Source organism: Astatotilapia calliptera, chromosome 15, assembly GCF_900246225.1.
Source record: "Astatotilapia calliptera chromosome 15, fAstCal1.2, whole genome shotgun sequence".
In the NCBI taxonomy this organism is placed as follows: domain Eukaryota; kingdom Metazoa; phylum Chordata; class Actinopteri; order Cichliformes; family Cichlidae; genus Astatotilapia; species Astatotilapia calliptera.
In genome coordinates this window covers 28,126,016-28,414,207 of record NC_039316.1, presented here as the reverse complement: position 1 = coordinate 28,414,207, position 288,192 = coordinate 28,126,016, and the positions used below count along the sequence as shown (strand labels likewise).

Here is a 288,192-nt window from a genome sequence, read left to right as displayed (position 1 = left end):
TGCAGGATGGTCACTGAGTGTAGAGTCAAAATTTGCCTGCTATATTTTCCATGTTGTGGCAAAAACAATGGTAGTATGTGTTAATAGTTATGTTTGAAGTAACATGGCTGTCTGATGTGGGCAACGGCCTAAAAAGGAGAGAAAGAAAACTAATGTGGAGTTTCAAAGGTGAGTCAGTCTTGTGAAACAGCTGCTGGTGAAAAATGAAGCCAGTGTGGAAGAAACCTGCAGTTCTTCTAATGGCCACTTGAGGCTTACTCGGTGTAATTCAGGGCTCAACTTTACTAAAAATCTTGAACATAATAACTCAAGAAGGATTTTCAAACTATTACCATATGTGCGAGGAGGCTGAGGGCTAGCACTGCTGGCCACCAGTATTTTTGCTGATCTTTTGGCCATGCTTGGTCTTCTGTAGGATGTAAGGATAGACTAGAACACCCACAGCCATATGTTGCATCTATCAGTCTTGGAAAACTTGTAACCTTGGTGCATATGTGCCTGTGTTTCCCATGATACTGAAAAAACCCAAATGAACCAAAACAAATATCATCATTTTTTTCAATATTATGAAATTTTAAAATCATTACCTTTCATACACGGCCAGTGAAAGTAAGCAGATACTCGCTGGCAATGTCACAATACCAGAAAAGTAGTATACTAATACTACTTTTCTGGTATTGCCAGCTACTGACTATAGTCAGTACCAACAGTATGATTCTCAGTGCTCAGTTTGATACCACGTGGGGTTATGTACTGTATGTACTTAAACAAAAACCATGAACTCCTTTCACATGATCTTTCACATGGTGGTGTCAGCGTGTATTTAAAATATTAAAATTATATTTTGATGACAGGACGGATTAAACTGGTTGCAGAGTAGTCTACTAACATTACTACATGCATAATATTATATAACATAAAAAAAATGTTAATTCACATGTTGAGTGATGCCAATACCCAGCATGTTCTTTTGTTGTTGAAGTTGGATGCCTAGTTGCTGGTTACAGACAAAAATGAAAAGAAAAAAAAACCCTTTCACTGATTTAGAAGCGTGTATGTCTGCTAACGTCTTTGTGGTGTAGTACTGAGCAGGCAAATCAAATATACACAAGCGACATTCCACTTTGTCAACATGAAACCCAAGGGGAGAAAATATCGCCCAAATATGATGCTGACAAAACCACAAGGTGACATCCAAGCTGACCTGAGTGACACACTTTAATCTTCACCGCATCAAAACAACAATGAGAGTGACATCTGATCCTTCCACAGAGAATCTGTTTGCGCCGCTGCCCGTCAAATAAACAAAAAGGACTTTTGTTCAGAGACTCTGCCGTCTTCAATCAGGCACATGAGTGATCAGAAAACTGGGTCTAAACACACAGATGAGATTTTATAAGCTGTACTATTTCCACAAATAGAAACTGAGTGTCATTCACGCATGCACTGATGAAACTGTGGCATGTTTATAATACAATTATTTCTTCATTCTTTCTTTCTGTTTTTTTCAAGTAGGTAACCTGACACCACAGCTGACATGACAGTATATAGTTCATCTGAATTGCTTCTAGTTCTAAGACCTGCTCTGGTCAAAGTGCGCACACTGTGGCGTTGCTCTTTGTGCTCACACAAAGCCTACAGTCTGCTTTTCTAGCTTTACATAAAAACAGATATGTGTTCAAAGATAAGCAACAGAACGATGACTTCACAATGATGTGATGATGACAACATTAAAAGTAGGGCAGGGAAAATCGAGAACAATATAAATACAGAAGAATAATTCAGGCAATGAGGAACAGGAAAAGTCACAGTCACAATGAAACAGCATTAATGCCGCCCATGTTTTTTTTCGGTTTTGTTTTTTTGTGCGCATTATCTAACCAGGATGTTGGACATGAAAGAAAAAAAGAAAAGAAAAAAAAACACGAGGAAATAATAAATATTAATGGGGACTAATGTGTGTGTGTGGGAGTGAGTGAGAGATCAGAATGGAGGGGCAAGGCTACAACTACTGACTGGAATTTCTTACTCATACTTGAGTACATGTTGAAAATGAAAATTACAAGACAATCACAGTTTTAGGTCAGGAAAGTTCATGGAAAAGGTGACATGAAAGAAAAGTTGTAGTAATGGAAATGTAGCACGACACACCGCTGCCAGAAAATCTGCTTTAATGAGAATACGTTCATGCTTAGAGCTCATGATTTGGGCAAACACACAAATAAGAGTAAATAATCCATAACAATGGTGCTCATTAAACATGTTAGGAAAGTAAACAGTCATTTCTTGAAGATTATGTGTTAGAAAGAAAACAATATAATAAGGCTCTGACAGAGTCTGACCGGTTCTTTTGCTGTAAGGTGAGGATGGAGTTGACCAATACATTTTGTTTGTTTTCCTCAAAAGTTTAACTCTTATCAGTTTCTACTTTTCAGGTTAGATTTCAAACTTTCCTTTTTGACTGCTGATCCTGAAGTATTCCTTATACCGCAATATGTTCAGTCTGCTAGCAGGCTTCCCATGATACCCTGAGCACTTCTCTTCCATTCTTTTCTCTCTTCGTGTGTTTATACCTTTTGTTATCTTCTTCCTGCAATAGTTATAATATAAGTTATAATGCTGAGCTCTCACTGAGCCTGGTTCTGCCAGAGGGTGTTTTTCCCCTGTTAAAAGAGAGTTTTTCCTTCTCACGGTTACCAAGTGCTGCTCAAAGGGGTCGTCTGATTGTTGGGGATTCACTCTAGCATTGTAAGGTCTTTACCTTTCAATATTAAGCAATTTAAGGTGGTGTTGTGAATTTGTGTTATATAAAAACACAATTGAACTCAATTGAATTGATAGTGGGGATTTTTTTTAGACAGCCGGAATCTCCAGAAATGAACGAGAAGCAATGGGAAGAGACAATGATCATACTTTATTATAAGTTTGGTTACATGACCTGTGATGACCCTTAAACACAATGTGCTACACCTTACTTCAAACTCTGGCTTCATCTTGACTTGAGAATCAAACTTTATTTCATCATTTTATGACTGTATATTTCCTGTCACAGGTCTCCTTCCCACATAACATTAAATAATTAATGCATAATTAAGTACCTCAAAGATTTTTTCTGGCACAGCTAAAAAGTTTTTATGTGTCCTAATAGTCCAGTATGTTGCCACGGAGACACCCAGTGGTTACTGTTCTTTTCTGTCAAAGAAAACTCGGAAAAGGCAAAATCACAAACACAAGATGGAAAACAGAAAATAGTGTGCCAATGGGTGCGTTAAGCACAGATGTGTTTTCTGTGAACAACTGAATAATGTTAAAGGTATGTTAGAACACTTTGCGTGCCTTTAGCATGTAAATCCTTTCCCAAAGAGTTAGCTGTTGCTCAACTTATACAGCTATTTTGTTTTTAAAATGTAAAGCCTGAAACATGCTTCATTTCTATTTTCAGCATATAGTGTCACACCCACACACTCCACTGCAAAAATCTTTACCAGCAGAACACCTGAGGTGCTGCTACATCAGCACTGACAGCAGGGCAAAGAAAATTCATTAGAGAAAGTGATTAAGTACTATATTTATGTATACATTTATATCTGAGGTCCATTATACTGTACTACACACACACAGATGATATATATATATATATATATATATATATATATATATATATATATATATATATATATATATATATATATATATATAATGGCTGCATAATGATCATTTAAACTTGACTTAATTAAGTTGCCTTTAGTCAGCATTATGAGTGCATTGACATGTAACACAGTTAATCTGAAGTGCAGAAAATTCTGACTTAAATGCAGCATTTGAACAGCATTTTTACTAAATACTGACCACTTCCCACAGTAGAGGTCAAAAGTCTATACGGCATTTTAAAAAAAGCAAGATATGCCAGAACACAAGTATGGAACAGGTTTTTTCCCCTATCACCACCACTCAATGAGCATGTGTATTTATTTCTGAAATAACATATGATGCTTTTGGTTCCCTAAAATGACATCTGAGTTTCCCCCTGTGTAGTCACACTGTGTAAAATGAGGAACAAATACAGGTAACAGTGATGGATGACTTCTTCTGTGAGCAAGACTTTCCTAAAAGGGCTTGTTCTGTTTTATAGCTGCCTTGTGATCACCTTTAGTTGGCTCTGTTTCCAAGAGACGCTTGATTAATTCCTTGAAAGGCACGTGGTTGAATGTGAATGAGGGTGGCAGTGCAAACAAGGACACAGGTTGGATTATTTATTACTGTTTCTAATTCTAATCTTAATGACTTCTTATGTGAATACAACTTATTATGATAGTAATTGTAGGTCTGTCATCCAGGGTTATTAATGTAAATGAAATAAGATATCAAAATATGCAGGGTTGAAAGGAAATTGCAGAAATATAAAAAGTGTGACATAAGAAGTTAATTAATTATAAGTGTAATTGTTTCATCAAGCAAAAAGGTTAATTCCATTAAATTATAGTATATATTATGAAACGCTCTGTGAATCACTACCTTATCATGGTGGAGGAGTTTGTGTGTCCCAGGGATCCCGGGGGCTATGTTGTCGGGGGCTTTTAGGGTCACCCATGGCAAACTGGTCCAGACAAAGAGCGATTTAAATGACCTCTATGAGTAGAACATCGAGGGAACAGTTCAGCCCGGGATAGGGTTACTGGGGCTCCTCCTGGAGTCTGGGGAGGGTGCCCGAGGGCAAGCGTCTCAGTCCATGGGGCCCATCCGGGCACAGCCTGAAAAAGGATCATAAGCCCAACTTCCTGTAGGCCCACTACCCACAATAGGCACTGTGCATTGTGTGTTGGGCAGTGGCCAGGAGCAGAGGCCCTGGTGAACTGATGCCATCAACAGGAGCCAGTTGAGGTGGTCCGGGCATCTGGAAGTATGCCTCCTGGCGGAGGGCATGTCCCACTGGGAGGAAGCCCCAGGGCAGACCCAGGACACGCTGGAGGGATTCTGTCTCTCGGCTGGCCTGGGAATGCCTTGGTGTTCTCCCAGACAAGATGGAGGTGGTGGCGGGGTAGAAGGAGATCAGGGCTTTTCTGCTTGGGCTGCTGCCCCTGTGACCCCGGATAAGCAGAGAAGATGGATGGATGGTTGCATATATATTATGTAATATTCACAGTACTATATTATAATTTCCCCTTTACATTAACAAGAGATGGTACATATAGGTATAGTACAAACACATTGCATGTCTCTGCTACACAGCAATATGTCAATTTCATCTTTATTGTTATTCCCTTCATCCCCTGGCTCTTTTTGGAGAATTTAATATCCACCGTCCTCTATGGGGTCTTATATGAAAAGGTGTGAGCCTTTCCACACACTGTCCAATCAGTTGGATTCACCACAGGTGCACACTAATCAAGTTATAGATTAGATTAGATTAGATTAGATTAGATTAGATAGAACTTTATTAATCCCTCGGGTGGGTTCCTCTGGGAAATTCGATTTCCCAAAAAAGCACAGCACCGACAGAAGTTACAGAGTTACAGAATATTATATATATATATATATATATATATATATATATATATATATATATATATAATACACACACACACACATATATATATATATATAAATACAGAGACAACATAAATAAAATATACGAAGGGGATAAATAGAATAAATAGGAATAAAAAATAAAAATACAAGTGAATTGCACATTTCAAGTATTGAGTCTATTGCACTGTTGACTATTTACAAAAGTATTGCACAAAAGGTATTGCACAGTGAGGTGAAGAGGCACTACAGCTTAGTTGTTCCCCCCTCCTTTGTCCTCCTGTTTCCCCTCCCTCTCCCCTCCAGGGAGGAGTTAAACAGTCTGATGGCGTGTGGGACAAAGGCGTTTTTAAGTCTGTTAGTTCTTGTCTTTGGGAGAAGCAACCTGTCACTGAACAGACTCTTCTGGTTGTTAATGGCCGTCTGCAGAGGATGTCTGGCATTGTTCATAATGTCCAGCAGTTTCTTTAATGTCCTTTTCTCTGCCACTGTCACCAGAGTGTCCAGCTTCATGCCGACCACAGAGCTAGCCCTCCTGATCAGTTTCTCCAGCCTGGATGAGTCCCTCTTTGCTGTGCTGCTCCCCCAGCACACCACAGCATAGAAAAGTACTCCAGCAACCACTGACTGGTAAAACATCCTCAGGAGCTTCCTGCAGATGTTAAAAGACCTCAGCCTCCTGAGGAAGTACAGTCGGCTTTGGGCTTTTTTATACAGGTGCTCTGTGTTGCATGACCAGTCCAGTTTATTGTCCACCCACAGCCCGAGGTACTTGTACTTGTTGACCACCTCCACCTCCTCCCCCTCTATCTGAACCGGCAGTGGACCTGCTCTAGACCTCCCGAAGTCCACAACCAGTTCCTTAGTCTTTGAGGTGTTGAGTTGCAGGTGGTTTGTGTGACTCCATGCGACAAAGTTCCTCACCAGACTTCTGTACTCCTCTTCCTGATCATCCCAGATACACCCCATGATGGCTGTGTCGTCTGCAAACTTCTGAATGTGGCATAATTCAGAGTTGTAGCAGAAGTCAGAGGTGTACAGGGTGAAGAGAAGAGGGGACAGCACAGTTCCCTGTGGTGCTCCTGTGCTGCTGACCACTGTGTCAGACGTGATGTCCTTCAGCCTGACGTACTGTGGTCTGTCGGTGAGGTAGTCGGAGATCCAAGCCACCAGGCAGGGGTCCACCTCCATCCTGTTCAGATGATCAGGGAAAACAGGATGCATACATTTTTATTTCAAGCAAACCTTTTATTCTAATTTTTCTCACCTGTTATGTCGATCTCCACCCCATCTTGGTCCTTCATTTTGGATACTTTCTCTCCTGTTTCACTACCTGAGCTGGTAAAACTAGTGAATTCAGTGAAAGCATCCTCTTGTTCTCTTGACATTGTACCTGCATCATTATTCAAAAATGTCTTCCAGGCAATTGGTCCATCTGTGCTCACTCTAATGAACTCTTCACTGTGTCTGGTATAGTTCCAGTTTACTTAAAAAATGCTTTTTATATTCTCCCACTTTTAAAAGAACCTCAGCTAGACGCCTCTCTTTGGAGCAGCTACAGACCAATCTCCAAATTACCATTAATTGTTAAACTGCTAGAAAAGGTTGTGGCTAAGCAACTTATAGCGGCTCTGGAAAAACATAGCATTTGCGATAAGTTTCAGTTTCGCTCACTCCACGGAGACAGCCCTTCTTAGGGTCTCAAATGACATTTTGATGAGTAATGATGCAGGAAAATGCTCTGTTCTACTTATGTTGGACCTCACATTGGCTTTTGACACTGTTGACCACCACATCCTCCTTGAAAGGTTTAATCATTGGGTTGGTGTATCTGGAACTGCCTTACAGTGGTTCTCCTCATATCTCCATCACCGATCCTTTTTTGTGGCAGTCTCCAATTTTAGGTCATCTTCTACCGCCCTTACTTGTGGTGTCCCTTAGGGTTCGTTTTGGGGCCTTTATTGTTTTTAATATATCTTCTCCCCCTCCAGCATATAATGTGCTCTTTTGAGGACATTTCTTATCACTGTTATGCTGATGATATTCAGTTGTACGTTTCTTTTAAGCCCCATGATTTATCTAAGCTTCAGCTTCTGAATGACTGCTTAGATTCAATCAAACATTGGATGGCTGCAAATTTCCTCCAACTCAGTGAGGGGAAAACGGAAGTCCTCATATGCGTTCTGGACAGATTTTTATCCCAGATAGTGAAAGCCCTTGGTCCTCTCTCAGTGTATGTTAAATCCTCTATCAGGAATTTAGGTGTCACTTTTGACTCGACTCTCACATTGGATGGGCATGTGAATTCTCTGGTTTGGTCTTGTTTTTATCATGTAAGAAATGTGGCTAAGCTAAGCCCTATTTTATCTCGCTCCTAACTGGAGATTGCTATACTTGCATTTATTTCGTCACGCTTGGACTATTGTAACTCACTGTTTATGTGTCTAAGCAAAGGTTCTCTGGATCGTCTGCAGGTTGTGCAAAACGTTGCAGCAAGGCTTTTGACAAAATCTTCTAAGTATTCACATGTGACACCATTGTTATCTCAGCTACACTGGCTTCCTGTGGAATTTAGAATCCATTTCAAGATCCTGGTCTTGACATTTAGTCTTGCATGAACTAGTACCAGTCTACATCTCTGAACTGCTACAGCCCTATGTCCCTAGCAGGTCCCTGAGGTCATCGGATCAAGGCTTACTTGCTATAAAAAAGACTAAGATGAGAACTGAGGATGATAGAGCTTTTGCCACTGTGGCCCCTAGGTTGTGGAACTCTCTCCCCCAAACCTTAAGAACTGTGGACTCAGCAGTTGTTTTTAAAAAAAACAACTCAAAACTCACCTTTTTAAAACTGCTTTTGATTAATTTTTGCATGTTTTATATTGTCTGTTTTACCTTTTATTCTTTATTATCTTATGTGCAGCACTTTGTGACTCTGTCTAGAAAGGTGCTATATAAATAAAATTGTATTATTTTGGAAAAAAGCTGTAACATATGGAGCAAGTGCTGGGAATTCATTCTGGATGTATACATATTTTTAACTGGAATTTTTGTAGGCCAGGCTGAGGAGTAACCAAAAATAATGTAACAAAAAAAAAATGCCCCAAATAATTATTTTTTATGAGTAAGAACACCAGTACTGAAGACAAGAAAAACTGATATCTTCTAAAACCTTCTAAAAGAGGACAGGACCTCTCAGCAGTCTAATAGTCTTATCCGATCCATAATACATTTTCTTGAGGCGACATATGAAGCCACTGAGAATGTGTAGGAGGAGCAGCTTCCTTTCACTGTACTTGCATTGCCTTTTGCTGCATTTAGCTGTGCATCTGCAACCCCAAACAGAGCCTGAAATAGTTTCAAATACTAAAGCACCGTTCAGTTCCCATGCCTTCTATGTGAAATCAGAGCTGTACACAGTTAAAGTAAAACCCACAGTTTGACTTGTTTATTGCTGTAATGAGCAATTACAGCAATAAGCTGAAATAATCACCTTTTCAGTTTCATACTTTACTTGAGCTCAGTTTCTAAACTAATTTAAAATAAATGCCCACATACACATACGACAGTAAACCAAACAAATTTGGACTGGCAGGACTGAATGACAGCTTCTCATTCAGCAGTCACAACAGTTCATTTCTCACAGTTTTGTATCTTTTTTTTTTAAACATGCTGCTAAAACGTGTAAGAGAGCTAAACATCAGGGAACAACGCTCAAGCCACAGGTGAAAATCTTGGGGTTGAACACCGTCATCGATCACTTCAGCGATATTTCTACAGTAACTGTGTTCAATTCAGTCGCAGCCCATCCCCGTCAGGGTGTGCAGCATTATTGCTGTGATGTTTACAGGATAAAGGTGATAAGGGGGTGAGTACACAGCGTAGGCAGCTGGGGAAGTCTACCAGTGGTTCCACTCGGGGGTGTGAAGTGGTGCAACCCTTTTTTTCCACTCTCTTCTTTCAGTTCCTACGGGTTCACCCTTTAGTTCCATTACTGCTCACCGCACATCTCCTCACCACCTACAAATCAACATGTGTATTCGGGGAATTCAAAACATTGTGTGGTAACTCTTTCTTAAGAGTTACATGTCTTGATCAAGAGATTACTAATGTTGTGTTTGTGGTTAGCTTTACTTAGAATAGTCATTTCTCAGTCATTCTAGAGAAGTATAAAACCCTACAAAGACATTTTAAGGATAATCCACGTCCCGCATAAGACTTTAAATACTTTTGTTGTCTAATGACTCATTTTATTTGATTATTACCTGTGGATCTGATGGTGATCTGATAAAAAAAAAAAGACCACTAAGAAACACAATTAATTTACCAACATTTTAAAAGGTTTACAGCTGCACTTTCATTTTGACATAAGACACATTCTTGGGTTATAATTGACACAAAATCTGTCCTTCAGATTTCTGTAACATTTCCCAAACACACAAGAGTTTACTTTGAGAACTGGTATTCTGGCATAGTTGAATCCTTTTTGTGTTCATCCTTTTCATGTCATACTTTAATTGCGCTCTGTAATTATCATTAATTATATTTATCACTTTTTCACAGGCGAATCCAAACTTTGCCTCAGCTGGATTCCTGTAATATTCTCACCATCAACTATGGCTTGCAGCTCCATCATAACAATTGGCTCAGTCATTGTCATTTGAGAAGCAACTTTTTACCTGTAATTTAATAAAACCTGAAACCTTATGGTTAGACCAGAGGACAAGAGGTTTAATTGCCTGCCTATCAACTTTGAATTACTGTCAGAGTTTGTTTTTTTAATTCTCAAGTGATACTTGCAAACATGACGCAAGAAGACAAGTCTAGCAGCAGAGATACTCAGAATACATTTATCTGACCAGGGTCTTAATCTCTTACTCATACATCCACACAAATACAAAACTGTACTAAGTGTGGTTCAGCCCACCCTCTGGATATTACAGCTTGCTTTCAGGCTGATTATGGTTAATCTGTCCAGCTGATGAAAGGTGGTTCTCCAACTGCCTCATATTGGCAACGGTTGCCTTTTTCTGTTTACGTAGTCTCCATCTCTAAGATAACCAAATCCCAGTTCTTTTGGATTTTGTGCAGCAGGGCCTGTATCCACATACCCACGTGACCAAATGTGGGTACCTCCTAACTTAGCCTAAAAAATTCCAGCATAGTTCTCTTGCACAAGTGAAAAGACTCTGAGCAGGGAAGGGGCTAAAACTCTAACCTCAGCGGCAAGGCCCAATAGCCCAATCGCATGCTAATAGTTATAGTCTGTTCTCTTTACTGACCTCGCCTGTACCTCACCTCTCGCACTGTTGTAGATGGGATAGGCTCCGGCGCACCCTCAACCCTGATAAGGATAAGCGGACCCAGATGGATGGATGGATGACTTACCATCTTATGTTAACGGGGGAATGGTTTAGTTTTTATCGATATTGACAACACTAAGAAGATTATGTCTATACTTCACAAGGAGCAACTCGCTTTTTGGGGAAGCTTCAAGAATATAGGCCCAAATTTTTGAGCTTATTGGAATGATATAAATTTGAATGCTGTGAGAAAGGTAATCATTTTGAATTAAAAAAGGCAAACTTTCATATATTATATAAGAATTACATCAAAAGTTAAATATTTCAAACATTTTGTTTAAATTTTGCTTATAGTGGGTTCCAGGGCAACAAAATCTGAGATGTGACAGTTTTCCTGAAGACACATGTGTGTAGTTACTCATGATGCACTGGCACCAGCAGTGGCGGTCCTAGCCTGTTCGGTGCCCTGGGCGAACACCCCCTCTGCGCCCCCTTTTCTACTCTGGAATAATCTTGTCAATTTTCTTGATATTTATTTATAATCACCTCTGTTAATCCTTGATATTTAGAACTGATTATATATTAGTATAATATATACTATATACTACATATAGTATGTATGTATATATATATATATATATATATATATATATATATATATATATATATATATATATGTTTCACGATACATGACCTGCCATGACATCTGCTTACCTTTATCTTTTGCTCTTTTCTCCTCCTCTTCTTTTCTCTTTTTTCTAAACTGAGCACCTGATGGCTTTGAACTTTTCTTGTCCATCTTCCATTGGTTTTAATTTTGCACTCCAGTATGAACAATCACCCCCCAACCCGAGGATCACCACAACATAACCTAATAGACCTACACCTTAGCTCACAGAATCACTTTGTCTAGGGTTTATTTCTGAGATTTCGCACAACCCAGGTTTCAAATCATGAATACATAATGGACTTGGATTTACAACATTATAAATGAAATGTGCTCTGTTTGGAAGCGGCAGGGCCCCCCTCCCCTTTCGACGGTTTGTGTGTGAGACTTTAAATCATCAAATATAAATTTTAAATTGTTATTGATCCCTTTACCAAAAGTCCTAAAGTGTATATTTATTTTCTTACTCTTCTTATATTTATTGTTTGTTTACTTGCACTGTTGTAACTGGAGCCTCGTCTCTCTATATCCTGGACTGTATGTAGCGGAGATGACAATAAAGTTTACTTTGACTTCAGCAGCGAGCAGGCTTTTCGCGTATGGAATTTTGAAAAAAACAGCGGTGCAAATTATAAGTCTGTATTAAAATGTCTGTTGTTTTCGTGTTTGGTTTGTTTTTATTTAGTTTTATTTTGCGGGTTGGTTATTAGATGCTGCTCCAGCCAGCCAGAGAATCCCCCGCCGCCCCGCCCTTTCCTCCCTGCGCCGCAAGCAGCAGGCGCACTTCACAAACGAGGGCGCCCTTACTCCCAGCAAATGGGCGATAGAAAACCGATCGGTGCCTGTGACACTCCCTGCGCTGGCATGACGTGATGCCGCCCCCGGGCAACCGCCCGTATCAAAAACCGTTACTGGGCACCAGCCTCAGTCCACTCCTTGTAAAGTTCACCAAATTTCTTGAATCAACTTTTAACGATCTTTTCAAAGCTGCGGTCATCCGTGATGCTTGGGCAACTTTTCCTACCACATTGTTCCCTTTCAGTCAACTTTCCGTTAAAATCCTTTGACCTTCTGTGACTTAACCTTCTTATGGAGGGAGCCAGTGATCACCAGGTAGAAATATTCCCATGACAGTTAACTAGACAGAGCACTCAGTACTCATCTCGTTGGAAGAATTTTTACTCAAACACCGTTAGCACTGTTGTCTCTGAGGTTTGAATCAACCGCCTGGCCGGGACCTTCCTGTGTGGAGCTTGCATGTTTTCCCTGTGTCTTCGTGGGTTCTCTCTGGGTTCCTCCCACAGACTTGCACTTGGATTAACTGGTGATCATCATCAAAGTAAAAACAAGAAAATATTTGAAAGATTTCATGTGTAATGAATGTAGAACATATGGATGTTTACCTTTTAAAAATTAAATTACAATAATAATTTTACTATTCTAACTTTGTGAGATGTACTAGTAGAATGATTTAGAATTTTATGGCCTACTTATAGCCCCATTAAAACAGATCATACATAAACCAGAGTTTTAGTTTTGTATTTCTTCACATTCATTTTGACTTTTAAACTTTCCTATTCAGTTTAGTTTCAGTCAGTTTCCAGAGTGGGTTTGTTTGTTTCAGTTTAGTTCTGATTTGTTTGAAAATGTTTAGTTTTGGTTTAATTGTGTTAGTTTTAGTCTTTTTATTATTATACAGAGGGTATATGTGGGAGCAAAAGATTCACTCACAGCCATCACAAACATCCCAAGTCTCAATAAACATGTGCATAAAAGCCTCATCAGGAAGTCAACAGTCTTTTTAAATGTCTGACTTTCATTGCGAACTCAAACAATTTTTCACACTAATTTTAGTTTAGTTAGTTATAATAAGCTTGCCCTACATTTTCGTGCCTTTTTGCAGGAAACCCAAACACATATAAAAGGCTGCAGCCAGGGTTAGAAGCAGGAACCTTCTTGTGGTGCAGCGCTAACCACAGCAACGCCATGCAGTTTTGTGTGGGGACAAATTTTAGTTTGTTGTAGCCACCTGTCCACAGTTACAAACCTCATGACACATCAACAGGTCTAAAATCAGCTTACAGTCATGACGTTTTTATTTCAGCATTTGCTTTTATCCTTTCATCTTCTTTTCATTAGTAACCTATATTAACCTAAGACCACAATGATAATACCTCAAATCTTCCCCTTGCGGGCTTTTAATTGATGGCAACTGAGTGGCATTTTGAGCTACGGTGTGACCCCAGATCTAGGAGGTGGGTGGAGGGAGACACCAGTGAATTCCCTCAGCAGTCTGATTACACCACCCAGCAATTTTCCATGTTGACATTTTCTAAATGTAAAAGACCGCACAGTCAGAAAGTTGAAGGTTGGATATTAATCATCTACCACTTTTGTTCTAAAAAATGTGTGGGGTTCAAGGAAAGGAAGTAAACAACACTTATTCGGTGACATCTGTCACGGCATTCAAATGAAGTGAAAGAAGTGATCAAATAAAAACCTCGTTACAGTGAACTTTTAATGCACATATAAAAAAAACATTTCTTAGTGGCGATCTAGACGACGTGACAAAAACCTGACAATCACCCGACTAGTTCCCTAAAAGTCAAGATCAAGTGATTTAAGAGGAAGTTTAAGATGATGAATATTCAGACATTTCATGATGATCACAGTTCAGTGGCTGTGGTCCAAATACATATATATCTCATTCGTCCTCTGTCCTCCCTCATCTGTATCTACTCTTCTCCTTGTCCTTGGACCTCTTGGGAGAGCGACTGCGGCTCCTGTCCCTGTGGCCTTTATCGTGCCCCTCTTTCCCATGTTTGACCCGGGACTTGCTGTGCTTGTGGTCCCTGTCTCTGGAGCGAGATCGTGAGCGTGAACGCTGGCGGCCTCCCTTTCTGTCCCGCCTGCCCTCCTCACTGTCCTGGAAAAGAAGGAGAGGCAGAGTATGTTCAGTAAAGCAGCTCGTCTTTAAGTCCATAAAGAGAAAGCTACAAAAAATGTTCTCTTCTCTCTTTTGGTTACTGGTATTTAATATATTTTCATCAGTACACAATTGTAGGATTTGCATACGTATGGAACAATAAGCTCTATTATTACCCGGTTTCCAGCGTGTTGCACAAAGCATCCTGAGGGTGGTTTGCAGCCTTAATGCTGCTAGGCTAGCAATCAGCTCATAAACTGTTTCAGTTTCAGGAGATTCTGAAGGCGTGTGTCATGCAGGAAATAAATTTGCAGTAACTGAAAATGACGTCAGTCAGCCAAGAGTTATGTTCAACTTGTAAGCCTGAGAACAAGGATCAGTCAAAAGGATTGACACAAGATAAGACCTGACAGATAACGCACAGGAACAAATTTCATGTTTCGCTTTTTCAAGGTAAAAGTTGCTACTTTCCCCTCGGACCCATGGCATCTCTGGGAAATGAGTGTTTCTCAGGCACTCGGGAAAATATTTTCCAAGAATCTTATTTTGTCTTCGTTTTTCAGGTAGGGCTGGATTTATTCATGCACGAGCCGTTTTTGTTTATCCGAAGTTCAGACATAACAGGAAAATGCAGGTTTCTCTCAAATAAAGTAAACGACTAATTATTTACTGTCGGCGGGCAGGAAGTCCTGCAAGGACTCCTTCTGATCCAGAAAAATCCCAATAATATGACCTTTAAGTTAACCTTTTACATACACTGAGGTTATTTATGACATGACTGAAAGATCCACATATTGTCTGACACTATTATACATTAGACACAAGTTCAAGAGCCAAAAAAATTGCAAGTCATGCAGTAAAAAATTTATATTTACAACATGACTGATCAATGTCACGTTACAAAAACAACAGTGTATTTCTTTTCTTTTAAAAATGACCATAAATGTTTGAGTGTTAGCATTTACTGCTATACTTAAACATGAGTAGAGCAGTTACACAAATGCAATGATATAAATATTGCAATGAATTCTGTCCTGACTGGTTTCACTCCACATCCAAAGTTGTAAAAAAATAAAAACAACCAATCTATTCCATTCTTTTCCCTGTGGAGGTGTTGATACACTGGGCTCTTTTCTAGGCAAAAGAGCCTAGAAAAGAAGATCTTAGGAGAATAATTAAAAGTAAATACTGACTGGACAAATGTATAATTAACCAAAGAAACAAGGAAACACATCACATGATAAGCTGGGGCTATCTTGACATCTGATACCATCTGTGAAAAACATGCTGACTATTAAATTCCATATGATGCAGCTGAACATGTGACACACATGTTTTTGTGGAGTCATTGCAGAAATGAGAACAAACGGTTTTTAACACAATCAACAGACTGTCCACAATGTGCTGGGCTACACACTGACAGATGGTTTTAATGGAAACGAGGAAACTCCAGATATCAAAGGTCAGTGTGTAAACAATGGAGTCGATCACTTCATAACCTAATTAGGCAGCCAGCCAGGTAACTCCTCGCCTGTAAACACAGACGCTGTAAAACACAGACGCTGTAAAACACACTCAGGGACGGTTGTAACTGACAGCGAGCCCATCACCTAACGAGGCAGATTTCTGTCAAACATTTATATTCAACTGTGTGTGTTGTGTGTATAGACCTAGACTAAATAGGGCTCAGTGATGCACTGTGATTGCAGCTCTGTATAACAAAGGAAATAACTCAGTGAACACAGTATAATTATTTCAGACCCTAAATCAGGGATGTCCAACTCCAGGCCTCAAGGGTTGGCGTCCTGCAGGTGTGTTGTCCCTGGGTCAACACACCTGAATCAAATGATTAGTTCATTATCAGGCCTCTGGAGAACGTCAAGACATGTTGAGGAGGTAAATTAGCCATTTAAATCAACTGTATTGGTTCAAGGACGCATTTAAAACCTACAGGACCTTGAGGCCTGGAGTTGGACACCGCTGATCCGAAAAATCAATACTGGTTCAGTCTTTTGCCAAGTGAACTGTAATGATCTTTGACCTTTAACATGTTATCTGAGGCTCGTATAATGAGATGTACCTCTTGTGTTTTTTACAGTTTCTCAGAGCATTGCTGGGAGGTCCGATCTCTGAATCACTGACAACTGTCTTTTCCACTTGTGAATAATCCATCTTATTGTCCATGGTGGAATTCAAATTGTTGGGAATGACCTTATAACCTTTCCCAGACCGGCTTCTCTAAAACCGTCACCGATATCTTTCCTCTGTGGTGCGGTGATAACACTCTCTTGAACAGTTCAGTCCCACACACAACCAAAACCTCTGCTGTTACAGAGGTGCTCGAATCGTCTGATCATCAGTTAAACAAGTGCAACACATTTTCAGGACCTGACTGCTGCTTACTCTCTTACCTTCATTGTTATTATGTTAGCTGGATGTGACATGGGCAGTAGAGCTTGTGATTACAAGCTTCTAAACTATTTAGAAGACTTTTCTAAATATTAATATATTTACTGTGTATAACAATATAGACTGACTATTTATAATCCATGTAGCCCACCTTTTCTATAAGTAGAAATCAACTTATTGGAGGTACTTTGGTTGAGTGAGTGGGAGATGTGCAACTATTTTCTTGATCAATTACTGTCATCACTGATATATCAGAGTGTCTGTTTTCTTTTTGAAAAAGTCAGAACCTGTACCAGGTTAAAGCAGTTATATGTGCACAAGAAATAACATGATAATAACTGTATGTTAATTAAAACGATCCAGTTAGTCTTTAATAAAGGTGAAGTGTCACCTCATGTAGAGGCACGCATCTGCCTCTGCCTCCGTTTCATGGTAATATTCTTTTACTACTCCAAGTGTTACCAGCACAAGTACTGATGATAACTCTTAGAACACGTAATACCTTCATCTGCTGTGTGAAATTTATATTTCTATAATGATACAAAATACAGCAGCTAGTATGACTAACTCTCTTTACCACTGGGTTAAGATGGTTTAATCCCTCAGAAAATTCAACATGAATTTTATAGCTAAAGAAGTTATGCTCTACTTTAACATGAACCGTGCTGCCACTCTTTAAAACAAAGGAAAACAAAAAAAGAAAAGAAACTATGACCGGGACATGCTTTTTATGAATATAACTGTGTAGGACTGTGATCCTTCACAGATGATGATCAAAGATGCCAAAACCAGAGTTATGTAGGTTGCCACAGGACAGCATCCTGTCCCCACCGCGCAGAAAGTCAAATATTCAAAATTCAGGACTAGTGACTCACAGTTACCTCGGTTTGATTCTGAAATGAGCACCTGCCTGACTGGAAGTGATACTTTGATGCTAGCATATTTTTCTCAAACAGCACGACACCTATAAGGGCACTGCACGTGGACAAACTGTGCTGTCACTAAAGGGAACTAAATATTAGAATAGTTTACCCGTGGCAATAAAGGAGCACTCCACATACTGTTAAAAGCTTATCCTAAACATTGGCAAACCACATCTGTGACCACTTTTAACTCATTTGTGTCTATTCATGCTTTTTGTTTTCGCCATATATCTCTATGGTTTTTTGTTTATTATAAAGTTTAATGCAACCTGCTCCGAGACGGCAGTTGTAAATGAGCAGTTTTCCGATGATCTGACATGATTACACTTTATGTGTTTGGTATACTGATGTTCATTACCATGTGTTACCCTGTTAAATAAGTGGAAAAATGGAGTGTTGTCATTGTCTTCTGACCTTTGACACCAACAAGGCATTTTTACACAGACAACTGCATATCAGTGTATATGTCTCGATGCATGCTCAGTCATCCAGATAAGTAAATCAAAAGGTTGCTTCTGTGATCAATGTATACTCTCCGTTTTTTTGGAACATTCTCAGTAAACCCAAGAGACTATTTTGTGGAAACATCCCAGTAGACCAGCAGTTTCTGAAATACTCAGACCAGCCCATTTGCCACATTCAAAGCCACTTTAACAATTCCCATTCTAATGCTCAGTTTGAACTTCAGTAGGTCATCTTGTTAATGTCTAAATGCATTAAGTTGCTGTTGTGTGATTTGAACATAATTAAATAACACAAAGATAAATATTTGTGTTACTGGACAGTTAAAAGGCGTACCTAATGAAGTGGCTCGCATGTCTTTAGGTGCATCACTAACAGAATTAAAAACATTTCTAAAACAATTCTTACTGATCAGCGAGCAAAGAAAAAAATGTTATGTCATGTCATGGACTGACTATTACCTTGCGCTTTTTGGACTTCCTGCTGTCCTCATCATCTGAATGATGATGGTGCCTCTTCTCTTTATGTTTCTTCTCAGAGTGCCGATGACTCGGTGCCTCCTCTTCTTCCTCGATTATCAGGTTGTACTTGGAACTTTTACCTGAGTTATGGAAATCTCCAGGAAGTTGAGACAGTCAGTTCTGAAAGCTCTGCCAACTCAAACCAGGAAAAGAAAAGGAAAAAACAAAAAACAAACAAAAAAAGCACACAGCAGCTGGCATGTACTGCAGAATGATATGTTGTGGCACGAAGTGGAAAAGCTGGAAAACTCAATCCCAGCCTATTGACGCACAAGGATACTCTTGTTTTGGCTTCACCTGATCCTTGAGAGCCAGTTTGGATCGATTCTCTACATCCTTCTCATAAGCTTTGAAGTCGTCTTTAGTGTATTTCCCCCCTAGGAAACGGAGAAAGCAGTGAAGGTCACAGCTAATGAAAAGGTGTGGTAATACAAAGGGAGAACAACACCACTAATGACAGAAACTTTGGTGTAACTGGTGCACTTTAAACAACATAAACTAACATGCAAACCACAAAGCCTTCAGCTTCATTACCTTTCCCTTTCCATTTGATCTTTGCAACTGATTGACTGAAGTCTACGTGAATGCGTCTGTCGTCAATGAGCACGTTGTCCATTTTGAAGTAAGCTTTCTCACAGTCTTCTTGCTGTGGAGAAAAAACCCCCCACAGTAAATCTAAGGAGCTTGGAAAGAAAAGCGTCTGGACTTCTTTAAGTTGCTTGAAGACATTTCACCTCTCATCCGAGAAGCTTCTTCAGTTAAAAAAACAAAACAAAAAAAAAAAAAACTGGTAGTAAAGCTGCTCGATAATGGTAAAAGTTGTAGTCCTGATTACTTTGCTCAACATTATAATTTAGGTTATATAACATAGCACTTTACATAGCCTCTGTAGAAATTATCCACACCCTCACTTATCTTAACTGCACTACTGTATAGCTCTGTGTAAATAATCATTCTGTACATACGATAATTTTTAATCCTACAACTGTTTACAACTTGCATAGTTCCCATTTCTGTATAGCTGTATATCTCAGATTTCTGTAAAGTTATTTATTTCATATTCTGTATAGTTTTTCATATTTATATCCTTATACTTATAGTTATAGAATATTCACAACATACTTCATACCGTGTACATTCTAACATACCATAATAGACCCATTTCTGTAATATACTTACATATCTATATTATTGCTAATATATATTGTAATATATCTATATCACTAAAGCACTTCTGGATGGATGCAAACTGCATTTCGTTGCCCTGTACCTGTGCATGTGCAATGACAATAAAGTTGAATTCTATTCTATAACACACATTAAACTGAAAACCCCCTCCCACCAGGACGTTTGCATATGCAGACCAAATGGCAACGTCTACCAGCACCAAAGTGACAAAAACTGTAGTTCCTCTTATGGCCTCTTGAGGCTAACTTCAAAAGCAAGTTATTCTCCACAGACTGCAGTAATGCTATTTGGTACAAACATCTTGGCCTATAGACAGTTTTCAGTTTCATAACAGCTTTGCAGTGGGCGTTTCTGTAGAAATTAAGCCACCTCTGCTAATTCTGAACTCGTCTTCTCCAGTGTGTTTGTGCTGTTGTAGCATTATTAATGAATTTATCTGACAAAGCAATACATCTCATTGGGTGATTCAAGTGGTATAAAAGGTTTGTGGTTCAGTTTTGGTGACTGAACTTTTAGTATTTTATATTGTGTGCACTGAATGTAAACAGACACACTAATATATAGATGCCACTTGATAACCAAGCTAGCTAGCATAAGCTGTTAATACGTTTTGGCCTAAATATGGACACGTCTGGCTCCAAAATACATGCAAGAGCAAACCACTAATACTAAAGCTTCAATATGAATAGTCCAAAAACATCTGTGCATGTCGTTGACAGTCATGCAGGAATTAATGCGTCATCAATCATGTGAAACAAGAATCAAGATCGAGTTTTGATAAAACGTTAAGTTACTGGAAACTGAAACCAAAAGACAGCAGTAATCTGTTATATTTATGATATTTTCAGCGTTTAAAAAGCAAAAATATGCTTTTCCAAAAATAAGAAAAGAAAAAACAGATGTTCTCAACATTAATGAACTAAGCAAACAGTAAGAAACCCTCTAAACAACAGCAAGGTTTTCCAATAAGAACCATTATCAGTGCCTACTATCAGATATCCAAGAAGAAGAAAAGACCTTGAGGAGAATTTGACATTAAGTGCCAAACTCCTTAAATAAGAACGACAGGCAAAGGTATCCTCCCTACTGACAGAGATTACATGGCACGAAACCTCTCTGCTAATCATAAGGGAAAACCCCTTGGCTGGGACTCACACCATGTAGCACTACCAATGAATATTTAAACTTTCATTAATCAGAAATCAAGAATTAGGGAACATATACATGGACATCAGCTGAACAGCTGAAGTAAACAACACAGGCCTGCATTTGTTTTTTTGCTTTTATAAAAAAAAAATTTGGTTCTAACTTTTAAGCCATTTTATATTTGTATAAATGAATGGTAACAATACAGTATAAGTTACATACATTAGCAATAACAGCTGGGGTGTCAAATTGAATTACAGATCACAACAGGGCCCAGACGTAGTACTGTATGTAATTTGCTAACATGCTTGAATCAAGAAGCATCCTGGATTTCTATTGCTGCATATCCCATTATGTCTTCTTACATACAGGGGGTGCAGAATTATTAGGCAAATGAGTATTTTGTCCACATCATCTTCTTCATGCATGTTGTCTTACTCCAAGCTGTATAGGCTCGAAAGCCTACTACCAATTAAGCATATTAGGTGATGTGCATCTCTGTAATGAGAAGGGGTGTGGTCTAATGACATCAACAACCTATATCAGGTGTGCATAATTATTAGGCAACGTCCTTTCCTTTGGCAAAATGGGTCAAAAGAAGGACTTGACAGGCCCCGAAAAGTCAAAAATAGTGAGATATCTTGCAGAGGGATGCAGCAGTATCAAAATTGCAAAGCTTCTGAAGCGTGATCATCATTTGGCCATATTTCAGAGCTGCAACATCACTGGAGTGCCCAAAAGCACAAGGTGTGCAATACTCAGAGACATGGCCAAGGTAAGAAAGGCTGAAAGACGACCACCACTGAACAAGACACACAAGCTGAAACGTCAAGACTGGGCCAAGAAATATCTCAAGACTGATTTTTCTAAGGTTTTATGGACTGATGAAATGAGAGTGAGTCTTGATGGGCCAGATGGATGGGCCCGTGGCTGGATTGGTAAAGGGCAGAGAGCTCCAGTCCGACTCAGACGCCAGCAAGGTGGAGGTGGAGTACTGGTTTGGGCTGGTATCATCAAAGATGAGCTTGTGGGGCCTTTTCGGGTTGAGGATGGAGTCAAGCTCAACTCCCAGTCCTACTGCCAGTTTCTGGAAGACACCTTCTTCAAGCAGTGGTACAGGAAGAAGTCTGCATCCTTCAAGAAAAACATGATTTTCATGCAGGACAATGCTCCATCACACGCGTCCAAGTACTCCACAGCGTGGCTGGCAAGAAAGGGTATAAAAGAAGAAAAACTAATGACATGGCCACCTTGTTCACCTGATCTGAACCCCATTGAGAACCTGTGGTCCATCATCAAATGTGAGATTTACAAGGAGGGAAAACAGTGTCTGGGAGGCTGTGGTTGCTGCTGCACGCAATGTTGATGGTGAACAGATCAAAACACTGACAGAATCCATGGATGGCAGGCTTTTGAGTGTCCTTGCAAAGAAAGGTGGCTATATTGGTCGCTGATTTGTTTTTGTTTTGTTTTTGAATGTCAGAAATGTATATTTGTGAATGTGGAGATGTTATATTGTTTCACTGGTAAAAATAAATAATTGAAATGGGTATATATTTGTTTTTTGTTAAGTTGCCTAATAATTATGCACAGTAATAGTCACCTGCACACACAGATATCCCACTAAAATAGCTAAAACTAAAAACAAACTAAAAACTACTTCCAAAAACATTCAGCTTTGATATTAATGAGTTTTTTGGGTTCATTGAGAACATGGTTGTTGTTCAATAATGAAATTATTCCTCAAAAATACAACTTGCCTAATAATTCTGCACTCCCTGTATAAGCTGATCCACATAAAGGTCTCAACAGCTGGTGATAAACTTCCCAGTAAATTATAAAAATACAATTTAGTGTTTCCTGTCTATTAAGATCCGCATACTTTTGCACGTTTTACAGATGAGCCAAACATTTCCCTGCTGCTTAAACCTAACAGAGGATAGATTTAGGCCTGGAATAGTTCATTAACCAGAGAAGCGGTATTAACGGCAGAGCTCACAATTCAACTCTGCTCCAGTGAGTGCAGACCTGAAGACCTGTTTGGAAATATTTTGTTGTAATGAATTTACTGGTGATAAAAAACAGGATAAAACAGTAAAAGTAAAAAAGAAAAATATTCTACCCAAGTAGTGTGGGCTCAAGTCTCTTAATATAGTTAGATAAAGACCTAACAATATTAGAAAGAAACCTCAATAATCACACAAGCAAGCACTTGGTGACAGTGGGAAGAAAAATATCACTTTTAACAGGAAGAAACCATCCCACTGAGTGAACGTCAGAGGAACCCTACTGATCGTTTGATCATTATTTACACTGAGGTAGATAACTGCTGTTCCATATTTTTAAAGCAGAGCTCGCTCAAAGTTTCAAATATACATTTGATGTACTTTAACATAATTCTTTTGTTTGTTTCATTTGCAATCTATATGCTTGTAGATCTTTTTAAAGACGCGCTTATGTTGCAATATATGTGACTCTACAATTAGCTATGCACTGCCTTGCATTGTTTTGCCCTCTTGTGGACGAATGCTAACCCAAATAATTTGAACCTGTTTTGTTTTTTTAAATGAAACATGATTGAAACTGCCTCTGAAAGCTCCAGCGGTGTGCATGCAGGTGTTGGGATGTTCTGAGGCCAAGTGCACTCAATCAATAATTCACCATAGTCAGTGAAAAAACTAATAGTCCATGATTGTGTTCTTCGTTATCTTCTGATGGTGTAGATTTACGAGTTTACCACAGGGAGTTGCCCTTTTAATAGTTATAAGTCATTACCAGTCATAACCTGGGGCAAATTCCACAAAATCAAAGTTTTATGGTTTTTATTTTCACAATGTATAGCAGGCTGACAGCACCTTCATGATAAACACAGTCTTATATCGTGGGTTTAGTTCTCACTTCTCTATGATACCGACTCCACTGAGGCACGGCATGACAACAACATGTCACTATAAGAACATGACTGATTTCCATTACTCCTGACCAGGGTTTTCCCATCTATCACTTTCACTAAATTTATTGTATTTACTCTACTGATACTGATAGATATGCTTCCCCATTCTGCACATATGTATCACACAAAGGACAGTGAAACATGGAAGACTGTTAAAGATATACTGGTTGTGTCATGCAAACTGAAATGCCAAATGTGTACACACAAACATGTCATTAGGGACATGTTAATCAGTAAGCTAACCAGGCTAATCGTGCCCTGGCTCAAGCTCATGACACCAAAACAGATCATCACGATATCTCTAAAAACTATAAATAGAGTAAACATAATGCACTGATTATATTATTATTATTATTATTATAGGGGAAAAAAGTGTTTCCTTAAATCTAGAACTTTTTCTTTAAACTGTCATCACTGCAGTATACACACACTTACCTTTTCAAACTCTATAAAAGCATAACAGAGGGAGTCTCCAGTTTTCCAGTCTCTGATGATCTCACAGCTACACAGAACAAAGGATTATTTGAAGAAGACAATATAGAACCAAGGCAAAATATAATAAATAGAAATAACTGAAAAACAAGATACTTTGTAGTACTTGGAGTGAAGCGTCACCTTTTTATGCATCCAAAGCGAGAAAAAATGATTTCTAGGTCCTCATCTGTGGTCACTGGGTTCAGCTTGCACACAAACAGCACGTTTTCTGGAGGCTTCACATCTGCATCAGGGAGGTCGCCCACCTGGATGGATTTACAACAGAAGAGCTTGAGTATTTATTTTTTTGCATCTTCTTACACGCACTCTCTCACACACACACTTCAACATGAAGCTGAGAGCAGGTTTCCTTATCTTACCATCTCCAACAGGATAGCCTGAGTCTTGGCCTCTTTCTCCTTCAGCTTCTCCTCCAGTTCCTCGGCTCCTTTCCCATCTGTATCATCGACCACTTCATCTGCACCGATACGGCCACTCTGCACAGCCATGGCAGAAACATTTACTTACGGTACTGTACAGAAGTCATGCTAATTTCTTTAGATTTTGCTTCCAAGGTGCCAGACCTAATTTTTAAAGTGGTTTTTGAGCAATAGTTCTCCTGGCTTTCTGACAATTGTTCAAAGTGTTTTTTGCATATTGGCTGCTTCTTTTACTGCAGTGTGTACAAGTACTACTTCTACACAATTCAGAAAGCATGTGCTTACAGCCATCTGTAAAACATGGCAAAGGCTCTGTCATGGTTTGGGGTTAAGTTTCAGCCAGTGGTGTTGGGGATCTTGTCAAAACTGATCGAATTATGAACGCAACAAAGTATCGTTCGATTCTGAAAAACCATCTGGAAAGGATCTGACTGGCAGCAGCTTAATTTTTCAGCATTACAATGATGTCAAACTCACTGCCATTGCAGTCGAAGCATACCTAGATAGAAAAACACACAACAGAACACTATCAGTCACGGATTGGACTCCGCAGGGCAGTGTGGGGTCATCTTGACAGAGAAGGCAGCCAACATCCAAAACAGAACATTGATGTCCATCAAGATCAATATTCTTTTAAACAACTTTCACAAGCAAGCTGCCTAAGAAAGTTCAGGATGTGTTAAAGAAGGTGTTTGACCTTTAAGCTTGTTAAAATTAGAATCGCAAATATGAGATAGATATCTTTTTTATCTTAGCTTTATGATCTTGCTATGAACATCTATCTAATTGAAGCTGCGGCCCTATACTCACATCCAGCTGCTCCTTGGTGGGTTCAGGCGATCGATCAGGCACCGGTAGGTCAGGAGGGTCATCGAACGGGTCGTCCAGGATCACTGTGTGGTTTATCCTACAGCAAAATGTAATAATAATAATAATGATGATAATAATAATAATATGCCCTGAGGTTTTTTTTTATTAAAGTAATAATGAACGCAGCATTAACATTATTCTTCAAGTTGATAAAACAAGTGCAATACAGTTTGTCTTGACTCGCCTGATATCTTGGAATGGGACAAAATCCTTGTCAACAAAGGCCTCATTGATTTTGTTCAGGACGTCCATGCCCTCAGTCACTTCCCCAAACACTGTATGAACTCCATCCAGATAGTCTAGGTTCTCGCCAGTGGTAATTAGAAACTAGGAAGAAACATACCTCTAGATATAGTATCTCATGTTAAACAATCTTGCAAAATATTATTTAAAATGTATTTATAATATATATTACATACAGATCTATGATTTCTGTATGAATGTTGAATATGTTTATAGATCATCTAATCTGGTCTAACCAACAGGGGATGAATAATAATGTATTTTTTCTGTGGTTACTGGTCTGAAAGCACTCAACACTGGGTGCTCATCTCATTCACCTGAGAGCCGTGCTGATCATTTCCATTGTTCACCATGGACACCGTCCCCTTCTTCTTGTGTTTAATGCGTGGCATTTTCTCCAGATCAAAAAAGCGTGCCTGGTCCCCATACAGTTTGCTAATAAGGCACAATGGAGAGCATCTTTATTTTTTATCCAACATCCTCAATCTGCTGCCCTCTTAAAAGACGGATAAGACTCACCTATACACAGATTCTCCTCCACGACCTGTGCCAGTAGGATCTCCAGCCTGCATGATGAAGTCTCTCTGGAAAGAAGATGAAGAGTTATGACATGTTACACATATAATGTGAAGAAAAAGACAGAAAAAGTGCAAAATCTTCATTAGAGTCTGAAAAAATATGGAGAAGATTACAGATGTTAAAAGTTTCTACTGAAAAGTCTACATACGATTAAATATATGAATAAAAATTGGCAGACGACACCCAAAGGCAAACGCCCGGTGGTCCAGCAGCATTAAAACCCTGACAATGGGTTTGCTTTACGCAGTGGCAGCACAACTAAATCAAGAAGAAGCTAAAATAACGGATGTCTGAATGAAATACTCTAACTGACAAACTGCTGCATGTGTCAATTTGATAGGTTTCTTTTAGACTTTGCTGCAGGCTGACAGCAGCAACTTTGTCTCTTTATAGCGGCAATACCTGGAGTACGCACAGGTGACTCTCGACGGAATGAGAAATGAAATTACTCCAGTTATTTTAAAACTTTAGCTACTACATTTTTCTCATTTAATTTTACAATATCAAATACAAATCTAATATGAAATTATACTCTGACGTTCAGGCTTCCAGTGATCCATCCATCTACTGCTTATTGGGGTTGCATGGGCAGCAGAGAAACCCAGACCTCCCACTCCTCGGCCACTAACTCCAGCTCATCCAAGGGAACAGTGAGGTTTTCTCAAACCCGCCAAGATATGATCTCTCTAGTGCAGGGTTGTCAAATATACGATCTGGCTTTGGAAAATGTGAAGAGGGGCATAAATTGTGGACTTTTAACTGTATTTTTCCTGCTTACAAAGACCTTCCCCATGGCCATTCATGCTACACCAAAGTAACTAACTGGCAGTTAGACATTTAAATGACAGAAAAGTTCTTCTTTTATTCATTATCTGCTATAGAAAGTAATTACAGGAGAGCCTCGTTAATGAGCTACCAGAACCTTGTTTTCTGTAATTTCACAGAAAAAACAAACAAACTTCAATTTACAAGAACAACATTTGTTTATCATGTAGAAAAACTGAGACGTACTGCATGCACGACCATGCAGGTGCTAGACAAGTGTAACTAGTAAACTGTTTGGGAGTATTTAGAGACTTGTCCTGCTGATAAAGGTGAGCCATGGAACATGGATAAAGTTCTGAGGACTATCTGTCTCAAGAAAGTTGTGGCTAACAAGCAAGGAGGTACTAAAAGGAAATTAAAATCTAGACTAATCAACAAGTCTGAACGCATGGGAACAAACTTAGCAGTAGAAACACCAACCTTCCTTTCTTGCACGGTAACGTCTACATGCTGGTTTGCCATTATGGCAACAATGCAGTTTCAATTGAATTTGAATTCTGCCATATTAACTTGTTACTGGGTCCAAATGCAACACCACTTACACCCAACTTCCGCTATTACTACATACCGTATTCTGGGTTGCTTGAGGTTTCCCAAAGAAAACCAAATTTGAACCATTCACTACCACATAAAGTTTATACAGGACATTTCGCTTTACCTGCACATTGTGGATGAGGCAGTAGTTGTAGTATTTTATCTTGCATAACTTCAGAAAGTTTAAGCAAGCTGGAAAAAGAGCACAGAGTCCAAGTTAAGCCAAAGTAATTATAATTAACTAAGTCTTTATTAACAGAGTATTTATAGCAACACGATGTATGGGTAACTTTGCACAACACCGGCTAATGTTACTAAAACGAATATGAAGCAAACATGCTAACGACGGTAGCTAGCAACCATTAATTCTGTAGTTTAACGTCCCAGTGAGTGACTCAACCAGCAGCCGCTTACAGAAATTAGCTACCACCAAGAGTAAGAATTTTTGTAGTCTTACTTTTAGGCCTTTCGTCTGTAAACAAATCGATCACAATATCGCCCAGACTCGTTTCAAGGAGCACCGCCATGCTGACGTTCCTCTTCTCGCGAGAAGAAAATCTGCGCCTGCGCAGTACATTTGCGTGCTCAATGTTTTTGTTTTAGCTGTCCTGCTGCTGGGAAGTGAACTCAAAATGGAAATGACGTGGTCGACAGTTTGTGTTCTATTACTTCTTTTTGTCTCAGCAACTCGCACAGAGTCGTCGAATAGACAACTGAATACGGTAAGAGCCACGGAGGCAGCAAATATATGGAGCTAACTTGATCATCATAGCATTAGCTTACTGAGAGTCCAGGGCCCTATTCCGGAAAGCAGGTTTAGCCAACAATTGAGGCTAAACCTGATGAGTGGAAATTCCCAAGTTTTTTTTTTTCTCCCAGAAAGAGAGTTAACGTAATCTCAGCCTCGGATACCTTGGAAACACTTTGTGAACTTACCTTGCTCACTAGCAAGTTTTAGTCAACCAAGTCGTCCTTCCACAGACTCCTCCCTTCCTGCAGCACCTGAACACATTTTTCAATTTCCTCATCCAAATAGCACATAGCAGAGCGAATTAATTTACAGAATTGTACATTTTACAAACACAGAAATCCTATTTACACGTTAGTTTACTGTTTTATGTACCCAGCATGAGTGCTTTTATAATCACTTAGTCGTCAACAACTGATACAGCGATTACGCGGATTTATTATCAACTCAGAATAAACTCTAAAGGCTAGTCTGCATCTTTCTAACTCTTGACTATTTCCCTGTAATAAAAAGGTTGACCGTTTTAATCAAATCTTTAGACACAGAACACGCTGATCAGTGATCAACCATATTTGTGTAATCGGTCACACTGATGGAAAAATGCCTGTCATAGTTGAGATCTTGGTGATGTGAATATGTGAGTGAAGAGGAGGCTGAAATGGTTTTGGTATTTTAAGAACTAAACCGATTTTAAAGTGACTTTTTAAAACGAGGCTGTAGAAAGTCTAACTATAATCTGATTACACATCATGTTGAAATGTGTTCACGGACTGAAATTCAGTCATTAAATGATATTAAAAAACATCCCACTGTCAACATCAGCAAACAGGTCTGCCTTGGAGTCAACTCGCACAGTGCATAAGGATCACAGATTCAGACTGGATCAAATCTGTATCCAATTCAGATCCAGCCATTTCCCATCTCATTCTGTCTGGACCTGCTTTGGATCAGTTCACAGTGGCTTATTTTGTCCCAAATCCCACAATGCAAGTAAAATGTCTAATTCAGAATATAAAGAGCTCTTTAAAAACTTTGGCATATCTTATAACATGTTTGTCTTTAATGGTTAAAGTTTACATTCATAACAGATTTGAAAATTTGTCCTGCATTTTTCAAGTTGCATTCAAAACAGGTGCAACATGAACCCAATTAACTATAACATGTCTGCTATGGCTGCAAGAGAGACAGTGAAAGCAAATATTAGTTCACATTATAAAGGGTTAAACTGGGGAACACTAAAAGGTTTTTTTGCAAATCTCATTAAGAAATGTTTTTTCATGGGAGAAATGATAAAATCCTCCATTCAATTTTTTAAGGTGGTTACAGCCGTTAAGTACATTCAAATATAAAACAGTGATTAACTCTCTGTAACTCTTTTTATTTACTTGTTGCCATAGTGAACCTGCTTCCTGCAATAGAGCACAGCTACTTGTCCGGAACTGTTTTTATCATCTAAGAAACATTTCTAAACTCAGGCTACTGGTGTCAAAGGCAGAACTTGAGATGATTATTCATGCTTTTATCTCTTCTCGTTTGGATTATTGTAACGGTCTTTTTACGTGTCTTAACAAATCAGCTCTGGATCGCCTTCAGTCTGTACAGAATGCAGCGGCAAGACTTTTAACTGGTACAAACAAGAGGTCACACATTACTCCAGTTTTGGCTTCTCTTCATTGGTTGCCTGTAAATTTTAGGGTTCATTTTAAAATTTTAGTTGTAACTTTTAGAGCTCTGGACGGTGAAGCTCCCCAGTATATCTCTGACCTGCTGAAACCTCATGCTTCATCCCGAGCACTTAGGTCTTCAGGTCAGAGGCTACTGGTGGTCCCACGTACTAGATTTAAAACACGTGGGGATCGGGCTTTTCAGGCACTGGCACCTAGGCTGTGGAACTCTCTGCCGTTGTCTTTACGCTGTCTAGACTCTACTGACTCCTTTAAAAAGCAGCTGAAGACATTTTTATACAAACGGGCTTTTAACTAATTTAATTAATTTTAACTTGTATGTCTGATCTTACTGTAAAGCACTTTGTGATTTTTATCTGTGAAATGTGCTATATAAATAAATTTTACTTACTTACTTACTTACTGTAAATTACAAGCATTGCAGTGTTAAACCTAATCCTTTCGTTTTTAATTACTGACCACCGTAGGAAAACATCCTAATCAATGTGACAGCGGGGACACTGGCAGACACACAGCTGCAAGACTCTAACAACTTACAGGTACTCTGTGTAAACTGCTCAGTAACCGAAGGTTTGTTTTCTGTAAGTATGAACTGCGACAATTAGTCGCCTTTTTGTTTTGTCTATTTTTTTTTCTTTTTTCAGATAAATTTAAACATATCAGTGAGTGAAGAGCAGGTGCTGGTCAATGACGTCCCAGTGGAGCTGTCAGGGGTCACTAGGTTCAACTGCCAAGCGCTTCTCTGTGAGTTTTTCACACATTTATTCAAACCACTGTGGTTTTAATCAGGGGAAAGCACTTATCTCAGCTGGAAGAAAATATACTGTTCAAATGTTAGAAATGTAAATATTATTGTCAGTGTAAATTCAGTAGAGTTCAGTATTGTTTAATCAATCATGATTTCAAATGTATATCAGATTAGAGTAGTTTATTCTTATGCTTTTCCTTATTGTTTTTGTTAAAAAAGAAAAGAAAAACCACATGGTGGTTAATCACATTAAATAAAAGTGGTCTGAAACACTTTGGGAATGAACCAAGGGGCAAGCTCTATATAAGACAAATACAGATTATTTTGGTATTTGGTGAACTGTGAGTCATACTGTGATAGTCTAGTTAAATTCAATAAGAAAAATATGGATCTGGAAATGAACACAAGTCCACTTTAAAGTCAATTAACATTACAGTGATTGGAAAAGTCAGTGATAATGGACTTTTAGACAATCATAAATCACTAATGGTTTTTTAATGGACTACCCAACAGACAAACAGGTGCCTGGGTTCCACATTATGTTTCCTAATGTGAGTTTATCATTTTAAAAATGCCAAGTGATCAATAGGAAGACATTTTCCCATTAAGTAAGCATAGCTGAAAACCGTACTGCTGATTAAAGAAGCAATACATTTGAGCAGTTGAAGCAACAACTGAAAAAGCCTAAGTCTTCAGCTGGCAGCTTCATTAAAGTGTAACCATAAAACAGGAGAGATCAGAGACTGGCCAATAAAAGATGAAGATTCAGACATACAAATGAGCACAGACAGTGGGAAATGTGGCCTGTTCTGTTGAAGCTGCCAGTTGGAGCCCATGAAGTAAAAATTCTTATATTCTTGCTCAGTTGTGCACAAGGTCCTCCCACCAGTCTTTTAGAGACTGGTTAGACCCAACTCCAGTTCTTGTTTTCAAGGGAAGTCTGTGGATTTCTTGACAGTGACATTTCAACCTCCAATTCCTCTAATTCTGCTACATTTTGTTTGTTTTTCTTAGTGGACAGTGTCAATGGGAGCAGTGAGTTTGAGTCTGGGGACATAGTGTCCACTGTTACCCGGGTGATGGTGAGCCAGAACAGGCTATACAGTGACTCAGAGGAGGTGGTGGCTCTTCAGGTCTTCAGTGAAGTGATAGAGATGGATGGCAAAGAGGTAAACACTAATTGTACAGCTCTCTGACAGAATCTCACAGTTTGTTTTTGTTTTTTTTTAATGTTAAGAATAACTCTGGAGTAAATATGACTGAAATTATCATGTGGGGACAAGCCTCTGTGGCTTTAAAGAGGTGGTGATTGCTTATACTAAACATGACCAGAGTTTAAAGCTGATGCTCTTAAAAACTTGCTTTCACATTCAAAAATCCAAAGTGAAACAGTTTATGTTCATGTAGCAACAGGAAATAGTGTTTCCTCATTTCTCCAGTACAGCCAAATCGGATGGACATAGCTTCCAGGTCTGAAATGTGAACCATATGTGGAAATCCCAAAAGTTGATTCTGTTCATGTGGACGTAGCGTTTTCAGTGGGAGAAATGTTTTTTCACTCATCCAAGTGACTCCTTCAGTCTCAGCTGAACGCAGGTTTCCCCGACCTTATAAACAGCACATTTGCACAGTGACTGAAAGTAGCACCACTGAATGAACAATGGGCCCTGATATGGTTCTTTCTAACGGCCAGCAGGGGGCGGCAATTGTGGTGGCTAAAAGAAGTTTATAAAAGTCTCTCGAAAAATGTCCCTCGCTCTATGACCTCATTAAACACTTTGCCGACGATTATGATGCCAGTCATTAGTTTTGAGTCTTAGAGGATGCAACTTAGTGTTTATGTTGTAAATTATGGTCCCCTTTAACATGCACAAAAAGCAAACAAGCCAGACTTAGCTTCTTTTTTATGGGGGCGGGGAGTTCACTTGTGATTGACAGATCACTTTAGAATGAGCAGTCAGCCTTGCTTTAACTGTGAAATTTGGATAATGGTGACAACAGGGCTTTTTTTGACCCTATGCGACCCATATCCGATCACGGTTTGACAGTGTGAACAGCACAAATCCGATATTTTCAAATCCGATCTAGGTCACTTTCGCATGTGGTACTGAATCTGATACATATCTGATGTTTTAGAAAGCGACTGCTGTTTGAACGGTCATGTCGCATTAAATCCGTCTTCTACATCACTGACACAAGACAGACGCCAATTAACAGCGCTAAAGAAGACATCGCGAACGCTTGCTGGCCATCCAGTGAAACTGTTTGGAAGACAGCGTTGGAGAAACGTGAACATTTTATTTGTACTGCATAATCTGCAGATTCTGACAGAAATCTGCAACTATCCTTTGAAGCACCGCTCCTCTCTAAAACAGCAATAAGGATAATTATTAGGCCATATCTAAATAACAAAATAACTTTATAACTTAAAGCAAAATTGAGAAACGTAAAGTCCAAAACAAGTCTTTATATTAAGGGCCATCAGTCAAACAATACTGTTTGGTCTGGGTCTAAACAGTGAGTTGTGTGTGACGTCTTCTTTTGCACATGCGGGCCGCTTTGAGGGTTCACACTAGAGCGCGTTTGCTGTCACATTTTATTTGTAGTGTGAACAAGCAGACAAAAAATTCGGATTTGATCAAAAAATCAAATCCTTAATTGAGCATTAAGACCTGCAGTGTGAACGTAGCCATTGTGTACGGCATTCTAGAATTTGACTTGTCATTCAAGTCAAATTCCAAATGCATTGTGGGATGCGCCTTTTGAGTCTGATGACTCATGCATAAAATATGCATCAAAGAGGCAGCTTAAGTATGTTTATTTTAAAAAGTTGTTGCATTTTCCTTTTTGTTTTTTTTTGTGTGTGTTATTCAGGTCCAGCAGCCTGACATGTGTGAGGTGAAAATACTGATGAGCCCAGACTTCCAGAAGCTGGCCCAGTTTACCAACATCTACCCCATTGGACACAGTGATATCTTTAGGGTTCCCAGAGAAAATGATGTGGTTGTCACAGATCCACCAAATTCTAGAAAAGGTTTGCTTTTTGTGTCCTAATTGTCAGTAAACTACTCATTAGCTGTCCAGTTTAGAATATTGGCTATTAATTAATATTTAATATTTTTCCTCCTGCACTTTTCAAATCAGATGAAGAGCAGCTGATCTCTCAGACCACAAGCCAGTATCCTCTGAAGCACACAGAGACCACCCGGGAAGAGATTGCATCCCCTGGAAAACTCCCAGAGACCCCCCTGCGTATGGATCCTGACCTCCTGTATGATGTCAGATATGATGATGAACTTGATTACACTTACCCGAGCCAGCCTGATCAGAATCAAATGGAAACTCCACCCAAGGAACTTATTTCTTCTTACTCTGTAAGTGCAAGTCTGCAGTAAGATCACACTCATTCCAAACAATACAGTCTGCTCCACAAGGAGTTTCATAGGGTCGGACTGAGGATAAACCAAGGCCAGTATAAAATACTGTAAATCACACAAAGCTACTCTTTGGAGTCACAGAGTAAAAACAGGGAGCCAGAGTCTCTACTATTAGGAAGATTAAAGTGAAAGATCTGAAAAAAAATGTCAAAGTTTGTAGTTATTTTATGTTATCAGGAGAAAATATTGAGTTATTTCCATCACAAACTACACAAAGTTAGCTATACAAAAAGAAATCCTGCAATCCAGCAGTTAAAAGCACATCATTTCCTCAATTTTGACACTTCTAGTCTTCACAAAGTGAGCACATTGTTTGAAAATTTCTTCCACAACAATTAACAATGTCTCCCCAGGCCATGTGTCAGTGGGTAGAGCAAGCCAGGGAGCGTCTGCGGCGCTTCTGTTCCGAATCCCTGCCTCTCTTCTTCCTGGTCATGTGGGTGGTCGTGATCGGCGTGGTCGGATCAGCCGTCATCGTCAAGATCTTAGATGTGTTTTTCCCAATTTGTGAACATAAGTGAGTTTGTTGCATAGATACAAGATGAATGTAGCTGTTGTCACCTATTGGTTTCTTTACTCTTTGGCTGCCGCCATATTTGTTTTCTGGAGGTGGGAGTCACCATATTTAGATGAAAGGGTGGCGTGCTGAGTTGCTAAAGAATGCAAGCTTGGTTAGGAAGCATTCATATTCATGTGCAGACATGCATATTGCTAACAGTTTAATGTAATGCTAGAATTTCACTCACCAGAAGAGAAGAGCAAACTTCTTGAACTGCCTCCTAACTTTAAACTTTCAAATTCAAATTATTGAGTTGCAGAAAAATTCCTGGCAGATGAGGCTGGTTCTGCTGAGTGTTTTTCCTTCCCCCTTTTGCCAAAGCGCTTGTTCATAGGGGTTATATGATTGTTGGGGTTTTCTGTTGTAGGATCTTTACCTTATAATACAAAGCGCCTTGAGGCAACTGTGATTGTGCACGCTATATAAATAAAATTCAACTGAATTTTTGGTGCTGACCTCAAGTGGTCATTAGATGAACTACAGTTCTTTTTGCATCGGCTTCATTTTTGGGACCCAGAGGTTGGGTCCCAAAAACTTTGACCCCCCCGTGATTACTTCCAACAAACTTTATTTTCTGTTTTACAGGCGCATTTTTAATGTAAACTCTGTCCCTGTGATGCCAGAGGATGAGAAGCACAATCTCCTGGAGAACATAGAAGTAGAAGCAGAGGAAGAAGAGAAGAAGCCTTGAATGAGGATCATCTTGACCGGCTCCTCCAGTTTGTTCCTATTTGTTGTTTAACCTGCGGTTTGGCATGGCCTGGTTTTGTTCTGATCTGTGAATCACCACAGCTTTTCCTGTCACTTTACTCTTTCATGGTCTTCGTGAATCTTTTCATCAGCCAACATAAGCTCATTTAATGTTAGCTTATATGAGTCCCTCAGAATGGAGATTAAAGTGAGAGATTTATGGTGCTGAATGTCATGATGCAATGAGATTAAAGTATGGAAGGCTTACGGTTACCTTACCAGAATCTGCTTTCAGCACATCATGCAGAGAATCTGCAACAGTGACCACTTTGGCTTTACCCACACCCAAAACATGTTTAGCTGTAATGCAGTTAACAAAAACAATGTCCAAGATTCAAGGGATTATCAGATGAGCTGAAGCTCTGCTTTTTGAGAAACACTTCGTTTTTGTTTTTGTTTTTTTAAGTCATTTTAGCTGAAGGTCAAAGGAAAAGACTGATACCGCTCTCCAGCTGCTGGTCTTGTTTAGATTTCTTTAAAGAAATCTGCCAAAATCTTTCTACAAGCAACCCTTCCTAACTGGCACCCATGTTGGAAGGTGTTTTGAAGCTCCCATCTAAATGAATGGTAAGACCCTCTCAATATTATTTATAATGTCCATCAGGACAAAAACTGGAAAAGGCCTTTTTGGTAATAACATGACATAACAGCTCTTATATAAACTCAAACCATTCAAAGTTTACTCTCTTTCCTTTGCTTCGGTAAAACTAACTGTTAGCTGCAAGGCTAACGTGATCAACCCAGTTTCCTGATGGCAGAGCTGTGCAGACACAGTGTATAGGGCATAAATACAAATGATTACATTAACATAAGTCATTGAAATTTCACCACCAGGGAGCAGTGTTTTATCAGTGGGTGTTTAGAAATGTATTTGAATGTAAGCTTCTTTACTTCTATTTGGTAATATCCCTGATTCCGCAAGTAGCTTTGCTTTTCCCGGTATGATATTGTTGATAATGTGCTCCTAATGACTTGCCTGGTTGGCTCACTGCACCATCTTGTGGTACAAATTGGTATTACACAAAAGTATAACCTTTAGCCTTTGTATCAGATCTGCTCCAAAGCTCAAGACCAAAGCAGTTTGATATGGTCTACATCCTCAGAACTGTTACTAAATGGACCATTTATCCTGTTTAGTTCAAGTTTACGTATCACTAAAAGTTTGCAGCGCAGAATAAAAAGCTAGATGCTGTGGGGTTAACCTATAAATATGGACAAACTGAGAATTTTAGAACCAGAACCAAACACTTCAGAGTTCCCTTAAAAAAAACTTTGTGTATGTAGCAGTTCTTTGTTTTTTCTCCAAAATCATTCACCTACAGCTGGAAAAAATGAAGACAGCTCTAAATGCATTAAATGTATTTAAAAGTAAACAGAGGCAAAGACACTTGCTTAAATCTGTTGAAATGTCTAAAAAGACAAAGCTAAGCAGATTACTGCGTCAGAGTTTCTGTTCTGTCGCTACTAAAAAACTTCTTCCTTTGACTCGACATTACTGACGTTCATCTGTTAATTGTCTTTTTTTTTTTTTCACTGTGCCTCAGTTTTTGTTTTTTATAAGGATTCTATCATGAGAAGGATTACTATGTGGTCTACTTTAATCAGTATTGTTTGTGGCTTCCTGTTACTAATATTGTAGAATGTCCGTGAAGCTGTTCAGAATGTCTATGCACCTTCTCTATATATAAACTACGAGCGGACTGATACAGTCCAAGACTGAAACACAATTCTTGTTCAAAGAACGAATCTGCATGTCCTCACTATCACTTCAGTGGCCTGTGCTACAAAGTAGCTGTTCTTTTCTGAACTTGGGCTAAGCGACGCCACAATCTGGCTAAGCAGTCACACAAAGGTGGTTATCAACTGCAGAAGTTACCCCCAGTTTCCCATCTATCCATGTGTGCGTTCACATAACAGAGGAAATGCTGATCTCAAACATTACCTGCTCCAGAGCAGGTTAAATGTTCAGCAGGTTTAGTTGACCTTGCGAAGCTTTAATCATGCTTTGCAGTGCAGCCCTCTCTGATGTTTGGCAGCTCTAGGTGTGAAGGATCAAACGGCTCAACAGGCTGTCGGTGAAAAACCTGCGTTTTCATTCATCATAAATTCACAAACCACATTTTCTCTTTTCATTGGGTTTTTTTGTTTGTTTTTTTTTATGTGCGAGGGTGTTATTTTACTATTGGTCATGCTTTTTCAAAGACATCCCAAAAGATCAGCTTGTGATGTCATGATTTTCTCTCCCTAGGGCTCAGTTAAACTGCAGTATGCATGATATACTGCGTACAACGAAAAGGTGCATGCATAGTGTAGCTAGTGACTAGAGTTTGCTGCTCCATCAACAAGTTTTCCATTAAAAATAGGAAAGTGCATGATGACTTAAAACAGTGTTGGAATCTGCCTCAAGTTGTGCAACAGAATGCTGTACGCAACACCTAGTTGGTTCAGAGTTAAACAACAAATGTTTTAATTTGGTCTTTGATACATCAGCGTGATATCTTTTTTTGGCATCTGTGTGCATACATTGTATGAATTACAGCTGGACTGTGTATTTGGGTCAGAAATCATGCTAATTAAAAGCTTTCCTTACAACCATCACATGGATATATTGTCTGATAATTGTCTTTGTATGTTGGGTGATCATACTGTGTTACTGTACAGACTAATGATCAAGTGTTATACTGGCACGTAATGTCTACCTTGCGGAGCGACCATGCACCCCTATACACCAAGCATCATGGAAGAGCTCAGAGTACAACCATAAAACTAAAAGCAAACTCAGTGTAGCTCCATTTTACAGGTGGAGGACACTGACATTTTCCCCTCATATTTTCTGACCGTTTTCCCCTAATTTTGCATTAAGCTGTGGTCATTGACACTACTGGTGGAATGATGTAATACATGCATCCTACAGAGGATGTATAGGTAGTCCAGTTCCTCCAGGATGGCACATCAAGACATGCCAGTGCCAGATTTGCTGTGTGATTCCAGGAGACAGGCAGTTAGTCTATGAGAGCTGGATAGGGCTGTAAAGGGTCCTGCATCCCTCAGCAGGACCGGTATCGGCTCCTTTGTGCAAGGAGGAACCGGATGAGCACTACCAGAGCTATTAAAAAAAAAAACCTTCAGCAGCACACTGGTGTGAAATGTGTCTGACCAAACAATCAGAAACAGACTTCATGAGGGTGGCCTGACATCCTTCAGTGGGCCCTGTGCTCACTGCCTAGCACATTGAAGCCTGTATGGCATTTACTATAGAATACCAAAAATGGCAGGTTGACCAGTGGCATGTTGTGCTTTCACAGATTAGAGCAGGCGAGCACATGTGACAGACATGAAAGGGTGTCAAAAAGCTACGGAGAACGTTATACGTCCTGTAACAACATTCAGCATGACCAGTGTGATGGTGGGTCAGTGAGGGTCTGAGGAGGACCATACATACACACCTCTAAAGGCTGAGCAACAGCACCCTGACTGCCATTAGGTATTAGGACGACCCAACACTAGTGCAGTGGGTCCTGGGTTCCTCCTGGTTTACAACAATGCTTCATGTGGTGAGAGTATGCAGGCAGGTCCTGGAGGCAGAGGCGGAGCCAGACATTTGAAACACCCGGGGTTTAGCCCTAAAGGGTAGTATGCATGTGGGATTTTTTTTTTTTTTTTTTTTGGGGGGGGGGGGGTTAGAAATGACTGAAAGATTAATAGGCTCTGTTTTGAGTTTTGTTCAAAAAAGAATGACTTCATATAGGGAAAAATATATATCACATATGCAGGACACCTTAAACTAGTTTTTTAATTAAGCAGCAAGGCAGAACAAAGTCGGGGCTGTATCAAGACTCGAGGACTAAACCCCAATTCAACCAGACCCTGAACTGATCCAGAATTAAAACAGGACTACAACAGTTCAAAATCAGGACTACTTGGGATTTAACCAAGACAGAATCAGAACTAGATGATAGTAGCACTAAAAATCATCATAGACCTGCACTACACTTATGTTCTAATTCTACCAAACTACACTATTTAGATTGAGGAAAGTTTATAAAATTATTTGGCCTTGTTGTGCAAACAAGCCTGCATAACTTAATAAATGTAGAATTTGAAAAATTGCAAACCTAAAAAGAAACACTAGGTACGAGATACATGAGGACCTATGATACGGTGATACTTTAGGTAAACAACCATTTGACTAACATGTGTCTCACCTGCTCTTGTTCCATCTCTGTTCTGTCCTCATTCTCCATCTCCCTCTCTGTTCCTCTCTGTTCCTCTCTCTCCCTCTTTGTGCTAATCAAATATACAGTTGAAACCAGATATTTATGTACTCTTCAGATCAAAACACAAACACTTTTTTAATTGTAACATCAAATCAGACTAAATGTTTATTTTTTTAGATTGATAAATATAAAAAACATATTTGTTAACTTTAAGAGTAAAGAGAGAAACTATCTGTATTTCTTAATTGTAAATGGCACCAAATTGTATTCAAACTTGAGCCACACTTATGGAGCTCCACAGTTCTTTTTCTGGTGTTTGGTTGACATCTCTTGATTTTCCCATGTCAAAGAAACAGGCTCTGTGTTTTGCCTTATATGCATCCACAGGTGTGCCACCAATTTACTCACATGGACTCTACTAACCCATCAGAAGCTTCTTCAGCTCAGAATGGAATCGTCTGGAGTTTTCTTATTAATTAACAATAAACTTAGTGTACATGTACTCCTAAATTTGATGAAAGTGATAAAAATAGACAGCTCTGTCTCTCTTTATTCTGACATTTAACTAATTCAAAAGATATTTCAATATTTATTTATCCAAAAAAAAAACAAGTTCACTCTAAATTGATGTTATACAGTAAAAAAATGTTCTTGTGTTTTCCATAAAGTGTAGGTAAGTATCTGGTTTAAACTGTGAATATACTGCTGTGTATTGAAGTTCCTCTTGTTTTGCATAGAAATATACTGAACAACATACAAAGCATAATATATAAAATACTACCAGAGTTTTTTCTTTGAAAGACGCTCCTTATGTCCATTCTTGTATATCAGTACATTACTGAAACCGATTTATTTAGCCGTCGAGGGTAACAACTGAAAATATGAAATAAACACACATGTAAGCTGAGACTCTCTAAAGAAACAGCATTGTTGTTGTTCGGCTTTTCATTTTGCCATTTGTTGATTCACTTGAAGAGCGAGTAACATAATATGGGTCAAGTGATCAGTTTGATATCAATCTTTCGTGATACACCGTCATATTTACATTATTTGTACAGTACGAATGCTTTGCTTTGGTACCTGGTCAAACTTCAGTTCTCCTCTGTCTGCCTAGCTCCGTTTCTCCAACAGCGCAGCAGCTGCCCCGCCCCGCTTACTGCCTGAGCTCGGATCATACCAATATTAGGGGGATTTATGCACAGTCGTAAATTCCCACAGTGTGCACTATGTGCTTCGAATATTGTGTGTAGTTTTTCGCTTTATACAGTTGTCAGTCAGGCATCTAACTATGAAAAAAAAAAAATTACACTCCAAAAGACCCCGGGCTTCTGAAAAAACAACCCGGGCTTAAGCCCAGTAAGCCACCCCCCCGCTCTGCCACTGCCTGGAGGATAAATTAACTGTTACCACTGAATGCCCCCTCCCCCCCCCGACTCGTCTGACCCAAATCCAATAAAACACCCTGGGACATTTGGTTTCAGTCTATCCAACACCACCAGGCTGTACCTCAGACTGTGGAAGAGCTCAGTTCAGCAATCTGAAACACGCTGTCTTAAATTAGTCTCCCTCCCCACTCCCTTTAACCCAGCTACAGCTCATGGAGGTTTGAACAGCAGGTGGAGCCATAGCTGTGTGAGTGACAGACTCAGTCCAGATCAAAAGTTTAAGACAACTTGTAAAATGGCAAAACAAACAAACAAACAAACAACAAAAAAATCTTTTTTCTTTTTTTTTTCTGCACCATGTGGTCCTAAACTTTTGATCAGCTGTAAAACAGCCTGTTTCAGTTTAAGCATTTTTTTCAATAAATTCCATGCTCAAAAAATGTTTTGTCTCACTCTCATTTCTTCTTGTTGGAGGGTGAAGCTCTACCTGGAACCTTGTTAAGATCCAACCATGCAAAATATGATTTATTTATTTATTACCATTTTTCAAGTGGTCTTAAACTTTTGATCGGGACTCTATTAAGGACACCCCCTCTCAGTAACATACAGATCCAAGCATAAAAAACCTGAAACAGAGCTTGCAGGATACAGGGGAAGTTGGACAGGTTTGTTTTGGTTGCAATTAAATGTGTGAACTCATCTGTGTGTAGATTTTTTTAAGCAGATATAGTGAGCAATAAATAAACTTGCACGTATCGCAATATAGAAATGGCTTCTTAGTTTAATGTTTATGAGAAAAAGTGTTATAGATCCATACGGTTTAAAATAAAATCAAGTGAAAAGTGAAAAGAACAACAATAAAGGGAACAACATTTGATTGGCTGGTTCTGTATCCAACAGATACACCAGCACAAAGACAATAAAACGACACTGAGGATAAACGGATTATATTACATGTTTGGCCTTTTACTATTAGTGTATTTCAGGAAATGCCGACGTTTTGTCAGTTTTTCTAATAGCTATATCCGATTTGTCTAACATTTTGGCAACATGTTCAGGACCAGTCAACTAAAATGATTAAGTCCAAAAATGAATTGTATCAACAATCAGCTCCGAGTTGTTCTTCTTTCGACACTCACTGAGATGAAAAGGTTTGCATAGCAACAACATGTACAAGAGTTACCACTTTTCAAGTGCAATTACGTTTGTAATAAACCTGCCTGCTGATTCAGAAATGTACTTGCAGCTCGATACACCAGAGCTGACACATTTCTCCAAGAAAACATTTCAGTTAGCAGGAACACAAAACCTTACACTAAGCTGCACACTTAAAGTTTCATCAGCAGGAGCCAAACTCTTCGATCCACTTTTCATACTTTTCCAGGTCAGCTGCAGAAACTGATTTGGACACTTTCCTCAGAGCGGACTCAAAGTCCTCCATGGTGGTGGGCATGTGCATCTCATCCCGGGAAATGTTGCGGATCTCCTCTGGAGTGAGGCCTTCGATCCTTCGCCTCATGGCCATCAGAGATGCGTCCCTACGCGACACACAACAACGATTTGTCAGATTTCACTTAATACTGTTCCTCACATACAAACCTTTAGGTGGGAATGTTAGGTTAAATTGAAACCAAACTCATGAATGTTTTCAGCGTGCATTATCATACTGCAAAATTGCACCCAGCTGTGGAGATTATTCTTGTTGCAGAGTCCCTTGCATCAGCGTCTCTCTTAGTCCCCAAGAAAGTGTTATAAAGCAAGCAACACAGCCAAAGAGTACCGTAACAGTCCACTAATAACTAACATCAAACACATATGGCTACCAGCACAACAGACTTTAACACAAGCTCACAAAATGATGTGGTTTCACATAGGAATGTGCTAGCCAGTCTAGAACACAAGAAACCTAGAATTAGCGAGGAAGCAACAATTTGTCCACGTTAGCCGCTAATTTATTATTAGCTAACAAACAGGAGCTTCGTGAGCATCAGCAGAGTGATCACGATTCACTCTCTCTCTCTCATCTGGTTAGTGTTAGCAAAAACTAGTTTTACTGCTAACACGGACAAATTGCAAGACATCTTATGTAGCAAAGTACCATATTTTTCAGACCATAAGGCGCACCGGATTGTAAGGCGCACTGTCGATGAACGGGTCTGTTTTCATGCATAAGGTGCATTAAGCGATACAAAACAGGCAGATAAGTCAAACTTTACTCAATTTATTCTTCTTGCTTCCTCCATTCATTAATGTTGAATTCTCTGGCAGCTGCTCTATTCCCATGTTGTTGCAGTATATTAAGGACTAACCTCGTATCTTGGACTGATTATCTCAGTTGTTCTCCTGACTGAAGTTTAGTCCGTTTACGGCATCCTGCCATGCTATTGCATTTGTTAACTTTTATCAAGTGGAAAATAGTTAGTGTTCATCCTCCAGCTTCACTGTGTTTATGTTACGCTAACATAGCTGTATCGCTAGGGATCAAGTAGCACATCATTATATACCAGATAGTCCAACTTCAGTAACCCTACAAAAGTCACTCCTGTTTAGTTTTCTGTCTTCATTTATGTTGGAAGTGATAACAGAGCTGTACATTTAAATTTTTTCAGAAATCTCTCAGTCATGGTATATCACGTTTAGGTGGAAACTAGCGAGCTAACTTCCTGCGAACTCCATTAAATTGACTAAATTCTATTTTCATGGATGCCTGGATGTTAAACTTAATTGTTACACCTGGTGAAGCAGCAACGCTGATCCTTTTATTAAAGATGAAAGAATTTAGACAGTTTTTAACTCTCAGTGATCCTGCAGTGTTCGTTTGACTCTGGGACCTGAAACAGACGGAGTTTTTGACCCTGGATTACTCCGCGAGGCTCCTGACTACAGCAGCCGTAATGCTCCAACAATCCATCAAGCGGTGCAGCTTCGTAGCTTACCAAAGTTGTACTAAAATGTTTTTTGACAGATTTTTGAGCGCAGTGTACCACATAAAATCGGTTCGAGGTCAGTAAGCACAACCAGAATTCATACATAAGCAAACCGGATTATTAGGCGCACTGTTGATTTTTCAGAAAATTCAAGGAGTTTAAGTGCACCTTATAGTGCAGAAAATATGGTACTGCAAATACCAAGACTACAGTTCATTTAACTACCAGGGCCATCAGTAAATATCAGCAGTTATCTGGAAGTTATGCGTAGTGTATTCTTGAAACTTCATTTTGAAATATGCCCTGACCTGCACACGTTAGTGATGTCAGCTCCTGAGTAACCCTCCATCTGCTCAGCAATCTTGTCCAAGTCCACGTCGCTGGCCAGCTCCAGCTCCCTCAGGTTAATCTTGAGCAGCTCCACTCGCCCCTTAGCTGCAAACAGAGGGCCAACAGCAACTAGAGCATGCTTTCTGCTTCAGTAAATGGTCATTTCATCAGCAATATTTACACGAAGACAGAAGGTCATCATTTACTCAGCATCGTTAGCAATTTAGCCCTCCTTGAGAATATTTATGTTGGGACTGTAATTCCATGTTGTACATTTCTAAATCAACATTTGTCAAGTTTAATTAACACAAAGCAGACACTGAACCAGGCAGCCTTCTGGCATGGTTATAAATGTTTCCATAGAACAGAAAGTAGCTTTAAAAAAAGCTGCATGTGCTGTCAGCTGTGTGCACTGTGCTTCAAATCATTGGAATGTGAGGAATGTGGAGGCTGAGCAGCTGATGCTTGTCACCAAGTCGAGCAGTTATGATCCAATCTGTTATGATCTGTTATTAGTTATTGAAACATGCAACACTTTTCAGAGTTTAGAGTTGTTGGCAGTTTTCATTTTCAATAATTGCATTTCATTGCCAACAATGTGGAAATCAGTAAAACAACAATTGTACTTGAAGGAAGAGGAATGTAGATCCGCTTCTCCAGGCGCCTCCTCAGAGCCTCATCAATGTCCCATGGAAAGTTGGTTGCAGCCAGGACCATCACCATCTTTGATGGGTCGTCGTTCTCTGATGCTCCACCAACACCTGCGTAAAAACAACAACAAGAAGAGAAAAAAAACCTGCCTCCATCAAAAGGTAAATATATCTAGCATGAATGGAAATAGACAAAAGTTCTATACCATCCATTTGCACAAGTAGCTCTGCCTTTACTCTCCTGCTAGCTTCATGCTCCTCTGAGGTTCCTCTGCGGCTGCACATTGAGTCAATTTCATCAATGAAAATCGTGGTGGGAGCATAAAAACGTGCCTGTACGGGGACACATGCAATGACTCAGATCAAGGACAAAAAAAAAAGTGCATTATTTTTAATACTAAGAAATTGTTTAACTTTACACAAAGATTGTTATAATTGGTTCACAAAAATGGCTTAACTTAATATGAAAGCACGTTTTATTCAGTTAATGATTATTTATTAATGAGTGATAAATTCACTCTCAGAAATAAAGGTGTGTTAGGTGATTTCCATCCACTAGAGGGCTCCAAAACTAACTTACAGTCCTGAAAAATTAAAGGAAATACTACTACAGACAACAGAAACTAAGTTCAGAACATTCAAGCACACCAACAAACACAAAACTGACAAAAACTGAACTTACCATTTCAAAGAGAAGGCGAACTAGTTTCTCAGACTCTCCTCTGTACTTGGAGGTCAGAGTTGATGAGGAGACATTGAAGAATGTGGTTCTACATTCAGTAGCAACTGCTTTAGCCAGAAGTGTTTTCCCGGTGCCAGGAGGTCCCACCATAAGCACACCCTAAAGAAGAAAATAACATCTATGTAACAGGACGCATGTGATACAAGTGATGACACAAACTTGTGCTTGCACACTACCTTCCAGGGTCGTCTTATTCCTTTAAAAAACGCTGGCATCCACATCGGCAACACAACTGCTTCTTTCAGCAGTTTTTTTGCATCTTCCAAGTCTGCGATGTCATCCCTATAAAAACAGTTTAGACTGATGTCAGATGTGAAAACTCTCAGGGAGGCTGGTGTTCATGCCAAGAAAGATAGATAAACCTCTACAGGACAAAAAGGCCATTAAGTGAAGCCAAAGCAGACATACCAAAAACTACAGTTTGTCTAACGGAGGAAAGCTCAAAGACTACAGCTTAGTCATTCAAGGCATCTGAAACGTTCACCTACCATTTAATATTTGGATTTTGAGATATAATATCCCTCTCCAGAGCTTCCACGAGGTCTTTATCATATCCTGCCCCATCAAACCTCTTTGCTTCTTTCTCCTGGACATCTGATTTATTCTGAGAGGCAGACCATAAATAAGTAAATACAAATAAAATAACCCTTCCCAGTTCCTTGAACAAATCCCTCGGGGAAAAAAACCCAAACTGGAATGACAGGCTAGGTAGTGAGTAAACAGACCGCATGTGATACTGTTTGATCAGCAATACTTTGTGACTTTTTGTTATGTGGTATAATAGAGAAGGCTGTGACTATGTGTGCTGCAACTTGGAACCATCAACATATCGCTCACCTTATCGTCCTTTGCTTTGCCAGCAGCCTCCTTTGGTTCCTTCTTTTCTTTGCCCTTGGAAGGTCTGCTTCTGTCGCCGTTGGCCCCTCGGGGCAGGTGTCTCTGCTGGGCCTTCACAGCCACACTCAGGCGGTTGTTTGCAGGTTTGCTGTCTTTGTAGGGGTTGGTAGGACGTCTGACAGGACAGGGAGAATGTCTGTGAAGAAAACAGGGATAAGACTATCAACTGCAACCCCTTAATGTCAACAGGTGTTAAATCATTGAAACATTTACATTCTTTGTGAATCAGCTTTTGCCTTAGTGCTTGGAGCACAAACCAGACAGAACCGTATGATTGATCGTTTTTTTTCCCCCCTTAAATATTACTGATCTGACACCACTCCGATTATTCTATCGGCCAATAGCCAACTAAAGAGCTTAATATCATAATCTTTCATTTAAAACTAGCAAGACCAGACCAAACTGCCACAGCACACAGTCAAAAAGCCAAAGGGGGGAAAAAAAGGCTGAGACACAGTCCTGCATTTGAAGTTAATGCTACTCTTTTTTTTCCCCTCTAAACAAAAACAAACATTTATTTAACCAGGACGTAAAACTCGTGAGATCAAGCATCTCTTGTGAGAGTGTCCTCGGTGATGATGATAATAAGCTAGCATGTTTTTTTAAGCATCATCATTTGCACTAGAAGCCAGACTCTCAGTCCAATCTGCTTCTCATTTTGAGTCAAGGCAACCTCTGCGAATGAAAAAAGCCCCTAAATGCCAAAAACAGTCCCATTAAACAGCCAACGTTACAGTTTTTTGTTGGGCTTTTTTTTTGGCACAGACATGTTTACAGACTGTACAAAAACAGATTTGGTCTCTTTGCATAATTTTCCTCTTAAAAAACTAAAATCTGTATGGTGGGTGAAATGGTTAGAGGCAGCTGTAGCCAAATAAGACGGCGTCCTTTGTGGTATCTGCTATCAAAGACGTTTGTGCTTCAGTTTTGCTGAGTGAAATTCCAGTATTTTATAAGACAGCACTGATGTGCAGATATCTGTGTTACAAATATACAGTCTGCTAATTACCAGATAACTTAAAACTCACTTGAACTGGGTGGGTGGAGTGCTATTTATTGTGTATAGCATCGGTATAAATAAAATCACACAATATTAGAGAAAGAATCACAAGAATATGTAAAGGTTCTCAGTCATCTAGGTCATCGCAATCTAAGGAGCTTGGAAAGAAAGAGTCTGGACTTCTTTAAGCTTCTTAACAGAGAAGCTGATGAGATGAGAGGTGAAAAATCTTCAAGAAACTTAAAGAAGTCCAGACGCTTTTCTTTCCAAGCTTCTTAGACCATCATACAAATCACATGATCCTCTGTGAGTAGTAGTCAGAGATGGTGTGGTAGAATAACTTCCTTTTAACAGGAAGAGACCTCTGACAGAACCAAGCTTAAGGTGGAGTAGCTATCTGCCATAATCTGCTTGTGGCAGATAGCTGCTCTCATCCCAAAAAGGAAATTTCTGGCTTTGATAAAATAAATATATACATTTTTAAAAATTACTAATGTTGTTCAAAATGGAGCATGTGGCCAAAAAAATATGTTACAAGCATACAAGCGACATAATATAAACTGTGTTGCAAAAGTTAAAAAAAAATAAAAAGGTGAATTTTTCAAGAAGTGCATCTCTGACAGTTAAAAATACACAGTTTGAGGTTTACCAGCCATCTTTCTGGAGGGCAGAGCAGGAACAAATCAAGCTCACAGAGGCTTACAGAGGTTCACTGATCTCAATCATATGACTACATCATGACTATTGTTCTTGGCTTATTCAACAATTGCAGTTCAGAAAACTGCAGAATTGCACCAGAAGCAGATATGTGTTCACGAAGCATCGGAATTTGTAGCATATGAAATTTCCTAAGCAACGAATAAGCAGAAAATAATACGTGTATGTAAATAGCCAGTGCAGTACCTCTGTTCCACATGCAAAGGTCTCGTTTCAAAATCATCATGGTTACTGGGTTTAACAGGAGCTGTGTCCAACTGAAAGTTCCCCAGAGTTGACATTATGTCCTGAACTTGTTGATTCTCTTCGATGATTTCCTGCCACAGCTGAGAAACAACCACAGGTGCATGCATAAGAAAAATTGGTACCGGCTCCTCATATGATCAGATAAAAGATCAGCACTACATTTACCTGCTGCCACCTCTGCTGGAAACTGCTGTCTCGCAACGTGTACACATATTTTTTGATTTGTTCAAGCAGCCCATGATAGAGAACACTGGCTGAGCTGTAGTTTCCCAGCAAGGCATATTCACGAGCCAGTTTCAGATTCTCACTAATTTCCCGTAGACTCATACCGCTGTGGAAACAGACAACAGGTTCACAAAAACTTATAACGCTGACTGGTCAAAATGGGCATGCTGCTGACAGTGAAATAAGGAGTGTTGAATAACTACAGCGCAGACAGAGATTGAAGTTTTAAAAATCTTACCAAAAAACAAAAAGCTTGCATTCACCTGGTGTAATCAGTAGAACATTTTCTCAGGACCATTTGAGGAACTACCCGTGTTCCTACTAGAAATGCAGGCAGTTTCTACATCAAGTACCATTTTTCTAACAAGGTCTAGTTTCCTGCCATTGTAAAAAATAAATTTAAATATTCAATTCAATTTTGTTTATATAGTGTCAAGTCCTAACAGCAGTCACCTCAAGGTAAAGACCCTAACAAAAATACAGAGAAACCTCAACATTCAGAGGACCGCCTTATGAGCAAGCACTTGGTGACAACGGGAGGTAAAAACTCCCTTTTAACAGAAAGAAACCTCCTGTAGGCCCAAGCAGGGGCAGTAATCTATTGAAAGTAGTTGGGGGTGATGGATAAGGAGGTAAGACAAAAGACACAGTGTGAAAACGAGTCAGAGATTAATTAAATGCAAACTAATGTATAAACAGACAGTGAAAAGAGGAGACAGGTGCCCTGTTGTGCTTCAACACAAAAACATGAAGCTACTGTAAAACTAACAAATTGTAAAGATCCACTGGTTTTAGTATTACTGCTTTCTTCTTTACTTTTTGCCTTAAATTCTTTTTTCTGGTTATTCTTTGTTCTGATACAGACTGAGGTTTGATTTACTCCCTGAAAAATAAAATTTTTGTTTTTCCCAAAGGGCCAGAAATAGCAGGACATAGAATGGAATAATGTCACGCAGACTTATTACCCGAACCACTGTTCATGCGGACTGAAGTGCTCATTTTGAGCCTGGAAAACACTACAGTGACCTTTTTGAAGTGGCATATTACAAGCCATAAGGTCTCTATTACGTACTAGAATCATTACACTTGTTAAACAGATATTTTATATGCATTTGCATTTTTTACTATCCAGATTATCTGGACATAAATACCTAAACTTTAATAGCTGGCCTTAAAATACCATCTTGGTGCTAGTTCCATTGTCAGATGGCCCGGGCACAACACCTATGTTGTATACAATCTATGAAAAATACCCAAGAACATATGTAGTGCCATCTGGACACTGCTTTATATAAGAGTGATACTATATTTACGACACGTGCACAGTTTAAAACATGTTGTCACATTCAGCGAAACATACGTAGTTGACAAGTGTGACTAGCACCTCTCAGCTGAAGTTGTTTCTCCACAGATTAGACGGAGCCTCGCCCAACTATAATCTGTTAAAGGCAAAATGCGACACTCAAGTCCACACGTACAAGATGCTAACGTTTCAAAGATGAGAAGAACAGCTCCTTTGTTCGTAGGAACCTTAATGTTAGGCAAGATAACTAAACTAAACGCTAGTGTACGTTTGTACGCGGTAGTGGTGACGTTAACGACAACCGACGCATCCTTAAGTTTGAATTTCAAGCCGGCTGGCTGGCTTCTCTCACTCTGGTTCAAACTGTAAACGCATCGTCTTCGCAAAACTTGATGAACACAGTTGCTGAAACGACACTGAAACAGCTTTTGACACAAACCTGGTGTAAGTCGCATTTATGCTCAACTTTTCCTAAATGTGGCCGTGGTTCAGAGAAAGGCTGCTCACAGAATCCATCGGACTGGGAAAATAACTACACGATCTGGGGACATTTGTAGTCCAATTCATGACGGAAGTTTGTCACAGCGCACGTTGCGTATGCAAACCAGCTAGGGGCGAAAAGTTTTGAACTTCCGTTTTCGACCTTCAAAATTAAAACGTCAAACGTTATATGGACGTAAAAGCACAAAAAACTAAACGTAGAGTTTCCTGAAAAAACAATAACGTCACTACGACTACAGTGAATTACTCGCCCTAACTCGGTCATCTTAAGTAAGGCAAAGTTTGCATAATTTTTTAAAAAGTTCCTTCTGACGAAAGGCAGCCATCAGTTATCTATTAACATAAAACATTTCTGAATATTCCTGCTGTATTTTTTAAGTTCACTCTTTAGGGGAGCAGTTGTTGGCACTGTTGCCTCAGAGCAAGAAGATCCTGGATTTGAATCTGCTAACCTGGAGTCTATCTGTGCAGATGTGAGTAGCTGGGCTCTCTCTGTGCGTTCCTCTTCTTCCCAAAGGAATGTGACTCTAATTTGTGAATATGAGTGTGTATAGTTGTCTTTCTTTGTGTCAACCTGGTGACAGACGTGAAACCTGTGCCCTGTTGTTGCCCAATGACACCTGGGTTGGACTCTTGCCACCTTGAATTGAATATGTTGGATTGTGTGTCCACAGGTGTTTGTACTTTGCGTCGTAATAAAATGACGGTAAAAGGCTCCGCCCACTTCCTATCCATGTCTTACCATGCAACGACTCTGTGAATGGACTGGAGAAGTGTAGTGGTAGAGTCCTCCGTCAGGAATGAGATATGTGTGTCGACTTTTTATTCTCCCTTAAAATTATTATGCCATAACGCTGCACAGAGCAGCTCTGCTAACAGAATACGCAGAAGAAAAATGGACGGACCTTTAATAAAGATCTTCATATTTTGGGCGAGCACGTGTACTTATACCAGGGTTTTAATAGTTTTGCAATTTTCATTAGTTTTTATTTTTATTTAGTTTTGACTTCAGATTTTCAATTTTATATCAGTTGTAATTCGTTTTTACCAATTGTTTGCTAGTTTAGTTTAGTTTTTATTTTTTTGAAAATCCTTAGTTTCAGTTTAGTTTTGATTAGTTTCAGTTATAGTTTTAGTTGTGTTTGCAAAAATTAAGTGTAACAAAATCCCAGTTTCGTCATATCAGTCATTCTCTTCTGCTTATTTTTTGGGTATGTTGCTATTCCAGCTACCATACCCTGCACCCTACACAGGTCGCCTATCTGTCGCAGGGCTAACACGCAGAGACAGACAACTCACATTTCCACCTATGGGTTCTTTAAATAAATACATACAGGCAGACAAACAACCATTGATACCAGGCAACTATCCATCCATTCGCTTCCGCTTATCCTTTTCAGGGTCGCGGGGAGCGCTGGAGCCTATCCCAGCTGTCATAGGGCAAGAGGCGGGGTACACCCTGGACAGGTCGCCAGTCTGTCGCAGGGCCAACACACAGGGACAGACAACCATTCGCATTCACTCGCACATTCACACATAGTGGCAATTTGGATTATCCAATTAACCTATCCCCACAAGTTGCATGTCTTTGGACGGTGGGAGGAAGCCGGAGTACCCAGAGGGAACCCACGCAAACACGGGGAGAACATGCAAACTCCACACAGAAAGACCCCGGCCTGATGGTGGAATTGAACTCAGGACCTTCTTGCTGTGCGGCAACAGTGCTAACCACCGTGCCATGCTGCCCTTACCAGGCAACTATAAAATGTATATCTTGGCCCCAATGAGACTATTAACTCTTGCAGCACCGGGTGTTCGTAATTTTGGTTCAAGTGAATTGATAAACTTTTTGAAGGCAATTGACTCAGAGTTATGTAGATATCCCCGTCCTGTTGTCTCGGGATGCATCACGCTGCCTTGCCTGGGGTTAGCTTCTGTTTTCTGGCTTCTGTTTCTGGGGATGAGGGTTGAGTGTGCTCCCTTACCTTCTCAAGGTAAGGGAGCTCAAGCCTTCTTGTGTGAGCTTTTCAAGTGCACTTTAAGGTTTGTGGGATTTTTTTTCCCTTTAGAAATGTCCCTCATAATTTGTCTCTTTCCACTACAAGACACTTGCTTTATCCAAAACACAGTCATATTCAAAGTAATCCCAAATTGGACTCTGGCGCTATCTCCCGACATGATTCTGCGCGTGGACGGAGCAGCAACACAGACGACTCGACTAACGTACTGCTACCTGCTGGCATAATGAGACGGCAAGAAAAAATCTGGAAACTAAACTTCATTTTCACCCTTGACTATTGTATGACACGCACACATCAATGAAAACTAAACACATTTTTGCTATAAATTCAGTTAATTTTAGTTAGTTTTCCTTTTTTTTGTTTTTATTTTTTATTTCAGTTAACGAAAATGTTTTTTTACTTCTAGTTTTCGTTAACGATAATAACCTTGGATTAAACTATGATAAACTTAACTTTCAGCATTTGTATTACTGATGAAAATGTTGACAGGGAAGACCCAAATACACATGTTTGTAGTTAGTTAGAAAAAAAGGCACTTTGACTACAACTGAAAAATGAATGAATATTCCTGAATATTTACAAGAAGACAACTCAGTAGCAGGGAGCCAGCAAAGAAAAGAACAATAGGTACAGAGATACTGAAAAATAAATTACAATCAATTCACGATTTACAGATCAAAGTTGATCTATGAAGGAACAAAACACATGTAGTTTGTTTTTTATGTGGAGAACGTCATCCCGCATGACTGATTTATTGGTGGCTTAGGCTGTTGGACATTTGCACCTTAGAGAGCTCAAGGAGCTCAGTGACACCCTAATCCAGATCTGGAAAAAGATCCCCAGGACACCATCCACTGTTACATTAGGAGCATTCTCCAACAACATCATCCCCAGTGCCACTCATGGGGGAGAGCACATCATGTTTGAGACCGTTCTGCAGCTGCCATCCTACCTCAGAGCCGGGGTCTGTACAAGGAAGAAGGTTCAGCATATCCACGACATCTTTCCAGCTGCTCATTTCACAAAACTATAATTTTAGAAACCAACATATTATCAAATATCATAGTTTCTATTTTGTCTTTCAACAAGAGGTTTGTATACTCCTGTTTTCCTTCATGTGCAGCTTTGCTTATTCTCTTTGGACTTGCCCCCAGGCTCCTTATTTCTATTGTTTGGATTTTGTGAATGTACTGGTAATTTCAACAATTAAAGGCTCACTTTGAAGTCATCCTTGCGTTTGTGTGCCTGCATTAAACACTCACTCCAGCTTTAAATATGACACAAACAGAAATGTTTATTTTTGCTTCTGTAATACCTTTTTCATATTGATCACTATGAATGAAAAAGTAAAAACAAGAACTTGAAAAATAATTGGACCAAGAATAAAAAAAGTTACATAATTCACAAAGGGTTTTTTTTTTTCCTGGGAAAAACTTGGTTAATTAAAACAAACATAACTTTTTCAGCTTCACTGAAATACACAGAAGGCCGATAAATGATCCATGTCCATCTGAGGACAGGATGTTGCTGTGGTGCAGGAGTAAGAGTACCTGAGTACATGAACAACAGGAAGACCGACACACAGGTGATCGTTTAAATTAGTAAGCCCTTTTTAATTCAGTTTGCTTTGCTATATAATATTGCTTAAATTTGTTTTTCTAAATCAGCATCTATATTATATGTTTATTTACTTTGACTTATGACTAAGCTACATAAAACTGTACTTTTTGATTTTGTTGCATTTAAGTTATTTTAACTGCTAGGGCTAAATAAAGGACGTGTTATCTCATTAATTCAAACCCAATGTCATATAAGCTGTCTCGCATAATAACGTTGACGTATGACAGTTGAACACAATATAATCCATAACGAGATGAATAAAAGAGATATATTGCTGACTGGGGTAAACAACCATTTATTGAACATGTCAGTGTGGAAACACTGGGTTTTCTCCACACCCTTGCTGGGAAATCAGAAAGCTCTGCTTCATTCATGTGGCACAATGAGGGGGGACAAAAATCAAAGTAAACTGCGCTTAAACTGAATCTGACATAGCTAGAAAGATGAGGAAAAAAAAAGACAAGTTATCTTCATTGTCCATCTTTTTCTTCCCTTTCAAAACTAAAAATTTATGGAAATGTCTTTAAAGAATTCAAGGTGCCAAAGCTGCTTACACAGCAGCTAATGTTGTTCCACCCCTACACGGATCTTACATTTAACTTACACCATTAGGGATGTGATCATGCCTGTAAAGGAAAGGTGGACAGTGAAACTTAAAAAAAAAAAAAACAAATCCTGAAAATATATACAGTATATATCTATAGCTTCTCTGGCAGCATTAAACCAGTGTAAGCAGCCAGATCCAGCTCCCCACATTCCCGTTTTACAGACTCGTCCCACTCTGATGTTTCTATTCTCTCAGCAGCACCACCATGTCCTCTGAACTCAGTCCGAGAGCTCCAAAACTTTAGCTCTTCAAGAGCATTTTAGTCCGTCTCCATGGCACCACTGTGCGTCTCCTTGGACACCATGAGTCTCATCAGCTTCCCATGGAGCTTTTCAATCTTCTTCACGTCCTGGGCCTGGTCTGTCTTGTATTGTAAACACTGTAAAGATGGAGAAGACACCAAATGAAGGCAGTTACAGCATGAAAACTACAAGTTTTTACGGTTTTATAGTAGTGATTAAGTAGTCACCTAAATGATAGAGTTACATTGTTGCTTTCTTTTGGTGGTGCACACCTTTTTGTAAATCAATAATTGCTTGATACAGAGTTACATTATTTTGGCATGTGTACACGGTTCTACACTCAATGCCTTTTTAAAATAAATCTTACTATAATTATGTGACAAGAACACAATCAGCATCTTCTTAGCTCATGGATGAAATCCAAACTTCAATTAGACTGTAACTGGTCACAGAAGTCATTGTTATGCTTTGTAGCCTTGTGCAGCAGCACCACAGCTCTCCACTTGAGCAAGACCCACCATCAACAACAATATTCCAACACATTGGAGCTGGGGTTGGGTTTACAACCATGAGAGGTGAGCCTTAAGAGAGCTCAGCAACATCCAGGAACACCACACCACCACAACTAATTAAGCCAGCACCAAGTACCCAGGGAAGACCCGCACAGACACAGGGAGAACATGCAATCTCCACAGAGAATGAACCTAGCCAGGATTCAAACCAGGGACATTTTTGCTGTAAAGTTACAGTGAAAACAACCAATTCAGGTCCCTGGCTGGTCAACCGGTGCATCTCTAGAAAACATCAACCAAACAACACGCACTATGACACAGCTGTGCTTGATGTGTTGGTTACCAAACAGCCCCACTTATATTCTCATATGAATAATACTAGACTCAAAGCAGTCTTCACCATGTATCACAACCCAAAAATTAAAGATATTAATTCCAGTCCAAAGATCCATTAATTACTTTATACAAACTGTATGCAATGATTTACAAAGGGTCATTCCAATTTCAATACAAATTACATGGCCCAAGTAAAGGCTTGTCTAGCCACTTTCAAGTCATTTGTTTCCACAGGCAATAATAAAATATGGCTCTCTCAAAACTTTATCTCAAAAGGATAAAAGCCTGAAATTTTCACTTGTTTTTCTTTACACAGAGCTGAATCAGGACCTGTAATTTGTGACTGAAATATATAAAAACAAATGCCAGTACTGGCTAGTTGAAAACTATAAGCAGTCCTGTAAAGTACCATATATGAGCACACATTAATAATAATACAAAATAAATACATAAATAAAAACCTTCACATTGAGAAGTACTTATAACTGAAATCATTATTTTGTTAAATATATGCATATCCTTCATTTTTCAAGACCCACGTTGTAAGCAGCATGGTCAAGAAGCACTCTCATATTTCAGATTATGCTATCTATCTATGCGCACACACACAAACTTTTGCAGCGTTCATTCATGCAGTCAGTATATCGAATGCCTGTGGCAGTTGTGGCATTAAGATTAGGGCTGGGTTATACTTATACATCAGACTGCAAGTTATGCCATGTCGACATGGCAACTTGGCTTTGCAAGACTACTTATGTGGAATAACTTACTAAGCCATTTTTCGTAACTTTTAATTGTTTTGCTATATTTACTTTTCAAGATCAATTCTACCTGCCACTTTGAGACTTATCGCCCTGAAGAAGTCTTGTAATTAAGATTACATTTAAAACTCCTACTGGCAAGCAGGGATCAGGAAATTACAAGTTAAAAAGTATTCTACGTGTTTTATTTTGTATTATTGTGAAATACAGCTAGACACCACTCACAAGCTGCTGCTCAGTGGCTTTTGCCATGTGATATTTGTATTATTAGTGTGTGCTAAAATATGGCACTTTAAGTGCTTAATTTATTCATTTTTTATAACCAATGCACTTTAAAAAAAAAAATAAAATATATATATATATATATATATATATATATATATATATATATAGGGTGCAACGATACACAAAATTCACAGTTCGATGTTTTTTCCATACAAAAAAATGTTCATGCCATTGAACAAAAATGTTCAAAGGCATGAAAAACAATTTGTCATTTCTTAAAATTATAAATATATATTTTAACTCAAAAGTACAGTTTTTAAATTTAATGTTGCTGAAACAACAAAGTAATAAAAAAAAAATACATCTCTCTGATCGACAAATCACTCATCTTTGGAAAAGAGAGTTTATTACAGAGAAATGTCTCTTTCCAAAATGAAAGCTATACTATGCGCTTCTTCTGGGCTATATTCTCAGCAGCATATTAAACATATCAGGTCCCCATAAGGAGAATCATGTGCTAACAGCTGTCTAAATGACTCGGGTAAAGTTAGTAGCATGCTTGCTTGTTTTTGTCTGCTTCCACTTGTCTTTGCACTAGGATGATGTCGGAGTAAATGTGCAGTCATATTCGTTGTGTTCCCACTAGTGCTGTCAGCGTTAATCTCGTTGAAATGACGTTAACGGCACAACACGGCAAATATCCGTTAACGAGCTACCGCAGATCGCCTCGTGCGTGGGGCTGGACGGCCAACACGTTAACGAGCAAACTGCGCTAACACACTAGTTCCCACCAATGTAATTGAGCATTGCGTGGCACATCCAACATACTGTTTTACTTTTGCTTACCTTCAGGGTCATACGTCACATGAAAACCAAAATAGTTCCAAACGCCTGATCTGAATGAGGGTGGGGGAGGTTCAATTTGCCATGTTGCAAGGAGAGCTTAACTTCTGTCTGCTAGCTTGCCCTGCGCTCAGTGAATCTGCGTTCGACTACTCCGCCTAGGCTGCACTGTCGAGCACAGATCCACTGAGCGCTCAACACAGACAGCATCGTCAGAAGGAAAGTTGATAAAATAGATTAAAAATTTTGTATTGTTCGATACATATGCGTACCGAACCGAAAGCACTGTATCGAACGGTTCAATATCAATACGAGTATCGTTGCACCCCTAATATATATTATAATATAATATAACATAAATATATATATGTGTATGTGTGTGTCCTAAAGTACAGAGTATGTTTCAATCCTGTACTAAGAAATATCAAAATGAAAATTTCCAGCTTTTATCTTTAATAGTTTTAATAGTTTGAGATGTTCATGTTCAAACATTGAAATTTGAGGCAAAGTGCACAAACATGCTAGATGGAGATGTTGAGCAGAAGGCTCACAATGATTTGAGACTGAATTAATCATATGCCATTACCTCACTTAAAGAAAAAGTGGACAAAGTGGCATGATAATCTACATACTGTCATTTTCTCCTGTGCCTAAGAACCATTTAAGCCTCTTTACCCTGATTTTATATGAATTTATGGATAAATGATTTTAAAACGAAATTAAATCTAAGAACTTTCTTAGCATTTTGACAATGGGATCTACTCCAAGTATTAAGAAAGTTTGTGAATATAGGGCTAGATGCCAATATTATAAATCTGTAGTCTTCTCTAAAGATGAGTTTACCCGCCAACCTTCCAAAAGAATTCATAGAAGTGAAGAATTTGGGATATCTGGAATATAATGCAGCCAGGTCATTAGACATTGGGTATCACTGTCAAGTAAGCCTAATATTTCTACCATAAAATGAACACGGAAAAATCCAGCGCAACACAGGAAGAAGAAAAACAGCTAAAATGGTGTATCCCCCTCCCACTGCTCACACTTTATTACACAACAAAACGTAAAATATTACAGGAGCTTTATTAAACAAAAAAAAGAAAAAAAAACTCGCAGCTGCTAGCCTGCTTGTGTTACTCTGCTACACGTTACGATTTAGCCTCACACAAACTAGTACCAGCAGACTCAGAAAACAAAGAGAGAAGTTTCTGGCTGCTCGTCCAAAAAACAAGTTTTAAGAGCTTTCTCAAGAGAACCTCTCATATTTCACTGGCTGGTACAAACAATTCCACGTTTTTTCCTCGGTGTACTTACCACAGCATTGTCAGTCACTTTAATGCACAGGTTTCCGTCGCAGTGTCTGTATTTTAGAACCACTCTGACCTGAAAAAAAGAAATAACATAACAAAAATGTTCAGAATTTAACATGAAAAAATATCGAACCACCAGTCAGCACAGTCACGTCGCTAACGTGCCATTTAGCTAACAGGCTATCCAGTATGGTACTTATTAAATAAAGCGTTATTACCTTCATTGGGTCTGTCAGATACAGTTTTTCTGCTGCACGGGCGAACTCCTCCCACGTCTGATAGTAAGGCATTGTTTTCACAAATACAATACTAACAAAAGCAGAAAACAAGTTTGAATCGGATGTTCGCGTTTGCTAACTTCGGAACACCACATCAGCAGCAACGTGAGTACAACCAATCAGACCGAAGAGACCACGGCGCGAACCCATATCCGGTGTGCGCATTCAAAATAAAAGCACAAGACTTGAACTTACTGAAAAATCACAAAAAAAGGTAAGAGTACCGTAAATCGAGCAGTGCTCCCTTACAAGCTATTAAAAGAGACGACGAACTGAAATACTGACTTGATAGAAATCCTAGACCTGATTAGACCTTTGATCTTTTAAGCCTGAAACTCTGATTGGGACCTGGCATTTTTGTTTGTTTGTTTTCTTTGGGAGGGGGGGGTCTCTGTATGTTTGTTTGATCGTGTCATTTCATTCATCTGAAGGTGGCAAAATTCCCTCTGAATAAATAAGGGCCTTCAAAAAAATTATGTGCTGTGAACACAGGCCATAGAAAAGAAAAATCCAACACTGAGGGAAATCAATGTCACTAATGGAGCAGAGAGAAAATAAAATAATGTAGACTAATAGAAATCATCTAACGCCTAACTCTTGTGTCTTGGGGTGAGTTTAGTCAGAAAGATATGATTATATATGTATAAACAGCACTAGCAATGAAATATTACAAAGTTTTAAAACATTTACATTTAATTTAAGCCTTCAAAATTAATGTTTCATCAAGATACGGCCACATGATATAGGCTGACCTGAAATGCAAGATGAATAAATTGATATAACATACTTCCTCAATGAGCCTTTTTTAAACAGCGGTTTAAAAAGATTAAGTTAAAAGAAAACACATAACAAATAGCTTATTTAAGCAGAATGGTATAAAAGGCAATAAGAGGCAGACACGTTTGTTGATAAGGCACAAACCTGAAATTTCATTAAATGCAATCAAATAAAATCAGCATACACTTAAATTTTTGAAAACTTAAGTAATAACATAACACATGACAAAGTAAATAGATATTTCGAATTCAACAAAGCAAAAGTAAGCAGTTACGCAGAGTCATATAGAACAGTTTTTAATTTGTTTATTTATTTGTGTATTTATTTACACTGTACACTTTATGGAATGTCATACACTAGTTCAGTAACGTAAATATTGCCTCTCGTTTTTCTGAGCAGTCGGGATGGTTTGTTTTGCTTTTGTTTTGAAATTGTACACAGGCCCAGACCCGGAAATGTTACTGTGCTGTAAAGCGTGGGAATGCCTTTATGTCGCCTCCAAGTGGTTGTGGTTAAAGACGACTAAAATAACAAAATATGTATATCAAAATTTAAAATCATACACCCCAAGTATTTAGAATATTGAACGGCAGCAAAGTAAAGTACTTAAGTAATAATAATACAAATAACAATAATAATAAGAAATGAAAAAAATGAGGACATGCTCATTATGTAAATTTCAAGTAAAAAATATTATATGTTGAAAATGAGAAATTATTATTATATTTTAAACATATGTGATCATTTTAAATGTGGCTGTTAAATTAAAAGAGAAAATCACAATCACAACACAAAGTTTTAAAGAAATGAACAATTTCATCCAGAGTGATACATATTAATTACAAACACAAAGGACAGGAACGAGAAACGAGCACTAATGTAACACTACTCCTTTTTATCAGTTAAGTAGAGTTTCTAAATTATTTACACATGACTGCACTCTTTGATTTACACATTACACATAACACATAAAAAGAGGGTTACACCTTCACACTATTGTCACATAAATGTCAGAGTTGGGGTGTGAAGTGAACCCAACTACATGAAATAGAATCTCTGGGTGTTTGCTATTAATTTGTTAAGATTAGTGGCAAAGAACCAGTTAGGTTTTTTTCTTAACTTAATTAGTTAAGAAAAAAAAAGCATAGCAGCAGGAAAAATACCTTATAATTGAAGCAGAGCAAAAACAAAAACAAAAAAACCCCAAAACAAAATAAAAAAAACAAAACTCAGGAAACTAAACTGATGCCCAGAGAAACAAACAGGGAAAAAAGAGACAACTGCACTGAGACAAAGACTGACAAGATGACAGATAAAAGAAAACAGAGGAAGGCAAAGGATATAGGAAGCAACATATATGGAAACCCCGAAGGAACTAAACACACAAAAGTCAAAGTAGCAAATGGACCAAGAATGACAAAACAATGGTTTGCAAATTAACACAAAAAAACAACCTTAACAGTCACTGTGAATCCTCTGAGGTCCAAGAAACCCCAATTCTTACCCAGGGCTATCACAGTATGTAATTTTTGTTTTTATGAAATTGTTCTCTCATGTCTTCACAACCAGGGAGCAAAGAAAATAACAATTTTAACTGAAACACATCTAAATCTTCTCACGTTTTCCCTATAAATTTAGGGTTCCATTTATGACTTACTGTCTTATAGCAGGGGTGGGGAACTCCAGGCCTCAAGGGCCGGTGTCCTGGAGGTTTTAGATATAACCGTGGGTCAACATCCCTGATTTAAATGATTAGTTCATTATGAGTCCTCTGGAGAACTTCAAGACATGTTGAAGAGGTAATTTGGGCATTTAAATCAGCTATGTTGGATAAAGGACACATCTAAAACCTGCAAGACACCGGCCCTTGAAGCCTGGAGTTCCCCATCCCTGTCTTAGAGCTCAGAGGATTAGGACTAATAAGTACCAATGCACCTAAGGTACTAGAAAAATATTTTAGTGAAGTAAGTGTGGAAAAGAATTACAGTACCCAAATACAAAGATGTTTTTTAACACTGGCAGAATGTTGGTAATGTTGTGGAGATCATTTCATGGTCTCCACACTAGATGGCAGACAGAGTTCACTGGCATCTGGGGTGAACTTTAGAGACCTAATGAGCGCAGAAGAAAACTGATGCAACAAAACTGAGTTCAGATCAGGCTGCTTGCATCAGGATTTGGATGGTGCCCTTTTGCCTTTGAGCAGTTTGCAGTGAGAGTATGCTTCATTTGCCTCAGATCTAATGACATTTACTGCTTCATTGTGTTAGATGTCACAACAACAGAGCTGGTGAGGAGTGGGCGTTGTGCTGATGGTTCATTCATCATCGGTGAGTCAGTCACAGCTCAGTCACTCGAGTGGATGACTTGTATTGATTTCGGATTTTAGGATGGATGGTGCTAGTGTTTCGACACATACACACCCACGGGGACTCCATCCTCACAGAAGAACACAGCGACAAGACCCTTCATGAACAAACTGACAAAACACAGGCTTTTAGCACGAAGAACCTGCATCTCAGAGGCAACATTGCAAACTATAGCTGCCTCTAATGTTGTGGTAAAAGTCTGTTTGTCCTTTCCACTACATACAGTTTGATAATGATATTTCTAGGAAGCTGTTAGATGTCCTAGAAGAGGATAATAGAATGTGTAATCTGTTATGTTTTGGGATTTGCCACCTTGTACTTGCAGTCTACAAGAACTATAGAGTCAGGTCTTGAGTCAGGTCTTTCCGTTCGGCTATAAAACCACAACGACACACAGGAGTGGTTTGTGCACTTATACAATTCAGGGAGGAGGAGGATCTCCTTCAGCTACATAAATAAATAGTCCTTTCAGTTTTGTGGACTAACTGATTCAGCCTCACCTCTGATAAGCTTCTTTCAGCCCTTTTGTGTGTCAGTAGCTTACAGGACTTCACTTGATGATGGACATGTGATATATCCCACACACATATGGCTGAAATTCAAGCAACCAGTTAAAATAGAAACACTCGCTGTGGCTGCGGATCTGTAATGGTGACAACAGGATGACAATTTTGCTTCTCACTGACTTGCACATTAATAATCGTCAGGGATCAGCAGTCAGCGTTTTTACCACACCAGCATGAACTCTCACATCAGTCCACTCACACATAAACACACACCCGCAGTAGAGAGAGTGACCAGCAGTAAATCACACAGTTTGTGTCAGGCACCACCTGTGGCAGAACATCAGCTGTCTGTGTTTCTGACACCTGTTTGTCTTTGTGGGGAGGGCTACAAGTTGTTTTTGTGTGTGTGTACTTGAAAGTAAAATCCTCAAATGTATTTTCTCAGTCAAAGACATTAATAAAAATTCCCATCAGAGTAGGGAGGGATTCTTTATGAGACAAAGCCTGTTAAAAGCTTGAGAACCACTGAATCACACTAAAGTCTGAATGTTTCCAGCTTTCATTTTACAGTGTGTTCAGAAAGCATTCAGACCCCTCCCCCGAAATATCACATTTACATAGTCTTTGGCAAAAACACAATGACACATTTCTCTTGATCATTGCTGAGATGTTTCTACACCTTGATTAGAGTCCGCCTGTGCTAAACTCAATTGATTGGATGCGATCTGGAAAGACACACAGCTCTCTATAGAAGGTTTCACAACTGATTATATATATGAGAGCAAATAACAAGCCCAACAAGCGGGGGGGGGGGGGGGGGGTATAGTGAGAGAGATGACCAAGGACCTAATGATCACTTTGACTAAAGGACAGAAGAAGAAGACCACATGGATAACTATCACTGGAGCTCTCCATTGATCTAGGCTTTATGACTAATAAGCAATATAATTCTAGCTGTGAAATAAATGTATGCAGTGAAATGTACAATGCACAACCCTGAAATTTAGTGACGGAAACATGTAAGTACAGTGAAAGCACTTCACAAAACTTGTGACATGGTGTAACTCAGCTCATAACCTTAGCGCGTCGGAACAGTATGCCTCATGCGATAGAGCGGCTGTGGCGTGCAAGACCTCTGTCTGGTTGAGCATTTGGAGCCTTGCTACCAAACCGGCATTTCATCTCCGAGAAATTTATCCCAGAGAGAAGTAAAGCAAGTGTGTAAGTTCATTTTGGAATGTCTGTAAAGCATTCCCACGTTAAGCATAATAACAACGGATATATGTAGCGACTGCCCCTCATTCTCTCCCTCCCTCTCCTGTTGCTACTTCAATGATCAGCTGATCGGCTTTTCTGTCGTGAGTCCGTCTCTCTTGCTTGTTTTTGGCCCACTTTGCACCAGAAAGAGGAAACCAGCGGCTGAACAACAGCAGCACGTTTAAGCTTGATAAGCTGTTGTTAGAATTTATTTAATATTAGTTTCTACACCAGGATCCTTTTCTACCTAGCTGACGGCTGGTAACTGTGCAGGGGCGGATCTAGCAAAGTTTTGCCAGGGGGGCAGGTAGGGCATTAACAGGGAAAAGAGGGGTACTAAGAAATACTTATCTTTCTTATTCTCGTCTAAAACGTCTAGCTTTTAATAAATAATTATCTGAATCTTACACCCAAAGTTTTAATCTGATGTAAAATGTATAGAATGACGAGGCAGAGGGTGGGGGGGTGGTTCCTTGTTTTTTTTTTTGCTGGGAGTTTGCAACCCTATTAGTTAGGTTGTTTAATATTTCTGCTAAGTACTCTTTAAAATGCCAGAATAGGGAGGATGGTGTAGGTTTAAGTTTATTAGATTGATCATTATTGTCAGTAGCAGTTTTCGATACGAGCGACACGGGCGGTTGCCCGGGCGGCATCGTGGTGGGGGGCGGCATCACGCCCATTTACTTGTACTCATGCTGCCCGACGTCATGCCAGCGCATATTGGGAATGTCACAGGCACCGATCGGTTTTCTATCGCCCATTTGCTGGGAGTAAGGGCGCCCTCGTTTGCGTAGTGCGCCTGCTGCTTGCGGCACAGGGAGAAGAGGGCGGGGCGGCGGGGGATTCTCTGGCTGGCTGGAGCAGCATCTAATAACCAACCCGCAAAATAAAACTAAATAAAAACAAACCAAACACGAAAACAACAGACATTTTAATACAGACTTATAATTTGCACCGCTGTTTTTTCAAAATTCCATATGCGCAAAGTAAGCGCGAGAGCCCTCGGTGCGCCTGCTCGCTGCTGAAGTCAAAGTAAACTTTATTGTCATCTCCGCTACATACAGTCCAGGATATAGAGAGACGAGGCTCCAGTTACAACAGTGCAAGTAAACAAACAATAAATATAAGAAGAGTAAGAAAATAAATATACACTTTAGGACTTTTGGTAAAGGGATCAATAACAATTTAAAATTTATATTTGATGATTTAAAGTCTCACACACAAACCGTCGAAAGGGGAGGGGGGGCCCTGCCGCTTCCAAACAGAGCACATTTCATTTATAATGTTGTAAATCCAAGTCCATTATGTATTCATGATTTGAATCCTGGGTTGTGCGAAATCCCAGAAATAAACCCTAGACAAAGTGATTCTGTGAACTAAGGTGTAGGTCTATTAGGTTATGTTGTGGTGATCCTCGGGTTGGGGGGTGATTGTTCATACTGGAGTGCAAAATTAAAACCAATGGAAGATGGACAAGAAAAGTTCAAAGCCATCAGGTGCTCAGTTTAGAAAAAAGAGAAAAGAAGAGGAGGAGAAAAGAGCAAAAGATACAGGTAAGCAGATGTCATGGCAGGTCATCCTGAAACAATCAGAATCAGAATATTTAACAGTAACAGACTAAACTCCAAACATTATGTAACATTATGTTACAGATTTTACACATTTAAGAAATAGCACTAATATATATATACATATATATATATATATATATATATATATATATATATATATATATATATATATATAAAAATTGCCCACTCGCCCCTGTAGGTGGTCAATCCTTCAAGCTGGCAGAGGGGGTGTTCGCCCAGGGCACCGAACAGCCTAGGACCGCCACTGAGTATTGTTGAACAATTAAATATTTTGGGTGCAGTGTAGTTTTTGCATACAGGTATAACAGAATTGCTTTAGTTTAAAAGAAAACACAAAAGCTTGACTATGACCTTATACAAAATGCAGCAAGATGTTAAAAAAACTGTTTTATTGATTAAAAAATACACTATATCGGATTCATATCGGTATTGGCAGATATCCAAATGTATGATATCGGTATCGGTATTGGACATAAAAAAGTGGTATCGTGCCATCTGTAGTTTAAACCACTCAGACTGTGACCAAACATGATTCTGTGGTTTGATTAAACTTTGTGGCCTCAGTTCTAAATATTATGTCTGAAGGGAAACCAGGCAGAGCTTATGACCTACTCAATATCATCCCTACAATGAAGTATGGTGGCATCATGGTGTCTGGCTATTTTTCAGCAGAAGGGACTGGAGACTAATTAGGGTTTAGGGAAAGCTGAAAGTAGAAAAGTACAGAGACATCCTCAGTGAAAACCTGTTCCACATGTGGAACAGGTTTTCACTGAGGATGTCTCTGTGACAATTACTTGAAGGTTCACTTTCCAACATGACAATGACAACACAGGAGTGGCTTAGGGACAACTCTACGGATGTCCTAGAGTAGCCCAGTTACTGACCTGAACTCTATTGAACATCTCTGTAGAAACCTGACAATGCCGACTTTCATCATCCAACCTGACAAAACAAACAATAAGAAGAAAAAAGTTGGGAAATAAATGTACAATGGTTGTTGCTTGTTTACTTTACTACTGTTTTCAGTTAGACTGACTAACATAATTACATAATTAAGACTTACATGTTAGTTATCAAGGGCATGAGTAAAATGTTGTGAATGTGTGTAAATCATAATGAAATCCATTTGAACTATTGTCTATAAGTGTGGAAATTAAGATAAAGAACAACGGAGTGTTATTAAAGACATAACCAACTCCTTACAGGAACCAGTCAACGCAGAAACACTGAAAAAGTTATCCACCTCAGTTGTCAAGGGCAACCTGTACGTGCGACGTCTGACAAGCTGCGTAAATTGCTGCATTCAGGTACAGTGCGACATAACCAACTTATGCCGGCTCGCATGAAAAAAAGGCAGCAAGCCGGGTGCTGTTGCCTGAGTTATGTTTCGAACTAAATTAGCCTTCTGTTGTGTTTTTCCAAAATAAGCTTCATTTTATAAAAGGTACAATACATGAAGAAACCTGGACCAGTCCTAGATTGAAATGCATTAGAGGTTTCGACGACAGCAAAGTTGGTGGTAGAACACATAACTTGCAAGTGAAGAAAGGTTATTAAAACGTTATTTTGGGGCAAACATTTTAAACAGTTTTATTACATACGTGCTGATGCTAGACATGCCGATTTTTGTCCATGATGTAACCATTTAAATCAAAGTTCGTTTAGAAAAACTGCCCCAATAAGTGCCTGAAGGAGTTTCAAGACGAAAGGCAATACTTTTCTGTAGACACACCTGGCGCTGGTAAAATTCATTTTTTGTTTGTTTGTTTTAGGGAAGGGGGCATATTTATTCCCGAGAAACTTCAGAGTAGGAGTTTACAGCGGGTCCTTAAACGCAGCACATGTTGCGGCCAGCAGCCAGCGGCAGCAGACCGGTATCCGAGCGGCACAGCGCCGCATCACATAGAGCTGAGTGCGTCAGAAACAGCCGAGAAACGCTGCGATTCTCCGCTTTAGTTCCCAGTGATTCAGTGCCAGCAGCGGAGCGGCGATGCTCTAGAACATGTAGGAGTCGACTGTTTCTTTTTAAGCCACCATTTTCTTTTTTCTTTTCCTTTTTTGTACTTTTATCGGATAGCCCGCAAACTGTGAAACATCTTGTCACGCCGTCGTCGGGAGTCCCCATTCATCTTAGGTCGCTTGTATCGTTGAACCGAGCAGCGAACTTTGGTGAAAACTACACAGCAACTCAGCCGTCGTCGTTATTCGAAAGACTCTGTGACATATTTGGCCTGACACCACTTTCACCATGAGGTAGGAAGCCCCTGTCTTCATTCTGAAATAGTGTGAGAGGAGTGAGTGGTTTTTTTTTTGGGGGGGGGAAGAGATGAAACAATGAAAACTACAAAATTACGCCAACTTTGCTTCCATAACGGCTTGTATCGAGTAACCGGTGCGCGCCTGCTTGCAGTGCCGTGTTCGCCTTATTAGAGGGTGTTTGTTTGTGGTCAGGTTTTATTAACGCCAGCAGGCGCGCTCAGTTGAATCTGAATTTGTGCTGCATTTGTGGACGTGCATGGGTTTGGAATGGCGCTCGCTTATTCCTCCTGCTGCTGCTACTCCCACTCTGCATGAGAGAGGATTATCTTTCAGCGGTGCTGCTGATGGGGTGGCATTTATTTGATGCCACATCATGATTGTCACACACGCGCAGAGAAGCACACAGAGAATGGCTGGTAAATAAACGCTAGCTCCATAGACACCCAGCCTGAGCGAGTCTGGTGGCATATGGCGAAGACATATGATAGCTGCTTAAACACATAGTGCAGTTCTGACATGTGTCATGAACTCGGGAGGACACGGGTTTGACAATGTTCGTGCAGCATGTTGGATGTACCACCTGACAAAACCATCATAGCTTACCATGTGTGGCTGTTATGTAGCGTGGATGAAGTCTCTGTTTTCCATTAAAACATGATATCTTCTGAAGGGAAAGCCTATTCGTGCAGATACTTTGAACGGCTGCTTATTCTATGGAGGTCTGTTTTTGTCCAAATTATTTTCGGATATCTATTGTGCAAATTGTATTTGCATCCTTTCAACTTTACTTCACTTATGGCAAAACACTTTTTGACAAGCAGGTTGTGCTTGATGGTGTCTCTTTTGACACAAACACGTGTCAGTGCTTGTTTAATGTGGAGGGAAGACCCATCCCACACTGTGGTGTTTGGTGGTGACATAACAACGTGGGCTTTTGTGTAAGGAAAAAAGGGGAATGTTGAATGATGTACAACATAGAAACAGATGGTAAGAAATCTTTTAAACCCATAGAGGAAAAAGTTGAATGAATTCTGTTAGTAGTGCTGTGATGTGGTGACCACAGTGATATTCAGTGACAGCAAAATAATCGCTGACGAGTCTCAAGTTAAATGTTTCTCAACTCCAAGGTGAGCATCTGAAGTGACTAGAAATTACTATTACTAATGATAGAATCAGATGAAAATGGGCTCTAGTTTTGTCTCATTCATTTGGCAATAAAAACACTGCTTATGTTTGGAGAAGGGAGTAACTTACAACACGGTGGTGGGACTATTATGCTGTGGGAACGCTTCAGTGTGTTTGGAACTGGGAATCTCATCTAGAAGGAAATATGAATAAAGAAGGACATGTGAAGATTTTAAAAGAGAACCTCAAGCAGTCAGGAGCAAAAGTGGGTCTAGATTATCGCTTTAGTCAGAGAAATGACCCAAAACATACGCAACTTCTTGTGAAGAACCATCATCCGTAGTGAGTGTCCACATGAACAAAATTTCAGCCTCATATAGAGCTGAGTGTGGGAGTGAAAATGAATGCTGTGTTACTTTACTCTTTCTGGGGGTCATGATGTACAATGCATTTCTTGTGGCCTTATTTTCCACGATTTGGTGTAACATTGTTGCACAAGCCTTGAGGTTCCTGAAATGCCTCCTGCATGAGCAGCCACACTGTAATGTTACCACCAAAGTGTCAAGGTCTAGCACTGGCCTTGTTTAGATACATCATGCATGAAAGCTGTATTCTTTTTATTTTATTTTTTTTGTATTTTAAATTTTTTTTTTTCTTCAGTTCATGCAGAGCTGCCATCTCCACAGGAATGTGTCCAGAAGAAGTGTTGGATTTACTTGATTCTGTTTGACATGGCTAACATAGCACGGCAATGTTTGTCAGACATTTCCTGTTGCGTGTTTCATTTGTGATGCTCACATTCATCCAGACAAAGCTCAGTGTCAAAACCGCTTCTGTGGACATTTGAGATCTTTATTTTACTGTGTGTGTGTGTGTGTGTGTGTGTGTGTGTGTGTGTGTGTTAAGAAGTGAGACATGCAGTGTGCAGGAGGCCTGCCTCTTTAAAGAAAACCCTTAATTGAAGCCAGCTGTTGGAATCTCTCTGTAGGCCAAACTGTGGTTAACAATAGTTTTGGTTGTTTCAAAGAGCCGCATGTTGCGTCCGTGTCCCAGAATGGAAACCGCTAACTTCTCATGTCTCTCATTTTCCCATCCTCTTCCTCATATTTCTTAACAACTCCCTCATTAGTTGTTTTTAGTCTCTTATGAGCCCCTGAGCATGTCTTTTAAAGTACAAGGAGGAGCGCTGAAAATGAACATCACCAAACTGCAGATAGCAACAGAGAGAAATAAAGGCTGATGTAATTTTTAACACAAGTTGTTTTCAGAGGCAGAAATCTTGTTTAGAAGGAATGTATTTGTGTGTCTGTGTCATAGAACAGGTGTGTGGACGAGTGGCTGCCCCAGCTGCTTGCAGCTGACTCATGCAGGACACTTGTGTGGATCTGTTGTTGTTGGTTTGTTTTTTTTTGTTTTTTTGTCCTTTCCTTGTCCCCCATGTGCCACATGGCTGTGACCACATGAACACCCCAAAGTTATTATCCCATTGAGTATTCAGTACATGCTCCTGGAGGTGAGTATTAGCAAGCCATTTTCAAAATTATCTCCAGCAAAGCGCTGTTCAATTTGTTCCAATCATCACAGCAAAGAAGGCAGTTTGATTATTTAACTCACAGCTGGGCGAAGGTGACGGTGGGTGGATGAGTTGACATTTATTTTTGCGCCAGCCACGTTGAAGGGTTCCCCACCCCCCCATTATATTTAAATTTACAATAAGATATAAACCTTTACAATATATATATTTTTTTAGATGACTAAACTTTTTTTTCTTTCTTTCATAAAACATTTTTGCTTTTAAAATGGTAACTGCTACTTTGCAGAGGCCAAGGAGACTTACTGAAAAACCCAAACTACTGACTGTCAATAAAGAAGTGAACACAGCAAAGTCTGGAAATGTAGTAGTGCCTTGAACCTGCATTCTTTCCAACAGCCATCCAGGGGCTACTCTTGTGGTTGCAAAATGTAGTGAGATTGTGTAAAAGTATGAGTGTGCAGTGTTCTTGGTTTCTCAGTCACATTCATCCTTTGCTTTTGATACCAAGGTTTAAAAACGGTGAAACTCAAGTCTTCAGAACATCAGTCCACAAACTGATTATATGGCTTTAGCAATCTTTTATATAGTGTCAATAACTCAGATATACAATATTAGCTTTTTAAAATTACAATGCAATTTTATTTATTTAGCACGTTTAAAACCAGGGGATACACCAAAGTGCTTCACAGTAAAAATAACGGTAAATGATTACACTGAACAGTAAGTCATTAAAACAAGGTAAAATAGAGAAAGTAGAGAAAAGAAACAAAAAGCATTAGTAAGTAGAGAAAGGGAGAGATCATGATTATCCAGAGAAATGAGTAGCGATACAGCAATTAATGAGGTGAGAATTAGCAAATTAGAAAAGCCAGGTTGAATAGGTAAGTTTTCAAGTGTGCTTTAAAGGATTGAATGGAGTCAGAGGCACAAATGGTAGCAGGAAGACTATTCCAGAGGCAAAAGCACGATCACCCCTAGTCTTCAGACGGTGCCTGGGCTGGGCCAGAAGTAACTGACCGGAAGATCGTAAAGAACGGCTGGGAGTACAGAGACTGAGGAGGTCGGTGAGATAGTCAGGGGCTATCTCACAGACCTTTGGTGAGATAGCATTTGAAAGTAAGCAGCAGAACTTTAAAATCAATACAACATTTAATAGGCAGCCAATGTAAGTCAAACTTTCTAAATTTGCAGTTTAAAAAAAAATACAATGAAAAGGTTATGTGAGTGGTTTGGTTTGTCTGTTTGTTAGTAGAACTTCTCAGAAAGGTGGGGAAATATAATTCCAGTTTAACCATAGGTGAGGTTAGGCCCAGTTTACAAGTGATAAACTTCAGCTAAACGGATTTCGGAATTATTTGAAGGATTCTTTACTGTTGCAAAATTGGGCATTTTGCGTCAGAACTTACCCAGTTTGATATCAATTAGTTACAAAATAAACAAAAAAAAGGATTGAGAGATGGTATTGATGACGTTAAAACGCCTATTGATTGTTTCACATCTATGTGTCATAAACTTAGTTTATGAGTTCTTAGTGAGGTGCGTGTGTGAATGCTGGATGTTTAGCAACATGGCCTCATCCTGACTCTTAAGGTAAAAGGTACCTGGTGAATGGTCCTTCTTAAACCATTAGGAGGAGCCTTTATATAATGCTTGTCAGCTTATTCTTCCATGTTCTGTCAGGGCACACATACCACCGATGCCAGCTTATCTCTGGCTGTTTGATAAGCAGCACTGTAAGGGCGATGGGGGGCTGTGAGGCGTCACAGTAATAGTTCTTGACAACTGCTGAAGGGCCACGTGCCTCTGAGGCACTACAGGTTCACGCCACAGATGAATGGCAGGAGCTGAGGTCAGACTCCATGCAGCTTGGAACATTTTAATGTAAGTGTTGCACTGGAGGAACTGTTTATGAAGAGAAAAACACCCCCAGTCCCTCATGAGTTGAAGCTGGACTGCAGCCAGCTATGGTATCTAGTCCAAATGAGATATTAATGAGGTCATCCTAAGGCTAATTTGAAATTGGAATAAATGCAATACACTTTACGTTGACTTAAAAGACTGAAGACACAGTCACTGATTCTGGTCTCTTCTTTGGGTTTATCGTATCTCAGAGTGACAGAGTCAGGGATCCTTTCCTCGTCTTTACAGGTCAGATTAATAGATTTTCTGACAATAATATTACAAGAAGTCTAAGGAGCTTGGAAAGAAAAGCGTCTGGACTTCTTTAAGTTGTTGTCAGTTGTCTTAAAGAAGTCCAGACGCTTTTCTTTCCAAGCTCCTTAGACTACGATGACCTGGATGACTGAGAACCTTCACAGACAATATTACAAGAACTGTGATTTGATTACTTAATGGACACATAATGGCATCGCTCTCTGTTAATTTCAGCGTAGCAGTCTTTGTCCACAAATCCCAGGGATTCAGCCCCCCCTGTCTGTGCCCTATCGTAGAAATAAATGTGACCTCTAAAGGAAAGTGAGGAATTGGTAGCAAGCTCTGGAGGCACATTTGGCCTTATTCCCCTCTAATACACAAGCTGATCGCAACCTGGTTTTCAAAGTTGGAATTTTTCAAAGGCCTTGTCCAGACTGGAAGTACAATGGTGTGTCTGTGTCTTTTTTTTTTTTTATGAACTTTTTGAACAGGCCATTAACTTTATAAATCTTCGGGATTGCTATTCCTGTATTATGGTTTCCATGTAAATGCAAGGACTGGTCCAAGTTTTCCTCCAGATGCAGAGTGAGGGCTGCAGAGCTGCTGATGTGACCTTGTGTTATTGTGATACCTGAATTGTCATATATTTTATATTCCTATAAAATGTTAGAAATTATTATAAACAGACCAATCAACTGGAAGAGTATAAGAGTATAATCTGACTATAAAACCGAATGTATAATGTTGTCTGTTTATTGATGGGGGTGAATTGAACTATAAAATGGGACAGGAGAATAAAGGTGTTGTGCCAGAACGATTTGCTTTTGAAGCTTTTGGGGAAGATTTTGATCTCCTGGCAGCTTGCCATCATCTGCCCCTCATCCCCTCATGCTTTCTCTCTCCCCTTCACCTCTTTCTGCAGTTGCTGTCAGCCAGTCCATCCTTAATCTCACATTCTCATTTCTCTTCCAATCTGCTCCAAAAAGGCCCGCTTTGCAGTCCTCTCTGAGCCAGGACCCCCCCCCCCCCCCAAAGTTTTCATCCCTTTGACGTTCCAGACGAGTTTCATCCCTCATGACTGAGGTCTTATGTTTCGGCCGTCTGCTGGATGGCTGTTTACTGAGGTAAAGTCAACCAGAGGAGCAAAGTAATCATACCGTGGATTTGTGGCTGACACAGGGCCAGCTCTCCCAGGATTACTGCTGATTCACTACAGTAAAAGATGTGACATGGAGCTCTTAGTATTAAGTCACCATAGGTAACATATTGCTTTACTTGGATATATATTAGGGTATTTTTAAGGTTGTGACAGACAGAAAAGACCAATTAATGTCTTTACCATAACCACAGCCCGGTGCTGCTTCTGAAAGTTAAGTGCCTTGCACAAGGGTGTCTCAACAGTAATTTATAAGGAGAGAATTACTCATTCATTTTTATTCATACTTCGTCCTTGCTGACCTCATGATTCACATCATTGGCCTCCTGCTTAGAAGCTCCCTTCTCTAATCTGTAAGCTACCACCAGCCATCACGTCCTTGGTGTTTTTCTTCCTGCTGAATGATACTTGTGTTTAACTCTGTGCCTTTTCCCTGTATTTTTCTGATGAGTCACTCCATGGACACTCAGGATATTACAGACCAGACTGAGAAATGATCTCCTTTTTCTCTTCAGTGGTAGTTTGCTGCTTTTATGATTAGTATTTTCAGGGATACTTTGTTCCTTTGAGAAGTGGCAGTAGACAAATAAAGCACTTAAAATGCATTTCTACTGATAAACATTTTAGCAATGGAGACAAAAATAGCAGTCACATACTACCCAGAGCTGAGCAGGTAAGAGATCTGGAAACAAAGGCTGCTGCAGGCAACTATTAACAATTCTTCAACAGGTTCATCTACAGAGACCTTAACTTCTCCTACCTTAGTTTAGAGCAGTGGTTGGGGAACTCCAGGCCTTGAGGGCCAGTTTCCTGCAGGTTTTAGATGTGTCCTTGATCCAACACAGCTGATTCAAATAGCTAAATTACCTCCTCAACATGTCTTGAAGTTCTCTAGATGCTTCGTAACAAACTAATCATTTGATTCAGTCGTGTTAACCTGGGGTGATATCTAAAACCTGCAGGACACCGGCCCTTGAGTTCATCACCCCCGGATTAGAGCCTAACCGATATAGTTTTTGTAAAGACTGATGTGGATATTTGGTGATTTACAAACCCAATGTTGTACTGCATTGGGTAGTGCGCATGTGCCAACCAGCGTGCAGCCTGTTACAGTCGCTCCTGCTTTTCTCTTAGTTTAGCTCTTTTTTTCTTACGTATTCTTTTTTTTTTTCTGACTTGTATTTTCCTCCATTTTCTATCTCTTACTCAATCATGTGGATTGAGAGAGTTTTTGTTCTTCTGGTGGCCGTGGAACTCTTACTTTTATCAAGGAACGGGACCGCGGCACATCTCCTACACGCACGGACCGTTTACTCCAGAGATCAGCTGATCGCCCTGATGCCGGCCGGCTCGCTGGCCAGGCCCGCAGAAGTACCAGCTGAAATTTGGAGGAAAACACATCGGGGATGCAGAGGTCAAGGACAGAAGAGAAGAAAAAAGGTGACGGTGAGACAGCGGAGGCTCGAAGCGAGGAGGAGGTTTAAACCGTGTCTGCCGTCTATCGTGATGGGTAATGTGCGATCGTTGGCAATTAAAATCGACGAGCTCTCAGCACTGGTACGGAGTCAGAGGGAATACCGAGAGTGTAGCCTGATGTGTTTCACCGAATCATGGCTGCACCAGGTCATTCCCGATGAGAATGCTTCCGTGGAAGGCTTCCACACTGTTCGGGCGGACAGGGACAGCATCGCTAGCGGTAAGCGGAAAGGAGGTGGGCTTGCTGTTCTAGTTAACAACCGGTGGTGTAACCCTGCCAACATAACAACCAAAGAAAGGATTTGTTGCCCGGACACTGAACTGTGTGCTGTTGGACTCAGGCCATATTATTTACCCAGGGAATTCTCTCACGTCATCTTGGTGGCTGTTTATGTTCCCCCCTCTGCTAACCCCACAGCTGCATGTGACACTATCCACTCTGCCATAGCTCGGTTACAGACTCAACACCCGAGTGCCTTTATTGTGATCTCGGGTGACTTCAACCATGTATCACTGGACAATACACTACCAACATTCAAACAATATGTGGACTGTCCCACCAGGGGAGAGAAAACTTTAGACTTACTGTATGCTAACGTCAAGGATGCATACAGCTCCTCCTCCCTCCCCCCACTTGGAAGGTCAGATCATAACCTGATTCACCTCACCCCCTGCTATGTGCCAATTGTGAGGAGGGAACCTGTGACCACCAGGACTGTCAGGAGGTGGTCAGAGGAGGCCTTAGCAGAACTACAGGGCTGTTTCGAGGTGACCGACTGGGAAACACTCTGTGAGCCTCACGCCGAGGACATCAATGGGCTTATTGAGTGTATCACAGGCTACATAACTTTCTGCACCGACTCCATTGTTCCAGCTCAGACTGTTCATTGTTACCCAAATAACAAGCCGTGGGTGACTAAGGACATCAAAGCCCTCCTCAACAACAAGAAGAGGGCTTTCAGAGGGGGCAACAAAGAGGAGGTGAGGAAGATCCAGGTGTTACTAAAGGACAAGATCAGAGAGGCTAAGGACAATTACAGGAGGAAGCTGGAGTGGAAACTCCAGCAGAACAGCATGAGAGAGGTGTGGAGGGGCATGAAGACCATCACTGGATTCAGGCCAACCAACAGCAGGGGAGCTGAGGGAGGTGAGAATAGAGCTAACGAGTTGAATCTGTTTTTCAATAGATTCGACACCACAGTGTCTGCTCCCACCCCCACAACCTCACCTGCAGTCAGCCTGGAATCCAGAGCCACACCACTGTGCCAGCCTCTCTCTTCACATGTTGCCTCCTGTGAGATTCCTGACACCCCTCCCCCACCCATCACCTTCACTCAATACCAGGTTGAGATGCAAATGAGGAGACTTCACTCAGGCAAGTCTGCTGGACCAGACGGAGTGAGTCCCCTTGTCCTCAAGACCTGTGCCCCCCAGCTGTGTGGAGTCTTTCATAAACTGTTTATGCTGAGTCTGAGTCTGCAGAGGGTCCCGGTGATGTGGAAGACATCATGCCTCGTCCCTGTACCAAAGACGTCCCTGTACCCAGTGGCCCCCAGGATTACAGGCCCGTGGCACTGACCTCCCACATCATGAAGACCCTGGAAAGGCTCATCCTGGACCAGCTGCGACCCATAGTAAGACCACACCTGGATCCCCTTCAGTTCGCTTATCAGCCTCGTCTCGGAACTGAGGACGCCATCATCTACCTGCTCAATCGTGTCTACACCCATCTGGACCAGCTGGCGAGCACTGTGAGGGTCATGTTTTTTGACTTTTCCAGTGCTTTCAACACCATCAGGCCGACCCTCCTGGGTGATAAGTTAGCAGCGATGCAGGTGGATGCTTCTCTGGTGTCCTGGATTGTTGATTACCTGACAGGAAGACCACAATATGTACGTCTCCCACAGTGTGTGTCTGACAAGGTGATTAGCAACACAGGGGCACCACAGGCGACTGTCCTCTCCCCCTTCCTCTTCACCCTCTACAGCACAGACTTCAGCCACTGCACAGAGACCTGCCATCTTCAGAAGTTTTCTGATGACTCTGCGGTGGTTGGATGCATCAGCAGGGATGATGAGACAGAGTACCGGGCTGTGGTCGACTCCTTTGTCACGTGGTGTGAGCAGAATCATCTGCAGCTCAACGTGGCAAAGACCAAGGAACTGATCGTGGACTTCAGGAAGACCAGGAAACACTTGACCCCTGTTTCAATCCAGGGGCTCAATGTTGACATTGTAGAGGACTATAAATACCTTGGAGTACACATTGACAATAAACTGGACTGGGCTAAAAACACCACAGCACTTTACAGGAAGGGCCAGAGTCGTCTCTATTTTTTTGGGGCGACTGAGGTCCTTCAACATCTGCCAGAAAATGCTGAGGATTTTCTATGAGTCTGTTGTGGCCAGTGCGATCCTCTATGCTGTTGCATGCTGGGGGAGCAGGCTGAGGGTCGCAGATGCCAACAGACTTAATAAACTGATCCGTAAGGCCAGCAATGTTGTGGGGATGGAGCTGGACTCCCTCAAGGTGGTGTCGGAGAGGCGGATGCTGTCCAAGATAAAGACAATGTTGGATAACACCTCCCACCCACTCCATGACATGTTGGTCAGTCACAGGAGCACGTTCAGTGAGAGACTGAGATTACCGAAAAGCACCACTGAACGACACAGGAAATCTTTCCTGCCTGTGGCCATCTCCCTGTACAACGCATCCACTTAACACACTGTTTGCTACTACAGCTACACATGTTTCTTTTCCAACTATTTATTTATGAGTGACTTATGTATGTGTATGTATATATATATATGTATATTTTGTACTATTCTTAGTTAGTGTATTGTCTGTCTTGTCTTAATGTTGGTTTAAAATGGAGCACTGTAACAAAAAATAATTTCCCCCAGGGATCAATAAAGTATTCTGATTCTGATTCTGATCCATCTCTCTATAGCTTAAATTTGTTATGTTTAGTTATTTATTTACTCATTTACAGTGGTCTCGGATCCAGCTGGTTATTTATGATATTCCAAATGTGTTTTGCCAACAGAAGTTTTAGAGTGTCCACCGGTTGATAAACTTTGCAACATAACACTTATAACTTATAGCTTGTAGCTAATATCGACTGATAATATACATACTAAGGAAAGGGTAAAAGCACAGTGCTGCAAAGCAAGAGCATATGTGTTGTAAGCGGATCAAAAAATGAGAGCTATATAAGGGGGGGGGAATGTGGGACTAGAGCTCAGTCAGCATGTTGAATGTCCAATTGATGAACTTTAAGCTAACTGATACTTGATATTATGGGGGATGGCAAAAATAAGATGCGTAAAAATATACAACAACATCAATGAAATAAAAAGGAAGAAGTCTAGCTCCTATAATAATGTTAATGTTTTATTTGCCATAGCTGTTCGCTGCTAGCTTATTGATAACTTTACACACAGCTATTGTTCCTAGCGGGTAATTGCTAATAGTTAAGTAGCTAACATTAAAGTGTGGGCTGGCCAGATTAACACTTTTAACTGCTTAATACATCACTACTGTTGAAATGTGAAACTTTACTATGGTCTCTAGTTGCCAAGAAGCATTGAATTGGTTTTGGCATCCCATGGGGCCTCAACACTTTAGTATGATACCTGTCTGCTGCTTATCTACTAATGTCTATAGAAAGAAATGTAATCTTCTAGTGCTTCCTTTGTGTATTAGTTTGTGGTGCTAAACAAAAGTTTGTATAAAAGTATTGTTCCTAAGTACCTTCATCACAGGATCTCTCGAGGTCAATAGGTTGAAAACTATAGTGGCTGGAAAAAATTGGTGAAATTGAGATTTATTAATGCTTTCCCGAAATATTATGCAAATGCTAAGTTTCTAGCTTTTGAGTGTGAAACACTGGAATTATCTGACACTGTTTTTTGTTTTGTTTTGGGGGTTTTTGTACAATGAGTGATACCAGTCATAATTAAACCCGGTTTTGACATTCACCAAGAAGCGGCGTTACCCAAAGATAAATGCTGCTTGACATTTAACTGTGAAATGAGTAATGATTTGGTATAAAATACTTTTCTTCTCGTTAAATATGGAACATTTTGCATCCAGAAAGTGTATTTCTTTATCTTAAATTTTAGCTTTTGTAGTCTCCCCCTCGCCCCCCCCGTGAAGTTACAGCAGTTGTTTCTTCACATTCAAGGCAAGGCAAGGCAAATTTATTTGTATAGCACAATTCAACAACAAGGTGATTCAAAGTTTACAGAGACATTAGAAACAAAAACAAATAAAAAGCATGATCACACATTGATTCCTGTTGTATCCTTTTTAAAGAAAAAAATTAAATTATCTGATAAGAAAAAAGACATTTTCTTCTATGTGATCACATCTCTGCAATGCTCAGCCTCTTTGTCTAAACAAATGGCAAAGAGCAAACTCAAGCTCCATGTTAAACTATGATGTCATTGCTGCTGTTGTGATTTGTTGTTTTTCACCAAAACCCCCCCACAAGAGGCTGCTTGGGCCTAATGCATGCATCCATGCGCCTTAATATGTTTCTGTTGCAGGTTTATTTTTAGTTACAAATGTGAGTGCGCTTACATGGTGACAACTGAGTGCTGCAGAGTTGGAGACTAAACAAAGTGTTTAGTCTCCGATTCTTTTTAAAATCTTTTTTATTTATTTAGGGTTTTTTTTTTTTTTTTTTTTTTTTTTTTTTGTAGCGTGGAGTTATTTGAGTTGCTCGGTGAATGAATCATTACAGCCTGTTTGTGTTTAAATGTGCTAGTGTATGACTGTGTATGCATGTCTGTAAGCATTTAAAGGAGTAACAATGAAGAAATGCGAGCATATCATGTAATTAGCCACCTGTAATTACTGTTGATGATGATGATCTGGTGTCCTGCTCAGTGATATTGGATATTGGAATATTTTTAATGGCCTGTGGAGGAAGGACCCCCCCCCCCCCCCCCCCCCCCCCCAAGCTTTTAGTTTGGTAATATAAAAAAAATATAATTGTACATTATTATATTATTTTTTAATATTATTACACTACAATTAAGCAATATAGTTTATTGATTTATATTGATCTAAATCTGTAAAATGTTACTACAGTCTTGATCTGGCCTAGTACACCCCATACCCCCCTTTAGACTCACCCCTGCTTGCTAGAAAGTGAGATGATATCCACCAGCCTTCAGCAAGCGGACTAATTTCAACACTGTTTTATTTTAAATTCTGTAGCTTTACGGTAGTACTTCCTGTGTAAAACAGCAGGGAGTGGAAGCTGATACAACGGTCTTTCTTTCTTCACGTTGGAGTTGTTGATCAGGCGCTTTTCCCCAGTAAATTTCGGGTTTGCTTTTAGTTACATGACTAGTGTTGAAGTTGATTAAAGGTAGAAAACAATATTAATGCCTACTTGAAGTTATAGACTGTCAGTACTTTTCTCATCTTGTGCATTTTCCATGGTTATACCTCTCTGACCTGTCTTCCCCGTGATGTTTGTGTAATTTATGTATGGTCGGAAGGGTAAGATAGCGCTGGCACGGCTGGCAGCTTTAACCCAATTTCCCTCGGGATGAATAAAGTATTATCAATCAATCAATCAATCAAAAGTGTTTGCTGAGCTCTGAATGCTTCACTTGGTGTGTGTCTGTGTGTGTGTGTGTGTGTGTGTCAGACAAGTTGTGTGCTTACTTTACCATCCTGTGAAATTTGTGAGCTTCTGCCATGGACATCATTGTCTGAGGGGGAAAAAGTACTGAGACTACAAAATAGGAGTTTGGTATGATCTGTCCAAAATTCTTCCACGGTGGCATACAGTTCGATCATAGCGCAAAGGAGTATCCGGTATAAACATAGCTTTGGATCCATTAGAGGGAGTGGGTGTCAAAAGATCATGTTGGTAACATAGCTAATTTTTTGCAATTTATAGAACGAAGTATATTTACTAAAGAAACACACAGGTAGCTGGAAATAATTGTTAAAATATGGACACCTGTGCACATACTTTTGGCATATGTTTCATCAGAGCATGTGAAAAGGGTTGACTGTGCAGGAGTGTTTGAGACAGTGTTAGTCAACAGTACGTGTCATTGCTCTGGCCAGCTGCATGCCCACGGTGTGCTCAACTGTGTGATTTGCCAACAGGAGGCCACGCTAGCCTGATGATCCACGACAGCTCATGAATGTGCTTTTCTACGCTCTGCACTGCCGACCTTTCACTTGTCCTCTCCCTCTCCTTCTTCTGAGATTATGCTTATGCCATTTCAGCTCTGCTGGTCAGCATGCAATGAGGAGTGACAGTGATGATGGTAGATGAGGTGAAGCAAATGTGACGCAGAAGCATTTTTGCCCCTGTTGGTTTAATTGCTTCACAGTGCAGGATCAGTTGGATGTTTCTGATCATTGTTTGGAGGATTAAAGGCCCTTTTGGACCTTGGAAATAAGTTTTATATAGGTTAAGCATAGCTGTCACTGAGATGTGATGTGTTTATTCTTTAACTATGTTTTGCATCTATTCGAATGATGTTAATATACAGTGTTGTCAATATGATCAATCAGTCCAGTGCTCTAAAAGGTCGGAGTTATGGTGAAAACGGAACAGGACAATTTAACTTAAAGTTAACGGCTGGCCTGCTGCCTTTATTTGTATGAACAGGTTTTCCAGCAGTGAGCCAACATGCACTGTCTGAGGACCTCGTGATCTGCTGATTTAAATCCAATGATCAGTCAGACTTGTACATGTGGTTATAAGCAGCACTGAGGTATAATTTGTCCTGCAGCCAACCTAACAGCTACAACAAAATGAAGTGTTGTATGAGCTCAAACAGTATGTCCTTAAATGGACTGATTCTTATATAGCACTTTTCTACTCTCCCGGAGTACTCAAAGCGCTCTATACAACATGCCACAATCACCCATTCACACAAGCACTTTTTCTAAGCTGTTAAGTGCGCCCTATCTAACATTCATACACATTCAGACTCCAATGGATGCATCGGAGAGCAACTTGGGGTTAGTACGCTGCCTAAGGATACTTGACACGTAGACTGGCTCCTCCAGTCTGTCAGCAGAGTCGAAGTGATGTAATCAGACTGTTGGTGTCTTCCAATTCCCTTCAATTGATCTTATCTCTTTTCACATCTCACACATATTTAACCCTGTTGGTTCAGTTTTGTTGTCTTTGAAGTCTTTCTGTATATCTTTCTCTCGTCCATCCATCCATTATGTTTTCTTCTTTTTTTTCCCTTTTTTTTAAAAAATGTGGGCAGATTTTTAATCAGATATGCACAGATCTGTACAACTCTCATTCTCTCCATTTGTGTTCTTAAGAGAAATAATTTTTCCACTGTGTTCTAGTTCTGGCATGGGATCTCATCCCAGTAGGACATGCCATAAACACCTCCTAGGAGGTGCCCAGGAGGCACACTAGTCAGATTCCCCAACCACCTTCGTGGGCTTCCTTTGCTACAGATCTAGTGAAATGAACAATGTTGTGTGATGTTTTTGAAATTGGTAATACAAAATTATAAAGCTTTTGATTAGCAAGTAAGGATTAATCAGGTTGGAGTTGGATAGCGTTGCTTGATTTGTGTGGAGTTTTTTTAGGAGCGTGCAGAGACTGAAGAAATATATATATATTTTTTTTGCATATGAAACTTACATCTCATGCCATCAGCTTGTCCTCGGTCACGGTTTCCTTCCACATAAAGCTTTGCAAAGATTGCATAAAAAGCGCTTGCAGGAACAAAAACATAATATTCCAGAAACACGCTTTGCCGATCCGATCAGCTGTTCGTAGCACTTCACACATTAAAACAGACGTCACCGCTAACTATCGCATTTCCGCCATTTCCTGCCTGAAACCGGAAGTGACATCATTTTCGCGGAAAATGTAGTTGTTTTTTTGTTTTTTTTTACTTGTAGGCCTTAAAAGCCTATACTGGTCATGTTTGACTTTTCTGAATAGTTTCTGGGATGCTTAGAACTCTAATTGCACTGCTGGAAATAGTTTATTTGTTTTCTTTGCAAATTTGCATCATAGGATTTTTTTTTTTTCCTGCAGTATATAAAAATTGCTGCATCTCCAAAATAAAACTATGAAGACACTCAAAATAAATTTCCTGTTGTTGTAAACTATTTTTTGCAACTTTTTTGTATTTAAAGTTTTGAGGGATAAGCCTCTTAAATTTCTCCAAGTAGAAATATATGTAAAAACAAAATGATTTTCAATTTTTTTTTTTTGTAGTTTATTGCACTTTTTTGCAATTAATGTAGTTACTATGGACTTAATGCATACATATTATTAAAATATGGGCTATAACAGTTGTATTGATGTATAGCAACTTGAAATGCTCCCACAAATGGCACTACAACATGTAAAAAAATAATATAAGCTCTGGTGGACTTGGTCCTATAGTAGGTCTTAAAGGGTTAAATAAATATCGTCAAATAATCGAGATCTCAATTTCAGTGAAAATAATCGTGATTATCATTTTTGCCATAATCGAGCAGCCCTATCCTCCAGCACAACTGATGCTCTAAAGGAGCTGTGGATGTGGCTTGAGGCACCAAGTAGCAGGCTAGCTAGAAATCAATAATAAAACAGCAGTAGTGAATTTCCCTCTTCTCACATTTTCTCTCTGTGTAATTTGGCTGTCCTGACACCACAGAAGTCCAGCAGAGTCAGACTGGAAAGAGATTAGAAATGAACGGATGGGTAAACTTGTAATTTTGTTCATTCTTCAGTAAGGAATAAACAAACCAAGGCACACATACTGATGATGGCTGAAGGGATTATTATTACTCCCCTGTGGTTGCTAACTCCTTGAACCCTCTGCTAGGACAGTATATGGATTTATCATACACACATCTTTTGTGTGACGCTCTGGGGACCTCCTAATGGGGGGTGGGGTTGTGTGTGTGTGTGTGTGTGTGTGTGTGTTCTCCTGTTGACTGTTTTGTGTAACCTGTCTGTGTGTTAATCCTTTTCCTACAGGCAGATTGACTATTTTCAGCAGATAATAGCATGACCTACATGCATAAAAGAACCCATACTGATTGTAGTTATGGTATTGCTTTATATTAAAGTATTAACTCCTCATCACTGTCAGAATTTTTACGGAATTAAAGTTGCTGACAGACTGTTTGTCAGTAAGTCAACTTAAATACTACTCCATGAACTAAGATCCTCTTCAGCTCCTTTTTATAGCTAATCGCATACAATTGCTTAAAGCTCAGAAAAAGCTCATCTATTGCTTTTAATTTTGAGTACTGTTGAAGGGGTTGCTCAATAAAAGTAATGAATTACTTTCCTTGTTTACTTTTGTAGTTAGCACGACACTAATAGTCTCTTGGATTAGCGCACACTCAGCTTGAACGTCACTGTGTGTCTGTGCACTGTGTGCCTGTGCACTGTGTGCCTGTGCACTGTGTGCCTGTGCACTGTGTGTATCATTACGTATAAAGATGCTAGCATGATGTTTTCATAGGTTTTTTGGAAAGGTTTGATGTGGTGGATCATTGCACAGTTTGACCTTACTGCTACTGTTTTGTTTTTTGTTTTTTTGTTTTGTTTTTTAATAGTAGTAATCAGCACTGTTAAAATTTGAAGATCACTCTGATTGCTGTCCTGTCTCCCACAAAATGAAGTCAAGCATGTACATAAAAAGACTCGCTGCACACTGGAATGTGCATCCCTTTAAATTTGACTGCTGGTCACATGCAGACACTCCCGGCTCCGGTTGCCTAGGTAACCCTCTAATGTATTTACTACTACTTGGCATGCAGCTACAATTAATGATATCGCACACTCTGACTGGTGGTTTCCTCAAACACTTTGGTGGCAGCGGTTATTTCACCCATCGTTTCATGGAGTCGTAAAATTCCTTTCACTTTATATCACAACTTTAATATACCCTGTCACTGCAAATCACTTCCACTGTGGACACAGTTTTTTTTTTTTTTTTTTTTTTTTTTATATCCGCAAATCATGCAGATAATTGAAACATTGGAGATCAATTAACTTCAAATTTATGGAGTGCAATTAGTCACTAATAACAATCCTTCCACTGGGATGATTATTAGTAACTAATGCTTTATAGCACAGTTGGAGATAAATGTAATATGATGATAGTAGTGCTTTACTTTGTAATTTAGTGATGCACTGGTCCAAAATTTGGACTTGATATGAGATAATCCTGACCAAAAAGCATGACTGGTGACAGTGGACTGATTTGTTCAGTTAAACTAAATGTTATTTATATTGTGCAATCTTTGTTGATTGGTTGACACGAAGGGGAAAAGAAGGGGAAAGAGAGATAAGACATCTCCTTATGCTCTCTCTATTGTTGAAGTGTAAGTGGTGGATTGTTGCAAAATTATTTGGAATGCACTACATACTTTAGTTTTTCTAAAGTTTTAGATTTTAACTGAAGTTTTAGCTCACTTGTAATTTTCTTATTGCACAATTAATTATTAAAAGTAATATTTGTCAATGCTTCTGTGTTTAATGTTTGTTGCCTGTTATATTAACTTTTTCAAAATATATAAACTCGCATTCCCAAGTCTTGGATTACTGCACCCTAGCCCAAATGGTTCTGTCATTAGAAGTGGTCGTCCAGGCAACACAAGAATACCGCCAAATTGACGCTCTTTGTTTGGCCCGTTGTGGCCTCACTACATCTTGAATGAACAGAAAGGGGGAAATAATAGTCACAGTTCCATGAAGATGGAGAGAAGGCAAAAGACAGGCGAGGGAGGAGCATAAGAACGTGACTTCTGAAACAGGTCATCCACATCTCAGCTAGGCCTCATTTGGCTTCCATAATGAAACGACCCCAGACAAACCTCTCCATCTTTGTTTCCCTGCACAATGCCTGTGCAGCAGGAGAGAATCATCTGACACATGAACTCCCAGCAGTCAGCTGTGTTCAACAGGCTGTACTGACACACACAGGGATAGTTTATCTGTCTACTGTGCTTCCAAGCACTGCAATATTAGCCAGCATTATTACGTATTGCATATCTGAGCTCATGAGATGGACAGTGTTCTCCTTTTCTTGCTTTGAGGGTAATTGTTGCCATGACCTTAATGGAGATTTATTTGATCTATTTGGCTAGACGTCTGTTGCACCTTCCAGAAAGTCTTAGTGCTGTTTTTAAGGATACGTTCTTGGACATGGTCAGGGCTACACTTCTTAGAAATCAAAGAGATACAAACAACATGTACAAAGGAACTTTTGGAGAGTAATGGGTAGGGCTGCACGATTAATCGTTAGAAAATCGCGATCTCGATTCATACTTATGTGCGATCTCATTTCCAAATGACAACGATTTAAAAAAAAAAAAAAAAAAAAAGACTACAACGATTGTACCGCATTTTGATCCGGGACGTAATCTGCATGAAAACAAGCGCTCACTTATCCTGCTCAACAAATGACAAGGGCGGAGCCTCATGCCACATGATACAGAAGCTGTGCCGTGTGATGCTAAAATTAGCAGGGAAAAAACAACTGAGAGCACGTCAGGGATGACGAGAAAGTGACAGGAGAAAATCCGTCCCGGTCAGCCACCCAAACATCAATAACAGGAACCTTATACAGCGCTTCCCTATACCCGTCGAACTCCCGCAGGCACAAAGAAATTACGGAGGCTATCACTTATCACCTGACCAAAGATATGGCTCCCATCAACACTGTGCAAAACGAGGGATTTAGGAAAATGATCAACACCCTAGACAAACGCTACACAGTGCCGTCCCGCAACTATTTTTGTATTGTTGCACTACCTGCTCTATACACGCAGCGTTGAGCAACGGTGGAGACGGAATTTCAAGCAGTACAACATTTTGCGGCAACAACAAAATGTGAGACATTTGTTGTTTTTATGTTTATTTATTGTTTTTATGTTCAGTTTCAACTGTTACGAAGTTGATGTGCAGTTAATAAGTGCAATAAATATTTATACTGGAAAAGAGAATCGTGAGAGAATCGTGATCTCAATTCTAAGCCAAAAAATCGTGATTCTCATTTTATGCAAAATCGTGCAGCCGTAGTAATGGGGCTTTATTACATGTATACAACACGCATGCATATTTCAAGTAAATGTCCTCAAAGATGAGCATATTAAATTTTGGGCACTTGGGTTGCAGGTTGTTCCTCATGAATTCCTTTCTTTTGTTTTGAAAATCACTACAAAGATGACACAACCTGGCTGATTTCATGTACCTCCTGCCACATGACCCACTAAACATATTAGTGGCTTATGGTTGAACTGACTGTCTCAGGTATAAGTGTGTAGCATTGTATATGTACTTTAATTCACTTTGGGTCCTTTTTGTGTGGTTGTGGTGACAAGCTAATAAAGCTTCTGAATCAGGCTGGGCGATTAATTCAAAATGAATCAAAACTAACACTCAAAGTCTCTAACTGACCTAATCTTGTTAATGTAGGTTATTTTATTATTCGTTTTAAAAGGCTGTTAACACTCCCTGAAGTTTGTTTAAATGGGAGATGGTCCAATGTACTGAGGGGATTGTCATTTTACTCTGCGCCTTCCACTCTGACATGGAAGCATCATGGAGAAAAAAACATAACACTAAGCCAACTGCACAAGTGAGAAGCACATTGACGGTGGCTTTGGCAGATTTATGTGCTATCTGCTGGCAGATTGAACAAAGTCAATTTTCACTTATTATACTAATGTTATTAGGAATAACCATGGTCGCGTGCCTTATATTAAATGGAGTTTTTCGCTGGCAATCTTTAAAAGTCATTAATTTGTCAAAGGGTGTTCATTCTTCCACCAATCAGCTGGTGTTGCTCTCAAAGGAGACCCACGTGGTTATAGAGAACATTGTGTGCAGCACAGAGCAATCAACCTGCTGAGATCTTCAAATTCTCCTCCTTGTAGCAGCTACACCTCATCTTTTAAACGAAGCTCTTATTAAAATTTCAGAGGCCTCTGATGTAACTCATTTTCTGCTCGCTGACAGCTCAGTCGCACAGCTGCCGTTTGAAAGCAGCCTGCTTATCACCTGTTGACATTTGAGAACACACACAAAGAGTTGGGGTTGTACTTTAACTATTCTAATTACTTTTCACATAGTTCAAGACCTTGAGGTTCTATTATTTATTATTTTTATTTATTTATTTTTTTGGTATACCTGCTTTTTGGGAGGTAGCTGGAACTGGTTATTTTCCTGCACGCTGGTCAGTGTGTCTGGGGCAATGGCTCAAGGATTTCAGACAATGATCTTCACAGTTGACATTAGTTAGATCATAGGTGTCAAACTCTGGCCCGCGGGCCAAATTTGGCCCGCATCCTAATTACATTTGGCCCGCGAAGCCATACCAAATTACTATTAGAGCTGGCCTACTGGTATTATACAGCTAATATATATATATTGTTTAGTATTAAGCTTTGCTTGTTCCATATTCAGTTTTTCAGCAAAATGTGTTTGAGTCCATAAGAAAAGATTCATTCTTATATCTGGAGGAATAAATATATTTCAATAAATATTAACGTTAGCCCGCGACTTTGTTCCAGTTTTCAATTTTGGCCCACTGTGTATTTGAGTTTGACACCCCTGAGTTAGATGATACCAGATTACTGCTTTCTCCACTGTTAGAAGTAAGAATTCAGTCACAGGGTTTGGTTGGAATGATTTGTTTTGCTGACTTGTGGCTGGATTTTTATGCTCCAGTTTCCAGGTTTTAATACTTTAATGTGGTTAATGCACGCATACGTGCATGCTCTTAGTATGAGTGTGTTTGTTGTTTCTACACACCTTGGCTATTGGCCTATTATGTGACAAATCAGCAGGAGGCATGGCTAAGATGACAGCCAGGTGAGGTGGACTAGGCTTCATTCTGTTTTACCACAGCCGTGTCAGGGGCTCTCTGGCCTGCTCTTCTCTGCAAATCCTGACCTGTGCTGTATTTCAAGAAAAACTGTCATTTGATGTCGTGTGTGTGTGTGTGTGTGTGTGTGTGTGTGTTGTTTTTTTTTTTTTTTTTTTTTTTTTCTTTATTTAGTTTCACCCTCCAGTGAACGCAGTGGTCCCTGCATGTGTGGGTTTTTTTGTTTTCTGGGTGACTGTGTGGACTTGTCCATGGACCATCGATGCACCAACTATGCATGTTCCTCGGGCAGTGGACTGCAAAGTATTATAACAGGAACAGCTACTCTACTGTCAACACCTGATACTTCTGCTGAGCTCAGAGTTAGCTACAGGGTGTTCAGTTTCAGGGGCACTTCAGTGGGCATGGCCCATCATTTCTTTTGTAAGAATTCAGCATCAGCTGAAGGTTGATCTCACACAAGTTCTCCTCCAGCGGTACTGTACACACTGAAATTAGTGAGGTAAATCCAATTGAGATAAGATGTGCTACGCAGTTAAATACCATTAACAAAGTACAGCTTGAATGACAGCTTTCCTTTAACAGTACACTCTGCTAATTGCACATGTCAAAATGGATTTATTAACCAGACAGTACTGTTGAGACTGAAACCGTTTATTAATGTCAGGCAGTAGAGGATCTTAGTACAAAAAAAAACCTCTTAAGTGACATCACCAGCATTTTGAGAGTACAAATGTGTAAGACACAGAGTGAAATACAAATAGTGGAACACAAATATGGGTGTTTACAGGTAAGGCAGTGATCTAGTGAAAGTACATTAGAATAACATTCTGAGCTGCTGAGGGACTTTTCTTTTGCCCGGCACAGCCAATGGTATTTTGACATAGGCTCTTATCACAGAAAATGTGATAAGAGCTTGTAGGAAATAAGATTATGATCCTGACACAGACGGCTATATGCACAGCCTTACCTTCATTAACTGGAATCATTGAAGTGAACCTCTTCACCATGTTTGTGCAGTTTGGAGCATTTTTATTGGAATTTTCTGACAAAATGGAGCTTGCTCTGTGGTGGGTTTTTTCCTTTCAGGGTTACTTGGCGCCGCCGCCACCACTACCACTGCTGCTACTACTAATTCTGCAGTAACACGCAAACACTAATGTTGAGGCTTTGAAAGAGTCCAGTACATAAAATAATTGGAAAACAAATGAAATAAAACTGCACCCAAAGCAGTAAATGATCTACTCTGGAATAATATATTTGGTACAGGGTTGTAGATTCCCGCTCTGCTTTTAGGTTAAATCTGATACTTTTTTTTGTTGTTGTTGCCATGGTTTTTACCCCTCTGCCATAAAAGGGTCATGGGTATTGTCGACACCCCATTGGGCGTGTGGACGTTGTGGACATGCAAGTTTGTGAATGCAACAACTCAAGAACATGGCGATGTAGGCGTTGGATCTAATTCAAATTCAAATTTTATTTGTCACGTACACAGTCATACACAGTACGGTATGTAGTGAAATGCTTGGACAACTGCTCGTGACCTAAAGAAAACAAAAAAGGAAAAGGCTATGAATAAGATAGGAAATAAATATGAAAAATTAAAAAGGGTAAATTTAACTAGGAAGGAATAAAATATAAATTAAGGTTAAAAATGAAATAACTGTACAACACAAATTAGAATGAAAGGTAAATTTAACTGGGAAAGAATAAGATAAAATATATAAATTAAAGTTGAAAATAAAATAACTGTACAACAAAATACACAATATAGAACTATATAAGAATGTATGAAGAAATATAAATAAATATATACACAATAACAGCAGCTGTACAAGTATTAACTGGAAATGAAGAATATAATGTCCAGTGTTGTGCAATCTTGGATCTTGATACCTTAGGTGCATCTATTATGAGGCTGGCGGGTCGTGCTGATGGCTGCCAGCATTTTTACATGTGGAAGAGCTGCCGGAGCCCCACCTATAGTAATAGTGGAGCGCTGGAGTATCTCTAGGAGCAGATGGCGGCTCTATTGGTCACGAATTATTTTGGAGCTTGTCGGGTTGTTGTTTTTTATTTTTTTTATTATTATTTTTTTATTTCATTTATCCTTCCTAGCTGTTAAGGCACTGCTATGCTGGCTAACATTTAGAGTTGGCATTCTTGGTATTACCCAGTATGTCATTAGGTTCTGTATTTTTATAAAAATTGAAGTAATTAGTGCAACAATTGTCTTTCTGTGTTATGTTTGCCCCCTTAAATAGATGAGAAAAATACCAAAACAGCTGGAACTGCACAGAATCCTAGTTCCATGTATTGTTTTCCTCTTGTCTGTGATGACATTAACAGATAAATTGTTGCTAAGCTGCTGGTTAATAATGCTTTTTAAAACATCTCAAATGTTTACTTTTATTACTGGATTTTATACCCAAGGAACCAAATGACCTTAATTAGATGAATGCCGTGGAATTTATTTTTTTTTTCAGCTTGTTTGCTGGGTCATGCCTGTGCAGATCACATTTCCATTGCTGCTGTATTATCAGTGTAAGTACTATATCCACACATGTAACCTCAGGCAGCAGATGTCACTGGTAGTAAAAACTGGAAGAGGCTTATGTGGCAGCCTGTAATGCCCCAGCCGTTCTAATGCCCAATACCCTACCCTGCCAGCCATCATGTGGGCGTGTGTGTTTCTGACTCTGTGTGTATTAGGTGTGGAGGCTGGTTGCTGACCCAGTCCAGGCTAGATGCTCTTCCTCTCACACTCACTGTGGGCCCTTTCTGTGTGTGAAAGTCTGCCAACTGTTAAAACATGTTTCCTTTGTGTGTGGACAACAGCACATGCAAAAAGCTGAAGCACTCGGAGACATCGGGGGAGCCTGTATGGTGGGATGCTGTGGGTGAAGAAAGCTGAGCGTCTTGATAGAAATGTGTGTGAGATGAGTAAAAACAGGTGGCTGCTCTGTTTGTCCATCTGCACCCTCTTCCATAGCAGCTGTCTGTTCTTTCCCCTCACCCACTCTGTGTGCATGTGATTTCTACTAGGGTCAGGGGTCACAAACTACAGTGTACAATTCAGCCAGTCTACACTAGTAACACTAATAAATATACTTTATCTTTGTTTGCGAGGCTGCTGGTATGAAGTGATGTGGTTTTGTGTTTTAATGTATATGTGGGCATTTTGAAATTGAGAACATATTTCATGTAGAGCTGCTATGTGGGATTGTAAGGTTTTCATCTTGGTATGTTAGTCAGTTGAAATGAAAAGTTCTAGAGAAATGCTAGAGTCTGAAGATGATCTTCTGTGTGACGTTAGACAGGGTAACGGAGCTCAGAGTCCAAAAGATGTGGGGAACAAGTCCTGGAAGGAATTGGGTCCGGCAGAAGTGTGATTTCACATAAACACAAAGCACAGTCAAATGGGTTAAAGATTATGTTGAACCCCCGTTAATACGATTGAAGAAGGCCCCCAGATTTGGACAAATTTAAAGTGAGTGTCAGCCAGACGAAAACTAACCTCTTCAACATACGAACATGCGATCACCTCACATAGCCAAACCCTAAACAAGGGATGGTGATTTCCAGGCTCTAAGAAGTCTTTTAGCCACAATCATGCCAAACTTTAAGGCTTTCTGAAGATGATGTCGAAGTGCCAGTGAGGTTACGGAGCAGCCTATGACTGCAAGTATACTATGTGGCTTTAATTTTAAGTCATAAATCTGGTTAGATAGATATAGATTGTTAGGGAAAATATTCTAAAACACTTCTTCAGTAAAGACTCAGAGAAGAGAAACACACAGAGTTCTTGCTAGCAAGGGCAGCTCCCTACTGAGAGACTCGCACTAAGAAACTGCCCCGGTCTTTATTTATACTTTTGTGTGTCTCTCCTGCTGATCAAAGGGTCATAAAACATGAAAGCACAAAAGGTACATCCTTGGTCATAAAGAGGGTAGTCTCCCCCACCCTAGATGGCACGGTGAGGAAGTCCAGCAGTTAAAGCACTTAGACTAAAACAGACATAGCTACGTTAAAACAATAAAACAAGGTACGACCTCTCCCATGCTCCCAGGATGTGGGGGTGAACCAAGCCTGCTAAAAATCACACATCCTGTCACTACCAAATAACTACAAACAGCATCCTACCATAAGCAAACTTATATCACTAAAAGATTATACTGACTACTAAATACAATTTTCCATTGACATAGATCGCTTGCTCTCTTGCTTCCCAGAAACTCCTGAGTGTTGGGCATGATCAAAAAAGGTGACCAAGGGTTCTTTCCACCTCTTTGCATTTATCACACAATGAGGAAATGGATGGAAAAATACTGGCTCCATTTCAGAGAAATGCAAACGATGAAGGACTTTGAACTGGCATTAACAGAGCACTCTTTAATCTTCTTCAACACATAGGCCCATAAATCATCTGATATATCTACTTGTATGTCAGGTTAATGGAGATGCACTACTTCAAAAACAAGCTGATTGACGTAAACCTTTTCACTGGGTAAACTGTTGTTGTTCAGTGTAGGGATAGTTGAGTGTTTGGGTCAGGACACAAGGACAACAAATATGCTGTCCTTGTGTCCTGACAAGAATAATTTAATCATTTCTTGTTAAATCAATTAAAATACTTTGGGAATACTACCAATGAGTGCTCGTCTAATCTCAGATATAATGATTAAATGTGACTTTATGTATGTAAACAGCAACATAGGAGATTGTCTATGATTTATCACAATTAATTTTTGTATTATGAGAAACGGGTTTTTATGTAATTGCCAGTTTGACCCATCTGTGACCGTGGCAGACTTTAGTAGCAGGTTTTAGAAGCAGTGTTGGTACTAAATTCTTGACGATCTCCTTTTGCATTAATAAATAAATGACAGAAGTAAGATAACTTGACCTTTATTGGATGAAATGGATGTATACAAAGTGTAATTCAACTTGCAGTTGAGAAGGTGATAGATCACATCCCATGTTATTGGAATACTCAAAATTCATTAATCACAATACTGTTGTATTCTGAGTGATGTGCTCTAATAACATTGTATTGTGTATTCCCACCTAACATTTCTGAAAGTGTGTTTCAGAGAAATTAATTAAACTGAAAAATTTAACAAAAAATGTAAAATGAAGTTTCTTGTAAACTGTAGAATATCAATGAAGGGTTTAGTTTAGAAATAATCTTTTTAATTTTAATGTCATCTCACTAATGCAGTTATTTTCAAGAGTAAAACGGTATTTATTGTTTAAAAACCATATTTACTCTTTAAATAAATCTGTTTACATGTTTGTGAATGTCCTTAAACTTCCACAAAGTCAGTCTGATAATCTGTGTGTGCATATGAGAGAGAGAGCGAGGGAGAGAGAGAGGGGGAGACCTAAAGCAGTGTCTGTCCTTCATCCTACACTGTGTGAGCCAAGTCTGCTCTTATCAGCTCAAGATAAAGAGACGCTTCATTCTGACCGCTCATCTTAGCCAGCCTCTATTCTCTTTTCTCCTTCTGTCTTTTCCCTTTGGAAGCATGCTTTCCCTCCTTAACCTCTAGATTTTTTTTTTTTTAATCATTTCATTTCATCTTCTTTCTGTTTGTTTTTGTTCAAATGTGAAAGACTTCTCAGAAACTCAGTTTTTTGGGTGTACAAATTCACACATTCTATGTTTCTGGTGTTACAGGGCCACAGAGTGATGCAAAGCTTCCATCTAGCTTTCTGGTTGATGCTCTTTGTGGTTTAAGTATGCTACGTCTGCTTTTTACATAATGAAAATCATCGTTATCAGAGTTCTTAAATCTGATAAATGTTTTTCTTTCCTACTGTTATTTCTTTCTCATTGTAACTGTTGGGGTGCATGTTACAGAGTGGAATGTGTGTGGGGGTTTTTTGGGCTACAATTTTACAGAGATCCCTTAAAGTGTCATGGCCCAGCCTTCTTGTAATATGGCAGTTAGACGTGGTATTTACTTCCACAGCTGTCTTTATGAGCATTTAAGTCCACCTTTTGTAAAAGTTATAACTTGTTAGCTAGGTGGAATTGTTATCATGCTTCTTGAAAACCCTGTTTTTAGGGTTACGCCTTGCTTTTAGGATTAGGTTTGTTTGGCCTTGATGCTTGTTGGTGGTTTATGGGAACTCGATGCCTGTCTACCTTCAGCGTTTTGTTTGTGTTTTTGGTTTTGCACTTCATCCACTCTGAGTGAACTCCCTGCACATTTCTGGCCCACTTGAAAAACAAACTCAGTCAATCATTTGACCGAGTTTGGGTGAGTGAAAGCTTCTCTCCGTTTGATCTGTGTATTTATGCCCCTGCACGCACTGAACTAACACAGCAACTTTTAACCAAAATCTGAGAACTACGTGGTACCAGGGTCCCCTGCAATCCAGCCACCAAGTTTGAAGTGAATCAGATGAATGGTGAAGAACAGACAGTGACGTACATCCAGGGTTTTCAGATCTTTGACAAATAAACAGTTTCCAGCATGTAAAACGCATCAGTTGTTCTGTCTCTCACTTTTTTCCCTCTCTCATTCTTATTTTCCTCTTCGTTTCTGTTGTTCCTCTACCACGTCTTCTTGCTCTTGATCACTTTTCTCAGTTTTCTCTTCATTTCTCACGCCCACACTAACAGATGGGTTGCAGCCATTGTTTCACACGGCAAACATGGCCAATTTTTCAGGGTTTTGACAGCAGTTACAGTGCGCTCAAATCTGTGAATATAGCTGAAAGAAGTTTGCAACTTCCTCGGCCTGGTGTTGGGAGTTATCACAGTGCAGTTCCAACAAACATACAGTCTGCATTGGAGAATTAGGCCTCTCTGGCATTGAGTGAAATCACTGCAGAGTAAAGAGCACACACTCGGAGAAAGACGCTTAGCAGCGCTATCTGAATATTAACACGGTTGTCTCACTGTCTTGTCTTTGCATACATTTTGAAAATGATAAACCCAACTGTACAGTTTTCACTGTTCGCGTAGAGAAAGCGGCGAGTCTGGGTCCAGTAGAATCAGTGTGCTGAATAACTGTGGAGGGGAGGACTGACTATAACAAGTGTACTCACAGACCTGTGTCATATGCTGGTTTTAAAATAAGGAGTTCACAGGAGGCTGCGATTGGGACTTCCATAAATATTTTCACTAACTCAGAAAATGCAGAGCAAAGGGAAAGTCAGGTGAGAGGAGGGGAGCTGGCAGCTTCATAAGAGCTTGTTTCTTTTGCTGACGTATTGGCGGCGCTCCTGTTGTCTTTGTCAAATTCCTTGCGGAGAGTAAAAATCTCCTGTGCAAACAGCCAGTGGTATGCTCAAAGGCACTCTTATCTGCTTTTTGCAAAGAATTCCAAGCATAAGCTGTGAAGTTTGAATATTAATCACTTTAATGAAGCACCATAACACCGTGCGATGTACAGATCGAGCCTTTTACTCGGGGCAAGGGTTTGTGCAAAAAATAGTGTCTGCTGCCGCTGTAATATGTAATGGTGCACGGTAGAGATTACCAATTTGTTTTCACTGTTTGCCGTTACCTAACGCAGAGGATTCGGCCTATAAAAGGGCTTTTATTTCGTCCACCAAGTACTTATGTAACCTTGTATTCACTCTAATCCCATCCTGTAAAAAAGCAAACAAAAAAACAGTTTCTATAAGTTTCTCTCAGCATTCATTCAACATGAGAAGGTGGCATTCTGTAAAAAGTGATGTTTAAACTAAATGATTTAATATATTGACTTTCTTTTCCATCTTGCACTGATGTTACCACAGGCCGAGACTTGGCCATCATGTCTTCCTTTGTACAGCCACACACACACTGAAAAATACTATGATACCTTTACTTCACTCTGTTTGTGGGGATCTGGTTTTCAGTTTTGGGTCAGCTTGTTGTTTGTAACTTCACCTGGGGAATACTCTGTGTAGGGGTGAATTTGGCCAATGGTAGAGATTTTGACTCTACCGCAATAGCACATGTGGATGGTGTCATCTGCGCCTGTTTTGGTCAAAAGCATTGCAGTGGCTGCAAGCAATATAATCTGGAAATTGTGCCGGGCGACAGTAATAGCGAAGAGACGAAGCACGTTTTAGAAGCCAAAAACGGCACTTCCTCCACTTGTGTACCGTTGATTCATTGTTGAATTCTCTTGCAGCTGCTCTTTTCGCATGACTTACCTCGTATCGTGGATGGATTATCTCAGTTGTTCTCCTGACTGAAGTTTAGTCCGTTTACAGCATCCTGCCATGCGGTTGCATTTGATCCTAACCATTGGGAACCCTCACGTTAACTTTTATCGAGTGGGGAAAAAAAGTTAGCATTCACCCTCCAGCATCACTGTTTATGTTATGCTAACATAGCTGTGTTGCTAGCGATCACGTAGCACATCATTATATACCAGCTAGTCCAACTTCAGTAACCCTAAAAAAGTCGGTGCTGTTTAGTTTTCTGTCTTTATTTATGTTGGAAGTGATAGCAGAGCTGTACTTTTTAATTTTTTCAGAAATCTCTCGGTCAGAACATGGTATATCATATTTAGGTGGAAACTAGCAAGCTAACTTCCTGCTAACTCAATTAAATTGACTAAATTCTGTTTTCATGCATGCCTGGATGTTAAACTTAATTGTTACACCTGGTAAAGCAGCAATGCTGATCATTTTATTAAAGATGAAAGAATTTGGACAGCTTTTAACTCTCAGTGATCCTGCAGTGTTCCTTTGACTTTGGGGCCCGAAGCGGACTGAGTTTTGGACCTAGATTACTCCACGAGGCTCCTGACTACGGCAGCCGTAATGCTCCGACAATCCATCAAGCGGTGCAGCTTCGTAGCATTTTTTTTGACAGGTTTTTGAGTGCTGTGTACCATATAAAATTGGTTAGAGGTCAGTAAACACAACCAGAATTCATACATAAGGTGCACTGGATTATAAGGCGCACTGTCGTTTTTCTTTTTTTTTTTTTTTTCTTTTTTGGAGAAATGGATGGACGGGCAGTGCTCTCTCAGAGCACAACCGTGCATTGTGTGAAGTCATAGCACAAGACTGAAAAATGTGTATGGTGATTGTTTGAGTCTGTGATTACTACCAAAGCCCCAAGTGGCACTTGGAGCAGCACTGAAAGCTTGTGGTCCAGTTGATTAGGATTCTTATGGTGGTCTGCATCTGAGACTTCTGCCAAAATAAGGTACTGAGGTTTCCTTCATTTTCTTTCACAGCAAGTCCTTACTGACTGTTCTGTTATTTATTACTGCTTCCTTCAATAAGGATTATGTGACAGTGAGTCATGAGATTTGCCCAAGTGTTTGTTTGTTTTGTTTTTTTGGTTTTTTTTGGTGTGTAATCTGTAGCTAGGTGCTATATCACGTTGCACTTAGTCACCATTGTGCTTTTGCATCATGGGATTCACTGGCTCGCTAAAGGGTAGCAGAGGGAAATATAATGTGTGTCTCATGAATCTTTAGATGAGCTGTTTAAGGCTTCATGAAGGAACATGGAAGTTGGTTTTTTTTCTTATTTTTCCTTCAATTTAAACAATTATTTCTATAGAATTATGGCTATTTCCCTGAGGGCTTTTCACAGCAGCCAAGCACCTTAATAAAACCAAGAACACATCGACCCCCTGTTAAAAGTGCACAATCTAATTCTTTTGAACTGTTGCATTAATTAATAATTGCTGTTGCTGGAGTTTTTAAAGTTGCAAAGTGAGGATGAAATTAAAGCCAACTCTAATAAAAGGACAAACACAATAATTAATGGAAGCCTGCATTGCAGTTTTAAACACTGCTAGCAGCTAAAAGCATTAATGTGTAAGTGGTGACACAGCTTCTCTTCCTCTCTGCAGGATGGATTCCTCTTTGCCTCTCCACCATCATTCAGCTGATTAAAAACCTCTCTGCTTTCCATATCAGTCTCTCCATCTTTGTCCCTATATTTCAGCACAAGTCTGGATCCAAAGTTCTGGACTCTGATCAGCATTGGTTCTTTCATAACATATAGTTGGTGACCTGTGAAGGCCCTGATTGGGATGGATCTTTATGCAGTCCTTTTAACATCAGTAGAGCTTTAACAGTTCTGCTTTGTCTTGTAATCCCCAGGAAATTGTAAGTAATGATGTGACTACATTGGTACCCATTTTTGTGGATCTTCAGAAGGAATGGGGAAATTCAGCCAATGAGGATACTTTGGAGATGTACTAAGAATCATGGTAGAATGCGAAGTAGTTGGACAGTTAAAAAAAAAAAAAAAAAAAATGAAGTTAATGTCAATAACTCTCTTACTTCAGCAAAATTCTTTGTATATTAGTACATTATGACTACTTCTTTGTGTTCTTCAGGGCATCAAATAACCTAAAGAACCCACAACAACGCAAGCATGAATAAGATGGGGTTTCCCACAGATTCTGTTTATTGTGGAGACTGAAGTCACTGTAGGCTTGGCTTGTTGGCACATGAACCAGTTTTTGCTGCAAGTTCTGGCTAAAGTAGCCCGCCAGTTCAGAAGGACCGCAGCCACCAGCTGCAGTTAGAAATGGTGGACTTTGAGTATATTTGAGTACACTGGGTACAAGATCCTTGAGAAGCAGCTGAATGATATAAAGAATCGCCACAACAACAACGTGACGGAGCCAGACGCTAGTGAAAGAACTCGACAGAAGGATGATGTGCAGTAACTGAACTTTCAAAGTAAGAGTATGAAATGAAAAGATTAAAGTTGGTGTGAGGGTGAGGAGGGGAGGGGGGGGGGGGAAACTAAAGAGAAACAGTCGACCACTTTGCTCCAAACTACTATATCGGTAACTGTGAGGTGAAATTTAGCAGAGACATCAGCAATAGATTGTATATGTAAAAACATACATGGCCTCTGAGAATACACCTACTGCTTTGTGACATGAAGGCTTGAGGTTGTTACATTCATCCTCCATTGATGTAATGTTTTCAAGAAGTGGATCTGACCCAGAAGCTGTGACAAAGCATGGCCTATAGCATACCATGCTTTGTCTGTTGTACTATAAGTGAAACTGTAATTAACTAAATGAGCACCGTGCTGTATTAAACAAGACGTGAAACTTGCAGTAGAGTTTGTTGACATTGAGCTTATAAACCAAGATTGGTTTGGCTATTTTTCTCCTCCATTTTCATACTGCTGGACTCCAACCTCTGCCACCAGCAGACTAGCCCATTGTTGACCATTAGAAAGAATACAGGTTTGAAGAAAATGTGGCTTTTTTTTCCCTTTTATGTTCAGTTTTAGTGCTCACAACATTTTGTTGTTAGAATCTGACCACCGAGTTGCTGCAAACCCATCAAAGATGTCTCCACTTCCATGTTTAGGAGCTTACAATTGTATGTTTAGAATTTCTGTTTCTCATTATGTCTGCAGATGCCATCTGCCTGTCACGGGCTTGTAATGGCAGCAGGCTGCGTAACAAAACACAGACTGCACGCACACTGGCACAGCAAGGAAACGCTCCATGAAAGTCCTAAATACACCAGTAGGGCTCACAAACAGACTCCTGTGCAAGTGGAATTCCACAGGCTCGGCACAAACTGGAGGCTGAGTTTGAACAAAAACTTTTTCTCTGCTTTTTAACTGGCGAAGAAGAAAGCTTTGAATACTGGACACTTATTTAGGTAAAGGATGCTTGAGGTGAGATTTCAAAGAGTGTGTGTGTATGTGGGTGCATCCCTGCAGTATATCCCCCTCCTTCAGTGAAGCCGAAACTCAGGCTGTGGTGTATCTATTTTTTGAGCAATGTGACATAAGTGTCTGTTCTTACTGTGTGGTGTTGAATTTGCTCTGAGAGGATAAAGAGGTCATTCCTGAATGCAAATAAGATAAAGACAGAATTCTTCTGTGCAGCCTGTCATATGCATACTGCCCTCAGCTGATGAATTCAGCACCCCTGAGCCACGGGGTGGCTGAGGTAAAACAGGTTGACTACCGGAAGGTTGCTGGTTTGAATCCCTGCCTGCTCCAGTCTGCATGCTGACATTGTGTTAACATTTTTCCTTTTCTCGGCTCTTGTGAAATGGGAGAGTTCATGCTGTGGATTACTTCAAGTAGAAAATGACAAAGGCTCATTTTATCTTGAAGTTTATTTGTGAGTACAGCCTGAGATGACTTTGTTTCAGACTCTAATGAGCATGACTGAGAAGAGGAAGATGGTGTGTGTAATATGCAAATAATGTTTTTTATTTTATTTTTTAGAAGCACTAATGCAGTTCGATTAGTAAAACTGCTTAATGTCATCAGCACAACAAGATTTAAGCATGCAATTAGTTTACCTTTTACTGTAGGTGCAAAATTCACTCCCTCCAACTATTTTCTTGTTCTCCACCAGCTCCTGAGGGAGAGATCTCGCTCTGTAGCTGCTAAGAGCTTCACTGTGTTCAGCAGCCTGCTTCCTAACTATGCTGGGTTGGCAGAATCCAGTGGTCTGTTTAAAATGTCTTACTGAAACAGTTTGCTGCGAATCGGGGGGCGAAAGAGTTGAAACCCGCACAAAGAGCTGAAAGAGGCTAAAATGCACATTTTGCATTCACTTTTTTTTTTGATTCACTGTTAAATACACAAATCGAAACAGCTTAAATTGATATTAGGAATGGATTTGGTAATTTTTCTTTTCCTTTTTTTTTTTTTAAGTCTTAAACTTTACTGCCTAAAACCTTGGTGAGCAAAACATTAACTTACTGACTGTATATTAATGCAATTACAACATTACCACTTTTCCTCTGGTTAAAATCTGTAGCTTGATGGTTGTGAGTGAACAAAGCACACATGCTCAAAAAAGTGGTAAAGGATGATCATAGAAGGCTGAGGAAACGAAGGCAGGCTTTCTGCACATTTCTTACTCCTTGCCAGACTAACGCAGCCTTTTCCTTTGTCTCTACACCAGTTCTATCATTGAGTGTTGTTGTGTCAACAGCTGAGGACCCGTTGGGTCAGACTCTGGTTTCTGCAGCTCTGTCTGCAAGGATCCGCTTTGGGTCATAAAGTTTGTGCCAAACCCTCCAAGTAATATGATTTAGCATTTCTTTCATGTTTAGCTTCCAGATGGAATTGGAGTCCTTTCACATCATGGAAAAATTAATTATTGCCCCTGTTGTGGAGAGGAAATGTTTGTCTCTTACCATTAGTCTTTTACCCACTCTGTGTTCTTTTGTGTCCACATGTAACCACACTTACAGTTTGATAGATGGGACTCATGGTGCTTACAGTAGCAACAGAGTGTTGCTACCAAACACAGCAAACATTTGCTGCTTTGCCAAGTCAGCAGTGTGATGCTGTGATGATCAAGATTTTTGCTTTTTCATGTACACACTCACCCACATGCATGCTTACAGTTTGGTTGTCAGTGTGCTCACACCTTATTATTCTGAATTGGGTGTAATAACTTGTGTGTGTGTGTGTGTGTGTGTGTGTGTGTTGTACTTCATAGTAGTTGTAACAATTATATCTATACCAAAAGTTAAAGGGTGACAAATGTTTAACAACCAGATTTTTTTTTTTTTTTTTTTTTTTTTTTAAACTAGCCTGATCAATCGGCGTTAACAAAGTTTAATAATGCTGTTGCTTTCTTATTGCTTTTAAAAGCCTTAGTTTCAGGCTAACCCAGCTAAACTGAACAGTAGTTTAGCTTCTTTAGTTCTTGAGTATTCCACAAATTTCAACACAGTGTCCAATTGCTCATAGCAAGTTTTACCCTTATTTGAAATGTGTTGATGCATGCTTAATCATCCAGATAATGAAATCACAAAATTTCTAGCGTTACATCCAGATGAAGGAAATCAACTTTTTTGGACTTATTCGAAAGGGTGACTGCAAAATTTGTCTGTGATTGTTAGCTACCTCAGTTTGTGAAAGCACAAACACTGAGCAAAGCCAAAACACAAGTAGCATTGATTTGAAAAAATGTCGCAATGTCTAGGCAGTTAGTCCTAGCCTTTCTGCGTTTACAATGTATCCATCTGCTACTAGCTGAAACTTTTGGGGGCCACGATATACTCACAAAACAGTTCATGTAGTTGTATTTAATGATGTGAAGGCACTTGTGCACAAAAAGTGTGGAAATATGCAATTTTGAGATGTATCATTACTCTTCAGTTTGGATGACTGAACATCTTATCCTCATCCTGTCTGTAAGGCTGAACCCAGGCATGCTCATTTCCACTAATTGTAGCTGTATCCTTATTCTCTGATCACTACCCAAGCTTAGCTTTCTGTTCAGCACAACACACTGCAATATTATTCACAGCAGATGCTGCACCCGATCCATATGCCAATCTCTTGCTCTACTCTCCCCTCTTTGTTGATCGAGACCCCGAGATACTTACTACCTTAAGTAGAGGAGTTTAACTCCTCCTTAACCTGGAACTATGTTCTTAAAAGCTAAAAACAAAATGACTTGCAAAGGGCAGCCACTGTAATCAATGATCTTGTGGCTGGGGGACAGTAAAAATTAATTAGCCAGCTGCTGATGGTTTGGACTGGTGATGATGGTACTATCAAACGCAGTTGGTGTCTATTTTCAACAAAAGCGATAAAGATGCTGTTGTAGTTAAAATGTAGCCACAGCACAGAGGGGTCCCATTACAGAGTTGTAGAGCTCAGATGAAAGAAACATTTTCTTTAGCATTCACAACAACAGTTTACATTATTGTAACCATGATTAAAACCTTTACTAGTAAAAATCCTGGTCTTTGTCTTCTCACATCCACCACCAAGGGCTAGTAAAACTGATTCACTGCCATAAGTGGGCAGTGAGAGAAATGTGTTGGACACTTGATTGCCCCATGCTATCCCTCTGGCTGTATAGGTACCAAATTGCCCTAGCAACAGGCCTGATACCCAATACTAAAGCACCCCCCACCACCTAACCCCAGGAGGATGCGGTCAAATGATCTGTCAATGTCCACAAACATGTAAACTAGTTGGGCAAACCCCATGCACCCTATAGTATTCATAGTGTGCCCCATACCCCTTCTTCTATTGGGATAGATGGTGATAGTATAATTATTTTTGTTGCGTCCCGAGTTAATAGAATTTTATTAAATTCATACCTAAAGAGGAAGCAGTTTGGGATTAGTTCCTGTTGTCAAGCCAGCAAGTCAAATAAATGCCCTGAAGTTTCAGCATAACGCTACCTCTGACCAATGTAACCATTTGAGCTATATTTATTGAGGTTTGCTTGTGTTTAAGATGATGACCAAAGCATTGCGTGCTATTGATTGTTAAAAATAGCCAGTATTTATAAAAAATGAGTCAAAGGGATATAAGACTTCAATTATATACACTTGCATTTAGATAAACATAAGTGGAAATGAAAGGTGTCTCTTGTACACGCAGCTTTAAATGGAAACGGCTGTAATTTCTCCTACACGATCTTGAGCTCACACACTCAGACGCTGACCGGTTGCTTAGTTGGCTCTAATCCTCTAGTTCATCGGCCCTTTCCTCTCCAAGGGAATGAAAAGTACATCACCATAGAGACCACATCAATGGCCCATTAGCATGAGAGGTGAAGAGAGGAGAGACTGAATGGAGAGGGGAGCGAGAGAGTTTAGACTGGGAAAAGAGATACTGAACGAGAAATGGAGCAAAGGAATGAACAAAAGGAGAATGTGTTTAAAAGAGAGGATGGGAAAATGTGGCAGTGGGAAACTTTAAAATAAATGATACATTGGCTCTGTTCAGTCAAGGAGGTTTATTGCTATGGATAATTCTGCTTTCCTAACTATGTCTGCTCTGTCTTTGCTTTGTTTAACTATGTTTTTTTTTTTTTTTTTTTAAATATTCAAAAGTTACTGGCAGTTTGGATCTCTACTCATAAAATGCACTTGTAAGTAAACTTCATTTGGAGTACCTTTGCATCTGATTGCCAAAACACTATTAAAGGTACCTGTTGTTGTTGTTGTTGTTGTTTTTTGACGTTTTGACTAGACATGAATTAGTCTTACAATATAGCTACATACATTTCATGTGTCACTACTCTAAAGTGATACTTTATCACAGCAGTTTATATTATAACTGCCTGGGAAATATTTTTCAAGGTTTTTACAATGAACAGCCCAGGTATTATATACAAACCTCAAAGTTTGTTTCGACTGAACATGTATGCGCTTTTTATACACTTGAGACCCTTTTGTGTTGAGATGAGCGAGGCATCTTTACACACACATTGGTTTGGATCGAGATGCTGCTACTGACGCTGGAGCTGGTAAAACTGTGTCCAGTGAGTGTGCTTTTTATAAAACCTAGTATTAGAAAAAACACATTTATAGATACAAACTGAAAGTATTACACTTCTAACACACATTAGCTTACTATTTTTACATGTTAATTCATGTTAGATTGTAGGGCTGCAAACTGCTGCAGTTTTACAGTTGACTTTTTGGCAGATTTCATTTGACATATTGCTAATTAGTTTGAAGCCAAATCTCAGTAAAAGCAGTCACAGTTGAGACTGAGTCTGCAGGGTACAAAAGTGTAATGTTTTTACAGGTAGTCTGTACCTCCTGCTCCCAGAAATAACATTACAGATGACTTACAACATCATACGGACCAAACAATGGACCAGTGGATCCTGAGACTACTGCTCTAGAAAACAATAGGGAAAGCTGTTAACGACACTGATGATTAAGATTTAAACATTGGAATTCCATAAAATGACACTCTTTCTTTTGAAGGCCAAACTACTACATTTATTTTAGGATTTTGTGTATCAGTTGACAAAAGCAGCACTGGCAGTGATTAAGAAGGATTATTTCTTTTAAACTTTTGTTCAACTACATCACAATGAAAAGATATGCTATTTCTATTTGGGTTGTGTGAGCTCGACCCCCACCCACCCCTCCTCTCAGATGAGCATTCTGCAGACAGCTAAGCTATTTAACAGCTGTCTTAAAGTACTGTATCAGGGGGACGCAGCAGCAAATATAACTGACTTGCAAAAGCGTGGAAGAGACACTGGATTGAACTGATTTTTGAAGCGTGCGTGTTCTCTATAAGTTTTCTGACCTACATAGCCCCATTAGGATCATGGCCATCAGTCACTGATAGACTTATCTCACTCATCCTTGTGTTTGTCTTCCTAAGGTTAGTATATCCACTATACGTTGATGATAAACAGAATGTTACTGGAGACGAACACAAAGGCTCACAGCTCCTGCATGCTCCCTCTCCCTATTACATCCATGCTATGTACTTGTGATTCACTTAAATTTGCTCTGTGCTCTATATTAGATGCCATTTGCCAGAACAGATTGTAACAATTCAATACACCGTATTTTTCGGACCATAAGGCACACTTTCGATGAATGGGCCTGTTTTCATACATAAGGTGCACCGGATTATAAGGCGCATTAAGCAAAACAAAACGGGCAGATAAATGGTCTGTATTTATGTAAAGCGCTTTACTAGTCCCCGAGGACCCCAAAGCGCTTTACATATCCACTCATCCACCCATTCACACACTGGTGATGGCAAGCTACATTGTAGCCACAGCCACCCTGGGGCGCACTGACAGAGGCGAGGCTGCCGGACACTGGCGCCACCGGGCCCTCTGACCACCACCAGTAGGCAAAACGGGTGAAGTGTCTCGCCCAAGGACACAACGACCAAGACTGTCCAAGCAGGGGCTCGAACTGGCAACCTTCCGATTACAAGGCGAACTCCCAACTCTTGAGCCACGATTGCCCCAGATAAATCAAACTTTACTCAACTCATTCTTCTTGCTTCCTCCACTTCCGTACCATTGATTCATTAATGTTGAATTCTCTCGTAGCTACTCTATTCCCATGTTGTTGCAGTACAGTAATGACTAACTAGAGCTGTGATATGAACAAAAATCTCATATCCCGATATAAGACATTTATCGTCCCGACAACGATATCACAATAATTTTACATTTTCTGTAAATTCTGTGAATCTTGGGCAACTCAACTTGCGTAAAGTTTTCAGCTGGGCGTCGTGTACCAGTGTTTTGACCAATACGTGAAACTATACATAGTTAGACATAAGTTGTAACGACCGCCATTTTCTTTGAGTCTGAGGTGGGGACCGGTTTCCTGCATAATTTGCATAGTACAGTTTTCTGGTCTGTGTCAGACTTTTCATAATCACACCGTGTCCATGATACAGAGGCCCCTTGTTTTGAAATAAGGTGCTCGATTGCAGTGTGGGGAAAAAAAATGCACGGAAATAAATTATTTTTCAAGAATAATTAAATAGATTCAACATCTTTCTTCAACAGTATTGCAGAATTCACAGATGGTACCTTCCCAAAGGAAAAAGTACTATTGCTTACTAGGGTATATTAGACTTAACAGTTACTATATACAGTAATGGACTTCTATATTTTACATCAGATTAAAACTTTGGGTGTAAGATTCAGATAATTATTTATTAAAAGCCAGACATTTTAAATGAGAATAAGAAAGAAAAGTATGTCTTTGTGCCCCCTTTTCCCTGTTAATGCCCTATCGGCCCCCCTGGCTAAACTTTGCTAGATCCGCCCCTGCACAGTTACCAGCCGTCAGCTGCGTAGAAAAGGATCCTGGTGTAGAAAGTAATAATAAATAAATTCTAACAACGGCTTATCAAGCTTAATAATGCTGCTGTTGTTCAGCCGCTGGTTTCCTCTTTCTGGTGCAAAGTGGGCCAAAAACAAAGAGAGACGGACTTGCGACAGAAAAGCCGATCAGCTGATCATTAAGCAGTTTCATGATTGAAGCAGGAGAGGGAGGGAGAGAGAGAGGGGCAGTCCCTCCATATATTGGTTGTTAAGCTTAACATGGGAATGCTTTACAAACATTCAGAGATGAACTTACACACTCGCTTTACTTCTCTCTGGGATAACTTCCTCGGAGATGAAATGCCGGATTGCTAGCAAGGCTACACACAGCCGCTCTATCACCTGATGCATACTGCTGCAACGTGCTACGGTTATGAGCCGAGTTACGCCGTGTAGCAAGTTTTGTGAGGTGCTTTTTTTGATATTTAATGGATCGGATTACATTTTTTATTTCTCGCCGATATCCGATCCAGTAATTTGGGTCAGTATCGGACCGATACGATACGTAATATCGGATCGGTCCATCTCTAGTTGCCACAACCATACATGCCAACCCTCCCGATTTTTCAGGGAGAATACCGAATTTCAGTGCCCCTCCTGAAAATCTCCCGGAGCCACCATTCTCCTGAATTTCTTCAGATTTTCCACCCAGATAACAAAATTGAAAAACTATATGCAGAATTCATAGCGCAACCCAGCCAATTCCAGTCTCCAACAACGGCGGCAGCTACTTAGTTTTAATATTACTCTTATTTCTCTTTCTGGGTCGCAAAAAAACTTTTAACATATTTTCAGGTAAGAATGTAGCTGTGTTCAAATATCTGAACCGACCAACACATCGGCTTCAAACCCCCGCGGTCTTTCGCTACTCGGGTTAAACATGATATATAAGTCACTTAGATAACTTAAAAATGTTATTGTTTGGCTTTTTCAGTGTTTTATTTGTTCGTGAATAAATCAGTTTGGCTGAGATTAAAGTTATTAGATTTGATTAAATTAAATTTAACTTTATTAATCCCTCAGGAGGGTTCCTCCGGGTTTTCACACAGCTGAATAAACGCCAAACAGAAAACTGAAAACAGAAGTGAGAGAGTCTAGAGTTTACGCCAGCGCCCGGTTATATTTTAGATAGCAAGGAGCAGACGGCAGAGTTTCACTCCACAGAGGGAGCTCGTGACGTACTACCCAGCTTTCTTTAGACCGCGAAGGCCGGGTCCTCAGGTGGAAGCAGCCTCTGAATTTGGACACGCCCACTGTTTCCAGACATTTAACGTATTTTATTCGATAAATAAACACTGTAAATGTATTTATCCCCCCCCAACAGCTCTTTTGAATTATCTCCCTAGTGTGGCCACAACACCTCACGTTTTTGCCACATGTATCGTGAACTAGTGATGTGTCAGTCGCGAACGAAATGGCTCTTAGAGCCGGATCTTTGACGTGAACGACGTGAGCCGGCTCCTTATCGCGAGCCGTGTTTTGTTTTTTGTTTTTGTGTTTGTTTGTTTTTTTCCTTTCTCTCACCCTCTCTTGCACTTTTTTCCCGCTTCACTCCGCATGCGAGCCTTGTGCTTTGAGCTGGGAAGAGGGGGGAGGGGCGGTAGTTAAACTAGCAGTAGCACAGGAACAGAGCAGGATCATAAAGGATTCAGAAACCCATATGACAGAGAATATGCATGTTCTTTTTGTTTTCATATTTTCATTTATATTAATTATTTTTTGTGTTGTGGTTTGCAGTGTTTTGTGTTGTTTCACTTTAAATTTGTTTAAAAGGGAAAAGCTGAAAATTTAAATAGTTAAAAGTTGAAATGTGAATAGTTGGTTTTTGTATTATATGATTTATTTATTACATTTTATGTGGAGTGAATAAATAAAAGTATATTTACGTTGGCCCCTAGAAACAAAACGTGTACAAACTCCAAAACGTGTACAAACTCCAAAACGCGTACAAAAGACAACCGAAGTGCTCCAGAATGCTAGGTGCAGTGTTGAGCTTTTGTTACCTAGTGGCTACACAAGCCAGGAAGTACCAACGACCGGATTTGGTGTGTGGTAGTAACAGGTAAATTAACTTTTTTTTTTTTTTTTTTTTTTTTAATTATTTGAATATATATGAGTGCTTGTGTATAAATACACAAACAATACACATATGCTTTCAATTGTGTAATTTAAGTGATCTAGGTAGCTCTGTTTTGGAAGTTCAGTTAACTGTTTTGGAATTTGTACGTGCTTTTTGGAGTTTGTACGTGTTTTGTCTCTAGGGGCCACCGCATATATTTATATATAAACATATATAAATAAAACCTTTTTTTTTTAACATTAGTATTTCCTTTTGTGCATAATTTTATATTATTGCTAATAATAACTTCATTAAAGCAACAACACAACCTGAAGAGCGGCTCTTTTTAGTGAGCCGAGCCAAAAGAGCCGGTTCTCTGAAAGGAGCCATAAATCCCATCACTATTGCAAACCACGTTTCAGCTTTTGTGGAGGTAAAATACGTTCGCACATGACTCCAACGTCAGCCATTGTTGTGAGTGCACACGCCAAGGGGCTGCGAGACAGACAGCCGTATTTCGCACATGACTATGAAAGGCGGAAGAGGAAGTAGTTCCTTTGAATGTAGACAATCCGAATGTTATGGTTTCTTTTCACTGTGTTCCTGTTAATGATAAACTACAAATTTAACCTAAATTACTAAAATATCGATATTTTAATGTGAGAATGTATTCTAGAACATAAATGATTGGTATGGGAGGAATCGATATTTCAGGATCGATCCGCACATCACTAACACATCCGCACATCGTTGTTGCTAACGACAATGCATAAAAAACAGTCGCTTGTCCATCCGTAGTGTGGTTATTTTAAATATAAGAGAAAGAGAGAACTTTAAGAAATTAATATAGCCACTACAGTGACCATCAAAACGATGAAAAACTATTGCCATAAAAAGTTTATTTTGCGACGCCACGAATCAAATGAGAGTGTAATATGAAACGATAGACATTTTCATATCGTCATCTGATAGATATGGTTATATTGAAAAGCCCTATGACTAACCTCGTATTGTGGATGGATTATTTCAGTTGTTCTCCTGACTGAAGTTTGGTCCATTTACAGCATCCTGCCATGCGATTGCATTTGTCAATAACCATCGGGAAACCTCCCGATAACTTTCATCCAGTGAAAAAAGTTAGCATTCATGCTCCATCTTCACTGTGTTTATGTTATGCTAACATAGCTGTGTCGCTAGCAATCACGCAGCACATCATTATATACCAGCTAGTCCAACTTCAATAACCCTAAAAAATTCAGAGCCGTTTAGTTTTCTGTCTTCATTTATGTTGGAAGTGATGGCAGAGCTGTAATTTCTTTCAGAGATCGCTCAGTCGGAACATGCTATATCATGTTTAGGTGGAAACTAGTGAGCTAACTTCCTAGATGAAACTGGATGTTAAACTTAATTTTTACACCTGGTAAAGCAGCAATGCTGATCATTTTATTAAATATGAAAGAATTTAGACTGTTTTTAACTCTCACTGATGACGCAGTGTTCGTTTGGCTTTGGGACTTGAAGTAGATGGAGTTTTGGACCCAGATTACTCCACGAGGCTCTTGACTGCGGTAGCCGTAATGCTCCGACAATCCATCAAGCGGTGCAACTTCGTAGCTCACCAAAGTCGTACTAAAACGTTTTTTGACAGATTTTTGAGCGCCTATACCACATAAAATTAGTTCGAGGTCAGTAAGCACAACCAGAATTCATACATAAGGTGCACTCCCAACTTTTGTAAAAATTAAAGGATTTTAAGTGCACCTTATAGTGCGGAAAATACGGTATCATAAAAACATAATCTTTGTCAACTCTTACTTCAGCTCGTAGTGTCAACAATAATGAACGTTATCTGACAATAGCAGAATGGTAGGAGTTCACAAATGTCAGCAAATGACAAAAAGCGGGGTTTCAGATTGAATCCAAAACAGCCTAAGCTAATGATCTGTTGTTGTCTTAAACCAGTATAATGTGACATTATACACAGGTTAATATAATGGGTCATGTTAGCTTGAATTTGGGAAGCTAGATGACTAATTTCCACTCGTGTGTTCATGGTTGCTGTGTCACACCCAAGTCAAATTATATTGTCATTTTGATATTCCGATATACAACATGTAGCTGGTCTCTAAGTTGTTGCACAAAATAGATGCAATGTAGTACACAGTGCAGAATCCAGTTGTCGATGCTAGCTCCAAAATAGTACACTAATGATCTGCGTGCTAAAACTAGCAATTGAATGCCAACTGCAGCTCACTTGGTATCTGTGGGCGTCAATAATATCAATAGTTTTGCAAAACTCTTTGAAAAATGGGTTCAATATTGACCTGACGCACCTTTGAGAATTGTCCATAGAACTTTTCCTTTGAGGACTATAGAGTGAAACACTCCGACTGTATGCTTTGTCAGGCAGTGGGAGGTCAAACACAGGACTTCTATTCCTGCAGTTTCATTGATCTAGTAGCTTTCAGATCATTCCTGTACTTCAGTGCAATCAGGCCCCCTAAATAGCAGAGTACAGTAATTCAAGGCTGAGAATGTTCACATACTTTCATGCAAATGGCCTTTGAAGGCCTTTACTTTTTAATGTAGGCAACTCTGAGATTTTTGCATTGAGTTTCAAATGTGCATTGTTGAATCGATGAAAGGTTCCAATTCAATCCTTCAGACTTCCTTCAAACCATCTAGGTTATGTCAAATCCTATTGATCTGCCCCTCTGATCCCTGTACAAGAACTCTCTTTGTACATAGAAAAGTTTGAAATATGGGAAAAGTGAAACTTCTGTATACTTTCACATTTGTGCACTTGAAGCAAGTCACAGTCTTTAGTGGTCTGATTGTTAGAGGGGGCTTTAGATGCTCTAGAGATGATCTAAGATGTATGATCTAAGGCATTAAACCTACTGTGTGATGACTGCTGCAGTGTTTACCTGTGAGTTTACCTGGGGGAAAAGACAGTTGACTGTTTTTAATTTAGAAATGCTTTATGAGCGTATTTCCCCGAGTTCAGTATTTTGTCAGTGAAAAATGATTAGAGGGGGGAGGGGAGGGGAGGGAAAAAAAAACCTTTAGTTTCAGCAACCTGAGTATGAACCTGAGCATGCTGGCTCTGTCATGGCTTAATGAAACGCAGGAAGGGGAGAAAACTACTATTAACAGTCGCAGCTGTGCTTTCCCTAATGTGCAATGTCAGTGTGCTGAATGGAGACATCCCTGCTGCATCGTTTCACTCTGAGGGGAAGGAAGAACTAGTTTTATGTCGTGTGTTTCTGTGATGCAGCAGAGGCAGAATGTCAGCAGCACCTCTGTAGACCTCAAGTGTGGTGTTTTTTTTGTTTTTGTTTTTTTTGTTTGTTTGTTTTTCCTTCTTTTTTGTTGTGGTTTTGTGTAATTATAAAGCCGTTAAAACATAAGCTGCTCTGTGACTGGAATGGCCTTAGCAGATGGTCTAACTTGTTGAAGAGATGTAGAAGGGCACAAATGTCTCTGTTTTGTTTTCACTTTCCAATCAGACTGTTTAAACTGTAAGCAGAGTGGGAAAACTCCCAAAGACTCTCAGATATCGGCACATAATTGTGGATTGTGTCCTTCTGTTTGCAGAACGTCTACCTGACTGGATATCCTAAGAATATAAATAAAAAGTCTAATCCAATGGATTAATTTCATTTGACAAAAAACATTTTATTTTTTTTTGTCCGGGTTTTTAAAAACCTATATAAGGATTTTAACGCTCGTTTTCAGGTTCCTTCTTTGGTAATAGATGGTAAAACATGTCTTGGAGTTGAACCTTGAATTGGGAGACCATTGACAGTCCCCCACATGAGCTAAGCTGATGTGTGCAGGTCACAGTATCTATTTTTGGACTGTAGAAAAAGATTCTTTAACCCCTGACTCATTACACTCCCTACATGCCCCCACCTAGCTGCTCCACTTTTAGCCCAGGCTCCTGTGAGGTGAGTGAGTCCGGGTGGGTGTATGGGCTGAAATGGGGAGGGGGTTACTTCCAGCAGGCCTTGTGGTTGGGTGGATGCCCGTACACTCTCACTTTCTCCCTTGTGGAGTCAAGTCAGTCGTGGAGCCAGGCCAAAGCAGCTGCTCAGTCAGCTAGCCTGTGGAGAAAGTGGACACTAGACCAAACTTTCCCAGCGACCGATTTTCTTGTACAGTTGGTGGAAGTGCCAGATTGAGCGGTTACCAACGCCAGGATGACTCGTGATTCGTAAGTTTCAGCCGGCCATAGCAATGGAGCCGATGTAGGATTTCGGGGTTAACCATATTAACCATTTTCTATGTCTTTACCTACAGTATTATCATCTCCAAAGCAGAGTTGGCAAGTATTTGTAGTATAGGCTCAGGGAAGTGTGATTATTGTGGAGCTCAGTCTCTCTGCCCGTCTACCTGTCTGGCTGAACCATTGCCATTTACCATGGACACTCAAAGTTCAGCTGAAACGCTCACTGCAGCTGTTATCAGCATCCACAAATTCATTCATTATTCGGAGCCCCCCCATCTAAAAAAGCTGCTCTCACCAGTTGAGGAGCTTTCCTTTTTATAGAACTGCAGTAGCTGTTAAACTCAGAGTCCAATCAGAGGGAGTTTGGAGCTCGGTTACAGGATAGGATTCATCTCTTCGTGTGGTGACAGGGTACTTTTCTCCTTTGCTGCTTCTAGAGCTGCCGTTGTTTTTCCTAAAGGACTCTAAAAACCTCTTTGCAGGCTTGTCCTTCTTGGGTTGTTGTTAAAAATGTATGTGATGGTGACTCGGGGTATTTTATCTCTGTGGTGATAGTTCACCTCCTCTTGGCAAATATCTGCTGTCTCATTAGTGTGAGGACTGCTGATTTGTGCCCTGTGAATCTGCTCGCCACATCATTTTTATACCCTTTGTTCCACTGAGCACGTCTCCCTTCATTTTCATTTGGATGCTTGGCAGCATCAAAGTGATTTCCAAAATGTGTTTCACTGTAATAAGTGGAGGTAATGTAGCTAAATGAGTGATTTTAAACTGGTATTTTGTTCAATGTCCCCACATTCACAACACTGCAAATTTGACTTGGCATCCATCTGCAGATCACCTGCTGCCCCATTTTTCTTTTTTTTCTTTTTTTTTCTTTCTAGAATGGTTCACCCAGCAACAATGACATCATTGTCCAGGCTGGACATCAGAAGCATTGCAGGTCAAATGACAGCAACACAGAGTTATGCTCCCACCCCACACAGCACCGTGCTGTTCTGTTATGTCTGTACTTCAAACCTCAGACCTAAATCACCACTGAAGGCAACAAAAGCAAACTGCTTTATCTTGGAATTTTCACAGACCAATAAACAGTTTTGCTGTTAAACTCCAGATATTCATGTTGAATATATTTGCTACTTGGTTATAGCCAAAAATCATAGTCATTATAATTTTGTTCAGTAGTGTAACCTTGATTATTCAGTAACTTCACAAATGGCATTTATTTATCATAAAAATGTCTTTTGATATTTACTTTTTCCTTTGATGTTGATACCTTTTAACTCTTATGCCTAAAATCTGACGTGTGTGCCTGGTGCATTCTTACTTATGTGTCTAAGTTTGCAGTGACTCTCTTTATCCTTTGCTATTGTTTTTGATTTATGTATGTTTTGTTTTGTTTTATTTTTGTTGCATATGTTGTTTGTTTAATTTAAGACAAAAAAAAACAATTAAATGAATGAGAGGTAAAACTTGAGGGGGTAGGGACAAATAAGTAAATACTTCTGCCTACTCCTTTTCAAACAAATAATGGAATAATAGTTTGTAATGATTGTGAAGGCACATGTTTGAAATGTTTGAAATAAAAATGAACTGAACTGAACTATTGCTAAACAGCTTGTAATATGCTTGAATGTCATATAGCCATTAGCTGGAGAAGGCTTGGGTCCAATATGTCAGAGTGGATGACAGCAGAATTCAAACAGAGGACTTTTACATGGTACAAAACTGCTGAATGCTGAATCTCTTGAGTAAAACACTCAGTCGATTAGTGTTTTCTTTGTGAGGCACTTTGATCCTTTTTTTTTCTAAAACTGGGGTTTGTGCCACAGGTTGGTGCAGATGAGAATACCAAAATAATGAAAAAAAGTCCCCACCCAGCATCCGCCTTCTGCTGAACACTGTCGGTTTCAGGTTTTTCTCCTCGGTCCACTCATGTAAAATGATCCATGTGCCTTTCAGTGTACCTGAAAACATCCTGGGAGAGGTATGCAAGGACAAAGGCTGGTTTTTCTTCAGCTGTATTCCACTCAGTTTTGCCGTCTGTGCAGTAATGCGAAGCTATCTGTGTACTGCGGCAGTGTTCTCACACCCTGTGTGCTGTGAGAACCGTGACTATACTCGTATATTGTCTGGGATTAAATGGACCACTGATATCACTAGTTTGTCTTGTGGACAGACCTCCTTAGCAGTCTTAGCGTACCTGCCTGCCACTTGATCTGTAGCTTATTAGCCATTCATATCCCTTGAGAGACATGCATGTCTGTGTTTCAGCAGCAGGGTGTGTGGGGCTTTTTTGTTTTTGTTTTGGGTCCTTTTCCCAAATTACACGAAACTGCTTGATTGGCTCAGCACAAGAGGTTTCCACCATGAACCAGCTTTCTTGTCTTTTCTCTTGCTATATTTCTGCCCCTCTAGTCTGTCAGACTCCCTGATGTTCCTGGGAAACTGTTTGGTACCACATTAATTCATCTTCCTCTTTACTAATCACTAGTCTTTACAAAGCTGACTCAGTCACTCATGACAATATTGTTTGTAACTTTGTCTGTCATAATACAGAAACAAAGACTGTTGGCCAAGCAGAGACTAGCAGCCATGTAATTTTTAATTTTCTTTGACAGTGTGTACTCAGAGTTACCGTGACACTTTGATTGTCCCACACACCAAGTCAACTAAACTTAGTAGTTCATGTTAGAGATTTTCTTGGAAAAACAAAACCAACAGTAATAAAATATTTGATCAACTTCATGTAATCGTCAAAGTTTAAATTTTGTTGCTTTCAGCTAAAGTTCTTAACTTCAGTGATTTGTTTCCAAGCCGTACCAAATGCTCCTTTTATTTAAACTTTTTCATGAAGTATAACGGGGGTGTCTGTCCCTCAAGCCGTCCCTGCCTCTCTCACTTTGTTTCCAGAGCGTTCAGCCTTAGCTGTCACTATGATACACTCATTTCAAATCTATTTTCTAATTTTCCATCCTGCTCTCTCCTAAAGAAAATCTTCCACTCTGTCACCTTCAGCTTCTCTTGTCTTTTTGTTAGTGCCATCTTTTCCACATTATACAAGGTCTCACTACCATAAACTAACTCTACTTCTGTTTTGTCGCTGTTGCACCGGTCTCCTTCTCATTTACATATATGTATTCTGTCGTGCTTCCACTGACTTTCATTCCTCTTCTCTCCAGAGCATACCTCAACCTCTCCAGGCTCTCTTCCACCTGCTCCCTACTCTGTCTACAGAGCAGCGTTGTCGTGAACATAATATTCCATGTAGACTCCTGTCTGACTTTATCTGTTTTGCTGTCCATCACCAGAAGCTGTTGATTCCTGATGTAATCTCACCCCCACCTTGAAACCATCTGTCACTCCTGCTGTAGACATCGTCTTCTGTCATCATACATGCCCTGCACCACCTGCACATAGTTTTCTGCCACTTCTGACTCATCCACAGTTCCTCTCTTTACTCCCTTTCATTGTGTAGTGAATCACTTTTATCCATCTGTAATTACTACAGCACTTCTGATACAACACACTATAGAGAAGGCCATGCATCTTCCCACTCTACAAGACTGTGTTAAACAATCTATTGCCCTCTCTCATACACACCTCTGTACCTCCACAGGTATGTTGTCTGTACCACCTGCTTCCACTCATCATCCTCATCACCACTTTTTTTTTTATTTTTTTACCGACATTCCTTTTCTTATGTGCTTCTCAGCACACTGTCTTCACTTGTTAGTACATCTCCATCACTAACCTTAATCTGCTGTACATCCTTTCCAGCTCGATCTCTCTCCCTATCCCCTTACTCCAAATCCTTTTCTCCTTCCTTAGTGTTCAGCTTCACATACAACTCACTGTAAGCCTTGTCCTGTGCACTATAACAAGTCCCATTCAGACTACACATACAGCGAATCATACAAATGTAGGTATTAGGCTCAGAAGGCCAGTCATACCTCACTAAAAGCATTTGGAGTTTAGGTGTGACTCCATTAAGTTAAAGCAAGTGTTCACGACTTCATAAGAAAATTCCTGATGTGAACTGGGAGACTGGGGCTGTAGAATGATCCATAAAATGTTGTTGTGTTATGGTTAATTTGAAGCTTTACTGTCCAAAATTTTCAGTCTCAAATGTCCTGCCTTGATCTCTCGGTAATCCCAAAACTGACTTCTTCTAGGAGCTTTAGTCACCAAGTGAACTATTTTGAACATGGCAGTCTGCTATGAACGAAATCTCTCCAATACTCCTATAATACTCCTACATATGACAGTTTCAGAAAATTCTATTCAATTCAATTTTATTTATACAGCACCAAATCCCAACAACGGTCGCCTCAAGGTGCTTTATCTTGTAAGGACCCTACAATAATACATACAGAGAAAAACCCAACAATCATATGACATCCCTTTGGCGACAGTGGGAAGGAAAAACTCCCTTTTAACAGGAAAAAAACCTCTAGCAGAACCAGGATCGGTGAGGGGCAGCCATCTGCAGCAACCAATTGGGGAGAGAAAAGGAAGATGGGACAAAAGACATCCTGTGGAAGAGAGCCAGAGATTAATAACAAGTATGTTATTAAGAGGTCTATTAACACATAGTGAGCGAAGAAGAAACACTTAGTGCATCATGGGAATCCCCCATCAGCCTATACCTATTGCAGTATAACTAGATAGATAGATAGATACACAAAAAAATTAAAGCTCCCTTTCTTCCTCACGCTCCTCTCCTCTTAGTCAGCTATAGTTGTTTTGTTTTTGTTTTTTTCCCCCCCCTCTTGCCTGCTGAGGCAAAAAGTACTGCTGACCAGCCTGATGATGTCATCCTCGTCCCTCAGTAACACACGGACACACACCCACATTAGGAAGAGGAGGCTGTTTGTTGAGTGTAAATAGAGAGGAGGGCTGTTTCAGCACCAGCAGGAGAACTGCTACGATTGATACTGTACGTTTGATCATGTGATCTCCAGATTGGATTCATTTAAATTAGAAGTAGAAAGTAAATACTCATATTTGATGAAAACCCTGCTTTATTTGTCCATATTGAAGATGGGCTTAACTCATGTTACTTTAACTTGTTTAACTTGTTAACTTGTTTAACTTGTTTAACTTGTTAACTTGTAACTTTAACTTACTTTAACATGTTACTTTAACATGTTACTTTCTCATGTTACTTTAACTCATGTTACTTTCAACAAATACATTTTCTGGAATCATTGCTGGATCCTGTCACAACCTCTAAATATTAATTTCTAACATCAAAGGGAGGAGGACTTCTCTCCAGAGTATAGTTAATGATTAGAAATAAGTAAAAGTACCATCTAATTCTGTGATTTGACTGATTTTATACTTTTGTTTTTTTTTTGTTCTATTTCTTTGAAAAAGCCAAGGTAAATCATGCAGCTTTGGGGGATTTAATACTGGACATTTGCAAACAATAGAGGTCTTAATTCTTAATTTCATTTTCTACTGCCATTTATCCACCCCTGACTCATCGTTACTCTGCTCTGAGGAAACACTAGCTGCTCTGTTAAAATGTGTCACTGTGACCTGTGCCTCGACTCACAGGTGTCTCTACAATGTGTAAAGCTGGTGTGACTGAAACTTGACTTGTACTCTGTTGTGGACACAGACAGCTTAGTAGTCATTCTGGTTATACTACTTGTGCATGAATTACGTTGCCTTTCACACATGTATAATTGATGCATTGTAATTTAAGCTCTCCAGGAACAAACCCGCACAGTCATAAAAAACACCCTGCTTATGTAAAATGCTTATGACAGAAAATTTTTAAAAAGGAAAATGAGACTGGGCAAAAGCAGTTCAACGATTTTGTCGTAGTTAATGTTGAATAGTTTATCCACTAGAGGGCATCCGGTGGTATTTCAAACATCGCTACAACAACCAGCTGATCCGAGCAGTAAATGAGTAATCCACGACTTGTTGTATCAGTAACACAAGTTTATTTTTAAACAATGAAAATCTCATATTATCCCAGACGAACTACAGCTAACAAATGTTGGGCAAATCTCTTTGTGTTGTGTGCCTGGTTACATCAGCTGGTATAACCGGTATTTTGACATCTCCAAATACTGGTATCTCTGTCAGCCTTAGAAATCCTGCATCAGCTGGGCTCTGTTGATGACTGCTCAATATTTGTCTTCATTACTCACTCTTCTTGTATTAAATGTAAGACTTTGTGAAACTGACACTGTGGAAGCCGTTGTGGTGTAGCTATAGTTTGGGAGTTTTGTGGTATACAATCTGTTAGCATTGTTCTTTTCAGTGTATACAGTACAATGTGTGCACGTCGCTGTTTTATTTAGCTTTTGAAATAACTGTGTGGGACGTAGCTTGCGGTTTATGAGCTGTGTGTATGTTTGTCTGTGGCATTTGAGCCACCTGTACTCGGCAGCCTCCTGCGGTGACACAACCTGAAATGGCATCAGGCCTCGGGGGAGACGAGATGTGCTGCTCACTTCATCTCTTTCTTCTCCTTCTCTCTTTCTATTAGTAGAGCTATTTGCAGCATTTCTTTCTTTTTCAGAGCTTACACTGCTCCTCTTTTCACCTTTTCCCGTTTCCCTGGATCCCAGTATTACTAAAGGTTCTATACAACTAAAGTCTTAAAAGGCACATTATGCTTTTCCATATTTTTTTGTCCATTGTTGGCATGGTGGATGCTCATATTAAGTTGGCTGAAGTTTCAGCATGTGTACAGGTTATCCATGTGAGCCAAAAGCTCAGGCTTCAGAGTTGTTGTTTTTAAAAAAAAAAAAAAAAAATTTATTCATGTCTTCTCTACTTGTGGCTGTGATATTATAGAGAGGGATATCCCTACTATGGTCATCTCAGGCATGCAGCCACAGCTTTGAGAACAGCAGTCCCACCCACCTGCTGTTTAATCTTTCAATTTGTGAAACGGTGAAGCATAATCGGGTAATGTAAAGGCAGAGGTACTGCACCAAGACGCAGTTTAAGATAAATACATGGGGAAAAAGCTGAACTGCCAGTCATTCAAAGCTAATTAACTGGAGTCTAAATATAAAACTGCGGCGATGGAAATGACCAGAACAGGTGCCCTAAACAAGGTTTCCACACTTGCTGCACATCTATAAGCCTCTTGGCAACCCACCTCCACCCCTCCTCCTCCTTTATGCTGATATGACTGTTGTTTAAAGGCGTATCTGTTGTTGTTGCCTACGCTGTTCAGTGCTGGGTTTTGCTGCTGTTTTCTGTTCTCTGGAAGTTTTTGTAAACACACAGTTTGGAGTGTTTCTGAACAAAATAACCTCGCCTCTTTTGTAATTCTGAGAGTGTTGTTAATTGCCAAATTACAACCCTGGATGTTTTCAAAGTCACTACTGGCTGTAGTGATCAGCCAAAGTCATTTGTAACGGGTGTTCAGATAGAAATAACTGATAGCTTATTACAGGTGCCTCACACTGCCCTCTTCCTCCTCCTCACCCCTCCCAAATGGATTGTAATAGCTTGTGATGTGTGAGCATGGTTTCGGCAGCTTTTGACTCAGTGCTTAAGTGGAGTGTGACAAACTGCTCTCTGCATAGACCTTTCATTCGTCAAGCCCCGTTTTCCAGGGCACATGCTACCTCTCCCTTTAATAGTTCTGTCTTACACTGGCAGCTGTACTTTATGGACGAACCGGAATTTTAATGTAATTATATACGTCTTCATATCTATTTATTTTTTAATCTAAAGCTGTATATCGGACTTTATAAATGAGACAATGACAGCGTATGTTTGTATGCCTGTGTTGTGTTGAAGTGCTCAGTTTTTCAGTGTTGCCTCAGTGTCTGATTTCATGTGCTGAACCAAAGCGCATATATGCATCTCCTCCAGCTCTTGTTGTTCCGACCTCCAAGAGTACAGTCTGCCCTTGGAACCCTGTGTATTTTGTGTTTGTGTGTCTGTCTCAGTGTATTTTTTTTATACATTCTGTGTCCTGCCCTGAAAGCACATGTCAGCCCTTCTGCGCTGATAGAAATTCGCTGCTTTATTGAGGCTGATTTAGTGCCTGTCAAGCCAGCTGTCCAATGGGAAATAATTTTTAAAAAGTCCTTTATTTTCAGCTCTTGTAGTATTTACATCCACTTTTGAATTAGTTTGTAGCCTTCAGGGTGAAGCACGACTCTAATTTTAACCCTGAAAAAAAGGAAAATGTGTTCAAGTCGATCATTTATCACGACAGCTGCTCAGGAAGACACATCTTCAGGACTGGAAAAGGCACTGTCAATCATGTATAGTAGAAATACATTGATACATTTGTTTAAAATGGAAAAAAGGCAGAGGTTGTTTTTCTTGTTTATATTCATTTACAGTCTGTTCCTAAGGAAAAAGAATTTTTCCAATAAAGATATTGGATGAAAGTGTGATGAAAGGCACATATCTATCTCTAAATGAGCATGAAATCGGCCCTGCAAATTTATGAAACTCAATTCTAGACATAAATGCCCCAAATTGATTGGACACTGAAGGTGGTGAAAGGTTCAGTTTCCAGCTGTAAACTACTTGATAAGTTAATCTGGTTGGCATGTTTGTCCGATGGTTAGTACTGTCACTTCACTGCAAAATGATTCCTAGTTCAAAGCTGGGGCTTTTCTGGCAGGAGGTTGCGTGCTGTGAATCTGCTCTTCTACTCCTTTTAATACTTGTAACAAAACAGGGGGAAAAAAGACTCCCAAATTCCCAATTTAACATAAAAGTTGGCATAGCAACCAATACAACCTGGTACAGGCTGCAGAACAGCGAATCGCAGCACAGCAGGAAAGCCCAAATGTCGGCTGAAAATCCCCCCCCCCCCACAGTATATACAGATTCTACTTCACATGAGCCTTTATAGAAAGCTGTCGCATGTTCCATCCAATATTATGTTTGATTAGGAGCGCCAATGCGGGTCATTTTGACTTGTTAGGTAGATTCATAACGTATGTATGTTGATGTTACATTGTTCGGCACAATGCCAGCTGATGATAGCTGAAAGTGAAAGAAAGGATTTTAGCTGTGCCGAAGCAGGCCAGGACACTGAATAAAGAAATGAAGAACTTTGCGTGCTCGCTGCGAATGTCTGCCTCCTGTGACAACAGAGATGGAAATATTCGACTAATCCTTATTCCACATCCGCCATACATCACTACATCTGGCTGTTCACTCTCTTTAGTCTATTTATTTAGGAGAGTGAGAGAGCAGAGTTGGGTGGGTGGGTATATGGTGAGAGAGGGAGTGTGTGGATGGTCACAGCGATAAAGTAGAGAGGGAGGGGAGGGGTAGATGAAAGAAGGGGTGATCAAGTGAGAGACAAAAGGTATGAGATAGATGTAGCAGAAGCGGCGAGGGGAAGGAGAGCGACAGATGTAAAGGATACCTCCCTTCATGCCCCAGCCCCCGCTTGCAACCTCCTAAATTGAGCCGCTGTGAACTGCTGGATCCCGCCGTGTGGATTTCTCCACAGCAGCCTCTTCCACAGGAGCGCAGGAGTGGGCTGTGCAGGAGCCTGTTGCCTGGATACCTCTGCTGTCGCTACGGCGGCGAAAAGCCAAGACCAAAGCGTGCGCGTATTTGCTGGCTGGTGCCGCTGCCATGGGAAAAACACAGCTGGCTGACTGTTTAGACGGTTCCCTCGCTTGCCGACTTGCTGGCTGACTTGCTGTCGTCGCATGTACGCATAAGGAAAGAATCACCCTGAGAAGGGGGCTTTAAAGAGAAGGGGGAGGGGGGTGGCTGGCACCCTGCTTTGCATGATGAAGAGAGCTGTTTGGTAGCAGGGATATTACTTTGGCAAAATTGAAGCAACTGCAACAAGAGCCGGAAAGGGCTGGTAGGGGAGAAGTCACGCTTGGGGCTGGCTGAGTTACTTAAGCAGGAAGGCTGTGGGCAGCTATGCAGATCCAGTCTTCTGGTCCACAGTCCAAAGCCTCCAGCTTCATCCTCAGTCAGAGATGTGTACTGGCCTCCAAAATGGAAATCCACCGGTACGTATCTGTTGTCACAGACTTAGTCCTGCTGCTTTTGTGCTCTTTCTATAGGAACCTTAAACGGAAACTGCTGCTCACTTTTGATCGATGGGAAGAGAATGCCTCATGCTTCACCAGTGACAATTGTTGTTGATTTGGTGTGCTCTTATAAAGTTATCTAGTCAATTTCAGAATTAGGATCATGAACCAAAATCTGACATACTGAACACTTCAGCATGATTACAAATGATCAAATGAAACTTTTAACCCAGATTTATGTCTGTTGGAAAACTAGGTGTAGGTAAAGGGGGGCAGTAGTGCTCATTTCCAACTCTATACAGTGGGGCAAAAAAGTATTTAGTCAGCCACCGATTGTGCAAGTTCCCCCACCTAAAATGATGACAGAGGTCAGTAATTTGCACCAGAGGTACACTTCAACTGTGAGAGACAGAATGTGAAAAAAAATCCATGAATCCACATGGTAGGATTTGAAAAGAATTTATTCGTAAATCAGGGTGGAAAATAAGTATTTGGTCAATAAAAAAAAATACAACTCAATACTTTGTAACATAACCTTTGTTGGCAATAACAGAGGTCAAACGTTTACTATAGGTCTTTACCAGGTTTGCACACACAGTAGCTGGTATTTTGGCCCATTCCTCCATGCAGATCTTCTCGAGAGCAGTGATGTTTTGGGGCTGTCGCCGAGCAACACGGACTTTCAACTCCCGCCACAGATTTTCTATGGGGTTGAGGTCTGGAGACTGGCTAGGCCACTCCAGGACTTTCAAATGCTTCTTACGGAGCCACTCCTTTGTTGCCCGGGCGGTGTGTTTTGGATCATTGTCATGTTGGAAGACCCAGCCTCGTTTCATCTTCAAAGTTCTCACTGATGGAAGGAGGTTTTGGCTCAAGATCTCACGATACATGGCCCCATTCATTCTGTCCTTAACACGGATCAGTCGTCCTGTCCCCTTGGCAGAAAAACAGCCCCATAGCATGATGTTTCCACCCCCATGCTTCACAGTAGGTATGGTGTTCTTGGGATGCAACTCAGTATTCTTCTTCCTCCAAACACGACGAGTTGAGTTTATACCAAAAAGTTCTACTTTGGTTTCATCTGACCACATGACATTCTCCCAATCCTCTGCTGTATCATCCATGTGCTCTCTGGCAAACTTCAGACGGGCCTGGACATGCACTGGCTTCAGCAGCGGAACACGTCTGGCACTGCGGGATTTGATTCCCTGCCGTTGTAGTGTGTTACTGATGGTGACCTTTGTTACTTTGGTCCCATCTCTCTGCAGGTCATTCACCAGGTCCCCCCGTGTGGTTCTGGGATCTTTGCTCACCGTTCTCATGATCATTTTGACCCCACGGGATCAGATCTTGCGTGGAGCCCCAGATCGAGGGAGATTATCAGTGGTCTTGTATGTCTTCCATTTTCTGATGATTGCTCCCACAGTTGATTTTTTCACACCAAGCTGCTTGCCTATTGTAGATTCACTCTTCCCAGTCTGGTGCAGGTCTACAATACTTTTCCTGGTGTCCTTCGACAGCTCTTTGGTCTTGGCCATGGCGGAGTTTGGAGTCTGATTGTTTGAGGCTGTGGACAGGTGTCTTTTATACAGATGATGAGTTCAAACAGGTGCCATTCATACAGATAACGAGTGGGGGACAGAAAAGCTTCTTACAGAAGACGTTACAGGTCTGTGAGGGCCAGAGATTTTCCTTGTTTGAGGTGACCAAATACTTATTTTCCACCCTGATTTACGAATAAATTCTTTACAAATCCTACCATGTGAATTCATGGATTTTTTTTTTCACATTCTGTCTCTCACAGTTGAAGTGTACCTCTGGTGCAAATTACTGACCTCTGTCATCATTTTAAGTGGGGGAACTTGCACAATCGGTGGCTGACTAAATACTTTTTTGCCCCACTGTATACACTGAACAAAAACGCAACACTTTTGTTTTTGCTCCCATTCCCCATGGGATGGACGTAGAGACCTAAAATTCATTCCAGATACACAATATAACCATCCCTCCCAAACAGTGGTCACAAATCAGTCCAAATGTGTGGTAGTGGGCACATCTGCTATATTGAGATAATCCATCCCACCTCACAGGTGTGCCACATCAGGATGCTGATCTGACACCATGAGTAGTCCACAGGTGTACCTCAGACTGCCCACAACAAAAGGCCACCCTGGAAGTTTACAGTTTTTTGTTCTATTGGGGGTCTGGGGACCCAGAACCGGTCAGTATCTGGTGTGACCACCATTTGCCTCATGCAGTGCAACACATCGTCGCATGGAGTCTATCAGATTGTCAATTGTGGCCTGTGGAATGTTGGTCCACTCCACTTCAATGGCTGTGCGAGGTTGTTGGATATTCATGGGAACTGGTACACGCTGTCGTATACGCCGGTCAAGCACATCCCGAACATGCTCAATGGGTGACATGTCCGGTGAGTATGCTGGGCATGCAAGAACTGGGACATTCTCAGCTGCCATCTGCCCTGAACAATGTGAACCATGATTCATCCGTGAAGCGCACACCTCTCCAACGTGCCAGACGCCATCGAATGTGAGCATTTGCCCACACAAGTCTGTTACGGCGACGAGCTGGAGTCAGGTCAAGACCCCGATGAGGACGACGGGCATGCAGTTGAGCGTCCCTGAGACGGTTTCTGACAGTTTGTGCAGAAATTGTTTGGTTGTGCAAACCAATTGTTCCAGCAGCTGTCTGGGTGGCTGGTCTCAGACGATCTTGGAGGTGAACCTGCTGGATGTGGAGGTCCTGGGCTGGTGTGGTTACATGAGGTCTGCGGTTGTGAGGCCGGTTGGATGTGCTGCCATATTCTCTGAAACGCCTGTGGAGACGGCTTATGGTTGAGAAATGAACATTCAATGCACGGGCGACAGATCTGGTTGACATTCCTGCTGTCAGCATGCCAATTGCACGCTCCCTCATTGCTTGTGGCATCTGTGGCATTTTGCTGTGAGACAAAACTGCACATTCCAGGGTGGCCTTTTGTTGTGGGCAGTCTGAGGTACACCTGTGCACTACTCATGATGTCAGATCAGCATCCTGATGTGGCACACCTGTGAGGTGGGATGGATTATCTCAATATAGCAGATGTGCCCACTACCACACATTTGGACTGATTTGTGACCACTGTTTGGGAGGGATGGTTATATTGTGTATCTGGAATGAATTTTAGGTCTCTACGTCCATCCCATGGGGAATGGGAGCAGTAACAAAAGTGTTGCGTTTATATTTTTGTTGAGTGTATTTCTGACTCTACTCTCTTTGCATGATTCACAGTACACCGAATCATTTTTAACTTACAATGGCCCTTGCAGCCTCTCACTTCATCCATAAGCCACCATCTGTTTAAGCTAGCCGTCTGTTATTTTGGGCCCTTCGCTTCCACAAACAGAAACTGGAACTGTTCAGGAATTGATCCTTTGTGCAGACTTCTTTAAAGTTTTAAGAAATGGTTGGCACAGACTGAAGGCATGACAAGGACTTTAATTTACATGTCATGTAGAGCATAAAGCTACGGTTCTGGTTTTCTGTAACTATCAAGAGAAGATAATTGATTAGTATTAGCTACATTGTGGATGTATTGTACTAATGGATGCTAGTGTTGTACGTGCTTGTCCCCCTAAATAATTGTGATCATTTGTTTTTGCTGCATTCATAATAAATGTGATGCATAGAGTTTTAAACCCTGAATCGGTGAATAATGGCGACCTGTGTAAAGTCTGATGCCCTTCTTTTTTTAAAACCAGATGTTTAAATCCACATGCAGAAGGTCTGGTTTTGGTTTTTTTGGGCAGTTTGTTTTCGAATCTCAGTTTGTCGGAGTGTGTTCGAGTCAACTCTGAGTTGACTGAAGGATTTTCTGTTCTCATGCCTGTGTGCCTTCTTCCCCAAGGGCTTGGTTGGATCCAAGTAGCTACATTGGTGATTTAGCAGTTGCAACGTGATGTTAAACATGAAGACTCTGTTTATTTATTGATGATTGTTTGCTAAAATGTCAGACAACATTTGAGTTTGGCTCAGTAGCACGAATGTTATGTTCATTTGGATTTTTTTTGTTTGTTTTCATGGAATGAAATGAAGATTTATTTATTTTAAAGTTGGGGAAACAAAATGAATGAATTAAACCGAATGTATTCAAATCGCCTAATGGACCAAGGGATCCAGATATGGACCATATAACTCAACAAACAGGGCTGGGATAATAACCTATAGTTGACCTTTGACTTTACAAGCCTTCAAATCAGAACAAAGGTCATTTTGACCAGCCGTAGTGAGCTTGTGAGTAGGTGATTGGGAGGAGAGTTGATTGAAACCTGGCTCTGTATGTTAATGTTAAAACTAAGCCTGTTTAGAGAGCTTAGCATGATTACTGCAGATGCTGAATTTCTTTAAGTTTCTGTGTTATTTCATGGTCCTCATGAGCATCTTCTCCATTCACATGCCATGTTATTAAGAAATTAATAGTGATCTTTTAGTCTGGATAATTTTGCAAAAAATAAGATTATTACATTTGAAATATTTTACACTCTGAACTATGACTCTGTTCTGGGATTTCTAAGTACATGCAGAATATGCATGAACAGCAGGAGCCTGTGTGGAGGTGACCTGCAGAGTTGCTTTGTAATTTTGGAACCTGCTGAGATTTGCTAATAGGTTTTCTGGAAAGGGATCATATGAGGCACTAAGTATTAATTGGCAGTGAGATCGGATAATCTGCTGGGATTGAGTTTGACCCTAACTCTGAATTAGACAGATTATACTTGGTTTTGTTTGCTTTGTCACTTCAAAGGAGTCAGACTTTCTTGTATGTTTTCAAGTTGTCTTGAGCATTAGATCTTCAGACTTTCTGACAGTCTTTCAAAGTTTCCAAGGCATAGTGCATAACTGCCTTATGTCCAGCTTCACCTAAACAAAGGGTGCTCTGTGGCTTTTAAACCAGTCCTGTGGGAGTATTTGGCAAAGAAACAGAAGTTTGGAGGTATTTTATTAACTTTGTGGACATTAAACCAGAATTGTGATGTGACTGTTGCTGAACCAGACCTTTGCAGTTTTGCACCTGAAGGCTGCAGTTGTTTATTTCAGTGGTTTAAGAGGAGTGAAAGCTGAGTTCAGTGCAGACTTGCTCTGCCATCAATGTGTCCCCTGTCCGTGTGTGAATAGAACTGTGATTGGACCCTTGTAAAATGTGCCAGGCACCCAGTTAGGCCGCAGTCTGAACCCTGGAAACTACCTGTAAAAACCACTAGATATAAGTGATATACAGCGACTTGAACAAACACCTTGGAGAACTCGATATCTGGATTGGGTTATGTTCAATAGTGCATGCTTGAAACAGCCTGTTTTCTGCCAAGTGTAAAATTTTCTGTCTCTATTTGCTGTGTCCTTACTAATAGGTCAGCCAAATGTGTCTGAGCGTTGTTCTTTGACTGTAATGTAGCCCATTTGAAAAAGTGTGCGGTTTAATTTAAGGAAAGGTCAAAATGGGCTTGTTGAGGGGATGACACTGAAAAGGTTGAGCCACTAATAAAAGATGTGCGTGTTTGTGTGGTGGGATGGGGATTGGTGCCACCTGTGGCCGAAGCCTCTGAGGATCACGCTCTTCAGTCAGCTAATGGTTTCTGTGAGTGACTTACACAAAGCCTAATTGAATCCAAAAGGATTCAGTGGACCTGGCCTTAGAACTCATTAAATAAGACTGGAACTTGAATAGTCCAGTCAGGGGTTCAGGTAATTAGCAGATGATAATGTTTTACATCTTTAGGTGACTTGGAAATAATCAAGGGAGTGACGACACTAGTTGTATTGTAATATAGCTTTAAAATGGAATAAAAGAAGTTTGTTTTAACAGTCATTAACGGTAACAACATTTTCTGTGATTAGCTGTGTAATGACCATGAGATAAAATGCGTAGGCCTGGTTCCGGAAGCCAGTGCGGTGTGGAACATCTGATATGTTTTGTGACTTTAAACTGTGTTGGCTAGAAATAAATTTGGATGTTGGAGTTGGATTACTGACATGTTTTGTTATTTAGCCTAGTTGGACATCTTAAACTACTTATTTTTATTTTATTTATTTATTTTTTTAAATGAACTACTTAAAACAAAGTGTAGCTCAGCCTTTTCGAGTCTTCTTTGAGCATGTTTAGGTGAATTGTTACGAGTTGAAACTGCTGGAAAAGTTTGTACAAGATGCTGAACCCTGCATCAATGTGTGTGTCTGCAAATGTTAAAAAGCACTGTTTGATTAGATGACTGAGACATACTCAAAATAGAAAAGTAGTAGCAGAAAGCACTTTATATGTTGCAGTCCATTTACCATTATACCAAGAAAGCTAAAAATGGAGTTGTAAGAACTACAATAATACTCAGATGCTGCAGTTTACTCCCAGAAAGGGGCTGGCGCTTGTAACGGCTACTAGAACTATGGAAATATTCTCGTGGCCCAAAACCACCTTGCATTAACCATGGGATTTTAAAGCTCTGGCTCATTTGTAGATATTTAAAAATAAGGGTTATGTTAGCTTCCTGGGGTATTTTTCAGTCTTGCTGTTCCTTGAGGAGCTTTTTCTCCAGTTTCTCATTGCTAATTTAGAGTAGTAAGCAGGGCTGCACGATTAATCGTTAGAAAATCGCGATCTCGATTCATACTTATGTGCGATCTCATTTCCAAATGACAACGATTAAAAAAAACCAAAAAAAAAAAAAACCGACGACGACGATTGTACCGCATTTTGATCCGGGACGTAATCTGCATGAAAACAAGCGCTCACTCTTCCTGCTCAACAAATGACAAGGGCGGAGCCTCATGCCACGTGATACAGAAGCTGTGCCATGTGATGCTAAAATTAGCAGGGGAAAAAAACAACTGAGAGCACGTCAGGGATGATGAGAAAGTGACAGGAGAAAATCCGTCCCGGTCAGCCACCCAAACATCAATAACAGGAACCTTATACAGCGCTTCCCTCTACCCGTCGAACTCCCGCAGGCACAAAGAAATTACGGAGGCTATTACTTATCACCTGACCAAAGATATGGTTCCCATCAACACTGTGCAAAACGAGGGATTTAGGAAAATGATCAACACCCTAGACAAACGCTACACAGTGCCGTCCCGCAACTATTTTTCTATTGTTGCACTACCTGCTCTATACACGCAGCGTCGAGCAACGGTGGAGACGGAATTTCTAGCAGTACAACAACAAAACGTGAGACATTTGTTGTTTTTATGTTTATTTATTGTTTTTATGTTCAGTTTCAACTGTTACGAAGTTGATGTGCAGTTAATAAGCGCAATAAATATTTATACTGGAAAAGAGAATCGTGAGAGAATCGTGATCTCAATTCTAAGCAAAAAAATCGTGATTCTCATTTTATGCAAAATCGTGCAGCCCTAGTAGTAAGCCTGTCATTTTAGTCATTTTTTCAGCATTGGGTTTATAAACCCTTTCCAGGATTTACAACATCTATAAATGACGAGTGTATCTCTTTATTGATTCCTGCTTAAATTACTGGCCAGACGCTGACCTTTGCTTGCTCAATTTCTGAATGTTGCTGTGGCTGTTCATATCTGGCTGCAGGGCTAGTGCAGTCTAGCTGCCCCACACGCACACCATCATTGTGGGCTGTACTGGGTTATATATAGTCACTAGTAGTGATGGCTCCTTTGTCACACACCAGGTGTTTTTACAGCTATCATGCCACATGGTGGTCCTCTCCTGATCCATCTCTTTCTTTCCTCATCTAGTAGAGTGGATGACTCACACTTAAGAGCAGAGGGTATTTTCTCATTGCTCTATGATAGTGTGTGTGTGTGTGTGTGTGTGTGTGTGTGGACCCATGCTTACTTTACAAATATCAAATCTGCGGGTATTGATTATTCTAATTGATTAACAAGGTTTCACAAGTCGATTTTGGTTTTTCCTCTGAACGCTGACTGATGTGATAAAGGGGGTTTCCATGTTGCCATTAAATTTGATGTATTGATTCAAGTTTGAATCTCATTTATGAAACATGCTGAATGGTTTCAGAAAAATGTCATGACGTCATATCAGGTAGCTGACGTTCTCCTGTTTGGCGTTTCCTGTTTAAAAGGTGGGTGTAATACAAGTACATCTGATGGATCACCTTTATTGTCTGATATAAGCACAGTTGTTTAGGAGAAGTGAGGTGGACTGAATGTGTGTGAACATCGTCAGTTCCTGCTCTTGTTTGTTTGCAGCTTCATGTCAAAAGTCTTTGGTGCAAATATGATGTGGAGCAAATCCATTCTGAAAATTATTTGACTTCTTGTCTAGATTAGGGTGATTTAGGTTTTTGGACATATTCAGATACCCCCAAGAGTCTGGAGTCCACTGGAATCTCTTAATTTTCTCTTCCTCTAAACACTGGTACTGTAACTGCACCCAGTGGTTGAACAGGATCTTTCTCTTGTCTGCGGGCCTCCGTCTTCCCTCCCTGTCTGCTCCTGATCACTTCCATATGAGCTAGGAGCTCTCTGCTCCACACTGTAGTCGATGGCTGACTAATAAAATAGAAAAGAGAATGAGAGGGAAAGAGGGTTTAGATGAGGGCAGCAAGAGATTGAGTTAGTGGGACAGAAAGTTAGAAAGAGAGTTTAAAAAGAAAACAAAGAAAACAAAAAAACCCAACAACAACACAGAGTGAGCTAAAAATTAGTCCAGGCTGCTGAGTGAAAAGGAAGGATGCAGATGTGGCTGGGATGCTCCCTAGAGCCCCTCTACACTGAACTCCTTCCTTCTGTCTATAGCCAGCTGCACTTCTGCCTTAACAACCTTCATGGCTTTCCCAATCCCAGTATACCTCTGTCTTTTATTCTTCTCCTCATGTGCATTTTCACAGCGGGGACTCCCGCTGGATTCCACGCCCAAGCTTGGAAAAGCTTTCCCTAACATTCATTTTGGTTCAGCTTGCAAGTTTTGTTTCAGCTTCACAGGATTTATCATCCTCCCCCACCTTGAAAACGGCTGACTCTGGCTTTTCAGACCAGAGCCTCAGTTTATTGTCAGCCAAATGGGGCAAACTGTAGAGAGCAAGTCAGTTTAAAGAGAGAGGAGGAGGCAGAATGAAGAAATGCCTCTGTTGTGAGTCATGTTAATGAATCTATTCTGAGAAGTGTGTGTGTGTGTTTGTGTTTGTCAGGGGCACCCTTTTGTTAATTTGTCTCTTGAAGGCTGATTGAGTCTGAGCAGCTAAGTGTAGTCTCAATGATTATACATCTGTTCAGGCCAAAAAATACCACAGAGTTTAATGAAATTAACCTCATTGGTGTAACTCGGAAATAATGAACACTGTAAACAAACAGTCATTGTATATCAGCAAGGTATCATTAATGAGGAAATCTGAATTTTATATCAGACCAGTGAAGTGGAATGTTCGATAAGAGCAGCTGTATAAAAACTGCAGCCACTGCAAACTTCCACTCTCCATCTCTCACATTGATCAACCATAACACTATGAACTATTGATAGGTGAAGTGAATAACACTAATCGTCTCTTCATCATGGGACCTGTTAGTGGGTGGGATGTATCACGGAGCATTTTGTTCTCAAAGTTGATGTGTTAAGTGGAGGAAACATGGACAAACGTAAGGATTGAGTGAATCTGACAATGGCCAGAATGTGATTGTTGTTGTCTCCTAAACTGCAGCTCTTCTGGGGTGTTCCTAGTCTGCAGGAAACGGTACTCCTGGATGGCTGTGGCCTCTTTCAGCAAGACATTGACTTTGAGGTGTTGACTTGGCCTACGGATTTCCTGGCTCACATGTAGGGCTGCACGATTAATCGTTAGAAAATCGCGATCTCGATTCATACTTATGTGCGATCTCATTTCCAAATGACAACTATTTAAAAAAAAAAAAAAAAAAGACGACGATTGTACCGCATTCTGATCCGGGACGTAATCTGCATGAAAACAAGCGCTCGCTCTTCCTGCTCAACAAATGACAAGGGCGGAGCCTCATGCCACGTGATACAGAAGCTGTGCCGTGTGATGCTAAAATTAGCAGGGAAAAAAACAACTGAGAGCACGTCAGGGATGACGAGAAAGTGACAGGAGAAAATCCGTCCCGTCAACCACCCAAACATCAATAACGGGAACCTTATACAGCGCTTCCCTATACCCGTCGAACTCCCGCAGGCACAAAGAAATTACGGAGGCTATCACTTATCACCTGACCAAAGATATGGCTCCCATCAACACTGTGCAAACGAGGGATTTAGGAAAATGATCAACACCCTAGACAAACGCTACACAGTGCCGTCCCGCAACTATTTTTCTATTGTTGCACTACCTGCTCTATACACGCAGCGTCGAGCAACGGTGGAGACGGAATTTCAAGCAGTACAACATTTTGCGGCAACAACAAAACGTGAGACATTTGTTGTTTTTATGTTCAGTCTCAACTGTTACGAAGTTGATGTGCAGTTAATAAGTGCAATAAATATTTATACTGGAAAAGAAAATCGTGATCTCAATTCTAAGCCAAAAAATCGTGATTCTCATTTTATGCAAAATCGTGCAGCCCTACTCTCAATCCAATCGAGCATCTGTGGGATGATGAACTACAGCTCCACTGTGTTGGACTTGGTGATAGTGATGTAGTTGCTATTCTTTGGTGAGCCTGGTGTGGCACTACATAATTAGTTCTCCACTTACTGCTGGGACATGACCAGAACTTTTATGTGCATTAAAGTCATATCTTCAGCATAACCATGTATAATATCCACAAAACTTAAAAAGAGGTTATACACACACAATACGGTAATATTATGTTGAAGCACAGTATGTATCACTCCGCGAGGCTCCTGCCTACGATAGCCGTAATGCTCTGACAATCCATCAAGCGGTGCGGGTTTGTAGCTTAGCAAAGTCATACTAAAACATTTGACAGATTTTCGAGCGCCGTGTATGACATAAAATCGTTTCGAGGTCAGTAAACACAACCCGAATTCATACATAAGCCCCACGGGATTATAAGGGGCTCTGTCGATTTTCAGAAAAATCAAAGGATTGATTTTAAGTGTGCCGTGTTTTCCAAAACACACGGTAATAACGACGGCCCGCTAGCATGTGCTACCAGAAATAGTGCTTTGTTGTGTATCTGACAGATGAAAGCTAAACCAGCTCCACACCCCTGAAGTTGCAGCATTTTTACAAACCAATTCTGGTTCATCCGTTCCATTCAACGATCTGCTTTCGCTCTTCTCATTCTCTGTCGCCACCATGCTTTTTTTCGCCATGTGCATATGAAAACAAAGGCACTGCGCATGCGCGTTTTACTCATATTCTATCGTGATATTTCATTTTCTTATCATTGCCCAACATTATACCTGTATTACCGTGAACGGTATGATACGGCCCAGCCCTACTGTGAAGAGATCACCACACTGATACCACAGTAATACTCCACATATGGTGAATCATAAGGCTCTGTATAGCTGGCACAATGACACAAATGAATTCATCACTCAGCTCCTGGCTTTGTCAGACTGGCAGACGCACTGAATGAGATTTTTAGTTTGGCCATTTTTGGGTTTTTTCTATATTTAGATTAGTCACTCGGCTGCTTACATAACGCTGGCCCATCAGTTGTGGAAAAAGTCGCAGTTTCCAGCCATAGTAATGATGGACTGAGTCAGTAATTTTCAGGTAATCAGAAATTTGACTTGCTCCAGTCTTCAGTACCTTAGTTCAACAACCATGAGTTAGAAGGAGTCAAATCAGTGATTCCCTTTTGCTTTTGTCTTCTACTTCTCTCCTCTGCACTCCTTTGCTCTCTGTAAACCCACAGTACCTCACCCACCCCAATACTGGCAGGATGTGACATCATGGTAGTGAATACCCTGGAGCTGTTCTGTTCCTCTTTGAAGTCAGAACTGCTCCAAACTCAGAGCTTCATTAACATTAATGAAGGAGATGAAAATATTCTCATTTCATTTCCCATTCTCTCCATTTCTATTTTTGTCAGATCTGCACATTTGTCCTCTTTGTGTGTGTGTCGGTGTGTGTGTTGATGTGTCACTATTCGCTTTTCCTTTTAACAGGGAAATAGTATCCACATATATGTAAAACTGTTGTTTGTCTGTAAGAGCATTCAGATTTTTAGCCTGTAGTTTGGTATTTTATCTAACATGGTGAAATTTAAGGAGCTCATAAAGTAAGCTGTTAAACTAAGCAGATCTGGTTAGTTAGATGGTCATTTAAGCTAATGTAAGCTACTGTTAGCTAATGCTACTTGATATGCTTCATTGCTTCATGGCCCCCATTGCTTCAATGACTATCCCCCCACCCACACCCCACACAATTTACACCACCCCTGCCCACACACCTTACCAATCTGAGCCATGGTCTGAGCAACCCCCATCACTGAGGCCACTCACAGATGCTATTCAGACAAGCGCTTTTCTTTGCACTACTTCCAAGCACTTTGCAACTACTTTGCTCTCCAATGTGTGCCTTATTTATTTTTTTTATTTATCCCTCTTGTGTATATATTTTTCCCGTTTGCTATTTATTCTTGCTGTCTACTATTTATATTTTATTCTGGCACAGTTGGTGTGGAGCACCCATAATTTCATTGTACATGTACAATGACAGTATTCTATTTTATTCTATTCTAGTGTGACGTCTGGGGCTTCTTTGCTGCTTCAGGAGCTGGACGACTTCCTGTAATTGAATCATGAGCTCTGCTCTCTATCCTCAAGTGGTCAGCACTCCCGGAGGCTGGACATCATGAATGTCCAGCCGTCAGTAAACTGTTGATTTTTAGCCCGTTGGTAGGTGGCTGCCAGGTAGCAAGGTGACATTATAATATCCGATATAGATGGGAACCAGTGGATCCAACCATTGGACTTAAATGTATCCATGTGCCAAAGTTTGGTTGCTATTCAGACAAGAAGAACATTTTATAAAGCACATTTAACTTAATATAAATCTCAGAAATCTAATCTGTAGTTGCATTTAGGAATTCCTTTTTAGGAAAAAGCATGGCTCTTTCTGCAGTCATGTTGGCACAGAGGCACAGAGTGTAGCAGTGTAGTCTCAGTAGAGAGGCAGGCAGAGGGTAGCTGATACATTTAGTGGAAGGGTTAACAAGGAGACGAGGAGGGTCAACAGGACTAGATTACACCGGTCAAGTACTTAACCATCAAAGCTTACATTTCACTGTGACTGTCTGAGACATATCACTGAATTGGCTGCAAAGACGAAAGACAATTCACCACTACATAATGTACATACTCATGTACAATCTCAGTTAGGATTGCTATTAATGTAAATAAGGGTGCATTTTACAGGTTCTTCCTCTGATGACTGTCTGCTTTAAAAGAACCATAACTGTCAAAGTAATTATCCTACAGAGATTGGACCAATTAGGAGAAAGCAACTGTGTCATGTCTGCTCATCTGTTCTCCACATTTTCTTTCTTTTGGTTCCACATATTCCTTGTCTTTGCTCACATTGGTTGCAAAGAGCACTTGGACCTTCAACACAAAATCTCTTCGAATCGCACACATGCAAGCTGTACTACATTCACCACACAAAAATGTAATGTTGAGAAATTGCATAGACATGCGCACCCAGTGTGGTGAGAGTTTATGACTTAAAGCCTGCAGGCTATGGTCTGCAGTGGTCCTGAGCTTGAATTTATTTTATGCTATGATAATATGTGACATCCTATCTGGCCAAACAAAGTGACCACAGTAACCAAAATATGCACCAGTGCTCTCATTATTTTTTTACTGCTCAGTTGTGAGGTTCAGAGTGCCTCTTTTGAATGGCTGCATTCAGTCACTCTCCCAATTCCAAATCCATTGGTACAATTCCAGGAGGTCCTGGGATATGAAGTCATAGCATTTGGGGGGTCCTAATCATTCCTAACTTCCCGTATATAAGCGAGTCTGAAATGGTTTTATATGTAAAGATGATGAAATGCTATTATCATAAGGTAAATTAAAGCTAAAGCCAAACAGTAAGGCTGACTAAACTTGCCTGTTAAATAAAAGCAAGAAGAAAACTGACACAAAATAACAAAATCTCACTTTGTCACTTGCTGGTACTAGATTGGACCCCCTTTGCCTTCCGAACTGCCTTAATTTTTCATGGCAAAGATTCAACAAGCTGCTGGACACATTCCTCAGAGTTTTTGGTCCATGCTGACACAATACCGTCAAAAGGCTGTGGACTGCACATCTGTGAATTTCCCATTCCACTGCATCCCAAAGTGGCTCTATTGGATTGCGATCTGGTAACTGTGGAGGCAATTAGAGTCCAGTGCACTCATTGTCATGTTCAAGAAACCAGTCTGAGATGATTTGATCTTTGTGACATGGTGCATTATCCTGCTTGAAGCAGCCATGAGAAGATGAGTACACAGTGATCATTGGAGATGGTTGGCTAAAACGCTCAGGTAGGCCGTGGTGTTTAAACGATGTTCGTTTGGTACTAAGGTGTGCCAAGAAAATCGCCTCCACACCAGCAGCATCCTCAGCCATTGATGTACGTCAGGATGCATCCATGCTTTCGTATTATTTACTGAAACTTCTGATTCTACTATCTAAATGTCACAGCAGGACAGGAAACTCGTCAGACTAGGCAACTTTTTTTTTTTTTTTGCCAAGTCTGACCCAGCTACCAGACCAACCCAACTATGCTATCTGTTAGCATAAAGGACTGAAGGTCTAAAAACTGTTAATTTATCATCTGAGCAATTACAATACTGAATACTTGGTTACAGTGCTGCTTCTTTAAAACAAATCTTTGTTTTTAAGAGGAATTAAATTAGCACATGAGACTGAAAACTTGGTGTTTTCAGAAATGTATCATCCCTCTTTGCATTTTTTAGTATGCAACTGGAAATTTAAAGGCATGTGTGCGGTCTGAATACTTGTATGCACATAAACCAGTGACTAGGGGTGGGTTTATCTTCCAATCCCAGCTGAAATCACTGTAGCTGCTGCTGCTGTGAGCCTCAGAGGAGAAAAGTTAATCGTTCTTACTCCGTTTGGCCAGTATAATAGAGACGTAAGGTTGGAGTAATTTGCCCGTAGAATATTGAAAAATCTGCAGTGATCGTGAATGAATGGTTCTGTCTTTATTTCCAGCTCCAGTGTGTTTGAGCTCAGAGCTTTTACTAGTTTGATGTAAGGTGAGGGCTGAGGTGTGAAGTCTCGGTGCATCTTCAGAGAGGTTTGACATTAAATCATATTGTAAGTTCATCAGCTTCTGTGGGGTGTTACCACAGCTCGACCATGATGAAGCACATTTGAGCAGAGGCGTGAAAGTGTTTGTGAGAGCTGGAAATGCGGGGAGCTGTGCATATGGATGCCTGAACCTCGTGCATGTGTGTCCTTGGGTGTATGAACAAGCCCACAATACACACTGGCGATAAATGCTTTGCAGCAGTCTCGGGAAGTTTCTTTTTTTTCAATTCCACAGAATATTCTTTGAAACCTGGAGTGAGATGCATGTTAAGTAGCTCTGGCATATGCAGGAGACTGCTTGCACTCCTGTGTGTCTGTGTGTGAACCTCGTTCGTGGTCTACATTCCGAGATGTGTTTTTCTTCTCACTGTAAAGCCTCTATTTTCATGCATTTCTAACACTGACGCAGACTCTCTGAGGATGTGTATATGGCCTGTTCTCATCACTTCCTCCCTGACTCTTTTCACTCCTTCACCCTTCCCCAAGCAATTATGCCTGTCATTTTTACACTTCCTGTCTCTCAAGCTCTCCCTCCGTTTCCCGTCTTAACCTCTGCGTTTTTGCCTGCTTGTATTCAGAGTGTAAATTGTCACACAGGTTCATGATATCATAGGCCACCATATTTGGCTTTAGGTGAGAAAACAATGATGATGTCATTAGTGTCAGACTGGGTTTGAGACAACAGATACAGTGGGGCAAAAAAGTATTTAGTCAGCCACCGATTGTGCAAGTTCCCCCACTTAAAATGATGACAGAGGTCAGTAATTTGCACCAGAGGTACACTTCAACTGTGAGAGACAGAATGTGAAAAAAAAATCCATGAATTCACATGGTAGGATTTGTAAAGAATTTATTCGTAAATCAGGGTGGAAAATAAGTATTTGGTCAATAACAAAACAACAACAACAACAACTCAATACTTTGTAACATAACCTTTGTTGGCAATAACAGAGGTCAAACGTTTACTATAGGTCTTTACCAGGTTTGCACACACAGTAGCTGGTATTTTGGCCCATTCCTCCATGCAGATCTTCTCGAGAGCAGTGATGTTTTGGGGCTGTCGCCGAGCAACACGGACTTTCAACTCCCGCCACAGATTTTCTATGGGGTTGAGGTCTGGAGACTGGCTAGGCCACTCCAGGACTTTCAAATGCTTCTTACGGAGCCACTCCTTTGTTGCCCGGGCCGTGTGTTTTGGATCATTGTCATGTTGGAAGACCCAGCCTCGTTTCATCTTCAAAGTTCTCACTGATGGAAGGAGGTTTTGGCTCAAAATCTCACGATACATGGCCCCATTCATTCTGTCCTTAACACGGATCAGTCGTCCTGTCCCCTTGGCAGAAAAACAGCCCCATAGCATGATGTTTCCACCCCCATGCTTCACAGTAGGTATGGTGTTCTTGGGATGCAACTCAGTATTCTTCTTCCTCCAAACATGACGAGTTGAGTTTATACCAAAAAGTTCTACTTTGGTTTCATCTGACCACATGACATTCTCCCAATCCTCTGCTGTATCATCCATGTGCTCTCTGGCAAACTTCAGACGGGCCTGGACATGCACTGGCTTCAGCAGCGGAACACGTCTGGCACTGCGGGATTTGATTCCCTGCCGTTGTAGTGTGTTACTGATGGTGACCTTTGTTACTTTGGTCCCAGCTCTCTGCAGGTCATTCACCAGGTCCCCCCGTGTGGTTCTGGGATCTTTGCTCACCGTTCTCATGATCATTTTGACCCCACGGGATCAGATCTTGCGTGGAGCCCCAGATCGAGGGAGATTATCAGTGGTCTTGTATGTCTTCCATTTTCTGATGATTGCTCCCACAGTTGATTTTTTCACACCAAGCTGCTTGCCTATTGTAGATTCACTCTTCCCAGTCTGGTGCAGGTCTACAATACTTTTCCTGGTGTCCTTCGAAAGCTCTTTGGTCTTGGCCATGGCGGAGTTTGGAGTCTGACTGTTTGAGGCTGTGGACAGGTGTCTTTTATTCAGATGATGGGTTCAAACAGGTGCCATTCATACAGGTAACGAGTGGGGGACAGAAAAGCTTCTTACAGAAGACGTTACAGGTCTGTGAGAGCCAGAGATTTTCCTTGTTTGAGGTGACCAAATACTTATTTTCCACCCTGATTTACGAATAAATTCTTTACAAATCCTACCATGTGAATTCATGGATTTTTTTTTTCACATTCTGTCTCTCACAGTTGAAGTGTACCTCTGGTGCAAATTACTGACCTCTGTCATCATTTTAAGTGGGGGAACTTGCACAATCGGTGGCTGACTAAATACTTTTTTGCCCCACTGTATATATAACAAGCCAATGAGATGGTGTTTTATAGACATTGACGTTTATAAGGCAGGGTAGTTAACGTGAAGACTGCAGGCTTGTGCTGCTTTTAAATTTGACCTTTAAAAGAAAAAAACATGATATAACAGCTTGTGTGTTTCCGAACTGCATGGATGCAAAATAATCTATAGCAAACCTTGAATATGAGCAGATACAAAACTACATCCTAGCTTATTAATTACCAGGACATGTCACCACGCTATATGGAAGCTTGTATAACAGATTTCTTTTTGATGTGCTAAAGGAAAATCATTTTTCCATCTCACTCTAGCATGTGTGTTTTGCAAGCAGCCAAGTTTCAGCTGATGTTAGCAAGCCTAGTTGGCAAGTTGCATTTAAAATCTGTCCAATTCCAATGCACCTACACTTAGCAGTGCTGAGGCCTGAATGACCGCTGTCTCTACATCTGACTGTGCAGACACACTTGTCATTAGAAGCCTCCACAGCTCTTAACTTTAAGCCTCAAGTAAAACCAGATTGATGAGATGTAAAACAAAACCACAGTACCATTATTATGTAGGTGGAAACTGTCCATAGAGGCAAAAACAGTTTTTTTCTTTTTTTTTTTATATCAGGCTGAAAAAGGCACATTTCATAGCCGAATTTGGGCATTTCAACATGATAGCCTCTGGAGTGATTTTGGAGGCAGGTTCATGTGTCCACTACAGAAAGTGCAATTCCAAAGCTGCATAGCTACAGTGAAAAGTGAGCACAGCAGAGTTTCCAGGCCTTAAATCAGCTGTGTGGCAGCAGATGTAGCCATCGCAGCAGAAAAGACTGGAGGCAGTTTTTTTCCTCTCAAATGAGCAGTCTCCCCTCACTGTCAGTCTTTAACTCTTTCCCCTGTAAAGAGGACATTTGATCTCCTTCCCTGTACCCTTAATGACGAGTTTTGACACCTCAGTATATAATAAAGAAATAGTTTGACAACCAGTAGGATACTGTCTGGGTTTGCTGTTTGCTGGTTTAAGAGAATCTCTAGATGGATGATTACTAATGTGTCACTGAGGAGCTTGGAGGCATCTGAAGGGCTGTGGACTTTTAGTCTGTGCACTGCAGACCAAGTTCATGGGAATTTAGTTAATACTGATCAGTAACACTAATGAAGGCATTTGCTTGCTGCCTTTGAGAATTGGTATGTTTGATTAAACTGATATTAGACTGCTATGTTTGATTATGGAGGAGTATGAACCATGTTAAACACCGATTTTAAAAATAAATAAATAAATAAGGATACGGATAAGCTGTTTTTGTCGGTTGCAGTTGCCTGCAGCTGAAATGACACACCTAGTCGACCATACATACAATACATACAATATACAAACTTACATTGTGGATACAGGCCAGGCTAGGCAGCAAAAAAGGGATAGACGGTGAGATATGTAATACATAGGGGCAATTAGGGAGAAAATGATTACTGAGAAGACACGCGCAAACACCCCCCCCCCCCCCCCCCCCCCCCCCCCCCCCCCACATACCAAACTATTAATACAACAAAGTTAGTTTAGTTAGGACTGCAAGCAACAATGACAGCAGATATGACACTGATTAGGTCCATCACTGTATAAAAGTCAGAGCTGAGGTGGGAGCGGGTTGCCAGGCAGCTTGCAGAGGCAGAATCAGTTGTGCACAGACTAAAACTGAAATGACATTCACAATATGAGATGTTGTGTGGAAGTGTACCGGCTGAGCCATCAGCTGATCTGCTGGGATTACAGCTAGGCTTGAAGTAGTGAAGTTTATTGGTGAGCTGTGGAGCCAATGAAACATTCACTAGTTAATTTCATTTTACAGTCTGTTTTTGGTGTTGTGTGCTCTGCTCTCAGTTTCTTGCTTTTATACCTGTGGGGTCATCTTTGTATTTGCAGTCCCAAGCACTTGGTCACTTCACAAAACTTGCTTCAAAGAAGAAAGGAAGATTGAAAAAGATTGGATTTCTAAAATGGTAGAATAAACTTTTCTATGTCTCTTGTCCCTGCAGTGAACAGAGCATCTGCCAGGCGCGAGCTGCTGTCATGGTGTATGACGATGCCAATAAGAAGTGGGTCCCAGCCGGTGGCTCTACAGGCTTCAGCAGAGTCCACATTTACCACCACACGGGCAACAACGCCTTCCGTGTAGTGGGACGCAAGATCCAAGATCATCAGGTCAGTGGATGAGACGGGGCTGTTACTATCACAGTGTATATATAGATTTGAAAAGAAGAAATGGTCTGTGACTATAAGCATACAAAAACAATGACACAATTATCACATTTGCGTTAGTGATATAGTGCTGATATTACATTTTTTGACCTCCGACTGTGTCCTCTGGCAGCAGATCCTTTTCAAGACAGAACTGTCCATCCGCTGGACCAGTCCTGCCCTGGCTGGGACATTCCAGCATTAGTAGTATTCATGTTGATTTGTGTGCCAGTAGTTGTTTGGAGCCCTTTTACAAATATACCTTTTAGTTTTGAAGATTGTAGTGCTGTATCATATCATCTGCAATGATACTAGTATAAATATTTATACATATTAAAAAAGAATCACGTTGTGATGTAATTTCTGCAGCAGACTACCAAAAAACAAGATCCTAGCAGGGAAGGTGTGACGTGCAATGTGCAAATGAATGACTCCATCAAGTGTCACTAGAACACTTGATAGTTTGAATCAGTGTGTCACAAAGAGCAAACAATGGATATGAATTACTGATGTGCTTACATGGTGGAAAAATGTGCCTGGTTTAAAAATCTCAATTCAAGATGCAACGTCACACGTAGAAATAATTTAAGTTTTATTATGTGATAGTATTTTACAATTACTTTAGTTATTATTAATCAAAAGTGTTAAGTAGTTATTTTGTAGTTTTACGTAAATTTTCTCAGTGGAAAAAAAACTGCAAAAGTTACTTGAGTGCTCAAATTTGAGTTATACTTTATAATGCTGTCTTTACTGGTCTGCTCAGTTAAATTTTATTTATACAGTGCCAAATCTCAACAACTGCTGCTTGAAGTTGCCTTTTATTTTATTGTATGTTGTAGGTAAAGACTAAATAATACAGAGAAAATCCCAACAATTACATGAGCCGTATGAATAAGCACATGGTTGACAGTAGAAAGGAAAAACTGTCTTTTAACAGGAAGAAACCTCCTGCAGAACCAGGTTCAGAGAGCAACAGCCAAATGCTGTGACCCACTGGGTGTTTCAGTAGATTCACACGTGAATGACATGGTTTCTTTATTCAGTGACAACAGAAAAGGATGGAAATAACCTTGAGTTACTTGCACTTTGCCATAATATTTTTCGACTTTCCACTGAACCTGTATTCTGAGTCTTCAACTGTTTTCTTCTTGACCATCTTGTTCCTCTTTTTTCTGTGCATGTCAGCACATCGTGCTGCCTGGTTAGCTTTTATTTGTAAGAATAAGTAACCATCATATATTTATTACAGCAAGCCATGCATGTATGAACACATAATGATTTAGTCCTACACAGCAGAGTCCTGGTGAGGACATTTGAGCAGAAAGAAACTCAGATTAGCTCAAATGGCTCATAGCTTCAGAGCAATAATCCCGAAGCTGACAATAATCCTCAGTTTAGATGAAAGCATCCCAATCAGAGCTGAGGCACAGTGGGTACAGTTATATGCAAAAGTTGGGGCAAATCTGTGGAATTGTGAAAAGGCAAACATTCCTGCAGGAAATGCAATGTGTGAGAGGGATGAGCTGAATGTATGAGTTCAGAATTGTGTTTATTGCGCAAACCTTTGCAAACAGCTGTCAGTGTGCTCTGCATGTGCATTTATTGCACATTCGCACTAAATTGCACTAAACCTTTGGTGTTGGTTATCTTTCTTCTGGAATGCCACAAAATCTGTGTATAAAAACTCGGCTAGTGAACAATGCTTATGGCAGCTTCCCATTCCTCCAACCTCCGATCTGGTAACCATTTGGAATTTTAACATATCTAATAAAGCAAATTGGAGCGTTTAGACAGTGGATTTTCATTAATATCAGGGAACACATGTTTCATATTCATAATACAGACGTGCTAAAAATTGACTGGCTGGAGTGTGCGCATCCTCAGTTATGAGGCCTGTAAAAACATGGACGAGTCAGAGGCTGGACTGGCTGTGTTTGTGTTGGCGCTTCACACTTGGGCTTCAGCCTGATTTCTCACTGTGTGGCACTGCCTATCTTACCATTTCCTCTATTTGTTTCACTGCCATCCACAACAAAACATTTGCAGTTACACAGTTCCTCCTCACATTTGCTGCTTGTCATCTTATCCAGTCCATCAACAATACAAAGCAAATATGGGAATCCTTTCCTGCCTACCAGAGACACATTAGCAAAAACTCAAAAATCGACAACAGACCATTTCCATAGTCAAATAAATGTCTGCTCTGGTGCTAAAGCTTGTTTTTTTTATAAATGAGCAGATTGATTACAGGTATTAGCACTCATAGAGCTGGTTTTTTTTGCCAAAGTAGCAGTATCGTCTTCTGAAGTATTTTTGCAATATTACCTTTAAGCCTAGTGTCAGTACAGTACAGTAATCCTTCATTTAAATCAGGATGCGGCAGAAATCAAAACACACCACCAAGCCCTGTGTGATAAGCTGCTGGGTCCCTGTTGGGGAATGTTTTGAATTTATTCTCCTTATTAGTTTGGACGAGAGATAGCACAGCGATTATGAGATTAAACCGCATTACACATCTTTTCAGGGTATATCCGCTATATCAGATGAACTGTAACAAAATGAAGCGTGTGTGTGTGTGTGTGAATTCACTGATAATGCTGATTATGATGCTTCAAATATGAATGCTTTCATTGTGGGGGAAAAAGAGGTTGGACTTTAACAGCAGAGAAGGCAAGTTAGCATGCTAACAATCCAATAAATCTACTGCAAATAATGTATACTAATAAGCCTTAATAGCCTTCTCAAAGGTTTTAGAAGCTTGTTTGGTTCAGAAATCTTAAATACAGTAACTGTAAAAGACGGACATAGCAAAGACACTATAGAGAGGGACATAATGACGATGATAATAATATTAATAAATTTTATTTGAAAGTGCCTTTCAGAACACTCAAGGACACTGTACACAGCAGAATACCGGTAATAAAAGCAAGCAGTTTACACAATCATAAAAGCATAACACATAAAAACAAATTTAAAATAGAGTGGAGAGGTTATGCGGGATAAGCTATTTTTGAACAAGTGAGTTTTGAGTCTGGACTTAAAGAGAGAGAAGGAAATGATATATTTTTTTTAAAATCAGGAGGTAGGGAATTCCAGAGTCGAGGAGCAGAGCAGCTGAAAGCCCTGCTCCCCACGGTGGCGAGACGGGGAGAGGGGACAGAGAGAGAAAGAAGAAAGATCTGAGACACCGAGATGGGATGGTGATCTGAACCAGATCACAGAGATATGGAGGGAAGAGATGATGAATAGCCTTAAATGTGTACAAGAGTATTTTGAAATTGATGCAATATTTGACCGGGAGCCAGTGAAGCTGCTGCAGGACAGGAGTGATGTGATGGATGGAAGGGGTCCTGGTGATAATACGAGCAGCAGAGTTCTGGATGTGTTGGAGCTTGTGGATGGCCACAGAAGCATAGCTGTTAGGGGGGAAAACAGTATTGTAATGTTATTTTTAGGATGAAGTAGGAATCGTATTGGACTCATGACTCTTTCTCCTCTTGATGACTGAAATTAAAGGTAACTTGGAGAATGCTGCCACCCATTGTGACATCACCACTTGTTTCTCAACTGTGCAAACTGAAGCCATGATATTAAAGTTTTGGCTGCTTTTGAGCCACAAAAGGTCATATTTGGACACTGTTGTATCTATAGACCATATGGTTTATGGTCTGAAAGAATAATCATTCACCATATGTGGTTTTTAAAATGTGTCTGTCTGTCTTAAAATGCCAGTATCTGATGGTCAGGCTCCAGTGAATGAAATATTGGTAAATTAATAATGATAAATAATATTAATAATGATAAATATATCAATTTTTTAAAAACTTAACGAATAAAATACTAAAGTCATATCCCTGACTTCAAGCCTAAACAGAATCCTAACTATGTTTTAAAAATACACACATTATCCATATGGACCACATGGATACTTTAGGCTTCAGCTGTGTAGGCACTCTGATGATGGAACTGAATATGTTTGTACTGTGATATGAGCCAATACACAAGTCAAATGTGAGTAATTTCCCCTTGTTGCTTCAAAAGTTTGATTTTTCTAAAAATACTTTTTGACTTTGCATGTGAGTAGAAAAAGGAAAATGTTCAGACAGTTCCTTTAGGTTCTAGGGAAAATGGTTTGGGACCCCTCCCTATTGGTCTTATTTAACTGGGAGTACCTTGAGGCATTACTGTTTGGCTGTGTGCCCCGAACAGTAAAAACCTCAGATGTGAACACTTAAAGTGCCTTAAATTAGACACAGAGTGAGGGGATCATAAAGTCTACTTACGAGGAAGTAAAAGTGACTTTAAACAACATAACAGGCGACAGTGTTACAAGGTTGACATATTGTGTTTTAATTGGAGATATTTTATTTTATTATTATTATGATCCTTCAGACTTGAAGTCATAAACCTCTCCTGTCTTGTCTCCGTTTCCTCTCTCTTCTGATTCACGGATGTCTGCAGGTGGTGATAAACTGTGCCATTCCCAAGGGGCTGAAGTACAATCAGGCCACACAGACCTTCCACCAGTGGCGTGATGCCCGACAAGTCTACGGCCTCAACTTTGGTAGCAAGGAGGATGCAAACGTATTTGCCAGTGCCATGATGCATGCACTGGAGGTGCTTAATTCGCAGGACACAGGTGAGACCTCCTGAGCATGCATGCTTTCTAGCTCCACCACATGATAACTGAATATCTAAATTATGCATGCACAAACTATATAGCTTATCCTGATACAGGATTCAGCTATAGCTTTTATTTAGATCAGATCTGCATTTACACTTGGTGCTGTTATTCCTGAAGATGGGCAAACATGACGATATATTGGTGTCTGCATGCTGTCGGGATTTGGAGAAATCATAGTCATATTTCTTGTCGTGTTCTCTCTGTACTGAGAGCTACGCTTCTGTAGATTTGTTTTCACATTGCATTTTACATGTGGATTTCCCTTTCTTAAAGAAATCAAAACAAAGAATAGTAACAGATGTAATGGCATGAGAGCGTCACATGGTCATTAGCAGCCTGCTAAATTAGCTGCTAGCATACCTTTTCTCTTTTGCAGGCTGCATAGGTTTAGCCACCATGATCCTTTTTTTTTTTTTTTTTTTTTTTCATGATTTCAAAATAACACCAGTGATTTTAAATGTTCTGAATATCAGCCCCTCTAATCAGGCTGACCAATAACTGGCCTGTCTCTATACTGTATATAAAAGATGGACATTTCCAATTTAGCATTTTGACTGTCGTCCTTAGAGGATATAGGCAGACACTTGTTTTTGAATTACTGTTTTGAAGCCTCAGATGACTTTTTACTTCATCTTGTAGAATGTTTAGCTTATTTTAGAGTTTAGAAATGTGTTATCATAGAATGTAGAACTATTGTAGAGACATTGATACTGCCCTTAAAGTAATAAAGGCCTCACTGTGTCGTGAACTTAGGAGTAGATTGTAGGAGGCCTCTCCCCCACTGAGTGGAAATTCCCCAGAGGATGTTTTAAGGTGGGGGTCTAAACATTTGTAACTGTGGTTTGGAAGGGAGAAAGGTTTTATGACCTAGGGAGTTACCTACACCCACAGTGTTTTAACTGTCACGCACACACATTCACACGCACACTCACTCATGTGCACTCACACATACACACAGGTATGCACACACAGTCACACACGAGCACTCACATAGACACGTGGGAACGCGCACATGTAGGCATTCATGTGCTCGTGCACATAGACACAGACAGAGTTTGCAGCACACTGTAGGGGGTTTTATGATGGGGTCGCTTCTATAAAGCTGGCTGTAACTAACAAAGGGTTGAAGATTTTTGCAGAGGGACACCGGCCTTGTCTTCTAGAAGTGCATGCTTAAATGAAGATGAATAAAGATGAATAAAAGTTTTGTGAAAATGACTACTGAGTCCGGTGCCATCTCTGGATGCTCGAGGAATACAAAGAACTGGGATAAAACTGATTTCTTAACAATCTTATTGTTTTGAATCCATGTGTAAAGAAGGAATGATGGTCGAACTGCACATTCTACTGACTTTCAGGTCCATAAACCCATTAAAATTTTGACTGAGCTCATGGCCCAGTAGAGGACTCACAAACTGCTATCGGACTGAAACCACAGATTTTGCGTCTTGGTGGCCATTAAAAACATTGCAGATTTAAGGCACATTAACATGGCTTCACCTTTTAGACCAGGAAACTATACCCATACAGTGGGGCAAAAAAAGTATTTAGTCAGCCACCGATTGTGCAAGTTCCCCCACTTAAAATGATGACAGAGGTCAGTAATTTGCACCAGAGGTACACTTCAACTGTGAGAGACAGAATGTGAAAGAAAAATCCATGAATTCACATGGTAGGATTTGTAAAGAATTTATTCGTAAATCACGGTGGAAAATAAGTATTTGGTCACCTCAAACAAGGAAAATCTCTGGCTCTCACAGACTTGTAACGTCTTCTGTAAGAAGCTTTTCTGTCCCCCACTCGTTACCTGTATGAATGGCACCTGTTTGAACTCATCATCTGTATAAAAGACACCTGTCCACAGCCTCAAACAGTCAGACTCCAAACTCCGCCATGGCCAAGACCAAAGAGCTTTCGAAGGACACCAGGAAAAGTATTGTAGACCTGCACCAGACTGGGAAGAGTGAATCTACAATAGGCAAGCAGCTTGGTGTGAAAAAATCAACTGTGGGAGCAATCATCAGAAAATGGAAGACATACAAGACCACTGATAATCTCCCTCGATCTGGGGCTCCACGCAAGATCTGATCCCGTGGGGTCAAAATGATCATGAGAACGGTGAGCAAAGATCCCAGAACCACACGGGGGGACCTGGTGAATGACCTGCAGAGAGCTGGGACCAAAGTAACAAAGGTCACCATCAGTAACACACTACAACGGCAGGGAATCAAATCCCGCAGTGCCAGACGTGTTCCGCTGCTGAAGCCAGTGCATGTCCAGGCCCGTCTGAAGTTTGCCAGAGAGCACATGGATGATACAGCAGAGGATTGGGAGAATGTCATGTGGTCAGATGAAACCAAAGTAGAACTTTTTGGTATAAACTCAACTCGTCGTGTTTGGAGGAAGAAGAATACTGAGTTGCATTCCAAGAACACCATACCTACTGTGAAGCATGGGGGTGGAAACATCATGCTATGGGGCTGTTTTTCTGCCAAGGTGACAGGACGACTGATCCGTGTTAAGGACAGAATGAATGGGGCCATGTATCGTGAGATTTTGAGCCAAAACCACCTTCCATCAGTGAGAACTTTGAAGATGAAACGAGGCTGGGTCTTCCAACATGACAATGATCCAAAACACACGGCCCGGGCAACAAAGGAGTGGCTCCGTAAGAAGCATTTGAAAGTCCTGGAGTGGCCTAGCCAGTCTCCAGACCTCAACCCCATAGAAAATCTGTGGCGGGAGTTGAAAGTCCGTGTTGCTCGGCGACAGCCCCAAAACATCACTGCTCTCGAGAAGATCTGCATGGAGGACTGGGCCAAAATACCAGCTACTGTGTGTGCAAACCTGGTAAAGACCTATAGTAAACGTTTGACCTCTGTTATTGACAACAAAGGTTATGTTACAAAGTATTGAGTTGTATTTTTGTTATTGACCAAATACTTATTTTCCACCCTGATTTACAAATAAATTCTTTACAAATCCTACCATGTGGATTCATGGATTTTTTTTTTTTTTTTCACATTCTGTCTCTCACAGTTGAAGTGTACCTCTGGTGCAAATTACTGACCTCTGTCATCATTTTAGGTGGGGGAACTTGCACAATCGGTGGCTGACTAAATACTTTTTTGCCCCACTGTATATTATACAGCCTGTGCATGTCTGTGTCAGCCAAGTTGAGCAAGCAGCTTTCAACTCCCCACACTGGGGTTCAATATTTTTGTAACATAACAAATATAACATGTCAAGAGCCCACTCATTTACACTGCCAGTAGTTTGTTCATATTAATTCCGTTTCAGAGGTTTCATCCTCTGATTGTATTCATAACATGTTGAGCCTCCACTAAAACAGAGACCGCTGATGAATTTTATTTCTTTTGAGCATTCCAAAGGAGGGATGTTAACAAAGATGTTTGAAAAGAAGAACACTAGTTCAGAGCTTGTACCTGTACAGAGCACTGAGAGATTTCCACATATCTAATAATGTAGCATTAAACTCCAGCTCCTGCTGCATTTTTGGACCTGTGTTTACTGGAAGTAGAACCACTAACTTGTGCTTCTGCTCAACTCTGCAGGCAAGAGCAATTTTTGGATATGAAATGCTAAGAGGCACGAAGGGATTAATGCTTAAAAAAAAAAAGAAAAAAAAAAGGATTAAAAAACATGTGTCAACAATAAAAATGTTTTTTGAGTGAACAAAACATTTTTTTCCAGAAGCAACGATTAGAGTAAAACATCTTAATTTGTTGCGGGAAGTCAACATTTGAAACGTGAAAAAATAAAAAACAAACCCATTTGAAACGTGATTTTCATTTCAAGTTGAAAGCACAGCCAGGAGGTAATGCTAATGAGGTGGTTTATTTATTTATTTTTTAGCATTGCTGAGCTTGGTTAGCAGTTACTTCTCGCAAGAAATTCATTTATCAAACATTGAATATCGACCCCAGATCTGATCAAAACACAAACGGCCTCGTTCACTTCAAGAAACGCCCCATATTCACAGCACGCACATTCATGCTGAATCCAATTTCCAGCAAATAGTTGCAGGCTCAAACTTCCATGACCTTGGCTTTCTAAACACACACTCGCTCCACTGACTTCCTGCGTGTCTACGTTCGCGCATATGTAGGAAGGGATGGATATTTCCCTACTTTAGAAACATCCGTTGTATTAAAGCACCTCATTTTAATACAAAAAAGATGGTTTTAATTGCAGCTTGTTTGTATTTTTGCAATCCCAGCATCCAGATGCTACTCCATGCTCCCTCCCCTCTCCTTAAGCCATGCCTCTCATCACACTCTAATCCCATCCACTAATTAACCTGATAGAGATGCGCCTCATCAAGCTAATGGGGCTAAGACATGTGTGGTGTGTTTGCGTGAGAGAGAGACAGAACAGACTTTAGAGTGAGAGTGGAATGACATGAGGACACATTTTAACAGAGCTGAAGGGAATTGCCAGGATTTTGTCATCCCTAATACGACCAGAGGAAGGCTAAATGTGGACAGTTGTGTAGAACTGTGAGGGTCGTGTTTTGTTTTTCCTACAATAGGTGCTGGCATCCAAGCGTTTTAGGATAATAAAACGTGGCTCACGTGGCTCAAGAGTTGGGAGTTCGCCTTGTAATCGGAAGGTTGCTGGTTCGAGCCCCGGCTTGGACAGTCTCGGTTGTTGTGTCCTTGGGCAAGACACTTCACCTGTTGCCTACTGGTGGTGGTCAGAGGGCCCGGTGGCGCCAGTGTCCGGCAGCCTCGCCTCTGTCAGTGTGCCCCAGGGTGGCTGTGGCTACAATGTAGCTTGCTATCGCCAGCGTGTGAATGTGTGTGTGAATGGGTGGATGACTGGATATGTAAAGCGCTTTGGGGTCCTTAGGGACTAGTAAGGCGCTATATAAATACAGGCCATTTACCATTTACCAATAAAGTAGTGGATGTATCTTGATGGCTTTTTTTAATTAATTAATTTTTTTTTAGCTCTTCAATTTTACATTAACTGTTACATTAAAAAAAGTACTAATGCAGTGTCTCTGAGAGTTTAACCATGTTTTTTTTTATCTGTATTTTGCAGTCATATAGTGATTGTGTATATTCAGCGTGGTTGCTGCTTCCTTGAGAAATGCTCATTCAAACTATGAGTGACAGAAGTCATTAATCACAAGAAAGAAAATTAAAGACAAACACAGCTGGGCGAGTATATACTATAGTTATCTTGGGATTACCATTTTGAGTTTTAGAGTGAAACAACTACAGATGTGCAGAAATGTTGCTGTGATTTGTTTGTATAAGAAGCAGCTGGTGATGGTGTATAATGGTGATACTATTGAGAGGCTTCTGCTAGAATTTTCTGCTCCTGCTCGCTTCAAATACTGAAAGTTTTGATCCCCTAAAGTGTCTTATGGTGCTGTAGTATGTCTAAAACTTAGAAATCTATTTCAATGCAGTTTAGAAAAAAAACTGTGATTAAAATCATAATACTGTGTTACACCGGATCAAAAAACTTTAAGTTGGATGTGCAAGCATGCTAATTTACAGTATCACTATAATGAAGCTCAGACCAAACTGTGGTCTATAAAAATATAATCTTTGTTTTCTTGTCAGGTTGTATACACATTAGTTTTAAATGCACTTGAATCACCTTAAATCGTATCACAAAGCTGGAATGTTAGCCGGACCATTTAAGTGAAGCAAGATGGCTGAAACTAACTAGACTTCTCTGCTGTGTATTTTACCCCCACAAGAGCCTTATGAGAAAACGGCACAGCCAAAGACTTCAGCCTCCAGCGTTTTCCTTTGCTGCTTGCTTTATTCTCTAACATTTTAATTTTTCCTTCACTCGCCTGATTTCCTCTCTGCTCCCTCTGTCTTTCTCATTCTTCTCACATTGCCCCCCCCCCTCTGTGGTGCAGTCAGCTCCGTACAGAAGCCAGAGGGTTTCCTCTTTCACCCCACTGTTTTGCTACTGTATTTCTGTCGTGACAGCTGCACTCAGTGGCGCCTATTCCAGCCACATTTACCCGTGGACCTGACAGCCCCCTGCGACACATAGGGTTTGCCCTCCGTCACTCACTCAGTGGGTGGATGGGCCCTGCCCTCAGAGTGGGATCACTGATATTACCATGTGCATGGCAGTCATACAGTGGAAGCTTTTAACCATTTTAATAATTGTTCTAAATCGCTTTTCTTTGATGTGGTGTACAGTATGTGACATACCATGACCACTTTAATAAACAAAGACAAAAAGAACATTTAAAGAATTTAAAATTTTGACTTGCTTTGCAGCTCAAATATAAAGTTCAGCAGAATTATAACTAGCTGTCTAACCTTTTACCTAAAGTGCTTCACAGTATGGTGGAAACATGTGACCTGATCCTCTACAGGAACTACTGAGTAATCAGTGGAGATGTAAATCGTATGGCGCGGCCTTGGCCAGTGAGCACACTTAATTGGAACAAGACAAGCAGCAGGATGAGCATAGTCACTGAAGCTAGCTTTTCCAGTCAGACTAATTTGCACAGCTGCTTTTGCTCTCGTGTTTTAGTCAGGACCCGTTCAGTCAAAAGAAGGCTGTTATTTCCATCTGCAGTAGTGACACTGCAGCAGAGATGTCTCTGGTTTAGTTAGGTTGCAAAGTGGCTTGCAGTAGCTGTAACTGCGGGCAGGCTGCGTGGGGTTAAAGAACCTAACACTCTATTTGAGGTGTAGAAGGGTATCAGCTGAGCCGCCAGGTAAACTCTTGTGATCTCAACTGCCGTTTACCCAAACAAATTATCGCTGGGCTCAATTTTTGTTTCACGTAAACAAGACTAAAAATTATTCCAACTGATACTTTAATACTTATGATACAAGTTAGGGTGGATGGAACTGAACTTTAGTCCAGACATATTAGTTTTTTACTTGCATTTAAACTTTGTGTCTCCTTTGCTGCCACCGAGTGCAATCTGACAAGAGCAGAAAGCAAAAACCACTGAATATTCCAACAAATAGTGCAGCAGACTGTGTATGCAAAGGTAATGAGGACCAAATCATGTTATATGGCACAGATACTTAGTTCGTTACTACTTCCATGAGGCATTTGCTAAAGGACCATCTCGTTCTTCTTGGTGCTGCTAGTTTATTTATTTATTTTTCTTCAGATTGAACTTTTTTCATTCTGGCTCTTAGAAGTTACAGTTGTCCAGCATCACTGCTGATACAGAGATCAACTGACAAGCCAGGATTGTTGGAACAGCATGCCATAAGCACGATCTAAAATACTCCTGTTGAGAAGGCAGGCAGATTAAACACTAGTCGTTTCAGTTCAATACACAAGTTCTATCACATGACACCAGTTTTATCTCCATCACTTTGAGTCCTAGGAACAAAGAGAATAGCTAATTTGGATACTTTTTTGTTTTTGTTTTTTTTAGATGTACTGAATAAAAGATGGGTTCATAACCTGAGAGTGCTTCTAAAGAAAATGTATCTAAGTGTACAAAAACTTTAGCAAGAAGCCAGAAATATAGAACATATGAATTGATGATGGGACAACATCATATTACAAGTGCCTCGATTTAGCTATAGCAAGGATTCATGCATTAAACCCTAGATAAATCAGCCCTGACAGTGGATTAAAGTATCTTGGCACATGTGGAAACCATGTGAGGATGACCTCTGCCCTCCATGACTTCACTGATTTATTTCCTTTCCCCTGAGAACCCTCCACAGTGTTTCTAATGAAGAGATGCTCTACAATTGCAGCCCATGCTCAATATTATCAGAGATAGAACTGATTTCCTCCTCCCATAAATGCTTCTCCGGATCAGGACATGCTTTGATGTATGTCTTTGAAGTCGAGCTTGACCCGCATAGCCAGAGAAGATTACGATTTCAGCTGTTTCGGAGGATTAAGAGAGAGGAAGGAAATCAGTTTATACGTTGTTGCTGTTTGGCCAACAAAGCTGCCCAATAGCATCACACTTTTAGTTATTTAAGGATTCCCACACATGCAGGTGAGTGAATTATGTGATGTGTGTTTTTATCTGAGGCTAGGAATGTGTGAGTGAGAGATTGAACAAAGCACAGAATAGTTTCCGAGTGAGGGAAGAGAATGGATATGGTTCACTGCTGCCATGTGGAAAATGTGCGTGTCTACAAGCACTTAAAATAAAGGCAAACACTCATCACTTTGATGATGGGTTGTATACAGTAGGCATGCGCATTTACTGCGGGTGACCTCTGCAAACACCGCACACTCGACTCTGTCGCCGTCTTACGTCACTGAAACCAGCTCGTCACCTCACTGCTGGATATTGACTTGGACCAGCTTCTGTTCTAAAAGTGAGCTCACATGTGGATAAGTGAGGGCGCAGACAGCCCACACATAGTTTATCTGTTATTCCTTTTCTCCTAAAAAGGCCAAAGCAGGGTGGGAAGGAAGGCCAGGATCAGGAGAGGGAGGGATGGGTCACAGACTTGCCAGCCGTGTGTTGTGGTCTGGCTGGTAATCCGCTTCTGTCAGGTCTGAGCAGAGAATTGCAGACTTAAAGGTGGACATGAGGTCATAGGTTGATGCATGCATCCTTTTTTTTTTCCTTTTTTAAATATAGCCTTCTTGAATAAAGGGTTAGAAAAACAGCATTGTCACATCCTGACTTGCGTGTCACCAACTCACTGCTTCGAAAAGCGACCAGCATTAGACCTGTCTGTGCTTTTCCTGCACAAACGTCGCTAGGATGTTGATGCCAGAGGTCAGAGGAGAATGGCCAGACTGTTTTGATAGGAGGGCAACAACAACTCAAATAACCATTGTTAAACTCCAAAATAGTATCTCTGAATGCCCAGCATGTTGAATCTGATGGGTGACAGCAGCAGAAGACCACACCGCATGCCACGCTTGTCAGCTACAGGAAGGGAGGCAACTATTCACCCAAATCACTTGCCACCTTTGAGGTGTGATGGATCAGGAGATGATGACATAGATGTGCAGCTGACAAACAATTGTGGGACTCATGTCATGTCAGTATGGACCAGTCTGACACTCCAATTTAGGTTTTTACAGTTGTAATATTTTTAGTTGGTCAGTCATATCTCCTGAAAATACCAACATGTATAAAAAAAACAAACCCATCTATATCTGTATAAGTGTCTCAGGGTCTTGTTCGCGAGTGACGGGAGAAGGGAGCAGGAGATCAACAGACTGATCGGTGCTGTGGCTGCAGTGATGCAGACGCTGTACCGGTCTGTCGTAGTGAAGAGAGAGGTTCATCTGTGTGTGTACTTCGTCTTCCTGTCAGTCATCAGTTCATTTACATTTTTTTTCTTCCCAAAGCCTGGTGTTGCCTTCTTCTGTGGATCCTGGAAATCTGTATGATAAAGCACTACTTACTGGTTTGAATTTCAATTTTCGTAGTTGTTGTGTTTGCTGTCAGTCCATTAAATACTGACTGGTATGCAGCTGATTAAATATGACAAACTGTCACATTGTTTTTCAGCTGTCCTTCCTGTCTTCAAAAGGACTTGTTTTTAATTCTTTTATTTAGGATTATTGACCACTCAAAGCACTTGGCACACACAGACATTATTACAACACTCTGTTGTCATTTATATGTATTTTTGACTCTCTGTCAGCTGCCAGTTGACCTCTGACCTTATGACTAGTCATATGCTTCCAACATTGCCTCTTTTAATGGAAGCATGTTTACACCTTAATTGGGGAAAACCCTGATTTGACACATCCAGTTGCTAACACCTCTGTGTGACTTTGCAGCTTGATTGCTGATGTTAGTTTAGTTTAGTGTCAGGTTTAGTGAAGCCAGATAAAGAAAACATATCTGGGATATGTTCACTGTACAGACGCTGTTCTTCCCCTTTTTGTTTATCCTCTGACTTCTTTTCCTCTATTTTCAAAACTTAAGGCTTAACTTTGAACTCTGTGCATATCTTCTTTTTGTATTAGAGCATGGATTTTACTTCTACCTTCCTAAAGCTTCTGCCCCTGGCTTGTTCTTTTAATGGAGCATTACCTTGAGTAAATGTACATTCACCAAATGGAGGAGAGAAAAGCTAGCAGTTAGGCAGTTAAAGCGTTCATGCAGGCTTGCCAGTAGAGTTGTATTCTCTGCTCTTTTTGTCTGGGTAGCCACAGTTGGAGTTGGCAAAAGCTTGTCTCCACAGAGATGTGTGAAAAGTTGCTAAGTGCGGCTCATCAATTTATTTTGAGTCCTCACTGTTCCTGCCAGCAGTATAGAGCATGTGGCTCTGGATGTTGTGAAACCTTTGTTGCAGAGGAGGGGGTGAAACCTGAGAGCTGGAGGTGAAGAGAAAGGCACATTTCATCCCTCATCTCATAGAAACAGCCTGTATGTCCCTGGACCACCGGGAGGGGGGGGGGGTTGCAGGTCACGGATGAGTGAGAGCAATGCGTAAACATTTTGGGGTCCGGCACTCCCCCCAGCAACTGTCCACCACACCAGTCTGGCATGTGTTTTTCTTGTTTTAACATGACAGCGTGTGATCACGCTTGCATCAGAAGCCCCCCCCCCCCCCCCCCCTCCCCCTCTATTTCTCGATGAGCTCATGGTCTCTGGCATCAAACGCGAGTTTGCAGACGACTGCACAGCTGGACTAGAGAGACCGAGGCAAAAGGAAAGTTGTGTGCAACAGGACAGAGTAAGTGACAGAGTTTAAAAAGAGAAATACATTGCAGAAGTATCCGCAGACATGCCGGCCGCAGCAAGAGTTCACAGATTCCCCCAGGAGCAGCAGAAGATCAGCCGCGCTCAAATCATCCTCAGGAGTGAGTAGTCAGCCTGGCAGAAGTGTTGAACCGGAGCACCTATCTGCTTGGCTGTTTTATGTTGTCTTGCGTGTCTCTGTTTGGTCTTTAGATTATGCATGATGAGGCAAAATCGTTTGTATTTTTGTAAAACTACAAACGATTTTTTTTTTATTAATAAAAGAAATTTTAAAAATTAATTTTGAGCTGTTTATCAAGATTAAAAAACAACAGACAAACACTCTGTTTGCTGTTGTTTTAAAGAAGCTGCAAATACTGCTTATATTTCATATGCTTTTTAATAGAACACCTGTTATGGGCACAAAGATTTATCCATCAGTAAACCATCATGTCATTACTGTCGTCGAGTTAAATGAACAGTCAAACATGAATATATTCCACTGCCGCCTTCTCAGCGTGTCTAAGCATTTTGTCCCATGAGTCTCAGACACATGTCAGTCGGAAGTGAGGACTCTGCAGAAACCTGATTGGCTGCAGAGCTCTCCTGTAATTTCATTGGTTAAGCTGTGCTCTAGTTGTCGTGTAGCAACAGTGTCAAAAGGCTGGAGGGAAGATTGACCATAGTTGCCATGGTCTCATGATCTTTGAAAGAGAAACAAGTTTAATTGTACATGTGAGCCACAGCACAAGTCCTCCTTTGTGTTTGCCAGCTGGGTGTGATATATGTAATGATTTGTTTGACAGGCCGTCCAAGCATAAAAACACAGCTATGAGTACGGAAATACCAAAAAGCCCACTGACCGGCTTCCAGAGTACAGAGTGCGAAGCCAACTAACCTAAGACGACTCTGAACAAATGTTACACGGGATATTTCATGCTCCTCTTCAGCTCCATATTTTCATTTGTTCACTTTGTTATAGCAGCTTCGCATTTGCAACCCCCTTAATCATCCACTGTCTGAAATGAGCTATTTTAGTTCCCTTCCTGTTCCCTCACTCAAGTTGGTGGTACTTAAGTGCTCACAGCCCTTTTCCCCATTTTCCTAGTTTACTATAAAACTGGACTTCTTTTTTCAACAGTACTTGCCTCTTCATTTTTCAGATTTAGAAGCTACAGCCATTTTTTTTTTTTAATTCTAAGGTTGGGAAATCTGGTTTAAAAAAAAGAAAAAAAAAAGAAAAAAAAGAATTACCATAAACGGAGGCATGCTAATATGGAATCCTTGCAATTTTACTATACTGGCTGAATATTACTGTGTAAAACTTTGTAATAGTTTCTAATTATCACTACAATAAATATTATGATAGTTTGGGAAACCAGTTAGTATTGGCCTTTAAGCAGGAAGAAACATTGCTTACTTTATCTAGAATATAGACCAGTACTTAGAATATGCAGCTTTAAGGCATGTATTCTTTTGGGTACAGGCCCAACTCAGTGGAAACATCATAATGAATCTAGAAAACCCTCACCGAAACCAAATCTTGCTCAACTTTGCCAAAACTCACGAGGAAGTAAACAAAACACTTGAGTTAAAAAGCCAAACAACCACGCTGTAATTATGGCTGTCATCATTTTTCAGCTCAGATGGTCAAAACATCCTCAGACACCACAAGACTTGAGTCACACTAATAAGTTTCCATCTTTTGGTCTCTGGTTAATGGCCAGTTATATGGTGTGTGCCAAATTTCCTGCTCATCATTGCATTCCCACAAAGTCATATGTGCTTTAATCTTATAGCATGGAATGCAAAGATTCATTGCGTCAAGCGAATCTGTGTCATTCAGCTGTTACTCATTAATCATGTGCTAAATACAATTTGTGTGAATCTGTAGGAGCTGGGAGGGTATCAGCAGAGTGGTAGTATAATTAAAGGATCTCCACTGCTGTCTTGTCTTTAAACCTTTCTTAGATTCAAATAGCAAAAATTAGACCAAAAAATGCAAACTTTGTTGCGGTGTCCCAACTCCAAGTCATGGAAAAGAAACTCGACGTTCCTGCACACATAAGATGTCGCAGACTGGAGGAATGCTCTGACATGATGAAATATCGAATTTAAAAAAAAGAAAAAGAAGATAGATAATAGGTCTTATTATTTACCCACAGAATGCTCTCTTCTCTCAGTCTAAAATAATCTGCTGCCATTTCTTGTCATTTAATGCTGACAAAATGAGCCTTTCGGCACTTTTTGAGCACTCACTGCCAGTTCTGAATGATCGGAGACTCATTTTACCGGAGAAGCTGATGAAGCAGTTTTATGTACAGCTGCCCCCTCTTGTGCTGCATTCCTCATCCCCACTTAGGCTTATCTCTAATTTCTGTTTTGTTTTGTTTTTTCTTCGTTCTCTAATTCAAGTTTTCACAGTGAAGACTGTGGGGGGGAGGTGACTGAACACTCCATGTGACTACAGCTACTTTGTTGCTGTCTGGTAGTGTTTTCCTCTCACATTCTTGTCCAAACTGATCCATCCTTGTTGCTGCTGCTGCTGCTGCTACCATTAGCCTGTCGAGCTATAATGAGTCATTCAGTAATATATAATTCATGACAGTATTGGTTTTGTGTGTGTGAAAGATTCTCGTGGGTAAGGTAGAGGGAGCAGCTTTACAGGAACACCCAAGCCAGCCCTGTTTTCTGCCTTTATCTGTGTGTGGAACTCATTCTGTCCTTGGATCAGGACCATTGGGTTCCATCCTGCTGTAGATGGGCCATTGCATTACATCCAAACAGGTTGGCACAAACAGTTTGGCTCTACATGCGAGTCTGCAACCAACAAATTAGTTACATTTAATTAACATTTAGAGGGAAGTGATTGACCAGTTAATAATTTCTTATGTGATCCAGTTGTTGAATTGATCATCTGGTCCCCTCTAAGTCAAACCCCCTGCTTTCCCCTAGTTCCAAGTGTTTACCATAACCCTCGATTCTGCAGGTTGCCGGGCAGATCTGAAACTATATTAAGTACATGTTTGTAGGTTGTGTCACACTGACAGATGATCCCTGTCGTTTGACATGGATTCAGAATCATCCCTGCCCTGTCACTCAGATATTCTGACAGAGCACTGGGTTGGAATTGGATTTCCAGCAGTCATTCAAGGGGTGGTGATTGAAATGTGTAGCTGAGCAGAGGTATAGATATCATTACCCTACTGCCCCTCTAGACATTGTGACTCCCACGAGCCCCAAAATAATCCTTTGACACATTGAGTGAGTCGGAGATACAGAAACAGATGGAGACGGCTCAGCTCAGCCTGGACCCGCAGCTACTTAAATCTCCTGCACGTCTGTCTGTAACAGGATTTGTCGCTAATTAACATAATAATTAATGTACTCTCTCTGATTGAGTCAGAGGTCCTGTAATGATGCAAATTCTGTGTGAATCTAACTCCTAACACCTGTCTTTTTAAGTTGTTTTTCTGATTTAAGGAGTAACAGCTTTTAAGCTTGACCTTGAACAGCATGGTAAAAAATGAAATCAAGAAGAAATTCACAAATTCAGATTTTAATTTGTCAATGATTTAACAGGGGTTTCCAGAGGCCCAAGTTCTTTTAAATTTGGACACATAAAAAGAACACGTTAAATCTTTAAAATCTTTTAAAACGGCAGCAACGGAACATCTGGATCAGCCATTTTCAAAGAAGAGATTTCACTCTGGTGTCTTCGCTTTGCAAAGAGAGAAGGCTTTTGAATCCCAGTAACCAATAGCTTGAAAGTCACTGCTTTTGATGGTGGAGTGCATCTATGAGCTTTTAAGTTCCTGCTTAGTGTAATGTCAGCCATCCAATCAGGTCATGGCAAGGTTGCTTTAAATTAATGAAGTAATGGATGAGGTTAACAGAGGTAAGGGATTGGACAGGCAGCGGCAGAGCAATTGATGAGGAAAGCTGGAAGCCACGCAGAGAATTTAAAGGTTTATGTGCCAGATGAGCCATTTACTTGGCTATCTAATATAATGGTTATTGATGGAGAACCATTTCACCTTCCTTTCCCGAAGACACAGACTTCAGCAGGAAGCACGAGATTGAGGCGGACGGCACATTCCCGGCTCTGTCACAAATACTTAGTTTTCTAGTAACTCTCTCAATCCTGCCTGCATTTGGCCAGTAGGAGAACTGCAGACACCCGCAGAACAAACTGGAGATAAAAAAAAAAAAAAAAAGGATGTAATGACTAGACAGATATTCAAGATATTGTTGAAGCACCTTACACCTGCATCCTTTCATGATGGCCAGAAGACACAATGCTTCACTCAGCATACGTATTTGGCTACACAGTTGGACTCAAACGCAGTTCAGTAAACTGTTATTGTTCTATGGGTGGTAAACAGAATTAAGCAAATGCAATGGAAGCGATTTTATGGAGTTAGTTCAATGCTCTGAGCTGGTAAATATGACCAAAATCTGATTTGATTAGAATAATGTACTTCTGTAGATCGGCCGTGTTCTCTCTTACTGCATGGGCTATAGATGCGGCCACTTTACCCGACAACAGACCTTGGAGGATGACATCATGATCTATATGACGCTGTGAGCTTTAGGTGTGTAAAAAGTTGTCCCTGTAATCCTGCTGTCTGAGCTTTGTGCCAGACAGTCTAAATCAAGCTGGCTGTGGACATTTGTCTTACATGTTACCTTTGACTGTGTGAAGGCAGTTTCAATTTCGAATTTCATTCGGTTTTCCAGGGCAGCATGTCTCTGACTGTATCTTAACACGCTGTTGGCTTTGGTTCTCCCTGTAGCCATGTGTGCTAAAAAATGTAGGACCTCGTGACACCGTAAGGCTCTGTGGATCAAAGTGTGTACCAAAGCAGAAACTCGGAGCTTCATAGATTATTTATAACCCCGTGTGCTTTTTAGCATGTTGGTGCCTAAGGGTTTGACGGATGGACATGTTTATAGAGAAATGAAGTGAATAAATGCTTGTCCACTGCAGACACATACACTACAGAAATACCTTGACCTATTGGCAGTTGACAGTGTCAGCTCCTCACTTGTATAAACGGGATGGTTGCGAGGTTTGATGGCACCTTTTTTTCCCCCCCTTTACTTTTGTGTTTTGTGTCCAGATCATATCAGATAGCTCCGATAACTAATGCTAAGGTTGGGTTTTTAAAAAAAAAAAAGGTAATCACCATATTCATTTTTGATGAGACGTGGAGGATAGAACCAAAAAAGTTTAAGCTTGCTCAACCTGACTTTAAAAAAAAACAAAAAAACAACCCCCCCCCCCCCCCCACAAAAAAAAAAAAAAAAGTTTTTTTTTTCCTGCTTTTGTTTTTTTTTGTTTTAAATTGAGGTTTAATCAGCTGTTATTTGTTTGGTCAATAAAATGAAGTATATTCTATAAATTATAAATGATTTATAAAACATCGGAAAGGACTGAAATATTGCTGTTTAATTCCTGTGAGCTCAAAAATAATATCGTTACCATGTCATTGATTCAAAAAAATAATAAAATAGTTTGTTTCCAGTAATACATCACCTTGGTTTAGTACCAGCTTAATTGTAGACTTGTAGTCCATGCTGCACCCCCGTCCTGTGCAGACCCTGACATCCTCAGGTCAGACGGTTGTCAGACTAGCGTTGCATTTCCAGCAAGCAAAACAGCTGTTTTAATCTTGTTTGCACAATTTCTCATCCATCATTCTGAGATTTCTGCCTCCAACACAATGGAAGAAAATAGCAGACTTACCTGTCTTTCAGTTACCTTGGTTCATAGCAGGGATGCAGCCGTACTGATGCTTGGCTGATACTGTCGTTGGTAAATGATCATTAAATGGCATTCACCAATAGAACTGAAAACAGTATCTTTTTTTTCCTCAGACACAAAGTGTGTGAATAAATAGCAACAAAACATCATAAGCAAGTGCTTGGGGGGTAAATATTAATATCACTACTGACTAAGCCAAACTACTTTTAAACCTCGATGTTTCTGTCTACCCAGAACTTTAATATGTACATTTCTGATCTTTATTTTTATTATGGGCTAACAAAAAATCTTCTAGTATATTGAAAGTGGTGTTTGGATTGTATTCAGACTGATGTCTGGAGAACTGAGACTGATGTTTATTCTACTCCAGGCTCAGACAACAGGCTATAAATACTTTTGTTTATCGATTATAAATATTATTTGGATGGTCTTTAGGGCTTGAGTGTGAGCTCGGTGTCCAGGAATTACATGGAGTCACCCTCCCTAAACAGTCGAAGCAGATGGCTGCCCTTCCCTGAGCCTGGTTTTTTCCTGTTAAAACTGAGTTTTTCCTTCCCACTGTCGCCAGGTGCTTGCTCAAAGAGGTCTTTCTAATTGTTACACTTTTTTCTGTGGCTAGTCCGTTTGAGAATTTCACAGAAGAAAATCCACTCTGTCTGTAGGTCTAGACATTATATGGTGTTCTAACTTGGGTGAACTAAGCCTTTCTGTTTGATGCCATTTCTTGTCATCTGAATGAATAATTTAGGTATTCTACATTTATGTGAAACGACAAACCGTGGAGTTTCAGTCCCTCTACATCTCCATGCACATGCTGGTAATGATATTGAGAGCAGCAGCATGTGTCCTTCTCTGTATCCAGTGCATAAATAATAGATTAGATCCAGGAAGTACAAACCGGTGGACCAACCCATCAGGTAGGGAATCCATCGTACCACATTACGTACACAACACCCGGTCTATTTCTTTTCCTTTGGCCTCTTTATCTTCCTTTTATGTCCCATCAGTTTCTTTCTACTCACTCTGAATCTCCAGCAGTTTTGCTCTCTCTCACTCCCTCTTATGCTCATCCCTCCCTCCTACTTTATATCCCTCCCTCCCCTCTTCCTTTTGTTTCCATCAATTCTAATCTGTTGGAGAACTGGCACAAAGAGAAACCACACCCAGCATTCCAGCATCATTTTTAAAGTTGCACCGTCCGGATATTGGGATATCAGGACATCAGACTGCAGAGAATAAAGAACTTGTGCCACTGCTATTTTATTAAAAGGAGTCTTCTTTTGACGGAACTTTTGCTCGTAAGCATCAGTCTGCGTTAGAAACCTCCCTCACTGTGGGCACTGCACAGCTAAGGCACAAGGAATTGACAGAGGAAACTCTGGAGAGCCCGAGCTATGGTTTTATATGTGACGTCCCAGGACTGTACAAGAGGAGCTGGCAGCAGGGTGGTAGTGACTCTGAGGCCTGGCAACGGTTCAGACGGGGCCTCACACGGACTGTGGCGCTACGTTTGCTGCCAGAGGAGGCCCACAATGACGCTGCCCTCATGTAGGTATACAGGAGTGATGGCCGTCAGTGGCTACTGTACTTGTGTGTATCTGCAGGACATTTCAAGGTTGCTCAAGAAAAGTTACTTATCAGATTTGTGAGTGGATGGCAATTATAGATTTTCTGTTATCTCCTATAAACTATTATCTCCCTTGTACTCCTGCTGAGATGACACATTGCCAATACTCTTGTTTCCAAAAAAGTGTTTTAGACCTTGATGGTGATCTAATGATATACTGCTTTTTTTTGTTTTGTTTTTTTTGTTAAACCTCCTACTTGTCTTTGGCTTTACTTTTTTCTCTGCCTGTTTTCCCAGCCTTTCCCAAGTGCTGTTGTCTGGGGTCATTGGATCACTTCAGCTCTAAGGAGACGATCCATTTGACAAAAAGGGAGGCTGGCTGTGTTTTGAGAAAGCATTCCGAGCACCGGCAGGTTTGGCGTTTGCCTTCCTTGTGCTAAATAGTTAAATACTAAGATACAGTAATAAAAAGCTTGGTCTAATGAGAAAACGAGGCCTAAATGAGCGTCTGACCCGGTGATTTGATTTAAAGTCATCCCTCCTGAGCAGCTTTTGGGGCTGTTGCCCTGCTAGGCTGCTGTCTGAGTCTTGTCATTAGCACATAAGCTCTATTAGAGCAGACAGTAACACAATTACACCCACAGGCAGTGGAAGATGGAGACAAGGGACCATGTCAGCAGTTGCAGATATAGACTGCCTTCATTTGATAATATTTCAAGACTGGACTAGAAGGAAATCATCATGGTAATAAGATGAGATGATTTGGATCACAGTAGATGGATAGCTACATGCAGAGGTGGTAACAAAAAAAGTGCTCTGTATCAGTCTTGTTCAGATTTACTTTGTGCTGGGGATAATCAGTACACAATGTTGACGTTCAGGGATTAAAGTGTCTCTGAAGTGTTTCCTTTTTCCTTTTTTTTTTTAAGGCACTGTAGCTTTAAGAGCATTGTGTTTGTTATTTAAGTGCTAAGCTGCATCTATTTTCTGTGTTAGTTTTTGATATTCAGTTTTGGGATCCTGATGGTAACACACACAAACCATGTTAGCTTGTGCTAATCCTTTCCCCCTCTGTGATATTTATCAACAATCTAAGGACGCTCTGTGCTTTGTGCTTTTTACATAAATCAGAATCTGAAGTCACAGCTTAGCCACTCTTTATAACTCCTGTAGTTATTTTCTCAAATATAAAATCAGGTGTCTTCTAAGTTTTAGAATCAACATTAGGTATTTATTATCATGCCAGTTTTCAGCTGAGCCTATCCAGGCATGTTACCTCTGAACAAATGACTTCCTGTAGAAGCCTCTTTCATTCAGTACATGGCTGCCAGCTCTCAGACTATTGCATTTATTACACAAATAAACAGGAGGAAAAGTCAAAATTGCCTGCTTTGTTTTCCAACTGAAGCGCTCAAGTTCCATATTCTTGCTTCTTTTTTCTCCTTCTTCTTTTTACTGCAACAGCCACCATCAAAGAATGGATTACAGTTTTTAGCTAGTTTTATGGTAAATGGATGTATAAAGTTTGGTTAAAAAGTCCTTGTGTTTGCAGGTTTGCTAGCAGTCCTTCAGCTGTCTGTCTCTGCTCTGCATCTGTAAGGTTCTTGTATTTCTGTGTGTTTAGTCTTGTAATGGCGATTCTAAGTAATCCTCACAGAAACCTGCTCTCCAAAAATTAAGCACATGTTTTCGTCTTCATGTGTGATTTCAACAAATAAATATTTAGGAGTTGATCTGCATTTCTTGCTCAGGACTAGCAAACTCACATCTCTCATAAATACAGTGGTCCCTCTCTTTGATGCGGTTCACCTTTCGCAGCCTTGCTGTTTTGTGGATATTTTTTTTGATATTTTCCATGGGGTTTGTTTTTTTTTGTACACAAGGTACTGTAGCCCCAGTGCATCCATCTAGGTCTGCGTGAATACAGATCCATTTACCAGGGACTAAACTAGCAAAACATATCTGACTGATAAACTTGATAGTGAAGTTACTAATATAACTTCAGTTAGCCAATATAACAAATGGCTGCTGTTGTGATGGTGAATGGTTATGTGTCACTCTGTGTTAGCCTGTTTTAAATTCATGAATAAAAATGAGAGGTTCAAAAATTGGGGTGGTAGGGCGGTTAGCACTGTTGCCTCACAGCAAGAAAGTCCTGAGTTCAATTCCATCATCAGGCCAGGGCCTTTCTGTGTGGAGTTCGCATGTTCTCTCTGTGTTGGCGTGAATTCTCTCCAGGTACTCCGGCTTCCTCCCACAGTCCAAAGACATGCAGTTAGTGGGGTTAGATTAATTGGTAACTCTAAATTGCCCATAAGTGTAAATATGAGAGCGTATGATTGTCTGTGTCTATGTGTAGATGACAGGGTGTGGTAGCATTAGTTAGCTGAGCCGAGGTTAAAGGTTTCTTCTTTTTCTTTGGTAATAAACTGGCACCAGATAAATGCTAAAATCTTGGGGTGTCACCAAAACGTGTCACCATGCTAAGTTTTCTTTCAAACAAATAATTTTTAAATTGGAATCTACATATCTCATTTCTGAGTGCGTAAATAAAGACTAGACTCTCTATAATTTATCCAGCTATTGAAATCCTGTAGTAAAACCAGCGTTTCCTCACAAATATGAAAGCTAAATTGGAAGATTTAGAAATTTAAAAAATTCAAATGCCTAATGGAATTTAATGAAAAATAAAACTTTCTTTGCTTTATATAATCAACTTACAAAAAGGTAACAAAAACAGTGTCGTAAATATCAGATAACTTGGATGTAGGTGAATATATCAGTGTTACGTGTTGTGACAGTGCAGGGTTCAAACAAATAACTGAGTACATTTGTACTTCCAAAGCAAAGGGGTTCCCTGAAGGCAGCAGTTTTCCCCAGATAGACGCGGCTCTCCATCACAACACACAAACTGCACAGGAGCATCTCATGATAATTTGAACCAGAGCCCAAGGCATTGGCACATTCTGCACATTTCCCACATCCCATCCAGTTGAGCACCCCAAAGGATTTTATCCATGCCCACAGTCTTCCACTTGGGTGTTTGTGGCAATCCAAGCTTCTACTGCAACACCCTGAGGTGTCTTTGGGAGAACACTCACATAAAATTATGTGAATGATCTGAACTGCGTTCTGGGCCATCTCTTGCGGACAGCTTTTTTTTTCTTTTCTTTTTTTTTGCCTCCATTGTCTTTTTTGTGTTTTTTGCTTTCTGGAAAATGGAAAAAATGAATCAAGCTGAAGGGTCACAGTTTTGATTTAACGTCTTAAAATGGTCCAGAAGTGTTTAGTAGATGGCCTTGAAGGAGAGATCAGTCATATTTTAATCAAGTAGGTTTTTTGTTTTTTATGGTATGGACCTGTCCTCAAAACAAACAGCTAGTATTTACGACTGATAAATGAAGGCCTTAATGGCACCACGCTGACTCATACCTCCCCTTTTAACTCGATAATCTGTATTCCAAATATTTGGCTATTTCTGCTTGGATACTCTTTTGTCAAGTGGCCTTTTATGGTGACAGAAAATCCTTCACCATTTCTTGCAGATGACCTAAAAGTCTGAAATTGAACAAAAAATGCTGAGATAAGGCAAGTGGAAGAAAAGGAAGTAACATAAAGAGAGCTGTTGTTCCTGTGCTCTGATTGCTTTGACACAGACGTGGCAAACCTCGTATTCTCCCCTTGTGGGAAAAGTAGCTGCTGTCAATACCAATGGCAGTGTTAAGTAGAGGCAATGTGTGTGAGCACGTTGGTATTCAGATGCAGTCATGAGCCTGGTTGCAGCCCAGATTCAGCCCCTTTTATCTTTCTGTCTCGGTCTGTTGATACGGTCAGGACTTGGCTGAATACTAATTACACTCAAATCTGCTCCGTGCAGATCCAGAAGCTTCTCATTGCTGTGTGTGTTTTATGTACACAGCACCACTTTGGTCCTTCTGACTAATGCCCCTCTTTAGGTAAAAGTTAGCTCATTAGTGAGTGTAAAGTACACAGAGCTGTCAGTGTTTCACTCATGCAGGATTTGTTTTACCTTTTTTTTTAAAAAAAATTTTAATATTAAACAACAATTAAAAAATGTTCTATTTTCTACTCTCAGATCTGCATGAAGTCACAGAGAGGCCATCATTTGGCCATTTCAGGCACACAGCTATGGCTCTGGGCACAGAAGACCCACCTACTTCCCATTTATAAGGGGCAGCCAATCAGACAAAACCTGCTTGCAATTGCAGATGCTGCATATTGTGTTCACAGCTCCCTGCCTGTGGGGGATGCTGTTCATTTTCTTCTGCATTTTATTAATATTGAAGTTTTCGGTGGCCGACGGCCATTGGTGTTAGACTGGAGATGGGATCTAACAAGACCGGCTTGCTTATTCCAATCAGACCTTTTTCTGTGTTGTTGTTGTGTGAACAGATGTTTACTGTCTAGAAGAGCTAGATTACTCATTTTGTACAAATCATAAATATCTTCTTTGAAAAAAGCAGTCCTTGTAGTTATAAAGATTTAGCCTTTTTGGTTAATAGCTTTCTTTTCTCCTGTTTAGGTGCTGATGTTACCCCTCAAAAGATCAATAATAGTCAAACTGGTCCTTCCTTGCAGGAATCATATTTGTGATGCTCTACGTTTTCCCCCCAGCCGCGTCGTAATATGGTTGACCCATGGTGCTGCACTGATATTGAGTCATTTTAAAATTACCGCAGATCATTTCAAACTGCATTTGTAATGTAACACTTACAAGAATAAAAGCATGATAGGTCACTGTCAGACAGACTTGGCAGATTCTCAGAAAATTGTGTTTGTCTTCAGTTCGGCTCGCATGATTCTGACTAGTTCCTATTGCTTTGTCTGTATACAAAACACACAAACACACACTCTCACACACACCTGCTGTACCTGCTTGGTTATAAAAATGGCTGATAAAAGAGAAAAGTGGGTAATATGGTGGCGATTGTTCTCTGAATGACTGGAAACTTGTAGTATTTGTGGTACACACTAATATGGATACATGACGGTTTCTGTTCAGAAGGTTTTGAGCTTTTATAAAAATGACTGGATGTTCTAAATTCAGTGTTTCAAATGAAACAGGGCTAATTCTGTGATTTCCATCATCTACACTTTGAATTTACTTCATTGCAGAAACTCATATCATTGTTTATTACTTTTATTTTAAGCTTAAAGTACCTGTTATTTTTCACACTGCTCTTTATTGTGATGATGTTTCCTTTGGAAAAACAAACAAAAAAAACTAACTGGACACACTGAAAGCTCAAAGCCCCCCTGGGAGTCTGAGATGCATCTCAGTTAACAAAAGAAAGGGAGAACTGCTCTGCATCCAAATGTTCCTACAGGAAGAGGGTGGGGTGGTGGCATGACTTGAACCTGGAGTGTAGCAGATGTATGTGGAAGCACTGAGTGTTTGCGTGTTTGGATCAAATATGAAACGTGAGCGTGTTAAAGATTCCACAAAGCCTTTTGGTGCTAGTTTTGTTTTTTCTTCGTGGTGCTGCTTTTTCTCTTTCTTCTCTCAGACCTGGCGCTTCAGTCCAGCTCCGAGTATTTACCTCCCTTTCTTAGCAAATAACAAGTGTCTGCCAGAAATGGCTTTACAGGACATGAAGCCACCAGAGAGCTACAGAAGCCAGATAAACTGCAGATATTTTGCCAGATAATTTGGTTACTATGGCAACCAGGAGAATCTCCCTGCTTTCACTATGAACTGCTCTGAGCAGCTCTTTGCACAGGTTACCTTAAAAACCTTGTATTTTGATAGGTCAGAGGCTTTGACTGGAACAATGATCATGTGAGCTAAATGTCTAACAGTTGCCGTGTGTGTGTGTGTGCGTGTGTGTGTGTGTGTGTGTGTGTGTGTGTGTGTGTGTGTGTGTTGCCCTCTACAGGTCCTACGTTGCCCAGACAGGGCCCCCAGGTTCAGAATGGTCCCACACCAGAGGAGATGGACCTGCAGAGGAGGTAAGGACTACTTTTCATGCTTAAAGTCTGTCATAATGCAGGGTCCAACACTAAGTAATGCATTACATATCATGTATTGAAATAAGTAGTACATGATATTAATCGCTACCTGGCGAGTACTTCTTCACACTACTTGTTACATTACTTTTGTGTTACACTGTACCATGGCATGGAATATAATGGCACATAATTACCAGTAATGATATAAACCAGCGGTCCCCAACCCCGGTCCGTGAGTCGTTTGAAATTTATGATTTTTAGGGTTTTTATCATGATTTTTTTTTTTCGTTAACTCCCTTTTCCTGGGTCTTTTCTAGAGATGGCACGATACCACTTTTTTATGTCCGATACCGATACCGATATCATAAATTTGGATATCTGCCGATACCGATATGAATCCGATATAGTGTTTTTTAATCAACAAAGCTGTTTTTTAAATATCTTGCTGCATTTTGTATAAGTTCATACTCAAGTTTAAAACAACAACTACACTAAAGCTATTCTGTTATACCTGTATGCAAAAAAAAAAATTTCATAGTTCAGCAATACTGATCAAGCTAATAAACTTAAACCTACACCATCCTCCCTATTCTGGTATTTTAAAGAGTACTTAGCATAAATATTAAGCAACCTAACTAATAGGGTTCCAACTCCCAGCAACAACAAAAATAAATAAATAAAAAATAGGGAACCACCTCTCACGCTCCACCTCATGATGCTTAATCGACGTAATCAACCTTAATTTGATGCAGTGTGAAAAAAAATGCACAGAAATCAATTATTTTTCAAGAAATATTAAATAGATTCAACATCTTTCTTCAACAAAATTGCAGACTGCACAGATGGTACCTTCCCAAAGGAAAAAGTACTATAGCTTACTAGGGTATATACAGTATATATATATTAGACTTAATAGTCACTATATACAGTAATGGACTTCTATTCATTTTGCATCAAATTAAAACTTTGGGTGTCAGATAATTATTTATTAAAAGCTAGACATTTTAAATGAGAATAAGAAAGAAAAGTATGTCTTTGTGCCCCCTTTTCCCTGTTAATGCCCTATCGGCCCCCCTGGCTAAACTTTGCTAGATCCGCCCCTGCACAGTTACCAGCATCAGCTACGTAGAAAAAGATCCTGGAGTAGAAAGTAATATTAAATAAATTCTAACAACAGCTTATCAAGCTTAAACGTGCTGCTGTTGTTTATCCGCTGGTTTCCTCTTTCTGGTGCAAAGTGGGCCAAAAGCAAACTAGAGACACGGACTCGCGACAGAAAAGCCGATCAGCTGATCGTTAAGCAGTTTCATGATTGAAGTAGCAGCAAGAAGAGACAGTTGCTTGTTAAGCTTAATGCAGGAATGCTTTACAAACATTCAGAGATGGACTTACACACTTGCTTTACTTCTCTCGGGATAACTTTGTCGGAGATGAAATGCCGGGTTGCTAGCGAAGCTCCAAATGCTATCCAGACCACCACAGGTCCTGCATGCCACAGCCGCTCTATCACGTGATGCATACTGCTCCGACGTGCTAACGTTCTGAGGTGAGTTACGGCGTGTCGCAAGTTTTGTGAGCTGCTTTCGTGATATTTAATGGATCGGATTACATTTTTTATTTTTCTCCGATATCCGATCCAGTAATTTAGGTCAGTATCGGACCGATACGTAATATCGGATCGGTCCATCTCTAGTCTTTTCCCTGTGTTATGAGTAAATCTTTTGTTTTTTTGGTACTGGTACTGATTTTGTTGTATTTATCCGTGACACCTCAAGCCCAGTTCGTGAAAATATTGCCTGACATAAACCGGTACGTGGCGCAAAAAAGGTCGGGGACTGCTGATATAAGCCTAAAGCTTATATTCCCACATGCTGACACATGTCCCTGTCCTAATGAGGATGCACACAGGATCTTTGTCAACAAAGTTGTAAACCAGGTCCTATTCCTGCTGTAGGAACAGGACAGGTAGAAATGGATGCTACAACACTAACCACTGCTTTTGTTACCTGTTGAAGATCAGGCTTTGGCTGCTTTGCTGCTTCTAACTTTGTTTTAGCATGTTAGCATGCTGTCTGTGCAGATGCTTGTAAAGAGAATTAATGTTGTGTTAGCAGAAGAAGACCGTTGTTTCTGGTCTGACCACACTTTACTGCACCAAACATAATTTCCCTTTCTCAACTCATCGCTTTACTACGTTCCTCCTCCCTGCTCTCTAAATCCAGTAATCAGATTAGTTACTGCTACGTCTTCATTGTTGTTGGCTTTCGGCTGCTCCCTTCAGAGGGAGCCACAACAGATAATCTGCCTCCATCTCAACGTATCCCAGCAACCCTCTACATGTCCTCCTTCACTACATCCATCCTGTGGTCTTCCTGTTTTCCTCCTGATTGGCAGCTCCATCTGCGCCATCCTTTTGCCTATATTATCCAGACTCCCTCCTCCTGCACATGTCCAAACTATCTCACCTAGCCTCTCTAACAGTAGCTCCAAGTTTCTGAACCCGATCTGTCCCTCTGACATGCTCATTTCTAATTGTGTCCATCTTGTTCACACTCAGTAAAAATCCTAACATTTACACTTTGCCACTTTTAGTTTTCCTTCTTTCTCTTTGGTGAGGTCTCACTACCATCTGTCACAGATCACCTCTGACACCAATGTCCACTCTGCCTGCACTCTCTTCTTCTCCTCATACTGATCAAGCCATTATGTCGTTACTTTGTTACAGAAGTTATTGAATAATCTGTATGATTGATATTGAAGGACATACCATGCATTTTTATGCACACAGTGGTGATTATTTCGTAAGTTAAGTTTGTAAGGCCCTGGTTAATGCCTAGAACAATGATAAAGCAAGGTGGGAATTAGAACAGACCTTCTTGTGATTGAGTCACTTCTGTTTGAGCGTGCAATGTGATGGCAAATCAAGAAAATAAAATAAGATTATTCATCAGTGGGTGAGGTCCATCTTTTAGATATAGTCTGTGGGAACAGTTTAAAGCCGTGGGCCAAATTTAAGTATAAACAAATGGTAAAATGGTAGCTATGCTCAGAGATTGGGCTGTATTATTGTTTTAAAATGATTAACGGCAGAGAATAACAATTGTCATCTTTATGTGCTTAGTGACACCAGCAAAGCTCAGCTGTAACATAAGGCCTCTGAATGCTGTGGATATACAGTCTTATGCGCGCATACACTCAAACAAAACCTTGTTTTTCTTCTCCATACAAGGCCACTTGTTCTTGAGGTAATATAGAAACCATGGAACAGCTACACACACAGTTACATGGATACACACCGGGCTGCATTAATGGAGCACAGCTGTTGGCTAAGGTTCAGAACCTGTTCAGCACTCTCACAGGCAGAGCAATTCTTGAGACGCCTTGGCTGTCTTAATAGTTTTGTCTTAATGCGCCACATGAGTCAACCAACAACACCTTATTACAACTACGTGGAGTTAACAGTGAAGTGAGAAATAAATAGGGGCATCAAAGTGAAATGTGTAACACTTGAAACATGATCAATCCAGGTGTTCAAGCACATTGCAAATGTGATGATTCTCCAAATAACCAAACTCCAATCCTGCTGAACACGTCATTATTTTAAAGTATTGTGTACTGCGAGACAGTGAAGGCATTGAGTAAATGTGGGTTTTGGCTGAACTGGGGTCTTTGTTTTGGGGTTTTGTTTTGTTTTTGTTTGTTTATTTGTTTGTTTGTTTGTTTGTTTTTTGGGGGGGGGGATTTCGTAATTTGATTAGAACGGTGTTGCATTTGTGCTTCTGGCATAGACTACTTAGACTGTTTACATGCACCTTTTTAACCGGCTGCCACAGCAAGTCCAGTAATGCTTAAGACAGATTTTTCCAACATACTGCAAAATCATCTTTGCATTCCTGCAAAATTCAAAGGGAACTTAGACTTGCAGACACATGCAAAATGCAATAATCTATATGGTGTTTTTGACATGGCCACCCACCAAACTTCTTCCCATAGTGGAAGGAAACATTAGATTACTTGTTTTAGTTTATCTCATTATTAGAAATAAATGGAAAAGTGCAGTGATTTCTGTGAAAGTGGGCCTCAGTACTTCTAATTGTGTTGGAGGGGAACTTGAATCTGGCAGCTGGCGTCCCCTCCATTTCTTCTTGCTTTTTTTCCTACTTCCCTATTGCTTTTCTCTTTTACCGTTTTGTCTCTGCCTGCTGTCATCGATCTCTTCCTTCTTACCTTACCTTCCATGCTCTTGTTCCCAGTTCCAGTCACATTCCACACTTAGCAGCAGATGACAGACAGGCAGGAAGTGAAAACGTGACGGAGGTCATCTTATGATACAGAGGCTACTGTCAAGCCCGTGGAAGAGTGTGCAAAGGATGTGTGGATCAAAGAGAACATAGGTTGAGAAAAGCGAGGGGGTCGGTGACGGGAGAAGAGGCGATGTGAGGAGAGTAGTGTAAAAATTAAATGCACATTAGTACTAACCTTTCTGCTTTATTAAAAGAAACACAAACTCACTGCAAGCTTTGGACTCTTGGGTTTACAAATATTACTTTTTGAACAACAGATGGCTGTCTTACATCCCCTCATTACACCACTCTCTGTGATCCAGCTGGTTTTGTTGACTGTTTATTGGAACATCTGTGAAACGGTCATCATGGGATTTTAATTTGTAGGGTCAGTTTGTAGTGTTTGCTGATCTGACCAAACTGTCCAACACGTGAATTCAGTCTTGGCTCTGTTTACCTCCACTGTACATCCTGCCTACTTCAGCTAATCACTCGAAAGGTTAGTGGTTTTCATCTGACTGTAGACACACCCGTAGTTAATCCATGGCAATCTAAAAGCCATTTTTGAGCCTTTTAATTCTAAATTTTCTAAACTTCAGCGGGTAGCTTGTGTTGCTGTGGGATCAACTATGGCTCATATTCATAGCCAAGGCTCTACATCAGAAAGACTGATGTGGTTTCAGACAGTATTTTAGCAATGCTAGAGAGCTATGGCCACCTAAAATTAGGTAAAGTTAAGGACATGTGGTGTCATGGTGGTGTAGTGGTTGGCACTGTCACCTGACATTAATGCCAGAGGATGTTTGACTGATAAACTGTAGTTATCAAGTTGCAGCGCACTGATGACTGATGACTCTTGCAGCACTTGCGACCACTAGGGCTGCCACAAACGACTATTTAATAGTCGACTAGTCACAAATTATTTTTGCGATTAGTCAACTAATCGGATCATGCATGCATACAGCTTATTGCATCAGCGTGCATCTGCGCTTATATAACTATCATTAGCTTACAGCTTGAAGTGTTTAAGGTATGTGCTAACTAAAAATAAAGACAAGATGATAGTTTATTAAACTTTTAATGAATTTTGCAGATTGTCTCAGTGGACTTTAATAAACTCAGCTGTCTGCTCCTTGCTATCTAAAATATAACAGGACACTGGAGTAAATTCTCTACCATCTCACACTTTTGTTTAATCAGTTTTCTGTTTGACGTTTATTCAGCTATGTGAAAACTTTAACTTTAATCTCAGCCAAACAAATTTACTCAGGAACAAATAAAACACTGAAAAAAGCCAAACAACAACAGTTTTCAGTTATCTAAGTTATCTCGCAGGCTCTAGTGAGCCTTGAACCCTGTCTAGATGTCTCCGAAAACGTAGGAGCACTTTTACAAATATGTGATGTCTTGATAAACTGGGCAGATATTTGAAGTTTACACACCTACATTCTCGCCTGAAAATATGTTAAAAGTTTATTTTGTGACCCAGAAAGAGTAATAAGATTAAAATTAAAACTAAGTAGCTGCCACCATTGTTGGAAACTGGAATTGGCTGAGCCGTGCTATGAATTCTGGGATAGGTTGGGCCACAAAGGATATGCCCGACCCATCCTTCAAATCTGGGAATTGCAGAAGTCTTCGAATTTGGAAAGCCTTCGTTGCGTCGCTGTAACGTAATCGGCCCTCAAATGTGGCCTCCGAAGGATGCGGCCCCTGAATTTGGACACAGCTATGATACTGGAGTTGCTTCTTCTTCTTCGGGGTTTAACGGCAGCTGGCATCCTTGTACATGGAGTGCTGCCATCTTCTGTTTCAATCCATTATTACACTCTTAAATCCTACTACTTATTCCTGCGTCTTTCAGGATCTCACGAGGCTTTAAACGACATGTCGACTATTAAATTTGTCATTGACGTAATCGTGACTAGTCGACTAATCGTGGCAGCCCTAGCAACCAGGCTCTAACTTTATATCTTTGGTCTGTGGTCAGGAGTTGCTGTGTTTCTTAAACTTTTCCACTTTTTAATAAAACCACTTACACTTGATTGCAGAAGGGAGGGGTTTTTGAGGGAACAAATGTCACAAACAGCCTCAGTGGTGTCCTATTTCAATAACAGGCTCTAACTCATTGAGCTCTATACTGTGCATTTGGAAAGTATTCACAACTTTTCACTTCTTCCACATTAGGAAACCGCCTCTGCTGCTTCCCTTGACTACTGGCTGTAACTTTGATAAGGTGGCCAAGTTCACATCTCAAAAACTGCTCAACATTTGTAATCCTAGCAGGAAGTTTACTGACATTTTGATGCAGATTAATCACAGAGGTTCTGTCTCTTATTCTACTGGTAGACTAACTTGATAGGCCAGCATCTTACAGCATTATTAAGGAAACACTTCTGGGTCTAGTTCGGGGTCAGGTTATGCCAAAGAAGAGCTAGCATAGCATCAGACTATGGCTAAAGTAGCTGAAGAGAGAGCTAGTGTTTCACCACCTTCAGTCTTTCATCTTTCACTCCCTGTTTGTAATTTATCTTATTTTTAATCTTTATTGGGAAGCACTTAAACAAAAATAATAATAACCTGGAGAAATAAATCCACTCATAAGTTTCACTGACGTTTATTTTATGTTGTCTTATAAGTTGTCTTTGACACCTTTGTCTCATCCAGCCTGTTTCATGTCTGTTATGAATAATTGCAGACACTATCATCAAAGGAGCTAATATTTAATTTCAGTTTGCTCTCTGCTGTTCATCAGGAATCATTCAGCCTTGTGCTGTGTGAATGATAGAGATTGGGAGTGAATAAAGAAATTGAGAGTGTGGATATACTGAAATTGTCTTTCCCCCTCTCCAAATTCCTCTCTGCCTCATTTTGAGATCCACCTCGTTCCTCAGTTAACCACACATGTTCATTCAGACTCATTCCATACTCATCAGTGTGGCTTTGTCTTGCTCACTTGTGGGTCTCTGCTCTGTGTGAGAAGCAAACACTGAGATCCTTCTACTGTGGAAAGGCCAGAATATCCAAACATCTCTGTGATGGGATTTTCCACTGAGTCACATGATAGGAGGGGAAAATGATGCACGTTTCCCTGTTTGTCGGTCCCCCCCCTCTTAGTATTCCTCCTTTTCATGAATACATAGATGAATGAAAGCAAGCAGACAATGCCACTTCAGGAGTGAGTGATTTGTTGCATGTATTCATTCTGCAGCTAAGGGAAAAAGTGAAGCTGAACCACCTGTTCAGAAATGCAGGGTACTACCCTCAGATTAAAAAGACACGAGCTGGAAATAATAGGCTGTGTTATAAATAGCCGTGTGCTGTGTGGGTGCAAGCGAGTGTGTCGGGGGAGAGAGCGAAAGAGGAAATGTGTTGCATCGCCTTGAATGAAAGAGAGGATGGAAGTATGGGAGAGGATAAAGATGCATGTGTGTTTTTGCTCAGGTTCTGTTAGCTGTTAGCGAAGGAGCTCGAAGGTAAGAGCACAGCAGCTGCTGGTGGAAACGAGCGCTCTCACAAACCTGTGCTGATATCCGTAGATATTCTCAAATGACAGTGCTGGATATTAATCCACACTCTTTGCATGCAAGCACACACTCAAAACTCAAAGACCGATTGCTTTGATAGCAGGGTTGGGCTCTTTTATCAGTGGGTCACATGACACATCGAGTGTGTCTATGTGTATATTGCACATTTGGACTAGATTCTTCATAGAGTAGGTCCATATGGTCCATCTGGGCTCCTGTCCATTCAGACAACACTTCCTTGTCCTGTGAGCCAATCAAGCAAGCCACTGACTCCAGCTGGCCAGCAGATTTTGCCAGACTTGAGTGTCCCAGGAGTTTCAGTGCAGTTGTCACTTGTGGCAAAATGGCAAAGCCAGATTGTGACATCATTTTCAGCTCGATGTTTAAACACCCGAATGTCTTAAAGCCACAGATTGAAATATTCATACAATAATTCGCTCTCAGTTTAGCTTTATTTAGTTATTCTGTATCTGATTAAAGATGACAGAATGTGAGCTTCTTTGTTTTCCAGTATTCTGGGACATAATGAAACGTCTCCCTCTCTGGATAACCACTATAGTCAATAATAAAAACATGACATGGTTTAACAAGAATATAGAAGTGGCAGGAGAAGCCCTCATTCTGTTGGCTTCTTCTCCTCACATTGTTAAAGTGGACCTATTATGCTGTAAAAATGGGAGCTTGTGACGGCCCTAAATGCTGCTTCAAAAAGTGTCGCTCTCAGCGAGCTGTGTCGCAGACTTAATTAATTACTAAGGTATTCGGTTAATAGTCACTCAGTTACTGTCCGTTAGAGCTTGCTGGAAATACAGAAATGGTGTGTAATGATTGTGTGATGGGCTGGTGTGGAAGAGCCTCCACGCTGCGACTGCTATAGGGACTCCTGTCCAATACTGATGAAGCTGAACATGATGGTGACTCAAACTTTTTCTTTCACTTTAGACTGATTTGTTTTTGACCTATACTACTTTCCCACCATATATACTTCTTTATTTATTTAGTTTTAGTTCATCAAGAGTAGTCTTTATAATTTTTTTTAATACTTCTTGCCTAACTAAAAATATTAACTCCTATTGAGAACATTTGCAGCTCTTTGATCCTTACAGCCTGACTGCAGATCCTGTTCTATCGCTGTTTGCATTGTGCCTGTGCAGCTCTCTCCCTCTGTTTCATGCCTCTCAGTTTTGACTGTAAGCCTTTTGATGTTTTCAATATCATCCCAAATCCTTCCCGACTTCCTGAGTATCTCAAAGTTTTTGCAAAGACGAAAGGAACGTGTGTGCATATGCATGTACGTGCATGCCGAGATTCAGGCCGCGCCACCGCCCACACTTGCATAGCAACGGTTTCCCAGCAACGCTTGTCACGAGGCGAGTGAGACGCCAGTTAAACGGTGCGCGAGGCTTTTCACAGCTTTGAATCCTGTGACGTTTCCCTGCGAGGCATAGAGGGATGCGGAGGGAAGGGGAGCTCGTTTTTTGATTCATCCACTGGAGACAGGAAATAAGACAGCACTGTATAGAAAGGGGAATTTAATGTGGTAGTTGTTACATCGGTTTCCTGGAAGTGACGACATACTCTGCTTTATTAAACGCTGTCAGTTCCAGAATGGAATTCCATAAAAGATTTCTGGAAAAGAGAAAAGATGCTGAACTCTGCCTCCTAGACAGAAAACTGTAAAAACTTTGGAAAGATTTTTTTTGAACCACACAAAGTATGCAAACTGCTATTCCCCAACGGTCACTTGAAGCTTGTTCCAAAATCACATCAGTCCTGATAGACTCCATGTTTAAAAATGCCCGACTTCAGTCATGACCATAACTTGTTTAATCTGGTAAATAAAAGAGTTAAAGTTATTTGGGGTGTAAATCACCCATTTAAATTTCATTAGAACTGTGTGTGACTGTTTTGACTGGCAGGTAATGCCTGTTATCCACAGCCAATCAGAGGCACTAAACTGAACCTGTCACTGTGTTTGTGCTGTTTGGATGGTTTTAATGGAATTCCATCCATCTTCACCTCTGCTTATGAGGAGGAAATTTCACACATTAGAATATGAGCTGAATGGATAGATGTGCTTTTTGATACATTTTGTGAAACTATTTACAGTGGAGTGGAGCAATTAAAGAATTTATGGAATGACAACTAAACCGGAAACAGAAGTTATTAGTTTCTAAAGTAAAATTTTACATTTGCAAAGGTTAATTGTAAACTGGCCCAGATTCACAGGCTGCTTTATATTATGGATTTATTTCCATTAACAGACACTGACTGTGTATCAGTATTAACAGGAATTTCACTAGGCTCATTTCTCCGTCCATAAAAGCGTTTGTGACAAAGCTATTTCCTCATCTGTTGCTATTAATGAAAGAGTGTGAGTGTGCTTGAAGTTCCGGCTGTGGGAGAAGCTGCTCTCACTGAACAGGAATGTGCTTATTATTATCACATGACATCAGCTGAAAGGCTACACTGTGTCATAACCTCAAAGGTGTCCCCCTGATAGACTACAGGCGCTCTGCTCCCTCCCGTACACAGATACAAGAGAACACACATTTAACCACATTCACACTCTTCATGACCACGTCTCTCCAGATGGGATATTTTAAGTTGGTGTGCTCACTGTGTAGGAATGTCATGATCTCCCTCTTAGAAGAATGCTGTGTGCGTGTGTTACGTTCATAAATTTTAGCATTTGTGTATACGTTTGTCCAGCTGCTGGCACACTACTACTTATCGCACTTAGACAAAGCGATGGCCCTGCACTGAAACCTGTATGTTCAGGCTGGGGACCTGAAACGTCAAAGTCATGATTCCCATGTCCTTTTCTGGGCAAAAAGTTGCACCAGTCAAGAGCGTGAATATCCTCTGAGCCTAAAGACATTCATCAACACCAGCAGAGGCATTTAACTACAACAAAACAAACTCCAACCCTGACAGCAGAGCTGAGATTGCCTCTTCGCTCTAATTAGAACTGATTCAGCAAGTACACCTCCGTCACCAGAGGGAGAGCACACAAGACAAATTACACTATCTCTAGGAGTTCATGTTTCTTTGTCAGAATGTACCCCTACAACAAAAGTCCCTGTGGGAACACAGTTCTGTAGCATAGATGCTACTAGTCTGCTTTTATTTTCTCTCATATATACAGCACTGTGCAAAGGTCTTGAGACACCCTTCACACTCTTCAATGGGAACGTTTTGTTAAAAATGTGTAAAAATACAACTAAGCGCAGCAGCCCCACCCACCTGCAGTTCAAACCTTCTGTTTGTAGGGTCAGTTAATCAGAATTTCAGTGAGGGATCTGAAATTCAACCAGCTAAATCGGGATTTGTCTAGACTGTGATTTATGCCAAGCTATTCTCTACTATCCCAGAATAAAAATATAGAGCTCGAAATGAGTTTAAGAAGTTTTAAAAGAGGCTGAAAGGTAAAATGTTGGCTATGAATATTCTTACTTCTAATTTGGAACTTGTCCCTTGATAAAGATAACCTTTATTATGCTGCACATTGTCCCGACAGTTGGTGTACTCTCCAGTGAATCACCTAGTCTCTTTAGCTTACAGTCTTGGGAGAGGCTAGCAGTGTGGAAACTTGCTGCACAAACTTGCTGCACTGGATCACCTCCAGTATTGGGAAAAGTTCAAGACATGTTTTTTGTTTTTTGTTTTTTTTTTTAAACCGTGCTTGGATTCAGTGATTGGTTGGTGTAAATTTTTTAACACTCCATTTGCTGTAACTTAACTAATATCTAATATAAAACATGTAGATTTTGAGGTATGGTTCTGTATGATGTAATTTACAATTTTAGATGTAATTCTGACAGAAATGGAGTGAAATAATACACAAAACAACTTCATCTTAAATAAATTGTGGTTGTTACTAATAACACATGATATGAGCAGTGTTTTTGGGAGAACCATTGTAAATCTAATTCTTAGCAGTTGAACACAGTAGTTACCAGTGGATAAGGGCTCCAAGGACCCACTACAGAAGGTCTTTGAACTGTTATAATCAGTCCTGCTAGTGGGTTGCATCACTGCCAGGCTGTTCATGTTCTGACCATCAGGCAGTGTTTTGGTTTAATCTCTAGGACCAGATGGAATTAAATCTTGCAAACTATTAAATTATCATGAAGCTTTAGGAGTGACCCGTAGGTGTTTTCATGTGTACCCACAAACATCTCAACAGCAGCTGATTGGAGCAGTCATCCTTTTCACAGAGGATTATTTCTGCACTTTCCCTGTCTGAGTAATAAAGCACATATGGATTTAGAACAGAGAAAGGCTTTAAGATAACTTCCAACATTGCTGGTTGACAAATTGCACCAGGTGCCTACTTCCCTGCTAACATTTTGCTGCTAGCACTTTGACCATCATCACACAGAAAATTGCAAAATGAATGAAAAACGTGGACCTCTTCCTGATGAAACTTCTTTTACTGCCATCAACCATGACATCATGAGTTATTTTTAATCCCGAAGATATTCTGATGCTGTTGCAGCGCTGAGGATCCCACAGGGACTAATTTGCCATCAGAGTGTAGATTATTGTAGATCTGGAAAGCCTCCAGAGAAGACTGAAATCCTCAGAGACATGGCTGTGCTGCACTTTCATTGGCCATGAATCCAGGTTTGCTCCGTTTTTCTGTAATTACATCAATGCACAACTGAGACATCGTGAGAACTGGGACAGTTTAAGTGTGTGAGTGACAGGCAGACAAGGGAGTTAAGGAGGGAGCAACTTTCCATGGGCTCGCTTTCTTCCACCTTTTCCTTCTATCATTCTTTTCTCTCCATCTTTCCATCCTTTGGTGTTTTCTGTCTCTCTGCTAGTGGAAAATGGGAGAAACCCATGTTTCATTCATACCACTGCTGAAGGAAGAGATTTTACTTTGATCTTTACACTCATTGTCCGCTTGTGTAAGTATCTCTTGATGGTACTGGGATGGAAGCCCTTGTGACTTCAAAACTGATTCAGTATTTGATGCCATAGATTCAACAAGGCGATGGGATCAGAGATCTTGGTCCACACTGACATTATGGCATCACACAATTGCTGCTAATTTGTCAGCTGCACATCAGTGAATATTGAGTGTGAGACATGCTTCTACATACCTTTGGGGGGGGGGAATGGTTATTTCAGTTACTGTTGCTTTCTTATTAGCTCAGAGTACTCTGGCTTTTATCCTCTGACATCAACCAGCCGTTTTTACCCACAGAACACTTAAATCACAGTTCTGCCACATTCAGATGCTCACGTTGAACTTCTGATGGTTGTCTTAACCATCTCAGCATGCCTAAATGAGTTGCTGCCAGTTGATTGGCTAATTTGATATTTGCATTAATGAACAGTTGAACAGATATATTTAACAAAGTGACGAGTGAGTGTGTAAGCACAGAAGAGTGGGTAAGTCCCAGAAGAGAGCTGTGCTGTCACATTTAAATTACTTTCAGTTGTCTTTTGACTGTAGTGATCCCAGGTAAGCTTCCACTGTGAACAGTTGTCAATTCTGTCTGTCATATTATGTAGAAGGTGAATCTGGTCTCATTTTATACCTTACCTGGGAAGCTGTGCAGAATTCAAAATCTGCAGTTTAAAATTAAAAGGGTAAATATAGGATTTGAAACAGGTGTTAGGTCGGTCACCCTTTTCTTGTTATAGTAACTGAAGTCACCTGCTTGCCTTGGCTTAGAAGTGAACAATCAACATATATGCTACTGTGTGAGAGCACAAATCCAAACCTTCCTCCCTGTGTGTGTGTGTGTGTGTGTGTGTGTGTGTGTGTGTTAGTGCATTAGGCCGAGTGCAGTTTTTGTGTACCCCTCCGGCAGATGGAAGCAAAGGGAGTTTGCATTAAGCAGCATTTGTGCTGATGATTGACTTTTAGCTGTGAGTCAGCTTTCAGAAAAACAGGATGAGTGAGGGCAAGCAATGTGACAGCGTCTCATTTGGTGTGTGTGTGTGTGTGTGTGTGAGAGAAAGGGAGAGGGGAGTGCCCTTTGGCGTTTAACTTAATTTCCCACCATCTCTCTTCTTGGTTGTGTAATTTATGAATGTAACGCTCACTTATTTGCAACAAGTATAATTTATGACCCCGTAAATCAGGCTATGACAACACAGTCGAGGCTTTCCAATGAAATTAAAGGTGTGTGTGTGTGTGTGTGTGAACCTGACAGATTACACCTTCCCGCTGTTTGCACCTGCTCTCTGCCTCGCATTTTATCTCTTGTACTTTCCCCCAGTTCACACCCTACACAGACACACTTTATTTATTTGTACCCAAAAGTCTATCAGAGTGCTGCATGGCTCTGGTACATGATTTCATATGCATTCAATGGAGCAGGGATCTGTCCTATGAAGCTAGTTCAACATGGCCATTATCTGGCTTCACTCATCCTAAGAAAAACTATCATCTGAAAAAGCTAAGCACATGATACAGACTGAACATGTGCGCGGTGTGAGTGTGTGTGTGTTGGTAAAAGCACACTATAGAGTGTAAAAACTGCTGTATGATTGTTTGGAAAAGCACTGTATAGCTTGAAGAATTGTATTTATTTAAAATTCACTTTTTAAAGTCTATTTAAAGGGAGAAAAGCATGCCGTGTATGGTTGCAGAATTCTCCTCGCTCTTATTTGTCAGTAATTACAATGAAATTAGATGTAAAAGGACTCCTCCTTTTAGCGTGTAGTTGTATTCTTTCAGCTGAAGTCTCATTGGTGTGAAGTGGTGTTGAGACAGTCTCTTTTTACTTACTGAGCTCCACAGGCTTTTCCTGGAGTGGACATTATGTTTCAGAAGTGCTCTGGGGGGTGGGGCTGTGTGTTGATCTCTTATCTTCAGCATAACCTGCTCTAGAGAAGAGCAAGTCTTCAAATACGCAATCCATATGGCTTAATGGTGACCGCGAGGCAGTCCACTAACACCTTGTAGTATCGGACCAAAAAGGGAATTATAAATAAAAAAATGTAGCACCACAGAGCGCTGAGAGGCAGACCATTTTTGTAGACCAAACTGGTCTACAAATATGGGCTTTTTCCATAGGGTTCTGGATACTGGAGGCCATAAGCTCCCCTCCATTTAACAGTTTGGTGTTCGTCTTTTCGTTTACACTTTTCTAACCTGTAACTATTGTGCTTTTTAAAACCTTTTAATGCAATATCAGCTTACACCCCCAGTAAGCTCTGCTGCACAGCATACTGAGTCTGTGCTTACATCCTCATGGAGTCATTGCTACAATCTGCATAGTAGCCCAGTGCACAAAGTAGAAAATCTGATGGTTGAAATCAGAGAAAAGGTCTCAAAATGTCTTCTTTTTCTTATCAGTTCACTGTGTTTTTGTTTTTTTGTTTAATTATAGTGCACCATTTAAATATTGTTTGGTCTTACCTTCTAGTTAAGGTTCTAAAAAGGTGTTAAAGTATTAGTTTTTATTTTTCAAACATGATAGTTTTTCCTATTGTGTTCTTTTTTTATATTCTTGTAAACTGAATGGTTTACCTGCAGCGATCTTTGCGCAGAATCTCAGCTATTGCAAATTAAAAATGGCCTCCTTAAGTTGCACTTGATTTCATTTCCACATGCAGGCACACAGAAGTGCTCACACTGGCTCACATGGCTTAAATGGTTCATTTCTTGTTTCCCTGTTCTTCTGCTGCTGCCTTCTGCTGACACCTAGTGGCTAAACATGAGTCTGCAACCACTGTCTGTGCTGAACACAGTATTAAGGTCACATTTTAAGATTTTAGGTGAGGGGAAAAAGCCACAGTGAGAGTTTTGATATTTCTGTGTCTCTGACAGGCACACCTGGCTCTGTGCAGCAGGCTTTCACATCAGGCAGTGTGTGTGTGTGTGTTTTTAATGCGCACAGATTTTAACGAAGTTGGGTGAAGTTGCGAAGTTGGCTGAACAGCATGGTTATTGCACCGAGGAAAATTTGTTATCATATGACATGACCCATTTCTGTAATATACTTTCATATCTATATTATTGCTAATATATATTATAATATATCTATATCATGGCTAAAGCACTTCTGGATGGATGCAAACTGCATTTCGTTGCCCTGTACCTGTGCATGTGCAATGACAATAAAGTTGAATTCTATTCTATTCTATACGTGTTATGTAATGATGGTGAATATGTGCATCAAACTCATTCATAGCATTTTATCCTGTTTTGTTTGTTTGTTTGTTTTTTTAACCCATCTCCACAGCTAACTGTTCATTGTAAAAAAATAAATAAATACCAGCACACATTATTTGATTGTAGACTCAAAGAGGCTCAAATAAAAAAAAATTATTTTTTTATTTGGAGAAATTTGACCAAGACAACAGAAGCGATTGAAAGATGATTTTTCTTTTTTTTTCTTTTTCTTTTTTTCTTTTTTAAATTGCATCATTTTCCTGCATCTCTTTTGCTCCTCCAGGCAGCTTCAGGAGGCACAGAAACAGAAGGAGATGGAGAGGGAGCGCCAGGAGCGAGAACGTCAGGAGAGAGAGCGTCAGGAGCGGGAGCGCCAAGAGAGGGAGCGCCTGGAGCGAGAGATGCTGGAGCGTCAGGAGCGCGAACGTCAGGAACGGGAGCATCAGGAGAGGGAGGCGCAGGCAGAGAAAGAGCGACTTGAGCGGGAGCGCCAGGAGCAGCAGGAGCGTGCCGAGCGTGAACTGATGGAGAGGGAGAAGGTGGAGAGAGAGCGGCTGGAGAAGGAGCAGCAGGAGCAGTTGGATAGAGAGCAGCAGGACTGGGAGAGAGGGAGACGCATCTCCAACGCTGGTGAGTAATCCACTTTGTGTTTCTGCTGCTGCGCACACTTGTTTCATTTTACTAATTTTACTACTACAATATTACTAATGTGACTGTTTTCTGTCCAAGGAGCAGTTTGTCTCAGGCTCACAGTAAATATAGACTAGTCAATGACAAGCGTTATCTTTCAGTTATCTCTCCAAAGTACATTTTAAAATGGTCATTTTTGTTATTTGAACATTTAGTGAAGTTTTTGTGTCAGTTTCATACAGTGTCATTATTGTGTTAATATTTAACAGTTTATTTATACGCGTGGTGGTTTTCAGTTGGTATAAAACAAAATTCCCTAAAAGTGGTACATGATCTGAGTGATGATGTGATATTTAGACTTGTTATACTTTAACCACAATGCATATTTTTGTTTTGTTTGGTTGGGGGGGGGGTTGTTTTTTGTCTTCTTATCCATCCATCCCAATTAAAAAAACAACTCAGTTTTCCAGCAGCAAGCAGTGCCTGCTTTTGCATTGCACTGTGGGTGAATCAAGTCCATTAGCAGTGCACTCAAATATCCAAGTCTTCTTTGTATTCATGGTGACTTTTTGAATGAGGCTTCATTAATGAAGCCTCATTCGGAGGGAAAGGAGTTAATCCCTTTTAACTCCTTTCCCTCCATTTAAGAGAGTTTAAGAGAGTCTCCTTCTGATTGGCTGCAGCTTGGAAACAAAATTTGAGCCAGCTGGGAGGGGCCTCTGTGCTCACAGGAAGCATTGTGTGTTTGAGATGACCATGTTGGGATGCCTACTCGCATTGATGTCATAAAGCGTCAAGGCTAGAAACATCAGTCTGAAGCCTGAGCACTTAGCTCACAAGGAATTTGCACGCATATGCTGACCTCATTACTGGACCCTTTTGCAATGTTTAATATGAACATCCACTTCTGGAACAGTACACGTATGACTAAAAGTAAGGAAAAGCAGAATTGGTCCATTTCTCAGAAGTAGCAGTTGATAATTTTCCAGTAGAAACGCTCCGAATGTTCCAAAACAGGTTACTAGATGCAGTACTTGAAATACAGGAAATGTATTGAAGAATGAAGAGAAGCGTTCTGTTTTAACATTTTCATCTAGTCTCATTGGTGCTGAGTTACAGTAATCTCATCTGCCAGGCGCTGTGAGCAGATTCCACATGAATGCAACAGTTAGCGTGTTATGTTAGAAAGTGTGCTGCCAGCTCATACACAAATTAAAATTCTACAGTTTATAAACTCTGAGACTGAGGAAAATAATTTTGAACAAACACATCACCTCAGTCAAGCATAGAGAATGAGTGCAAATATTTGCAGTCAAGTGTAATTACTGCTTAAATTGAGCAGCAGGGTAGAGGTGTAGGTAGACGCCACCCTAGTGTTGTATGCGTTCTAAACTGGAGCTGCTTGGTTGTTAGATAAGAATGAAATTTCCTATAATCCAACTCTGGGTTAGCGGGGAAGGCTGTGTTGGATGGCATGCTTCAGTGCCACGCTTGGCCAATTACCATATGCATGCATAAGCACACACACAGAGGCAGGCAGAGTTCAGTGGCCTGACTCAGAGCCTAAAAATACATCATCATGTCGAATGCTGGTGAAACCCCCCTGGGGTTGGATGTTTGTGTTGGTGTGTGCGTACGTGCATGTAAAAGCCCTACATGTCATGCAGAATAACACTAAGAAACAGGGTGCAGTGATTGCTGTTTACAAAATCTGAAGTACCACTGCAGTGACTGTGAGGGAGCTACTAGGATGCTATCTCACAATCAAATCAGAATCTAACAGGAACTTGGGCTGATTGTGTGATTTTAGCTGTAACTTGTGTGATTGCTGTGCTGTATGATTTTTTTTTTTCTAAATTCTTCTTTTTAGAAACAAGTTTGCCAATTTATGAGATGGTGGTAGAACCATATTTTTTCAGCAAAAAAAGTTGGGTTTTTTTTTAAACTATGTCCAATTAAGAAATTAAATTTAACTTAATATAGAAAATATATAGTATTTACAGTAACTCTATATAAAAAATAGTCCTGTGAAAATGGGCTCACAGAACTTTTAGACAGTGGACCTGGGTGCCTTGTGAGAGGCAATGACAGATTTAATTAGGTGTCCCTTCACGTTTTGAAAGATGAATTCTGTTTCAGTAGAGCCCTTCATCTCACAGTCACAACACTCCTTGCTCCAACTCTACATGCACATATACCTCTTTGCAGAATTGAAGATTCTGCAACCCTGACCCCACTGAGACTTAGCAGTGTTGGGCTTCATGGCCCTCCCCGTATTTGAACCTCTGCAGGAGGTTGATTTAAAACATCTGTTTGAAAACAGTTTTGCTGCTAGCTTTAGCATCTGCTAAACATGTCAGTAACATTCATGCACTTTCAATGTACTCTTCGTGGACTCTGGTTTTCTCAAGGGCAGACCAGGGTATTGCTGAAACCCAATGGATGTTGCATTTGATTGTGGAGGCAGTTGCTCTTGGTTATATAAATTGGGGGTTGCAGGCGCCAGTCTACTATACTAGTAGTCTGGCAACCAGTGCACTCATGGCCTTGGAAAATGTAGCAAAAGCAACACTTAATTACAAGCTCGGGGTCCTCACTTGGATAGATGGGCTATTTGCGAATTGGTAGTGATGAGCATTTCTGGCAATGCGAGAGTCTGAGAATTTGAGATTACTTGTGTAATCCAGGTTCTCAGAGTAGCATGAGTGAGAATTCTCACCAGGTAGCTGTCCTCATTGAAGCGAAGCTAGATGAGGGGCTTATCTTGAATAATAACTCTAGCACAACTCTAGGTGGGCTATTCTGCCCAACGTGGTCGTTGCAATCACCGGCCAATGAGGAAGGCCCTTCCCATGATACTTTCACTCGTACTACTCTGAGAACCGAGGTTACGCAAGTAATGGTGCTAATATGAACATCTAACATCTGCAATAAAAAACAATCACAAAATTATCTTTTGTGAATATTCCCTTCCACAGTATTACTCTGAGCAAAAACCTAAAATCCACTCGCAAAACTTAGGAAATACAGGTGTGGAATTGCAGCACGTGTAAAGTGAAGTAGAGCAGAAGGTGATGTAAGGATTACACCATCCACAAACATTGAAAACATATGGCAGGCACAGAGAACACAGTCTAGGCTATGCTAAGCACTAGAGGTGCAAAATCAAAGTAATTAGACAGGGTGGGACCAAGCTAAGATGCATAATGAACAAGAGAGGGAATTTAATGTGAATTCATTGCATACTGTTCCTTTTTGACGTGAAGATGTGCTTCTACACCCCATTAAAGCAATATGAGGTGTGATCAAAAAGTTCAAAATATTTAAAAACATTTAAAAATTAATCAAATCATTCAAAAATCAAAAAACCTTACCTGATCTAAATGTGCCTGATGTTCCATTCATAATGGGTTTTTTATTTTATTGCTGCAATTTTTAGATCAGTCTATAGTAGGCCCATTGAGTCCAATCATACTTCTGCCTTGTTTTTTGTTTTTTTTGTTTTGGGGGGGGGGGTGGCGTGCTTGTTCTCTCAACAACACAAATGAATGTTGGTGAGAAAAAATAAACTAAGCATACTTGTGGTCTGGTTCCTCATCAAAATGTAATATTTTCTTAACTTTCTAAAGTGAAAGAAGTAAAAGCGGCCTCAGGCTCAATTTGACTCTTGTTTTCTTTACATTTTAATGTATTATCCCTTTCTTGTTCTTAAAACATCAGTTTAAAAAATAATGGACACCAATTACAATATGGGCATCCCATCTACTAGTAAAGACTCTGATTTGGACATATAAGCTATGCATCTGTATACTACAAACTGGAAGATCTCCAGGCTGAGGAACTGGGTTCAGAATGTTGTCTTTCAAATGAGAAAGATGGGTCTGTTATTATCAGTGTTGGTCAAGTTACTTGAAAAAAGTAATCAGTAACTAATTACTAATTACTTCCCCAAAAAAGTAATCCCGTTGCTTTACTGATTACTTATTTTCAAAAGTAATTAATTACTTAGTTACTTCAGTTTCATGATTGACAACCTGAATAGGTGATAAAGCGATAGATCTTTCAGCCCAATTCTACTTTTTCTGCATAATCCATCATACAAAATGTAATCAAATGGAAAGGTCCCTTTTTAAAACTTCTTTTATTAGTTTTAATCGTTTAACTTTATGCATCAAGCAAAAATTTAATTATATGCAACATTCTCTGACTGGAAGAAATTTGTTTAATATTTAAACCTATTTTCTGCACATTCCAGCACATAAAATAATATTTTTTGTGTGTTTACACTGTCTTTCAAATAGATACAAGTAAAACACAGCAGAAAATAAATAAAATCAAAGACTCAGCGGTCCTGTTGCTCTATTTTCACCTGTAAAGCAGGAGTGGCGTAGGCGGAGGTTTACCCTGGTGCAGGTGTGCCGCGGCGGTCAGTGGAAGAATCCACGAGTTTCTCTGTGAGTTTCCCATTACGTCGTAGCTACTCGGTGCTTGATTGGAAGTTTAGGGGATTATTTTCGCTGTAAAAAGAAGTTTTCTTCCCACGCACAACGGACGCTAATGTTTTTGTCACTTTTTATGGAATCAAACTCAAAGTAAGGTCAGTGCTTCCACGCTTTAAACGCTGCACGCTCATACTCTCTCCCGCACTCGATATATTATCCACTGTTGATCTGCAGACAGCTGTTGTCACGAACGTCGCACTCGCTTACGTCACTGTCATGAGACATTCTCGAAAAAAATCACGGTTTTAGTAACACAGTAACGCAGCGTTCCTACGGGAAAGTAACAGTAATCTAATTACCGTTTTTGCAATAGTAATCCCTTACTTTTTTCAAGTAACGAGTAAAGTAACGCGTTACTGCCCATCTCTGGTTATTATGTAGGTATGACGATACTGCATACTCATTACAATCATTAAACTATCAACAGTGCAGCCTGACTCTTCCTAAAATGTGAAAGGTGCATGTGTGAAGGCAGTTTTACAGAATCATTCTTCATGCAACTATCACACTGCTCAAAAGTACGATTATCCATATAACTTTCATCACCTTATCCCGGACAAGCCCCTAGTTCTGCTAATCATATTAATGTTGTTGTATTCATGCATGACTATTGCAATTACATTTCAGGAAATTTTCATTGTTTAATGTCTAGAATTAATTTATCTGGACCTGTTTGTGCTGCTGTTGAATAGTCTTTATGACATTGGTATATTCGTCTATACTTTGGATTTGTTATGTGAGATATCAGAGTGAGATGAGTGGTAAGCTGTCATTTGATTGTTGTCCTCAGTACGTTCATTCTTTCCCTCTTCTTTCAGTGAGCAGAAGTCTGAAAGCTTTCTATCTCTGCCTGTGTCCTCAGTGCTAACACCTGTTTACTAACACAGTAGCATCACCTTAGCCTAAGAACATACACACAAGCTGGAGGAAAACTTTAGTTTAGCTCTGTGCTGGTTTTTTCTGCTTCATCTGCCCCCTTCTCTTTTTTCCTCCCTCCCTTCTTCCGTCTATCTTTCCTCACCTGCTGTCTTTCCCTTCTGTGTGCACGACGGCTGCTTCCTTCCTGCCTTCTTTCCTTCGTTCTGTCCGCTTCTGTCCTGTCTTGTCCTCAACCTCGGTTTTGTCCAATTCGCACGTCCAGCTTTCGAAAGCACATTGTGCACCCCCACACCTCAGGAGTACGGCAGGACCCCCTCCACGCCCATATCTCCATCCACGCCCACTTACCCATCTCCTGGGACCCAGTCGCCATCCTCCACTACAACACCCCCAACCCCCCCACTCAGGCACTCAGCCTCCCGATTTGCCACCTCACTCGGTTCTGCCTTCCATCCTGTCCTGCCTCACTACGCCACAGTTCCACGGCGACAGCAGGCATTTCCCCAAGCCCCACCGCCTGCCCCTGCTCCTGCCCCTGCTCCAACTCCTCCTCCACCCAAGTCTGTGGTGTGGTCAGCGTGCAATTTTACTCCATTGCCTCCCTCACCTCCGGTCATGATAAGCAGCCCCCCGGGGAAGGCCACCGGTCCAAGGCCACTGATCCCGATTGCCGCGCCATCCCCTCTCACCCAAAAGCCTCCCTCGCCATCTCCCAATGGGCCACCCATGTTTCCCGCACCTTCTCCTGTGACCATCCCACACGGCCACACCCCCCTCAGCATTACCTGCCCAACACCACCTCCCCCGCCTACCCCACCCCCTCTCCCTTCGCCCATAGCTCCCCCTCCGTCTTCCTCCTCAGTCTCGTCTCCCCCCTCCTCATCCCAGGCTCCTGGTGTGCCCTCTCCCTCCACAGCGCCCCCTGCTGCTGCAGCTGCTGCTGCCACCTCTGCCTCTGCTGAACACCTCTGTTGGGGCCTGGGTCTGTCGGGGCCAGGGGAGCTGGACACAGCCGCAGGCTCAGAGCCCCAATCGGCTCAGGGGGATTCCTCCTGTCAGCCCCAGCCCCAGGGTAAGGCCTCCAGTCTGGATTCTGCTCTCTCTTTCTCACTGCTTTTCTCCCCTCTGTCTTTCACTGCTTGCAACTCACACTCTAACAGGGGTTGGTTGTTACATTGTCACTGATCTGGCCACAACACAAAGTAAGTCCTGTGACACAGACTGATCTAGGAGTTTTCTTTAGAAAAATTGTGCCTTTCCTGGTTGCTGTAACTCAACTCAGTCTGGTTACAATTTCTAATATTAAAATATTCACTATGGTAACTTTTGTGGGATCTCAATGTGTAACAGCTATTGTTTTCCAACTTCTAGCTTCTTTGTCAGTCTCACAAAGCCTGTGTATGTCCTCGTGCTGGCTGGCTGTTCATTGGATATGAAATGTGTTGTTGTTCAGCATGGCATGTCTGTGTCTTTGACAGACCTGCGTAAAACTCTTGCTTTCTTCATCTCTTGCCTGATTTGTTTTTCTTCATTCTCAGACAAGCTTCACACACATTTGAACTTTCACTCTCCATAATTTGATTTTTTTTTTTTACTTTGGGTCTGGAAGCCAATTTCTAAGCAGGCACAGCTGGAAGCTCACTCGACTTGATCAGTGGAACATCGACTGTGCTGTTCAAATCTTATCCACATGAACTTGTTCTGTAATATTAGGAATGCACCAAACATTAAGAGAGAAGCTAATAGGAAAACTGTCATTGATTTAAAGGGTAATGTCAAAAAGTCTAAAGAAAAGAAAAACTGGTGTCACTTTGAAATGCAGCTGTTAGCTTCCTCTTAACTATGTTAATTGTCCCACTAGTGATGGGCGTGCTCCTTCTGACACAAGGTGCAGCAAACACAGAACCTTTCATATACCTGATCTAATTTTTTTGAGACAGGCTCTGATTGGTGCACCTGTAGGGAATATGCTTAAAAGTAAAGATGGGCAAAGGAGCTGATTTGTACTCAGAGTAAAGTAACAACAAATATTTCAGAGTTCATCACAATGATTGGGCGAAAGAGGCTGGATTACTTGTATCATACCATAGGTTCCGCACAAACTATCCCACATAAAGCAAACATCTGGTTGTTTGAGATTCATTTATGAATTAATGCTTCTTCCCAAGTTCCTTTTCATAATTGTCTTTTGGTTATTATGCATTGGTGTGTACATGCATGCTTGTATGTGTATGTATGTCATTGCACCAAACTGTTTGTTTAATTGAATGTTTAGTGTGGCTTGCATGTCTTAGTTCTGTTTATTGGAATGTTAAATGGTCCAAATTGGGTTTTCAGTAAACCATGAAAAGCAATTGTGATATCTGACTTACCCCTTTGGCACGCTGCCTTCCTTTAAACGCAAATCCAGTCATTAATTCCACATTTTAATAAAACAAATTTGCTCTAGTATGATGTTGCATGCCATCATTCCTTTTATATGTTGAAAAGTAGGGACACACTGGCAACAAATCCTGCAGTTTGGTTCCAGTAATGCAGTTCAAATTAATAATTGATCTGAAAACCTGTGGCTAACACGTAGCCAGCAGGGTCAAAATGAAATATGACAGTTAAATGTCAGCCAAAGATATACAAACATAAGTCGGTATCATATTTAAGAAAATAGAACTACTTTGCCTATTTGGGGTTTTTTTTTCCCCCTCAAAAGTGATAGTTTAGTGATAGTTCAGTCTACATCCTAATCCATTTTCAATACATTTTCTCATCATTTAACAGTCAACTTAACTATCCAGTGTCAGATTAAAGACAACATGAAAATAGGGTTTTTCCTCCTGTTTTTTCGTGCGCTTCCCCAAAGAGCTTTTGCCCTTCCCCCTTTCAAAAAAAAAAAAGGAATTTGATTTGCTTAAGCATAAAACAGGGAAAGTAGAGGTAACACAGAATCATTGCTTTAACAATATGGAATGTAATCATGCTATTTTGTGTGGTCCCACCCCAGAGATCCATCTAATCGCTGGAGTGTGATCAGTTTTAATGCAAACATCCTGCCGTCCGCAGGTTTGTGTCTGGAATTGTTCTGAAAAATGTCTTTCTGTCTTCACCCATCCCCCACTGCTCCTTATTCCACCCCTGTCCCTAACAGACGTGGGACAGACTCCAGGGCTGACCACCCCCCCCCCCCCCCCACCTCCACCCCTGCCACCCGGCTCCACTGTGACCTCTGCGGCTGCTACCCCGGCCGTCACCCCCACCACCCCCGGCGGCCACCCTCCACCCCCGCCACCTCCTCCACTCCCTCCGACACTGACTCCAGGCGGGACGCCACCTCCTCCGCCGGGTCCCCCTCCCCCTCCCGGAGCTCCACCACCACCCCCAGCACCACCTCTTCCCACCGGACTGTTCTCTCCTGCAGAGGACCGCCCTCTCTCAGGCCTGGCTGCTGCCCTCGCTGGAGCCAAGCTGCGCAAAGTGCCAAGGGTGAGCGCTTGATTTGTTAATGGACCAATGGAAAGCTCGACTAACACGTCTTCATAAGTGAACCATTTAGAATACAGTGTATAAGTATTAGGAAGGCAACCGGTTGCATATGCATGCACTTCGGTCACCCCCGATCATCATACACAATCTCACAGTCACTAAAACATTATCCAAACGCACCATGTTCACACATGATCTCTCTCTCTCTCTCTCTCTCTCTCTCTCTCTCTCTTACACACACACACACACACACACGCACCATCTGTCACATCTCATTAGGGCTCACAGGAGGACTTCATGTAATGCTCACTGTCTGCCAATGACTACATGGCTACTTGTGTTTTGAGTAAAATATGTATTGTACTTCTTTAAAAAACATAGCTTTTCTGATATAAAATGAGTATTAAAAACATCAATCCTTTTTCATTTATTCTATTTATTTCCCAAACACTGTAAATACCTTCTCTGTTTATGAAGAACACAAATGTGTTTTTGCTTGTGGCCCTTCAGAGTGATGATGCAGGGGCAGCTCTGGCAGCAGCCATGATGGGGGCCACAGGGGCTAAATCAGAGACAAGAGGTAACGGGCCACTTCCTGGAGGAGGGGGGCTTATGGAGGAGATGAGCGCCCTATTGGCCAGGAGGTACACTCGCACGATATTATCATCCAAAACCAGATTTGTCTGTTCACCATGCAAATTTTGTCCTAATTTCTGAAAATAGGCAATTAGTGGTTTTAAATTTGGAAATGAGACTTGATATCGATCAGTGTTTAAGCCCTCCTCACTGTGCCTGGGCTTTTTACATCTTACAGGAGAAGAATTGCGGAGAAGGGCTCGTCACCTGAACCTGACCAGAGATCAGTAAGTAATACCAGAACCATCGTCTAAGCCCCTGTCATGCTATGGTCCTGTGTTTGACTTTGTTTCAAAATGTCATTATTGCTATCGTCAGACGATAGCTCCTCAGTGTGCTTTGGTTATTTCAGAGTATTTTCACTCCTTGATCACTGAGTACTTTCGATATGAAAGTCTGTATGTCTTTAGAGGATGTCATGTTCTACATACCTGTCTGTTACTATTGACATATGTCATAAAGTACTTACCTAAATTGCAGAAAATAGTGTTTTGAGTTGTGGATATATTAATAAAGATATAAACCAATCACTATTTAAATAGCACTTGACATGGTTGAATTCTAGCTGAACATTGAACATTTTCCATACTATTTTCTATTCCTAGAGTATTATATTAATTACTTATACATGATTCTATGGAGAAAATCTAGCCTTTTAGGGTTTTTTTTATGTTTGTTTGATTTAGTTTCCTTTTTTGTTTTTTTTGGGGGGGGGTTGTTGTTTTTTTAAGCTTTGGTCATGGTTCTGCCAGGCTTAATAAGGGCAGTGGAAGTAGGGAGGCCAATATGAATGTTTTGCGCACAGGTATTTAAAGGCATTTAAGAGTCAACTTCTTGCTTATAATTACAAATCATCTAGTGCTTTCTACCTGCATATAGCAACAGCCACGTTCTAGCTTTCCAAACTTGTGCCTCTAGATATGTGGTCAGTTTTTAAGGGAGCGTTTTTGTTTTTTGTTTTTTTGGTCAGTTGACAACATTTAATTTCTGCACTCTGTTATTTTGTCTTGATCGCAAAGGTTTTTGGTTTAATATAAAATGAATAATTCAATTCAGTTTTATTTATACAGCACCAAATCACAACAGTTGCCTCAATGCGCTTTATATTGTAAGGTAGATCCTACAATAATACACAGAGAGAAAAACCCAACAATCATGTGACCCCCTATGAGCAAGCACTTTGGCACGGTACTTCTGTTTGACCCACAGCCTGGGCGTGTGCATCAACTCGTTGGGGAAGCAGGCGAAACCCGTGGGGACATAGACTGGTATCCTGGGAGGAGACGGTGACAGTTGTGAATCAGCATTAGATTTTACTAAACAAGTCATTCTGAATATTTCAAAATTAGGTTTTTAAATGACAAAGTTGGGTGGCACAGAGCTGTTAAAGACTGTTAACAACAAACACCTTTCAACCAATAAGATGTTGCTGATGTGCTTTATGGGAATTTGGCATTTGTTCTCACTTACCGGTACTTTGCATGTGGAACATCAAGACCTTGGCCAAAGTTTTCCTTGTAGAACCTCATGGAGGAGATAATGCAGCCAGAGGTCCAATAGATCATGAAGTTTGTCAGCAGGTCATCTAGAGAGAACTTCCTGCAACACATGACCCCACTGATATAAGACTACTGACAACTGAAAAACTAAGGAAACAAGCCTATTTCAGAATAGACAGCACTGCTAATACGCATGCTACTACTCAAGTTCACAACTTCTTATAACCTTCAATCCAATTTTATTTATACAGCACCAAATCACAACACCAGTCGCCTCAAGGTGCTTTATTTTGTAAGGTAGACCCTACAATAATACATACAGAGAAAACGCCAACAATCAGACGACCCCCTATGAGCAAGCACTTTGGCAACAGTGGGAAGGAATAACTCCCTTTCAACAGGAAGAAATCTCCAGCAGAACCAGGCTCAGGGAGGGGCAGCTATCTGCTGCGATTGGTTGGGGTGAAAGAAGGAAGACAGGATAAAATTCTGAGTTTGTGTTGGTGTTACAGATTAAATTTGTTTAAAAGATGTCTGTGATTCTGTGTAGACACTCCATCACAAGACCTGTTCTTGATCCTTATTGTGACTCATTAAACCTTGTTTCTGTGTGCCCAATAGGAGGAGGGTGAGATAAATATGACCCCTAAAGTGTCAGCTTGTAGCACACCAGGTGAGTGTTAAATGAAGACAACAGCATTAGCAGTTAACGAGCATCTTCCTGAAACTGGTGACAAGGTTTACAGCTAGCTTTAATCTCGTTAGGTTATAGGCATACTGATCTTAATGTCGGTTCATGTTTGGTTTCAGTATTTCTTATATTTTGTTTTCTGTTTTCCAGACATGCCCAGGAAGCCATGGGAAAGAACAAACACCATGAATGGTAGCAAATCTCCAGTTATTGGAAGGTACAGTGTCTTCCTGCATCTCCATTTGAAATGTTTGTTTATTACAAGTACATTTATGTTCTAAATTAAATTTTTGTTTATTAAGTTCACCCAGGATATGAATGCCGATCATTTCCTAACTGAATGGCAGTGTGACACAGCTAAACATGATTTCCTAGCCTCTGAAACTATACAAGGATATATTGAAGCATAAGTATCAACTAGCTTTAGCATGATGCATTGCTGGGGCCGTTTAGTGCTGGCTAACACCACTAAAGCTTATCCTGGCCTTTATGTGCAGATTCATAAGACCACCAGCGTGTGTGTGAGAATGAACGGGTGAGAATGTAATGGCATCCTTACCACATATTTTCATATACAGTAGTGACCCAAATAATAAAAATGGTGTACATCCATAACCAGATGAAGGTGTGTGGTGGATGAATTAGTCAACCTTAACCATGCAAGACCATATTTTATGTATCAAAAAATATACTTCATCTGTGTTAGCAGGCATGCTAGCATTAACTAATATTAGCCTGAACAACAACAGTTATGAATCAGATTAGATACAAAAAAGGATCAAACTCAGAACTTTTCACCCAAAGGCGGTTCCACATGTTTCTGGGTTTTCTGTTTTGTTTTGGTTTTTTTGGGGTTTTTTTTTTGTTGTTGTTGTTTTGTTTTTTAAATATACTTTATCACTGAATTATAGTACATTTTAATTTCCTTTACACAGAAATGAGAAGCTGTTTCAGACTTTTTCCACAACAGCAGAAAGTAATTGAAATAAGTGACATCACCACACATGTAACAAATAAGATATCATCTATATAGTATAAACAGTTTGGGGGCCGAGTATTGAACCTTGTGGAACTCCACAAGAAACTTTAAGTAAACATAACTTATATCAGGGTTTTACCAGGTATTTTCTTACATCTACACAACCACTTATTAACAGAAGCCTTCCCATTAGGCTGGCGTTTTGCAGTACATATATAGGTTTTACACTGTAATTTGTAAAGTCAGTGTTTCTGCTGCTCACACAGACGAGAGTCTCCGTGGAGGAATCCCATGGGAGCAGATTCCTCCAACAGGTAGAGCGAAAAGCCCTGAAAAGTTTGAGAGAACCTTTTTTTCTTCAAATCAAACTTCCTTTAAAGTTGAGGTTTGCTGTGACGATTTGGTTGGAGAGGAGTTCTTTCGAAGTGCTTGGATGTTTGGACTGAATCGTGTGCCGTCTTTGTGTTCTTTACTACATTTATCAGTCTTGTAGGGGGCCGGGACTGCTCGTCTGTTGTTTAATACGTGCCATTTGGTCCAATTTGTGTGTTCTAAATCAGTGTGCGTCTGGATGATGGGTTTCTAATATAATCTAGTCATTGTGTTTGCATGCTGTGTGCCCGCTGCTCTCAGAACTTAATTTATTTTAAATGGGGAAATCCATATGTGTCCGTCACATACTGTACACCCACCCTATCATACAGACCAACACAAAAATGTGTGTCCACCCAGTGTAGAGTAGACTTGGCAGAGTATTATCTTTGAAGAGCCAGAACAGTTCCAGCAGGCTCTGACAGATAAGAGTGTGTGTGTGTGTGTGTGTGTGTGTGTGTGTGTGTGTGTGTGTGTGTACACGTACACAAGAGAGAAGACCAGATGGGTGTTTTTGATTCCAGCTTAATAAAATTGACTTTCATATGCAGCCCACAGAGAGCTGAGCTGAGCAGATTGTCACTTGTCAGACCCTGTAGTGTTGCACGGAGCTTTTTGTTGATCTGACCAGAAAAACGTTGACTTTTACTGTTATGGTAAATGGACTGGTTCTTATATATCGCTTTTCTACTCTGAGCAGTCAAAGCGCTTTATACAACTCGTTCATTCACCCATTCACACAAACACTTTTTCTAAACTGTTAAGTGCTCCCTATATAACATTCATACACATTCACATCCCGATGTGAATGTGTATCTGTAGCTCAGGTAGTGGTGTGTATTACCTGAGCTACAGCCAGGGGTAGCTACTTTTTATATATATATTTTTTATATTTTGTATTACTGTGTGATGGGCAGCATTTGGGCAGGTAAATCACAATATACACATACACCAAATCATCTGCAAAACACTAATTTGTTTGCTTTAATATTTTTTTAAATTATTGTGTAAATGTTGTATAATGTGTGCGCACTGATTTATCTTCCTCAGTCTGTTTCTTACCTTCACCATTTCTTCTGTTCTGAGACCAGCATGAAAAGGAACACAAACACACCACAATCTCAGTTTCCGAATTTTTCCCAGTCCCATAGCTACCTAATGACCTGCTGTTTAGGTCACTTCCTTTTCCTTCACTTCTGTCCTATCTTGAAAGTAACTGGCTGCTCTGAATGTTTTTTGTCCCTCACATGGTGTATGGGGCAATACCAGCCTTCTCTTAATTACTGGTATCCTCCTCCTTCCTTTAAGTGTGTGTGTGTGTGGGGGGGGTCCAGGGAAGTTGTGCCACACCTCAGGTTTCCTCCTTAAAAAGACAGGGGTAGTAAAGTGTATTTGCACTGTTACGAATGTGGTCTAATCTCTGTCTAGACAAACAGAGGTTGCTTTATTTTGTAACGGACACATTCAATATTTCCAGAGCTGTGGGAAAAGTAAGGGAATGTCTTCTGGAAGCAATAACCTTTTTATAAGTTTTTCAGTTCTCCACAGTGAATTTTATACTATTATTCTTTCCAGAGAAGCTTCAGCTCAACCACATTCTTGGGATATCTGGTATGAGTGACTATGTCACGCCCTTAACTCTCCTAGACATCAGCTGACAGAGGAACATGTGAGAAGACAAATATCCAGTGCACCCAGTATTTAACCTGCCAGCTTCTTAATACTGAGTCTGTGTCATATCAGAACGTGCTAGTGAATTAATAAGGAATTTAATATTTTGGTGTATTCACAGTATGGATATTAAACTATCCATACTGCATAGTCTAATATCCAGTTTCCATATAATTATAGTATATTTCATGAACTGGACCTGCCCCCTCTTTATTTCAGTTTGATAGGTGGCTGAGAACTGTGTGTTTGCTTTTCTGTGTATTCCCTTGCATGTCTCTGTGTACAGTATCCAATGTTTGTGCATGCATCGACCAGGATTTGGCTGCTAATTGTGTTTATGTGCATCTTATATCGGACTAACACAAAAGAGAAAATGCTCAGTGTGCAGTTCAGCATACTAATAAATCTCCTGCCTGTGGTGACAGACAAGTTTGATTGCAGAGTTTATTGTCATGTAAATGATGTCAAATATTACATCGGATTTGTTTTTATTTGTTATCCTCTCAACTATTTATGGTTCCTCCTCTATAAAATAGATTCAAATACAGTTTGAGACATATTTATTCGACTGCTGTTTTCTCTCATGGTGTAATTTACTCAAGTTGCTTTACAAGCAGCTAAACAAGAGTCAGCATTCTTGTAGGAGGGCAGATTGTGTGGTTTAAATGATTTTACTGAGCTCAAAACCTCCATTTATTACTCATAAATCACATAGTAGCTGGTGTTGCTTTATGATCTTACAAGTAGTTTTTATGCTCTTTGTCTTTTCTCATAGACCTAAATCCACTCCTACACCTACTGCATCCTTAAGTGCCAATGGTGTGCCAACAGAAGCTGTTGACTATGATAGATTGAAACAGGTAAGTAGACATTTTTAGACACAGATTTTATTTCTGCATATTCCCTTTGATACTGTGATTGTGGTTTTCAGGTTGTTGCATTATATGGTGACTGAATTTCTTTTCCTTGTGGCCCAAAAGTCGCCCGACAATATCAATATTGCTCCACAAAGTTTTCATATTAAAGCAAGTCAGCTGTATAGTGCTGTTGTTGTAAAATAAAAGTAAAATGGAACTTGGAACTGGAGCGTCTATTGACCTTGGTCTGTGTTTCTTCATTATTTATGCAGCCCTGTTAGTAGTTCAGTGCGTGGTAGTGTGGGTGTGTGCAGTCCTGTTAGAAGGCAGCTCCTCCCTCTGACCTTGTGAATGAGCCTCTTAGATAAGTAAAGAGTCTGTCAGAGTTCTGCATATCTGTCACTACAACTGGCCACAGACGTGACAGCCCACAGACCCACTCACCACACTCACTGTCTCACTGAGTAAGCCTGGGTTAAGTTATAGGTCAAACTTGAGGCTCATCATTTTAGTACGCCTTCCATACTGTGTATGTCACTTTGTTTGCATCTTGGTGTCATTAAGTAAGTCTTTAGCTCTAATCCCACAGAGATTACCTAAGAAGGGATTAGCTACTATGTAAAGCTGAGATGGGAGCTTCTTTTACCAGTTGCCAGGATGCATACCCACAGTAAAAGAAGGAAAAGGGGGGGGGCAAAATTAACAATTGCACAAGACAAGCTCGTCTCTGAGGTCTAATGACATTTATCATGTTTATATGAAAATGTGACTTTTTTTTTTTTTAGGACATTCTTGATGAGATGAGGAAGGAGCTGTCAAAACTAAAAGAAGAGCTCATTGATGGTAATTATCACCACTTTAGTCATCCTATAGAAAGACCAGCAAGGCTTTGTAGTGAGTCCATACTAAACACGACAGTGCAGTAATGGTTTCTGGACACTTTGTTTAAAAACTTTTTTTTTTATTTTGTGAGAGCCAGAAGTGATCATATTTTGACAAGAAGGTCTAACTTGTCCATTAAGCAAGTTAGCAAGCTAGCAAGTTTGGTTAGCAGTGTTTTGCAGTGTACCTAGTGTGATGTAAGGATACAGATATCTGCTTGTTAGTTTTAATTGACTGACAACTAAAATACTATAATTTCATTCACCACGACTGGAGCATCATCTTCTTGGGTGTGTACATTCAAAGGAGCTCATACTTTTTAAATTCTATTGGCATTGCTATAATAGGTGCCAACAGCACAAACACGCTGGAGAAGTGTGGTGGTTCATAACTCTTTGCTCCAATTCTTTCACTTCTACAAAGATTCACCGAAAGTTGGGTATTTTAACATGGGGAAACTGACTCACCCTTGAAGCCAGCCTTGAGTGAGTGTTACAGGAACTGCAGTTGTTGGCTTAGTTTATTGTGATCCACATTAAGAATGTGGCCGTGTCTTTGTTCTGTGTTTCAGCAATCCGGGAGGAGCTGGGTAGGTCCAGCACAGCATAGAGGAATCTGACTTCCCCGTTCAGAAACACACACAAGAACCGACAGACAACACCGGTCAACTTAAAGACATGACAATATAACAATGGAAAACAACAAAAAACGGTGGCGATTACGACAAAAATCATTTTACCACACAGAGAGGACATTATCTGGTGCGGAGCAGTGTCAGACAGGCTGGTGGTGGTAGGAGATTTGTAGCCTTTGATAGCTGTGACTCACAGAATCCATTCTGCAAAGCCTCGTATTCCCACTGCCCCATCTCACAACCCCCTCTCTCCCCTCGCCTTCCTGCTGAGGGCATCCTGGAGGACAGAGGAGCGAAAGTCTTTATGCAAAGATGGCTCCTCTCTGTTTGTCCTCCTATAAGAAGAAAATAAATCCAATAGTGAACTCTTCTGTGATACTGCATTAACCACAAGTTGCTCACTGTCAAAAGTTTTATCAAGAGTGTGCAGAGAGCCGAAGGATGGAAACTTAAAAACTTTTCTCCCATAATGCCATAGGGGTAGCGTGTGTTTGCGTATGAAGGACTGACAGTCTCTGGTGGAGGCTAACACTGCAGGACACTGTAAAGCTCGTCTTCCTCAAATACTATTTTAACCTGAACATATACAAAAGAGAGAAAAAGTTAGACAAAACAAATAAAATCTCTCCACCAACGTCTGTTTCAGTGTGGATCTACGGCCATATGAGTAGCTCAATAATCCAGTCTTTATACAGGATGCTCCCTGGCCCGTCTCTTCATCTGTGAAGTCATCATCAGAGGCACCGTTTCCCTCCCAAAGCGAGCGTTTTTGTCATTTTTCTGTCGTCGAGCGGCAGGTGGATGAGACACTGAGGGGTGTAGCTGCCTGTAGCTCTCTACCAAACATTACCTGTTGAACAGAAGTGCTGATTCACCTGCCATGCGCCTCGACCAGACGTATAGATAGGTGTTCCCCTTCCCTTGATTTAACGAGTCTCTATCATCCATCCTTCTCAGTCTGTTGTGGGGTTTTTTTGTTTTAGCATGTTTGTTTTCTTAGTACGGCGAAGGTCACAGGTCTGCCACGAATTTACATTACCCGTCACAAGTTTTAATACAAGCAATAAGTGTAGCATCTATTTTTACAGCCCTGCTCCTAAACACCACCAAACATTTCAGTGTCTCCTTTTTTTTTTTTTTTGCGGGGGGGCTCTTCTGGGCCCCTGTTGGATGTTACTGTGTCACCACCACCTTTCTGTAAAGCTGAAAGCTGATGTGATTGAATAACAGCGCAACACTGTAAGACATCATTTCATGGAATTCATTTCTATATCACAACACACTCAGAATTTTTCTTCTATAAATCCTAGGATACTGTATCTGTAGCCACATTGGAGGTGAACTTTATTATTAGTTTTGTTTTTTTGTTGGGTTTTTTTGGAGGGGGGGTGTTTGTTCTGTTTTCATTTCAAAACATTTATAAAATTAAACTTTTTTTCAAAAGGTGCACCGGATAACCCAAAAATCTAAGAGATTGTGTCCATGCAAGGACATGAATGTGCCATTCATTCTTTCACCAGTGCTTACCGTGTCATTTTTTTTCTTTGCCTTTTTCTCCTGCTGCTGTCAAATCCTTAAAATGACAAACTGTATTTACCCCTATCATGCTATGATATAAGATAGAACTGTCACTTTCAGCATGTCTTTAGCTTCAGTGCTTAAAGTACAATCAGTAAAAGAGAGAGATGTTTGGAGCTGAGAGACTGATGTCCCAACAAAGCTTCAAGATACAACGCAACAGGTTGAGGCAATGGATGAAAGTCTGTGGTATGGTTCTGTACTCTTGTTGTCTGAATGAGATCCTGAAGAGTGGCCATTTCCAAAACGTAATCGAGTTTCTTGGCTAGCTAACAGCCACAGTGTGCTCTGCAGGAGCCAATTTAAGCATTCAAGAGGGGGTGACGTTTTAACGTGAGCGTCTTTAGTGTATATTGCAAGCATCAGAATGGGATCTTAAAAAGCAGCAGCATACCATCTCCACAGGTCACTCCTAGGCAGCAATCCCACACACATTTCAGGTTTCGTCTCTCTGGACTCCAACTCTCACTTGTGACATTTTGTGTTGCCCACACAATCTTGGATGCAGTGTGTCGCTTGCGATGTTTCGATTACATTCTAAAAACGCCTGAGCAAACAAGCTTGTTCAGCCTGTAATTTAACATCAAATGGAAAAGCTGATAATTGCACTGAGTAATCACTAGTTTACTTAAGTTAGTGACAGCTAATGCTAGCTCCCTTGGGCACCTGTCACATTTCCAACATTCTCACCCGTTTTTCACTTTGAATAGGGGTAACATCAAGTGCTCATCTGGCTTGGTGATTCTTTGCTAGTTGTGTGCTGTTGAGAGGGCTGCTAAAACTTGTTAGCACCTGCCAGCCATATTGTGCACATGTTTCAGTGCTGCTGGTAGCAAGCAAAATGATGTAAATATCCCAAAAGAGCAGCAGACCAGTGAAACATGCTGTTTGGGATCAAAGTGAAGCAATTACTCATTTCTGTAGAAGTTGGTGACAGGCGGCTAACTTAGATAACGCTAACTGCTAACTCCATTAGCCTCAGTGAGGCAGTATTCGTATGTGGAGAGGTTGCTTTAGTGCCAGACAGTGGCTGTTCGTGTCCTTTGGGGACATATCTTTGCAGACACTACCATCATATTGACAACAACTATTCACTCACAAGGCAGGCTAATGCAGCTTAACTAAACTAAACTAGCTATCTCTGTGCAACTTTGCAAATATGCAGATTGCACAAGCAACTCTTTTTTTTTTTTTTTTCATGATGGTTTCATTGCCTCGCAAATGATGTCATTAGCTGGCACTTGAAAAATTAAGTGCGAGTGAAGCCTTAAGTTTCGATGAACCAGCTACCTGCTTGATGAATCTAAAGGGCACACTTCCAACATTGTAATGCCAGATTTGCTTTGTAGTGCAGGCTGAGATGACCATGAGGACCTGATTATGAATTCATGAGGAAGAATTTTGAAATTCCTACCAGACCAAAGAAACCATTACACCATCTTCAAAATTCTAATGGCACGTCTAACAAACTGTGTGTAAAATATGTGGCCATGCCCCCTTTAGAAGAATCTTTGGGTTAACTGGCTAATTTGTTGTTGTTGTTGTTCTTATCACCACAGTTTTTATACTACTTAACCCAACAGATGGCTTGATAATCATGTCTTTCAGTGGATGTTGGCGCCTCTGGTGGATCTCATTCTACACAACTGTTTAAGGGCTTTGATGTTATAGCTTTGCTACATAAGATCAGGCATCACACACTTGAGAAATGTCATTTTCCTCTTCAGTTACAGTCATCAGTTTGAGATTGGTTCGAAAATACTGTGAACATAATATGAAAGCAGTTTCAGTTCATGTGTGGACATGGTGTGATCCATGGAGGAATGTTTTTTTCGAGACAGTTTAGGTTTATCCACTTAAAAAAAGGCTGTTTCATCAACTCATTCACCAAGAGTGTTTACACAGCATCGATTGCACTTTAAGACAAAAAAACCCACACACAAACAAAGCAATCCACCGTGACAGCTGTCGCTCAGAGCCTCTGTCACCAACATTGTGGCTCTCTCACCAAAGGATTTTAACCCTGACGGTCTCCTGCTAAACATGATCAATCTCAGAAAAGTCGCCTTTTTATTTTAGGTTTTAATGATTTTGTCAAAAGCAGAAACATGTCACAATGGAAGTGGAAATGTTTTGATCAAGAAAAGTTTCTCTTTTGTGGAGCTGTGTAGTTTGTGCCTTGTTCCGAAGTTGCATTTAATATGTCAAAGATTTAAAGTTGACTAGTAATAATATCTATGGGACTGTCATTATGATCATCTGCAGTTTCTTTCTTTGTTCATCATGGTCAAGTTGATTTTAAAGGGAGAGTTTCAATCACTTTGGTACTGTTCCCTCCAAGAAAACAAAGTGTTTTTCTGTTTGCTTTCAACATAACTCATGACTTCTTTCCATGCAGCTGTGAAGCTGCTTCTCTTACAGCTCAGAAGTACAATCAAACTTTGATACACAAGGCCTACGAGGGTTCAAAGATGATCTTCAGTGTGTGTGATTTAGTTTTTTGTAAACCTGAAGCCCTGTTTGGAAGTCCCAATGAGTCTGGCTGCAGTGTTCTGTGTTCCCTCATGCCATTTTAAATGTCACAGAAACTCTTTGTGTTCAGCAGCTTAGCTTTCTTTACATGCTTGGAAATCTCTGATTGGGGAAAAAAAAAACGTTTTGGTTTTGGCTGTGAGGTCTGCTCAATGATGGAAACACTTTGTAAATCCAGCTGAGGGAATGGAAGTTGTGAATTTGTGGGAATAATGGCAGAGATGACTGACTGAAGTAAGTTTTGTAGAGGGGTTTCCAGACGTATTCTTTTATCATCTGAAATGTACCATACTGTTCTCATGTCTAGTCTTTTCTTACATGCTAACATATTGTTTTTGTTTGAGCAAATGAAATAAAAATTGCAATACAATACTAGAACTGATTTCTTTTTAAATGATCACTGATTTCAACTATTTTTCACTGTTTAATGGGAACATTTTGTGGGGAGACCCAAACAGATGTGGAGAAGATCTGTCGAGAGCGAAGCGAAGGCCGTCGGAATGACGTGGACCCAGCTAAAGAGAGCAGCCCAGAACAGAGTCCGTTGGCGTGGGGTTGTTGCGGACCTATGCTCCCCCAGGAGTCAACAGGAAAATTGAATGGGAACATTTAAGTTAATGCTCTAATGGGTCAACTTCAAGTCAAGATTATACTGATATACATGAAGGAACAGGGTGAGCACTGCCACAGCTACAAAATGACCTTCAGCAGGACACTGTGAATGTGTCCCACCAAACAATCCAAAACAGACTTAATGAGGGTGGCCTGAGTCAGCACACCTTTGAAAGCAGTTTTTATCAGTTTGGCCTGGTGATCCTGTACATGCACTGAAATAAAAGTTACTTGAAATAAATTTTAGAATAATCGCCCCAATAAATGCTTCTTATTCTACAAAGACTTTGGCTGAAACGGCTCGTTTCACGGCTCGAGAGGAATAAAGTACCAAAGCCCAGTTTATGATAAAACAACAACTTATACAAAACTAATCTTAATGCAGTTCAACAATGGAAACATGGAAGTGGAAATGAGCAGATTCCAACTACTTGGTCAGAAATCAGCATTCGATCTCCTTTTTCTCCTCCCAGATCTGTTGCTGCACACCATTTCACAGCCTGTCAAGTGACATAATGTCTGACTGCTCCACGTCGTCTCACGTGCACACTGAGCAGATGTGAACAGGAAGAGGGGAAACTAACTAAAAATTAGCTCACTTATCGAAAGCTTGCATGTTGTGCACATTTTCTTCCTTGTAGTGCCACTGACATCTGTGAGCTCAGTCAAACTGCTGCTGCGTGAAAGGATGGCCACAGGAATCTCAAGACTAAAAGTTTAACCTAACACTGCAAGTTGTGGTTTTTCTTGTGTCAAAGGAAAATGTTTACAATGAAACTCTTTGCAAGATGTGGCTCCTTCACATCTTTTTAAAGTTTTTTTTTAAGTGCAAAATCACGTTTTTGGGATTGTTGTTAGTTACTTGCAGAGGCGTCTAGTTATCAGAGTTCATCTTGATTATGGTATATGGTACTTGATTATGGAGTTTAATAACTTCATACATTTTCTGGGTTACACCAAGAGTCCTGGTTTAGAGAATAAACCTCTTTTATTGGTTCCTGTGCAGCTTCACCTTACAACATACACAGCCATGCTTCCTGTGGGTGGAGCATACAGCGCTCTGTGCCAGTGCATCTGCAGTTCATTTGAGGTTTGCTTTGACTTGCAGCCACAGAGGAGCCGTGCTGTGGCGAAAGCTGCACTAAGACAGGAAAACACCCCGAGCTGCAGAGATGAGGACGAGGAAGATGAGACAACACTGATGCTGTGACTTGATTGGCGAGTTTGAATTTTCGAAATCAAGCCCTCTTCCTCTTATTGTCTTAATGAGCTTTAGCTTTGAGCGGCAGGTGCCAATAATGTGTCAACTGTCAGGTTCCCCCATGCAAATAAGTCATGCTCTTCTGCTGTCAGACACCATTTCTGCTTCACTTCACTACCATTGTTTGGGGCAATCTTCCTCAGCACACATACATACATACATATGAAATACTCAGTCCAGCATACTGTAATCAACTCTCTTTAATCTGGCAGATATTTAAACAGGTGCAAGAAATTTACTTTAAACTGGACAGGCTGTTTTAAAAATAAAAATAGTTTTCACTCCAGTTTTGTCAGCTGGTTCAGTAAGACCTATCAGGGGGTTTATTCCCCATGTTAAAATAGGTCTTTAGTGAGTGACTACACATTTGATAAGCATGACTTTTTGCTTATGCTTGACTTAAATAAACCTTACTTTTTATAATCCTAGTCATTTTCCATTGGAGACAGGCCCAAACCTTTTTGAAGGGGTACTAAAATTAATTGGTATCTTTATGATGAGAAAGCAAATGCATTATGACTCACAGATTTAAGGGTTTTCTGTTGCTGCATTATTACAGCAAAAAAGAAGTTGATGACAGAAAACTTAACTGCTAAATAGTGATGCAATTTTCGTGTAAATTTAAATGCAGAGATTTTGTAATGCATCGTGATAAACTCTGCATTAAAATCAATGTCACACAGGTGACTTATGTGAAAGCATGTGTCTCCAGAGCCTTTGCCTGGACAAGGCAAAGTGAGAATTAAGTGAATGATTCCCATTCACTTTTACCGCATTTTTTTGTTACTGCAATCAGTTAAAGTAGGCTGTACTAACAAAAATAGCAACTGTTAAGTATTAACAGTTTGAAAAATACGTTTATATTAATACTATTTTTATTCCAACATTGTTAGTCTCATAATAATAATTTTCATTATGCCCTCCAGAATGTTCGCGTTTATGAAGCAAAAAGTATTCATATTATACATACACAGTTTAATTTGGGATATTATTGTCAATACCGCTGTTTTGTCTGACAGTAATTTAATACCGGTAAACAAAGTAGTCGTGACTCTCTCAAAGCCAATCCCAACACAGTTAAAATCCACCGACAGCCAATGAAATCGCAGAGTCGTTTGAAATGAACGCTGGACTAACCAATCGAAAGCCTTCGCGCCTTTGAAGTCACTGGTGGGTTTTGCCCGAAGAGGGAGGGAGAACGAGTTCTACGTCAAACGTTAGCAAAGTTCGTTTTTAAAAATATTAAGCTTAATTTATTAATTCGTCGTCGTGATCGGGATATTTTAAGCAGTTGTACTTACTGGAATTATTCGCACAATATTAAGGTAAGTCCGTCTTCCAATTGCATGTGTTGGCAATGCAAAGAGCAACTACTCTTTACGTTTCTCTTTGTTGGGAAACTGGGGCTTAGCCGAAGCTAACTCAAGCTGGTCGTATAACGGCGTTGTAGGCTTTGGCTAATTTCTGAAAGGTTATCTTGTTTCTGTTGGTTGAAGTGGGGAAAAAAAACCCACAACCAAAAAAATTAGTTGGACGAATTTGTTTTAACGTGTGGTGGTAACCTTGCTCTTCGATAGGTCAAGTTTTTATTAGAGTTTGTCGGTTTTGGTAAGCGGAACTGCGAATTTAACTACCCACCTCTGTTCGGGCTATTCGCCAACAAGCAGATTAACGATAGACAGTTCAGAAATTAGACGGTGCCCGGTAGTGAAACATAGTCTTTAAGCGATCGTAACGTGAACGTTTAACTCAGTCGTAATTTCAGCTGCCTGTGTGTCCTTTTTTAAAGGGTTTGTTGCGTTATCGTCAGCGAGTTTAGCTTTGCCGAACTTATTCATGCGTGCCCACGTATTGTTTCTATGGCGGGTGCTTTTGCTTTCTTCGCCAGAAGTATTTGAATGCATGACGTTTTCCCTCCTTTCCTTTTCTGTCGCTTGTAGTTGCATCCGCGCTATCTCGAAGCTAACTAAGCTAGCGTATTTCGTTAAAGAAACAGCTCCTGCACTTTGGCAAAAACCATTATGTTATCTGAGGGTACGTGAAAAGTGTCGCTTACCCCACTAGCCCAAGCGCAAAAACTGCAGTTAAAGCAATCAGTAAAAGCGGCGCTTTGACAGTTATTCACATGTATGTCATATCTCACATACACATATGTATATAATTGTATAATGCATATATTTAAAGGGAGTGAAAAAGGAGGAAAATGCATACAAAAGTGCGCCTTTTTTAACATTTGAAGCCACATGAGTGCGGTCGTGATACGGTTTATACTCAGTATTCTTTTTACCAGTATAAGACTGTGTGAACTACAGTATGTCTACACACTGCAGTAACATGACATTTGATGGCGCCTTAATAGTCCGAGTAAAGTTTGTGCTGCTGTGGGTTATCTACCTTTCCTTTTATGTGGACCAAAATAAAACTGTTCGGTTTGTCCTACTCTAGAGATGCTCGAGTACATACCCTTTGTCCTTTTAGATGACTTATCTAACTTTTTGGTGTGAGTTTACAACTTGACTCGCATGTTACATTTCAAATGGACTGCGTACCAGGTGGGGCAGTTTTCAGCACAAAGCTGAGGGGTGGATAGGGTGGCTGCCTGTCTTCTATTTTAAACCCCACCCACGTTATAGCCATATCCTTTCATCAGCCCAAAGGGGGGATCTGAGGGGGAACTCTCCTCAGTCAGGAGACACCACATATCCCATATGGAAGCCTGCACGCGAGCCAGGAAAGCAGCATTGGGACATACTTTGGGTGTGTCCTGTTGTGAGATGGGGTGTTTGCGCAGATGCTGTGGGTTTTTGTGTGTTTCGAAGATTCGATCAGTTAGCAGTGGAAATGTATCACTTTTCCTGCTTTTTTTGTTATAACGGTGGTGATTGGACAGTTGGAGCCTTTGTAAGTTAGTGGAGTTACTGTGTGATTATAAAGGCAAACAAGAGACTAATTGTCAAGTTGAAGAAAAAGTATTTCATTGATGGGTACACCATGCTTAATTTCTGACGTTTGATGGTAGAAAGTACAACTTTCAAAGAGTTATTATATTTTATATTTTATTTTTCGTTTCACTATAGTTTGACTTTTTGCTTTCAGATAGATTCCTGGTGAATGTACTTGTTTCAATTTAATTTGTAATATTTACAAAGGTTTTAATTCAGTTTTTATTAGTTTCACTTTTTAGTTTCAGATTGTAAGATTAGGACATTCAGAACAATACAATAATATACCAATAGAGACAGTCACATCTCAGTAAATGTTGTGTAAAGTTAAAAAAACAAAACAAAAATAACTCAAAGCACATCCTACATGCCATTTACTGGAGTATGGAATTTTAATTAGCATCACTGCTGACATTGGCTGTCATTGGGGTATGTGGTTTGAAACTATTATCAGAACAGATCGGGATTAAAGCTTGAAACCAAAACTCTTCTTGAATGCTGTAAAGTCTGGCATTCCTTTCATGTGGTTATTAAAGTACTGATCCATTATTCTGTTGTAGAAATATATGCAATTTTCAACATTTCAGTACTAGACTATTATCAAGAAAATGGTTAATGAGAAAGGGAAACCAGGATGTAAAAAAATGTTTTTATATATTTGCAATTGTAAAATATCTTGACTTCTACCAAAGGAAAATAAACAATTTAAAACGCTTTATTTCCATAAAATAAGTATTTAAATATTAGAAGTCACAGAGTTAAACTGCATTCTGATAATTTGCTGCCTAAAGAGGTTATCAGCAAAGGTAAACCAGTGAATACGTGTTCAGGTCAAAAGTAGTAAATTCATGAATACAGAGACAGTTTGTGTGAAATTCCTTGCCTGTTGCTGTGACTTGAATGGAGCGACCCACTGGGACAGACAGCTCTGGATAAACCTCGCAGGGACAGACTTGTCAGCAATTCTGCAGTAGTGTGTTGGTTTTCTAGACACTGAGCCTCCCAGGTCACTGATGTTCTATAATGCTGACTTTGCCTGGCCCTCCTCTTTGTGTCCAGTGATGAGCACTCCTGTTGGATTTTGCCATTCCGTAGTGTTAGTTAATACAATTGTGAAATTGTAAACTGAATATCTATAACATCACTGGGTGGATAAATGGAGACACAGGAAACAAGCTTGACAGTTGGTTGCCAAAAATGGCATTTAACCTCTGTATATGAGGATGACCTCAGAAAGCTGCTGCACCACCCCTGTTCTGCCAAGATGGTTTCACACATCTGCCAAAAAAACAAAAACAAAAAAACCCCAGAAGTGATGACAGGGTGGACTTTTTGTATTCCTGTGTAGTTTGGGGTTTTAGCCTTAACTTTGGATGTAGCCTTGTATTATGATGTCCTCAGGTTAGATATGTTTTGCCTTAATTCTTTTGAAGCATAAATCTTTGGTGAGTGGCCACAGCAGGCTAGTTATCTCTGGTCAGGTTGTAGTTATAGTGGAATTTTATTTTTCGTCCTCTAATTAAGTTCGTGTTTAGACTCACGGCTCTAAGCAACATCTTCTCCATCTTTGGTTTAAATATTTTCTCAATACAATTGCACTGTGCAGTTACATTATGAATTATATTTCCTGCAGTACTTTGCAAACATAGGCTGTATATAAAAGATGGTCTAAGCTTCTGGTGCAGAAAAGCCTCAAACCTGGATTCTTTGTAAATCCAGCAGGGGGCAGTGACTCTGTCTGGGGGAGAGAAATCAGTGGTTTTACGGAAGTTTGCTGTCACTTCAGTAGACACTTTAGTGCTGGGTTTCTGGTTTTAAATGCTAGTTACAGGATTAATTGAATATATCACCCTGTTAATGTTGTAAATTCTGGTCTAGTGTCCAGAAAGATGATAAAGCTGGTTACACTCTGTGTCCACAGGCTGTGTTTTTTACACTGGAAGAGCTCGTATTCTCATTTTAAGAGCACATTTTAAGAACTTTTTATTACTAGGTTATAAAATCCACATTCTTCATTGTTTTTCCTCCATGTGACAGTGTTATCATTATTCTCACATCTGCTTGATATTTGGTCATGAGAAATATAAGACTGATAAGTGCAGTGATGATCTAAAAGTCTTCTTTTCAGCTGAGTAACTAGTAATAATGCTGTATTTTAGGTGTGTTTTTCTGCTGAGCATTTAGTGTGGTTTATAGAATTTGGATAAAAAAATAAACACAGAGGGAGCAAAAAACACTGCATGTAGATGGATGACAGGTTGCTTACCGGTCATGTACAATGTCTGATTTGTTGGTTGGATCCAGCAAATCGGCTTGTCATTCTTGCCTTCAGAATGTTAAGGTGGTTATGTGAAAATATTCTGCTTCATAACAGGACCTCACTAACACGATGCTGCTGCTGCTGCTCCATTCTGTGTTTGCAAAGCACATTCTGTGAGAATGTTCAAGTTTTTGAGACCGTTGTCATACTGTGGTGCATCAGAGTAACTTAAGATGACTAACGATATTTAAGATCAGTCACTACAGATGTATTGCCTGGCCACCGTTGCACTTTATCAAAAGTTCAAAGTTACTGCCAAAGCTGTCAAGTAAAAGTGAAAGCACTGAGATGTTGAGATGCTGCTATTGTTGTCTTTCAAGCTTCGTTGTCTTTCATATGCTGTGCTTCAGTGGTACGAAAGGAGACAGAAGGGGCCGCCTGCAGTGACGAGGCCATTTTTTTTTTTTTTTTTTTTTTTTTTTTTTCTTCAAATGATTGAGCCTTACTGTAAATACCAGTGGCAGGTTTAAATTAATTATTATTTAACAAGTTAGTCCTGCTCTGCTTTTCCTGATATCTCCTATCAGTTTGGTCAAGTCTCTTTGCTCCTCTCTCTTGTCCTCTCTGTTTCACTTTCAGCCACTTTCTCCCCTGCTTGTTGTACTTCCTTCTGTACTGAACTCGTGCTCTGTTTTGATTAACTCCTTGTCAGGTCAATGAAGATGCCTACTGTGAAGTACCAGAAAGGGGACACTGTGATGGGCCGCTGGCCCGGCAGCAGCCTGTACTATCAGGTCAAGGTGCTGGGCTTTGATTCCAAAAGCCAGCTCTACACTGTCATCTACAAAGATGGTACAGAGCTGGAGCTCAAGGAGCAAGACATTAAGGTAGGATCAGAGTCACGTGCTCTTGTGAACTGCAGCTGACTCTTCACTCGGTTTCACTGAGTGCTTTATTGTGAATTCTTTTTTTCTTTTTCTTTTTTCTTTTCTCAACATTGAAGTCAGATCTGCACATTAACCACTGTGGGTGTAGGTTCAAACCATGAAGCGCTAATGCTTTAAATTAGTTATATTTTTGTTCTAAAGGAAAGATAAAAGAGAAAACACAGACTGGATTGTTAATCAGTGATGATACTGGTATGCAGTTATTAAGTCATGTAAAAGGGATCACTGTAGCTGTAATGTCTGTAGCATTCTACTAATAGTTACGTTTTAGAACTGTCGTGGGTATGGTCAGGAATATATTTCAACTGTAAGATGATACTCTGTGAAAATTCAGCCTCAGTTTTTAATCTTTGCAACATTTTTTAAATGATAAACGTATAGCAGTCCCCTTTCAGTTTTTTTTCTCCTCCCGATTGTTATTTTCCCTCAGAGCGTCACTGGTTTCCAGACCCGCTCCCGTTCTCGCTCTCGTTCCCGCTCACCAGCCCGCCGTCGCAGCCGTTCACGCTCCCCGGCAAGGACCACACGTCGTTCGTCATCTCGTACAGCGGCAGCTGTCGCTGCAACAGCAATCACAGAGAGTACACCGTCTTCTCGCAGAGATACCAGACTGAAGGATACAGTGGAAGTGAGGCTCAGCCCTGTGGTAAGTGCTTATGCTGCCTTGTCATTGTCTGATTATAGGCAAGGCAAGGCAAGTTTATTTGTATAGCACAATTCAACAACAAGGTGATTCAAAGTGCTTTACAGAGACATTAAAAACAAGAACAAATAAAAAGCATGATTTAAAATTGAATAAAACAAGCAAATAAACTAACTAGTTAACAAACAAACAAACAAACAACAGTATATAAAATCAAAACAGATAAAATCAGAACAGTAGATAAAATCAGTAGTTAAATGTAAGTTTTGAAATTTAAGCTTAAAGTGTGGATTTGGTGCTTTATTCAAATGCAGCTGAGAACAGGTGAGTCTTCAACCTGGATTTAAATAAACTGAGTGTTTCAGCTGATCTGAGGCTTTCTGGGAGTTTGTTCCAGATATAAGGAGCATAAAAGTTGAATGCAGCTTCTCCGTGTCTGGTTCTGACTCTGGGAACTGATAAAAGACCGGATCCAGATGACCTGAGGGATCTGGATGGTTCATACTGGGTCAGGAGGTCATTGATGTATTTTGGTCCTAAACCATTCAGAGCTTTATAGGCCAGCATCAGAACTTTAAAGTCTATCCTCTGACGGACAGGCAGCCAGTGTAAGGACCTCAGAGCTGGACTGATGTGGTCCACTTTTTTGGTCTTAGTGAGGACTCGAGCAGCAGAGTTCTGAATGAGCTGTAGTTGTCTGACTGATTTTTTTAGGTAGACCTGTAAAGATGCTGTTACAGTAATCAAGCCTACTAAAGATGAATGCATGGACTAGTTTTTCCAGGTCCTGTTGAGACATCAGATCTTTTATCCTTGATATATTCTTGAGGTGATAGTAAGCTGACTTTGTTATTGTCTTAATGTGTTTTTCTAAGTTTAGGTCTGCATCCATCACTACACCCAAATTTCTCGCCTGGTTTGTGGTTTTTAGATGTATAGATTGAAGTTCTCTGGTGACCTGTAATCGTTTTTCTTTGACGCCAAAGACTATTACCTCAGTTTTGTTTTTGTTTAGCTGGAGAAAATTGTGGCACAACCAGTCATTGATTTCCTCAATGCATTTACCAAGAGCCTGTACAGGGCCTCGGTCTCCTGGTGACATTGTGATATATATTTGTGTGTCATCTGCATAGCCGTGATAGTTTATTTTGTTGTTCTTTATAATCTGTGCCAGTGGGAGCATGTAGATGTTAAACAGAAGGGGTCCCAAGATGGAACCTTGGGGAACTCCACATGTGATACTTGTCTGCTCAGATGTGAAGTTACCTATTGATACAAAGTATTTCCTGTTTTCTACGTATGTTTTGAACCAGTTTAGTACAGTTCCTGAAAGACCTGTCCAGTTCTCCAGTCGTTTGAGTAATATGTTGTGGTCAACTGTATCAAATTCTGCACTGAGATCCAGTAAAACTAGGACTGACATTTTTCCACTGTCTGTATTCAGACATATGTCATTAAACACTTTGGTCAGAGCGGTTTCAGTGCTGTGGTTCTGTCTAAAACCTGACTGGAAGGCATCGTAGCAATTATTCTGTTTTAAGAAGTAATTGAGCTGTTGAGAAACTGCTTTTTCAATGATCTTACTTAAAAACGGGAGATTTGAGATCGGCCTGTAGTTGTTCATTTGTGTCTTGTCAAGATTGTCCTTTTTCAGTATAGGTTTGATTACAGCAGTTTTTAGTGATTCTGGAAACACACCTGATAATAAAGAAAAGTTGACGATCTGTAACAGGTCTGACTCTAAAATCTTTGAGACCTTTTTGAAAAAACTTGTTGGCAGGACATCTAAACAGCAGGAGGAGGAGTTCAGTTGACCTAAGATGTCCTCCAGGTCTTTGCTGTTAATAGGTTGAAACTGTTTCATGGTGTTTAAACAGTTTTTTGGTGGACACAGTACATATCCTGGATCTGCTGTTGATGTACCAATTGCTTGTCTAATTTTTTGGATTTTTTCAGTGAAGAATTTGGCAAAGTCATTGCAGGCCATGGTCGAATGAAGTTCAGCTGCCACTGACACAGGAGGGTTTGTTAGCCTGTCAACTGTAGAAAATAAGACCCGAGCATTATGGCTGTTTTTAGTGATGATGTCAGAGAAGTAGGACCTCCTTGCATTCCTCAGTTGTAAATTATAATTGTGAAGTTTCTCTTTATAAATGTCATAATGAACCTGGAGGTTTGTTTTTCTCCATCTGCGCTCAGCTTTCCTACACTCTCTTTTTTCATTTTTCACCAGTGTGGAGTTTCTCCATGGAGACTTTTTCCTTCCAGAGATAACCTTCACCTTAATGGGAGCAATAGTGTCCATTACATTTAACATGTTAGCATTGAAGCTATTGACGAGCTCATTGACTGACCCTCTGGGCAGGTCAGGTGTTAATGGGAAGACCTGGTTAAAAATTGCACTACTGTGTTCAGTTATACACCGTTTTTTGATCACTGTTGTTGATATATTTGTGTGGGCTGAGATTTTACTTTCAAAGAAAACACAGTAATGATCAGACAGGCCCACATCAGACACAGTAACCTTTGAAATGCTCAGGCCTTTGGAGATCAGTAGGTCAAGAGTGTGTCCTCTATTATGTGTGGCCTCTGTTACATGCTGAGTCAGCCCAAAGTTGCCCAGAGTGTTACTCAGGTCTTTAGTCCCTTTGTCCTGAGGGTTGTCCACATGAATGTTAAAATCCCCAACAATAATTACACAGTCAAAATCAACACAGATCACAGACAGCAGTTCACTGAGGTCATTAAAAAAGTCTGTGCAGTATTTGGGAGGCCTGTAAACATTAAGAAACACAACTTTGGATGGGGCCTTCAGCTGTAAAGCCACATATTCAAAAGACTGAAAACTTCCAGGAGATAGCTGCTTACATTGAAATGATTCATTAAATAAGACAGCAACCCCTCCTCCTCTCCTGCTCGCCCTGACCTCACTGATAAAACTGTAGTTAGGAGGGGTCGTCTCGATGAGAACAGCTCCACTGTTACTTTGGTCCAACCAAGTTTCAGTTAAAAACATAAAATCAAGGCTGTGCTCAGTGATTAAATCATTAATTAAAAATGTTTTCCCAGCTAGAGATCTAATGTTTAATAAAGCCAACTTAAGTGTTTTAGAGGTATTACTTTTCCCCTCGTGTTTGGGAGCAGTCTGTGGCACACAAGGTATGTTTACTATGTTTAAAGATCTTTTAGAGTGCAGCTCTCTGTGTTTTGACCAGGCCACATGTCTCCTGTCACCTAAAAGTACAGAAATTTTAAAACCTTCTAGTAAACAGGGTCCCAGCTTCTCCTGGGAAAAGTCATCACTGCCATAATCCTCACAGCCCGGACCCTTCACACATCAGACTGCAGAGACAGGGCATGAAGAGGAACTAAGGGGGGCGAGGCTGGGCAATGTGACTTCGATTGCTCTGTTGAGGGTGGGGCTCGATGGCGAACCTTTGGCCGCTCTGGTGGGGGGTTTATGGGGGACAAAAAGGGATTGGGACGGGGGGTAGATCTGAGCCCAGCATTGACCCGCTCCATCATCTCCTCAGTGAATTTCAGGTGTGGGGAGGAGGGAGAAAGGGAGGGGGAGGAGGGTGATGGCCTGTCAGGGGTTTGGGGGACTGGGGAAGGTCGTGGTCCCTTGTCCTGGTCGTTGGTGTTGTTGAGAGAGTTGGAGGCAAATGGGGACCCCTCTTCTTGCCTTAGATGTCTCTCCTTTCTGAGGCTCTTCCTCAGATGCCATGGATGTCTCTCCTTTCTGAGGCTCTTCCCGGGTGGGGGCAAATGGAGCTCCTCCTCAAGGTTTCTGCTGGGCTTTGTCTGTTCTTGGAGTACTGTTTGTTCCTCTTTATGAGATAACTCCTCGTTTATCTCAGCCTTGGCACCAAGCACGGATGGATGACGTATGGAATAAAACAAGTTGGAGGTGAACAGTTTCACCCCTGACTTGTTAAAATTAAATCCATTTGCTTTGAACAGATGCCTGCGTTCCCAAAAAATATTAAAGTTGTCGATAAAGTGCACTGAGTGGTCAGCACATGCTGATATAAGCCATTTATTCAGTGTAAACAACCTGCTGAATCTCTCGTCTCCTCCTCTGACCGGCGGTACAGGTCCACTGATGAATACAGCTGCATTCAGAGAGTTTACAGTATTTAATAATACTGTAATAGCAGTATTAATAATAAAAAAAAGGGAAAAAATCAGCATAAAAATCAATAAAAATCAATATAAGAAGCAAAGCATTCAAGAGCAAAGAGATGAAGCGTCCACACTCACAAAGGGGAGGAGCACTATAGAATATTAGTGATTGTCAAAAACATGATAAGGAGAAGTTGAAGAATGCTAGCAGAAAGCGTATAAATGCAGGTAACTGTTATAATGAAGACATACTACATATAGAGAGTCTCTTCTTTAGTTACCTGACTATATCAGTGTTATATAGTCCCTTCTGTCTGTTCCACCTGTTCGCCTGACTACCATGGGACTCAGAGCCTTTAGTTGTTCTGCCGTGAGACTTTAGAACACATCCACCAGATTTCTGGACTACAAACTCCCTCTCTCTACTTTTAAATCACATCTTAAAACCCATCTATTCAGAATTGCATACACTTCATCATGCCTCAGTCTTATTCTGTTTTTTACTTTAATTAGCTTTTATAGTTGTTTTTTGTTGTCTTTACCTTTTTGTTTTTAATTATTTTGTATTAATGTAAGGTGACCTTGAAGGTCTTGAAAGGTGCCTATAAATAAAATGTATTATTATTATTATTATCATCATTATATCAATCATTTCACTGCAATGCCGTTTGCCAGTGGGTTGCTTAGACAGACATAGTCTTGTCAAAGTCACCCTTCATAAAACTTGACACCCATCAAACGATGCAATCAGTCAAAAATGTGTCCAGATAATATTTGGAGTTGGAAATTGAAGAATTAAGAAGCAGAAAGCTAAGGACGCACTAAGTACTTCATGAGACGCTTGCAACGATAAAAGTGAACTGTGACTAGATGACAGTCGTCTCCACGCTAAGAGCAGCACTTGTCTACATTGCTTTCAGTTTCAGTTATAGTAATCTTTCATAAGGTCCTGGACCAATGGGTTCATTTATTTATTTATTTTTTTTATTTTTAAATTTTTTTTGTTGATAGTGGTTGTGTGCTTAATGAAGTTCTGCTATTTCACTTTGCCACATGAGTATATTATTTCACTTGTAGTGATTTATTTATTTATATATTTCTTTTTTGTGGAGAGTGCTACTTAGTGTGCCATAGCATGAGATTGTAATGTGTACTGTGGATTCTCCTTGTACAAAGGATGTGCAAAACTAGATATGTAAACATTGCTGCCATTGCTAATGCCAGACAGATAAAAATATTCTTAGTTTATTAATGTACAACACAAGTTACCGGTTCAAAGACATTATAGTGCCCACAGATTTGGCCAAATTATGCACCAGGGTGTGAAATACTAGAATGGAAATTCAGGTGACACACATTTCAGTTACACTTAAAACATGATTTGGTTAACAAGGAACGTGATGACTGGACTAATGCAAATGTTTGGGTTTTTCCCCTCGTTTAGACAACTGTAGATTTGTTGCCAGGAACATCCCTACCCAAAATACATTTTAAAAAATGTGTGCAGTACAGAGGTTGTCCCATTAACTGTGAAATAGCCCACAGATTTCTGGCAAGATCCAGTCCATTATCAAATGTCCTAATTCATCAGTACCTTGTCCTTGTGGGGAAATTGTGAGTCATTCATTCTGGTGTTTGACCATAACACAATCACACTCCCTCTGTATGTTCCTCACATTGTTTTTTATTTTCTTTTGTTTTTGTCTCTGTCATTTCCATCAATCACCCTCCATTGTTTGCTGAGCAGGAACAGACAAAGGCAGCAGAGAACAGTAGCAACAATAAGCATGAAAAGAAAGAGGAGAATAACACTGCTAGCAAAGTGATTGAGGTGAGTTTTGTCTTGCAATTTAAAAAAAACCCCCAAAAAACGTGTCAAAACTTTTATTTAAAAAGGTTCAAGTGTCTCAAAATAATTGGCTCATAGAAGAACATTTGTGCAGACCACTCCAAGTGAAAAGGTTTTAAACAGAACTAAAAGGCTCTGAGGTAAGTTGCAGCTGATGGAATGTCATGATGCATGCACGTCGGGGGCCCATGTATGTTTTCTGAGGGGGGGCTCCTCTCACAAGACTGTACTTCATTTAACTAGTCACATGTTGCACTAGCATGTGCTGCCTCTTTACTGTGCCTGTTTCTGACAGTCTAAAGTCCTGTGTGCAGTAATCTGTGCTGCATTTAAGTTAAGATATAAAACTTTTTCTTCTTTGACTTTAATGTTTATTTACTGCAGATTTCTGACAGTTTATTTGTTGTTTTCTGGCTGGAAAAAAAGATGTTCTTTTCATAGCAGCAAATGGCAATGATCTTTATTGGGCTAAGACACTTAATCTCCTAATTATTTCATTCATGTATTTTGTCAGTGTAGGTAGTAGTGTAGGCTTGTAGGTGTAGGCAGTTTTGTGTTGTGATATTTCGATATTAGTAACTTTGTTTCTTGTTCTATCGATTTCCTCTGTATGAGATGCAAATGGTTGGATTGCATTATCCTACTGATTGGCTGAAATTGTTATGCTTTTGAGTTGTATTAATATGAATTGTTGACTTGTGTCCAATTCTAAATAACCCAAAATCTTATTCCAGAAGTCTGAAGCTAAGGTGGAGGCAGAGTCTGAGAAAAACCAAGGCCCTTATAATCTACGCCGTAGGAAGGCTGACGGAGATGCCAAACCAGCTGAAGCCAAACCAGATCAGCCAGAAAAAAAGGCTAAGGAGGCTGCAGCCCCATCCACCATCCCCTCCGCCCCACTCGACTTTGGAGGGAAGATGGGTAGGAGGATAGGAAAAATGCATTTTCATGCCACAGCCTCACTTCTGTGAGCTTGTACGAACTCTGTGTATTTGTAATCAGTTAGACACACAAAAAATTAACTATCTATCGGAGCATGGTGGTAGAGATGCCGAGGAAAAGCTGAACCTGACCAAACTGATATTGTTAATATTCCTGCTGTTTCTTGTCTTGCCTACAGGAGCGTACTTCTGGCTGCTCTTCTTGCCAGCCTGGGTTCTCTTTGTAATACTTCAAGGCAACCTAACGGACCCCAGTCTGATCAACGCCCCCCCTCCTCTGCCTCCACTTGACACCTTCTGGGATGCCCAGGCTCTTTGCTTTGTCATCCTCTGGATCTTATTTCAGGCACTGCTTTACATCCTGCCAGTTGGAAAAGTGAGTGAGAAGATCTGAAATTTTTAAATAGAAACCCTAAGTTGATGTTTGGCTTTCAACTTCAATCTGTCTTTTTCCAAGTGGCTCCACTAAAGTGCTGCTGGTGTTTGTCTCTTTTTCTCTAGCTGAGTGAGGGCATGCCACTGAGGTCTGGAGTGAGGCTGAAGTACAGAACCAATGGTGAGTCTGTGTGAAGCCACTCCCAATAAGAACATACTACTAAGTCACGTCATTGACGATCACTCATTTGTAACTGTAGCTTCATCTGAACCAATAAATGTCTCTGTCCTTTTTTTTTTTTTTTTTTTTTGTGCTACACTGTTTATAGTAAAGAACTATAGTCATTTATTTGTGTCATGATATTTATTATTATTCTAGTTGTGGTCTTCAGTATATTTTTTTCGGCCTCTGTGTGTACCTCCAGGTTTCTTTGCCATAATGGTGAGTGCTATAGTGGTGGCAGTAGCAGTGCACCAGGGTGCTGATCTTACCTACATCCACAGCCACTTCCTCCAGCTGGCGACTGCCACCTTCATCATCTCCGTCCTGCTCAGCATCTACCTGTATGTTCGCTCTCGCTATGCCGCCTCAGAAGAGCTGGCACTGGGGGGAAACTCGGGTAAGAAGATTGCGTACATTCTGTTGTGCCCCTTCATCTGTTTAATTTGCCAGTTTATGTAAATCAGCAGACCTTGAGTTTGCTTCTGTCTTTTCTCCAGGCAATGTGGTTTATGACTTTTTCAAAGGACGTGAACTTAATCCCCGCATCAAAAACTTTGATCTGAAATTCTTCTGTGAGATGCGCCCTGGACTCATTGGCTGGGTGGGTTGTCTTTGTTTCATTAGTTCTGCTTCATCTGTTTAAAATTAGTCTGAAGCACACATTGCGCTCTCTGCTGGCCATCCAGGGAAATGCCTTTTAAATTTAAGTCATCTGATATTACTAAAAGAGTTCCTTGTGTCTGTCTGCTGCTGTAGGGTTAAATTAGAGCATCAGTTTAGATTTGATTTAAAGAAGAAAGACGTTCCTTCTATATTGAGCTGAATATCTTTGAATTGTTTAAATTTATTTATTTATTTTTTTAAGTTTAGGTTAGGATGGTTAGGGAAAGTGATAGAAATGTACTACTGACTAAGTAAAGTGTGTTAAGAAGATGGAATGAGTCCTTTGAGGAGTTCATGAATAAAGAAAATGATACATAAGAGACCGATAAACGACAGTTAGTGAATGAAGAAGTGAAGGCAGCTATAAAGAGTACAAGGAGTGGAAAGGTTGTTAATCTTGATGACACTTATGGAGATATGAGGTGAGATGGGTAGGGAGAGACAGAACAGTGGACTTTTGTGGTTTCGCAAGTGACTCAAGAGTTGTTGGGCGTATTGGATGTGTAGCAACCACTGGTTGGTAGGAAAACTGGTATAATATTGTATCTCAGGGGTATCCCTGACTGGTCACACCTGCGTGAATATGGCCTTATTCATGTCATCCTTTGTTGTTACATGTCCAAAATGGCAGCTAAAGTTAATGTCACTTGGTTGGTGGTCATGTGTCTACAAAACCTCAGTAGTTTAAAGTATGCTGCTTTGATGCTGCCTCAGCATTAGGTTTTCCCACACATTTTAACATTTTTTTGCGTTCTCCACAAATGGCAGTTCTGCATTACGGGTGATCAGGAATCTTTCCTAATAATTTTAGTTCTGTGTGTTTTATGTGTGCAGTGTTTGATCAACTTTGCCATGGCGTTGGCTGAGATGAAGAAGCACAATCTTGATGCTCCATCATATGCCATGATCCTAGTGAACCTGTTCCAGCTGCTCTACGTGGTGGACGGCCTCTGGAATGAGGTAAGCTCAGCAGAGTATTTTTCTATGCCAATTTTACACGAAGTAACTGGTCAGGTTCACAGGTTGTAAACTTGCCAGTCTATCTGTTGTTCAGACCAAATGAATGTGTTTGTTTCCCAGGAGGCTATCCTGACCACCATGGACTTGATGCATGATGGTTTTGGCTTCATGTTGGCTTTTGGTGATCTGGTGTGGGTTCCTTTTACGTACACCTTGCAAGCGTATTACCTGGTCCTCCATCCCAATGCCCTGAGCCTGCCAGCAGTCATAGCCATCGTCACACTCAAATGTGAGGGAGAGCATGAAACTGAATTCACTCACCCTCTTCATATGTTTTTAATATTTTGCTGAGTCATTCTGGTGTTTGTGTCCTTTCTCTCTGTATTTCAGTGATTGGCTTCTATATCTTCAGAAAATCTAACTCTGAGAAGAATGCCTTCAGGAGAAACCCATCCAACCCTAAACTGTCCCGTAAGTTCTCCTGTGGGCTTATCCCAAATTAAGTCTCGTTTATGCAACAGGCTCATGTTTCTTTTCCTGATGAACATTCTTTATTGTCTGAGGTAATAGTACTAAGATGAAATGGTCCACTAAATACACTTTTTTTTTTCTGATTGTGTTTTTTGTTTTTTTTAAATTAACCCCTCAGCTGTTGAAGGCTGATGGGGTTCTATTGCCCACATGGTACCCAGTCCTTTTTTTTTTTTCATTCAGTTTATAATACTCGTCAGTCTAAACAGCAATCTCATGCAGTGTTAGAATGGCCTAAATCTTAATTATCAACATTACATAAAGAGAAAATGAAATGAAACACAAATGAGTTATTGCATGTTTCTCAGTACATGTTGGTACTATTCAGTCATCTTTTTATTCTTGTTGTCTCTCCAGATTTGAAAACGATCCCTACAGCTACAGGGAAAAGTCTGCTGGTCTCTGGCTGGTGGGGAGTGGTTCGCCACCCTAACTATTTGGGAGACCTCATCATGGCTCTGGCCTGGTCCCTACCCTGTGGTGAGTTTGCTTGGCATTTACAGTTAATGTAATAAAGAATGTAGGATGCTAAATACAAAACAAGTCGAGAGCAGGACAGGCAGAGGAGTTTGTAGCAGCACAGAAGCACCCTATTATTTTTAAGTTCATGTCATTTTTATATAGCACCAAATCAAAACAAGTCGCCTTAAGGTGCTTTATATTGTAAGGTAAAGACCCAACAATAAAACAGAAAACGCCAACAATCAGACAGCCCCCCTGTGAGCCAGCACTTTTGTTACAATAGGAGGGAAGCAGTCCCTTTTAACAGGAAGAAACCTCCTGCAGAACCAAGCCCAGAGAGGGGCGACCATTGTGTGGGGGTGATCTGTAAACTAATGGTAAACTGCAGCTCCTTTACATAGTGGGCTGTCAGTAAATTTGATTACATATTTGTTTTGCAACAATCCAACTAATAATTTTTAAGTGGGAAAACAAAGCAGCTCCACTGCCATCCATCTTTACTTCCTGCACCACAGAGTTCAAAGCTTTACCTGTTTATCTGGTAGCTCTGTCAGTGTTTTTTCTCTTGAAGAAGACTTCTTCAAGAGACTCATGGCATCAAATATCTATTCAATATTTTTGAAATTCTGTGTTTATTATTTATTTCAGTTGTTCATTTTGTGATGTGTGCAAAGGGAAAATCTCATGTTGAAATTAATGTGCCCATGTAAGTAGTTCAGTCTCTCATTGTGTTGGTTTGCCCTCAGGTGAACACAATGTGATGTTTGGTACTAGTTTGAATCCTCACAGGGACATAAAAACTGCACATTGCCATGGTGTAATCTGGTTTAAAGACTCAATTCTGCTCCAAAAGTTTTTTAACTTTTCCCTGGACGTCGTCGTTAATCTGTGAATGTTTCCATTTGTCTTGAGTGTCTCTCTAATGTTTCTGATATTAACTTGGGAAAAAAATGTTCTGGAGTACAGTCAGGCTAAAGCGATGTTTTGTCACTGCAGGTTTCAGCCACCTCCTGCCGTGGTACTACATGATCTACTTCATCATCCTGCTTGTACACCGAGACTCGCGTGACATGAGCGAGTGCAGGAGGAAGTACGGCTCGGCATGGGACGAGTACTGCAGAACTGTCCGCTACCGGATCATCCCCCGCGTCTACTGAGGAAATCGACCCTGGACACTCAGAGCTGAGGACATTTTTTGTTTGTTTTAAACCCAGTATAAACAGCTGTGTGAAGGCTCCCAAAATATGAATGGATTGACCGATTTGACCTTTTGTACTTTTTATTTTTTTGATTGCTTAATTCTGAACTGAAGGAGGACTGAATTTTTGATGATCATGATATTGAGTTTTTGAAAATTGCCTTTTTTTATAATTAAAAAAAAATTAAAATGTATACATAAAAGTTTACAAAACGAGGGGAAAAATGAAACGCCTCTGCTAGGAATGTCTTGTTAGGATGTATATTTTTGTATATACATATTTTGTTTTTATACTTAAAGAATAACACACCACATGCTTATGCTTATGTTTTTGGGACATGTTACTGTGCCCCAATTCTAAAAATTTTACAGCATCAGCTTGGCTAATACAGATGATTTTGTAAGTATGGCTTCCTGTTAGGAATTCTGTGGCTTGTGCATATTGTGAAGGATGGGATGGAAACATGCTACCCCTCTCTGATAAGCTGTACAGTGGAACTAGGACTCGTGTTTCTTCTCAGGACCAGGGATGTTGTCAGAAAGTCAGATTAGAAAGGTTTTGTCTTAATTTTGATGTGAATACTTTTATAGAGAGATCTAGTTTTGATTTGAAATTGTAAAAATGGTATTAGAGGCTTTGAGAAAAATGCACTAATGCGTCAAAGCATTTTTTTTTTTCTTTCTTTCTTTTTGCGTGATCACTTCCAAAGTGTTTAAATTTGGCTTTGCTACCTCAGATTCACTCACTGTCCACTTCTTCCTCCTTGGTGCTCTCTGGGAGGCAGTGTGTGTAATTATGAGTGTAATGTCACAGCTACATGACATAAACTTGTGAATATGTAATTTTCTAATATGAACATGTGGCAAGTGTCCACATCACAGGTGATGGAACTTTGTTTGTTTTTTTTTTCACCTCCCCACATTTCCCACAGTTATTTCTAGATGTTTGCCTCATCGTGTTCTGGGTGATGATTTCTCTGCAGTGTCACATCAATTTGGTGTTTTTATCTTTTCAAGCTTTAACTTGCCAGGTCAGCTGACAGTGACCACTTAGTGAAGTTTATACTGTGACAACATGAGGAGCAGTCGACTGTGTAAGCATTTGTAACCTGTGCATTTTCAAATCCAAATTAAGTATTTTTATGCCTGTGCAACTGTAGGCGATAATACAAGTAGCAATAGATAACTCCATTGGGTAGCTTTTTTTTTTTAATGCTGTTCTGACTGAATACCATGTAAATATTTTTTAATCATGTTTTAATTAAAGTAAGTAAAAGTAGTAATGCCAGTAATGTTTCTCATTAGATATTTAATGTTGCTTTTTAATTTTGACCACTGTAGGCCACTGTTTCCACACTTAGATCTGCCATGGTTCTAGACAAAATTCAGAATTGAGTAAAGGGTTTTAGAAAGGTGTATATACTCTTCACCTGATTAGAGAGGGGAAAACAATTAAGTCTGATCCTTGAGACGTTGACCATTCTCTTTGCTCCAGGACCCATTGTGGTAATACAAAACTTGTTTGCTTTGACTGTGACTGGTGAGCAATACTTTGGATGTATTTTGATATATGACAGCAATAAATAAGAATATTAACTAGTCCAGGAAGCTGCCTATCAGTTCTGTGACAGCAACTGGGACAAAGCTAATCTGTACAAATGTTGCGGCATGAAATAAAGAATTACAGTATTTCATTTTCTTGTCTGTATTTGTTTATTTCATTTGAAAAGAGGGCATCTGCAATATTAACAGAAATGTTGGTGGCTGGCTTTAATGAGACATAAGTGAGTGTCTCTCTCCCAGAACAGACTGGACAGGAAGGTGTTTCAGCCTTGCTCCATATCGGGAGGTTTGTATGGCTGGGTGAGATGTCACATACAGCTTGGATTAGACATTTGACGTCCTAGGGCTCTGCATTGGATATCTGTCCAAGTGAGCCTTCATATTTTTTTATTTATTTATTTTTTTTCTTCACCTGTCCCGTTTGGTTCTTTTGCCATCACAATTATTGTCTAAAGGCAAAGAAAGATTCCCAACGGATTTACTTTACCAAATGGACCATCCCAGCCTTGCCGTATTGGTCTATTTGATTCACCTTTGTTTTAATTTTTTATTTTATTTTCACTTGCTACTCACAGGACAGACATGACTGAGGGAAAGAAAAGGGAGAAAGAAAAACAGCGGGGAAGAGGAACGGTGATAAAGGGCAAAAAAACAAAAACAAACAAACCGTGAGCCTTCATTTTATTGGATTCTCCCATTTAATCCAAGCTCCCTGCCCCCTCATGCCTGCCATCTTCTGGGGAAGAGATGAGAAAAGATGAGAGCCCTAGAACTTGTTATATTGAGACACCGGAAGGCTCCACTGTCCTGATCACAGACAAGAATTGCCTTGAATGGAATTAAAATGTCATTTAATTTCAGTTTTGAAAGCACGAATTATTCCTGTTGTGCAGCAAAGTGGGAACATTGTTTCAGTTGACTATCATAACCCCGGATTCCATTTCCCCCTGCTTTTTATTTCCCAACCAATTTAAAAACATTTTCCCCATAAAATACTACAACTCCCATGATCCCTTCCTGATATCCCCACATGCATTTGGTTTCTAGGACAAAAGTCAGTTCTTGCCTGCTCCCGCTTCGTGCTGTTGCTGCGTTCAGCTCTGGTTCAGTTCAGGGACACAAGGGCGGGGAAAAAACGCTGGTTTCGCAGTGGAGCAGAAAAGCGCCGCCAGCAGCGAGCAGCCTTCTGGACCGGACCTTTAATAGTAAAACTGCGAAGAGCTATGTTACTTTTCCTGACTGCTGAATTGTTTTGATTTTATGAGCAGAAGAAGAAGCGACCAACAACCTAAAAGGTACGGCCACCTCGCATACCTCCAGTAAAGAGCTCGACGAGATTAACTTTGACATAAATAGTGCGTGGGAAAGCTCCCACTGTGTCGTCAGTTTTTGTTAGTGACTTATAGCTTTATGATAATACCTGTGAGCAAAATATCAAATATCATATATAAACAAGTTGTATCATTTATTTTGTTTATCTATTTTTAAAAATATTAAAAAATAGTCATTAATCTGTGTTCGTAGCTTGACCACACTGTAGCGTTTTTGGATGGATCTAGAGCGGCAGATGCATTTCTGGCTGCAGTGTTCGTGTGAATGGGGCAGTTTGTTCGAGAAAACAGACCTATTTCATTTGACTAAAAGGGCTAACAGCCACCAGGGATGCTGAACTTTATACAGTGTATCCTCTTTGAATGAATACACACGCAAACAGGGTCTCAGTCCAGACTTTTCCACCAGTGGATTGCAGTCTGGCCCGTGTTAGCTGCCACTGATGTGTCCGGTAGTGGTGGGCGGATCGATCCAAATATCGATAGTATCGATCCCAAGTCGGCATTGGTATCGGATCGATACTAGCCTGGTGATATCGATTCTTTACTTTGAGTTCTGCTCACTTACAACGCTGTGCTTTCGGCAAAAACTAAACAACCAGGTCGCTGGACTCACCGCTCCTGTGTCAGCGGAGAGCAGGCACACTTTGCTCCCTCTCCCCCACTCTTATGTTTCGGTGTTGCACTGACACGTCATGTGACTTAGACACTTTGGGGGTTGTTAAGTTGTTTACATATTAATTATATTTTCCTGTTTTTGTTGTTGAGAATTTTAATTGTAATTTTTGTATTAGTTTATCAACAGTATTTGTTTTAATTTGTTTACTGGTTTGCGTGCACTTAAGATTTAAAAAAAAAAGATCGCCACCACGGCAGACCCGATGGCATTTTCATGCTTCGCAGCATCATTTATTCTTACAATAATCACACGGTTGTTGTAACAGTACATTCAAAGGCTTCAGCTCTCCCGCTAGCAACCGTACACATCACCACCACCAAACCTGCAGCAGCATCGCAGAACATGCCCTGCCACATACCCTCCTCGCCCACTTCACCTCACCCCGCGAGCAGGCGAGGGAATTGGCCCGGACCATCGGCGCCCCATGCACCAGCCCAGCGACGGGGAAGTGTCCACTCTGGCGCTCGCCCGCGCCTCCAGCGGAAGCCCCGGAGCTGACCTGATGACCACCCATGACAAGCAGCAGCGGCGCCGCAGCAGGCGTGGCAGGACCCCCGCGCACCTCGACCTCTGTCTCCAGCTAGGCAGGTCCCGCTGGCGCGCCAGCCTCCTGCTCACCCCTAGCCGCGCGCTGTCCACACGGTTGCTGTAACAGTAGCCTACATTCAATGGCTGCAGCCCTCCTGCTGCCAGCTGTACACATCAACACCAAAAACAACAACAGCACAAGCAGCGCACAGGTTTTAAGCCGGCGAGGCATCATTGTAGATGCAGTGAAGGTGAGTCCATCTCACCTGCAGCAGCATCGCAGACCACGAGCTGCCACAATAATAAAACGTTTTTTATTTAATTATAAATAAATTATTTCTCCTAATTATGTCCTGGGTTTTAACTAATTAGTAATACCAAAGGAAACATCACAAAAAACACTTAAGGTTATGAAAATTAATTGCGATTTAGCAATTCAATGAGCCATACACCTTATAAATTGAAAAGTATCGGTATTGGTATCGGCAATACTGGCCCGAATTTACTTGGTATAGGATCGATACCAAAATATGCAGTATCGCACACCACTAAGTGAAGATCTTTCAAAGTTCTGTGGACATTTTCTGCTGTTTTGTGTTAAACCACTGTAAATGGAGTTAATTGCCAAAAAAGACACCTAATTTGGCAAAGAGCAATTTTAAATGGCATCATTAGCACATTGTTCCCAGCATCTTGTTCAAAAGACACATAATTTATTCCCATTTCTTCAGTTAAATCTATAAAAATTGTCAACGATGCCACAGTTGACAGACATAGTATTTTTCCACCAACAAGGTGATTCCTAAAGAGCTACAAGTCTTGGCACATGTGCACTTAGTCCTTTAAAAAATCTGAGGAAACTGGATAAGTATACAATAAAATAAGAAGTCACAAGACACTCTACAGTAGGTAAGAGGTATCTGAAAATCGTGCTCATAGTAAGTAAATCTATCAAAGACCTGAGACAGAGATGAGAGATGAGAGATGCATCTGGGCCTTCAGTTGATCCATCTATTGTTTACTGAAGCCTCATCAGAACTGGTCTCATTAGAAGGGCGGCTGTCATACAGCCATTCTTAAGGAAAGGAAAAAGGGAGAAAAGGCTGAGGTATGCTAATTTGCACATGAACAAATCAACGCACCCACTTCCAATTTTCCTTGAAAAATATAAGGATCCAAGGAGTGGTACAATGCTGTATATTGTTAGAGAACTCGGCTGTCAAACTCCTAAAGTTTGCAGATGACACCACTGTCATTGGCCTCATTCAAGATGGTGATGAGTCTGCATACCGGCAAGAAGTTGAGCGGCTGGTACTCTGGTGCAGTCAGCACAATCTGGAGCTGAACACTCTTAAGACTGTAGAGATGACAGTGGACTTCAGGAGACATCCCTCAACTCTGCTCCCCCTCACCATATCAGACAGCCCTGTGTCAACTGTGAAGACCTTCAAGTTCCTGGGTACAACCATCTCCCAGGACCTGAAGTGGGAGACCAACATCAACTCCATCCTCAAAAAGACCCAGCAGAGGATGTACTTCCTGAGACAACTGGGGAAGTACAGTCTCCCACAGGAGCTGCTGATCCAGTTCTACACTGCAGTCATTGAGTCTGTCCTGTGCTCCTCCATCACAGTCTGGTATGGTGCAGCCACTAAACAGGACAGGAGCAGACTGCAGCGGACTGTAAGGGCAGCAGAAAGGATCATCAGCGCCCCCCTGCCCTCCATCCAGGATCTGTACCTCTCAAGAACCAGGAAACGGGAAGACGGTACAGAAGCCTGCAGACCAGGACCACCCGACACAGGAACAGTTTCTTTCCCCTCACCATCTCCCTTCTTAACAGTTGACCTGTCACACTGCTCCCACTGCCAGACTGCAACTGCACCTTATGTACATTTTGTAGTATTCATTCCACCTCATTCATTTCTGTATTTTATGTATGTAAGTTAGATTCGTTATTTATAGTTTGTTTACACAGCTTTGTGTATGTATGTGTAATGTGTATATATAGACACGTGTGTGTGTGTGTGTGTGTGTGTGTGTGTGTGTGTGTGTGTGTGTGTGTGTGTGTGTGTGTGTGTGTGATTTACATTGCTGTGCTTGAGAGCCACCATCTACCGGAACCAAATTCCCTGTATGTGTCTGCACATATACTTGGCCAATAAACACGATTCTGATTCTGATAATGAACCCGGCCAAAGTTGTCAATAATGGGGTCAGCATTGGTGCAGGTAATCCTTATGAACCAAAGTTCAGGATTTGGACTAATTCAGCAGTGACTGAACTTTCCCTGATAACGACTGTGTTGAGTCTGTTCCTTCCCATTCCATGCAAGGCCACCTGGGTTGGCTGGAAGACTGTTTACTTAGCCTAGCAGGGCGAAGGACACTGTCTCAGCTGAACTCTGGACATGCACACACATACATATACACTGATATGCACACACTCATCCCCCCTCCCTTTCCAAACGCCTTCGACACTTATTCCCTTCTGATGCTGCACCCTTTACCCACCCCTGTTGCTTGTCATGTGTTTCTTTGGTGTATTAAGAGTTTTTTCATGTGCTTTGTGCAGAGGTGTTTTTTTTTTCTGTTCTCAAACTGATCTCCCTGTTGGAGCTCAGTCTGGGGGGAGTTATTTTTTTCTCCTTATCTTTCCTCATGTGGTGCATTTTCCATTGTTATACCTCTCTGACCTGTCTTTCCCATGTGATGTTTTGTGTAATGTATGTATGGTTGGAGGGTAAGATGGTGCCGCCATTGCATGCAATAGGTCGGCAGCCTTATGAAATTTCCCCTTGTGGGACTAATAAAGGTATATCAATTTAATTCAATTCAAAATAAGAGTAAGGGGGTTGTGCAGTAGTAAATTGATCACATTTTTAACGTGGATGGATGCAAACTACTTCTTTTTAAAAAAGAATTATCTATTTTTGGACAAAGTGACAAAATACAGGTACAGCATAGTACAGTCTATAGATGACAGATTCATGGCTACTACCTTAAATGATGCCTGGGTGTAGATGTTGTTTCATTTTTTTCCTCTGTCCTGTCTGTCATTCATTCTTGCAGACTCTCATCATGTTCACAGAGGTCCTACTTGCTCTGGTGATTGGTGGACTGATCTACTTCCTGGTTCAGAGGAGTAAGAATCAGGTCCTAACAACAGAGGATGGCTGGTGGGGTTCTGGAGCACCCCGTGATGCTGGGGAGGACGACACTATCCGCTCCTTCAGGGTAACCACCAGCGATCAAGAGCTGGAGGTTAGTTTTCCTCTCAGTTGGTCACACAGGATAGATGGTGCATTTGCTGCTGAGAAATTCCACCTCGCACAAATAGACTTGTACATCTTCTCTTATTTCTTGTCAGGACCTCTACAGGAGGATTGATCTGACTCGTCCTTTTCCCTCACTGGAGGACAGCCAGTTTAATTATGGCTTCAACTCGCAGTACCTGCAGAAGGTGGTGTCTTACTGGAGAAATGAGTTTGACTGGAGGAAGCAGGTCGACAAGCTCAACCAGTACCCTCACTTCAAAACCAAGATTGAGGGTGAGACTAAGCTGCCACATTCATGAAGAAGAATACTGTTGGTTGTCTCTAACCTGTTAAAAATCTGTCCAGGCATTGATATCCATTACCTGCATGTGAAACCCAAAAAGGTGCCAGAAGGGACGAGTGCTGTTCCACTGATTATGGTCCATGGCTGGCCTGGCTCCTTCTATGAGTTCTATGGATTGATCCCTCTGCTCACAGACCTGTCAAACCCACACAACCTCGTGTTTGAGGTGGTGTGTCCCTCCATTCCAGGGTATGGCTTCTCTGAAGCACCACATAAGAAAGGTGAGCCTGGGATTTCTTTACTTTGGCCACATCCCATCATCACTGTTGTAACAGTATGACTAGAGTCTTTTATCATGGTCAAAGACTTTAAAATAACCATATTTGTTGAAGGGGAAATAAAAAAAACTACCCTGCACCCAACTTGTTAATACAAGTTGGGTGCAGGGTAGTATTTTTGTTAATTGGTAAACCCTAAGCAGTCACAAAGTGTACAAAGGACATTAAATACACAAAACAGCGTAAATCCAGGTTGACCCTAATAAGCTAAGTAAGAATGAAGGGACCTTCATCATCTTCCTATCCCAGACCCTGGAGAGGTCGCAGAGTGAAAAAATAAGAAATCAGAAATCAGGCACTTTTTCATATGTGCACACATGCACTTTTTATAAATGAGCAACATAATTAGCTGCTTCTCCACTGTGTCTCTCAACTGTAGTGGTTGGACTGCAGATGGTGGCAGCAGTACTCGCCAATTTTAGTGTAGTGCCTCATGAACCTCTTGCACAGCTAGATTGGAGTTGCCCTTTAGCTCACAGCTGAGCTCCAGATGTTAAATGTTGCAGTTGGTCTGACTGTAAGGATGAGATCCTCTCAGCTGATTCATATCAGTTATCACGATTAGATCAGAGAGACCTGGCCAGTGAGCCAGCTGGTAGAGAAAACAGGATGGTCAGTGGTTAGCAGCACTAAAATAAATGTTGGAATTCACCGTTAGTAAAGTCAGTGTGAAGGAAATGCAAGAATGCTGCGTTTTCTAACTCTGCCTCCATGTGAACAGGTTTTGATTCGGTATGCGCGGCTCGTATCTTCCACAAACTGATGAAGCGTCTGGGTTTCCAGCAGTACTACACTCACGCTGGAGACTGGGGCTGGTTGGTCACCACCAACATGGCTCAGCTGGAACCCAAGTATGTGATACAAGAGCTACACCAAATGTACTGGGTATAAATGACGTCTTATTGAGAAATATTACACCAAATTCTGAGCATGGCGATAGTTTTCTGTAGTATACTTGTTCAAAGAACAGTAGACCTCTGTGAGGCATGCAAACATTTTTGTATTTCTGGACATCTTTTTTGTAAGCAGTTTTTTGTTGTTTTTTTTTTTGCTTCGCCCCCAGAACTGTCAAAGGCTTGCATTTGAACTTTGCCCCGCCCTCCAAGCCAGGGCTGTCCATGGCTTTGTCCATGATGCTTGGCCGGCACTTCCCTAAGCTGTTTGGCTTCACTGACTTTGATATTCAGCGATTATTTCCCTGCATGGAGAAACTGGTGGTAGAATCCATCAAAGAGACTGGCTACATGCATATCCAGGCCACCAAGCCTGACACTGTGGGTAAGAACTTGGAGAAGATGGTTTCAAGCAGCATAACCCAGTTCAAGTCTGACTGGTTGCATTTTCAAGCTTGGTTGCATTTTCCTTTACTTAATATACTTCTAATCTCCCTTCAAATTATTTTATTTGCTCAAGATTCCTAAAATATTTTGTGTACATTGAATTATATTTTACTTTCTGACCCTTGAGGTCGAGGGCTGAATGACTCTCCAGTGGGTCTAGCTGCCTACATTCTGGAGAAGTTCTCCACATGGACGAGCCATGACTTCAGGAACCTGGATGACGGAGGACTCACACGGTGAATACAGCAGAATATTAGAATATGTCCCACCAATATTAGTGGAACCCCACCCCAACTGGTGGGAGCAGATGGTTGCCCCTCACCTGAGCCTGGTTGTGCTGGAGTTTTCTTCCTGTTAAAAGGGAGCTTTTCCTTCCCACTGTTGCCAAAGTGCTTGCTCATAGGGGGTCGTCTGATTGTTGGCGTTTTCTCTGTATGTATTATTGTAGGGTCTACCTTACAAAATAAAGCACCTTGAGGCGACTGGTGTTGTGATTTGGTGCTGTATAAATAAAATTGGATTGAAGGTTATAAGAAGTTGTGAACTTGAGTAGTAGCATGCGTATTAGCAGTGCTGTCTATTCTGAAATAGGCTTGTTTCCTTAGTTTTTCAGTTGTCAGTAGTCTTATATCAGTGGGGTCATGTGTTGCAGGAAGTTCTCTCTAGATGACCTGCTGACAAACGTCATGATCTATTGGACCTCTGGCTGCATTATCTCCTCCATGAGGTTCTACAAGGAAAACTTTGGCCAAGGTCTTGATGCTCCACATGCAAAGTAAGTGAGAACAAATGCCAAATTCCCATAAAGCACATCAGCAACATCTTATTGGTTGAAAGGTGTTTGTTGTTAACAGTCTTTAACAGCTCTGTGCCACCCAACTTTGTCATTTAAAAACCTAATTTTGAAATATTCAGAATGACTGACTTGTTTAGTAAAATCTAATGCTGATTCACAACTGTCACCGTCTCCTCCCAGGATACCAGTCTATGTCCCCACGGGTTTCGCCTGCTTCCCCAACGAGTTGATGCACACGCCCAGGCTGTGGGTCAAACAGAAGTACCGTAAACTTGTGACCTTTACTCCCATGGACCGCGGTGGTCATTTTGCTGCTATGGAAGAGCCCCAGCTGATGGCAGAGGACATCCAGAAGTTCACAAAGATTGTGGAAGGGAAGGTGAAAGAGTAGAGGGTGGACTGACAAATACAGAAGTATGAATAGACATCAGCTGGGACAAAGTTCTGAGCAGTAAGTGGACATAGTTCATCTAGAATCAGAGTCTAAGCTTTGTATTTCTTATCTGAAGTGGATTCTGTAAGATAGGATAGCTCTCTAAGTGACACTATGATAAAGTCATATACAGTGTTAATGGTGAAATAATGAGTGGTGGCTGAAATTGAAAATTTGTTGAGAGGTTGGGTTACTATGAAAATCACAGCTTGTTTTCAATCTACTGTTTAGAATTTAAGGCTACACCTTTCATTCTTAAACTTGCAGTTTATTTTTATGAAATTTATGGAAAAGTTGGATGTAGTCTCTGGTGAAAACTAGAGCTTAAACCTGCATTCTTGCTAAAGGCCAGCAGGGGGTGGCAAATCTGATTAAAGAAATGATCCTGGTTGTATAGAAGTCTATGGAAAAACCGCACAGCTTGTCACTTGATACATGCACTCAGTAAAAACTTTACTGATAGGCTTTTGGTGTCAACTGAAGGTTTCATGTCTTGTTAAATATAAAATGATAGCATCTTTGCATTCTCTTTGATCTACTTGGAGTAAAGTAGGTAACAAAACAAGGTAAAATCGCACAGCTGCAATAATGATTGTGCAGAGTCTCTCAGTTTCTCAGTCAGATTTACCCTGCCCCATGATGTCTGGTTTAAAAACACCAAGATGGCAATAGTTGCGAGGTTGAAGTCAAGGTTTAAAATAGCTACAAAGTAGTGGGTGATGTGACAGTGGTTGGATCCATCTTTAATGTCTGTGATGTCTCAGTCGTCCAGGTCATCGTAGTCTAAGGAGCTTGGAAAGAAAAGCGTCTTTCTGCAACTTCCCACTCCATGAATCCAGGGGTCCGTTCACTAGTTTCTAACTTCCTTACAGCATTTCTCAGCCTCGTAGTTGTTAGAACAGTTTCTAAGCAGCTGCAGATGGGAGGTTAGGGGGCACATGGTGGGATTGTGTTGACAGCATAAACAAGGTGCCAGGCATTCCTCTGACTGATAGCACGAAACCTCTGCACTTAAGCCACAACAATAATAACACTTGATTGCCTTAAAGCTTCAGGTTATGTTTTAATTTTTTTTTTTCAGAGTCATTTAAAACTAACTTGGAAGTTGAAAACCTTTGAAGTCAGACGTCTGTTGCGACATTCCACAACTTCTTACGCAGATGATCCTTTACTGCCTTGGAGTTACTTGCCAGGGTCTGTAACGTGCATCAGATTTACATCTTGTGTCAGTTAGCTTTTGATTGGCGGCAGTTTACCCCACCTTGATGTTGGTGCAAGTTAATTTAAAATATATATTTTACTATCATGACTAGAAATTCCTCATTCGAGGCCTAACAATATAGTGACAGTGCTGCAAAACGAGTTAAATCACAATCAGAGCTCCTGATGTCTCTTTAAGAGTTTCCTTGTATATCTGCTGTTGCCTTTAAAAGTCAATAAAGATGTCAAATTCAGAACAGTAAGTTGCAATTTTGTGACCTCTGGCTGCATTTTAAACCCAATAAAACTGACGCTGCTTTAAATTTCTGTATTTCAGTTTCAGTTTTTGACTCTCTGACACAGCTCCACTGCTAAAGACTCATTCTGAGAAGTATGTGTAAACTTTACTGTGTGTTTGCACGTTTCTGAAGTTTCTTCTGTGTAGAAATGTACGAAAGCCACAGACCCAAACTGGCTCCCAGTCTGCAGCTCATTTTGCAGTTCTAGGATTCTGTAATTCAGACAATGTTTAAAATGTCCCACATGTCTACACAGTCTGGACGTGTGATAATTCAAGTTGTGGTTGGAAATGGTAGCTAATGGGAGTGTTGGTTACATTACCACTTTGTCCAAAATTAACTTTATTGTAATTGTGCATAAGATTTTATTATTTAACAAGTTGGAGGGCCTTTAAAAAGCTGTTATTCAAGGTGGTCTTTGGTTAAGATGTGAAGCCTGAAAACTGCAACCTGGGATTAAATATTTAACAGTTTGCAAACAAACTCAAAAGTCTGATACCTCCAGATATCAGACTAAATTATATATTTAGTTGTCAACAATGGGAAAACAAGTAGCCCAGATTGTTTTGTTTTATTCCAAATCCGTGCTTTTTGGCTAACACTGAGCTTCATTGTTTGTTGTAATTATAATTGTGTTCTTCAGTAAGCAACCCAAGTCCAAATGTCTTTGGCTCTAGTGGAATGTTTTTTTTTTTCACAAGTCACTCTGACCTCTTCAGAAAATATTTTAATCTTTCTGTGCTGCCAAAAGGTGTTCCTCCAGCCTCTGTGCATGAGTTTGTGTGTTCAGTATATTTCTTTGTATTGAAATGTTTTATCGTAGTTATAGTGTGTTTGTCTGAGGCCTGTATTCACCAGCTTGAGTGAGTTTCAGCAGAAAGCTTTCTAACTTTTCATTTCCATTCACATCATTTTCTAATGTAAAATGATCAGATTATGTAATCCGCTTTCTTAAACAGTCTTTTGTGTTTGTGGGATCTAATAAGTGAGTTATGCAGATGTGCTTGTCCAGCTTTGCATTATTAAAAAGCTTATCCAGTTCTGAGTTTCAGTAATCCAGACGAGGGCTGAAATGCTCCACATGCCTGCTGTGTCTGTTCTTGCTAACCAGCTTGGGTGACCTTTGCTGCGTGTCACGTGCTTCTCTGTGAGAATAAAACCTTTGAGCAAAAAGCCTCGAAGGCAGATTTTGATTTCAGGCTCAGTTCTCCGTTTCTTACATGGAATAGGAAGCTGAGCCTCACTACTAGGGTTGCCCAAGATTTTGGATTTGACAGTTCTGACTACCTTGCTAATCCTAAACACTTGCTGGTGTGATGTACAGCATTAGCTTGCCACAAAATCAGATTCATGACTGTTCAAGTCAAAAGTACTCCAAGGCCATAAATGTATTTCTCACTGCTCCGTTACATCCCATGTCGCGCTGCCCCAGAATTCTGTTTCCAGCTGTTAGCACAGCTTTGAGGTTCCCAAGGCCCCCACAGTGCCCTGGCTCAGGACACCCTCCCAGAGCAATACTCCCCCAGGCCTGACTGCCTGCCTGCCTGGAACTCTTGGCAACCAAGCAGCCATGGGAGGATCAGGATGACCGGGCGGCTGAGATAAGGACCACATGAAGTTCCCCACATTACCTCACCCGATAAGGAAACGAGCAGAGATTCACGGAAAGCCAGAGTGAGAGAGGGATAGAGACAGAGACGGTCAGACTTGGGAGGATGTCTCTGGGTGGATGGTGATTCGCAGAGAAGCAGCCCTTGTTTAAGGGTCTGGGTGGAACTGGTGTCCCACAGAAGTCTCATGAACTCTCCAGAGGAGCTTGGAGCTGCCCGCAGCGGGAAATCATCTCATTAATAACTTCATGAGATCAGATGAGCATTTCTGCTGTTCTTCACTTAACTAGTCACATCTCATATCCAGATTTGACTTCAAAAATGTGCTCACACTAGATGAAGGGATGACCTCAGATTCTGTTTTCTTTTGGGTCCAGCAAAGTACCTAGGAAAAGAAAGTATCTCTCATAGCAATCTCCAGCACTGGAAAATAAAGCTTCATCCGTCCAATGAAAACACACTGAATGTAATTTAATTTCTCGAGACTTGAAGGGAATCTACTGCAGCACTTTGGCAGCACTCATGGCAGCGAATCCTCTGGAAGGTCTCATGTTGGTTGCAGAAAACCACCGGCTGGTTTCTGGTTGTGCAGCCGAGCCGCAGAGCCGGCAGCCTCTTTCGTCCCAGAGCCCAGCCTCCCCGCATGGACACAAGCTGAGCGTACGCAGCAGTCGGGAGTCCAAGAAGTGGGTGAGTTTGAAATAATGCTCCAGGTTTTTTTTTCCTCTTCTCAAATTCAAACATGACCCTGATTTTGCAGACAAATTATGCAATGCAGTGATTGATCACTTCCAGCAGCTGGTGGGAGAGTGCAAAACCTTTCTTGCATGATATGAAGAATTTCATGAGAACATCTAAAATATGTGTTTATTTAAAGTAGCCAAATATAGTCAGTATTTTTCTCAGCTGTGGCACAGCCTCATACAATGTGTGGAGGAGCTTCCCTCTTCTGAGGTCTGGTTCAATCAGTTTGTATTAACCGTAGTGACATGGAAACGCAGAGAAACCCAGACAATTAGAGAAGGGCGCTTGGAGAACAAACAAAGTAGTCACTGTGTAACCTTGTTGACTTACATGCGAGCGGCAGCGATCATGTGTGGATGTGTGCTGATGAAATATTTGTGACTGCTTGGGTCTGTCCTGCAGGTTGACCTGTTTTCTTCTCCATTAATGCAGAACTTAAAGAGAGAGCAGCAGTGTTTTGTACACTGTCAGAGCAGCAATAATGCAGTCAGAAAATCAGAACGCTTTTGTTTCTTTTAGTAATACTTGATAATCAGTCTGCAGAAATGTCAGGTTCTCGGCGTGCTCTTTGCAGCAGGTACAATCAGTGTGCGGGTCCAGGTCAAACCCCGGTTCTGGTTGTGGGTCCGCGGTCCTGAACAGGGCGCTGAGGGCTCAGCACTCCCCGGAAAACGCAGCCCGAGAGAGGAGCAGAGTACGCAACCTGCGGCAGGCCTTTCACACTCTGCAGGTACAAAACACACACACTTGCCTCAGAGCTGTTACGTTACACTGCACTCTCAGTAGTTCTGCTGTACGCCCGTCTTTGGTGACGGCTGAAAAAGAGGCTGTCACAGCAGCTTCTCCCTTCTTTGCAGGCAGCTCTACCTTCAGTCCCACCTGACACCAAGCTCTCAAAGTTGGATGTTCTGGTTCTGGCTACTAACTACATAGCTCACCTGACAGAGACCCTAGACCAAGGAGGGATGCTAACGGAGCACACGGCCTCAAGGCCGGGTGGATACCTGCATCCTGTTAAGGTTAGAAAGTGACAGCTCACTGCCTTCCATGCTATGCCCATTATTGTCTTACTCACATATATTATACAACTTGAAGACTTGCTAATTGGCCATCACTAGTCAATAATCTGTTCACTGTGCCTGCGCAAAATACTTTTAGCTACAGTCGAGTAAAAGAGGTTTTCACAGGATTCTCTGCAGTTCCTAGATGCACCTTTAGCGCTTGTTAAAAAATTCAGGTGTTTGTTAACACAGTACCACGAAGTAAGAGCTATACCTCAGAATCTCCAGGCATCAGTTAGCATGTTAAATGTTAACGTTTGTCTCCGTAAGACTGAACAAGTGTGGCTTGTTCACACATTGAGTGTAATGAGCTGTTTCAAATATAGAATGTACAGAATTTCAGAATGTGTAGCTGTTCTTAGATTAAGCCTGTGATCAGACGTCCAGCATGACTCTGGATAAATGTGTGTCTCTTCTCAGAAATGGCCCATGCGTTCTCTGCTCTACTGTGGGAGTGTGGGAGAGCTGCTGTCAGCCAGTCAGATGACTCCACCTGGACAGGACAGGACACACCCACTGAGCCCTACCTTAGAAGGAGACGATGAGTGAAAGCCTGTTTTATGCTGTTTTATATCTTTAATCGTAACCAGCTATTGGTAGCAAAGGAGACATCAAAAGACACTCATGTGCAGAGATGGGCAAATTTCAAAGGATGTGGTGCACCGCTGCTGACGTGGGCTTAAAGACGAGCAAGGCAGACATTTTTATGTTACATATAAACAATGATGTTTTTGTCAAATTACTTTTTTTAATCTAAATGCGGAAGTTAAATGAACTTTAATGAACCTGCAGCTAAGTTTTTACTTTCTGGTGTTGGATTTCTTTCTTTTAAATTAAATGTGGTCATGTGTCTTAAACAGAAAATAAAATGTGTTTGTGGAAAAAAAATCATATTCTCCCTGCAAGGAAGAGTCACCTGTTTGCTTTTTTTTTTTTTCTTTTTAAAAAAAATAAAGTCTACGTTTGTGAGGTTTTCCTACTTTATTATTTGAATGTGTGTGTGTGCGTGGGGGGGGGGGGGGGGGGGTCTGATCACTGAGTGTTCATTACAGCAGTGCCACAGAATGTAACCGTTTACTTGCACTAGGACAGCAGCGACTCTTAACGGTTCACGCAGGTTCAATAATGTGTAGCGTAAGACCTCCTATACAACTCATCCCATCCATGCTCGACCTACCCCAGATGATCTCCTTGTAACATAAAAACACAGCGATTGTAATTATCAGAAATCACTCCAGAATAGCTCTGTGGTGTTTTTGAGCCTGTAGAGTTACTGAGCAGTAAAGTGAATATCACTCAAAATGTCCAGAGTGCCACCAGACCCCCACCAGCAGCTTGTTCACCGACCTTCCATCCCTCAACTTTTAAGTTTTAAGAGTTCTTAAGACTGCAGTAAACAGTAACGATGGAAAAGGATCCAGGTTGAATAGAAGTGAAATAAAGTTCTATTTATTATATGTTTTTGCTACAAAAATCACATGAATTCACTTTTATTTCTCCCCACCCCTATCCAGCTGCCCCACCAGTGAGGCCCACCCACAGTCTGATCGACACAGTTGTACAATACTGCAAAGACAAATCCAACAGTCCTCTGTTCATGTGACGAAATGTGACAACTACCAATTACAGTTTCAAATATAAATAAGTTGTTTCTGGGAAGCTCCTATTTGGAGACTTTAGCAACTGGTGATCTGTTCAGGTTCATGCACAGCTGGACTTACTTCAAACTAAATCATTCCAGTCTGTTGTAAGCAGTGACAAGTGCACTGGGGTCATCACACAGTTAAAAAAAGACGTTTGGTAAGAGAGAAGCAGATGTTGTATATCTGTTTGCGCCTTGAACCCCCCCCAGAAAAAACAAAACAAAACAAATGCAGCTAAAAAAAGGAAGGTGAAATTTCAGAATCGTTTATGGACGTTTTGGATCTTTTACTCTGGAGATTCAGCATCATATACTCTGTGTGCAATTATAATAACTTTATTTCTGACTAAAACCCAATCGTATGATATCCAAAGACATTCTCCCATTAAAAAAAACAACCTCCCCTGACATTAGTGTGCTGTGATTGAACAACGCTTTGAGATAAAAACACTCCCCACTTTTTTCCCACTCAAGTCATATTTCACTGACTCATATTTGTGCTGAATGATCACGATGTCATTTTAAAAATAAGAACCTGAACCAGTAAGTCACGTGGATATGTTTGTCGGGTGTAGTACAGATGGGAGACAAGACTAACTGGAAGCGTCTCCCCCTTGAACAAAATGGGCTCAGCTCCACAAGCAACAGCCCAATGTTCAAGGCTACTTCTATAAATCTGTCTGGGGCTGGCTGGGGGGGGGGGTCTCCTCGATTTCCCATGTGTAGCGATGACTAATTTGGAGCTGCCGCATTCTGACTACTACATCAGAGGTTATAGAGGGGCAAGCTGGACTATTTGGTAAAGCAACAACAACGTGAGTCTGTGAGTGTGCAAAAAAGTCAAAAAACAAACTCAAACCCTTGAAATGTTTTATTTAAGTTAGCCTGGAAACAGTGAATAATGACATGCTCATGCTGTTGTAGGAAAGTTTTTCTATCAACCGACATCAACACTTCCTTTTCTCTTTAAAGGACATGGACCACAGCTCTGAAAATGTCAAAAGTCTAATTTTATAAGTTTTTTTTTTTTAAACCCACTGTTAACTTGTTTGATGCATGATGTAGTTTATTTAATTTTTTTGTAAAAAATAAATAAAGGCTAAAGTTTTTAGCCTTTATTGGTGCAGGATAATAGAAAGAAGAGCGCGAGCTCAAAGGAAGACCAGGGGAAGACACACAGCAAGTGAGCCTCTGCATTAGCCTTACAACCTGTGGCTCAACCCAGTGAGTTGAACCAAGACCTCCACAATGTCATTTCCACCTGAACTTCTTCAACTACTTTCAGGATTTTCACTTCCACTGACCACATCCAAAGTGACCCAACAACATATATCAGTGCTTGCACTTAAATGTCATCTATTTCAGAATTTATATTTTAACCACTGCTTCATTCAATTCAATTCAATTTTATTTATACAGCGCCAAATCACAACAACAGTTGCCTCAAGGCACTTTATACTGTAAGGTATACCCCACAATAATACATGCAGAGAAAAACCCAACAATCACATAACCCCCTATAAGCAAGCACATTGGCGACAGTGGGGAGGAAAAACTCCCTTTTAACAATAAGAATTCTCCGACAGAACCAGGCTCAGGGAGGGGCGGCCATCTGCGGTGACCGGTTCATAACTTCTAAAGTTTCCTAAATGCAGTCTGTTCTAGTTGTTGTTACTCCACCGTGATGGAGGTGTTGTGTTCTAGGCTTGCCTGTCCATAAATATCTTGAGAGAAGATCTTCACAAAAGTTAAGGGGAAATGTACCAGTTTGCCACCCTTTCTTTCACCAACACCCTGTAAATGTTTGGACATGTAGTAAATAACTTGCTGTAGTTTAAAAAATAAAAAATAAAAAATTGTAATATGTGCAGAAGACTATTTGGCATTATCCCTCAGAAATAAGCAAGGCCTTCCCTGAAAAAACAGCATTTCATTATTATTGAGGCCTTCACAGATTAGCAAGTTACCAGAACCATATGCACTAATAACCCCCATAAAACCATAGGCTTTGAACTGTGCCCTGGCAACGAGCTGGGTGGTCTTTCTCCCCTCTAGCCCGAAGGACATGCCCATTATTTCCAAAGATGAACTCAGAGTGTAGCTGGTTAGCCCAGAGGACAGTTTTCCTACATCTCTTCAGTCCATTCATCCCTGGCTTTGGGCCTTTTGCAGTGTGTACAAGAAATTGCCTCTGTAATTTGATTCTTTTTTAGACTACGTGCTGTAGATGATGGTGTCCACAGATTGTTTGCTACATTATTATTAAAAAAGGTGAGATGTTCCAACTGCTGTCTTGTTTTTTGCCATCTCTGTCTGACCATTTTAAAAATGTGTTGCTGTTATCAATATCAGAATGAGCGTCAAACTCATAATTAGATTTTTTGGTTTTACAATATTTCCTCTTAAGTATGGACAGATGGGGCTAAAATAATTTTATTGGATTCTGTTCATTTATTATGTGTGAGTTTAGATGGTGTCCCATCTCTTCTGATGGTGGTTTTATCTTAGGTGTACTTAAAGTAATACATACACTGCATCAGAACGCCTACACTCGATGGAACAACTCCATGTACAGGCCAGTGAGAGCCCTTAAAGTACACTCTGTATGTGTGTGTGTGTGTGTTTGTCCATGCTTCCTTCTAAAGACAGCTATTTATGCCATTGGAAGAGCTTCAACAAAGTGTGTATCCAAAGTGTCTACCCCCTCACCGCCTCATGCTGGGAGATAATAGACATATTTTTACTATCTTGTGCTCATTATGGCCGGTACATGCTGATTACGGGCTCGATTTATGAAGCTCTGAGGCCACACTCCCCTTTACTTTGGCTGGACCTCTGCTGGAACTGTATGGAAGTCCAGGGAGATCACAATGAGCAGGAGGAGGAAGAAGATGAGTGGAGAGGAGGATGATGGAGTAGAAGGGAGGGTAGAGGAGAAGAGTGTGAGAGTAGAGAGAATGGGATAAAAGATAAATACAGAACAAGAACAAAGGACAGGAGAAGAGAGCAAAAACAAAATGGATAGGAAATAATAAGACAGGGAGATTTGGGGGGGGGGGGGGGGGTAGTAGAAGAAAAGCATGATGCTCTGCAATTATTCTTTTTTGCTTCAGCGTCTGCTTCTGGATCACATTTGATCAGTCTCAGATAACACAATGCTCAACTCAAAGTTATGCTTACAATTGAGCATAAGTGAATTATCACCAAGCTAAACTTGCAGGATTAATCCTGGATACATGATCTAATAATTAACAGGACATCTTTCATTCTCTTTAATTTTATATTTAACTGTGCTTTTAACTTCCGCAGAGTTTTTCTGCGCTCAAACCAGCGTTCCTCCCTGTCCAGGATGTTACATCCTCATCACTGAAAGAGTGTCGACTGGCCTGTAGGTGTAAATAGACTGCAGAGTCCTGGCCTGAGGAGGTAGCTCTTCTGTGTTGTGCCATCCGCTTCGCCATCCAGAGGTTGTTTGGTTTCCCTGATGTATGAATCCTGGCAATCCTCCTGGCACTTACCAGCGTACACTATGTTACTCTGTTTGTGTCGAGGGACCCGATCCTTGGGGTGGACCAATTTTTGGCGCAACGTGTTTTGGGGTTTAACAGCCACTGAGATGCGGTGTTTGGAAAAAATGCGTCTCAACTGTTCCGATACTCCTGACACGTACGGGATCACTACAGGTTTTCGCTTAGTCAGCGCTGGTCCTTCTCTCCTGGATCGGCTGGAGCTTTCTTTTGGAGCCTTCCCAGCTTTGACAAAAGTCCAGCTGGGATAACCACATTTACTCAGGGCCTTCTTGATGTGCTGTTCTTCTGCTTCCCTGGCCGCTGTGTCTGTGGGGATGGTGTTCGCTCTATGTTGTAGCGTCCTGATGACACCCAGTTTATGCTCCAGTGGATGATGAGAGTCAGACCTTAAATACTTATCCGTATGCGTAGGTTTCCAGTACACATCAACTTTTAGATGTCCCCCATTACTGATGGAAATCTCACAGTCTAAAAAGGCTAACCTGCCACTTTTCATATCCTCCCTGGTGAATTTGATGTGTTGATCCACCGAGTTAATGTGATCCGTGAATTGTGGTACGTCGTGAGATTTGATTTTCACCCAGGTGTCATCCACATACCTGAACCAGTGACTTGGTGATTTTCCAGGGTAGGACAACAGAACCCTTTTTTCCACTTCTTCCATGTACAAATTGGCCACGATGGGTGAAACTGGGGCACACCCATGTTTCTGCCTGTAGTACTGACCCCTGTTTGTGAAGTAGGTTGAACGAAGACACAGTTCCACAAGCAAACACACTTAGTCGATGCTGAGAGTGGTCCTGTTGCTGAGGATGGGGTCATCCTGTAATCTCTTACAAACTACCTCCAACACTTCTGTGACTGGGATGCAAGTGAAGAGAGATGTAACGGCGTACGAAACAATTGTTTCATTTGCCTCCATAATGACATCTCTCACCTTCTCAATGAAATCCAGGGTGTTTGATGTATTTTCATGTACTTTCATGTTTATGTATCTTCAGTAAACCATACAGACTTGGTGTAGATTCCCCTGGGTATAGCCTGTGGTACGAGGTCCGGTCAATAGCATTGTCTCGTTCTAACTGTTTCAGACAATATATCACCCTCTTCCTGTAACCACTTCCTGGGTATTGTTTCAGTAAGTATTTTCATCACTGAGCAGTGACAACATTTTCTCATGATAGCCTTTCTGGTTTAGCAATACTGTGCACCCACCCTTGTCTGTCGGAAGGATGATAATGTTGTTGTTATTACTAAGTGATGTGAGTGTCTTCCTCTTCTCCATGCTGATGTTGGATGCTGGGGGCTTTGCATTGCTGAGACAGGCCAAAACCTTTGTCCGTAGTTGCTCTGCTTCCACTTCTGCAATATTGTTGTTTCAAATTGCTGTTTCTGTGGCTGTGATCAGTTCCACTAGCGGGATTTGTCTTGGCGTGACAGCAAAATTCAGCCCTTTAGCAAGGATGTTTTTCTCTGTTTGGGTGAGCTGTCTGTCAGACAAATTCTTCACCCACTTGTTCACATCCTCGGTGTCGCATCCTTCTCTCTTCTGGCCATTGAGGACACTCTCTGTATTTTGCTGTGGTTCCTGACGTACAACAAGTAAGTCAAACTTCCTTTGTTGCCTGGTTTTAGACTTTTTGTGCTGTGCTAGACGAGCCTTCTCAGTGAAATCAAACACCTTTTTAAGAGTACTTTCATCTAGAAGAATCGTAAGTCTTTGTCAGATCCACTCCTCGTGAGATTAAGCAGCTGGTGCTGTGCCCTCTGGAGGATTTTTGTTGCCCGGAAGCCTTTAACTGAAGAGCTCATTTGCAGACTTTTAGGAGTAATCCTGTATTGTCTGCATCTGAGGCTGAATCTCAGGTGGTTTCTGCAATCCACATTCTTACATGCTGTTTGCTCATACTGACGTACAAGCTTTAGGCAGTCCTTGCCAAAGTGGGTTAAAATGTCTTGATGCATTCTCAATCATCCAGGTAAGTAAATCTCCAAAAGATGATTCTGTTCGTCTGGACGTAGCGTTTTCAGGGGGAGAAACGCTTCGTCACTCATTCAAGTGACTTCTTCAGTCTCAGCTGACACTTATGGCCATTGATCAGTGGTCTTTGGTCAGTGGTTGTTGATCAATGATCGTGAGAATTTGCATAATCATGTTGAAGGAACTGACCTCCCAGCCCATTGTTCTTTCAGTGGGCTGGTTTCAGTCATTATGCAAATGTACTGTTTATAAGATTGGCAAAACCTGCAGTCAGCTGAGGTTGAAGAAGTCACTTGGATGAGTGACGAAACATTTCTCCCACTGAAAACGTTACGTCCAGATGAACAGAATCAACTTTTGGAGATGATTCACCTCAGGATCTTCTTGATGCATTCTCAGTTTTTAAGGATAAGCTTAACATTTCTGTCAGTGCTGTTTTTTTCTAGCCACGTACATAAAATGCGATTAGTCAGGATACAGATGTCCTCCCCAGCCACTATATTGAAATGCAGTGGGGGAGCACATCAGCTTCCACAAACTGCAAACTGGGTTTTTTCTACCAAATAACCTCCCAAATTACAGACTGTACCTTTAAGCTGAAAGGCTCAGTAAGGCATGTCAGTAAGTACTGAGAGTATAAGCCTTATCAAACTAAGAGCTGCAGCTAAACTTTATGGCTTAATGAGGCTTAATATCAGCTGAGATAATGAGATCCAGAAAAACGCCTATCACATAGCAATACTTAGACCAGCGGTCCCCAACCCCCGGGCCTCGGACCGGTACCGGGCCGCGAGAGTTGAGGCTCAGGTGTGAAATGTTTGGTTTTCAGGGTTTTTATCGGTTTTCAGCGTTATTTTGTTATCGTTTTTATCGTTAACTCTGTTTTCCTGGGTCTTTTCACATGTGTTATGAATAAATCTGCTTTTTTTCGGTACCGGTACTAGTTTTATTTTGCTGTATTTATCCGCGACACCTTAATAAAGGCCGGTCCATGAAAATATTGTCGGGCATAAACCGGTCTGTGGCGCAAAAAAGGTTGGAGACCGCTGACTTAGACCATGTAATAAGCAACTAAGCCAACACCAGACAACTTAGTAAACCATGAGTCGAAAGCAGGCCAAATCACCAAGCTTACTCGCATTACACAATAATTTTAGCCAACTACATACGAGCTGCTCTGAACAGAAATTGTGCCCTGTTCATACTTTGTGTAAGGAGAGTCCTGTGTGTCAGTGTGCCAAGAGCCTTTTTTATTGTTGTTTGATGAATCCACACACCAGCAAAGATATGGCATCTTGGAAGAGTTTCCTGGAAGCTGCTGAACTAAAAGAGGCATGCAGCTGCAGAACAACAGGCTATATTTCTTTGTGCCCAGTCTGAGAGAGCTGGAGCTGTAAATTAAAGCTTTTGTTTTTATGTGCAGCCAGTTCCATACCCAAAGGCTGTATCTGTATGTAATTTCATTTCTTTCATACTCAACGCAAATTGTCATGTTCAGCTCTATGAAACAGAACATATGTGCAAAGTTTAGAGATTTCATACTTTTGTTTCACTCAATGTTATAAATGTTCTTTTCAAGATATATTTATTGAGCAGTTCACATTTGTATGACAATGGAATTTACAGAATCAGATAGTAGCTCTGTTATTTTGTATATTTTGTACATTAAGATTACATAGCATAACAAAATATAACAAAACATGACTTAATATGATACAATACCCTCCCACGCGCCCACAACCCCAGTCCCAGCTAGTTTGTCATAATGAGAAGCCAAAAAACTATAACATGGTTATAGCTGCAGAAATGTAGAGGTGCTCAAATTTTACTGAAAGAGGAGAGTCTGTCAGAAAGAGTATCTCATATTTGTTCCACATGTAATGTATTTGCAAGGTCATTAAGCCAGAGCTTTAAAGAGGGTGCATCTCTCTTCTTCCAGCGAGTGAGAATAAGTTTCTTTCCGAAGAATTTGAGACATTGAATCAAAGATGTCGACTCAATATTTTTTAACCTTGGGACAAAAAACAAAACTGTGGCAACATATCTTCAGTTAGGGAGCATTTCTCGCAGGTAGGTTACATAAAATATACCCTGAAGGTCTCTCCTTTCTCTTGAAAAGTGTATACGATGTAAAGCTTTAAATGGAATCAGTGTCTTGCATTGTAGGAGCATTTATGGATATTCTGCAAACCTTCTTCCTCTTGAATGTCTGTGGTTGCGATATCTAATACTTGATACCAAATTCTTCTTCCCATTTAGATTTTGAGCATACATTGTTGATTAAATAAAACCATGCCATTTGTCATATAAATTGTGTCTGGCTCTTCTTGTGGTTCTTATTTTCCACTGTGGCCATTAAAGAAAACAAATTTGCCATCTCTGGAGTAAATGCATGCCTGCAGACTGCTCTACAGCCACCCATAAGCTTACACCACCTGGTATTCCCAGGCGGTCTCTCATTCAAGTACTAACCAGGCCTGACCCTGCTTAGCGTCTGAGATGATGCTCAGGGTGGTATGGCTGAAAACTGGCACATCACATTCGGTCCACACAGACATCCTGGATGAAATGGACTACCTGTGCATACTCTGCAGGTTTCAGGTATCGCCTCATACTACCAGCAGTGACACTGACCATAGCCAAATGCAAAACTCGTGAAAACCACCTGTAAAACACTTCCTGTTTTGGGGGTTGTGTCTTTGTTGTCCCTCTAGTGCAGCGGTCCCCAACCCCCGGGCCTCGGAAAGGTGCCGGTCCGCGAGAGTTGAGGCTCAGTTGTGAAATGTATGGTTTTCAGGGTTTTTATCGGTATTCAGCGTTATTTTGTTATCGTTTTTATCGTTAACTCTGTGTCCCTGGGTCTTTTCACGTGTGTTATGAATAAATCTGCTTTTTTCCCGGTACCGGTACTAGTTTTATTTTGTCGTATTTATCCGCAACACCTTAACCCTTTAAGACCTACCATAGAACCAAGTCCGCCAGAGCTTATATTATATTTTTACATGCTGTGGAGCCATTTTTGGGAGCATTTCAAGTTGATATACATGTAGCCGCTAAACTGGTGGACCTAAATCTTCACCACCACGTCTGTATACATACAAGCAGAAAGGGGAGTGAGTGGGTCAGCGCTCAGAGCACAGAAACTTAGCTGGCTTCAAACACACCATTTATTTTCCATAAAAAAAAAAATAAAAAAAAAACCACAGCCAGAGTTACAAATACAAGCTAAAATCCCCGTATACAATAAAAATAGTGTTTGCAACCCGCTAAAAACCCGGCCGGCCGGAATGATTTAAACACTAAAAACACAAAGCTGAATGAATGTTTTTCCCTATGCTAAAAACTCCCCCCAGGGTCCTAATTCTCACAGTCCAGCAACACGCGGGCAAATTCTCCTGAGCTGAAAGAGACAGGAAAGGAACTCCTTCTCTGGGATGGGGAATCTCGCCAGCAGAAGACCAGGGAGGAGGCTCCTATCTCCACCTGACGATGCGCGATCGTGCAGTCCAGCCACTCTCCACACCCGCGCACGGCCTCCCTCGTAGCTCCGCCCTGAAACAACAGACACGGGCCAGCAACGTTGTCGGCGCAGCCGCTGTTACCCTTCCCCGGCAAAGCTACTCCTAGCGCCCAACAGTGGGAAAGCGATACTCACAGATGCAGGCAGAGGCGTACCCCTGCCCTACTGTGGATTTCACGCGTCGCCTCCCACGGTCGCTATTCTGTCCGTCGGGACTGGATCGCCGGGTTATGCTGGCCGATCGCTGAATGTCTCGTGGCGCCCCACAGTCAGGCCGGAGGTCCTTCTGTTCATAAGCTGGCTTGCACACGTTTTGTTTCCAGCTCTTCACTTTTCGTGTGTCTCTCTTTCAGTCTTTGCGCTCACCATCTCCCTTAAGTCAGTTTGGCGGCTGATAGGCCACCTCGGGGAACGCCCCCACCTCACAGGTGCCTACAATTGTCCGCTTAATCCACAGTGGAATAAAAAAAAACAAAAAAACAAACAAAAAAACAACATTGTTCAATCAACACTAAACACACACTATAAATATGGGGATAAAATCATGCAATAGGAATATCAATAAACAAACATTCAATATCACTATTACAATAAAATCATGCAAATAAAATCGACACTATGTACCAACACAGTCTAATCCAAAACAAAATATAAAAACACAATTTTCCACTGTGTGACATACATCAATACAACCGTTATAGCCCAAATTTTAATAATATGTCTGCATTAAGTGCATAGTAACTACATAAATTGCAAGAAAGTGCAATAAACTACAAAAAAAATTTAAAATCGTTTTTGTTTTTTTAACATATATTTCTAGTTAGAGAAATTTAAGAGGCTTATCCCTCAAAACTGTAAGTACAAAAAAGTTGCACAAAATAGTTTCCCACCACAGGAAATTTATTTTAAGTGTCTTCATAGTTTTATTTTTGAAATACACCAATTTTTATACACTGTAGGAAAAACGAAAATAAATATAATAATGCAAATTTGCAAAAAAAGCAGCATATGCATCAAAATAAACAGTTTCCAGCAGTGCAATATGAGTCCTAAGCATCCCAGAAACGACACACAAAGTCATAAAGTCAAACATAACTTTTAAAAATACCAGTATAGGCTCATAAGGCCTTGATAGTAAAAAACTAAATTTCCGCAAAATGACATCACTTCCGGTTTCGGGCAGGACATGGATGACACGATAGTTCGCGCTGATGGACGTAGGAAGTGTTACAAACAGCTGATCGGATGGCAAAGCGTGTTTCTGGAATATTATGTTTTTGTTGCTGCAAGCTTTGCAGTTTTTGCAAAGCTATATGTGGAAGGAAACTGTGACCTAGGACAAGCTGATGGCATCAGATGTAAGTACAACAAATCCGGTTTCATATGCAAAAAAAATTATTGCGCTAGCTTATGTGGTTGCAGTGCTACCGGGACCGGCTTTGAAGGGTTAAAGGCCGGTCCGTGAAAATATTGCGCTTTAACCAGTCCGTGGCGCAAAAAAGGTTGGGGACCGTTGCTCTAGCGCACCTGTTGTTCATTTCACTAACACTGATTAACAACCCCTCTGATACTTTTCTGACCACACCCTACAAGTTTTATTGACTCAATACACTTTGATTCAATAGTTCCCTTGTTGTATTTAGCAGTGCATATAAATAATGTCTTTGTATTTTCAATGTGTATAGTTAAATAACAAAACACAGGTAAGCTGAAGCTACAAATCCTTCCATTTCAACAGGTGTGTTAATTACTAGAGAAAGAAGATGAGGTTTTACATTAGTGCCACTAAAATTAGGTTAATTTTCACAGCAATGAAGTTGACAGACACAACCATGAACATTCTTTAATTTATCATTTTTTTATGCCATCTCAGTTCAATCAGAAATCTAATAATCATACATCTGAAAAACAGTGAATCACGACAACAGGTTTAATAATAATAATAAAAAAGTCTGTTTAGCATCACACTCCTGCTGTTGACAGCAGCCGTCTGTTCTTCGATCAAATTCACTTCTGCAATACGCAGACTTTGGTCCACTCCTGGACAGATGTTTGAGTACAGACTGCAATATGGTAGAATCCTGCTAAATTCATGAAGAATACATTGAGTTGGAAAAAAACAAAACTTTATCACAAATGAAGGCACAGCCAAAGCAGAGGAGTTATGTGGGCTCCAGTGCTTATGGAGGTTCTCTCTTTTTTGGAATACACAAGAGGAAGAATTCTTGTTGGTGGGAAAACAAATGTAATAAATATTGTTCCAAACAATATTTATTGTTTCAGGAAATTACTAAGTGCCATTGCCGTTTCACTGGAAAAAGGCCAGAGAGGAGCGCGCATCGACATTTTCAGTTTTAAACTCAATCTCCAGAACTACAAACGCTGCCTCCAACCCGTTTCACGTGGCTTGATAGCTGCAGGCTCACATTTCAAGTAGCAGAACTACTGACTTCTTGTGCTTTATTAGACATGTTAGTATTTATTATAATCACAGTGCTGCACCCTGTCCAGGCCTAGAAATGACACATTTAACAGCATTAATAATAATAATAATAATAATAATACAGCACACCAACACTTGAACTTTGATCCCTCACATCATAAAGGGCGTTTATTACTCCAGGCACACACTTCAAGTAATTTCAGGTATGAAGGAGGATTTGATACTACGCAATCATAAAGAAACTATACGTCATCAAGTAGTTCTACAATTATAGGAACCATTAAAAAAGTTTTAAATTGTTGCGAATCTGGCAGAATTTGGGAAGCAGTGCACACAAACACATGCAGAAACACACACACCAACAACAAACAGCGTGACAAACATCATTTGTTCCCATAAAACAAACCAACATGTATTTTACATCCCACTTCTGCCGAACATTCACAAAAACCTTTTTATGGTTCTTGCATATAGAATTCCACATTTCACGTCAAGAAATGTGGATAGGCTTTGTGTGAAATTACAAAAATATACAAACATGACCTCAAATACATGTTCTGGTAAAAAACAACAACAAACAAAACGGAAAACAAATCAGAAAGAATGAATTCATATTCTATATGCTTTGGATAAATCGAGGTATTCAAGTCTCGGGATGATGGTACAAACATGCTGGTTCTGTAAACGGACAGCTGCTTACAAGGGGCCAGAGTTCCATCAGACAGGAGTTACGGTGGTCTTGAGTCTCTAACCTTTGTCTAATCATTTGTTGGACTAACTCCAGGATTTTCTAAGGCAACCAAGACATCCAAGTCTTAGTTCTGGACTACTGAAATGGGATGTGGGTAAACAGTGTAGACATGCTTCAAGTGAACTCTCTGGAAACATGCCAGACTACTTTGGCCGAGCAAACATGGCAAATAAATGAACTTGTGTCCATTTGGAAGAGCACAGACGGTACTGACTGAGAATCATTGGACACGCAAAGACATCTAACACCAGGACATGACTTCAAACACTTAAATGATGATGGCCAAGAATTCTGGGATTCCAAAAAGTTTCATCGATAATGAAAATATTCAACTATACACAATATTACTCATGTTAATCACACACTGTCAACGACAGCAACCTGAATTTAAAAGAATGGGCACTTAAAAGAAGCTCGACACAATGTTCTAAGCAGCGACCCCATCAGTTTTAAATACATTACGTTACTCTCTTGTGGTCCATGATGGCTTTGGAGCGATACTGCCATCAGATGGGGGCAGAGGTGAATCTATAAGCAACTGTGAGAACTGTCCACAGTTCCTGTAATGGACTACACTGAGCTACTTGTGCTTAAACATGCAAAGCTCATGGAAACACAGCTAACAGGAGTTCAGCTAAAACATTCGCTCAGTGAGGCACTTTAGCAGGACTCCAACAGATCCTGACAGATAAACCTGGATATGTGCAATCACACTCACCGGAAAACTACACAAAATGAAACCAAACCAAGTTACCATCATAGCAGCTCAGCAGGATACGAAATAGTCTGTCGTTTTTTTGTTAGCTCTGCAACAAACTGACAACATGTCCAGGGTGTGCTCTGCCTCTAGCCCTATGGCAACTAGGCTCCAGTCCCTCCACAGTAATTGGAGAAAATGGATGGATAACTGTGAGGTGTTCTGCTAGAGGTGTGCGTGTTTGTGTTTTTCTTCACGCATCACACAAGCTTTCCAGTCTTTTGTCAGTTGGTTGCTGGCATCAAATTCAAAACATTAAAATTTTTAAATTTAAAGTCTTCTCTGGACAAGATTAAAGTTCATATTAAAACTGTGGAAAAAAAACTGAACTACTGTTTATATTTATCAGCATCTCTTCAAGCAGCTCATCAGAAAAGGATGCTGGGAGTGTTTGTGCAGCAGAGCACAACGACTACTTACTACAATTAGTATTCAGTGCATTTACTGACTGGGATTTTAAACTGGAACATAAAAGTAGTGCTAAATGTGTGAAGGTTATGGATGATATTGGGCTCTTTTAAATACGCTGAGCAGGTTATATTGTCCCAGTGTAGGAACACTGGAGTAAAGTTAAGGATTTACTGAGCTCCATCCAATTTCACTGCCAGCTGGAGACTCCCTCTCTGCCCTCATCAGAGTTCGCAGCTCTACTTTAACGGACTTATATTTAGACATCTACATTAGCAGCTAGAAGGTGACTATTCAAACAGAGGTCCTGTTAAGACACTACACTATCATAGAAGCACAAACCTGTCATGCCCTCTGTTAAAGTTCAGTCTGTTTTACTTTTATTATTTTCTCTTGTACATGTTCTAGAATTTGTGCTTCCAGCATCTCTATAAAAATAACACATTTTATATTAAGTATCTGTTAACTAGCTGATTCTGTTTTTTGTCGAGCACAAACATGAAAGCCGCCCAGTCTGTTACTTCAGACTGAACCTGTGGGGACATGTCTAAAAAGCCTGTTACAAATGGAGAATAACCGGTGGAGTTCTGCTGATGCCTGTGCTTCCAAAGCTCAGTTCCAGCCTGGCAGAAGCTCATTTGAAGTTGTTTAAGAAAAATAATTGTGAGTAGCAACACTCAAATTTAGTGCCACAGAATCATTGCTGATTTTTTTTTTTTTTTTTTTAATCTGTTGCACTTCTCACCAAGAGAGAGAGACTGCACAGAGTAGCAATTGGTCTGAAAGTGTATTTGTGCATCAAAAAAGAAAAAGAGGATCACAAGGCTGTCTCCTGAACCGTGTGAACCGTGTGAGCCGTCAGCCGGCACGAGGGCCAAGCCCTCGAATCCTCCGAGTCGTCCTCCTCCGTCTGTGCTCTGTCGCTCTCCATCTCCTTCTCCTCTGTGACAGTGTCTTCTTTGGAATAAGCTTCTCCGTTGCGGTCCTTTTGGGCCATTTGATAAGGCTGTGTCTTGCTTTGTGTGGGCTGGCCAACAAGGGTAAACACACTATTGAAAGCACAAATACTGAAAGACGAACAAAAGTGGAAACAAGTGGAAATATGAGGTTACCTTCTGAGCCAGAGGAGTGATACAGCAAAGCTTTTCTCTGTAGCGGTCGGGCAGAAAAAAGAGCAGCGTGCCCAGGACGGGGTACACTGTGCCCGGGGTCAGCTCCTTCTCTTTCATAGGCCCTAGTATGATGACAGTAACAGGGTGATATGTGCAGAAGAGGCTGACTGGACCTTATCAGAAGAAATCACACAGTTTCTGTAACCCATAAACAATGTTGGGGAGTAATGGAATAAATGTACTGGTGTTAGGTATTTAAAATACAAAATATGAGTAACTCCATTACAGTTACCATTTAAAAAGGTGGTATTCAGAATACAGTTACTTTGCTGAAATAAAGGGATTACACGGCTGTATTTTCCTGTTTCATATGTTCGACTATGCCCTCTCTATTTTTGGTTTCCACGGCCCAAACAAAACATGCATTAAGAGGCTCTAATGCCTGTGTCTCAATCTCGTGGCCCATGTCACCCCTACTTGCGGCATATTACTTGAAATATTTTAAAGAATTATTCACAAAAATGATTTAATATGAAGGCAATAGAAGCTGCATTCTTTAGGGCTATCTAAAGAATGGGCAGTGTAGTCCGTGCTGCAGGGAGAATGGACTGCCATACTCGTTATGTGTTTGTGAGCGCGAGGAGGGAGAAAAAGGAGAGTCGAAAAGTACGAGTTGTCATCGACCAGAAGCGGGAGATGGAAGTATGCAAATATAATAATAACCACTGCAGCCAAAAAGAGTGCCTGACGAGCCCAGTTGTAAGTAAGCTATCCGGTTGTTCAGTCTGACGTCACTAGCAGTGTCTGGGTCTAAACGCCGCTGCAGGTCCATATATCAAACGATCACTATGGCATTACTGAGAGTTGAAAAACCGTCTAAAGTCTTTCATCCTTAATAAAATGATCAGCGTTCTGCTCTACCAGGTGTAACAATTGAGTTTAACATCCAGGCATCCATGAAAACGGAATTTATGACATTTAACGGAGTTAGAAGTTAGCAGGGAGTTAGCTCGCTAGCTTCTATCTAAATACAATATAGCATGTCCTGACTGCGGGGTTTTGGAAACAAATTAAAACGTACAGCTCTGTTATCACTTCCAGCATAAATGAAGACAGAAAACTAAACAGCAGTGACGTTTGTAGGGTTACTGAAGTTGGGCTAGCTGCTATATAATGATGTGCTACGTGACCGCTAGCGACACAGCTATGTTAGCATAATATAAACAAGCTAACTTTTTTCCACTCGATAAAAGTTAACGTGAGTGTTCTCGGTGGTCAGGAACAAATGTAATCGCATGGCAGGATGCTGTAAAAGGACCAAACTTCAGCCAGGAGAACAACTGAGATAATCCATCCACAATACGAGGTCAGTCATTCATATACTGCTGCATGGGCTGGGCTGTAGTTACATCCTAAGGTTTTAAAAACTGAGCTTAAATAAATGATTAGCGGTAATAAAAGCCGAGGGAGGTCAACAGTGATCACTGACTGTTTTAGGAGCTTTTTGAGATCAAATAGAAGAAAATACATAACATTAAGCATGTTAACAACACAAAAGCCATATTAAACGCAGACTACTTTATCCCAAAGTCCCAAAGTTAATGTTAAATTATTAATTAGTACTGGTCAAAATCAGTTTTTGGTTTAAATATAATGACGCAGAATAATAATTTATGATTAGAGTTGTAACACAAAAGTGGCTAATGCTAAAGTTTTCCTAGCTAGTCATATCCTGTAAATGGAGCCAATTCTCTAACATTAATGGCAGAGTCATTATATTGGCCAAGTTGGCTGGGGAATCAAGGTGTCCACTGGGTTAGTGGAAAAGAGGAAAGAAACAATAAGGTTATATAACAGACGATGTAAACCATTTGTGACACAGACTACAGCTACATGTGTATACCTGTTAGCAGGCTAACTATCAGTCCCACCACCACCACAGTGGCTGAGTTATGAGCGCTGTACCACATGTAGGACAATGAGTAGAGTGCCTTCACACCAGCTGACCTGAGAGAGGGAATAAAGAGACACACAAAAAAACAACAGTTTAAATGACCTCCCTCTTGCTGGCCCTACTGTCCATGCTGACTGATATTTATAACATCAAACTTTGGTCATCTGTACAATCAACCAGCACTCAACACTACTAAACCATATTTAAAGTGGTTTATCTTGAGATGAAATGTGTTACCCTGACTTGGCTGTGGTGTTCATGACAGTGGTAGTTATGTTATCAAACAGTGGCAGAGCAGTGGCGTTGAGTGCAGGTGCTGGCGTGGGAACAGACATGCGCATCACAAAGCTCCCGATGCCAATCCAGAAAGCCATGACAAGGCCCGATACCAACCCAACCACTGCACCCTGACAGGAGGACAGAAGCAGTGTCAATTTATGTGTGACCACAAAAATAACAACAAAAGCCGTTTCAAACACTGACTTATTAGTAGTCTTTTCAAGCAACCAAAAGAAGTCCAGACACTTTTCTTTCCAAGCTCCTTAGACTACGATGACCTGGATGACTGAGAACCTTCACAGACACTGAATTATTAGTAGCCCCAAGTTAAAACAGGACTCACAATGGGGTTTGCCCAGGGGAAGAACATTCCCAAACAGAAGAGTCCCAGCAGGGGTCCGCCAACCATGCCAAAGATACTGAAAGCTGCCTGAGGACACACAAGAAGAACTAATTAAAAACAAACAAACAAACTGTAGGTCAAATCACAATAATGAATACTAAATACTTAGTGTCTCTGTGTTGTTGCTTTTAATATTCTGCAGAAAGTTGACAACTGTCTTGTATGAATAGTCTTTTTTTTTTTTTTTTAAACCAGTGCCATGATTACCACCATTCACTTTCCAAAACTTCTCAATTCACTTAAATGTAATAAAGCATTTTCAAACTTTTTGATGAACAGTTACCTGCAGCATAGATCCCATTATAGAAGCAATGTAGGCCATAGCCAGACACACCAGACCATAACCCAGGGCTGTGGAGCAGATGAAAAACAAGCACACAGTGGTTACACCTCCAACTTCAAGTATTTAGAACCACAAGTAAAAAGCAAAGCATGGACTGTATGGCATCTTTACTCTGGTAAAGACACACACACATACTTATGTGAATTGCTAGATCAGACTTCAGATTGCTGCAGACTGAGTCTGTTCTCTGCTATGATTTTTATTGTTTGATAGCACAATTCTGGCTATGAGCACAGCAGCTTTGTCTAGAACAGGGAAAGACTTGATACTCGTTTTAGACCGTGAATGAGGGCCTACACCAAACCCCAGTTAAGAATAAATAAGGATTTCTTGACCTAGATACCCTACTCTAAAAATATGGAGTAGAATACGCCGACATTAAGATAATAAAACAACACCAGTACACTCAAGTAAAATGAAAACATCTACTACTAATACCAGAATAAAAGCATTTGGCTCAGAAGGTAGTGGGGGGGTCAGACCTGATGTGTCCACGGGAGTGTCAATGTTAGATAAAAGCACTTGAATGAACGAGGCTTGCAGTAGAGTAGAAAAGGGCTATATTCGCTCGAATCCATTAAGCATGCAAGTAAAATGTGAATTATTCTTTACCCCAAACAAAAACACAATCCCAGATTAAAGTCACACAACAGTACTTGAACTCCAACATAACTGCATGTTTAGAGCAAAGATGAGAAAACAAAACTCCACTACTTGTCTCACCGAGTCCTTTGGACAGCAGCGTGGCCTTGCTTTCAGTCATATTTGGAAAATGAGGTTTAATCAGGTCCTCCATAGTTACCGTTGCTAAGGAATTGAAGGCTGACGAAATAGTGCTAGAAGAAGAAAACAAACAATCAAACAAACAAACCGGTTTAAGTGAAAGTTAAGGGTGGCTTAAACACATCTGCACTGCACAAGCCTCCAGGAACCAGAACGCCATCATCTCATACGCCTGACTTTTACAGTGAGATCTATTCAGGTGAGAGTTGCTGATACTCATTTTTTTGGGCTGCACATCAAAGTAAAGCTGATAACTATGCATGTAAAAGTGTTAACATGGACTCAATATGTTTTTATATACTAGATTTTATTGTTTAATAACCAACTTAAAAGGGTAATGACATGCCTTGTGATTGAGTGCTACAAGTACAACACACACACACACACACACACACACACACACACACACACACACACACACACACACACACACACACACACACACACACACACACACACACAATGAATAACAGCTGCTTGACATTTTGATAAAGCAGCATAGCCTTTGCCAGCCTGACTTGTTATTGCCAAAACTCGTAATTTAAAAAAAAAAAAAAAAAAAAAAGTACTGGGTTCAGCCCGAGGGTTACAGTGGGGCAAAAAAGTATTTAGTCAGCCACCGATTGTGCAAGTTCCCCCACTTAAAATGATGACAGAGGTCAGTAATTTGCACCAGAGGTACACTTCAACTGTGAGAGACAGAATGTGAAAAAAAAATCCATGAATTCACATGGTAGGATTTGTAAAGAATTTATTCGTAAATCAGGGTGGAAAATAAGTATTTGGTCACCTCAAACAAGGAAAATCTCTGGCCCTCACAGACCTGTAACGTCTTCTGTAAGAAGCTTTTCTGTCCCCCACTCGTTACCTGTATGAATGGCACCTGTTTGAACTCATCATCTGTATAAAAGACACCTGTCCACAGCCTCAAACAGTCAGACTCCAAACTCCGCCATGGCCAAGACCAAAGAGCTTTCGAAGGACACCAGGAAAAGTATTGTAGACATGCACCAGACTGGGAAGAGTGAATCTACAATAGGCAAGCAGCTTGGTGTGAAAAAAATCAACTGTGGGAGCAATCATCAGAAAATGGAAGACATAAAAGACCACTGATAATCTCCCTCGATGTGGGGCTCCACGCAAGATCTGATCCCGTGGGGTCAAAATGATCATGAGAACGGTGAGCAAAGATCCCAGAACCACATGGGGGGACCTGGTGAATGACCTGCAGAGAGCTGGGACCAAAGTAACAAAGGTCACCATCAGTAACACACTACAACGGCAGGGAATCAAATCCCGCAGTGCCAGACGTGTTCCGCTGCTGAAGCCAGTGCATGTCCAGGCCCGTCTGAAGTTTGCCAGAGAGCACATGGATGATACAGCAGAGGATTGGGAGAATGTCATGTGGTCAGATGAAACCAAAGTAGAACTTTTTGGTATAAACTCAACTCGTCGTGTTTGGAGGAAGAAGAATACTGAGTTGCATCCCAAGAACACCATACCTACTGTGTAGCATGGGGGTGGAAACATCATGCTATGGGGCTGTTTTTCTGCCAAGGGGACAGGACGACTGATCCGTGTTAAGGACAGAATGAATGGGGCCATGTATCGTGAGATTTTGGCCAAAACCTCCTTCCATCAGTGAGAACTTTGAAGATGAAACGAGGCTGGGTCTTCCAACATGACAATGATCCAAAACACACCGCCCGGGCAACAAAGGAGTGGCTCCGTAAGAAGCATTTGAAAGTCCTGGAGTGGCCTAGCCAGTCTCCAGACCTCAACCCCATAGAAAATCTGTGGCGGGAGTTGAAAGTCCGTGTTGCTCGGCGACAGCCCCAAAACATCACTGCTCTCGAGAAGATCTGCATGGAGGAATGGGCCAAAATACCAGCTACTGTGTGTGCAAACCTGGTAAAGACCTATAGTAAACGTTTGACCTCTGTAACATAACCTTTGTTGGCAATAACAAAGTATTGAGTTGTATTTTTGTTATTGACCAAATACTTATTTTCCACCCTGATTTACGAATAAATTCTTTACAAATCCTACCATGTGGATTCATGGATTTTTTTTTCACATTCTGTCTCTCACAGTTGAAGTGTACCTCTGGTGCAAATTACTGACCTCTGTCATCATTTTAAGTGGGGGAACTTGCACAGTCGGTGGCTGACTAAATACTTTTTTGCCCCACTGTATAAATAACATGAATAAGTTAAAACACCATTTGTAGTTCTGCCTGGGTGGTAAGGTAGTAACCAGCTATAAAAGCTGATACAGGAAGGATTGCGACCAAGTTTTCAGCGGTCATCTACTTTTAAGTTTGCAGAACACTTTTTAAAAACACAATTTAAGACTTAAAAAAAAAAAATACATTTATACCATTTTCACAGCAGAATGCCACAAAAATCTAGCCCTGTATGCAGTGTCATCAGTGCCACGAATAAATAGACGAATCCAAGAAACACAACCTCTATTTAAAGTGCTCTGAAAAACTTCCAGGAAACAACTGTTAATAATGACACCAGTGCAATTAATAACATAGTGAACTGCAGTCAATATACCTTTGTACATCATATATAGTTAATCTCAAGGATCACACTATTCTAGTAGTTTAGCCAACTAGAATTTCCACAGACACATGATTTTGCTATGGATGTTAGCAAGTAAGATTAGGTTAGCCAGCTTGCTGTACTATGGCCATTCTGCACCCATCTGGTAGTGGTTAATCTCGATTTTTGTGAGTAGTCTCATGAACATAGTCAAAAAGGCTACCAAATTAGTTTGAATAAACATCTGGTAAACACCAGGGACAGATAGCTGAAGTTCTGATTTAATCCCAGAAACCAAACAATCTCTCCATGAATCAAATGTCCTGTTATATATTCTGTTAGCTTAATTGCTAAAGTGAATACAACATGGATTCACACAACATGTGATGTACTCTGTAACCTATGATTTTTAACATTAAGAGATAATAGATGACAATACCTTAAATCAGTCATAACACAGAGTGTGTAAGGGTGTGTGAATCCCGACCATCAGTCGTGGTTCTTGGGTTAATCACCTGAGTGCTCCACTGAAGAGGCAGGCCACAAACAGCCCCGGAAGCCCAGGCAGATCTCTGAACACATCCATCACAAAGTACAGCACCATCTAAAAAAAAAAAAAAAAAAAAAAGAAACTTAACATTAGATCTAAAACATTAATAATAATTTACTGATACTTTTAAAGATGAAATAAGAGCTCACCTGATCATTAGTCGTGACATAACCCTTATCCAGAGGGCTGTCTTCTCCATAGCGAGCAAACATGACCAGACCCATGAGACATCCTAAACACAGGACAACCTGCTGGCATGGAAAGACTACGTAGCAGGACCTGGAAAGGCACGATGGGTGACAAACAGATGGTTATCAATAGGGTTTAGTGGTTTTTAAACAGAAGGCGTTAGCAAAGCTTTTTCTGACAACTTCATGTTACTCACATGACAGCTTCTTTCTCTGTGCGGGAACTGAGGTATCTCTGGACCTGGGCTTGGTTCACACCGTACAGAGCCAACATCAGGAAGACCCCCCCAACACCAAGTGTCCAGAAGGTGTGGCGCTCCAGAGGGTTGGGGTTCAGGCTACAAAGGTAGAGAGTGAAAGAGCTCCTTTGCAAGAAGTAGTTCCAAAATATGTAAAGGCAGTACTTTTGGCAGATTGGTGAACCTCTGAGAAACTCTGCCTCTCTAAGAAGCTCTTTTTATACCCGATCATGCGATTATTGACTCCAGCTCATTCTTTTTTGTCTTTCTATGTTCCGCTGTAAATAAAATATGGACTTGTGACATTTGCGAATCAGTGAATTCCATTTTTACCTCCTGTTTTCTACCTGGTGTCATTGAGTGAAGCAGAACTCCTTTAATTTAGTTGCCTTTCAAATATGCAAACTACTTACTCTAGTCCAGAAATACGGCTACCGTTGATGGCTTTCCTCCAGACCTCTGCTATTCCTCCTGCCTGACTAGTCCCCACCACGATGACTGCCAGTTGGCCCGCAAACATGACCACCGTCTGGAACACGTCGGTCCACATCACTGCTTTCAGCCCCCCCTGGGAGACAGGAACAGTAGCAGATTAACATCGGACCATAATGTTCATCATTACAAGTAATCTCATCTGAACTTCCTAAGTTTGCCTAAGCTTTTTCCAGTGTTTTTCACTCCTTTGCTTAGTAAGGATTTGTTCTTATGAAATATATAAGCTGCAGCTGGAGAAAATCTTTTAAAAGACTTGTTTTGTCAAAATGACAAACTGATAAATGTGTCTTAAGATTGGTGAATTTAGACTTACCAAAGCAGTATACAGAGTGCACACCAATCCCATAGCCAGCACTGCCCCCCATAGGTCAAATCCTGTCACTGCATTTGAACAGAACGAAAACATTGAACACTGCAACAGGTTGTCCAACCTTCTAGGTGTGACCTAACATGAAAAATGAAGTAATGGCCCATGCATTACCTGCATTAAGAGCTAGTGCTGGAGCATATAAGACTACTCCCATATAAATGACCTGCAGAGGAAGAAACCAACAATATAGAAGAGTAAGGCTCCCAGAAAAAGAACACAGTTCAGAGGTCATATTTTGGAGTTCACTGATAAAGCTCTTTTAAATACACTGTACAGGGCAGGCTTATCAGCCTGGGTCATCTTTTAAAAGATAAACGATATGGTCTTACACTCTAAAGGTCTGTACATGATCTGAAGAAAAGACAAAGAAAACTATTCTTCATGTATGCTGTTCTTATGCGTTTTGTTTATTTGGAAAAATTGTTGGGGAAAAAAACGATTGGAAAAGTAAAGTATCAAGGTGTTGCAATGAGCCAGTCAAATTCACAAATCAATATCTAATATTACGCCGCCTAGAGAGTGAGCTGCCTCGGTGGAGGTTTGAACTCTTGGAGTGGTTCTTGTTTATTTTGGTCCGCTTTTCATTTATTGTTTTACTAACAAATTCCATTATCAGAGATCTATTCTTGAATTTTGTTAGATTATACAAAGTTAGGAAAACAATGTTTTATGTGGAGCCTGATGTTGCCGTACACAGAGACTAATGATTATCTCACAGTACAGCGAGCACTGGTGTCACAACCACAACACCTTTACTCTAACGCATCCCCAGACTCAACTAACTCACCATGGGTCTGTTGGGAGTTTTTAGAATTTTTATTTCTTTTTTCCTTATTAATTGTTGGCACAAGCTACCGGTGTTAAATAGCACATAAAGTTGAACTGTGAAGCCCAGTGTTAACTGATTGTGCTGTGTGATCCAGTGCAGTGGGTGGGTAAAGATTTTGCATTGCATCTGGAAATTCTCATGATGATGTGACTAAAAACAGCTCAAAGCAATAAGACTGATTTAAAGACAACTGTAATACCGGTTTACTAGTTACTGTAGATATATAAATGTAGAATAATCTGCAATATATGATCTCTGTTTCAGATGATTTAAGCTTTCACTGGGTATCTATTGCACATTAAAACATCACTTATTCATAAGGATTCACAAATAAACCATAAAAATACCATCTGAAAGATGAAGGTCGCAGTCCCACATATGCGAACAGTCTTGTTAAATCGCAGTTCCAGATACTGTCGAAGAAAGAATGTAAAAGAAAAAAAAAAGAAAAAAAAAAAAGAGCAAAATCAAAAATCTAACCACATATCATCTCAGAGACAGCCTGTAATATGCATTCAGCACATTAGATGTTTACTGAGGATCAGAAATGGTTGTTTAAGTTCTGATCTTCGGCTTAGACATCAGTCATTTGTCCAGTTAATTTGTAGTGAAGCACCAGAAGTGAGTGGAGTTTAGATAAAGAGAGACGTAGATTCTTGAGGCAAGGACATTTGTTTCTCTGATGTGAATGTGTCAGGGGTAACACAGATAAGACAGATAAGAATGTTAAGCTCTGAGATCATACTTGAGAAAGGCAAAAATAGAAAAAAAAAGTGTGCTGAGAGAGTGCAAAACTGAAAAATGCAGAGGAAAAAAAAAGATTACAATTAATAATCATTTTAGAAAACAGAGACCAAGTCAGGTCAAACTACAAGTGCCTGATGGTTGTTCATTGTCTTGTTTACGGTGTGTGTGAGAGATAAGAGATTAACCCAAGGAAACTTACGACAATGACAAAGCAAAAACAAGACAACACAAACAGTAAAGGCCAGATACAGGTGTGTAATCATGTTAACTGTTCTTGTGAATACCTCGTAAGCACTGGACAGTCGCAGTCTGTAAAAGACTGGTATGAATACATGAGCTGGAATGAGAAGACCCAGGAAATAGGAGCATCCCAGAAACCAGTACTCTGTCCCAAATGTGTACACCTCAGATGGAGCACCCAGGATGGCCACAGCTGACTGAAACGTGGCCAGCAGGGAGAGGGACACAGGCAGGCAGCTCATCGAGCGGTCAGCCATCAGGAACTCCTGTGGCAAACAGCACAGGCGTCACAAATCTTTATTAACATTTAAAAAGGAAAATTGACTTTGTACTCTTTCAATAAAAAAAAAATAAAAAAAAAATCATACTTGTGTTGTGCGCTGGCGTCCCCCAGAGAAGGCATAAAAGAGGCCAATGCCAGCTGAGGCCACCAGCAGCAAGGCAAAAATGACATAGTCCACCGTGGTGAAGTGCATCTGCACCACCTCCCCCATGATGAGCACAGACGTGGAGGGGCTGAGAGAGTGAAGGCCTTTGGAAGCACAGCCTCTGAGAGGCTGAGATGACAATGTCAGAGAGAACACCTCACCCAAAGGGAGACCTGCTGAGAGCTGGAGAAAACAAGAGGAAGTAGGAAAGGATGTAAAGTTATTTATCCAACTTGAAACCTGGAGGAAGCATGGGCAGCAGCTCAGAAATATACTGAGGCAGCAGAGGCATCGAGATGTTGTATGCAAAAATAACAAATCTGAAGGGACAGTTTTTGTGAGTTTGGTAACAAAGAGTTGGGGTTTGAACAGAAACAGGAGTGCGTGGTTTGTAAAAATTTTGCAAAAACCGTGTATACAGATGTTTCGCTTTGGTGCGACTAACAAATCTCCAGACAAGACTCCAGCATTACTGCCAGCTCTAACACTCATCCATGCTGATACAGAGATGATCCACTGCCTATAATTACCATTCAAATTTCCAGATGCTCTGCTGTCTGGTGCTTTTACATTTTTATTTTTTATTTATTTATTATTTATTATTTATTATTATTATTATTATTTATTTTATTTTTTTACAAACAAACTTTTTGGAGAATCTGGTCTGGAAAGTTTCCATTAAGACACAGTTCAGGTTAGTCATTCAATAACTAGTTGCTCTTGCTAGTGAAAGGATACTGTCTCATCTAGTGTGTAATACTTATTCCACTGAGTCCCCACACTCTCCCTCACTCAAAGTTGTTATTAGCTTTCTGGAATTTAAAGGATTGAAATTCATTAACATTTCTTCAGTTTTCTTTGAATCATAATCTTCTGCACAGAAGCCTGAGTAGGGCCGGCTTTGGGCTTGCTGGAATTTCTTATGAGATCTCCTCACATATCTCTCAAGCACTTCTCCAGAAACATTTTGGCCTCTCCGTCGAGGGTGTGCATCAACCATAAATAAAAAAAAGATGGATGTAAGACCACACTCACTGGCAACTAATTAATCACAAGTTATTCACCAATGAGCATATCGTTAGCTTCATAGCATAATTGCCTAAGTCATTTGACTTAGTCAAATGACTTAGGCAATTATGCTATGAAGCTAACGATATGGTACCTCAATATGCTCCTTTATGACACTAAGAAATAGCAAAATTTATAAAATGCACCTAATATTTTATTCAACAGGAGCAGAAATGTGTGACTGAGCCCATGATAAACTCAACAGTGAGATATTTACAGAGGTCAGGACAGAGGCCCATTTTCCCATAAATCCATTTGCATCAACAGTAATCATCTCCTGGTGCCCACTAAGAACAGCAGGTTTTAGGCAATTGTGCTTTGGTTTAACTTTTCAGATCTGGAAGTTATATAGCTATCTTTTTATACCATCTATGATGCAAATAAATGCCTGATATATACTCATTATGACAGTTTAACCTGCTGAGTTACATATGACACGAGTGGTTTCTATTCGTCTGCTAAGATTTAATATCTATGCATCATGATGTAACCGTTTCTGTGTCAGTCTTAATGCAATTCTTAGGTATCAAAAAAAAAACCCAAACAAACAAATACCACAAACAAAATTATGGGAAAAGAAGAAATGACTGTACCTATTGAGACTGAGCTGCTGCAGGCTGACAGACACTCAACACCCTCACTTAAGGTTTACTGGAGGACGTATCCTGCCTTGTCACAGCAGTCAAACATGAGAACTGTGAAGACAGAGGAGAAACTCTGTATGTTTTTAAAAAAGCAGCCCCTGTGAAGCAAGTAAGACAAATGATCTCGCACAATATTATTACAAAGGATTCAATATATAAGGATTAATTTCACCAAATAAAATCCAACATGTTATTATGCTTTAACAAGACACACAATCGTGTTCCCTGTACTTTGTTTAATGCTGAAAAAAATGATTCTCCCATTGTTCCTCCCCCTGCATTTTCACTCCATGCAGCGCTCAACTGAAAATATTCCTCCCTCTCCTCTACATATTAAACCAGCTTTTCTTTCTTGCTGTTGCTTTCTCACAGCGTGTTGAGCTGCACTATCCCACACTTCTTATGACAAGAAAAAGCTGAAGGGCAGCTGATTGCAAAAAGGTCGGGCTAAGAACACAGAGCAAAGAGCGAGACTTTGTCAGTCTCAATTACTTAGTTTAACCATGAGGTCCTGCTGTGTGGAAACATCAGTTTTTGTTTGTGTCTAATGTGTCACCCAACAGCTGATCAAAGGTTAACTGTCTGATCAGATAGTAAAGAATGTGTGAGAGCAACTTACTAAAAGAAAAAAAAAAAAAAAAAAAAAAGGAGAAGAAAAAGTGGTGCTTTAGGAAACTGCCAGCATTGTTGACACCGACTGCTTTTCAAGGATTATGAGATTTCCATCTGGAATGTCACTGTCTGCCTTTACACAAATACCACTTTCACATGGACACCTGCTCAGCTGCTCTTCAGAAAGCTACTTGATACATCTTCATATGTTGGCAGCAGTAAATGGCACCTGAAGTTCAAATGTTTCAAATGACAAGTAGTGAAAGATCTAGATGGGGCTACTGAGTTTTTCATGGCTGGAGCGCTTGTTTGTTTCCATTCTAGCAACTTTTAAAAGACAAGCTCGGGAAGGATTAGCAGGAGTGACACTAGATGTGTGAGAATGTCTTTAAAGATCAAGTCAAGTCAAGTGGCTTTATTGTCATTCCAACCATGTGCAGTGGTACAGTACACAATGAAAATAAACAACATTCCTCCAAGACTGTGGTGTTACATATGACATAACAGACAATCAACACAGGTTTATATAAAGTGCAATGTGCAAAAATTGCAAACAAAACAAAGACAGTGCAGACACATAAGTGCAATAGAAATGTGCAAAAGACTGAGCATTGTGCAGAAAGCATCTTGGTGTATGAAGGTGTGTGTGTGTGTCAGTCCAGTCTCTCTCTCACTCACTCACTCACTCACTCACTCACACTCACACGTCTGTGTAATAGTCTCAGCTGGTTTGATCAAACACTGGCCAATAAAACATGTTCTTAAATCCCACTTATATCCCAGTGGCTCATTATGTCTAATATACACAGCTGTGACAGGTTGGGAACAGAAGCAGCTGCCAGTGTTTCATTCAAAAGGCCTCATAACGCAGAGCAGAGTTACAGTGCTGCTGTTTAATGTCACAACACAAAATGGGTCACTTTTATATCAGTGTTGCCCACATGCAGGCCACCCAAGAATATTTTTTTTTTTTTATTTCTTCATCTGCTCAGGACAGTAACATGATTAGCTCACTATTGCGCTCTTGTTTTTAAGTAGCTTGTAAACAGCTACCTTTGTTCTTCTGTTTCCCTATGGGAAGGCTGGACAGGTTTCTATTGTGCTTGTTATTCCATTGTCTCCAATCTCTCACACTGCAGTCAAACTCCAACTCTACTGTCTGGCACAACAGCTGGTGACAGCAGCCCTTGCTCTGCTCTGGAGATCTGCTGCAAGCTTGAGGGCAACTCTGAGCAAATGAAGAACTGATAAAGCTATACTGTTCCTCAGCAATCTGCACAGCAAGAAAGAAAGCTGCAGTCATGATATCACAGAAAGCAAATATTGCTTATATGCTCATCTCAGCTGCACAGCTCTTCTGATTGCAAGAGGCAAAACGAGGGCAACAACCTTGTTGACGGCTTGTTCAAATCAGTGAATGAGGGGTTTCAAGAAGGCTCAGTATAACGAGGATCATTTTGAACTGGAATCATGCAAAGCTACTCACCAAAGGTACAAGTATAAAAACAGAGCAGAATAACTCATGACAGCAATAAAGATCTGTCGTAACAGTTCATCCTGGTTTGCAAATTCAAATGCCCACCAGGCAGTTAGTAGATGCAGTTTTAAAAGGTTTTAAGTAGTGATTCTATTGATACAGTAGAAACGATATTTTATATGAGATAGAGAGATAGATAGATAGATCTCTCTCTACCTCTTTTCCATATGGGACATGAGCAGGGGCTATCCAAATGTCTCACATCAGAGTACCCGAATCCACATGAAATGACCTTTACGGCACAGATTTAGTGCTTGCTATCAACTGAGCTTACAATGTGCAAAATACCAGGCTTTTCCCATACATGATCCAATCCAGTTTTATTTTGCATGACAAAGCATAACACAAAAATACCAAATGGCAAAACACTAAAACAATAAAAACAAAAACTACAAGGTAGTAACCAGTGCTGTCATTCTGAGTTAGAAGCCAAAGAGTGAAAATGAGTTTTAAGAGTGAGGCACTCCAACATGGGCAGGAAGATGGTTATAAAGTTTAAAGGCTACACCTGAAAAAGCCTGGTCAGCTTGTTTGTTTTTTTGTTTTTTTAAATCAAGCTTTTGGGAATTACCAGGGGCTGCTGGTCTATGGACCTCTGCAACCTCAAGGGGATGTACAGAGTCAACAGCTCAGAAATGCAAGTTGTAACTGAGCCTTTAAAAGTTTTAAAACCAAATGAAATCTTAAAATGGACCCTAAAAAAATGAAGAGCCAGTGGCAGGAGGCCAGGATGTGGGAAATGACTGAGGCATGTGAGTGAAGCATTGGTACGGCCCATGCAAAGTGGTTCAAGCAAGTTGTGATAAAAGCATGAATAAGATATTCAAAAAACTGTAAAAGATAAGACATATTTGATCTTGAATAAAAATGATAAAAAAAACCCTGAATGATAAAAAAACAAAAACAAAACAGCTTTAAGAACAGCTAATCTGCTGATTTAGTTTAAAAATCACATTTAAGTTTGACAAACAGTAGCCAAGGTTAGTTACTCCGGGGTTGTTATTCAGCCACAGTAGGCCCAAATCCAAGAGAGGAGCAGCACAGCTATCACTAGGTCTGAATACAGACCTAGTGGGAGAAGAAATCAGAGGGAGAAGACGAAGAGAAAAGACAATGGAGAGTCACCAAAGGAAACCAGGAAGGAATCTCTGTGATAAACACCAGCTGAACCACCGCAAAGCCTAAATTACACAGTAATGTGCAAAGTTTAAAGCCACCCCTCAGGTCTTTATATTAGGCTCTTCTTTGAATGTTGGCGGTCTTTTGTTCTGTATATTGTCGAGATGATCCCACACAGCTTCAACTCAATTTTCAGCATTTCTCCAGTCCTTAAGTCATGTCTTTAGGATATGACTATCAGATGCTGTGGATAGTTTTTCTAGGCCTGGTGCTACTTTTATCCTCAGCTCTCTCTCCATTTTTTCTTTTTTTGGGCTGAGATTACCAAATTTTGGACTAATAGTTTTTCAGAATCGTCTTATTGGTCCAAGACGCTCATCTGTTATCTGTGGGATTTTTCAACCAAAGAAATTGGAATAAATTATGTCCTTTTGTAGCAGACTGCTAATAAAAAGCCGAAAGATACTATCTAAAATTGGTTCTTTGCCAATGCTGGTTCATTCTTTGAGCGGTTTGAAAATGACTGAAAAAGCAGCCAATGTCCAAAGAAAAAGCTCGAAAGACCGAAGAATTATTGTCCACACCAGTGCTTAAAAAAAATGAAAATACAAGAAGGTCTAGGTCCTTGGAAGTAAAATATAAAGAAATGAGGGCTGGTTCAAGAGTTTTGCACAGTACTGTACTTTTCCTGTCCGTGAGTTCACTAGAAATTGATGACTACACTTGTGCACACTTTTTGAGTTACGCAAGTTCTGCGTGGACAACCATTTGCATGTCCATCTGCAATTATGCTGTGTGGGTCTCAGAACGTTCACTTTATGTGGCCTCTAACCGGACACTTGACAGCAACCCCACATGCTACTCCAGTCTGAATAGTGTACAGTTAATGGCTTGCTCAATAGGAAGGAAGACTCATGGCAAGAAATTTACTTCTGCACCAGTTGGCTAACGCCTATTTCACCTACTTACTTCAAAATGGGAAAATTCCTTTATATGGTGTACACTGTTTCAGTGAACTTATCTCGCAAACTTATTTATTTAGCCATGCTTTAGGGACTAGTAAAGCGCTTTATAAATACAGGCCATTTACAGACCATGCTCTGTGTGCCTGTGCGTTTTCAGCGGTGGCTGTGCCATCTTACGCAAAACACCACAACGAGGTCATGGAGGTCGTGGTTGCCTAGCAACAATGGGACAACGATTGTACATTACGTGAGGTAGTCTAAGCAGAGCTGGTGGCATCATCCTTGTGTAGTGTGTGAATTGTAGAGAAAAAAAAAGGAAACCTGCTTTTTGGTGGTGCGAGGAAGGGTGAGCCTGGGAAGGTTTGCATCTGTACAGGAGCAACGCCTGAATAGGGCCAATGCTTTGTACAATCCGTTTAAAAGCAACCCACGCGCTTTCATTCTCCTCATCAGACAGAGTTCAACACAAACATTCCTCTTAAAGCAACTTAGGTTTCACAGGATATTAAGAATAGGGACTACAGGGCAAATGGGAAGAATACTACCAATGTCCTATTATCCTTTGTAGTGTAATTCACTAGCTGGGCCCACGTCCTCATTTTAGGATTGACAGTGTTTTAGTAGGTAAAGGTGAATGCTTGGACATGAATTGAGCTGCGGTTTGGGGAAGGCCTCGAAGGGGACTGGCAACGGCTCCCGGGCCTGGCAAATCCAAATCTACTAAATAGAAGTGAAGAAGTTAAAGAATTGAGAACAAGGACAGAGGAAGGGTGGGGTACGTAAACGAGAATCAACAGTTTGCAGAACTGGGGGGAACCTATATAGATGGCAACTGGAAGGAGCGTGTTTGGAGGCGTGGTCCCGCTCCTGAAATTCAGATACATAATCTCCAATAGAAAAATCTGACTGATTGTTCATCCAACAGATTTTTTTTTTTTTTTTTAAATTTGATTTCAGGCAATTCCAAGGACAGTCTGACCAAACTCAGTGCAACTTGTCCTTTCCAAGTGACTTTCTAAATTTATACTTATCTGGACAGTGAGGACCATTTCAGTGAAGAGAAAACACCGATTTCCATTTCCTGACATGTTCCAAGACCTCTGCCCCTATTAAATGAAATGCTGGAGGTGGTGAAACCAGCATCAAGACACCAGCATACAAAAGATCAACATTTATTAAATCGGACACAGGACAAAAAGGACGAACTGTGGAGCAGAAATGGGTTGCAAAGTGGCTTGTATAGGAGTAGCAACTGCGGACAGGCTAAATAAGATTTGGGTATGTTAGTTTTAATCATCAGATTGGTGGGGCTTTCTTTGTAGTATCATTGGGTTTTTACAATCTACAATCTTACAATATAAAGTACCTTGAGGCAACTGTTGTTGTGATTTGACGCAATATAAATTTGAAATTGAAAATTCAGTGAACGCAAAGGGAGCAACTCGAGGTTAAGTATATTGCCCAAGTCACCATCCAAATCACCATTGCTGTTAGTGATCAAACCTAGTTTGAGTGTGTCACTTGATATAAAAGTCAGTTGTAAAAGTGGCACAAAGGTCACAGGATTCCTCAACTTAATAAGAAAAATGACTCGTGGATAAAAATGGCGTGTTCTGGTAAATATATTTAACTTCTTTTGTCTACTGGACCATGAGTTATATGAGGTTATGACAATAAGAAATTAGGTAATCCACAACTACTGTATATACTGACCATTAAAAAAAATACATCACTTTCAGAGACACTGTACATGTTCAAGCTCCATGTTTACACACAGGCACAACTGGTCTACTGTCATCATCTCTGGAATTTGTGCAGCCACAGTCTCCAGCTGAGTTTGTATCTCAGTTACCCTAAAAGCCCAATAATGTGAGTAATCATTAAACCTTGAGCCACAGCCTGATCTGCTCTGTAAAAGAATCACCACGAGCACAGATATCAAGGTAAGAGGGGGTGGGCGGAGACTGGAGACAGTGGATTTGTTTTTTTATAAGCAACAAAGATAAAGTGCATAGTGCAATGCAGAACAGATAAGCTGAGAAAACCGGACCCTTAGATTGGACGACACTTTAAATGTGGCAGCAAAAGAAGAATGTCCTTAAATAAATACGTTACAAATGAACTTTATTTATACAGCGTCAAATCACAACGGTTGTCACACATCCATTACCCTAGACCCAACAAAAATGCAGAGTTATCAAATTCCAGTTCAGGGATCTCTTGTAATGTAATATTTTATGATGTTGTAGTTGACTTATAAAAATTGTGATTAAGAGACAGGCTCCGTTAACACAATTATTCGCCGTACTTATCTCTGAGTACCTGAGAGCGGACAATTTTCAGAATACGTTAATAGTGACGTGAACGTCACAGGGTAATTAAGCCACCGTAAGCAGTACATTGAGTGGAATTGCTGGTTGCTGTATTGTTATGCTAAGTGTGAAACATAAAAACACACGTAAAACCTTCCACTTAATGCTGCTCCCAGCAGAGTAAGGAACATTAACCTGGAAACGCAAACACGGACACATTAGCAGGCTACAGACTCCCCACGCGCTTATTCATTCCAGCTGCCTGCCACACAGCTAGCCAAATCGGCTCACCTTTGCTACGTAGCTGCAGTTCTGTTTTCAGGATAGCTATAAGAGACATTACTTAACCCTAAAGAAGCACGAGCAGACGAAGCCAGGTAAATATTGATCAGTGCGCCCACATGGTCTTGTTTCCCAGTCACCCTGACCTAAACTTCACATTGGTACCGCGTGCACCAACGTGAAACTAATCTGATAGCCGGCTCTGTCAGAGCCCTCGGCGACAGCTAAACAAGCGAATACCAGTCCCCCTTGATAATATTTCCTCTTGAGTGAATTTATTAGCTCAGCATGCTTACCTGTGGACGAGTCTTCGCTGGCAACCTGCTCTAATTGCAACACATCACTGGGTTGAAGCCACTTCATGAGTAGGACCTCCCATTATCCTTGACACTAGATGCCTTCACGTGCTCCCCGTAAACTAAAATTAAACCTAACCACCTCCATATATTTCATTGGGTTTAAATTACTGCCGGGTATCTACTAAATATGTTACACAAGTAGTTTCATAAAATTGAAATACTCCATCATGTCAACTTTGTACTTAACGGTACTTAAATACAAGATCCTGCTAATTTGTTGACGCCGCTCTTATAAAGATCTTTGGCAGTGGCAACTTTATTTAAACCACTGAGACACAACCCAAAGAATTCTTTAATAATGTGAAGAATAAATCAGAATGCTAATGAATGGTTTGCAATTATTTGAAATACGTTCACAGCCCATTCTTTCCCTTTCCCAAATCCAATACAACTAGTCTTTCTAAAATCTGTGAAGGGAATAGATTGCTCTGGCACTCTAGAAATCTTTAAATATTAGACTATGATTTGAGAGCTCTAGTTTTCCACCTGGAATGAATTGAGGCAACAGAACATGGGAGCACTGTAACTGTTGCAGTCATTTCGGGCATGATGACGATGTTTGTCGTGATGCCAGTGAGCAGCCGCAACAGTACCGGGGAACCGGGGCACGTCATCATCGCTGGTAATTGATCACCATGGCAATGGCAGCTGATTGATTTTGCCGACTCATTGACATATCCCTCGTTCACCCCACAGAGCACACGCACACGGTTGTATCCTACCTGTCTTTTTCCATATCCAAAGCTAGTATGAAGACATTTTCTCAGTATTCATACCCCCGATGACACACGCTCGCTCCGAGTTCAGACAATGCATTATTGACATTCATCAAAACGGACCCCATGACATCCTTCACTGCTCCCAGTGCGCATTGGTAAATACGCAGCTGCACACATCTCTGTCCCCTCTTCCGGCTGGTGACTCATGCGCCTCACTGAATTAACGGTGGCACTACAGAGGAGGGATGATACTGTAGAAAGTCAGGGTACATAACATCAACTGATTGCTTTATTCCCTTGGCTTCAAACACAGGCACGAAAAGATAAACTTAGCACAAAAATTTAAAAGCAAGGAAATTTGTGTTTGGTTCATTATGTTTTAGCCTGTTTATTTCCTCTTAAATGGTGCCCCACATGTAAGGAAAACACATTTGTAGGTTGCTCCCATGCAAAAGTAGCCAAGTCTTTTCTGCCAATGCCAAACAGCTTATTCTGATATTGACTCTTGTTCTGAGCTTCGGGTATCCCAGGTGATGACAATCAGGTTAGCCGAGCTGGCAACACCTGTGAACATGGACCCTGCTACAGGGTCAGTGTCTGCTACAGGGTCAGTGTCTGCTCCAAGAATACCACATCTGACTGACCTGGATAGGGACTGTACCATAGGAAAACTTAAAGCTGGTGTTCTGCAAAACAAAGTTGCAGGGTTATTAGGAGTGAGCCAGTACATTCGACAAACTGCTGTTGCTCTGGTGTCGGCAACATAACAATGCTGACCTCAATCCCACTGAACACATGTGAGATCAGCTTGAGTGTGCTGTTCATGTCAGTGTGACCTACACAATCAGTAGCAGATGAAGCTGTTTTTCATTGGCAGAGAAGATTTGGCAAGTTTGTCACAGGTGCAACCCACAAATGTAATTTTTCTTACATATGTGGCAGCATTTAAGGAGAAATAAACAACTTTAAACAGTATGCGATTTATTACCAGGAACATTTCTGCCACTTTCTAATAGTGCTGTAACTAACTTTAAGAATACATTTCACCCACTGTTATCATCATGTCTTGTACCAACACAGAGCACAGCAGCTACCTGGGAGAGTTCTACCAAGAACTACTCCAAGAAAAGTCGATTATGTTCTTAATAATTTTACCTCTTCTCTATGTATGACTCTGGATACTGTAGCTCCTGTGAAAAAGACAGCCTCAAATCAGAAGTACTTGACTCCCTAGTATAACTCTCAAATGCATACCTAAAGCAGATAACTCGTAAGCTGGAGAGGAAATGGTGTATCACAAATTTAGAAGATTATCATTTAGCCTGGAGAAATAGTTTGCTGCTTTATAAAAAAAAAAGCCCTTCATAAAGCTAGAAGTTCTTACTATTCATCATCACCCAGGTTTCTCCTCAGCACTGTAGCCAGGCTCACAAAAAGTCAGAACACTGTTGAGCCACCCATTCCTTTAAAGTTAACTAGTAATGATTTCATGAACTTCTTCACAAATAAAAATTGAACCATTAGAGAAAAAATACTCATTATCTCACAGATGTAACATTATGTACAGCTACTTTCAATACCATTGATATTCATTTACTCTTTTTCTCCAATTGATCTTTCTGAGTTAACTTCAGTAATTACTTCTTCCAAACTGTCAACGTGTCTTTTAGACCCCATTCCTCTGTTTACATTATACATGGTTCCCTTAGGCAGTATCATCAGAAGGTATAGCAGACATTTTCACTGCTATGCAGATGACACCCAACTTTATTTATGTATGAATCCAGACAACACACACCAGTTAGTTAAACTGCAGGGATGTCTTAAAGACATAAAGACCTGGGGGAACTCTAACTTTCTGCTTCTAAATTCAGATAAAAATGAGGTTATTGTACTAACATATTGTACTTTGCCCTAAAGTTCCTAGAAATACGGTATCTAAACAGATACTTATGGTGCCTTGAGGCGACTGTTGTTGTGATTTGGTGCTGTATAAATAAAACTGAATTGAAACACTGTTACAACAAAGGAATAATTGGTTTTTTCCTTGTTGTAAATTTTCCTTATTGTGTTAAGCTTATTTTTTTTCTTTTATTCAAATTGCTCAGATTTGACCTGAATGCATTTATATAAACCCCCAAAAATATAAAAATTCATCTCAGACCATGAGTTTGCACAAATGATGGTCAAGCTGTCTAGAAAAACTACTATATCTGGAGAAATTGCAATATGATTGTAGCTAATGATGGTTTACAGTATGCTGGCTTTAAAAGGTGAAGGTATACGACGGTATAAGTTTATGAAGACACTGAAAAGTGGAAAGGCAGTTAGTCCAGATGACATATCTGGACTAACTGGGGTGGTTGAGCCTCTAAATTGTTCGCCACTTGTTAGAAAACACTGCAAAAAAAATGTTCCTCCTCAGACACCTTTTCAGTTTCGTCACACAAAAACTTGTCTTTTTCTTTTCCCTTGTGTGGTGCAAGCTTCTGTTTAACGTTTAACGTGTGCGTTAAACACCTCAACAAACATCACACGAACAGTCATTTAGTTTAGTTTTTTTAATTGTAAAACAAAGTATTATAACATAAATCAATACCATCCATCACCCTCTTCAATAACAGCAATCAGTTTTGTGAGCATGCTGCACACATTAAACCTATTGACACTGGAGGTTACAGACCCCATAAGAGTTTATAGCAGGTGGGCTGCTGGCTTCAGCATGGAGAACAGCCCTCCTAGATCATTTCATTAATAACCTTGCGTAAGTAGCAAGTATTGACTGTTCCTCAGAGAACCTGAGGAATCTTAATGTATGTGTTAACTTTAATATTTTAACATAATTCATACAGGATAAGGCAAGAGCCTCCACAGAACGAGTAATAAGACCTTCTCTGCCAAAGAAGTGACAACTGCTCCTCAACAGGTACAGTGTCTCTGAAACTGATGTCCAACCCAGTGTCCATCCTGCACGTGCTCCCCCTCAGTTCAGCTGTCTGATGATTACATTGATATCTGTGCCACGGTACCCTGGGTTTCCCAGGTCCTTCAGGAGCCCAGCTTTGTCTTTGATGGAGTGACGAGCCACTGACAGCCTGAACGGCAATAGGAAGTTATTGGCAGCTCGAAAGTTCTTCCCAACAGAGTAGATCTCGTGAATCAGGTCCTCCAAGCAGATAATTCCGTGTTTACCTGTGGGCCGAGAGGAGCAGAGAAAGCTCATTAAAGCAGATTCCTGCAGAATTTGAACTCATATTCAGCCAACATGAACAAAAAAAACAAAAAAAACCAAAACAGCCTGTGTAGCAGCTATATCCCACAGACTGTACCTAAAAGAGAGACGTAGCCGCTAGCTATAATCTTTCATCCATAATATCTGTATTTTGCAAATTCTGATTACCATTAGAGTCAAAAGCAGAAAAAGGTTGTGTGCTTTATTGTTAGCACAATAAAAACAATATCTGTGAATAAAAACAATGAGCAGTGGGCAAAATGGGCCCGGCTTCAAGAAAGGGTAACTAATAAAAAATAAGCAACTTTCCATTGAGATGGGCAGGAACGAAATGAGTGGGCAATTATGTGTATCGTGATAAAAGGCTGCGGCTACACACTTTTTTAATTGCAAAGCCAATTACATACAGCTTTTTGACAACTCACGTCCTTGCATGACAGTACTACAGACAGCCACTGTTGCTGGGTGAAATCAGTTACAAACATGGTGCGGCACCAAGAACCTTGTACTAATTTCTCCGGTTGCTAGGAGAATGCCATGGTTGCCAGTAATATCTCATGTTTGTCAGCAAATACTTCCCAATTCCAAGCATGGTAGTAGTAAAATTTGAAAAAGTGGAATGCAAACCAGAAATAGACATGGTTCATCTCAAAGTGAAAGCTGTGTCTCAGTGTTACAGTAAACATGTTTCTAAGGACCTTCTCCATTTCCGGAGCTGTTTCACTACAGCTAGATGCTGTTTGTAGACAAGTCCACCACTTCTATTCAAACTGCGATCAGAGCAATATGCTGCCAACCAAAGCAATCACAAGATCACAAGGAGATTTTCCCTAACTGGACCTGAAGTACCCATTTATTATATAGACACAGATGGTTTCCAGGGAGTCACTGACCATATGTAGGCATGTGTGACTGGGGCTTTAGCCATCATCTCCCCAGCAACTTCCATCAACCACTCAAAACTGGTTGGGATATACTCACCTGGTGGTTACCAGATGGTCATGGACCTTTCTAATTATCACATGTGATAGAAGGAAAGCTAACATTACGTTGTTATTGATCATGAGTGCAAAACCTTGATACACACAACTATGTTCATCTGCCCTCTAGAGGACATCATAGCCCCTTTTCTGTTAGTACCTAATTGGATCAACTCAGCACGGTTTGCCACCTGCTTGCCCGGGGTTCCAAGCGATCTGACCAGGTACTAAAATGTGATGCTGTCAGACTGCATACAGCCCACTGGCTGGTCAGTGGCGTCACTCGATGAGTCCTGAGAGCGTCTTATTCATGAAAATTAAAACCGCCACGAAACCCGGCATTGAGGGAAATGGCTACAAAAAACAATCTTAAAGATAATTTAAGAAGTAAAAATAGAACCATGTATTTTATTTTTACATAACACTTGAAAGAAAGATGGAGTATGACAGAGGGAGTGGGAGGAGGAAGAGACAGGGAGATAAAAAAGAAAACATGAGAGAGAGGGAGAAAGAGAGGAAGAGAAAGAGGAAGGGATGGAAAGAGAGAGAGAGTGCACAGCTGAAATGAAGTGCACTGCGACTGCAGGTGAGTGGGGAGGGAGTGTAGTGTGAGTGACTCACCCATGTGCTCCTCGATGAAGGTGTTATCTGTGAGGGGAACTCTCCTTCTGCCTATCCTGGTCTGACCTCTCTTCAGAATGAGCTCACGAACCGACTTCAGGTTGGGAAATCTGTCCGACACACAGCCCAGTATGTAGAGGATTGAACACAAATTCAAGCCAGCATTACCCTCTAAAGCACACTGTGTTTCACGCACTCACCCCCACGCCACATAAGGCTCCACCATCTTCATCATGGCGATGGAGGTCTTGTTAACTTTGACAAAGCTCCCACTGAAGATCTTCCTCAGCCTCATCATCTGGATCACTTTCATCACTTTAGGGCTGACACCTTTAGTCCTAACAGGAGAGAACCAGTCGGGTTAAACAAACTGTCGGCCGGTTCTGGAAGCCTGTGTCTGCTTTCCAGTACTTACTGTCTAATGCGGACGGCGAAGGCAAGCTTGTTCTTGGCTGGAGGCAGTGGTTCAGCTGGTCTCTGTTTGACCCTTTGGATGCGGGTGTCATCCCGATGCTGTGTGTGGCTTTCCTTTAAGAAATCTTCCAAACGCTTGAACTTGATTTTCCCTTTAGTCACCTACAGCATTACAGAAATACACACATGAATGCACAACAGTACATAAATTCCATACAGCTTTTAACTACAAAGCACGGTCATGACGTTTGGATATATTGTATTGTATATATGTAATATGGGCATCAGTGCTTACCCTTCTCTTCTCGAGCAGTGCGAGTTTGGCTTGCGTGGCTTTGATTGCCTGGTATGCCTTCCTCTTTTTCAGAAGATACTCTGGAACCAACTTGATTGCCTTTTTTGTCCTGAAGAGAACAAAAAGTAAGAGAAGAAA

At 40.6% G+C, this 288,192-nt stretch overlaps 10 protein-coding genes across 24 annotated transcripts in view; 5 read left to right on the top strand and 5 right to left on the bottom strand.

The window, feature by feature from the left end:
• Window positions 1–13,994: 13,994 nt before the first annotated feature.
• On the bottom strand, window positions 13,995–29,064 carry ppil4 (peptidylprolyl isomerase (cyclophilin)-like 4). Of its 2 annotated transcripts, none has more exons than XM_026194366.1 (13): window positions 28,925–29,064; window positions 28,113–28,180; window positions 26,570–26,634; window positions 26,368–26,485; window positions 25,992–26,134; window positions 25,748–25,844; window positions 24,878–24,994; window positions 24,639–24,763; window positions 24,459–24,525; window positions 19,271–19,382; window positions 19,017–19,113; window positions 18,677–18,809; window positions 13,995–14,421 (listed from the first exon to the last, which is right to left on the bottom strand). In XM_026194366.1, exons 3-13 carry the CDS (start codon window positions 26,620–26,622, stop codon window positions 14,221–14,223), a joined length of 1,263 nt encoding a protein of 420 aa, XP_026050151.1. In that variant the 5' UTR covers window positions 26,623–26,634; window positions 28,113–28,180; window positions 28,925–29,064; the 3' UTR covers window positions 13,995–14,220. The 2 variants fall into 2 exon arrangements, with proteins under 2 accessions (XP_026050151.1, XP_026050149.1); XM_026194364.1 differs by lacking the exon at window positions 28,925–29,064 and adding an exon at window positions 28,446–28,531.
• On the top strand, window positions 28,602–38,513 carry ginm1 (glycoprotein integral membrane 1). Its single transcript, XM_026194367.1, has 8 exons — window positions 28,602–28,710; window positions 30,889–30,960; window positions 31,066–31,165; window positions 32,184–32,338; window positions 34,044–34,203; window positions 34,314–34,543; window positions 34,960–35,123; window positions 35,751–38,513. Exons 1-8 carry the CDS (start codon window positions 28,621–28,623, stop codon window positions 35,854–35,856), a joined length of 1,077 nt encoding a protein of 358 aa, XP_026050152.1. The 5' UTR covers window positions 28,602–28,620; the 3' UTR covers window positions 35,857–38,513.
• A 3,759-nt stretch (window positions 38,514–42,272) lies between these two features.
• katna1 (katanin p60 (ATPase containing) subunit A 1) lies at window positions 42,273–51,922 on the bottom strand. Of its 3 annotated transcripts, none has more exons than XM_026142702.1 (11): window positions 51,508–51,922; window positions 49,192–49,357; window positions 48,967–49,106; window positions 47,004–47,199; window positions 46,655–46,770; window positions 46,343–46,448; window positions 46,107–46,265; window positions 45,631–45,757; window positions 45,401–45,535; window positions 44,753–44,879; window positions 42,273–43,055 (listed from the first exon to the last, which is right to left on the bottom strand). In XM_026142702.1, the coding sequence occupies exons 2-11, from the start codon at window positions 49,351–49,353 to the stop codon at window positions 42,857–42,859; spliced, it is 1,467 nt and encodes a 488-aa protein (XP_025998487.1). In that variant the 5' UTR covers window positions 49,354–49,357; window positions 51,508–51,922; the 3' UTR covers window positions 42,273–42,856. The 3 variants fall into 3 exon arrangements, with proteins under 3 accessions (XP_025998487.1, XP_025998486.1, XP_025998488.1); XM_026142701.1 differs by lacking the exon at window positions 51,508–51,922 and adding an exon at window positions 50,994–51,163; XM_026142703.1 differs by lacking the exon at window positions 51,508–51,922 and adding an exon at window positions 50,636–50,715.
• Window positions 51,923–54,971: 3,049 nt separating this feature from the next.
• On the bottom strand, window positions 54,972–59,947 carry srp9 (signal recognition particle 9). Its single transcript, XM_026142704.1, has 3 exons — window positions 59,748–59,947; window positions 59,534–59,602; window positions 54,972–55,682 (listed from the first exon to the last, which is right to left on the bottom strand). The coding sequence occupies exons 1-3, from the start codon at window positions 59,817–59,819 to the stop codon at window positions 55,563–55,565; spliced, it is 261 nt and encodes an 86-aa protein (XP_025998489.1). The 5' UTR covers window positions 59,820–59,947; the 3' UTR covers window positions 54,972–55,562.
• An 8,044-nt stretch (window positions 59,948–67,991) lies between these two features.
• enah (ENAH actin regulator) lies at window positions 67,992–208,165 on the top strand. Of its 10 annotated transcripts, none has more exons than XM_026194522.1 (16): window positions 67,992–68,564; window positions 144,268–144,433; window positions 148,931–149,108; window positions 173,036–173,108; window positions 189,345–189,691; window positions 195,335–196,144; window positions 198,215–198,549; window positions 199,060–199,193; window positions 199,364–199,412; window positions 201,306–201,357; window positions 201,526–201,592; window positions 202,621–202,668; window positions 205,173–205,257; window positions 206,040–206,097; window positions 206,560–206,621; window positions 206,708–208,165. In XM_026194522.1, the coding sequence occupies exons 1-15, from the start codon at window positions 68,560–68,562 to the stop codon at window positions 206,607–206,609; spliced, it is 2,457 nt and encodes an 818-aa protein (XP_026050307.1). In that variant the 5' UTR covers window positions 67,992–68,559; the 3' UTR covers window positions 206,610–206,621; window positions 206,708–208,165. The 10 variants fall into 10 exon arrangements, with proteins under 10 accessions (XP_026050307.1, XP_026050306.1, XP_026050302.1 ...); XM_026194521.1 differs by lacking the exon at window positions 67,992–68,564 and adding an exon at window positions 114,158–114,690; XM_026194517.1 differs by lacking the exon at window positions 67,992–68,564 and adding an exon at window positions 123,933–124,688.
• A 5,731-nt stretch (window positions 208,166–213,896) lies between these two features.
• lbr (lamin B receptor) lies at window positions 213,897–232,566 on the top strand. The gene is made up of 14 exons (XM_026142733.1): window positions 213,897–214,078; window positions 218,668–218,842; window positions 219,333–219,548; window positions 225,418–225,501; window positions 226,254–226,440; window positions 226,640–226,836; window positions 226,962–227,016; window positions 227,261–227,455; window positions 227,556–227,659; window positions 228,556–228,681; window positions 228,802–228,970; window positions 229,072–229,152; window positions 229,570–229,692; window positions 230,671–232,566. Exons 2-14 carry the CDS (start codon window positions 218,672–218,674, stop codon window positions 230,829–230,831), a joined length of 1,869 nt encoding a protein of 622 aa, XP_025998518.1. The 5' UTR covers window positions 213,897–214,078; window positions 218,668–218,671; the 3' UTR covers window positions 230,832–232,566.
• A 914-nt stretch (window positions 232,567–233,480) lies between these two features.
• On the top strand, window positions 233,481–242,963 carry ephx1 (epoxide hydrolase 1, microsomal (xenobiotic)). 2 transcript variants are annotated; one of them, XR_003269762.1, is made up of 10 exons: window positions 233,481–233,730; window positions 238,045–238,236; window positions 238,343–238,523; window positions 238,596–238,814; window positions 239,593–239,722; window positions 239,935–240,149; window positions 240,339–240,447; window positions 240,864–240,986; window positions 241,188–241,458; window positions 242,522–242,963. XR_003269762.1 is itself a non-coding variant. In XM_026142498.1 (9 exons), exons 2-9 carry the CDS (start codon window positions 238,054–238,056, stop codon window positions 241,396–241,398), a joined length of 1,371 nt encoding a protein of 456 aa, XP_025998283.1. In that variant the 5' UTR covers window positions 233,481–233,730; window positions 238,045–238,053; the 3' UTR covers window positions 241,399–242,963. The 2 variants fall into 2 exon arrangements, 1 of the variants encoding a protein (XP_025998283.1); XM_026142498.1 differs by having other exon boundaries at window positions 241,188–242,963.
• A 78-nt stretch (window positions 242,964–243,041) lies between these two features.
• tcf23 (transcription factor 23) lies at window positions 243,042–247,270 on the top strand. The gene is made up of 4 exons (XM_026142499.1): window positions 243,042–245,239; window positions 245,868–246,023; window positions 246,151–246,312; window positions 246,775–247,270. The coding sequence occupies exons 1-4, from the start codon at window positions 245,072–245,074 to the stop codon at window positions 246,901–246,903; spliced, it is 615 nt and encodes a 204-aa protein (XP_025998284.1). The 5' UTR covers window positions 243,042–245,071; the 3' UTR covers window positions 246,904–247,270.
• A 12,200-nt stretch (window positions 247,271–259,470) lies between these two features.
• slc5a6a (solute carrier family 5 member 6a) lies at window positions 259,471–282,690 on the bottom strand. Of its 2 annotated transcripts, none has more exons than XM_026194805.1 (18): window positions 282,516–282,690; window positions 274,557–274,658; window positions 272,836–273,078; window positions 272,512–272,733; window positions 271,828–271,893; window positions 270,763–270,814; window positions 270,595–270,662; window positions 270,200–270,354; window positions 269,745–269,885; window positions 269,509–269,638; window positions 269,325–269,413; window positions 266,201–266,313; window positions 265,418–265,485; window positions 265,075–265,161; window positions 264,690–264,859; window positions 264,402–264,505; window positions 262,499–262,620; window positions 259,471–262,413 (listed from the first exon to the last, which is right to left on the bottom strand). In XM_026194805.1, the coding sequence occupies exons 3-18, from the start codon at window positions 272,959–272,961 to the stop codon at window positions 262,204–262,206; spliced, it is 1,923 nt and encodes a 640-aa protein (XP_026050590.1). In that variant the 5' UTR covers window positions 272,962–273,078; window positions 274,557–274,658; window positions 282,516–282,690; the 3' UTR covers window positions 259,471–262,203. The 2 variants fall into 2 exon arrangements, with proteins under 2 accessions (XP_026050590.1, XP_026050589.1); XM_026194804.1 differs by lacking the exon at window positions 282,516–282,690 and adding an exon at window positions 281,731–282,332.
• A 2,368-nt stretch (window positions 282,691–285,058) lies between these two features.
• Window positions 285,059–288,192, bottom strand: part of rpl7l1 (ribosomal protein L7-like 1) — a 4,132-nt gene continuing 998 nt past the window's right edge. The window contains exons 2-6 of the mRNA XM_026143184.1: window positions 288,055–288,163; window positions 287,761–287,921; window positions 287,546–287,683; window positions 287,346–287,455; window positions 285,059–285,704 (exon numbers count right to left, since the gene is read on the bottom strand). Of these exons, the coding sequence (XP_025998969.1) occupies window positions 285,496–285,704; window positions 287,346–287,455; window positions 287,546–287,683; window positions 287,761–287,921; window positions 288,055–288,163 (727 nt within the window). The 3' untranslated portion in view covers window positions 285,059–285,495. The remainder of the gene's footprint in view (window positions 285,705–287,345; window positions 287,456–287,545; window positions 287,684–287,760; window positions 287,922–288,054; window positions 288,164–288,192) is intronic.

Excerpts from the sequence above, each read along its gene's own strand:
- katna1 (XM_026142702.1), bottom strand. The coding sequence starts at position 49,353 with ATGAGTCTACGGGAAATTAGTGAGAATCTGAAACTGGCTCGTGAATAT. Across the intron at positions 49,107-49,191 it reads TCCAGCAGAGGTGGCAGCAG|CTGTGGCAGGAAATCATCGA; the intron begins GTAAATGTAGTG and ends GTTGTTTCTCAG. Across the intron at positions 47,200-48,966 it reads CCTTTGCATGTGGAACAGAG|ACATTCTCCCTGTCCTGTCA; the intron begins GTACTGCACTGG and ends TTTTCTTCACAG.
- ginm1 (XM_026194367.1), top strand. The coding sequence starts at position 28,621 with ATGGAAATGACGTGGTCGACAGTTTGTGTTCTATTACTTCTTTTTGTC. Across the intron at positions 32,339-34,043 it reads TAGAGATGGATGGCAAAGAG|GTCCAGCAGCCTGACATGTG; the intron begins GTAAACACTAAT and ends TGTGTTATTCAG. Across the intron at positions 34,204-34,313 it reads TCCACCAAATTCTAGAAAAG|ATGAAGAGCAGCTGATCTCT; the intron begins GTTTGCTTTTTG and ends TTTTCAAATCAG.
- srp9 (XM_026142704.1), bottom strand. The coding sequence starts at position 59,819 with ATGCCTTACTATCAGACGTGGGAGGAGTTCGCCCGTGCAGCAGAAAAA. Across the intron at positions 59,603-59,747 it reads ATCTGACAGACCCAATGAAG|GTCAGAGTGGTTCTAAAATA; the intron begins GTAATAACGCTT and ends TCTTTTTTTCAG. Across the intron at positions 55,683-59,533 it reads AAGTGACTGACAATGCTGTG|TGTTTACAATACAAGACAGA; the intron begins GTAAGTACACCG and ends CCATCTTTACAG.
- lbr (XM_026142733.1), top strand. The coding sequence starts at position 218,672 with ATGAAGATGCCTACTGTGAAGTACCAGAAAGGGGACACTGTGATGGGC. Across the intron at positions 227,017-227,260 it reads GCTGAAGTACAGAACCAATG|GTTTCTTTGCCATAATGGTG; the intron begins GTGAGTCTGTGT and ends GTGTACCTCCAG. Across the intron at positions 228,971-229,071 it reads AGCCATCGTCACACTCAAAT|TGATTGGCTTCTATATCTTC; the intron begins GTGAGGGAGAGC and ends TCTGTATTTCAG.
- ephx1 (XM_026142498.1), top strand. The coding sequence starts at position 238,054 with ATGTTCACAGAGGTCCTACTTGCTCTGGTGATTGGTGGACTGATCTAC. Across the intron at positions 238,237-238,342 it reads CCAGCGATCAAGAGCTGGAG|GACCTCTACAGGAGGATTGA; the intron begins GTTAGTTTTCCT and ends ATTTCTTGTCAG. Across the intron at positions 240,150-240,338 it reads CACCAAGCCTGACACTGTGG|GTCGAGGGCTGAATGACTCT; the intron begins GTAAGAACTTGG and ends CTGACCCTTGAG.
- enah (XM_026194517.1), top strand. The coding sequence starts at position 124,597 with ATGCAGATCCAGTCTTCTGGTCCACAGTCCAAAGCCTCCAGCTTCATC. Across the intron at positions 173,109-189,344 it reads GAGATGGACCTGCAGAGGAG|GCAGCTTCAGGAGGCACAGA; the intron begins GTAAGGACTACT and ends TTGCTCCTCCAG. Across the intron at positions 206,098-206,559 it reads AAAAGAAGAGCTCATTGATG|ATTCACCGAAAGTTGGGTAT; the intron begins GTAATTATCACC and ends ACTTCTACAAAG.
- ppil4 (XM_026194364.1), bottom strand. The coding sequence starts at position 28,515 with ATGGCGGTGCTCCTTGAAACGAGTCTGGGCGATATTGTGATCGATTTG. Across the intron at positions 26,135-26,367 it reads ATGATCAGCACGGCTCTCAG|TTTCTAATTACCACTGGCGA; the intron begins GTGAATGAGATG and ends GTTTCTTCCTAG. Across the intron at positions 24,764-24,877 it reads AGGCTATCCTGTTGGAGATG|GTGGGCGACCTCCCTGATGC; the intron begins GTAAGATAAGGA and ends AAATCCATCCAG.
- tcf23 (XM_026142499.1), top strand. The coding sequence starts at position 245,072 with ATGGCAGCGAATCCTCTGGAAGGTCTCATGTTGGTTGCAGAAAACCAC. Across the intron at positions 245,240-245,867 it reads GTCGGGAGTCCAAGAAGTGG|CAGGTACAATCAGTGTGCGG; the intron begins GTGAGTTTGAAA and ends TGCTCTTTGCAG. Across the intron at positions 246,313-246,774 it reads GATACCTGCATCCTGTTAAG|AAATGGCCCATGCGTTCTCT; the intron begins GTTAGAAAGTGA and ends GTCTCTTCTCAG.
- slc5a6a (XM_026194805.1), bottom strand. The coding sequence starts at position 272,961 with ATGGGGGAGGTGGTGCAGATGCACTTCACCACGGTGGACTATGTCATT. Across the intron at positions 270,355-270,594 it reads GCACTCTGTATACTGCTTTG|GGGGGGCTGAAAGCAGTGAT; the intron begins GTAAGTCTAAAT and ends CCTGTCTCCCAG. Across the intron at positions 264,506-264,689 it reads AACACCACAGCCAAGTCAGG|GTCAGCTGGTGTGAAGGCAC; the intron begins GTAACACATTTC and ends TCCCTCTCTCAG.